The following is a 281,883-nucleotide window of genomic DNA, read 5'->3' as shown; positions in this document are numbered from 1 at the left end:
TATTTTAATGAGATTAATGGGGATGAAACCTCTGAAATTGAGATTGCTGATGGCAACATTGTAAAGGCAATTGGTTCAGGAACTGTGAATTTGAAATTCAACGTAGATCATGAAACAATTAATACTAAGATAACTGAAGTTAAGTTTGCACCAAAGCTTAATTGCAACTTACTCAGCGTGTCCAGTTTGGACAGGAAAGGTTTTAAAATTACATTTGAAAAAGGACAATGTATTGTGACTAAGCATGATGAAGTTTATGTTCAAGGCACACTAAAGGATGGTGTATATGAGCTTAATGTTTCAGAGAACCAGCAGAACCAGTCTGCAAAGGTGGCGCAACCAAGTCAAAAGGACGAAGGAAGTCTGGAACTCTGGCACAAGAGACTTGGACACAGAGACACCAACGTTATTCTGGAACTACAGAAAGGTGATCTTGTGAGAGGTCTGCAGGTAAAGCAAAGCAACACAAATACACCAACATCAAAATGTATAACTTGTGTTAGTGAGAAAGCAACTAAACCTTCTTTCCCACGTTGTGCAGAGAAGAGAAGCACTAAAGTATTGGACATTGTCCATACAGATCTATGTGGACCAATGAATGTGTCTTCTCTAGGAGGTAATAAATATATTTTGATATTTTTGGACGATTTCTCGAGATTCTGCGTAGCCTACTTTATCAAGGAGAAGAGTGAGACAGTGGAATTGTTCAGGGACTATCTTAACATGGTCAAGAACAAGTTCCAGCGAGCCCCTTCCATTTTAATGTCCGATAATGGTGGGGAATTTTGTTCACATGAGATGCAGGCCGTCATGGCTAGAGAAGGCATATCACACGTGACCACAGTTGCCTACACACCCCAACAAAACTCAATTGCAGAGAGGAAATTTAGATCCATTTTGGAAATGACAAGGTGCATGCTAAAGGAAGCTAACTTGTCACACAGGCTGTGGGGTGAAGCGGCTCGTTGCTCAGTCTATCTTCAGAACAGACTGCCCACAAAAGGCGCAGAGCGCACACCATTTGAACTTTGGCATGGAAAAGCCCCAAATTTGTCACATATACGTGTATTTGGAAGTTTGTGCTACTATCATGTGCCCAAGGAGCACAGACACAAACTTGATTCCAGAGCGAAGGCAGGGATCCTAGTTGGGTACGCTTCTGGAGGAAAAGGATATAGAGTCTTGGATCCGCAAACTGGCAAGACAAGTTCGCAGCATGTAATTTACTTCGATGAGCAAGGCAAAGTTGATACAAAGGACACTGCCATTGATTGTTCCAAGGAGCCACAGGATGAGGAATTTGTGATTTTTCCTTTTGAACCAATACAAAGTACTAATCCAACTTCTAGTGTCGTAGCACCCCCTATAGGTGACACCCGAGAAGACGTGGAGGTCCAGGCCCCTGGCAGCACCAGAGACGAAGATGATGACGAGCAGCTGTATGGGGATATGCCACTGCTGGAGGAGGATGAGGAAGCTGATGCGGTCGAAAGACCAGAGGTCAGACGCTCATCCAGAACCAACAGAGGTGTTCCACCATTACGGCTGTCCTACCTTACAAGGTCGGCGTCTCCACAGGAACCTTCCAAATGGGAAGAGATAGAGAGGATGCCACCAGATGAAGCCAGTCTCTGGAGGAAAGCTGCTCAGGAGGAGATAGATGCACTTCATCGGAACAGGACCTGGACACTCACAGAACTACCTCCTGGTAAGGAAGCAATTGGAAGTAAATGGGTGTTCAAGGTTAAAAAGGGTTCAGAAGGGGAGGTGCAACGCTACAAAGCTAGGCTTGTGGCACAAGGTTTTTCCCAGAAGTATGGAGAGGATTACGATCAAGTGTTTGCACCGACAGTTCGATACAGCAGTGTCAGACTACTTTTAAGTATTGCAGCATCTAAGCAAATGTCAGTTTACCATATTGACATTGCGACAGCCTTTCTTCACGGCGAAATTTCTGAGCAGATTTATATGAAGCAGCCCAAAGGTTTCATTAAACCAAATGAGGCACATCTAGTGTGCAAGCTGCAGAAAGGACTTTATGGTTTGAAGCAAGCAGCGAGGGCTTGGAACCAGAAACTCCATGAGATGCTGGTGCAGCTTGGGTACAAGCAAGGGACTGCTGATAAGTGCTTGTACACCAAACAAAGGAATGGACAGTTTTCGTACATTTTAGCCTTTGTTGACGACCTTTTAATTTCTACGTCAAATGAGAAAGACTATAAAGACATAGTCAAACACCTCAACAGGGAAGTAGAGGTCAAGGAACTTGGAAAAGTGAAATACTACTTGGGAATTCAAGTTGAGAGAGAAGAGGATGGATCGTTCTTACTCAGCCAAAGGCAAAAGATAACTGAACTGATTGAAAGCATGCAGATGCAGGACGCACACCCAGTTGCGACACCGATGGCCACAGACTTCTTGAAGAATCAACAAGGTTCGAAGTTGCTGCCAAACAACACGCAATACAGGTCAGCGATTGGCAAACTTTTGTATTTGGTTACCACATGCAGACCTGACCTGGCAAGTGCAGTGGGGATTCTAAGTAGGAAAGTAAGTTGTCCCACTGAGCATGATTGGGCTGGAGTTAAGAGGGTTGTTCGTTATCTAAAGGGAACCATGGACTGTAAATTAAAACTGCCAGCTGTCAGAGACCCTAAACTGCTTGGGTACACTGATGCGGATTGGGCTGGGGACAATAAGGATTATAAATCCACAAGTGGCTATGTTTTTATGTATGGGGACGGAGCTATTGCATGGGGCAGCTATAAACAGAAATGTGTAGCTTTATCGTCCACAGAATCTGAGTACATTGCGGCTTCGGAAGCTTGCAGAGAGATCCCCTGGCTGGATCAGCTCCTGAAGGACTTTGGCGTGCCAAGAACGGGACCTGTCAGCTTGATGGAGGACAATCAGAGCAGTATGAAGCTGACACAAAGTGAAAAGTTCCTTGCACGCACCAAACACATTGGGGTCAGGTACCACTACATACGCCAGGTGATCGAGGATGGACTTGTTGAAATGTGTTACTGCAACACTGACCAGATGACTGCAGATGTCCTAACAAAGCCCCTGCCAAGAGAGAAGTTCCAGGATCTTCGTGGCAAGCTGGGACTCTTGGGTGGTTGATTAAAGTTATTTATGTATGTTTTTGTGTATGTTGTGAATTGCCTGAGAAGGGGTTTGTGGGATGCAAAGGGTTAAGTGCAGTCAAGTCACAACAATCCCTAGATAGTCCACTTGGAGGACTGAGGAGGAGGATATGACTAAGCGTAGTTTCCTCTTCCTTCACATGCAAATGAGTTGAGGAAGTGGCAGATAAATCCTGAAGGAAACAGCCATTTTCCCTCTCTTGGACCAGACCTCTTGGACTACACACATCTTAGTGAGTCTCTCCCTCAAGGCCTCCAGCCTAGAGAGAGAGATGAGATGGAGTCTCACTTCTTATAAGTGAACTTCACAATGTATATATTACCTTTTAACTAAGCAAGTCTACCTCTTGAGTGTGCTGTACCTCGAGATGCTTGTAAGTAAACATCTTTTATACTTTTAAGAGCATTGTGTTGTGTCTTTCCTTTTAAGAGGGAAAAAGGGGAAATACCAGGAAAATACACTTTATTTTAGTGGCTTAAATCAAGCCTGCGCAAACGTTCTTCTGCTGTGTATTTTGCAAAAGGGGAATGTTTTACTCTGCTAAAGTTTTGTGCTTGCTAGCGCAAGCGGGGATAGGATATATTAAACAATATCTCCTCATCCACATTCCTGAACATTCCCACAATTCAGAGTCAGCTAAGTAGAAATGTGTGAGTTCCTCCTCAGTTCATCAGCCTGGGTGTTATCTCACACTTTCTTATGCTTCCTCTCACCTGACTCCCATCATCAGTCCAGATCTCCTGCCTGTGTCTCACTTCCTCTCACCCTCTTTTCCTTCCAGAGGTGGAAGGAGCTTTGAAGGCCATCACATGCTACCCTGTGCAATGAAGGGATTTCCCCATGCCCAACAGAAGTCACCTGGGGCTTCTCACCATCTCAACTTGGTGGTCACATATTTATTGGGCAATAAATGAGTGGTGCGCTTGGGTCCAAGGATAGCCACACTTGGGAGCAGCCCTACAGCAGATGTCCTCTTGGCCAGGGTCCTTGGGGTTAATTTCAAAAGCCAGAACTGGTGCCAGGATTGGGAGTGTAGCAAGCAGGAGGGTACTTGATCAGGCAAAGGCAAAAATCCGGGATTCCTGTATTGACACCTTGCCAAACATCAGGGTCAGCCATAACTTGACCGAGATCTTCTGGCTCTTGTGAAACCATTCAAAGTTGCATAGTGAAGGACCATATGGGTACTATTGGCTTCAGAATGGTTCCATTGCTTCAGCCTGACATGACCTAGTTATACATACTCTCACTAGGTCAGGCCTGGGTAATAGTTTGCTTTTAGGCTTTCCCTAGCTGGCCCACAGCTTCCTTACATCTGTCTGTAACCTGTTTATTCCTCTGACTTTCTCTGCCACCTGTCTACATGACAAATAGATTTTAAACTAAGTCCAACGAACAGTGGTTTTTGGACATACTGTTGGTTTATTCAGTTTGTATTTTGGTGCTATGGTCCATGGGGTCACAAAGAGTCGGACACGACTAAACGGCTAAACAACAACAACAACATTTTGGTTAAAGAAGAAAATACTAAGTATAATAATAGAAGGAGAATTCCCTGGATGGAAAGATCCAGGTTTGAGGCAAGTACTCTTTGGTGAGAGAATCGCAGAAGAGATTTAAAATATATTTTCCCCTTCCAAGTTGCTTCCAAAGTTCCCCACTTCCCATCATCCCTAACTAGGACCAGTCCTCAGGAATTATGGGAATTATAGTGCAAAAACAGCTGGAAACCCATGTTTGGGAAACGACCAGTGTTCCCAAGTTGTAAGTCACTTGCACCAGGGTGCCCGAGAGGAACAGGGCAGCTCAGATGCCCTGCAGGCCCAGGGTGATCTGCCCCTCCCGAACCCCCTAGCTACACCAGTGCTGTGGCATGGGTCAAATGGCTCACAAAAGAGCATGGGACCAAAAGACGGAAGAGCCCATGCATGCTGCTTCCTATTTCCTTGGCAGTACTTCCAGAAGCTTATAGAAGAACAGTTCTGGCAGAGGCAGTGGAGGCTATGCAGTCTGGTGTCGCCTTGTGGAGGAGGAGGCCACGGAGAAAGGTAAAAGGGGGCAAGGGAGGGGACAGTGGCGGGGGGGGGCAAGCAGGCGAGCGACAGGGTCAGTGGGATGGGGGGGGGCTGATTTCCCCACCTGAGATGTTGATGGAGTGCAAATTCACGTCCAAAACAGAAAAAAACTTACCACATATTTCTGTGATAAGAAAAGTGGAGGGAAAATGCACTGGTGTAGGTTAATATAAACTCTGCATATGCAAATCAAAATGAACGCTCAATAAACAGCAATACTGTTTAACCTTCATGCAAATTTGGTGCAAACAAATCAGGATTAATACTAAATAAACAGGTCATTGAAAGAGCCTCGGTCTCTGCTGCTATGATTTGCATCCACAGATTAATTCTTGTGACTGAATGCACTAAAAAAAACCTTCTTTGATGTCCATGAAACTAGCTCCTAGAGAGTGGAGTAAATCATAGCAGGATTCCTGGTTTATCGTGTTTCTCTATTCCTTTACGATCAAGTTGTTCAGATAACCCATTCAAGAGTGCAGAACCAGTTTGTTAGCCCAAGAACTGGAAAAAGAAACTATGAGCTGTAGGGTCGGTGAAAAGGTACTATCAAAAAGCCTTTGGTGCCCTGCTGGTACAATTTTGTCTTCACACCAAGTTAAAAAGGCTTCTGCTGCAGCTTAAATCAATTGCTTCCTTCACATCCCTTGCAGCACCAATTTTTGTTTTCAATCTGCTTTCTCCATCCTAGCTAAAATAAGAGCCTTAACTTTGCTTTTCTCATTTCTAACTGATGAAGGGCATTTGAATCACTTTGTGTCATGTAGTCAATCCAGCAGAAGCGGGTCTGCCAAAAGACATCATCATAACCTTCTTTGCCTCTAGTCAAATAGCTGTTGTCAAGTTGCTCGGTTTGTCACAGCCTTAAGCAGCTGTTTTTGCAGCAGGAACCCAATGTTATTGGAGGGGAAGGATTCGATATTTCTCAGTTTGGCAGCTTACAGCATTCCTGGCCATGTATACACTAAGTGATTATTTGTGGTGTTATGTATTGGAATTCTCACCCTGGTCACCAGGGGTATTGTGTATATAATTTTCACTCAGGTCCATGTCAGTTAATTTAGGCGGGAAACCCTGGGCTGTTGTTGTTACAGTGTTGACAGCCGGCTGCCTATATAAAGCAGGCCGGCTGAGCTGTTCAGTTCAGTTCCAGCTTACTTATAAAGAACTACAGTGGTGCCTTGACGTACGAATTTAATCCGTTCCGAAGGCACCTTCGTAGGTCGAAAAATTCATAAGTCGAAAAGCGCCATTGGAAATGCGATTTCCCATAGGAATGCATTGGAAACGGAAAAATTCGTAAATCGAAGCAACCCCATCGAAAAATCCGTAAGTCGAAAAAACCCTATCTAAAACCGCCATGGTTTCTGTTCGGATGGCGAGAAATTCATAAGCGTGCGGCCATTTGCCCCATTCGTAAGTCGAAAAATTCGGTTGTTGAGTCGTTCGTAAGTCAAGGTACCACTGTACTTGGAGAAATCTGTGTGTCGTCTGATATGTCCACCCACTACTTAATATGTGGTTTATGTGAAGCTGAAGCCTGGGAAAGTATGATAGCTCTTTGTATATCCTCTTTCAAAGCAGGGTACGAAGATGTGGCAGGCCTGTTCTGTCCATGCACCGAACTCCTTAGGGTGCTTCCAGATGACCTCTTTATTGAGCATTCATTCTGATTTGTTTGCAGGGAGATGAGATGACATTGGCTCAGACCCTCCAGGTGTCCCTATTTTTCAGGGATATCCCTGATTTAGAGGTGCCATCCAGGTTTGTGATTTGATCCCGGAATGTCCCACTTTTTCTTAGGATGGCCCTATTTTCATCGGAGAAATGTTGGAGGATATGTAATGAATGAGCATTAAGCAGCCAATGTTGTCAAATTAAATAGCCACTGTGGGGAAGCTGCTGTGTCAGAGTCTCCTAATGAGGGGTTATTATAGCCAGTTTTTGTGGGCTTCTATCTGCTAGTCACCTTTTATTTCTCTAGTGCAGAAAAACACCAGCACATCCTTGCTCCTTGCCGGCATTCCTCCAGTTTTTAATGTCATGAAGTCCTTGCTGTGATGGTGTTTTAGCTAAGCAAAGAAGTCCCCTTTCCCTCATAGTCTCCTGGTTCTCCACTACTTCACATTGGCTCTCTGTGCCAATTCTCCTTGTTTCCGAGCACAATTCAAAGTGTTGGTGCTGACCTTTAAAGCCCTAAACGGCCTCGGTCCAGTATACCTGAAGGAGCGTCTCCTCCCCCATCATTCAGCCCAGACACTGAGGTCCAGCACCGAGGGCCTTCTGGCGGTTCCCTCACTACAAGAAGTGAGGTTACAGGGAACCAGGCAGAGGGCCTTCTCGGTAGTGGCACCCACCCTGTGGAATGCCCTCCCACCAGAGGTCAAAGAGAACAACAACTACCAGACTTTAGAAGGCATCTCAAGGCAGCCCTGTTTAGGGAAGCTTTTAATGTTTGATGGATTTCTGTATTTTAATATTTTGTTGGAAGCCGCCCAGAGTGGCTGGGGGAACCCGGCCAGATGGGCGGGGTATAAATAATAAATTCTTATTATTGTTGTTTATTTGCCTTTGTTTATATGTATATATACTTTATAAACTGGCTGCCCTATAACCTTTTTTTTTTATTGGGCGCTTCAAAGGATGAAAACAAAAATTGCAGCAAGTAAATACAACTGGTATAAACCCAACAGCATAGTTTTTCAGAGTGTGGCCAAGGGTGCCTCCAAACTCTTACTATTTTCCATGAGGAATTCTCAGCCAACAGATTGTGTGGAAGAAGGGCCCAGAGTCCTCTATCTCTGCTTCCCCCAGAAAACCTTCAGGAGGACTGTCTTGTGATAAGGAAAGCAGCAGAAATATGTGCTGGAAAGTGTGGAATGACACTTGCTTCAACACAACGTCCTCTAACCTGCCCACAACAGGTTTGCCATGAAAATGTGGAGCCCCTCAAACCCTTAAGCCATCACAGCTTCTCTCTTTGTCATGCAGAATCCCGAATTTCCAATTGCAAGTTTTCCCCCACCCCCCAAAACCCAAAATATTTCCCCACCTTTTCATCCATTGCTGTTTCCATCTCCTGGCCAGGGAAAGAGAGGAGCAGCTTCAGGTTATCTTTTGCATGCTCTTACAAACTGCTCAGCAGCATCATGCAGGACAAGGAGGGTCTGCTCTGCATCTAAACCTCTTAGGTCCCTGCCCAGTTTCTTTGCATTGCTGCCTTGCCTTTCATTGCCAGTTTCGTTTGGGAACCTGAAGTGTCACTGAGCTGCCACCACCTGTGTACAGTATGCGTAGTGGCCATTTCCTCTTTGGCTCCTACTTTGAGAGAGATGCAGAGAGATCTGAATCTGATCCTGCAGCTTGGCTCTCTCTGTGGCTTAAAATGAACTGGACTCGATTACTAGAGAGGAAAGGGATTTGGGGAGATGGGGGGGGGGATCCTCCGAAGCAATAATGCCTCCCTCCAAAGCCCCTTCCTGCCTGACGTATCACGTGGATGGGGGGAAAGCACTGATCTTTCTCATGATCTGAATTGATAGTGCCCTCTGAAATCTTGTTAGTCTCCCCATTTTGTGCATTTGGGTGAAGGGGACTCCCAAAGGAGCTGAGGCAGGGGGTGCCCGGGGGGGGGGGGCTATGTAGCTGATCCATCCAGAATTCACCACAGCACTAGGATGCTGCAGCTGTTTACACATTCCTAATCTGCTCAGAAGTTTGAAACATTAAAAAAATGGAACTTTATGTATCCCCAAACTCAAAGGTTTATATGTCCCTGGACCCTAAAATAAGTACTGGGATACCCCATATCACAACAATAATGGTTGTTTAAAGTTACCATGCTTCCAAATTACTAATCAATGCATATCACATAGTCTCCCCACACACATAGTTAGCTGTATTTGGGGTTTTCTTTTCCCCTCTCTGCTGTGCTTTAATACTGCAGTTTTGTGTGTTTCCTCCAATAACTTTAGAACTTGACCAGGAGGAAATGCTCAAGCAGTGATACTGATGTAGCATAGAATGTCCCTACTTCCAACTGATGAATGTTGGAGAGCATGCCACAGACAAATCAGAATACAGTAAATGCTCAATAAATGGGTCATCTAGAAGCACCCAAAGAATCAGGGCTGTATACACTTGGTGCCAACCAACATTCTGTGCCCTGGAAATCTGATCTTCCGTCAAGAAAATATGAATGCTTTCACTCATATGAATTATATACATCCAGCAAATATGCATTCCTTTGTTTTTATAATTTATGCTTAGGAGAGAGGGGGATCTTTGCAGGGTGCTGAAGCCCTGGCTCCTGAGCACCGGAAATCTCAGGTAGGTAATCTCACTTCCAGGGGATCTGCCTGGTGGCAAACAGCAACCAAACAGTTTATATAGCACAATTCTAAACATTTTCAGCTATGAGATAGAGTATATCTTGCCCTCCAAACGCTGTGACTGCCTTTCTCCCAGTCCCCACTCTCAAAAATGTTCAGATCTTTTGTCATGCTATTCTTTCTCCCCAGCCCCATGGCAGCAAAAGTTGAGTCCCAAGGTAGGCATCAGAGATAAGCTGCCTACCAAATTGATATATTTATTTTTGTATGGTTTTATTTATTCAGAATGTTTATAAGCTATGCTTCAGCAGTGCACTCTGAACAGCTAAATGTAAGATGATAAAAGCCACAATTTTAAAACAATGAATCATAATGAAACATAATAAAATAAGGCACAGCAGAACCATAGAATGAGATAAAATTCTAGCATAAAACCGGAGTTGGCGCCCAGGGGTGGAGTCAAGATTGGGCACCTGCCAAGGGACTCAGCAGGATCCCTCACCAACTGACCACCAGTCATTCACCTCACACACACCCCAACCAGGCCACCAGATGTGTTTTAGTGATGGGTATGTCTGTGCTTTTGAATGGGAACTTACCCGGACACCTGCCATGTCTACACAAAATGCAATCCCCAGCCCAATATTTGGTTGGTCATTGCATTTTTGGAAATTTAACATGGTGAACCCACCATAGATCAGAGCCAAGCGCCACCACCTACTACAGTAACATAACTGTTGGTGGTGAGGTCAGTGACTGGCTGCAGCAACAGCAGCAAACAACAGGTTGAGAGGGTGTTGGTCTAAGGTTGTGACGCAACTGAAGTTCAGTGTCAGCCCAGCAGAAAACCTCAGACACATAAAAGCTCTGAAAGGTGCTCACTTTAAGCTCCCAATTGCTCCTTTGAAGCCCCTCATCTGACATCCTGTATGACACCAGGTGTAAGTTGGGTGGGCATGGCTTCCCCAAAACAGCCTTGTGGGTCTGCAAACCAGAGGTAATCCTACAGTTGTTATTAAACAACAACTGCTTAATAGAGGCAAGACCTGCTGGAAATGAGTTGCTGTGATCATTAGATTCAGGTAGGTAGCCGTGTTGGTCTGACACAGTCGAAATATATATAAAAAAATTAAAAATTGTCCAGAAGCACCTTAGAGACCAACTAAGTTCACTAGGTCTGACACTCCTGTGTAGATAGTGTTCTTTGCTAATAAAGAGTTAACTTCATCTTGCATAGTGTGATTTACTGCTGGCTCGTTCTTGACAGGACCTTCCCAAGGGAAGCACACATACAGAACATTACAGTAGTACAAGTGGTCCCCTTCCAACTCCTTGTTTGTAAGTGACTGGATTTTGAGGGAAGGAGAGGAATGGGAGAAGACTCACACATGGTGTATGGGGAGAAAGGGATGACGTTGGGGCAAGTGGGCATAGGCCAGGGGTGGGCAACCTAAGGCCCGTGGGCCGGATGCGGCCCAATCACCTTCTCAATCCGGCCCATGGACGGTCGGGGAATCAGCGTGTTTTTACATGAGTAGAATGTGTCCTTTTATTTAAAATGCATCTCTGGGTTATTTGCGGCGTTTTTACATGAGTAGAATGTGTGCTTTGATTTAATACTAGCTGGCTCAACCACGCATTGCTGTGGCTCAGTCTGTTAAATGGACCCTCAGAGTTCCCCTTCAGACTCCCCTCACCTTCAGAGTCCCCCTTCATTTTTTAAAAATGTTTTACGCGTGTTCTGTTTCCACAGGCTTTTCCCTGTGACTCCCCCCACCCTGTCCCGACCCATGACCTATCCCACCGCCTCCTCCCCCCACCCCTGGCTCAACCCTGTGATTGGCCCCACCCTGTCCCGACCCATGACCTATGCCCCTCCTCACCCCATCCCCCACCCAAGCGACCCCCCCGCCTCCACTTGGCCCAGTCTGCAAAGCCAAGCCAAGATGCTGTAGAGAGGGAAGCTTTCCTAGCTGCGGTACCAGTGTAGCCATCGCTAGAGGACGCTGTTTTGCAACCTTTCCTGTGCTCCCAGCATGCACTTTCATCTGAGTTGTGAGTTCTGGAACACGTGGTTTTAGGGTTTTACCTGGCATAGGTGTGCCATCTGTCTAAGGCAGGCATCCCCAAACTTCGGCCCTCCAGATGTTTTGGACTACAATTCCCATCATCCATGACCACCACTGGTCCTCTTAGCTAGGGATCATGGGAGTTGTAAGCCAAAACATCTGGAGGGCCGCAGTTTGGGGATGCCTGGTCTAAGGAAACAGTATGAGGTCACTCTCATATTCGCATGGGATGTTGTGTCCAAATTTGAACGCAATTGGTCAAGCGGTTTCAGAGAAAAGTGGAGACACACTCACATGCCCAGTTTACATTTTTTTTATATATAGATGCATCTCTGGGTTATTTGTGGGGCATAGGAATTCATTCATATTTCTTCCCCAAAATATAGTCCAGCCCACCACATGGGCTGAGGGACAGTGGACCGGCCCACGTCTGAAAAAGGTTGCTGACCCTTGGCTTAGGCTCACTTCCCACTATGATGATAACCTGAGCCTGGGCTATATCACTTCAGATGGAAAGTGAAAGATCACATGCATAAGTATACAAAAACCCCGCACATAACCCACAATATGTAGAAAACTGGTGTGTAGCTGGACAAGTATTCAGTCCTATGAGCTCCATCTTATGGTCCAAGGTGGCACAGCCCAGGCATACACATTTCCTGCCTCATTGAGGGCCAAATCAGAGACGTCATGTATGTGCATAAAAGCAACCGGGGGGGGGGATTAAAATAGGGTTGCAGCAGTAGGGAAATGGTGCTTAATCCTTTCCCTCCATGCCATTTCCTTGATTTAACTGCCCCCAAAGCTGCTGTTAGCTGCAGATGCCTACCTCTTTCCTACCCATGGAGAGCCATGGCAAAAAGCAGCAGGTGAGGGGGACTGAAACTGGAGAAATGCTATGAACCCCAAAGCTCCAATGCCATGGCTCCCATCCAAAACCTTCCTCCCTCACTGGCTGCTTTCAAAGGCACAATAGATGTTGGAAGAGCTGATCACAGATCTCCCAAATAGCATCTACTTTGGCCCTGAGAACTGGGTTTCAGAGGTCAGGGAGACATGGGCCGGGTGGAGGCTGAATTTTATGTGCTGATGTCGAAAGATAATTTAAAGCATTTTTTAAAAAAAGTTTAATAAGCAAACTTATTTTGCCAGTGTGGTGTAGTGGTTAAGAGCAGTGGACTTGTAATCTGGTGAACCGGGTTCAATTCCCCACTCCTCCACATGCAGCTGCTGGGTGACCTTGGGCGAGTCACACTTCTCTGAAGTCTCTCAGCCTCACTCACCTCACAGAGTGTTTGTTGTGGGGGAGGAAGGGAAAGGAGATTGTTAGCCGTGATAAAGCGGGATATCAAATCCAAACTACTCCTCCTCCTCCTCCTCCTCTTCTTCTTCTTCTTTTTCTTCTTTGAAAAGCTCTGTTGGGTCATGGTGTCCATAGCCTGATTGCTTTGACTCCCTGCCAGCAGGTTGTTAATGCAGAAGGTCGCCTACTGGGAAGCCCAGCTATGATTATGGACTAATATTTTCCCTTTTATGTTTTCCCAGGTCAGGGTTGCATTAAGTCAGGAACAAAACAGTGCCCATGTGTTGATACAGGCACTGTGGCAAATGTGATTAAATGGACAATAAATAGAATTGCATTTCACAATGTCCAATATTTTAGAAAGCCTCTTTTGAGGCAAGAGGAGAGAGTTATGGAAAATTCCTGCTCAAATGACCACAGAGCTTTCCAAGGGTGGGGAGCTGTTTATCCTCACAGACGTGATGAGGCCAGCTTCTATGTGATAGCTTTTAATAACACAAGCATTTTTGACATTAGGCTTGAATGTCATCCAAATATTATAAAAATCTCTTGAAGAAATAAATTTAAAGTAAAGGGTGAAATGTTTACAGTGTGTTATAATCTAAGAGAAAATGTTATGAAAATGCTCTCTCAGTGCCACCTCAACCCAGCCAAACTGGCCAAAATGTATAAGAATAGACCTGAAATTTGTTGGAGATGTAAAAAGGGGAGAGGTAATAATAATAATAATAATAATAATAATAATAATAATAATAATAATAATATATTGGCCAAGTACCAACATACTTGGAATTTTGCTTTGACTACATTGCAATAATAATAATAATAATAATAATAATAATAATAATAATAATTTATTATTTATACCCCGCCCATCTGGCCGGGTTCCCCCAGCCACTCTGGGCGGCTTCCAACAAAATATTAAAATACAGAAATCAATCAAACATTAAAAGCTTCCCTAAACAGGGCTGCCTTAAGATGCCTTCTAAAGGTCTGGTAATTGTTATTCTCTTTGACCTCTACCGAGAAGGCCCTCTGCCTGGTTCCCTGTAACTTGGCTTCTCGTAGTGAGGGAACCGCCAGAAGGCCCTCGGCGCTGGATCTCAGTGTCCGGGCAGAACGATGGGGGAGGAGACGCTCCTTCAGGTATACTGGACCGAGGCCGTTTAGGGCTTTAAAGGTCAGCACCAACACTTTGAATTGTGCTCGGAAACGTACTGGGAGCCAATGTAGGTCTTTCAGGACCGGTGTTATGTGGTCTCGGCGGCCACTCCCAGTCACCAGTCTAGCTGCCGCATTCTGGATTAATTGCAGTTTCCGGGTCACCTTCAAGGGTAGCCCCACGTAGAGCGCATTACAGTAGTCCAAGCGGGAGATAACCAGAGCATGCACTACTCTGGTGAGACAGTCAGTGGGCAGGTAGGGTCTCAGCCTGCGTACCAGATGGAGCTGATAGACAGCTGCCCTGGACACAGAATTGACCTGCGCCTCCATGGACAGCTGTGAGTCCAAAATAACACCCAGGCTGCGCACCTGGTCCTTCAGGGGCACAGTTACCCCATTCAGGACCAGGGAGTCCTCCACGCCTGCCCGCCTCCTATCCCCCAAGTACAGTACTTCTGTCTTGTCAGGATTCAACCTCAATCTGTTAGCCGCCATCCAGCCGCAATGTAAACGTACCTTATACAAACACTGTTCCACTCACAATACAATAGCACAGAAAAGGAACCCCACCCATAACTGGCCTCCCCTTCCGCTACACAACTACGAATTTAACAATTTGATGGCACAAGGGAAAAAACTGTTCCTGTGCCGTTTTTTTGTATAGAGTCCTGTAGCGGCGTCCAGATGGAAGTAAATCAAACATATATGCATATGTGGTGGGAATGTGAAAAAATTAAAGATTTGGGATATTGTATACAATGAATTAAAAAAGATATTCAAATTCCCATTCACAAAAAGACTGGAGGCCTTTCTATTAGGGATAATGTCAAATGAAATTAAGAAAGAAGAAAGACCATTTTTTATCATCTGCTGCCAGGATTCTTGTTGCAACGAATTGGAAGAGTGAGATTACACCTACAAAGTTAGAATGGCAGGTTAAAATGAAAGAATACATCCAATTGGCAATAATGACAGGGAGAAGTAGGTGCCATTTGTTGGAAGCACCAAATAAATGACGCAAAAAGCCTGCAACTGAACTGAAGGGAAGTGAGTGACCCTGAGCATTCATGAAAGTTTGCAAATCAAGATTAAAAAAATAAATGCAAACTGGAAGGGGGGGAACAGAAAGGGAAATAGCACAATTAAAACAAATAGATTGAAAGTATTGAAGTTTGTTGTTGATACCAAATCAAAGGATCTCTCCAAACTGGATGAACAGGAAGTAAATGGTAAATGTGATTCAATGTAAGCAAGGGTAAAGTGAGGTGAACAGGGATTAAAAAATTCTAAACTGTGCACACATAACATTTCTAACAGAATCAATGGAGACTAAATATTTCTGAATTTCTATGGAGTCGATGCACAATCTAGATCTATTGCATGGTTTTTGCTCCTGGAAAGCACTTCTTGAGAATCTGGATTTGTTCTGAAAACAAAAGTTCATTGCGGCTTGATTCTGTGTTTCCCCACAGTGCATCCATTTGAAAGCACATGAAAACATATAGGCAATTCTGGCAAAGTGTGTGTCTGTCTGTGCACAGATCCACACCAGCCCAATGCAATTGTGGGAGGGTTTTATACCAAGATTGCAACTTCTAACACTTCCTTCTTTATTCATCTGGGGCATGTGCAGGAAGAGAAAAATATGGATAACCTAACCAAGGGGAGGATTTTCAAATGAGTATCATGTATCCACATCAATTTTTGTGGACAGAAGGATTTTCAATCAATTTAGATTTAAAGCAGCATGTTGCGGATAACCAAGAATGATTTCGTATTAATAAAAGGCATTTTTGTACTATAAACAGGCTAGTGTGTGTGTGGCCCTAATTTCTCATGGGGTCTGAACTGGCGGCGACTGACCAGGAACGAGACCTTGTGGTCATAATGGATGGCTCAATTAAGATGCCATGCTAGGGATAATTAAGAAAGGAATTGAAAATTAAGACTGCCAGCCATCATAATGCCATTATGCAAATCTATGATGTGACCACACATCAAAGAACTCTGTACAATTCTGGTTCCCTCACCTCAAAGAGGACATCACAGGGGTGGAAAAGGCTCAGAAGAGGGCAACCGAAATCATGAAGGGAGTAAAGTGACTCCTCTACAAGAAAAGTTTACAACATAGGGAATTTTCAGAGAGATGTTGCTGGAACTCAGGAGCACACAGTGAAGCTGAATGTTGGAAGATTCAGGAGAGGCAAAAGAAAGCATGTCTCCACACATTGTATAGTGACACTATGGATTTCACTCCCACAAGAGCTAGTGATGGCCACTTTAAAATTCTCTTTAAAAGAGAATTCCAGGCTAGGGATTCTTAGGAAAGGAACTGAAAATAAAACCTGCCAGGATCATAATGCTGTTACAAATTGTTGCCTCAAAAAGGATATTGTGCAGCTAGAAAAAGTGCAGAAAAGGGTGATCAAAACAATCAAGGGGGTGGAGCAATGCCCCGAGGAGTAGATGTTCCATTGTTTTGGGAAAGAATGTTTAAGTAGGGGCATGAGAAAGGTGTGTGGAATTATGCAAGGTGTGGGGAAAGTGGGTAGAGAGGGGCTTATTTTCCTTTCATAATCTAAGAGCCAAGAGTCATCCAGCAAAACTGAACGGTGGAAGATTCAGGACAGACAAAAGGAATGGAATCATAAAATTATAGAACTGCACAGTTGGAAGGGATTTGCTTCTTCCCAGCACCCAATGGCAAGGAATATTTATTCATTATTATTACTCTATTTCAACAATTTATATGCTGCATTACACTGTGGTTTCTAAGTGGTGTACAAGGAGGCTACAAAAGAGTCACAAAGGAGAAAAAAATATTAATAGTAATAAAAGAATATCTATGTGTATATATAAATGTAAAAGGGGCATGTGGGTGTGTTTCCACTTTTCACCGAAACCGCTTGACCAATAGCGTTCAAATTTGCACACAACGTCCCATGCTACTGTGAGAGGAAGCATATACCGTTTGTGTAGACAGATGCCACACCTGCACAAGATAAAAAAACCCAAAACCCGTGTTTCAGAACACACAACTCACCCAAAAGTGCATGCTGGGAAAATGAAGTCAAAAGAGGTTGTAAAACAGCACCCTCTATTGGCGGCTACACTGGTACTGCAACTGGAAAACCTTCGCTCTCCACAGCACCTCAACTTGCCTTTACAGACTAAGCCGAATGGAGGTGGGAACTCGCCTGGGTGGGTGTTGGGGACGGGAGGGGACGGAATAGATCATGGGTTGAGACAGGGTGGGGGGAATCACAGGGATGAACTGGGGTGGGGGGAGGAGACCTGATACATCATGGATCGGGAGAGAGAGAGAGTCTTCATCAGACATCTAAAGTTTGGTTTGCAAGACTGTTTTAGCCACCTGCTCTATACCCAAAATCATATATGAAGTCAGCTGTGGGGCGAATAAAGACATAGAGGGGCCAAAAGCAGGTGGCAGGCACCAGCAGCCAGCTGATCGTCAACAGATAGTTGGGGTTTGCACAGTGCCATGTGCTCTGAAGCCCTAACATCAGCTGGTTGTCAGGGAGTAATTATTGGGGCTTCCATCCACACAGTGAATCTGAAAATGGGTACCTTGACAAAATTTGATGTCAGGTGATTGACAGGTAGGACCCCCCCATCTGCCAGACCTTACCCATGGGCTGGAGGAGATAACCCAGGTCAGTTCCCCCCACTCCTGGCCTTAATATGGCATTGGGTAGCACAAGATGGTTGCCATAGAAGTGGCCAACAAATTGAACAGCTTCAAAAAGGGACTGGATATATTTAATTGTATTTATTTATTCAATTTCTTTACAGTGGACACTCAGGCTGCGAACGTGATTCATGCAGGAGGCACATTCACAACCCGCAGCGTTCACAACCTGCAGCACCGCATCTGCGCACGCACAGGTTGCGATTCAGCGCTTCTGCGCATGCGCAAGTGCCAAAACCCAGAAGTAACCCATTCGGGTACTTCTGGGTTCAGCATGGGACGCAACCTGAAAAAACGCAACCTGAAGCGTCTGTAACCCGAGGTATGACTGTACCACCCTTCACCTGAGGAACACAAGGCAATTTACAATCTAAAAACACAAACATACATAACATAGTAACAAACATAAACACTACCCACCCACCCACCCCAGTTTAAAATTGCTTAATTATGGGAGAAGGCCGGGAAAAGAGGGGTGTTTTTGCCTGGTGCCTAAATATATGCAACGAAGGCGCCAGGGCAGTCTCCCTGGGGAGAGCATTCCACAAAAGTGGAGCCACTATAGAAAGTGCCCGCTCTTGTGTTGCCACCCTCCAGACCTCTCGTGGGGGAGGCACATGAAGAAGAGCCTCAGATGATGATTGCAGTTTGTATGGGGAGAGGTGATCCTTGAGGTAGTGCAGTCCTGAACCATTTAAAGCTTTATAGGTCAACACCAGCACTTCCATGGAGTATAAGACTATTGACGGCTGCTAGTCATGTTGGCTATATTACCTCCAGTATCAGATGCATAGCTGCCAAGTTATCCCTTTTTTTCAGGGATTTTCCATTATGCTGAATAGGCTTCCTCGCGAGAAAAGGGAAAACTTGGCAGCTATGATCAGATGTAGTATGCAGATACCTCAAGCAGGAGAGTAATACTGTACTTATCCCCTGCATGCAGGATGCTGGGCAAGATGGGGCTCCTCTAATACTCTTACGTAACAGAGGAAGTGTTTGTTTCCTGTTTACTTTATCTCAGGGAATTCACTGACAGTCATGGAGAACTCAGGCACCCAGCATAGCCCCATCTCTTCATGGGCAAAAGACACCTTTGGGCTCCATTTCTTGATTGCACTATAATATTTGGGTGTGAACTGCCTTTTACCGAGAGAGGGTCATTGTTGTTTTCAGAGAGCAGGAGTCTTGATGGTGAACAGGATTGCTCAATTGCTTTCTGGTACCTTTAAGAGTTGCAACATGAATACTGGAAGATTCAGCCAGTGAAGCTTTTCCCAGCATGAAGATGGAAGTGGTGGGGAAAATTTACCTTCCTGAATTCCTGTTTGTCACCCACTCTTAAAGACACAAGAACCCTGTAATTCAAAATGAGCAACCCTGCATGTGAGGCAGCCATAAAATTAGGAACAGATGCAGCATATTTGGTGGCCAGTCTCTTCCCTGCCACTGATTTGGGGAAGAAATGTGTCTGTCTTGGTTCTTTCGGCCATGGAAATCCATGCATCATTTGCCAGTCACCTATGATCATTCTAAGGCACTCAAGAAGCAGCCTGCTCGGTGATTTAGCCTCGCCAGCACCTTCCAGTCAGGCTTGTACTTCCTTTTATCTGCAAGCTGTTACTGTCCCTGGGTGAACTGCCACTGATTCTGCAGCCCACTTGCCTTTCATTCAAAAATTTAAAAAAAGAGAAATGAGGGAGCAGAAGCCAAATCTCTGCTGCTGCTGCTGCTGCTGCTGCTAAACACTCCTATTTATCACACCAGCACCAGCACCAGCACCAGCACCAGCACCAGGCAGGCAGGCAGGCAGGCAGGCAGCCAGGGGAAAAACAATCTGCCTGTAACTTGTAGAGCTCACTGTCATTCTTGGGTTTTTTAGTACTGTGTAAATCCTCCTCTTATTTTTTAAGCTGTTTTTTTGAAAATCTGCAGTTCACCTACCACCACAGATACTTCCCAGAAACATAGCTGCCAAGTTTTCCCTTTTCTCGCGAGGAAGCCTATTCAGCATAAGGGAATTTCCCTTAAAAAGGGGAGAACTTGGCAGCTATGCCCAGAAAAGCAGTATGATTTGGGTCCATGTATGCTATCAGCTCTGAAGAAGAGGTGGGAGAGGATTTGTGCATGAGAAGGAGTATTGTTGGGACATGAGCATCTCTCTCTCTCTCTCTCTCTCTCTCTCTCTCTCTCTCCCTCTCCCTCTCTCCCTCTCTTTTTCCCTCTCTTTTTCCTTCAGTCATCCTGGAGAGGCTACATACCAATTAACATACTGAGAGGAAATCAAGTAAAGTGATCAGTTGAAGAAGGCCCATGCACCCCTCCCTTACCCACCCATTCAGGCCCACTGCCCCACAGAAATTGGTGTGAGGCCAACAACCCCAAATGCCACCGCTGAGGAGATTACGTTTGGCCAAGGGGTCTGCCGCCCTGTTGCAAAGGCCGCACCAGGCAGCTTCCTCGTCACAACCGCGAGCGCCCACCTCCTACCTGTCTCTTAGCGGTCCGCACTGCAGAGGCTGCTTGGGTTTGGCTGGCGCTGGGTGGGCACGGCTCACTGAGGCCCTGAACGACAGAGACTGCGGCCCCCCGGTACATCAGAGAGCTTGAAGGGTGGCCAGCCTGACCACTGATCTGTCTAGGGTAGCCTCAGTAGCATGCTGCTGAGTTTGGCTTCTTAGCTCTGCGGCTCCTGGAAGAAGAGCTGGTGGAAAAGGAGGGAGGTGGGGGGAACGAAGGAAAGAGAGCAGGGAGAGGCGACAGAGTGAGGATGCTCCATCAGATGTGTGCACAGAGAATTGAAATGCACAAGAGGACTGGGCAGGATAGCACAGGCTCACAGCCTGACTCGTTCTCATTATTCCAGCAGACTGACTCCCGCCTGCCTGAGGCTCACTCCTGCAAAATTCAGCCGTTTCAAGTGCACAATGTTTAGAAGAGGGAGGGTAGGTTCACCCCAAAAGAATCACTGAATTGCATGCAGGGTGTGGGGGTGAGTTGGAGGGTTTTGCCTTGCTGTTTGCTGGGGTTTCAAGTCCAGCTTTGCTAGAAAAGCAAAAAGGTACATAAGCAAACAGAGATGCTTTGATTTTTGTTTCTAGGCTGGCTGTTCCATGGCTGCTGGATTATCCCTTTGTGTGAGCAGCAGGAGGAATTCATACCGTGCTTCTCCTCAGAACAGCCAGGAGAATAATCTGGGCTGCATGGATGCTCTAGACCAGTGCGTGCTGTCAGCACCAGCCTCAGGCATCTAATTAAAACAGTGTTTCATATGAATCTGGCCTTATATTGAAGCAGAATATTGTCTATTTGACCCAGGTCTGTCTGTTTCAGCTAGCAGCAATGCTCCAAGGTATCAAGCAGGGGTCCGCCTAGCCCAGTGGTTCTCAAACGGTTTTCTCTTGGCCACACTTTCAGAATAAACATTTGCTTGCACCAAAAATTTAATTGATAAGAAATACATTGAAAAACAAAAAAGAAACAATCCTAGCAGTGCTTGATTTATAACACAGAACACAACTACTTTATAATATGATCATAGGGCATCCAGAAAGTAGAAAACAATGCAGCCACCTAAAAACATGAATCATTCCCAAAAGATAAACGAGCTTCTTACATATCTATGACTGCAACCTCTGTAGATTGCAAATTCTTGAAATTCTTGTACATGAGCATTTGACAATGTCTCCTGGGATTTTATGATTAGAGTTTTAGAATATATGAGCTGTGGAGACACTTTTATAAAAGAAGTCAGGGCAATACATACTGAGCAGTCAGCCAAATAATGTCCTGACTGAGAACTGCAAAATAACTAAAGGAACAAGACAAGGCTGCCCATTGTCACCCTTGTTTATACAGGTGAAACTCAGAAAATTAGAATATTGTCGAAAAGTGCATTTATTTCAGTAATGCAACTTAAAAGGTGACACCAATATAGACGATAGATGCATGACATGCAAAGCAAGATATGTCAAGCCTTTATTTGTTGTAATTGTAATTATTTGTCATTAAGCGGGTAATTAATGAAATGTAATAGTGATGTTTATTTTTGTTTATTTTTGTATTATTGTAACTATTTGTTTTATTACTGTGGAATTTCCAAAAGAAAGCATTTGTAATAAATGCACTTTTTATTGATATTCTAATTTTCCGAGTTTCACCTGTATTAGTTTTAGAAGTATTGGTGCAAAGAAAAAGATGTAAGAGAGATGAGGTTTTTCCCTGCTGGATATGAGATTATATTATGAAGCATCTTGTCTTTGTTGGTTGAAGGAATGGATGACATTGGGGAATCCACATATTTTAGATTTAGAAGGTAATGATAATATTTTCGATTGGCACGTCCATCAGTGGTATGAAAAAGTGAAAGTACATGAAGAAATTACAAATCATATAATCAGAAAAAAAATGTATAGAGTATGTATAAAAACTTATTGTAGACAAAAAACACCACTTTGGCTATCACTTTTGGAAGCCACAGCAGTAAAGAAGAAAAATATGATAGGAGGTTGAACAACTTATAGAAATTTATTAAAACTAAAGGAAGGAGAGTTTAAAATAAATTAAGGATTTATCAAGAAAGTTAACAACATAGATACAATTACCATCATTTGAATGAAGTATTTAAGAAAGATAAGAGGGTTTGGGGAACAAATATCACAAATGGAGAAAGATCTGTTGGAATGTAATGTTAAGGTGTATAAGATAAACAGCCTCGGTCCAGTATACCTGAAGGAGCGTCTCCACCCCCATCATTCTGCCCGGGCACTGAGGTCCAGCACTAAAGACCTTTTGGCGGTTCCCTCGCTATGAGAAACCAAGCTACAGGGAACCAGGCAGAGGGCCTTCTTGGTAGTGGCACCCGCCCTGTGGAACGCCCTCCCACCAGAGGTCAGAGAGATAAACAACTACCTGACATTTAGAAAATACCTAAAGGCAGCCCTGATTAGGGAAGCTTTTAATGTTTAATAGATTATTGTATTTTAATGTCTGTTGGAAGCCGCCCAGAGTGGCTGGGGAAATCCAGCCAGATGAGCGGAGTATAAATAATAAATTATTATTATTAAGTTTTTAAATGTTAAAATGACTGTAAAACTATTGAAATGTATATAACTGAAAATCACAAATATATATTTTTAAATAAAGTAACATTGTACATAAATTTATAATTATTACCAGAAATAACTTCTTCCACTATTGTTTTTTGTTTTGTTTCAGGTTCTTTTCCAAGTATTTTTAGAAGTTAGGAGCCACATACTGTACTTCTAGGTAAGACCATCTCACATTTTTTGTGCTGACAAAATCTAAATTTGAATACCTGTACTTTGCTTCAAACGTGACCAAGATGTGCAGTAAAATTGTATTTGTAAGCTCATCAAGAGTTGAAGGAGCATCATGCAATTGTTGGCTGATAGCCATGTCATCTAAGATTGCTGCACCATTTTCTGCAGCTTGGTCAACAAGGTCATCTTTTATTTGGACATAAGATGGAGAGGATACAATGTGTTGCTTTTTGCCAAAGGGCTGTCAGTATCAGCTGTGTTGTATAGAGTCCAAAGAACAAGATTTTATGTTCAAGTTTAAATTTGATCAGCTGCATCAATAGTTTGTTTTAAGTACTGTAAATAGTAGATGTCTGTATTGTTGATACTTTACCTACTAGAAGGTAATGGATATAGATTTCTTCGAAAGACTCTATTTAGTTTGTTAGACCACTAAACCAGGAAGTGTGCATAAGCAGTCAAGGATAGCTTATATGCCAGTTCAGTTCTTAGTCTTTAGGCTGGTAACCTCATGAAATTCCAGGACAAAGAGGCATTGCGGGACAGCAGAGGCTTCACTGGGGCCCCGACGAGGGAACTTGAACTTCAGTGCCCTTCCTGATAGGCGTTAGGGGCTGGATCCTAGCCTGCACCCTGCTTTGGCAAATGGGGATGCAGGCTGGGACTTGGGCTGTGCCTGGGGGCGGAGCCAATGGAGCAGGTAGGCTTCCCTTGGATCTGCCCCTTGCCCCATTTAAGTGCCCACCCACAGTTTAAGCTGATAGTCAATGACTTTTCTGAGGCTACGGTGGTCTTTATGGGGCCGGGTAGGAATTTGCCCACTGGGCTAACTGGCTCTCACCCAGTGGTTTTGCCTACCTCATAGCAATCGTCACAATGGGTTGGGCATTGGGGCAATCCTTTGTTTTGGGTGGAGGTTGTAGTCTCCGCCTGCCCCTCCAAACGCTGGGATATCCTGTTAAAGGGATCCGGGGGGAGTGGCTATGTCGACGTGCCCAGGCGGGGCTAGGGCCAAAGGCACTCCCCCAAACAGCGGTCCCTCTGGGGGTCACCCAATTGGATGTAAGTCTCAGGAACCCCCACCTGGATTGACCTACGGGTCACTTCCAGTGGGCAGAAGTATTTACAGTGGTACCTCTACTTACGAATGACTCGACTTACGAATGTTTTTACTTACCAATGGAGCTCCGTCCGCCATCTTGGATGCTGTTTAGATAGGATTTTTTCTACTTATGAATTTTTAGGTTGCTTCGACTTACGAATTTTTTCTCCCAATGTATTCCTATGGGATTCAACTTACAATTTTTTTCGACTTACGAATCTGCGTTCAGAACGCATTAAATTTGTAAGTAGAGGTACCACTGTAGATTGCCCCATGCCCAAGCCTCTTTCATCTGTATTCAATAAGGTGGTGGCCTGTTTTGACCCAAAACCCAGCCTTATTGGTCTCTTATTTATATGAGTTGTGGTATGGGATTCCCGATGCCTAGTCCTGCAAGCACTGGAACTCCTGGAGTCTCTCACTGCTTGGAGATTGGGGTGTATGCAACAATATATTATCTGAAATATTGTTGCATTTGTTCCCCATCTGTTCTGAACATGGTTAAAATGGAACATGCATATACAGTGGTGCCTCGCTAGACAGATTTAATTCGTTCCACGGGTCTTTTCTTATAACGAAAAATTCGTCTAGCGAATCCCATAGGAATGCATTTATTTTTATGGATATTTTTTTTGCCCATAGGAACGCATTAATTGAATTTCAATGCATTCCTATGGGCGCGATTCGCTAGACGAATTTTTCATAAAACGAATTTGTCTAGCGAGGCAACCTCCGCTCGAAAAATCCTTTCGTTAAGCGGAAATTTCGTTAAGCAGGGCATTCATTAAGCGAGGCACCACTGTACTTGGAAGGTGCTGTGTTGATAGATGGGATTAATATTTTATCCTTGGAATTTTACTGCAAAATAGAGGCAAGTGATTTTATTGAATAGTATATAATAGCTGGTGGGTGGGTTTCAAAAGAGACCCTCTCTATGCTGTGAATAATTGTATTGTTAAATTAAATCTGCAAATTGTGGGTCTCTTCCTTTTATTTTGAGCTCTTGTCTCAAAGTGGACAAGCACTGCGGGAGTTACAGCCTTCGGCTTAGGCTCTGTGGGGACGTTGGAGGCCATGATTCCACCCAGAGAAAGCAGTCTCCAAAGTGATGCAAATTAAATTACTTTCTACAAACATTTTGCTTGTTCACCTGACAAGCTATTGGTCCCATTCTTTTTAAATGCCATCCTGCCTGCCCAGCTCAGCTTCTTCAAAGACACCTTTTCCTGTGAGAGTGAGAACTTCAGTTTGTCAGCCTATTTTGTGTGAAGACATAAACTTAGAGCAAGATGTTAATTTAGGAAGATTTATTTTAAAATGCTGGTGATGCTTATGTAACTGCAAAAAGTCACAGCAAATTCTATAGCAACATGAAGATAGAAATAAGTGTTGTTCCCTGTGTTTTCTTTTGTGCAGGGCGGGGAAATACTTTGAGCCTGCAATCCAGAACCTACTTACCGGTAGCTAGGAGTAAGGCCCATTGAACTTTGAATAGAAGTGCATAGAATCATAGAGTTGGAAGAGACCGCAAGGGCCATCCAGTCCAAACCCCTGCCAAGCAGGAAACACCATCAAAGCATTCCTGACAGATGGCTGTCAAGCCTCCGCTTAAAGACCTCCAAAGAAGGAGACTCCACCACACTCCTTGGTAGCAAATTCCACTGCCGAACAGCTCTTACTGTCAGGAAGTTCTTCCTAATGTTTAGGTGGAATCTTCTTTCTTGTAGTTTGAATCCATTGCTCCACGTCCGCTTCTCTGGAGTAGCAGAAAACAACCTTTCTCACTCCTCTATATGACATCCTTTAATATATTTGAACATGGCTATCTTATCACCCCTTAAGCTTCTCTTCTCCAGGCTAAACATTCCCAGCTCCCTAAGCCGTTCCTCATCAGGACTCATTTCCAGGCCTTTGACCATTTTGGTTGCCCTCCTCTGGACACGTTCCAGCTGGTCAATATCCTTCTTGAACTGTGGTGCCCAGAACTGGACACAGTACTCCAGGTGAGGTCTGACCAGAGCAGAATACAGTGGTACTATTACTTCCCTAGATCTAGGTGCTATACTCCTATTGATGCAGCCCAGAATTGCATTGGCTTTTTTAGCTGCTGCATCACACTGCTGACTCATGTCAAGGTTGTGGTCTACCAAGACTCCTAGATCCTTTTCACATGTGCTGCTCTCAAGCCAGGTGTCACCCATCCTATATTTGTGCCTTTCATTTTATTTTTATTTTGCCCAAGTGTAGTACTTTACATTTCTCCCTGTTAAAATTCATCTTGTTTGCTTTGGCCCAGTTGTCTAATCTGTTAAGGTCCTTTTGAAGTGTGATCCTGTCCTCTGGGGTATTAGCCACCCCTCCCAATTTGGTGTCATCTGCAAACTTGATCAGGATGCCCTCAGGCCCATCATCCAAGTTGTTTATGAAGATGTTGAATAAGACTGGGCCCAAGACAGAACCTTAGCTGTGGCACCCCACTAGTCACTACTCTCCAGGATGAAGAACCCTTCAGGATGACAAATGCCCCTTCCTCTTGGTCCACGTGGGAACCAATGACACTGCAAGCCATAGCCTCCAGAAGATCAAAAGTGATTATGAGGCTCTGGGCAGGAAGTTGAAGCAATTAAATGCACAAATTGACATCTCATCTGTCCTCCCAGTTGAACGACATGGCCCAGGGAGAGAGGGAAAAATAGGGGAAGTGAACAACTGGCTTCGCAAGTGGTGCAAACAGGAACGGTTTGGATTCTTAGATCACTGTCTGCAGTTTCTTGAAGACGGACTTCTGGCAAGTGATGGGCTGCACCTCACAAGGGTTGGAAGGAATATTTTTGCCATGAAACTCAAAAACCTCATCAGGAGGGCTTTAAACTGACTTATGTGGGGGAGGGAGACAGTGGTCCTGAAGGTAGGAGTCTATCAATTGCTGAAGATGATCATCCAAATGTCAAGGACCAAATGGAGCAAACAGCATGCAGACCTAGTGGCGGGAGGAAAATGTTCCTTAAATAAGAGACATGGGGGAATGATCAATGGTCTTCAATGTCTGTATACTAATGCATAGAACATAGGAAATAAACAAGATGAACTTGAGCTCTTGGTACAGCAAACTAAATACGACATAATAGGCATCACTGAAACCTGGTGGGATGAGTCTCATGATTGGAATGTAGAAATAGAGGGATACAATCTATTTCAGAGAAATAGACCAAACAGGAAAGGAGGAGGAGTAGTGTTATATGTCAGGGATGTGTATACCTGTGAAGTTGAGTGTATCTGGGTCAAAATCAAGGGAGAGAAAAATAACAGTGATCTCATTGTGGGAGTTACTATAGATCCCCAAGCCAAACTGAGGACACAGATGATGCCTTTCTGGAACTGATGGCCAAGCATTCAAAAGGAAGTGAGATAGTAGTAATGGGGGATTTCAACTATCCTGATATTTGTTGGATGTCAAACTCAGCCAAGAGCATAAGGTCAAACAGATTCCTCACTGGCCTTGCAGACAATTTCATTGTCCAGAAAGTGGGAGAAGCAACAAGAGGATCAGCCATTTTAGATCTGGTCCTAACCAATACTGATGACCTGGTTAGTGGGGTAGAAGTGGCAGGATCATTAGGTGGGAGTGACCATGCTCTTCTAGAGTTTATTATACAGTGGAAAGGAGCAGCCAAGCATACTAAGACTCAAATCCTAGACTTTAAGAAAGCCGACTTCAGAAAACTTAGAGAAACGCTGGGTGAAATCCCATGGACAGTAATACTAAAAGGGAATACTAATCCCATGGACAGTAATACTAAAAAGGAAGGGGGTTCATGATGAATGGATGGATGGTAAAAAGGGAGATATTAAAAACACAACTTCAGGCAATACCAATGAGACGGAAACATGGAAGGTGCCTAAAGAAGCCAGGGTGGCTATCTAAAGAACTTTTAACTGAGTTAAGATTTAAAAGGGATATGTACCAAAAATGGAAAAGGGGGGAAATCACCAGAGAGGAATTCAAACAAATAGCCAGCACGTGTAGAAACAAAGTCAGAAAAGCTAAAGCACAGAATGAACTCAGGCTCGCTAGAGAGGTTAAAAGCAACAAAAAGGGCTTTTATGCATATGTCCATAGCAAAAGGAAGAACAAGGAAACAGTGGGGTCACTTAGAGGAGAAGATGGTGAAATGCAAACAGGTGACAGAGAAAGGGCAGAACTCCTCAATGCCTTCTTTGCCTCAGTCTTCTCCAAAATAGAAAACAATGGCCCACCTGAAGAATATGGAGCAGATGATTCAGCAGGGGAAACACAGCCCAGAATAAGTAAGGAGGTAGTATAAGAATACTTGGCTAATTTAGATGTATTCAAGTCTCCAGGGCCAGATGAACTACATCCAAGAGTATTAAAAGAACTGGCAGAGGTGATTTCAGAATCACTGGCAATAATCTTTGAGAATTCCTGGAGAACTGGCAAAGTCCCAGCAGACTGGAGGAGGGCAAATGTTGTCCCTATTTTCAAAAAGGGGAAAAGAGAGGACCCAAACAATTACTGCCCAGTAAGCCTGACATCAATACCAGTAAAGATTCTAGAGCAGATCATTAAGCAAACGGTCTGTGAGCACCTAGAAAGAAACGCTGTGATCACTATAAGTCAGCATGGGTTTCTGAAAAATAAGTCATGTCAGACTAATCTGATCTCATTTTTTGACAGAATTACAAGCCTGGTAGATGAAGAGAATGCTGTGGATATAGCCTATCTTGATTTCAGCAAGGCCTTTGACAAGGTGCCCCATGATATTCTTGTAAAGAAGCTGGTAAAATGTGGGCTAGACAATGCTACCATTCAGTGGATTTGTAACTGGCTTACTGACCGAACCCAAAGGGTGCTCATCAATGGCTCCTCTTCATAGAATCATAGAGTTGAAAGAGACCACTATTATGTAGAATAGAATCCTATTTCCATTGGATAATTGTTGGAGGATATGGGATGCTAGGACTTGACTGAAGCCTTTTATGAGTTGAGACCACCCCTAGGATCTGCCCTGTCCTTGAGGAGTCCATAAAACTCAGGCCTCAAAGAGTCCCCTCCAGGCTCATAACCTGCTTTGACAGAATGATGTAGGTGTGGTGATCCCTGGCATGTAGTGGGTCAGGAACAGAGGCTGTGGACTCTGGATAGCCTGATTCAGGAGTCCCTAGACCAGTGGTCTCCAACCAGTGTGCCATGGCACCCTGGGGTGCCTTGAATGATGGTCAGGGGTGCTGTGGGCAACCCTGGCCTCTGTCCCTCTTTCCCTCCCTCCCTAGGCCTGGCTATAAGCTCCGCAGGCGAATGGTGCCTCTGGGGCTGGCCAGGGGGTGCTGGTTGCCAGGAGCTGAGGCAGCCTTGGAGTAAGCAAGCAAGTGGGTGAGGGAGCCCAGCTGGCCAAGTCCGCCAGTCTTTGCTGTTGGAAATGGGCAGACAAGTGGGAGGCTGGGAAGGCAGGCAGGCAGGCCGGCGCTGCACTGGCCTTTCTTGTGCTTGCTGTGTGCAAGGCTTGCGTGGAAGGGGAGCCTTTCCACCATGCAGGGCGCCTCTGCTGCCTCCCAAGGTGAGTAAGGTGCTGGCCTGACGGTCACCTTGGGCCACTTTCCATTGGGCCACTAAGGCTGGGGGGGCATCCTCTTCCCAGGCACCTCTCTTTTTGGCAGGGGGGCGGCTCAGAGACCAGGGGCTTCGCAAGAGGGGTGTGGTCTGACCCAGGTGTCATGCCTGGGGTGTGTGTGACAAAATCCCCCTAGGGTGGACAGACGTGGCAGTGGTTGCACCCAGGGGCGGAGCTTCATGTTCCGCCACCCGGGGTGGAGAGCAGGTGCGCTGCCCCCAGGGACGTGGTACATATTCTGAGGGCGGGGCGCGTTTGGGGACGGGGCATGCCGCACGCAGGGGCAGGGCACGCCGTGCACAGGGGCGAGCGGGCGGGCATTTGGGGGGCGAGGCGTGCCCCGCATAGGGGCGGTGAACACGTTTTGGGGGCGGGGCGGGCAGCCGCAATGGTGCCCCTGGGATCGTGCTGCTCGGGGCGCCCCACCCCCACTGCCCCTATCTTCCTACGCCCCTGGTCACACCCCTGGCGGGTGGATTTTCACTATTGGTGCGATCGTCATCGTGAAAATCCTCCCGCTGATCGCACAAATACAGCCGGTGATTAGCCTGGCACTTGTATCCCCAGTGGGCAGTTTTATGTGATCGGTGGGCGGTGCTGGCACCTCCGAAAGGCAGTGCATGCTGACACGGTTTTATGTACCACCCCAAAAAAAGCTCAACAACTCTGGGCAACCGTCCCAAAAATTGCAATGGGGGGGTTACAGAAAAAAAATTGCATGGGGTACCACCTGACCTTGCTATGCTGCCTCTGCTCAGAGACCAGGGGGGGAGGCAGCCTGCTGCCCAGAGGACTCCCACGGAGAGCTGGGGGAACCTTCCACAAGAGGCAAGGGGGGACATAACTGGGCTCCTGAGGCTTGGAGGGCTTTTCCCCACAGGGGAGCCGCAGAAAAATGTAGTTGGCCAAAAAGGTTGAGAACCTCTGCCCTAGATCAGGGGCCCCAGTCCTACTAGCACTAGCTAAGCCCTCTCCTCAGCCATGTCAGAATCAGATCCCAGAGTGCTGCTCAGGATGAGGGTCCTGGCACAATGCCCCCTTCACAACCCTCCTCCATTAATTTTGGGTGTTGGCTGCACAAGAAAGGTGGGGAGAAGAGATGTAATCCCAACGGCTCCCCATTGAACATCCGATATTCGGACACAGCAGTCAAGTAACATTGTCAATAGGGACACAGGAAAGCAAAGAACAAAATTTGAACTACTGTATTAAGGGGCTAGCTTGTCTTCTCCTTCCCTCAGCTTGAATTGTTTACACATTTTCAAATGAAATTCATCAAATTCTCTCATCTTTTATGTGCAGGGATGCATTTCCTCCCATTTGGGCTCTGCCTCTGGCTTCTGCGTCCTCCTTCCTTCCCTGTGAGTCACTGATCAAAGCTACACAGTGAGCCATTTCCTCAGGCCAGCTTTCAATTCTTCCCTAGCACTATGCGGTTACCTGGCAACAGTAATGCTGCTTTTTACTGCAAATATTGCCCCCCTCCCTCCTTGCCCCAAGCATCGGAGCCCCAAAAGGCCTATTCATAGCAGCACCAGAAGAGGCATCCAAAGGAAAACAGATTTCAGATCTTTGTGCCATTTGCTGGACCCTTCTAGAATTAGTTTTTAAACACAGCTGAGTCTGCCTCCCCAGTGGAGGATATGATCACTGCTTGTTTACCATTCAGAGCTCTTCACTTTGGAGTGTTCCTAGAACAAAAAGGGCTTTTATGGGTATGTCCGTAGCAAAAGGAAGAACAAGGAAACAGTGGGGTCACTGAGAGGAGAAGATGGTGAAATGCGAACAGGGGACAGAGAAAGGGCAGAACTCCTCAATACCTTCTTTGCCTCAGGCTTCTCCAAAAACAAAAACAATGCCTGACCTGAAGAATATGGCGCAGATGATTCTATGAAGTTGTACCTAAAGGTTGCCTCCAGAAGTTTTTCCAGCTTGGAGAAGTGAACCATGAAACAGTATTTTGCATAAAATGATCCAGTGCAAACAGAGGTAGAATATGACTCATAGATCTTTTCCATCAATTAATTCCTGGTCTATGAATCAATCAGCTAGACTACATAGGAAAGCATATTTTTAGCTGCAAATCGCCATTGTGTGGCTAAATTTAGAACTACAAGTGCAAGGCAGGATAAAGATGGTAATTCTGTGTTTCTTTGTGCTGAGGTAAGAGAGAAGTTGTGTGGCATGCCACTGTTTTCATACCATACCAGAGCAGGCTCAGCTGTAAAAGCAGTCTAGGCATATTCCTAGGAGAGCCGGCATCAAGGAGCATATACAATGTTGGAAGTAGCTCATGAGGTCAGGCTCTGAAGCTGCTTCTGGAATGGCCAACTCCCCATAAAAATTGAGAGTGCATTCCAGACTCCTCAACCAACATCCACAGTTCCCAAGATTCTTTGAGGAAGGCCACGACTCTTTAAAGTGGTATGATGCTACTTTCAATGTATTGTGCAGGTGGGGCCACAGTCTCAAAATGCAAGGAAGTAGCCTCAGGCTCCCCAACCCTCTGTCTCTTCCCAGGCTGGTTAAAAGCACTGAGCCATCCATTTCCTGCCACAATTGTCCTTTAGGTACAATGACAAAGATGGAAGGCAGCCTCAGGTCCATTGTTATGAGTTTGTGGGTGCCAGACCCATCTATCCTTGGACCCAAGAAGTGTTAGAATTTAATCCAGCCTTGGTCTCACTCCACAAAGCTCCATTTCCAAACGACAGGATGCCATGTATGTTTATGCTTGTTTGGAACCCTAGATGGTGGTGGGATTATCAGAGAGGGATTGGGGAAAGGGTTAAGCACCTGCATTCCCACCCACATTCACCTCCACCCTGCTATTTCTGCTCCCCTGTTCACCCTCCAAAAGCAGCTGTTCCCAATTCAGTGTTAGAGAGGGAGATCTGATGTTGGATCCTCTCTCCTTCCTGCTGCCAGATCCTCCAGGGTCCTGACATGGCTGGTGTCCTAGCTCCAAAGGTGGTTGAATCAAAGCGAGGGGCATTGGGGGGGGGTGCTGTGGGAGGATCAGGAAGTGGCCTCTATCTGAAGGAAACAAAGCTGCCCTGGAATGGCCTCAAACCTGCAAGAAATGTAGACATGCTCAAGAGCATGTCAAAATTTCTCCCTCCCCTTGTTTCCAGCCCAGAAATGGGTGGAGAAATGTGGTGTGCTCCTGTCACTTCCACTTCCACCCTGGCATCTCAAACTGAGCAGAACACAGGATACGGCTTTTCAACTCCCTTCAGATTTCCCACCCACCTAGGTTAAGATGGTGGTTGTTTGCAAGATGCCTTAGAACTGAATGCCCTGTATAAATTCCTGATATTGTTTTTATTATTGTTGCTCTCATTCAAGACAGACAATAGTCACCGAGCACTGTATGCTGTCTCTCAGCTCTGCATGTTTGCCCAGGCTTTAATTTCAAATTACAGCTAACTACTCATTGAACCTTTTTCTTTCTTTCTCTTTCTTTCTTTCTTTCTTTCTTTCTTTCTTTCTTTCTTTCTTTCTTTCTTCTTTCTTTCTTTTCAAGCCTGTAAGATCTGCCTTCTTGCCCAGCTCCAGTCCTTAATTAATTTATTAGCAGTCAAATTTAATGCATTTTGTAGGCAGGACTAGTTACATAATTGTTGCAGAAATGAAAAAAAAAAGGATTTAGGCTTTTTACTAGATCAAAGTTCATAACTAGATCTCTTACAGGCAGAGACAAGTCATCTTGTTACGGGCTGGATCTCTGCATTAGAGCCTTTCTGGTTTTGTGAGGATGGCAAAGCACTTCTGATGTTTCCCTCCTCTGTCGCTCAGAGGAGGCAAATGTTATTGCAGTTTCTTTATTCCCAGAAATAGATGGGTATAGTCTACCCACACAAGTGTGGCGGCAAAGTGGGCTTTTGGCCTGTGAAAGCTCATGCCAAGATAAACTGAATTCGACTCCTTGTTAATGCATGAGAGGTGGACTCCCATAACATCACACTGCCTACTTTCACTACTAGAAAAATCACGATGCTCCCAGGCCAAGGACTAACAGTGTTGTTGTTGTTTCTTTGTTTGTTTCCACTTTTATCTTGCCCTTCCACTAAAAGGCTCAGGGTGGCATAGATTGTTCTCTCCTCTATTTTATCTTCACAATATCCCTGTGAGGTAGGTTGGGTTGAGAGATGGTGTCTGATCCAGGGTTCCGTAGTGAACTTCATAGTTTGAGTGGAAATTCAAATCTTAGTTTTCCTGTTCCAAGTCTAACACTCTAAATCAGAGCTTTCCAAACTGTGTGTCGCGACAGGTTAGTGTGTCAGCTGCAGTGCGTAGGTATGTCGAGCAAACTCTCCCTGTGCTCCTCCCGGGGCTGGAAAGGGGTTGGTTTACCCTTTGGTTTCCTAGTAAAACTGAATTACTGTGTCACGAAATGATGCATGTCTAAAAAGTGTGTCACCAACATTAAAAGTTTGGAAAACTCTGTTCTAAATGCTTGTCTTGGAACAAGGTTTGGGGACTCAGCAGTTAGGAAGTTAGGTGTTTTACCACTGAGCTATGGCCCTTTCCCATTTCAAGCTAAAATACTCTCAGGACTTTGCTGAACAAAAGATGCATATGTTTACAAATGGATGGTCAAGTTCCTTTCTAACATGGGATCTCACATCAGGATGCTAAGCTGCCAAGAAACAAAGGGGAAGATGCCTTTGACTCAGCATTTCTGCTGGGATTTACTCCAGCTTCCGTGCGAACTCCCATATCCCTTTCCTTCTTCCCTTTAACATCCTCCTGGAGGTTAAATCTTTGCGGAGTTTTCTGAAAAGGATGCTGGCACAGAGCTCCCTGCTAGTAACAGCTCATATCCCTGAACATCCGCCATCCTAGGGGAGCAAACCATTCTCACAAACTTGCTTGCTTACACTAAAGATAGCTAGGCAAAGGCTTCCACCATGGCTGCCCCCACCCCCACCCCAATTCCGACAATAGCAAAAGGGATTATTTTCCCTTGGAAGGTTTGACCCCCTTTTTCTTCCTGCTGCATTCCTGATGAAGGGAAATTCAGCCCAACTGTTCAGTCAAGGGAGCCGTGGACTCAAAAAGGTTGAAAACCTCTGCCATATGGGGATCAAACTTGTGACCTTGGTGTTATCAGCACCATGCTCAAAGCAACTGAGCTGTTTGGCCGCTTTTTTCATTTGATTTTTCTTTTTTTTTCTTTTTTTACATTTTAAGAGAATATTTTGTTTTCCTGTAAATCATGCTGCATTAAATGTGGATCATGATCGTATTTGTATCTGACTCTTATCTGTAGTGTCTGATATATTGTATATATTGTTTTATTTAAGACAGGTTGCAAACTGCTTAGAGATTCCTTTGGAAATGTGAGGCAGTATAGACATGTTATATATAACATAAAAACATCTGGGGGGCCACAGGTTCCTGAGCTCTGGCCTTATCCTTCCCCTGCTTAGAATTAGAAGTGGGTTTGTGTCAACCTTTTACAATTCCAAACAACATTTAACTCCATTAGCAGCGAAACATCCTATAATTACTCACAGTTTAGGAGAGGTCTGCCATGTTCTCAATGCTACTTGTTAAAAATATAACTGTCAGTTACTTTGCAATGTGTTGTAAACAAGAAGCCATCCCTACTTCGATAGCAAACCGTAACTTGTCAAAGTGACAGCAGCAGACTGACAGGAACATGGTGTTTAGGGGGGGGGGGGAAGGAGAGCTGGAATGTTTTCCAAATGAACATCTTCATCGGTGGGTTAAAATATCTCTGTGCATTTGTTATTTTGGAAACCAGGGAAGGGGTACCTAGGGGGGTGCGGAGAATCAACATTATCCATGGATAAATTAAGCACAAGTTGCAAACTAAAGACCCGGGTATGTCAAAGTCCACAGCCTGCCAGGTGTTTCTGCCATGCAGTTGTCATTCTCTTCAGTGGGTCTAACACAGTGCCTTGATCCAGAAAGGCTTTGGGCTTGACTGATCAGGGCTTGAAGGGGTTTGATTTTGAACAAATGTCATCCAGGAACAAGAGATGGAGCTGAAATGAGGAGGCTCTGTAAAGACCAGGACAGTCCTTGTGGGAGATGGATGCTGATCTGAGAATGGCCAGTAGTGATTCGGGTTACTACTTTGAAATGGAGAGCTGGCAGGAATTTTAAGGGCACTATCAGAGGGTCTCCTTACAAAGAGCCCCCACCCATCATTTTCACCAGCTCATCACCCAGCGAGCGGAGTGGAGAGAGGGCTCTTGTATGCTACAGAGCCATTGCACCGCTCTGAACAGCCAGAGTCCTCAACCAGAGGCAGGTCAGATGGGCAGAGTTCTTCTCCCATTTCAACTTCTCCATCCACTACATCCCAGGCGAGCAAAACGTCAGGGTGGATGCCCTGTTCAGGAAGCCAGAGTACATGGCAGAGGAGGAACCGCCGGTGCCTCGGCACATTTTCCCACAATCAGCATGGACCTGTGGGGGGGGGGGATGCGGAACTCACCAGACTGACTGCAGAGGACACTTTTGCCCAGAACACGTTGCGAGACTTGAGGGCAGGAAGGGGGGCAGGAAATGGGTTTGAGGAGAAAGGGGGGTTGCTTTTTCACCATGGAGCCCTGTATCTGCCCACTGCCTCCTTGAGAGGAAAGGTCCTCAAACAGTTGCACGACAACCCAACAGCGGGTCATTTTGGGAGGGACAAAACTACACAACTGGTCATGAGACATTTCTGGTGGCCTGGGTGCGGGAGGACGTGAGGGAATAGGTCAGGAGCTGCGACACCTGCCAAAGGGCAAAAGGGGAAAGGGCGGCGCCAGCAGGACTGTTGGAACCTTTGCCCACACCCAGTAGGCCTTGGGAGGTAGTTTCAGTGGATTTCATCACAGACCTGCCCCCAAAATGTGCCACTTTGTAGCATGCGCAAGGGCGGTGTCGGTGGAGGAGATGGCGAAGCTCTTTGTGGACCACGTATTTAGGCTGCATGTTTAGGCTGCCTTCAAGGGTATTTTCGGACAGGGGCAGACAATTTACCTCCGGGTTCTGGTGCAAGCTCATAAGCCTCTTACACATGGAAGTGAGCCTCTCCACCGCTAGACACCCCCAAACCAATGGTCAAGCGGAAAGGGCCAACACGATCCTCCAGCAATACCTCAGATGCTATGTCAACCAGAGGCAGACAGACTGGGTAGATCGGTTGCCCCTAGCGGAGTTCGCAAACAACAACGCAGTGCACGTCTCCACAGGTGTCATGCCCTTTAAGGCCAATTATGGGCGGGACCCATGGGCATTCCGGGGGGGGGGGTTGGAAGCTGAAGAGGGGCTGGCAGCAGAGGATTGGGCTACCGAAATGGAGGCAGTGCACCAGCAGCTCAAGGAGAATCTGGAGAAGGCCAAGGAGGCTTACAAGAGGGGGGGGTGGATCGCCATCGGAGACCAGGGGAGTTCATCCGGGAGGGGGATAAGGTTTGGCTGTCCTCGGAGGTGGGGAGGTGCAAGAAGCTGGCTCCCAGAAGGCTGGGACCCTTCACAGACTTGCAGCAGATCAACCCAGTGGCATTTAGGCTGGAGTTGCCCGAGTCCATGAGGATCCACCCCATGTTTCACAGATCGCTGCTTTCCCCTTACAGGGAGGGGACTGAGTTCCGGGACAGCGTAGCACCCCCAGCAGCACCCTCAAGGGAAAGGGAGGAGGAGGTGGTCAATGATGCCACTGAGATTCTGGACTCTCGATGGGGGAAGGACAGTTTGGAGTACCTGGTGGCTTAGGAGGGGGCTCCAGCTTCCACCAACGCTTGGGTGCCAGCGGACAGTGTGCAAAAGGAATGCCTGGTGGAGGAATTCCATGCTCTGTTCCCGCATAGGCCCAAGCCACCGAGGATCTGGGTGGGGGAGGTATTTGCACCCACAAGCAGCGAGGACGACTTTCGAGGCTTCCCACCAAGTGACGAAAGGGAGGCAGGCTTGGAAGGTCCTCTACCTGAGGAGGAGCAGGAGGAGGACGCAGAGAACCAGCAGGGATCCCTGTGGGGGTGGGATGCAGTTTTTCAGGAGGTGGAGGAGGTACCCTCGTTCAGAGGGTGGAACGGGGAGCAGTCTTCAATCAAGGACTGGGAGCAGGTTTTCACCCCCACAGGTCTGGACGAAATGGACTTTCTGGGTTTCACGTTGTCGCCCTCGGCACAGCCCACTTCAGGGGAGGAGGGGGGCTTGGGGGTGGATGTCCGAGGGTCTCCTTACAGAGAACCCCCACCCATCATTCTCACCAGCTCATCACCCAGCGTCAGGACGAGCAGCGAGTCAGAGGAGAGTTGACTAGCCTTTTTTTTTATTGCGGGGGGGGGCAGGCAAAAAGAAAATAGTGATTAAAGGTGCGGGGGCTTTAAATTATACATTGTTACTTGGTTGGAAGTCACTGAAATGCATGTAACATACCAATTTTTTTTACTCAGGACAGGAAGGTTGATTTCCCCCCCTAAAAATATGGATTCATCAGGACAGCCATAGCCATTGTTTTGTGATTTCTGCTAACAAGTCACTATGTAACACTTCGTTATAACCCTTTCTCTCCATTAATGCCAACAATATCCTCTCTGTGTAGATAAGGAGGGGGCAAAATTGTAATACTTTATCACAGGCATCCCCAAACTTCGGCCCTTCAGCACAAAGATATGCATTTAAACAACAAACTTGCACTTATAGCATTGAAATTCTTACAACTGGGGCAAACATAATAAACCACATTCCATGCACATTGAAGAAAGAAAAATGTCCAGCATGCTCTTAAGAAACCAGTTGCTGTTAAGAAACCAGCAGTAACCACAAAAAACACCCCCTGCCCCTCCCCGGGAAGAAACCTAGAATTAAACGGATACAAAAGAAAGGGGTGGATTCTCCCTGCCAGATCTAAAAATTTACTACAAAGCTGTGACATTTTGCTGGTTAAGAGAATGGTTTACCTTAGAAGACACAGATCTCTTGTCACTATGCCTGCATTGCGCTGCCATTACCACGCCCAGGGCCAGTCCTACCGTTAGACAGAGGCTATGTAAACACTACCTTCAAAGCACCTTCAAAGTACGATACCTTCTTTCCCTCAGGGAATTCAGGACATTGTGGTTTATCTCTCAAGGGGTTACAACTCTCAGCCACCCTTAACAAGCTACAATGCCCATAATTCTTTGAGGGAAAGAATGTGCTTCAAATCTTCCTGAAAGAATCATGCGTACACAGCCAGGTGAGGCAGCTGAGGTGATGGAGGGAAGAATGTGTGCCAGGTGGGCTACTTAGTGCTCCCTCAGCTCACCTGCTGCCTTCAGGAGCGGTGAAGGATGCTATTCTGTCACCAGTGTTGAAGTAAGGTTTACTTGCCAGTATGGCTGGCTTTTTTTATATAAAACTAGCTGGCCCAGCCCTGCGTTGCTGTGGGTTTTAAATGGACCCTTTTCTGTTAAATTGACCTTCAGAGTCTCCCTTCACAGTCCCCTCACCTGCCCTGTCCCAACCCTGACTCCCCTACTGTAAGTTTCAAAAATAAGACTCCCCCCACGCATGTTCCTGAAAATATCCCCCCCCACTGCTTTGGCTGACTCAGGGTCCTACCTCCCCCCCCCCATGGCTAGGTGTTTCCCCCCTCCCTTTGTTGGGCCTCATCCCTGTGATTCCCCCACCATGTGAAAGGCCCATTTTCTGTTTGTTTTTGCCTGTGGGCTACTGGGCAATGTTGCTGCCTACTCAGTTTTCCCAGTCCCAACCCCACCCCCACTGCTTTGGCTCACTCAGGGTTCACCCTCCCCCCCATGGCTATGTGTTCTCCCTTTGTTGTGCCTCGTCCCTGTGACCCCACCCCCCACCCCCGTTGTGAAAGGCCCTATTCTGTTTGGTTTTGCCTGTGGCCTACTGAATGGTGCGGCCTACTCAGTTTTTCCTGCTTGGCAATGCTGTGGCCTATTGAAAAATCTGGGCCTTGTTGCTGCCAGAGGACTGTTTTCAGTTGGTTGCTGTGGAATGTTGTGATGTCATCTGGCAGCGCAGCTTTGGAAGCGGCAGGGTGCGATCTGCCTTTCTATTGGATGCTGCTGGAGTTTTCAGAGCTTCGGGTGGTGACGTCTAATTTGGGCGCCACTTTTTTGTGTTTAATCATTATTTTAGGTGTGAAACATGTGGTTTTTTGGAAAAATTTTAATGCCAGATCCCTCCCTGATGGGCATGGAACGTTGTGGCCAAACTTGTTACATTACGGTTCAGCAGTTACGGAGAAAGGCTGTGGCCTCCGCACGCGCAATGCCTACATTTTTTTATATATATAGATAGGGAAAGGTGCCATCTTGTCTCTCAGGCCTTTTTTTCAGCCAGAGCTCAACTTCGGTACCTCTCAGGTGGGCACCAATGCCATTATAAGTGAACAAAGGAGGTGTTCATGGTGAGTTCTGGCACCTCTTTTTCTAGAAAAATGGCACTGTTGTCCTTCACCTCAACATATCTTGGGCAAGCCCTGACTATAATCCTGCAGCATGGTCCTCCCCATCCCCATTCAATTTTATTCTGTTTTCTTTTTAAATTCAAATCAAATCTACTTTTTGTGCTAAAGCATGAATGCACAAATAAAATAGTACAACCCCCACTCCATTAAAGCCTGGTTGCATTAATAGGATTTGTTTTAAAATGAATGAGAAAAGGACGAGATTGGCTCAGCCTGCAAAAAGGAAAGTGCTCATAGAAATTTTATTATTATTATTATTATTATTATTATTATTATTATTATTATTATTAGGTAATTCAAGCAGTTGAGAAAAGCAGAAGCTGTTTTACAGTCACACCAAATGGGGAGGCTTTCGCTGCTTAAGGGTTGCAATCCCAAACCCACTTCCTAGCATCTAATGGGGCTTACCTCTGAGAAAACATGCTTACCACCTTACCCATGGGAGTGAGCAGTGTGAATTATGGAGGAATGTCACACCACCATTTCCCTGCCAAAAATCACCACCCGAAGCTGCTGTTAACCCACTATTACAGTCCTAACCATACTTTTAAAATATGTTCTTAAATGTCAGTTTTTCTTTTTTTCATTTTTAATTTTTTTATCTGTAAAACCAGTGCCATCTAGTGTCTGATCCACATTTGGAAATAATTAGTGACTAATTACAATGTTTTGCATGATAAATTGTACTTGTCATGAATTTGTTGTATGGAATGCAACAAAAAGGCCATTATATTACACCTTAAAATTTTCTTTTAGCTTTTTATAGTATAGTTTTATTTCTTTCCAATATATAACAATTAAAAAAGAAAGGAAAGAATAGAATACAAAAACAAAATCCCAACTTTTAGCTTTTTAAAGAATGTGCACTAAGATTTATTTACTTTTCTTTTTTGTACGTTTGCTCAAGGAAACTTTGCCCATTTGGTTGTTCATTAGAAAATTTATTTCCTTGTGTCTGTAGACTCGAGATCATGCAGACAAATCCATAAGCCAAATTGATAAAGAGTAATCAAATAAACAAACAAGTACAGTCAAACCTCAGTTTGCGACCGCCTCCGTTTGCGACCGCTTTGGTTTCCGACCACCGCGGACCCGGAAGTGTTTACATCCGGGTTCTGCGGCGCTCGGATGCGCAGAAGCGTGCCTTCGGCGAGCGACCAATTCAGGGAGCTACCGGCTCCACGGAACGGATTGTGGTCGCAAACCGAGGTACCACTGTAGATGGAACAATCTAATAAATGCAGATCATGGAAATTATTTGGGGTGGGGGTTGTCAGGTGAATAGTGGTCTTTCATGAAATGGCTGAGATGTTTATTTTTCTTTCTTCTAGACTTCTTCCCAGCCAAACTGCCTGGAATCTAAAAGCATATCTTAACTTGGTTTGCTTGCTTGCTTGCTTTAATATGAACAGGATACCCTTGTTCAAATTAAAGTATTTTATTATTGCATCTGATATATAAGCACTCTAGTCTACAAATGCTTGTGCCATAATAAATCTGCCCTTGTTGCACTTGCTTGTTTAAGCAATCCTATGCACACTTGTTTATTTGTTACATTTACATCCCTCGAAGGAGCTCAGGGTGCAAACGTGCTTCTTCCCCTCCCCGTTGTATGCTCACAACAGCCCTGTGAGGTAGGTTAGGCTGAGAGACTGTGGCTGGAAGGAAGTCACCCAGTGAACTTCACAGCTAAGAAGAGATTTGAGCCCTTGCCTCCTAGGTCTTGGACACTTGTTGTTGTTGTTGTATGTTTATTAAAAAAATAACAACAACAACAACAACTTATTATTTATATGTTGCCCATTCGACTGGGTCGCCCCAGCCACTCTGGGCAACTTCCAACAAATTAAAACACAGTAAGATATCAAACATTAAAAACACACTTATATAGGGCACCGCAGTTCACTGTTAGCTTACCAGGGAGTAAATCTAAACGAGGCTTCCCAATGAAGAAACCTGTATAGAATTGTGCTGTTCATGTTACTATTCACTATGGGTTTTAGAATTTGGGAGGGATAAAAATCTATGTTGTGCATGTGCGTGTACAATGTATTTATTATGGAATATCTCTGAAATCAAAAACTTGCTGCTCATCCCAGAAAACTGGGTAAGTCCCTATGCCTGATGTATATCTTAATTTCACCCGGCTGAGGCTGCATTTACAATTCCCTCTTTTCACTCTCAGCCAGCAAACTCCTGCAGCTGAATTGAACTGCTTAATTCAGGGCAGTGATTTCCCATCTTTGTACTGAGCATGCTCAGAACTTTTGGGCATGCTCAGTAATGTTTATTTATTTCGTTTAAAGAAGCAGCCGCAAAGCCGTCTGATTCGTAGAAGCCGGTACTGTAGCTGCAGAACTTCCTAGGCTAGGTCAGGTGAGAGAGAAGTGTGCCCTGTTTTCTTGTGTCTGCTGCCGGGCAGTTACATCGTACCGGATTTGTTGGCAAACTAGTTCCTTCTTTGCAGGATAGGGCTCTTGGGGAATGAATACGGCGAGGTTATTGCTTTGTTGTGCCATGGTCCGAGTGACGGATCATCTGTAATAATGCAGTCCTTAACTGTTTTCTAAGAAGTGCAGGGTGGGCTGCACAGGGAGGAATGCCCTGAAGGAATGGTGTTTCTTTTTTAAAACAACAGCAATGGTATTTTCATATTTGTTCAAGAGAGTCCAGGAAGATAGTTTGTGTGCAAAATGAAAAACTGTAGCTGTCCCCGTTATTGCCTGCAGAGTCTGCAGGAAGTGTGTACCTAGAACAGCAGTAGCACAACTCCTTGAATTATGGCTGGTGGAGTGAAAGTCACAAAGTGGTTTGTCCACTGCTTTTTCAGGCTGAAGGGCTGTGGTTTGGTTTGGTTTTCAAAGGCAGAGGAGAAGGAAAGGGTGTGGTAGAAGTGCCTTGTGCAAGAAGTTGTTGAATCTGGAGGGTGATGATTTCATGAAGTTATTTGGAAACACAAACCCTTAGGGACCCAAAGAAGCCATGGACACTCTGCCTTTGAAATCTGAAAGTCAGCAGTTTAGATAGATAGATAGATAAGATAGTCATTTGGATTTATAGCCCACCTTTCACCTCAAGGTTACTGCAACTCAGTAACAGTAAGATCTTATAGCACTATTTCCCTCTCGCCCAAGACCTGGGCAAAGTTGTGTATTTGGACCAAGCCACAGTGAACAATGATGGCACTAGATGTTTGTTGGCAGGGAGGGACCACCACCAAGAAAGTCATGTCATGGGTGTCTTTTGCAGGCCTTAGAAGGCAGCAAGCACTGCTAATGGCACTGATTATAATATCCAGGCAGGTGTGTATGGAAGGAGTCCTCTCTCCTTCAGATATTTGGGGCCACATGATTGGACTCCACCTATAACTCTGGTGGTATCATCTTGTCCCCAGTCTATTGAATATCTGTCTAACATCTACATGAAGCCATTGAGAGTGGCCATGAGAGAATTCTAAGCAAGGTGTCACTAGTACATTAATGATACTCAGATCTATTTCTCTGTAACATCTGAATTAGGAATACTGGTTCTGGTCCAGCATCCTGTTTCATCCAGCGACCAACGAGATGTATCCAAGATGCCCACAAGCAGAGCATAAAGGGCAATAGCCTTTTCCTTCCCTTTTCCTCTTCCAGCAGCTTCCATTATTGTGGAAGTGAATGCCATATGCATTTACTTACTGCATCATGAAATCCATATATAGAGGCTTCCCAGAGCATAGGCTGTCTAGGGTGGCTTGCAAAACAAATACAGCCATTAAAAGCAGTAAGCGCTTTTAAGAACTAAAAATGCAGTCAAGAGGCAAGGCATGCGCTGTTGGGTGGCTGTTTATTTGTCTTGATGCTGAATGTTTGCCAAAACTGCATATTGTTCCTGAAAGAACAATAGAAAGTTCTCTGTGTCCTGGACTCTGTCTGTAAGGGTTTGGTATTAAGAGAGGGCTATTCAACATCTGCTTATTTTCCTGTCGCAACCAGGGCTCTTCTCTTTCTCTGACGCCACCCCAACCGCTCCATGGCAGCCCAGAAGAGACTGCAGGGTGTCGTGGCAGCCACTGTCACTCCAATGACTCAGGATGGGTAAATATCTCCTCAGCCTTCAAAGCAACGGCAGTAAGGTTTGATGGGCTCTTAAATAAATCACAGGCACAGATCATGATTCGTTTTATCATATCCTTCATTGCCTATCTGCACCTGTCTTCAACAGAAAGGGGGAAATTGGATTTAAAATGGCAATGATTAACCAGAGCTTTCGGTCTTGCCATCGAATTTTAGAGCACAACTTCTCTGCAACTACAAAATACTAAGTTTTTGACCCTCTTAAGCAGATAGCTTGGTTCACTTGCTTGAAGTATCTGTTTGCACTGCTTCAGAGGCAGCGTGCAGGGACCTCTAGTGTGTGTGACATACATAACTTACAAAGTTACTCTGTATGGCTCAGTGTACCTGGAGAGCACTTACAATTACAACCAGAATTCAAAGAACCACTCCACTAGGGCACGGCTAAGGCTGATGGGACTTGTATTCAGAAACATATTGAGAGCTCTTGGATGCCTGACCTAAGGAGTCACCATTTATCTATGGCAACAACTTTTGAAATGGAGAGGTGTTTCTAAAGCAGTTTGTGAAGTGGCACTGTGACCTGCTGTTCGAGAGAGGAAAGGGAACCCCACACCCCAAAGGTTGCACACTGTCCATTGGAGATGCCTGAAGTATCTCTTTCGTTCCTCGCCCAAGTGGGCTCCTTTGTAAGATGTGGAAGATCCTGATCTGGAGCAGGTGTTTGGATCCAATCCTTTGCAGATCTATTATTCTAGTGTAGCGTAGACTAGGAATGGGCAGTCTGCCTCCCTGCATTATCCAGTTTCCAGTGGCCAACGCAATGCCTGCTGGTTGCTGGAATTCTTGCAAATATTGCTGGACTGGGTAGACCTTGGTCTGATCCTCTTGCCTATTCTTAAGCAACCATGCATGCTTGGGCGGTCATTGGACACAGATTAGTTAAACCTTAACTGTTAAGATTGTATAGTTAGGATCTCTTGCCTGGTAGGGGAGATGACAGGCATTCAGCAGAGTCAGCAAAGACTATCAGTCTGGTGAATTCCGGAAATCACAATTCTCACTTCCACTTCCAGTCGCTCCCTTTAATGTAGGTTTTGATTGTATCCATGAATTGGTTTTTTTATATTAAAAAATCATACTGGTATGCTTTTTATGTTGTACATTGCTTAGAGATTTTATAAATATTAAGCAGGTTATAAATACTTCTAGATTAAATGCAATAAATATAAATATAAAACCGTGGTAATTCTAGTAAGAAGAAAAAAAGTGGACTATAGAAGGGTGAAATTGGCCCACCATTGGAATAAAGCATAATGGTAGCCCCCACCCCCCACCGCCTGCCCCCATTTAACAAAAGAAAACTAAATTTTAAAAGCAGACTCTTGCTTATTCCTGTGCTGCCTCTCTGCCTCCTGGAGCCCTGCACAACCTGGCAAGCTTAAGATCAAGAGCTTATCAGGAAGGAAAAACAGACAGTGCTGCTGGTCAGCCATTCTCTTTTCAAGAATGTGACCCATCTTCACAGATCACTAGTTTGCTTCTGTCAGCAAGGGGTGAGACACTTATTAACAACGTTGACCTTGGTACGAACAAGTGAGGTGACCTTGGAGCCAGACACCCTGTGGCAACGATGACTTGGCCCAGGACTTCCTGCTGCTTCTGTGGCCATGCAAATGCCTTTCAAAGAGGCAGGGTGGACTTCCCCGAATTTTCATGGGCCAGGGACTAGGGGCTTCGTCCAACTGGGATTGAGTGGGAAATGGGAAACCAGACGGGCTTCCCTGTATCCACTTGGACCAGCAGCTAGATAGAACAGAGTTTCTGAGCCCTCTGCTCTTGGCAAAACCTGGTGACGTCAGACAGACAGTGTTTTCCTGCTGCTCCCATTCAGAGTTGGAAAGCTGTCCGGAGATAGCAGGGGGGAAACAGGAACAAGGAATGTACAACAGCTTTTGCAGCCTGGAAAACAAGGTTGAAAGTTTCCATGCAATGGGCTCTCCTTTCTTTGGCTTTCTGGTTTCTGTTTTTGCGTCATTTCCAAACTGTGAATGGAAACAAATGGCATTAGCGTACTGTAGGGAGTGATGCCTTTAATCAAATTATTGTATGATCTGTCTGGCGAGGGAAGATTGGTTGTTCAGGTTCAGCTTTCATGTGTGCATGCCTGACACTTTACATTCTGGGTTTTTCTTTTCAGTTATGGCTAAAGGTGATCATGCTTCCTATCTTGTGTTCCTTTCTTCAGGGAAATCAACCTCTCTGTGATTGGCCAATATGTGGACTACCTGATAAATGAGCAAGCTGTGAAGAATGTCTTTGGTAAGATATGGCTTATGAGACCATTTGCTTTTGTGTGGACTGTCTCCTACACAGAAATGGTTATCATTTCAGCCCCAGACATCTAAGATGACACAATATATTGTGATAACCTTATCACAATTACTTCAGGATCAGAGGTACCATGCCTCTGAATGTGTCCGTTTGGGGAGCAACAGCTGGAGCAGGCACCCCCAAACTGCGGCCCTCCAGATGTTTTGGCCTACAACTCCCATGATCCCTAGCTAACAGGACCAGTGGTCAGGGGAGATGGGAATTGTAGTCCAAAACATCTGGAGGGCCGCAGTTTGGGGATGCCTGAGCTGGAGAGTCCTATTGTACTCTAGGCTTTCCAGAGGCATAGAATTGTAGAAGTGTACAGTTGGAAGGGACCCCAATGTCCTCTGGTCCAGCCCCCTGCAACGTAGGAAGGCATCTGATTGGCCACTAAGGAAAATCGGATGCTGGCCCTTGGTCTGATTTGATGCAGCAGAGAGCTCTTCTTATCAAAGGATTTTGTGCAGTCTGGTAGATAACAAACAACTTGGCTGCCCATATTCACTCCAGGGAGGCAGATGACAACTTAAATGTCTAATTTATCGTTGCAGTGTGCAGTTTTTGTAGGTACTTGTTTCTGAAACTGAGCCTTCTCCATGGACGTTTATGCTGTGATAGGTCCCATGTGCATGCTTCCCGCAAAGAATTGTGGGAACTGTAGTTAACTGCTGAGAGTTGTTGTTGTTGTTTAGTCGTTTAGTTGTGTCCGACTCTTTGTGACCCCATGGGCCAGAGCGCGCCAGAGTTGTTAGGAGACCCTTATTCCTCCTCACAGAGCTACAGTTCCCAGAGTTCCCTGGGAAGAGAGATCACTTTTTAAAAACCTCTCTGTGAACTTTAGCCCTTGTACCATGGGCCTACAGATCTGACCCAGTATAAGGCGCAAGGTTGGACCAAGACATTTTGGCCCCTGAAGTAAACCAAAAAATGGCGCCCACCCCACCCCACCCCCTCCAGGGAAGAAGGGGTGAGCAAAGATCTACATCAGGAACAAGGCGGGGGGTGGGGTGGGACTAAAGATCTACCTTGAGATAGATGGTGGGAGAAGATCAGCAGTGTCTCCTATTGGCCAAGAGGCCACTGTAGAGGTGGCATTGGGGGGGGGGGGGTAATACATTCCTTTGAGGCCAAAACTGCTGCCCCTGTGGATTCTACCACCTGAGGCAGTCGCTTCACCTTTCCTCATGAGTGGGCTAGCCCTGATAAGGCAACTTGCTATGTTCCTGCAATGCACTCCATGATCTGTGCAGCAAGGCTTCCTGAAAACATGCTGAAGTAATCGTTTCCCCCCCCCCCAAAAAAAATACTCTGTTCTTTCTGTGTGTGCAAATACTTCCATTTTTTCCTTTTTTGGTCACAGTAAATGGAACTACAGGAGAAGGCCTGTCCCTGAGCGTTCAGGAGAGGAAGCAGCTGGCAGAAGAGTGGGTGACTAAGGGCAAAGATAAGTGAGTAACCAGGGGTGGGGTGGGGCGAGATTGGTGTGTTTCAGAGAAATCACTGGCTATCTAAGCAAAGACAGTTGATTATGAAATCTGTGCTCTGTTTCCTTCCTTTTTTTCCCCTTTAAAGGCCAAGGAGAGGGGAACAGTTTTTCGAGACTACCGTCGAAAGTAACAAGCTGCAGTATGTTAATGTCTGTCTCTCATCTCCGGCAGATTTCTTTATATCTTCTCGTTGCTCAAAGAAAACAAGGGAAATAAAAGTGGATATTTATAGGAGGAGAGAGCTGTCTGTCTTGTTTTTGTCTATACCATTCCTTGCAGGCTGAAAATAAGGATGGAGAGGTGGGATATGGGGAAAGAGAGAGTGTTGTTTCTTTCAGACAGAATGCTTGGGCTGCGCTGCTCCTGGTTCAGAGATGAAATAATAGTTTTACCTTTTATGACAGTGGAACAGATTTCCTCAGAAGGTGGTGGACTCTCCTTCCTTGGAGGTTTTTAAAGCATCTGTCATGTATGATCTAGTTGAGATTCCTGCATTGTAGGGGGTTGGACTAGATGACCCTCAGGGTCCCAAGTCTACAGTTCTATGATTCTGTGTATGAATTATGTAGAAATCACCGGAGGGCAAAGCACACAGAGCATGAAAGCTTTTAAGAATCCTTTTCCTTCTACTTGCAAATGTTAACTTTGTAATACTAAAAGTCTGTGAATATATTGGTTTCTGCTTTTAAATATTAATTTCCCCTTCAACAAGGTTGCTAAAAATTATTTCAAACGGCTTTGATGCAGCCCCCTTTTGTTGTCTTTTTAATTTGCTACCTTGACTACTGCTTAAACTTTAAGTAATTGAAATCCTCTGATTCTATAAGAGCACATGGATGTGACCTGTAAAGTGGCTGTGATTGGGCCAAATAATAATTTTTACCATTCCAAAGTTTGCTGGCCTAGGTAGCATCTGCCAAAGGTGTGGTGCTGCATGGTCAAGAGTCACAGTGTCTCTGAATGCCCATTGCTGGGAATCCCAGTGGGGAGAGTGCTGTGGAGCTCAGGTGAGGCACCTGCCTGGCCGCAGGGAGAACAATGTGGATGGACCATTGGCCTGATCCAGCAGAACTCTTTTCATGGTCCTGTGACTTCTGGCTTTCCCACTGAATATCATACATTCTTTTTTCTTAATTGGTGTTCTCTTATGAATATTTATAGTACTTTATGTAAACCACTTAAAATATTTATTTTATTTTATAAACCACTTAACATATTTATTTTTGATTAAGCTGGCTAAGTGAAGGCACAAATCTTCAGAGAAGAGTTTCTGGGGCACTCCTGAAGGGTGGGGGAATATGACTCAATATGCTCCTTTTCCTCTACAAGTTTTTGAAACATGGGCTACAGATTTTGACAGTGTTCTACTTTTGCTCTGTGTTTCATTTTGCTGTTCATCTTTCTCTTTGAAATACCTGCATTTCTGCATAAATATGCCTCTTTACTGGACAAAATGGCATATATCCCTGTGTTGCACGTTTTCACATGTGATGAACACACATCTGTATGCTGATGTGTGTGCACTGAGGGGCTAACTGCTCATTAATTCCCAATGCTCTCCTCCTCCTCCTCCTCCTCCTTCTTCAAGTTGCTTTAGAACAGATGATTTGAAAGCAAGTGAAATGCTATCAAGGGAGAGGGAAAGCTGTGGAGCAGTTTGGACTAAAGATGTCTGAGGAAGGAATCAAGTCCTTCTCTGCTTTTCTGTTAATTCTTAATTGCCTCTCAGTGAAGCAGATTTTCTATTCCAAGATATTAGATCAGGGGGACCTTTTCAAACTCTCTATCCTCCATTCCAGGCAAGCAAGCAGCATTGTCATGGCTCGGGGGCACATCCCACCCAGGCAAAAATAGCTGGAGACCTGGGGTAGAAACTTTATGCAACCTCTGGGTCTGTGTTTCCCCACCCTGATATAGATAAGAGACATACATGCACATGTACAAACACATGGACCTGGTTTTAATACATGAGTTTGTCCTCGACAAGGTTGCATTTAAATAGATATTATGAAATGCTTGAAATGCAAACTGTCAGCAAAATGACCGCACACACAAACACGCTTTCCTCTTTTCTATTTTGCAGATTAGATTACGTGATTATTCATGTTGGTGCACTCAGTTTACCAGAAGCAAAGGGACTGGTGAGTGTGTGGTTTTTAATGTATTTCCCCCTGTTTTTATCCTACATGAACGTTGGCTGCACAAGGAGACAGTCCCGCCTACATTTATTTATTCATTGCATTTATATCCCACCTTCCCTCCAAAGAGCTCAAGGTGGCATACTATATATAATTCTCGTCTTGCCCATTTTATCATCACAACAAACCTGTGAAGTAGGTTAGGCTGAGTGTGAATGAGTGGCTTAAGGTTACTCAATGGCAGTGAGCTTCATGGCTGAGTGGGGATTTGAACCCTGGTCTCCCACATCCTAGTCCAACACTCTAACCATTATGCCACATTGACTCCCTTCATGTCAGTGCAGGGTTGAGAAGCTACACTTGCTGAAATTCCGCCTACAACTCCCATCATCCCTGACCGTGGGCCATGCTGGCTTGAGGTGATGGAAGTTGGAGTCTGACATCAGTTGCAGAGCGACAGGTTCAGGGAAGCAGCTTTAGGGAGAAAATAAGGTGAGGGTGTAGTTTCAACAAATTAAGTGGGTTCCAGCTATTTAAAAAAAATAAAGTGTTATTTGCATTGCAGATACTTGGAGTAGCTAATTGTTAGCGTATGATCACTGCAGATGATCAAGACACATAAAGCCCACCAAAAGAATTGCTTTGCAATCAGAATATCTCCTCCTTCTCAAAACAGCCAGGAATGGCTATAGAAACAGTACCATCAGGAGATCCAATTACAGTGGTAACTCTGGTTAAGAACTTAATTCGTTCCGGAGGTCCGTTCTTAACCTGAAACTGTTCTTAACCTGAGGTACCACTTTAGCTAATGGGGCCTCTGGCTGCCGCCGCAGCACAATTTGTGTTCTCATCCTGAAGCAAAGTTCTTATCCTGAGGTACTATTTCTGGGTTAGCAAAGTCTGTAACCTGAAGCGTTTGTAACTCGAGGTACCACTGTATATTTGTATACATAACTCTAGCTAGGGAATTCTCATGTAATTGGGGCATAGACAAGTGATCTGTTCCTTTTTTAGCACTTCCGTGATGGTGCCAATCTCTATGGATATAATTTCTTTCATTCCTTTTCAGGCTAAGCATGCAGCAGAAATAGGAGCGGATGGCATAGCTGTCATCGCCCCCTCTTTCTTCAAACAGGTGAAGAAAGGTGAGGAGGCAGGTCCCACTGTATTATTTCCCCTCTTTCCATCTACATCCTGGGCAGGTCTTCAGTACTGTGAAGAACAGTGTTGTTGGGATGTGAGATGTGGGCTGCTTCTGTTAACTGCTGCATAATCAATGCCTTAGCAGTTACTTTTCAATTTACATTCCCTCTTTGTATTCTATGGGAGTGTAGAAAAGCCACAAAATGTGGCATTGGGGGCAAATTCACTTTCCTGTGGATCTCTGCTTCCATTTGAAAAAGAAGGAAACCTTGCAGTCCTTGTGGCTTGGAAGTCACAATTGAAAAATATCAGGTAATGGACCTTGTAAAATCTCAGAAGCCAGAGTGGTGGCTGAATAAGAATTCCAGTGATCAGGAGGTGAGGCTTCAGTGCCTCTTGACTGACAGAATAAATTATGCAAGATGAGCATGATAAATTAGACAAATTTGCATAATTTATATTGGCCGCAAAAGCCTATTTTTCTTCGTACAGATTTCAGGTTACCTTAGCCAGAATGTTTTGGGAGTGTGTGTGTGTTTGTTTTCTTTTAGTGCAGAGTATGCCCATCCATGAATATACAGTAATACCTCCGTGAACATCCGACTTGTCTAGCATCCATTCCGGTGAATGTCTGCAGCAAACCCGGAAGTACCGGAACAGGTTGTTTCTGGGTTTGTACCTAGCACATGTGCAGAAGCGCTAAATTGTGCTTCGCACATGCACAGAAGTGCAAACCGCTCCGTGCAGATGTGGCGCTTTGCCCTGCGTCCTTTTTGGCTAGTGACTGGGGCTCCGGAATGGATCCCGGCCGCAAAATGAGGTATGACTGTGGAAGGTAAAAAGAAATGGCTTTTAGGTCCACTTCTGTGTATCATGCAAAAGGATGCATCTAAGCTTTGAACATACTTAGTTAATCTCCTGGGAAGATTTCTACTTTTATAGAGCCTAGACTTGCATCTCACAATTCACAAATAATGAAGATGTGGTCTGCAGTCTTTTTGTTCTTGCATCTTCCTGCATCCATTTTCTTTACCATATTCTGTGTTAATTTGAGATGCTACCATCATTTATCCTCATTGACATGAATCAGATTAGCTCTGGTGGTTTGGGAATCCCAGATGAAAGCCTGGAACAATCCTTCTCTCCTTTTCAGTCTCTCCACCTCCAGCCACGTATTTACAATTGGCAGCCTAGCTGGGAAGGTGAATTACCAACTATGGCACCCCTTCAAGAGTGGACCAAAATTCCATTTTAATCTCTCTGTGTGTTGGATGGGGGCAGGGATAGTTGTGCAGGCAGTTTGGGGTTGCTACTTGCATGTCACATAGGCCTACATTGTACATGAGGTGTGCTCTTCAAAATTACCCAGGTTTTCAATTGCTTTCATTGTCTTCTCTTATTTAGATGCTCTGGTTGCCTTCTTGCGGGATGTTGCATCTGAAGCCCCAGGCATCCCATTCTATTATTACCACATCCCTCCCCTGACTGGTATAAAAAGTAAGTGCTACTCACCTAGACCATCCTAATTACATCTCGGGGGAAAGTTGGTGGACTCAGCAGCTCTTTCTGCGTATGTTTGGTGTTTTAATTAATTTAGGCAAATGTCAAATGCATAGGATTGTACTTCAGAATGTAGTGGTAGTCAAGATAGCCCTAGATCTATTATACTAGTATTATACTCTGTCCACCAAATCTAAATCCTTAAACCTGTTCCTCACTTCCACTGTGTATTCATAAGGGATTTGATTTAGATTGTCTCTTACTGGCTCAGTGGATTTTCCTACTTTTCACCCTCCTAAGCCTTTCCCCTCAAGCTGTATTACCTAGTGCATTTATACAATTTAACATAAAGTCCACATTTCAAATGAATTCTAGATTTCACATATATTTACTTTAAAAAGAAAACAAAGAGCAGTATTCAAAAAGAATTCAGCTTAATTAACCAGGGGAGAGTACTTGCTTCTTATTAGACCTATTTTCTTAAAATGTCTCAGAAGGATGTGAGAGATTGCAAGCAATTAAAAATCCTTATGATTTCCTCCTTTTAAGGAGGAAACCTTTTAAGGGGTTTCCAGCAGATCCAATCCTTCCAAGATTCCAGCCTCTTTTACTGATTTCAGTTCCAGTTTGTCTTTAGAAAAACAAGTTCAGTCTTCTATAAGTCACTGCAACCTAGATATATACCGTAGTTCCATTCATTCCCCCAACAGAGTGCACAAAAAGTTTGTTCCAAGTTTTCCCTTCTGGTTTCGAATTCACCAATGGCTGTAGTTCAAAGTCAAGTCCACAGCTCGATCGCTGCTCCCCCCCACTCCCTGTACTTTCCAGCACAAAAGCAGTTTGGGGGTTGCAGGAGAGCCCTTTTGCAGTCTGCTGGACCTCTCAACACCCTGAGCACCCTCTCGGGGCTTTTTGGGGGGGGGGTGCGCCTCACCTTGGCACTTCCCCGTTTCTCCTCGGGGCTCAAGTCCGTCAGACGTTTGGACTCATGCTGCTTTCCACCATCTGCAGAAACCGGAAGTGCACCCAAGACACATTTAAAGCACATTACTTCCCTCAAATAGTGCTGGGAACTGTTGTTTGTTAAGGATGCTGGGAACTGTAACTCTTTGAGGAGAAACCACAGTTCCCATGGTTCTTTAGGGAAGTCGTGTGCTTTAAATGCCCAGTGGATGCACTTTGAATGTATGGTGTGGATCAGGACTAAGTTCCATTGTTCATACATATGCCAGTATTAGAGGGCATTATCCTTGTCTATATGCATTATTAAGTATTTGTTTTACTACATTTTTTTAGACTCATTGTTAAAACCGTGTTTATGGAGGACAATCTTACTCAGCTACGAGTGATCGCCAAAAAGAGAAGAGAAAGTACCGTATATAAATTTTGAGCCAGTGTAATGGCCAAGGTTTCCCCTCAAAAAGCTAGAAAAATGGTAGCTTTGTGAGAGTGCCAATAATAGTCTGTTAAACATTGCTTTACCTCCCTCTTGGCCCACAATTCCCAGAGTTCCTGCTCTGAGACAGGAGGACGTCTGCAAAATCTGGTGTAAGATTATAGTGTATTCTGATCAAGGAATTCCATTTCTATTGCCTTCCACAGATGAGGAAGAGATAACTTTGGGGGCATTCTTCCCAGATTTACACCTTTTCACAAGAACACATTCTTTGTAGTGTATTTTGGGATAGGTTCACAGCCTCTATTGTGATGTTTTCTTGCCAGATGTGGTCATGTACTTTGCCCGGTAAGACCTGAAAACTTGTTGATGTTCCTCTCTTTTGCTCTCCCTCTCTGTTCAGTTAATGCTGAAGAACTGCTAAATGGGATGATAGAGCAGATCCCCACCTTTAAGGGGGTGAAGTTCAGTGATAAAGACCTCCTGGATTTTGGGCAGTGTGTGAAGAAAAATGATAAAGGCCAGTTTGCACTTCTGTACGGTGTGGATGAGGTAAGGCATTTCTATATTAATAACTGGTGTACTAGAATAGCAAGATGGCTTCCTAAAGTGATGTAACCAAGTAGTGCTTTTTGTGCTACTGGGGACATCTTCTGCCTTCCTAAAGAGTTGCCATGATCACTTTTTGTTTTTGTTTTTCATGTAATTTTTAAAATTAATTTTCCATTTTTTAAACAATGTTATAACATCGTACCACCTTTCACAATTTTTTAGCTCTACCGAGTTTTTGACTTCCTTCCGTTCCATCATCTGGTTTTTATAAAACACATCTTAGAACCACACATTTATACTGTCTAACTTCTACATTTAACTTAAATTACTTAGAACTTAAAGCACAAGTAGAAAGTTTCTTCTTTTAAATGTTGCAAACTTCATCGCAGTCCTGCTAGTGTCTTTATATGTTTACACTGATTGCCTACGTATTCAATAAAGTGTTCTCCCTGGAACCCTGGGTCACTCTGCTTTTGGATTTTCCCCGTCAGCTTTGCCAATTCTGCATAGTCCATCATCTTCGTCTGCCATTCCTCTACTGTCGGTAATTCTTGCTGTTTCCACTTTGGGGCTAATAAATTCTAGCTTCTGTAGTGGCGCACATGAACAATTTCTGGTCAGCTTTTGATATTTCCACTCCGGTCATCCCCAACAGGAATGCCTCCGGTTTTTTAGGGGCCATGATCACTTTTTGAATGTTGTCTTCCCAGCAACAAGTTGTTCTACTGTTTTCTCAAGGAAATAAAATATGTGGATTTTTGTCTTTCCCTAACCAGCAACTCCTGGGTGCACTCGCTATGGGAGCGACTGGGGCAGTTGGAAGGTCAGTCTCTCTTTCACAGCACAAACCTAACTATGTCACCTCAGAAGTAAATCCTATTGAATTCAGTAGGGCTTACTCCCAGGTAAGGAGGGTTAGGCTAGCAACCTCAGTCATCTTTACATGGATGAGAAAGTATGAGTTCCAAAGAGGGTCATTTTGCAGTTCATTCTTCTGGCTGCTTTTAGCCCTGTACCAGTTTTTGTTTATACAGCTGAGTGATGAGTAAGAAAACATTCATGTCTGAAACAGTGTTCTTCTTTTTATTGGTATAGCTCAGAGGTCCCCAAACTTATTTGGCCATTGCTTCCTTTTCAGAAAAAAAACCCTCAGTGCCTCCCCCCCCCCCCGATCACGTCTCTTCCTTGCCTGGATGGAGAAGGTTCAGAAGAAAGCAGCCTCTTGTGCAAATGTTGTGTTTCTTGTTCCACCCCTTCTTGCCTTTGGCCCTGGTCGCCACTGTCATGTGGCCCCTGGAAGGGAATCTGAAAAAGTTCCTTACCCCGTTTAGAATGGTAACCATAGTCTGTACAGTAGCATCTCCCCTCCCACTTTCTCCCTTTTAATAGCTTATTGCACCTGACATGCTACTCTGTGCAGTAGCGAGTCCCAGTTTTGCTCGATCGATTCTAGTTATGGGGGCACATATTAATACTAACTCTGCTCTGCTGGCTTTTGTTTTCGTACAGCACCTATAACTATCTGGGCAAGGCAAATAACTTAATGCTGGAAGCTTTTGCCAATGGAGACCTCTCCTTGGCACAAAAATATCAGGTATGATATTTCTAACTGAAACTGATTACAGTGGATCATAGTATGATAACAGATTCCTCCTTCCTTTCATATATAAGATAAGATAATAAGATATCTTTATTGTCATTGTCCCCTTGCGGGAACAACGAAATTACTCGGTTGCTACATCCACTCAGATAAAGCATTCCGCATAATCCAAAATTACAAAAAGCTAATTAAAAACAGTAAATATACTACAAAATAACAAGTAAAATAAGATGACTTCAAAGTCCGGGCTTTCCATTTAAGGCCAAAATTGCTCTAGAGAAGAAACTGTTCCTGAGACGGCTCGTTCTTGCCTGCATTGTTCTATATCTCTGTCCCGATGGCAGGAGCTCAAAGAAATGGTGACCAGGGTGCGTTGGATCTCTTGATATATTTAGTGCTTTTCTATGGCACCTGGTGGTGTAAATTTGTTCTAAGGTGGTGAGTGAGCAGCCAATAATGCTCTCTGCTGTTTTAATAATTCTACACAGCCCTGCTCTGTCCTGGGAAGTACAGCTTCCGTACCACACACATAAACCGTACATGAGCACGCTCTGTATGGCACAGTGATAGAAGGCAAGCAGCAGCTTTTGTGGAAGATGGTTTTTCCTTAAAATTCTCAAAAAATACAGTCTCTGCTGCGCCTTCTTCACAAGCCCCCTTGTATTAACACTCCAGGACAGATCCTCCTGTAACTCAATGCCTAGAAATCTAAACGTTGTTACCCTCTCCACACAAATTGTGTCAATCAAGAGTGGCTGGACCTCGTTCTTCTGTCTCCTAAAGTCCACCACAAGCTCCTTAGTTTTCTTTGTGTTTATGAGCAAGTTGTTGACTCTGCACCACTCTGTCAGTTGCTGCACCTCATCTCTATACTCAGTTTCCCAACTTACACTGGCAGCCCAGGACCTCCATATGCACTGCCCAGGCTTGCACCGCATAGAGGTCACCTTGCTGCTGCTAACACAGCCGTTTGACTTCACCCCTGGAGGTGCACTCCATTGTCTCTCGAGGCAGATGAATGACAGCAACAACAACTTTATTCAGCTTTACACACTTAGCCAAATTTTTAGGGGGGGCATCTGGGGGGGTGAATGGCAACCCCACCCACCATTTAACCCATTGTGTTTTGACTATACACGATTTTGGCATTATGCTCTATCCCTGGAGTATAACCCCCCCCCCTGCCGCCCCTGCCCCCAGTAAGTTGTACAGTACAGATGGCACGCTCTAAAAAATAGTGTGCATCTCCCCGCTACCCTTTACCCAGCTTGGGATAATGGGCAAATGGGAACAGGTTTCTTGACATGCATCACTTGCTGAATGTATTTGCAAACAGTTGGTGTGGGACCCATATGACCTAGCTGGCACTCTGCCAAAAATTTAAATAAACACTCATTGCACCCACCTCAGATCCTGTGTGCACTTCCCTTCCCAATCCTTCCTTGTTCCCTCTCCCCTAATTACCTGATAACACTATCTATACCACCTCCAGCTGCCCTACACTTTTTTTATTACCTATAATAAAATTAATAAACTTATTTTCTGTCTCCTAGTACTGTACCCAGGAAGTAATCAGCTTTTTCATGGCACAGGGTAGGTACCACAGTAGACTGAATCCTTTTCTGCCCATCTGACATGGTTTATCCAACGTGGCTTGAATGCTTCTGAATTTCCTTTTTTTAAAAAAAGCTTTTGTTGTCCATAAAGCGCAGGTATGTTCTGAAAGACTCCATTCAACTCTCTCTCTCTCTCTCCATTTTTCCTTTGCAAATTGCCCCTTGCACTTCTTCAAATACAGCTTTTCTCATGGGCATAGCCAGGATTTTTGTTAGGGGGGACAGATTTGTATTGGTTTTTATTGATGTTGATTGATTTTGGGGGGAGAGCTTCCCCCTGCCCCTCCTTGGCTACACCCATGGCTTTTCTCCTACTGCTTTGATTTTCAGACCTCAATTTCTTTTCCAAATACATTTCTCTAAAAATATATATTATTATTGTAAGATGATAGTAACAAATTATTTGTACTCAAGTGCTTACACCAGGCATCCCCAAACTTTGGCCCTCCAGATGTTTTGGACTACAATCCCCATCTTCCCCGACCACTGGTCCTGTTAGCTAGGGATCATGGGAGTTGTAGGCCAAAACATCTGGAGGGCCACAGTTTGGGGATGCCTGGCTTATACTAAAGTGTATGTACTAAATGCTAATCATCTAGCAGCTTGTACATTTGAACTATGCCTCAGATTTCATCTGTATATATTCCATTGTGAATCTAATTGTAATATCTTGTTCTCTGCCATAGAATTTAGCCAGATTCCCCAAATGTTTAGCAACAGTAACGCTCCATGTCAGGCAGTAAATGCATGTGTGATATAGTCAGCCCTCGAATTTTGAGAGCTCGTATGACATTGTCATGTTGAATCAGTAAGTTCCCGTGTGGAATCTCACCTCTGTTTTTCTGTCAAAAACATTAAGTAATTAAAGGTTGGGGACTAGTCGGTTGGCTAAAAGTTTGTGGGCAAGGGCCAGACTTCCTGAGATGCAGTGAGTAAATCATAGGGTTTCTCTACCCCTGCTCTTTTATGAAAAGAAATTATTTTAGTCACATCCCTACTATACATTGTAAAGCACTCTTGTAACAGTTGTGGCTTTCCCCCAAAATATTGGGAACTGTCGTTTAAGGGTACTAGTCTCCCATAGCTACGATTCCCAGCACCCTTAACAAACTACAGTTCCTAAGCTAGTCCATGACTTTTGAATTGGTATGGGTGCTTTAAATGTATGGTGGGGCTGTGACCTTCATCATTGACTACCAAGTGGGACAGAAACTTTGATGTGGAATGATTTGTGTCCTTTTTTTTCTTTTGGCTAGGCTTTGGCGTTGCAGAGACCAAAGCAATCGTGACTCTGCTTTCAGGGATACCCATGGGTCCCCCACGACTTCCACTCTCAAGTGCCTCTGAGGAGTTCATTGCCAACGTAAAACCCAAATTGGAGAGCCTGAAGAACTGTTGCTACCACTGACTTTAAACATCCAATGTGGGCATAGGAACATGGACCATGCAACTTGGTGAACAGGTCTCACTTGCATACTTGAGATGCCTCCTGACTGCACAGCTTCCATGAGGAAATTACTCAAAGACTCCTAACAGGGACTATGCATTGATATCCTCTACATACCTTGCCTGGATGGAAAACAGTAGCTGCTTTGCTGCCTGGCAAGGATATGATGCCTCTCCAAAAAGAAAATATACTCGAGTATAAGCCGACCCGAATATAAGCCGAGGCACCTAATTTTACCCCCCTCAAACTGGGAAAACTTATTGACTTGAGTATAAGCCGGTTCACCACCCCACAAACCAGTGGAGGAGGAAGGAGCAGCCCAAAAGGGCTGCTTGCAGGCTGCTCGTTCCTCCTCCACCGACAGTGGCAAAGGAGGAGGAGGAGGAGAAAGGAGATCTGTATTCTATCCCTTCCTTTTCCTTGTATGCAGTTGTTAACAGTTGTCAACAGGTTTACCATGCCCATTGAGTCAATCACCCATCTCCTACCACCCTTCTGAGAAAAACCCCACCCCACCCTCCCACTATATATAAGGGTCTGGTGACTTCTGTTTCAGTGTAACTGAAGAAGTGTGCATGCACACGAACGCTTACACCCAGAACAAACGTAGTTGGTCTCTAAGGTGCTACTGGACAATTTTTTATTTTAATTTTTTAATTTATTTTGACTGCGTCAGACCGACACGGCTACCTACCTGAATCTATTTTTTAAAAGTCATTCACACAATTAGCCATTGGGCAAATGATATATCTTGTGCACTTTGCATGGGGAAATATCAATACAGGTGTGCAAGGTTGGGGGCAATGACCTCATGATAAAAGATAGTGGTTTAGACAAGCTGCTCCCACTCACACAACTAAAGATTTACTACAGCCTACACTAAACAGTCCATGAAGCACAAGTTCAAGATTATTGGAATGGTAATGCCTCAAAATGTCTGTGGAGGCAAAGGAAAAAACACAACTTACTTTGCACTGCCAAGGAGGACATCACAAATGATACACAATAAATAAACTCAAATTGGTCCACTATGTTGGAGCGGCTGTAACCAAGCAGGATCCTATTACCACATGTGTTGCGAATGCAAGTTTGTACAAACTTTCTGGAAATACTTTTTACTGAGGTTTCTCGTTACAGGGCAGGCGCTACAACCTGATCCTAAGTTCTTTAAAAATTGTTTATTGATGACAATAAGGATTTAATGCCCTACTAATCTTGATGATCACTGTTAGACAGCTAATTACCCAACATTGAAAGATAGCAACCATTCTGAATTTTGAGGTGTGATGGGATAGGATGCAGAATGTAGTCCTAATGGAAAAACAAAGAAACAATTCAGAGCACTGTAGAAAACAAAAAGCTAGGATAAATTTGAAAGCGTTTGGTATATGTTTATTCAACATGTTGTGAATGACAGCATTACTGTGTTGCCACCATCAACTCATAGTACACTTCGAAATAACCTGTTAAGAAGATGTATAAGAGACACTTGATCTGGAGAGATTAAAATGAACAGTGTGAAGTATTTTATAAACTTACCTGTAACTCACCTAAGTGGGATGTATTAACATGCATGGAATGTCTATGGGATAAGGAAAGGGATTTCTTTGTTACATTTACTTTCAAAACTGCAAAAATAAAGTCTTTTTTTTTAAAAAAAAGTGGTGGGCAAAAGGTTTCTTTCATGTTAGAATGCTCACAAGTCTTCTAATTGATAAATGACTCTAAACAGGTTTTCAAAGAACTCCATTAATTATAGTTCAGAAACTGCTGCTTGACACAAATTGTAATGGAAAATAAAGTGCCACAATAAATTTGTGTGGCCTGTTGGTGGTGATGAGCAGCAGTTTTAGGCCACTTGTAAGTAAGGACAGGACCATGAAAGTAAATTATAATTGTCCAGAACCTGCTATAGTTCATTGGTGATGAAGGTGTAGTTGATGAGCACTGCCCTGTCAGCCTCTCTTCTGAGCCTGTCTTGCAATAAATTACTCCCAGATAACAAGTCTGGCCTTCTCAATCTTGTCTGCCTCCCCCTGGCCACCCACCCTTCATTAGGTAAGAAATCAGTTATAGAAAATCCTTCAGCTGTGTGTTTCTGTCCAACAAGTTGCAACAAATGTGGAGTAAGAAATCTCTTCCAAGTCCTGTGGCACCTTAAGAGCTGGCAAAATTATCATGGCACACTACTGGATGCATAGATGATGCTAGGCTTTCATATTCCTTGCCAAGCCTAAAATAGACAATACCACAATTTGGGACACTGGTAAAGAGAGGGGTGTTAGGGAAACAATTGTTCTGATTTTGCCATGCAAACATGTTGTTAAGAGCTCAGGAGTGCCAGACTCCCCTAAATTCCTGAATTCGGTAAGTGTTAGAATTTAATCAAGCCTCCCGAACCCCAGGATCCAGTAACAGCCAAAATATAAGCCAGGCTAGCTTCCTCATGAGCAGGTGTCCTGAGTTGCACCCAACATTGGGGCGGGGTGTGTCACGTGCATGACATTACACGCATGATGCCCCCCAACCCTGCCAGACCTACTCAACTTCCCATCCCCCCCCAGCTCCCATTGGAGCCTTGCTCCAGCCGAGGCAACTTCCTCTGAGTGGAGAGTCAGTGGCAGAGAGCTATCACCCCTCTCCTCAGTTGGGCTACACCGCAGCAGAGAGAGGCTGCCTGCTATGGCACTTTCATCTCCGAGTCAAGCCTGACTCGAGGGGCTGAAAGTGGATTGAGCGCACGGAGTGTGATGTTCACCCTTGAGTGTCCCGCCTGGTTGCCTAGCACTCACCTGGTGGCAGGGCGATGGGATGGGTCCCCGTGTTGGCAGGGGGCAGCCCCCTCAGTATTGGGGATGGTGAGCCCCTTGCCCCCAAATATTGAGGGGGCTGAAACTTCCACCACTCCCTATACTTGTGCCCCTGCTCATGAGGTTATTGCCTGGGAGAGAACCAAGGGAAAGGTGATGGGCTGTTAAGAAAGCAAAAGATGGCAGATATCAAATGGGTCTCCTCCTCCAGCTGTGAACAAAAGCCATTGTTAGTGTTTTAGAGTTGGCTTTGATGTGACCTGGAGGGGGAAAGGTTGCAGGCTGGTAAAGGCAACGAGCTGGAGAGAGGGTTAGAGCACAATGGTTGTATAAATCCAGGGCTACGGCCATGGGAGAAACAAGACCCCCTTGGGGCCTTGATGCTGTGAACCCTCCATTGCAGGCTCAAGTTGTATATATAAACTAGCTGGCCCGGCCAGCGTTGCTGTGGGTCGTCCCTGTGATTTCCCCCACCCTGCCTCGATGCATGACGTATCCCGCCCCTCCTCCCTCCACCCCCTCGGCTCATCCCTGTGTCTCTGTAGGATACCCTTCCCTCTGTTGTCCCCAGGGAGTGTTGGTTCCTCCCCCCTGTATCTCTATACCTTGGCCCCCGCCCTTGGAAAAGGAACTGTCAGCTTCTTCCCAGCATGCACTTTTGTCTGAGCCCTCTGTTGTCCCTGGGGAGTTTTGGCCCCTCCCCCATGTATCTCCGTACTTTGGCCCTTGGAGAAGGAACTGTTAGGTTCTGGGTTCTATTTCCCAGCATGCACTTTTGTCTGAGCCCTCTGTTGTCCCTGGGGAGTGTTGCCCCCCCGGTCGGTATCTTCCTACATTGGCCCCTGCACACACATCATGAACATTTTTATATATTTAGATTTTAAAAAATTGAAATAAGAACATGAGAATAGTATAAAGCAGGCATCCCCAAACTGCGGCCCTCCAGATGTTTTGGCCTACAACTCCCATGATCCCTAGCTAACAGGACCAATGGTCGGGGAAGATGGGAATTGTAGTCCAAAACATCTGGAGGGCTGAAGTTTGGGGGGTGCCTGGTATAAAGCCTAGGTTAAAAGGGGCACGACTGCCCTTACTGAAAATGGCTGCCGGAGCATCGCATGTGACACAACACCAGCTAATTTAAAAAGCAAAACCCCTCGCCGTGCCCCCAAGTGCGTGTTAGGGGAAATGATGAACGACTGCCTAATGCTGCCAGGCTTTTATTAATGCAGCTGCCAGGAGTCGAGGCCTAGTCTGTCAGCTTTGGCTTGGGCTAGTATTTAAATGCGAGCCTAGGCCTCTGTCCTGTACAGTATCTCCATTCCTTGGCCCTGGCCTGACTCTCTGGGTTGTCTGGTAATGGCTGCCTTGGTGGTTTCAGTTGCTTGGTTGATGACATCATTATTTGGTGCCGCCCTTCAGAGCTTTTGCTGGTGACAGTGTGTGATCTGCCTTTCTATTGGATGCTGCTGGAGTCTTCAGACCTTCTGCTGGTGATGTCTAATTTGGACGCCACTTTTGTGTTTAATCATTATTTTAAGTATGAAAGGTGTGCTTTTTTGGGAAATTTTTTTACGCCAGATCCCTCCCTGGTGGGAAAGGTACGTTCTGCCCAAATTTGTTTCAATTCAGTTCAGCGGTTATGTAGAAAGGCTGTTTCATCCGCGTGCGCAATGCCTACATTTATATATAGATAGATAAACCACATATCATAAAGACACCACAGTCTCCACTGTGCCTCATTTCCAAAAGGAAACAAACCCTGAGTGCTTGAAACAAAAGAGTGTGACCACATTCGTTAGCGCCAACTAAAAGTGAAAACGCAGCAAAGCAAATTGGCTTTCTGTAGTTTCCTAGAACTCTGCCCTCCTTAGTCGTTGAACAAACAAAGGATGCACATGCAAATGAAGTGAAATAAAAATGCAAAGAATGTAGATACAAATGAAATGAAATTGCAAATGATATACATGTAAATAAAATTAAAACATGGTTGCACGCCGCCCAATCTCCCCCGTTCCGCGCTTTTACGAGCCTCTAGGCTGAAGTCCCGCTTCCATCCGCTTGGGGCTCTCTCTCCCTGGCTCGGCTGCTGCCCGTCACCTCCCCCTAATTGCGCACGCGCAGAAGCGCCGCCATCTTGGCCTCTTCGTGGAGAGCGGTAGAGGACTCGGAGAAGGGAGAGCTGCTTGACGGAGAGAGGGAAGCTCCTATGCTGGCCACTGCTTGAGGCAAAGTTACCCCGGCGCAGGACAAGGTTACATTGAGCAGGATTTAATTTTTTTAAATAATAATTGGTATGTGTTGGTATGAGGGCAATGGCGCAGTTGAGAGAAAATGGGCTCAGCGAGGCAGGGGGTGGGAGTGCGCAGGCGCGACGAGGGGTCGGGGGAAATGGAGTAGAGCTGCTTGGTTTGGTCGACGGGAGCTAGACACGCGTGCGCATTTGTGTTCCATGCTATGTTGGCGTCCGGTTTCATCCACAGAGTCCAGAAGGGTAGAGTCGTGAAACGACCCCTGATTTCCGGGTTTAGTTTTGGCTGTTCAGGGGGGAAACCACGCAAGCGATCTAGTCCGCATATACAAACGAAGGCAACGGTGAACGCCTCTACGTCCGATCCAGTGACGTAGAGTTGGAAGCCGGACGGCGGCAATTTATTTTTATTTTATTCATTATATTTCTGTACCACCTTTATATTTTAATAAAGCTAGAGCGGCCTGCGTTGCAGCCTCAGGTGTTCCTGTTTCATCTGTAAGCCGCCTTGACTCCCTGAGGGAAATTGCCGGATTGTAAAAATATTATCATGATTAGTATTTTATATATACCAAAGTATTGCCGTCAGCAATGTTAGGATAGAAACACAGAATTTTAGAGTGGGATAACAACTATGGAAATAAGTTGCCTTTTCTCTCATGTAGCTGATCTTGAAACAGTGTGGACTCTGCTGACAGGGGCTGATAAAGAAGCCACAGTCCAAAATATCTGGAGGCTGTGGTAAATGTGAGAGAGCTCTGTCGGTAGAGCATGAGACTCTTAACCTCAGGGTCGTGGGTACGAGTTCCACATTGAGCAAAAATATTCTGCATTGCAGGGGGTTGGACTAGATGACCCTCTTGGTCCCTTCCAGCTCTGTGATTGTAGCATTATATCTCAGTGTGGCCAATGCTGTCAGAGTCCTGAGTTCCCTCTTGTTTTGTGTCAGCGGCTGCTATTTGTGCCCTCCTAACAAGGGGAAAATGTCATTACAGCTAATGGGGGACATCTAGCTTTTAGACCTGCCTTCTTGTGCTGCCTGGGACTCCTGGGAGCTATAGTTCAGAATACTGGAGGGCCGATTGGAGAAGGCTGCTCTGGAGAAAGAAAGTCAGTCTATGCCCTAGTGCTTTAAGTATCTTTTTCAACCTCCCACAGTAGGGGCTGCACTACTCCACCCTGTTTTGCCATGGGGGATGTGAAGAATTTCCTGTATGCTTGGTGCGGCAAGCGGAAGATCACCCCAGCTTACGAAATTCGTGCTGTGGGCAACAAAAACCGACAGAAGTTCATGTGTGAGGTGAGAGCCTGTTTGTGTCTGAGGAGCTCAAAGCAGCTTTGCTTCATCTTCATGTGCTCGTGCAAGTTGCTTGGAAAAGACTATTTCCTAAAGCTGGGATGGGGAACATTTTGCATGGGCCAGTGACATCTCTTGTCTAGCACCAGGTGCTTTTAGGTGCTCTCCAGAGACTGCATTAAGCAGCCCTGGCCCACACCCTGCTTCATCCAGCGAAACAGTCCTCCATCCCCATTGCCACTTGGCAACTGCAGCCACACCCTGATTTAAATTGTACTTTTTACGGCAAACAGGCAATGGGAGTTGTTCATTGTAAACATAAGTTGCTGTATGTTTTGCCATTCAATCCTTTCACTTGAAGAAGTCTCAAAAGCAGCATGCCCAGTTGTTCTTTGCACTTTTTAGTTTTCCAACTTGAAGTCAGTTGGAAATGGTATTTGTGATGAGCTGGTGTGTTGTTGGGACTTCCCATGTTTTTCCTTCCTAAGCCTGTGTATCCACTCTTTGTGTATCCACTCTTGAGAGCCAGTGTGGTGTAGTGGTTAAGAGCTGTAGACTCATAATCTGGGGAACCGGGTTCGCTTCTCTGCTCCTCCACATGCAGCTGCTGGGTGACCTTCGGCTAGTTACACTTCTTTGAAGTCTCTCAGCCCCACTCACCTCACAGGGTGTTTGTTGTGGGGGAGGAAGGGAAAGGAGAATGTTAGCCGCTTTTAGACTCCTTCGGGTAGTGATAAAGCGGGATATCAAATCCAAACTCCTACTCCTCCTCCTCTTCTTCTTATTCTTCTTCTTCTTCTTCTTCTTCTTCTTTGCAGGTTCGGGTGACAGGCTTCAACTATACTGGCATGGGCAACTCCACCAACAAGAAGGATGCCCAGACCAACGCAGCAAGGGACTTCCTCAATTACCTGGTTCGAGTGAATGAAATCAAAAGTGAAGAAATCCCAGCTTTCGGAGTAAGTGTTTCTGTTCTGGGGGATATATGATGTGGTATGTAATGATTTTATAATCAAGGCTAGGTTTACTGTCAAGGACCAGGATATGGTCGGAAAGCATATGAAACGTGTCTAGGTCTGATCAAGTGACTACCTGGGAACCATATGTAAGCTGCATTTTTTCCAAAAATGTGCTGCAAGGAAGGCCTTGTATACTGAACTCGCAAAATACTTGTGCAAAGTTGCTAATGTTTGTGAAACTTGCATAGTTTATTGCTGTGGGTGATATTTAAAGATTGTATCCACCTAAGTTTTACTCAGAGTAAATCTATTGAAATCTATAGTAATGTCAACTGATTTCAGTGAGTCTGCTCTGGGTCTGACTAACATTGGAGGTTTTGTCTTTCCACCCACTTTCTAAGGGTTAGAATCGTTCTTAAAAGAAAAGAAAGCTGAGGCACATACCGGTAGGAATGTAGAGCCCGATGTGGGGAGGACATGTAAACATACAAGCCTTTTAAATTACAATATTTCCCGATCTGCATCTGTAAAGGAATTGTGTTTATAGTTTTATCACTTGTTGTTGCTTGGGGCTCCTTCGGAAAGGATGGCAGATAAAAAATTAATTAAAAACACAGATACATATACCCCAGTTTTGCAGCTTTTTAAGTTGATTATGAAAGGAAAATGCTTAACAGAGTCTGGGTCACGTTGGGGATTGGGGACTCTGAAGAAAGCAGCATTGTAATTCACAAAATACTTGTTCTTGCTTAGGCGGGAGCTGTGGGTGCTGGTGATGGAGAAGTGGCTGGAACAGAAGAAGGTGCAGATGGGTTTACTGCTCCTTTGGGAGGGCCGATTCCTCCTCATCTGGCTCTCAAAACAGAAGTAGGTAAGGCATTGAACACCTGTGTCTTACATGGCATATTCTGTATGTGTTGCACTCTTTGTGCTTTATAAATCAAGAGGTTGGGAAGACAGAAATGGTGAGACTTGGGGGAATTCTATTAAAATGTACTCACAGCATGTGTTTTACAACTATTAGGAAACTATTAGCTTTCTTCTCTTCCCTGATAGATGGCGTTCCTCCTCCTTCTGGAATTGGAGGCTCTGACTATGGGGGAACTCAGTGGGACCGCGGAGCTAATCTGAAGGATTACTATTCCAGGAAGGAGGAACAGGAGGCTCAAGCAGTAAGGGTTGTTTCCCCCCCCTTTCAGTACACATTATAATTTCAGGCCGGTTGATACATAGAAGATACGTCCATATGCTTTTTTTGGTGGGGTGGAATTTGCCGATCAGAAGGTTGGCGGTTTGAATCCCGCGATGCGGTGAGCTCCCATTGCTCGGTCCCAGCTCCTGCCAACCTAGCAGTTCAAAAGCACATCAAAGTGCAAGTAGATAATTAGGTGTACCACTACAGCGGGAAGGTAAACGTCGTTTACATGTGCTGCTCTGGTTCGCCAGAAGCAGCTTTGTCATGCTGGCCGCATGACCTGGAAGCTATACGCTGGCTCCCTCAGCCAATAACACGAGATGAGCACCGCAACCGCAGAGTCGGTCACGACTGGACCTAATGGTCAGGGGTCCCTTTACCTTTACTATTCTGCAGGTAAAGCTCAAATATTTGATATTTTTATCTTCTTGGTTAGCATTTGAAGTAACTTTTGTTACTGTTACCCTTCCTTTAATCTACGGCTATATTTGGGGGATAATGGAATAATTCTGGGCATATTACAAAATCGATTCTCAGGGGTTGCCTGTCAGAACATGTGGAGTCTGCAATACACAGATCTAATGATTTAGTCAAAGTATTGAAGTTGTTTAATTTACTGGGTAAATGCTTATCTCACTTAGCTTGCACACAAGATGATCCAGAAATCTTAGAGGCTGTTTCATCTAATACTGACGTGTAACAAAGTTAAGAGTGGCACTTGTAAACTTTAATTACAAGACATTTGTTTCTTACCATCAGACTTTGGAGTCAGAAGAAGTAGACTTAAATGCTAGTCTTCATGGGAATTGGACCTTAGAAAATGCCAAGGCACGCCTGAACCAGTTTTTCCAAAAAGAGAAGATTCAAGGAGAATATAAATACACTCAAGTGGGGCCTGATCACAACAGGTTTGCTAGGTTTTCACCTTTGTGTGGCTGATAATGTTGAAATGCTTCTTGGCTGCTCTTCACTTTCAAATGGGGAATTTAGTTACCTTAATGTATACGATGAGTAAACAAAGATACAATCAACTATTTCTTTTTAAGTGGCCAAAATCATATTAATTTGTAGGGTTTATTTCTTGCTTTCTTGGTCCGAGTTTGCAACCTGCCTTTAATTGTTGTTGTTTTTTAAGAAAATAAAATAAGGTATTTTATCCACTTTTCTGGTAGGCGTTGAGCAGAATCTCACGTAAGACGGTTTCTTGGGCTCATAAGATTACAGGGCAGAGAACTCTACTGAAGTATCAAAATTTTTGAATTATGTGAAAAGACTTCCTGCATGTAAAAAAACCCACATCAAGGGGATATGGCAGAGAGAAGCTTGTATCTTTGATGAAGTAATTTTCTCTATGGGTCATTTTTAAAAATGCAATTTTCTCCATATGCTATAATGGAATCCTAAGAGAATTTTATCATGTTATTTGTTGATAATAATAATTTTATTATTTATACCCCACCCAACAGCAAGGCTGTTACTGCCATGCTAGTTTAGAGTGATTCCAGCTTGATTTCTCAATTGCACTGGCACCTAATTGCCATTTGCACAGCTCCCTCTGATAGGGGATAGATGCCTTCTGTTAAAAAGGAATACATTTGATTGTGGTTATTTCTTGACAAAACCTATACTCAAGAGACTATATGTTTAAACAAGCCTTTGAAAGGAGTCTGCCAGTGTTGGTAGCTCTGATCCAGTCACTTGCTGGATCCTCCCTGTCCTCAACCTCTGCTCCTTCTGCCACTTTTTCTAGCCATAGTCCAAACTGTGTTCCCAGGAAAGCGCACTGTTCCCTAATGGCAGCTGCTATTTGTCAGTCTCTCTAATCTACCATTGCCAGGAGTGGAACATAGCCCCCATAGAGCTGCATTCTCTCTGCTGAGAACATAGTTTTGTGTTTTGGCAACTGCCCGCCCCATTTCTCTCCTTCCTCTCAAGGAACTGTTACCATTGTTTGACTTCAGCTTTCCAGAGAACAGCCAGTCTTCCGGCTACAGTGCTGCTTTTGAAGCTGAGTTTGCAAGAGGTCTGTATTTTAGTGTCCTATATTTGCACTTGAAGAACAGAAACAGGCCTGGTGACACACTTCCCGGGCAAGGAGGCAATTCCCCTGTGTGTGATCCCTTCTGGCTAGCAAAACAACAGCAACAAGAAAGCTGTGTCACTTCAACTGTCTCTGAAAATTTCAAAAGCCAGGAGCAGCTGATACCATCTGCTTCATGAAATCTATGAGACTCCAGGAGTATCCTCTTTAAGGAAGAAATTGGAAGATAAAGCTGTAGAGTGAAAGATGTTTCTTTTTAAAAGAAAAAAGGCCACCCAATTTTAACTCTGTAAATGCTTTGAGAATATGCCTTTTATGTCAAGGGTGGAAAAGGGCACATGCTGCAGTTATAGCTAGTGTTCACGGCAACAATACTTACGGTTTCTTGTGTCTCTCTTGAAAACACCACCAGGTGTGCGAGAAAAGGCAGTGCAATAGGGGAGAACCAGGAAGCCAAGGACCTCTCTCCTTCTGGCTCCAATGATATCCATAGTTGATTGGGCTGAATACGTTCCATATGAACTGGGTCATTATGTAATCAGAATCAGATTTAATTTCTGGCTTTAAGTGTACTTTGTGACATTACTTTTTTCTTCCAGCTTCCAGTGGAGATAATTGCTTTGAATACGCAAAACATTGTCAGGGTTGCCATCTTTTTACTGGCCCTACTGGGTGTTAAATCAGTAGCCTGGCATGCAGTAATCACTTTGGTAAAGCTTCACTATGCCAGGAGAAACTTCACCTGCTTAATTTCTGCATGACAGACTAGAATACAAAAGAGTGGTACTGGTAAAAAGGTGGAAGCCCTAATTTTGAATGCTTTGGAAGGTGTTAATTACAGAATATTTTTCTACCCAACTGTTGTGGAAGTTGTACTTCTCTGGAATGTGACTTCCAATCCGTTTGCTTGATAAAGATGGGAGCAGTACGTTTCTCAGCCTGCTTGCTATTTTCCAGAGAGCATTCCAGGGTGTAGAACTTGTTACTCCCAGGAAGGCTCGGATAGATCACTTGTGTCTGCAGGGAAGCAAAAAGATGTTTTTGAAAACATGCTGTGATATATCCAATGGTTTTGATCATGCATCCCCAAACTTCGGCCCTCCAGATGTTTTGGACTACAATTCCCATCATCCCTGACCACTGGTCCCGTTAGCTAGGGATCATGGGAGTTGTAGGCCCAAACATCTGGAGGGCCGCAGTTTGGGGATGCCTGGTTTAGATATATCTAAAACTTAAACTTGCTTAGTAGTAAGAAGGTGGAATGCACAGTTTATGTAGCCTGTACAGTGCAGTGCACCTAGAGCAGTGTCTCCAGCTGTTTTTGGACTGCAACTCCTATAATCCCTAGCTAGCAAGACCAGTGGTCAGGGATGGTGGGAATTGTAGTCTAGCAACAGCTGGAGACCCAAGTTTGGGAAACACTGTTCTAGAGGATGACTGCAGTTTCGCAGACAAAAATTCTGAGAAAACATAGTTTGGTTGTATTGGTAAGTTTTGATGTTTCATTTTTAGTGTTACAAAAACTTCTGCTTCCAGTTTTAGAATAAATTATATCAAATTCTGCTATCCCATCTTTTAAAGTGCCAGCTGCCTGGTTCTATCCTGATTTGCGCAGACCCAACTTGTCCCAATTCTAAAGGCCCTCCTCCCAACACCAGTTTTATTTTAAACACATCTAACATGGAACTCTGATAGACTTAAAATGGAAGCAGATTCCCAAACCAACCTATTTAAAAATTTTAAGGAAAAAAGTTTAGGTACTGGAAACATTGGAAATACTATTTTTTGCTCATCTAAAGAATTTCTATCCCATTTTTATAAATATAAATATGTTTCCTTTGGGTAGTCATATAAAAAAGCTAATTGCAACTTTGCAACTGGCCATTTGGGCTAATACTGTGTCTGTTCATTATGTGATTCATTTTGTGAAAATTAAGAAGTGGATTTCCCATGGACAAATACAGCAGGGATTTTTTTTAAAAAATTCCACATTATAGATGAGAGTTGGTACCATGCCTTCCTGTCATTACATTTGTGATTGGATGTTGCTTTCCAGAAACTGGTTTGGGAATATATAATTCTAAACACAAGCATGCTTTCCTTGCGCACAAACAGGGTGCTCTGTCAGATGGCAGGATGGGAAGATGACTCCATAGCAGCATTGCAGGTTGAGCTCCAGGCTGAAAGGGGTGGCCAACTGCAACACCAGAGATTTTTGCTCATTCACACATGTGCTGCTGCTTAGGCTGTACTAAGCAATCACATGGGGATCTATTGTAAATTGATTTCTGGTGTTGCTGTTCCCCCCTCAGGTGGAGGAGAATGAATTGAGTGCTGGATATAAGCCTGGCTGAGAAACATACTGGCATCGGTGTCATTAATGAAAGGGTGGCTGTTGTGTCCCTGAGAGCCAGTGGCCTTTTGACTCATGAAGCCGCTGTGCCTGAAGGTCAGTTCACTGGTGGTTTAGGAAGAGGCCTCTGAGCATAATCTAACTTCTCTTGTTTGCAGTGAGACATCAAAACCTTGACCTAGTTGCAGGTGTAATGTGACCTTCTTGCAACACAGCAGAAATGCTGAGGGCAATTCCACCTATTAAAGTAGAAGGAGACATCAACAAATTTTAAAACCCAGTTTGAGTTAATTACCATTCCCGATTTATTTAGACAGGTTTTTTAAAAAACAACAACAACAACACCCTGATCGTTCTTACACACATTTACATCCCACTCAGTTAAATGAGTAACTTTCTGAGGACTGTCACCCAAACTTCATTGGTAATAGGTGTATACGTTGTAACATAAACATATTTAGGACTATAGCCTTGTCCATTTGAACCTCACGTAAATGACCAAGGTATTTGTGGAAACTAAACCAACTGATCACACTCCAAAGCAGGTAAAAATAAGAGCCACGTGAAGCTGTGAACTTGCTACCTTGGACAGTAGTTCCACCCTCAGCCATATTTTTCCTAGATAGCTTGTTGAGGGAAGTGCTGCCTTTACTGTTGCCTATTTTGCCAGATTAGTCATATTTTGGCTCCTTTTGGGGCAAAAGCCTGCACTTGCAGATGTGAGGCTGAGATAGGCAAAATCCTAAGTGGAGTGTTTTTAATCTGGTTCTCTGGGTTTTGTTCAGTGTGTTTCTATTCTGCAAATTAATCCTGTAATTTTTTTAGTCTAATTAATTTTTTGTTCTCAATGGGCTCCTATTAATTTGGAAGCTTCTGATTTGCCCATTCTTTTTTAACCAGCAAGACATACAGATTATAAATTAATCTCTTAAGAACACCGTAACCTTTAAAACATGGTGAGAACATATGTGCTTGGAAAGAGCTGCTCATATTACAGTAACTTTACAGCGAAGTCATTACATTTTTTTAAAGTGCTAATCGTGTGGAGTTAACTGTGAAAGTTTGACTTTTATTGGGCTTTGCTTAATGGAAAAGGCCTGGCTATGTTGGAGGTGCTTAGTTGGATCTCCCTCAAGAACTAAAGCCCTAATACTCTGCTTTCTGTGTGTGTTGCAGGAGCTTTATTGCAGAAATGACCATTTATGTCAAAAAGCCAGCTAGAAGTAAGTGTTTGTCTAATTGGGAGTGAATTTTGTGTTGTATTTTGTGCAATCCCTATTGGAAGTTTTTTTAAATATACTGTTGGTTTTGGTAGTGTTGTTGTTGTTTAGTCGTGTCCGACTCTTCGTGACCCCATGGACCAGAGCACGCCAGGCACTCCTGCCTTGCACTGCCTCCTGCAGTTTGGTCAAACTCATGTTCGTAGCTTCGAGAACACTGTCCAACCATCTTGTCCTCCGTCGTCCCCTTCTCCTTGTGCCCTCCATCTTTCCCAGCACCAGGGTCATTTCCAGGGAGTCTTCTCTTCTCATGAGGTGGCCAAAGTATTGGAGCCTCAGCTTCAGGATCTGTCCTTCCAGTGAGCACTCAGGGCTGATTTCCTTCAGAATGAATAGGTTTGATCTTGCAGTCCATGGGACTCTCTCAAGAGTCTCCTCCAGCACCATAATAGTAGCGTTAGTGAGTAGTGTTAGTGAGTCTCAACTCTTTCAGGCACTTGCAGTTGAAATCAATATGTGAAGTACAGTTCCCTTCCTAGTGGGGTGGGAGAGCTGAAAAATGTTTCACATCTGGCAACCAATGCACCCCTTTGGTTTCAGATACCTAGTACATGGGTAGATGAGACTAAAAAGCCCAGGACATGGCCCTCTAGCAGCTATGATGGCTCATTTACCAGAAGTAATGTATTTGTCATTTGCTATGGAAGTGTATACTCAATTCTGACCAAACTAAGCCTCCTGATGTATATTTTTTCTAAGAGGCATGTCATAGCCTATAGCCTAAACTACTCAACTTCCCCTTGGTTCCATGCCCACACATGCCAGCCCTCTAAACATCTTTTACTAGTCTTATTGCATGTCAGCCAACAAGGCACAGAACTAGATAACCAAGAACAGGCATCCCCAAACTGCGGCCCTCCAGATGTTTTGGCCTACAACTCCCATGACCCCTAGCTAACAGGGCCAGTGGTCAGGGATGATGGGGATTGTAGTCCAAAACATCTGGAGGGCCGAAGTTTGGGGATGCCCGACCAAGACCCTATGGGATAGCTGGGTAAATGGGAAAAAGAAATGTCAAGAGCCTCTGTTGTTTTTTGTTTGTTGTTGTAATAGTAGTAGTAGTAATTATTATTATTTATTACTTGTACCCTGCCTATTTGACTGGGTTGTCCCAGCCACTCTGGGCAGCTTCCAACATACATAAAAACATAATAAAACATTAAACCTTTAAAATTTTCCTATACTTCTATAGGTTATATAGTTACTCATTTTCTTTACATCTGATGGGAAGGCATTCCAACAGGGTGGGCGCCGCTACTGAGAAGGCAGCACTGCCCTCTGTTAGAGGTGGTTGCTTGCAGCTGACCAACCTCACGTGAATACATGTGAAACTCGAAAAATTAGAATATCATCAAAAAGTGCATTTATTTCAGTAATGCAACTTTTTTTTTTACAAATGCTTTCTTTTGGGAATTCCACATTAATAAAAAATAGTTAAAATAATACAAAAATAAACATCGCTATTACATTTCATTAATTACATTCCATTTATAATTGACCCGCCTAACGACAAATAATTACAATTACAATAAATAAAGGCTTGACATATCTTGCTTTGCATGCCATGCATCTATCTCATTTATTGGTTTCACCGCTTAAGTTGCATTACCAAAATAAATGCACTTTTCGACAATATTCTAATTTTCCAAATTTCACCTGTAAATAAATTGAGGTTGAACAGATGATAACCCTTGAACAAGGTTATTGATTTTAGAAACAAGCTCTAACACAAACTTGGCTGAGATAATCTCAGTAACTACTTTCCAACATGTGGGCAAAGTGTATTCCTGCATTGCAGTGGGTTGAACCAGATGAGCCTTGTCCCTTCCAATTCTTTGTGTTCCCTGATGGTAATTAAGTACCAAAGCAATTTGATTACTTGCACTGATAAAATTTCAGGGCTCCCGTTTGTGATCTTTGAGAAGTTTTATTGTTGTTGTTAATGACATCTGGTTGGGAGATGGCTGTGGGAAACACATCTCTCTTTTCTCTCTGGACCAATAAAATTTCAAACTATGGAAATATTGGACTGCTCTATTTCAGGAATCTATGCTCGTGAGCATGGCTCAAACAAAAAGCTGGCAGCACAGTCCTGTGCTTTGTCTTTGGTCAGGCAGCTCTATCACTTGAACATCATTGAGGCTTACTCTGGACAGACCAAGAAGAAGGAAGGTGAATCGGTGAGTCCTGTTGCAAATGTCCTTCTACGCTGTTGTGTGCACAAATGCATCCCTCAGACTTGTAAAAGATTTCATTCTGATGAATAGTCACCAGACTAGAGTGTCTTTTTGTAGCGCTCTGGAGCCTTTCTGTATCGACTGGCTTTCTTGGTTTGATTGATAATGGGTGGTTTTGGATACTTGCTCTATTTTAGATTTCCCCCCCTCTCTTTGGTGTGGCAGAAGACTAAACATCCATGGGCTGAGTCCTCCTAAATTTAAGCACTTTTAAGTACAGTTGCTATGTTTTGGTTTTTAGATATGACACATATATGTACTTTTAAAAAGAAATAGTTTTCATGGTTTAATGTGATCTATTTCCTATTTGTGTTCTGAGCCAAGAATATTATGACTTCCTTTTCTGTAAGCAAGTGTACTGTGCAAGTACATCTTTCAAGGGGGGTGGTTTTTTATTGGATCTGAGAACATCTTTACACATGTCAATTTCATAGGTGGAGCCTTACCAAGTCAACATCACTTCAGATTTAGAATATCAGTTGCAAAGCATTGTTGAGGAGATGTGTCTTGAAACGGTTCCACCGGTGAGTGTGTGGTCAAGAATAGCTTTCTTTTCACTTCTTCAGTCTGATGGGATTCTGCCCATTTTCACTAAGCACTGTTTTATTTTTCTAACTAACTTGGCAGCCTGAAGATCCCAACTTTCCTGCTGTACTCAACATTGGAAAGTTGGCCCATTTTGAACCATCGCAGAAACAGAATCAAACGGGGGTTGTGCCATGGTCACCCCCTCAGTCAAACTGGAATCCGTGGACTAGCTGCAATATTGATGAGGGTCCTCTGGCATACGTAAGCCTACAGTTCATACATTTTATTGTGATTCCTGGCATGACTCATTTTTACTTTTTACAGAAGTCCGTTTGCTGTTTACTTAGTTGGCTTTGTTGTACCTATTTTAAAGCAGTATTTAATCTTCAAATCCTGTGATCTTTTCTCAGGCTACACCAGAACAGATAAGCATTGACCTAAAAAGTAACCTCATGTATCAGCTGGAAAATGATCAGGAACTGCAAAAAGTAAGTCAGCTGACATTTTATGTTCTTGAGGCTTGTGATAGGTTTTCACAGGTTGGAGAAAATTGCAAGGATACATTTTTGGGAATGCTAGCTTTACATTACCACAGATATTAGCCAAAATGTCTTACAGACTTGGGTTAGTTTGGGGTATAAAGCCAAGCTCTACATACATGGAGCACAGATACATGCTATCTTACTTCCACATACCTTGTCCCTATCTCTCATTTCCCAGTGGCTCTTCTCTATCTGCTCGGGGGCAGGTTTTTTGGCGTAAGATTTGGCCAGGTACTGTGCCTGGCCACTTCTACTTCCTCTTTTTCCTAGTCTGCCAGAGAAGCTTGTAGGACTTTGAATTGTCAGAAGCGCACTCACCAGTATGATGCGCACATGTACACACACACACACACACACACACACACACACACACACACTTGAAAAGATCTTTGTGTTGTATATAATGGGGAGGAAACCAAAGGGCACACTTAGGTCTCCAAACTTTCAAAGTGTGCAGAAGTTGGGGTGAGGAAGACAGTGGTTTATTTGCTGATACAGAGGCCAGGAAACTTCCAATTGCCAGGTTATTTGCTGAATATTAATCACAAACTACTTTCTGTCCCAGATTCTTCAAGAGAGGGAAACCCTGCCTGTGAAAAAGTTTGAGCGAGAGATTCTGGATGCCATCCACCAAAATTCTGTTGTCATCATCCGTGGGGCAACAGGCTGTGGCAAAACCACACAGGTTCCACAGTACATCCTGGATGAATTTATCCACAGTGGAAGAGCTGCTGAGTGTAATGTGGTTGTGACTCAGGTGAAGAGCCTGTTCAGAGCTGTACTTAAGATTGGTGAAGTATTTGGGAATAATACCCATCTAGTAAACCAAGCCGTAATATATCCTTAGTGCTCCCATTTATTATCTTGTGGGTGCAATGCATACCTCTCAACCATTCCTGTGAAATTAATTTGCTAATTACATGTTGGAAATAGTCTTTAATTTATTTAAAGCATTTTTGCCCTGCTCATCAACTGAAAAGACAATCCTTTATTTTCAGTTTTATGTTTATCAGAGGGCTGAGGTTTTTTTGGATAAAGGTTTTTTTTGGACCAGAGTTGTCTTGGTCCTGACTATTTCAGGTTTTGAAATGCTAGCATTAATTTTTGGCTCTCTTCCTGTCCAGATGTGGGTGGGTGGAGAGATTGCAATCCCCACACTGAATCCCCAGCATCCAATGTTTGGGTACTTTGGTATCAAGACACCTGTGATTTTTCTACCTTTTGATAGAGGCTGTTTGAGTGCCTTGTTTCCAGTTCTATGATTTTCATTCATGAGTTTGCTGCAGGGAATTGGTGTTGATAAGTTGGTGCAGGTTTCATATTTTGAATTGAAAGATATTTCCTTTAATTATACAGCCCAGGCGGATCAGTGCTGTTTCTGTGGCAGAACGAGTCTCCTACGAGAGAGGAGAAGAACCTGGGAATAGCTGTGGTTATAGTGTCCGCTTTGAATCGGTGCTTCCCCGGCCCCATGCCAGTATGATGTTCTGCACTGTAGGTGTGTGCTGTTTTCCATTCTCTCATTTTCAGGCTAGGATAACGAGGTGATCTAGAAAATCTGGAGCTAAGCAGAGTTGGAGAACCTCATCTCACAGTGATTTTAGTCATAGCAAACATGAAAATAATTGAAATCTTAGAGGCTGCACAAAGTAAGTTTCTATCTGGAAGCTTTGCACTAGAATGAACACAGCACCATTTCCTCCTCGTGAGAGAGGTAGCTATCAAACCCATAGTAGTAATTGGAAAGGAGCTGTAGAAAGGGGCTTAGATGTGTGCTTGTACTGAGGGATTGGAGTTTTCTTTTCTTTTGTTTTTTGTAGAGAGGGGCTGGGATTTCCCCCCTACCCATTTCTGACCACCTGATACCTATCTTCATTGACATGGATTTTTTTCTCTCCTTCAAGGTGTCCTCTTGAGAAAGTTAGAAGCTGGCATCCGTGGAATCAGTCATGTTATTGTGGATGAAATCCATGAGAGAGACATTAATGTAAGCTTTGAACTCTACCCAAACAGCTGGTTTGCCACCTAGCTCCCTTAACATTTTGTAAGCATGCCTATTGTGAAAGAGAGTACAGTATATGCTTCTGTTAGGTTCTGCTGACACTATGTTTCTGCACCATTAAAACAAAGCTTACAAACCGGTGGTTCTCTTGTTCACCTCTAGCCACTGCTAGAGATCTACGTGCTAGTACAGTATCTAGAGCTATCCCTTAGGCCAATCAGGGATAGATAGAAGATAGCTCTACAAAATTATTCATTGGTCCTGTAACTTTGAGCAAATGTGAAAGATGCACTCTGAAGCACCCCAGCATTCATCAGATGGTGGGAACTAGAATGGGGCATTGTTGCTACTTTATATTGGGGGTTTAGATTGCAGTGGACTTTAGTTGTCACATCGTTGCTAAGAGACTGAGCTATGAATTGAGAAGCCTGCACTATCTGTCTCTCCTTTTCTTAATTCTGCCTTCTGTCTTGTGGTGTTTTTGGTAATAGCTTTAATGATAAAATCACTGTTTTTATTTTTTGTGTTTCTATATTTTGCTATATTTTCTATATTTTTGTGTTTCTATATTTTGAAGGGGGAAAGCAAGATATAGGTTTTGTTTGGTACGGATAAATAAATATGGGGATAACAGCCCTTGTGTAGTTGAAGAACCTGTGGCCCTGCAGATGTTGCTGAACTACACCCCTTCCATCATTCCTGACCAGTAGCCGTGCTGGCTGAGGTTGATGGGAGATGGAGCCCAATGGCATCGGAAGGACCACAGGTTCCCCACCCCTGTTCTAAGGTTACAAGGTAGTGGTGGGAAGTGTTTTGAACAATATAAATGCTAAGTTTTGTTTTAGGTAAGTACCTCAACTGGTGATCCCTTGATAGGATAACATGATACGTAATAAACAGTCAAATTCATAGGCGCCTTAAATTTGAGTTAAGATTTGTCAGAGTTCAGGTGTGTTTATTATTCTTTTTTAAGGGTTGTTCTTTCTCTCTACAGACTGACTTCCTATTGGTGGTTCTGCGGGACGTCATTCAGACCTACCCTGAAATCAGAGTGATCCTCATGTCTGCCACCATTGATACCACCATGTTCTGTGAATACTTCTTTAATTGCCCCATCATTGAGGTCTTTGGCAGGACCTACCCTGTTCAAGGTGAATGGTTGCCCAAAGGAATATTAGAAAAGCTGGAATAAAGTACATTGCCATTTAGTATCATCATCATCATCATTCTTTATTCGACCGTCAGTCAGAAAACATTTAGTGTCAAGGTGATCTCCTTACAGTGTCAGGACACTGGCATGAATTGCAGAGCTGACACAATTGAATTGCTAATGCCAGAAATAAGATTGTTTTTAGTACAGATACAGTTACCAGATTATATATTTTAAATGCTTACAGAACTTTTATCTGTATTGTACCTTTTACCTGGGGAGAGAAAAGCAACAGTAATTTGGACATTTTACTGGTTTTCTGCCAATATTTGGTTGGGCAGCATGGAGGTGAGCCTTCATCTTCAGAATCTTGTGGGTCTTCCCGCTGGAGGTCCCTACAGAATCATAATAATAATCAATTATTATTATTATTATTATTATTATTATTATTATTATTATTATTATTTATACCCCACCCATCTGACCGAGTCTCCCCAGCCACTCTGGGCAGCTTCCAACAGAATATTAAAAACACTATAAAACTGGGCTGCCTTCAGATGTTTTCTAAAAGTCAGGTAGTTGTCTGTTTCCTTGACATCTGGTGGGAGGGCGTTCCACAGGGCGGGCGCCACTACCAAGAAGCCCCTGTGTCTGGTTCTCTGTAACCTCACTTCTCGCGGTGAGGGAACTGCCAGAAGGCCCTTGGTGCTTGACTACTAAAGAATAGTTTAGCTGATAGATAATCCCAACAATAAATGTTCTCTCTGTTTTAGAGTATTTTCTGGAAGACTGCATTCAGATGACTAAATTCATTCCTCCGCCAAAGGACAAAAAGAAGAAGGATAAAGATGAAGATGGTGGTGAAGATGATGATGTATGTTGGGGTTTTTTACATGTACAATTTCTGCAGCACTCATAAGAACAGTAATGATAATTCATGCATACATATAACTTAAACGTACAGAAAAACATTCTGACAGAGCTGTTCAACAGTGGGACAGTCTTCCTTGGAAGGTTGTGGACTCTCCTTATTTGGAGGTATTTAAGCAGAGGTTGGATGGCCATCTGTCATGGATGCTTTAGCTGAGATTCCTGCAAACCTCAGGGTCCCTTCCAACTCTACAATTCTATTATTCTATGGGAGGGAATTGAGCAGGTTGCAATATTTTTACTTCTTTATACTACTTTGAACTTTGGCCTATTCTACTTTATATAAGAAGCAAAATTAAATTATACAAAAACCCTGTACAATAAATCAAGACTGCACTTAACTTAGGAGTCAAGATATTTTCCAACCAAATACACCAGGCCTTACAGAGGTGTTACTGCAGCGTACTAGAAGGTTCACACTAGGAAATGAGTAAAGTGGTTTAGTATGTATAATAGGTTGGTATTCCCTCTGCTTCCATTTAGATAGCAAAACTTTTTAATGTCTCTCGTGTTCCTGAGGGTTACTGACTTTTAGCTGCTGTTTCTTTGGTTTACTTCCTGGTGTGAGTGGCTATATTACTGAATTTTTGGTTTCTGTATCCTATATCTGTTGCATTAATCAGCATTTTGCGATTTCATGAAAGCTGTCCTAGGCATCAAACAATGGAAATGCAGGTCATAAATGTTTAAATAAATAGTTGGTAAATGAAAACCTTACACCTTCACCCCCTTTTACTAGAACTTGCTTGACAATTCCAAGTTAAGAATGCTCACCTCTTATTGGAGGAAAAGTTACAATTTTGGCAGCAGATTTCTTTGAAAGTAGGGCCAGAATAAGATCCGGTTCATTGAGCAGTGAGAACTGAGCCAAGAAATGCAGTCTTTTCTATTCTGGGCATTCATGTGTCTTTATGACCTGTTAGTAGGGGAAATGTTCTCAAAGTGCTGTTTTCTCCTCTCTTGTAGGCCAATTGCAACCTTATCTGTAGTGATGAATATGGCCCAGAAACAAAGCGCCGCATGGCCCAGCTGAATGAGAAGGAGACCCCCTTTGAGCTCATTGAGGCCTTGCTGAAGTATATCGAGACCCTAAATGCACCAGGAGCAGTCCTTGTTTTCTTGCCTGGCTGGAATCTGATCTACACCATGCAGAAATACCTGGAAATGAATCCCCACTTTGGTACAAGCAGTTTTCAGCTTTCCTCCTGCCTTTGTTGCTTCTAATCTGATGTGTTCATGAAGGTGAAAGAGATCTCTGTCTCCCTTATGTGAAAGGAGTGAGTGCTTGAAAGAGAGTGAATGGTAGTATTTAAAAATAGTGGGGGTAAGAGGGGTGTTCAGTTGTATGTATGGAGTTTTAAAACATTTACTTTCACATGCTCTTATTATAGGAAGCCAGAGGTACAGAATACTTCCCCTGCATTCCCAGATTCCCCGAGAGGAGCAACGCAAAGTATTTGACCCAGTGCCCCCTGCAATGACCAAAGTGAGCCTTCCTTTTGTACTCTAGGCAAGGAGTGTAGTAGGTAGTCCCAGGTAATATTGTATTCAGAATAGATTTATGCTTGTTTTTCCAGGTAATTTTATCTACCAACATTGCAGAGACGAGTATTACCATTAATGATGTCGTCTACGTTATTGACTCTTGCAAGTGAGTTTTTGTTCCTCTCGTTTCTTTGGTTTGATCTGCAAAACTGGTGTTATGTTGCTATGCAGTGTTGCCCTGTCTGCCAGAAAGCTTAAGATTAAGCTTGCAGAACCTTTTTCATCTGTTACAGTTTGAACCACCAGGCTCAAGTACACAGCCAGGGGCTTGGTGGAAATCTGTATTTCCTGACAGGCCAGGTGGATGCTTAGGGCAGGTGTGTGTAGGATGCTTTCTTTGCCATGTGGATGTAATGGGGCAGCAGCGACTGGGGAAAGTGCTTAAAATTTGGAGCTTTTCTCCACTGATTTCTTAGAACATGCCTAAGGTAAGACTTAACACATTTTGAAATTACACTTTATAAACATGGGTAGGACAGGATTGGCAGTGCTATAAGATGGGTTCATTTGTTTGATTAATGTGGCTCTTGAAGTCATGTATCAATGGTACATGCCCAGAAAAGTGAGGATATACTGGTCCTGTGAAGCTAATTCTGCAGATTTTGCCAGGCTTCTACATATGTGCCCATCATGGAAAGTGTATCATCACCCTCTGGTGAGCATGATGTGGAACCAGCCTTGTAGCAAGTGGGGATTGTCCTGGCAGTTGCATGTGGGCCCTCTGCGTCCCTCCCTTGCCCATTGTTGAAAAGAAAGCTGGGAGAGATTTGGCTGCTGTGTTGCTGAGGCAGCTAGAGCACATTGGCAGTGCTATGGCAAACCAGGAATCCCTTGCTCTTCTCTAGAGCAGGAAAGGCCTTTTAACAATTGTGCTTTTAAGATCTATCAGCCTTTGGGATAGATATATGGTCAATCCGCACTGGTAACTCCCCTGCTAAGAGATAGGAATCAGTTTTGGTCAACTGTATCCTCTACCGAGGGGGAAGTGCATAAAGAGCTCCTCTCCAATTTAGGTCTTACTGCTTTCCCATTCCTTCTATCCCACATGATCAGTTATGTATGTTTCATTTTTGTTAAAATCTGATATTCCCATCCTGGTTTGTTTATACTGTGACTGCTGCCACCATAGTAGCTGTTCTACAACTCTGTCTGTATCTTAACACATCACAAGCCCTCCTGTTTTTAATATGTTCATAAAGTCATCTTAGACTTTGAGAATCCTGCCTTGTGCTGCAACTTACCTCTTAAGTGCTAAATCCCTTATGGTTCTGCGCATCACATCATATTTTGCTTTGATTTCAATATTTAAGAACTTGGGAGTTATTTGATAATGCATTTTCTTCTAACTAAACTTCACAGGCAAAAGGTGAAGCTCTTCACTGCTCACAACAACATGACCAACTATGCCACTGTGTGGGCTTCAAAAACTAACCTGGAACAGCGGAAAGGACGGGCTGGTCGTGTCCGTCCTGGCTTCTGTTTCCACCTTTGCAGCAGAGCTCGCTTTGAACGGTAGGTGTACACTCTGCTTCTTCTTAGAGTAAATTCCTGAATAAATAGTTAACTGAACTAGAAAAACCAGATGAACCCAACCTCAGAGATGAGATAATGGGTATGAATTTTCCCCCTTAGGATGCAAATAAAGAACTGTAGCCTGCAGTTGTAAACATACACTGTTTTTCCATTGAGCAAATTTATATTATTAGTTTGAAATTAAGTTGCCCATTTTGCTCTTACTACTGTGGTAGTATGACACTGTTAAGACAATAAGCTCTCTGCTATGTATGTAGGGTGACTTAGGGAGCAGTGTTGGCTGGAGCAGAGTAGAGCTATTGGTAGTACCAGTTGAAATGGGACTTACCCTAAATATTTTCCTCTCTCCCTTCATTTTGTCTCCAGACTTGAGACTCATATGACTCCAGAGATGTTCCGAACACCGCTACATGAAATTGCTTTGAGCATCAAACTGCTACGACTGGGAGGGATTGGCCAGTTCCTGGCCAAAGCTATAGAGCCACCTCCTTTGGATGCAGTGATTGAAGCAGAGCACACACTCAGAGGTACTAGACTGATGCTTCTGGTCTGTAAGCATAGATGTGGTCTGTTTTCAAACTCTGTGTCATACATTTTCACACACAAGCAGTAGATACTCAGTTGCTCTTTCCATGACTCGATGTTTATGCATGGCTCTCATCTCTGAAAAACTTGGTCCAGAATGCAACAGCCAGATCATTAACAAAACCACTGGAGTGAATGTATTTCCCTAGTGTGTTTTTTAAATAAAATAATAATTTACTCTCAATTTATTTATGAGAAGTAGTGCTGGTTTTAACCTACAAAGCTAGTCCATGATATAGCTGGACAACTGCTTTCTGCAACCCAATCCTGTTTGCCAACTGAGATTATACAAGCCCTTCCCTGCTTGCTCCCACTTTCAGCATGGATACTGGAGAAGAGGCCTCTTCTGTAGTGGATCTCTATATCACTATAGAATGCTGGTGTAATTTATGTCTTTTGTGTTTGCCATTGTGTTGGCTTGGTCAGTCCAACCAAAGTTCCATGTAGTCCAGTATTCTGTTTACAACAATAGCCAGCCCTGATGCTTTAGGGATGCTAACAAGCAAGATCAGAAGGCAACAGCTTTTCATTTTGCTGCCACCTTTCTGATTTATCTAACAGCCTTGTACTAAACATTGCTCAGTATTTCTAAGGAACCAAGAATTCATTGTGGCTTCAAAACTTTTGGGCTGCCCTCTTGATTCAAAGTGGTGCCCAATTGTATCCAAACAGAACAAACACCTGCTGCTTCAATATGGGAATCATCCTGCAGAATTTGATTGTGGTATCTTAAGAAGTGTCCAAATGCATAGCAAACAACTAACTTTCCAAAATACATAGTACAGTAGATGCTTCACTAATTGTGAGGCTGAATGAACAGTTAAATTAAACCCTATCAGATTTTGCCAGTGCATTTTTCCTTCCCTCACAGAGCTTGATGCCTTGGACTCCAATGATGAACTGACACCTCTTGGGCGAATTTTAGCTAGACTGCCCATTGAACCTCGCCTTGGGAAGATGATGATAATGGGGTGTATTTTCTAGTAAGTGCCATTTAATAGGGTTAGAAGTGTATGTGAATTGATTGGGTGACTGGTTATGATTGGTCTCTAAATGGAGTGTTGTGGGTTCTTTTGGAGATGAGTTTAAAAAACCATGAAACCAAATTTTAACTTGAGACATTATTTCAAAGCCAGACGTACACTCATTTTGTTTTTATTCAAACTTGTTTGAGATAGAGGCTAGCTGTCATCCCACCTCCTCCCCAGCCTCTAACATGCACACCAGTAAATTCTGCTGTATATTCTGTTAATAACATAGTTAGATATCAAGTTTTATTGAAGTTGATCTCCAGCTGTTAGGCACAAGATCATGAGAAAAATCATTTTGTGGTTTCTGTTTCAGTGTGGGAGATGCTGTATGTACCATCTCTGCAGCCACCTGCTTCCCTGAACCATTCATTAGCGAGGGAAAGAGGCTGGGTTACGTTCACAGAAATTTTGCTGGAAATCGGTTTTCTGATCACGTGGCCCTCCTGTCAGTTTTCCAAGCCTGGGATAATGCCAGGTAAATTTATTTACGACAACTAAAGCTGTGAACAGCTGCATGACCTATAAGGCATCCTGCTTTATATAGTAAGTTCAGAACATGGAAAATTACTGTGGAGCATCTGTACAGGTTGGTTGCAAATCAGTTTGTCTTGTCCATTTTCCTTTTGCAGACTGGGTGGGGAAAATGCAGAGATACGTTTCTGTGAACACAAGAGACTCAACATGGCTACTCTGAGAATGACTTGGGAAGCCAAAGTGCAGTTGAAAGATATTCTTGTCAACTCTGGATTCCCAGAAGGTAATATGCATGAAGTAATTTCAAGTATAGGGAGTGTGGCACAGTAAACAAATACATGGCTCTGTAGACTCATTTTTATGTCACACATGATTTGGTTAAATGTTATTTAATAATAAAAACATTTTAGATACAGGGAGCCCCCTCCAATTTTGTACTGTGTACGGCAGTGGTTGTTGGCAGGGGATGCAGTGTGTATAGAAAGCACAGTTGTACCTTGGATCTCAAACGCCCTGGCCCCCGAACAAATCAGCTCCTGAACGGTCGAAACCCGGAAGTGAGTGTTCCGGTTTTCAAACGATTTTCAGAAGCCGACAATTTTCAAACAGACTCCTGGAACGCACTCTGTTCAAGAACCAAGATACGACCTGTACTCTAAAACTTGGTCCAAAGTGTCTTGATTTCCCTCCAGAAAGGAATTCCATCATTTTTGTCCTAGCTGTTTAAAGTTTTGCTTATAAAATGAAGTACAACTTGGAAAGCCAGTTTCTGTTCTCTTTTCCAGAATGTTTGATGACCCAGATATTTAACAACACTGGACCGGATAACAGCCTAGACGTTGTCATCTCTCTGCTGGCCTTTGGCTTGTATCCCAATGTCTGTTTCCACAAGGAGAAGAGGAAGATTCTAACTACTGAAGGCCGCAATGCACTTATCCACAAGTCTTCTGTTAACTGTCCATTTAGCAGTCAGGACATGAAGTATCCTTGTCCATTTTTTGTCTTTGGAGAAAAGGTAGGCAAATGTGAAAGATGTGCTGGGCTACCAAGTTACCATGCATGTTTGAGTACAATTTCTGATTTTAGGTGTCAGGGGACCTCCGTACCGGGAGCCTCCGCCTCTCCTTCTGACCAGCGCATCGCCCAGTGAGAGCAGCAGCAGCCGGTCAGGTGGGGGGGGGGAGGAAGTTAGGAGGATGGAGGAGAGAGGGCTCAGCGATGCAACCGCCCAGGCCAACAGGCTAAGGGGATGGGGCAGCCACTTCCGTCACCCCAATTAAGGCGCGGTATGAAGCATAAGGAGGGGAGGCGGCGTTTCGGGGTGCCCAGGCTCTTATGCTAGTCACGTAACAGGAAGCGTCCACTCCCAGGTTCTGCGAGTGACTAGGAGGTCATGTTTCTTGGCATCTCTGCACTGTAAATACTGTATATACCTGCGTATAAGACTACTTTTTAACCCAGGAAAATCTTCGCAAAAGTCGGGGGGTCGTCTTATATGCCGGGTCGTATTTCTTATATGGCGAGTATATCCCAAACTCTATATTTTACTGGAAAAGTTGGGGGTCGTCTTATACGCCCAGTCGTCTTATACGCCGGAATATACGGTACTATGCAGAATAAACAGGACGGACTTTGGCGTCTTTACTCGAGAGTGGCCACATACCAGCCCTTACATTAGGCATTGTATGTTTGCTTTTAATTAAAATCCTCTGGTTGAAATGTAAAAATGTGCTGGTCTGGAGTCTATAGAGATCTCTTGCCATGATTGTAACACCCTGGCTTTCAGCTAGTGGTTCAGGACCCACCACTGTGTTGTGGCCTGATCTAAGGTGGGTTGCAGTTGCAGCACTACCACCATGTAACAAGAGGGAGGGAGGGAGAAGAAATGGGTTCCCAAATGCATATTTGGGTTAAAGGTGGTTCCCTGGGTTTCTGAAAAAGGTGAAGACTATACTGATACACTGCTTATTTTGGCATTAAGCAGTATATAAATTAATAAATAATGTGTTTATGTGTTCTTGTTTAGAATAATCAGCACAGTGTTCTTAAGCTTTCAAAGCATTATATAAAGTTAATTTTGTTGTATTCTTGAAGTTAAATGGCTAAAGCCATATAACTTCTTAGTGGTTCTATGTTGCAAAGGATCTCGTGTCTTTATAGCCACTGAAAATACCATATAGTGCAATATATACTCTGGTGTGGAGTGAATTTTGTAAATTTCTAGAAATGTCAGTTTGAATAGGTGTGATTCCAGTACAGTATTTGAAGCTTTTAGAGCAAATAGGGAAGAAGATAAAGGCTACTTAGAGGTGAAGGAGGACAGAATGGCAGTCTTCTGGCAGCTATAAATTTTGCTCTCTGCTGATTTCTAATCATTTAGGCAATGTTGGGAGGGCTTTGGCTCATCACTTTAACTATGACACCTGGAAACCTTTCCTTTGTGTGCTAGGATGCTATCATAATTTCATATTATGGATGCTATCCATAGGATGCTATCATAATTTCATATTATGCCCCAGATTCCATATGGTATGATCCACAAAGTATGTTTCTCTGTGCACAGATCCGGACACGAGCCATCTCTGCCAAAGCAATGACCTTAGTGAGCCCTTTGCAGCTGCTTCTCTTTGGCTCCAAGAAAGTTGTATCAGATGGAGAGATTATTATGTTGGATGACTGGTACGAACTTTTGGTTGGCTCTGGATACTAAATGCATGGGGAATGACTGTGAGGTACAACAGCTGGTTTCATAGCTTTAAAATACTGTATAAGAAAGGAAGTGTAAGAACATTGAATGTAGACAGAAAATCTTCACAGAATTGTTAGGGTCCTGTTGAGTCTTGATGCATCAGATGTGGAAGTGAGGGAGGGGAGTTTTGAACGCATGAAAAAACTTCATTTTTTGCAGTTGATGTCCATTCCTGTCTAGATAGCCCTATCAAAATTCTTGTGGGTTTGTTTTTTTAAGTTCTCACTATTCTTAGAGAATTTTAGTTAACAGGCTTTACTGAGGGAAATTATAATACTGAGTTGATGTGCCTCAAACCCTAACAGCACAGCTGATTGAACAGTTTGGATGATTAAATGGGAGGACATATGTTGGGTCCCAGGATGGATACAGTATATTCATTTGCTAAACTGTTTCTCTCCTGTAGGATCAAACTGCGTATGCCTCACAACGCAGCTGCCTGTATCGCTGCGTTGCGTGCAGCAATGGAAGCCCTTGTGGTGGAAGTAACTAAGAATCCAGAAATCATCAGCGACCTAGACCCAATGAACAAAAACATGCTGAATGTAATTTGGGAAATCTCCAAACCATTAGCTGCTGGCATCAACCTCTCAGCAGGCACTATGAGGTTAGCTCCAAGCTATCTTAGAACTTTAGTCCATTGAATGTCCTATTTCCCACCTCCCTTTTTTCTTGGTGTTCCCTCCTTCTTTCTACGTACCGTAGTTCCAGGACAGCTGGGTAAGTATTTGGTTTGATGTGTTAGGTTTTTTTTTCTTGTAGGGCTTAAGGTAAAATAAACTATGGTGAAAATAGGAGCAGGATGATCTTTACTTCAGATTAGTTAATCTAGGACTAATGTGGTCCTTGACAGAGGGAGTGTAGCCCTCAATAGAAAAAGGTTGCCCACCCCTGTCTCAAAAGGCATAATGAAACCTTGCCACTTGTTTAAGCTTCCTGAGAGGTGAAAATGTTTTCTTCTAACCAGAGATTACAAAGATCCTAAAAGGGATGGATCCTGCTCATCAGAAAATAGTTACCGTATTACAGAAAATGAAATTTGGAATAAATGGGCAGTCTTCACAGGGAAAATATTTAACTCCTAAATAGTATGCAGAATACCAAAGTTTCAGGATAATAAAATAAGATAGCAAATCATGTAGGCTTCAAAGGGGATATTATTAGATAGGATGATAAAGCAAGAAAATGCTACATTAAAACTTGAGAAAGTACAAATAATGCAGTGGGGGGGATGAATTTTTGATTGATTGAATTGCTTGTAATTATTGGTAAACTTATAGTCAATAGAAAGATTATGATGAGCGATCCAACATTTGAGGAAGGGGCATTTAACATATTCTGGATAGGGTTGCACTTCCCCTTAAGCTTGCAGCTTGGAAATAAGGGCTGATCCAGGACTGCTATGAATACCCAAGCTACATTAGTAGCTTTCTGTGCCTTTCACCAGCTTTGGCTGGTGATGAGGAAAGATGATCTGGCCCCAGTTATTTGTTTTAGAAACATTCTTATGGCAACCAGATCATTTCCTGACCTAGTTCAAGGCACTGGTTTTGACATTTAAATCCCTTAATAGCCTGAGACCTTGCAATCTAATCCACATGAACCTGCTGAGTAGCTTATTATTATTTTTGAAGGACATGTGAGGACACCCCCCCCTTTAAGTTACGTGGGTGGCTACCAAATAATAAATGCACATTCTTAAGGAATTCCATAATTTGTGTGCCACCACTCTAAAGACTTGCAACCCAGGCCTTGTGGGCGGGGGGTATGTGTGCAGTGATTTTTAGGAAGTCATTAGTTTACACCAGGCGTCCTATTGGGAAGACCCAGTTCTCTGAGTGTATGTTCTGGAAGTTGGGGAATAGGGGCAGTACAGGATTCCTTCTGGTGTAGTGACAGCTGTCCATGGAGGCACAGGTCAATTCTGTGTCCAGGGCAGCTGTCTATCAGCTCCATCTGGTACGCAGGCTGAGACCCTACCTCCCGTGGACTGTCTCGCCAGAGTGGTGCATGCTCTAGTTATCTCTTGCTTGGACTATTGCAATGCGCTCTACGTGGGGCTACCTTTGAAGGTGACCCGAAAACTACAATTAATCCAGAATGCGGCAGCTAGACCGGTGACTGGGAACGGCCACCAAGACCACATAACACCAGTCCTGAAAGATCTACATTGGCTCCCAATACGTTTCCGAGCACAATTCAAAGTGTTGGTGCTGACCTTTAAAGCCCTAAACGGCCTCGGTCCAGTATACCTGAAGGAGCATCTCCACCCCCATTGTTCTACTTGAACACTGAGGTCCAGCGCCGAGGGCCTTCTGGCAGTTCCCTCGCTACGAGAAGCCAAGTTACAGGGAACCAGGCAGGCCTTCTTGGTAGTGGCACCCACCCTGTAGAACGCCCTCCCACCAGAAGTCAAAGAGAACAATAATTACCAGACCTTTAGAAGGCATCTTAAGGCAGCCCTGTTTAGGGAAGCTTTTAATCTTTGATGGATTTCTGTATTTTGGTGTTTTCTTGGAAGCCACCCAGAGTGGCTGGGGGAACCCGGCCAGATGGGTGGGGTATAAATAATATGTTATCATCATCATTGATAACTTTCAGATGCCACATTCTCTTGCTCTCTTGGGGTTTTTCATGGCTATTTAATTATTCTGTTGTGGTACCTGAACCCTTGTTTTTTGTCAAAATTTTGGTTCTGACTTTTGTTGCCTTTATTGTGGTACATTGCTATTTATAAATATGTGGTTTTATTAAAGTGGTTGTTGTTAAGCCACCATATGATGATCAAGGGTGTACAGCCATCCTGAAATGAATTAAAAAATCCCCAAGAAGGTACTTCTGAATTATAACAAGGGTTAATAAGAAGTGTGTGTAAAAAGTAAACACGTTAAGACTGAAAGAAAAATAAGACAGCAATGTCATTCCACTAAGTTCACAATTAGAACACGGTTGCAGCTGGACAAGTTACAAAAAGAATGGTGAGATATTAGGAAAGACTCAAATATTTGAGGCTTTTTAGGGAATATAATGGAGGGGGAGAAGAATGTAAAATCCTAAGTAATGTAATCCTTAGTTTTTCATTTTGAAACATAGCATTAAATACTTGCAACGTGAAATTACCTGTTACCAATGTGAGATGGGTTTCCTAATGTGAGCACCATAATCATGTTCAGGACTGCATTTTTACAGTCAAGAGTAACAACTCTTATTTTTGTTTCCCAGGTATGGTGATGGACCTCGCCCCCCCAAAATGGCTCGATATGACAATGGAGGTGGCTATAGAGGTGGCAGTGGTTACAGAGGTGGCGGCGGCTACAGGGGTGGATATGGAAGTGGTTACCAGTCTTACTCTGGGGGAAGGGGATATTCCAGTGGTGCTGGGGGAGGTGGCTTTCGAGGTGGTGGAGGCTTTCAAGGATACCAAAGTGGAGGAAACAGAGGGGGTGGGTTTAGAGGCAGGTGGGGGTGGTAGGGGTGGAACAATAGTACCACCCAAAAATAATTATGCATGATCTTGTTTTTCCCCATGTTCCTTTGCTTGTAATGCAGAAGTGTTTCTAGTCCTAGAGTTCACAAAGGATTGAAACTTTAATTTGATATAATAAACAGATTGCTATGATACTCTTCCATGATGTGTTCGTTTTGATCTTAATAGAACAAGTTATTTGTTTTTAAATAGATTCATAAATTTTGCACTTAGAAGCATCATAAATTAACTCAAGTCTTAACAGCCTTCCATATTTTTAGAGGCCATCTCCTGCCACCCAGAAGTGCTCTGTTTGATATAATTTAACTGCAAAAACAGTGGAGAATGCCATTTCATAGGTTTTGTACATAGCCTCTATGATGTAGTTCAGGGAAAGCAAACATGGTGAACTCCCATCCACATGGGATTCCGGGATTATGGGAGTAGTAGTTCAGCAACATCTGGACAGCACTACATTGCCTACCCCTGGTGTAGTTCATAGAATCGGAGTTGGAAGAGACCACAAGGGCCATCCAGTCCAGCCCCCTGCCAAGCAGGAAACACCATCAAAGCATTTCTGACATATGGCTGTCAAGCCTCTGCTTAAAGACCTCCAAAGGAGGAGACCCCACCACACTCCTTGGCAGCAAATTCCACTGCCGAACAGCTCTTACTGACAGGAAGTACTGTCAGGAAGTTGGTCATATTTGGTCCAAGTCTTCCACCACGGCTCAAAACATCTTCACTTGCTTCATAGCCTCCAGCTTCTCAAGGAACTGGAGTCCTAGGAAGTGGGAGAGGATGCTGGGGAGGTAGATCAGAGCAGTGACAGAGCGATAGCCATAATCTCTTACCTCATTCTCTAAAGAACTTGAGAATTCAATAGAGCCCATCAGTTTCTACATCTGGGCCTGCACAGGTACATTTCCATGGCATGCGCAACTTTGAAGAAGTACTATCCTAGGCCTCTTAAGAAAGCTAGGTTTTTTCTCATCACTATCTCTTTTTGACATCTTGTTGGGGAAATAAAACTATGGTGATAGTTATGCTGAAACTAAGTATTTTTTGCATATAAGATGCCCTCATGTATAAGACGACCCCCTTTTTTAAAACCCAAAATTAATAAATTGGGCCAGAGCCAGAACCTGAACCAGCATGGGCTGCCCGCACCAGAACCCCTGTGCATTCACCATCCATGTATAAGACAACCCCCAATTTTTGATTATTATTTTAATAGCAAAAACCATCGTCTTATACATGGGAAAATACAGTAAATTATTAATGATGCATTAGTGTTAACACTAGACGTGGAAGGATAATAAAAGGGCCAGAAAAAACTGACAGTTAACCTTTAATGTTGAATTGAATAGGACTAACTACACTTCCAAGTTGAGAATTCCTTATTTCTCACATAATCAATTTTAAGTAAGTCAAGTTTAGCTCTGGCTCCTCAGTCATACTGTACCCTGACTTCTATCCTTGACCTGCCAGAAGTATGCGAAATTTTATGGGACTGGTGTTCAAAATATCCTACTTAATTCGTAAGACCTCTGTTTATAATACAGTAAAAATTAACTCGACAAGACAAACTTGCAGTAATAAATCAGCAGTTTTAACTACTTTTCAGTAAGTCTGAAGGTTACTTACTGCTGTACAGGCTTTTAAAAATATATATTCCCGAGTTGGAATAGTGAGTACAGAATTCAAATTAATAGCCTCCAAGGGGTTATATTTTAAGCTATAAGCTATGGCTTCTGGTGCCAAAGACTTAAATGGAAATTAAGCTTAAATTCTTGCCAAGCTATGAAGAGCTTTCTCTTTACAAATAAATAATCATTATGGTGCTATTTCATGTTTCATCAGTAGCCATAATAACAATATCTTTTAATACAAGTTTTCCTTTGTAGTTGAAACCTGTCGCTTCAGTTAACTATGCTGATGCCTTTGGTGTTGTCTTCTAGTATATTTGTGCTCATCTCAAGGCTCAGTTCCTGCATTAGTTTGGAAACAGAATCTTCGCCATCTCCTGCAGCAGCACATTCCACTGTTCCTTCAGCTGTAGCACACAGCTGCTCAGAAGGCTTAATAATGGTCACTCCATATCCATTGTTACTGTAAATATGATTGTTTTTCATCCTTAGTTTAGGAGCAGGAAGAACCTGTTAAGAAGGAATCAAAAGTTTATTCATAAACTCTTGGTAGCATCTTAATCAAATTATCTTCTTAAACTTGGAAATATTTTCAAGTAACTTAGGTTGTTACAGTAGCATTCAATTGTCAACAATAATTTACCTTAATGTTAATTCCACCAAAACTACCATGTGAGGAGTCACAGGTTCTGAAGTTATTGCAGTGGTGAATTTTGTTACCCTCCAAAGTAGCTGTGCTTCCTGGGTATAACTCGACTCCAGCCCCCTGAGTGCAAAAACCAAAATTTGGATTGACATGCAACTAGCTGTTCCTACTGATCATGATATCAGAACAAAATCAGTTTTTGTATGTGAATACAAGTTAACTGATGCAGATCATTTAGAGTTCTGGTCAGCAACTAGCAGCTGGGCAGTCCTGAGGAGTGCAAAGAGTAGTGGACCAGAACCCCACTTGCATGCTGCAAAATGGACTGGAATCAAGTCGTCTTGTCACATCTACCATCCCGTCCACTCACACCTTTCCTGTGGACTGACAACTAACATTGAAGTTTGTGCTATCACTGACATCAAGTCTTTTCATTATTAGTTCCCCTTCTGCATTAAACCAGGTTTTTGTGTATTCACTGAATGAAAGCATCTTACATTCTCATATGCGTATTGTATCTTGTTTTGAACTGAAATAGAGTACCTGAGCTCCAGTAATCTCACTGTTTATAATTGTCAGAGAAGCCCCAACAAGTACACAGACACCAGTTCCTTCACACTTCAAAACACAGTTCTCCAAAAATGTGTGTCCAGATTCAACTACTATAATACCATCGAGAGTCCCTTGCTGCTGCACAGTAATATTCATTATCTTCAGATTTTGAGCCCTGGACACTATAAAACTGTCATAGACAGGATCTGAAACAATCACAATTTCCTCTCGTCTTCCAACTCCTAAACAAAATGGAGAAATGGAATTATTAAAATCAATTAAATGTAGAAGTGCACAAAAATTGGACAGTGGGAGTAGGGACAAAATGCACATTTGACCAAGCAGCTTTATTAGGAACTGAAACTAAGGTTTAAGTTTTTTGTTTTTTTTTAAAGGATGGTATTCAATGCTGTCCTTGTACAACCAGAATGCAGTTTTGCTTTCTTCTCTTCTGTGCCCCTACTCCACCTGCAAAATCTGCTTCAGAGGATTGAGGCACATTGGTGGCATAGTTTGGTGGTTGGCTGATGGCTGTCAGAAAAACACAGAGCTGACCATGCCTTGTATTTGCTAGAATCTGGAGCCAATTCTGAGCCAACCTGGAATTTAGCAGGACACAAAACTCTGCAGATTGTACTGTATAGTTCCTGACCTGATCCAGCACTGATGGCTGCATCTGTGTAGTCCCAATCAGATCACCAGCAATAGTTGTAAAGCTATGCTCAAGAGCAGAATAAGAGATCATGAAATTAGACCCACTCTCCTACAGCTGATGATTAAGTTGCTATTGCAGATAATATGACCAGTGCTGCATGTTTGCAGTTGCTTCAGAACTTGTATTAAGAAGCTGTAATGTCTATAATAAGAGACACAAACGAGAAATGTTTTTATATAAAACCTTGTGATTCACTCCAAATTCTAAAAACCTGAAAGAGCCTCACATTCAACCAATCTTTATTCTAATAGTTTGTTTTAGTTTTCTTAATCTATTCGATAAAAATCACAGCAGGCACACTACTGACCTTTAATAACAATATCTTCAGTTAACATGGAAAGGTTTGCTGCTTTATATTCTCCTGGGAAAATAAGCACATTATCTCCACTGTAACAGTTGTCCAAAGCCAGATTTAAGTTATCATGCTGCTGAAGAAGTGTGTCTGGGGCTAATTCTTTAACCTGGGCAGATGAGACAGATACAAAGTAAAATCAGGGATTAGCCAGTCTTGCTTTAAAGGTTAATGTGGTTTTTTTAACCTATCCTTTCACTGTTGCTTCTATGCAGCATATTTCTAGGAACTCTTTGAACTTTCCATGCTGTTCCCTACCTACAGTACACATTAGTTTCCTCCTGTATTAAATGCAAAAGTGTTGTTAGCATTTCTTAAAAAAACAAAACAAAAAACAATTTGGGCAAAGTTCCTTTATGTGTTATGCGTGTAAGTGCCATATTGGATGTGACCAGCACCAAGATGACAGGCACTCTGAAATCATAATAGTGTTTCCATAAACACCTTGCCAATGCAAAAAATGCTAGTCTTCATCTTCTTTGCTAGCACTAAAACAAACAGCAGCTTATTAGGACTGTTTTTAACCAAGCAAAACTGAAATTAAATTAAAAGACCACCGAATTCAATCCCCTTCCAGCCAGACTGCTTTTGGGAGAATCATGAAGAAAGCAGAAGGCAACAGCTAAGTCTACAGTAATTCAAAATAAAAGAATCCTGCACCTTACAGTTCAACAAAGGGAGCAATAATGGAAAAGCTGTTCGGGTAGGGTTGGAGAGAAAGGATATAGAGAAATGTTTGCTGAAGGAGAAGCAGCAGTCTCAGCTACTTGGATATTTATTCAAATGAACTCCTTACCATTTCTGCTGTTGCTGTTTTTGCAACAATGTAAGTTACAGTTTTTCCATCATCTCTGTGTCCTTTCCTACGTTTCAAAATTCTTGGGGTCAGAGGTCCATGAGCCCTAAAATTTAAAATGAACTTTGTACTATCAATAATGCCTTAGGCAAAGCATTCTGTAGATGTATTTAAATAAAATTGGCTTCAAGTATGCTTAACATTGTATTTGTTTCAGCTTTAGACAGATACAGACATTTAAGCCTAAACAATATCCCTACAGAAAATGAGCATACCAGAAATGTCTGGCATGACCAAGCCTTGAAAATGCAAAGCAAAAAATATGAAGCATTCAGTATTTTTATTGTTTGCCTGAAAACTTCATTTACAACTGATGTAATTGCACTGTAGGCCCTAGAAATATTTACTATGAATATTGGCTTAAAATGAATAAAATTTGAACTTCAACTATTTAATTTTAAAGTATAAACAGTATTCAAGGCAGCTAATTAAAAAGAACTAAAGGATGCTGCGTCAAAGCTATTTGAAATCATTTTTATCAACCATTTTGGAGGGGAGATTAATCTTTAAAAGCAGAAAGCAATATATTCACAGATCATTAGTATTACAAAGCTAGTATTTGCTAGTATAAGAAAAAAGGTTTTTAAAAGTTCTCATGCTCTTTGTCCTCTGCCTCCTTCTAAATAATTCATTCAATTTCTGAACTTTTGCTCTAATAAATATTTTGATGAAATGGAAGCAAGGAATATAATAATTATTACAAAAGAATATACATTTTTAAATAAACTTGCATAGTCTTAAAGGTCTCAAAATTGCAAAGGAAAATAATTTAACAAGACCAGCTGAACTGGCAGCTTTTATATCACAGGGAACTGCAAAACTAATGCTGCAAGTCTAACCCCCTGCACCTGGGAGTGAGCCCATGGAATTTAATAGAAGTAGACATGCTAACTGTCGCATGGTAACAAGAAGGAGTCCTGCTTTTCTACAACTAATCCTTTCTAACTCTAAAATAAGTGTTAGTGGTACCGGGTAAGTGAAGTTCCACCTTTAGGTACTTTTTCCTACATTGTCAAGATTAGTATGAAGGAAAATGTACCTAAAATGCACTGTAATAGGTTTTCTATTTGGTGGAACTTCACTTACCACTGTGGCCCTAATTACTTATGGAAATATGTACAATTGTGGGAAGAACACATTGTTACTAAGTTCAGAAAGTCTCTTTATGACTATACGAAAAGTTCTCAGATAGGAATTTCCCAGTTCTTCTGAGTTGCCAGACACTGAAACTAGGAGCATAATTACTCATGCAGACATGTAACCTACCATTGGCTCCTGCCTTTCAAAATATGAAGTAATCCATTACAAATCTGTGCAAATTGTTGATCTGGATACATCTACTGGCATTATGATGATTATCTTAACTAATAAATAATTAGTTATTTATATATTTAGCTCTCTAAGCTAGATGCTGACACTCTTAATCACATTCCCACCAATTTCAATTGAATTTGCTTTCTTTTAAGTGTAATTAAGAACAGCTGCTTTTGTTCTTCCCACTGATGACAAAAATGGTATGGAAATTAACTATTTTGTTATTTACTGCTGCAAGCACTTCATAATAAAAGTATGTACATACACTTAAAGGAGCCAAATTTAATGCTATGGCAGAGTTTCCCAATTTAATATTTATTCAACTGTTAAACCAAACAGAATAAAAAACAGAAATGAAAAAACTAGTAAGCAGGTGTATACCCAAATGTCCAATCCTGTAATATCAAGTCCCTGCCTTAATGGCACAATCTGAAAACATACTAGGAGAAATGTCCAGACCACTGCTGTAGTGTCAGGCGTATTTCATTTATCATATACTAGTTGAGCCTCCCACGTGTTGCTGTGTCCCCCCCCCCATGGTTGTGTCTCATCCCTGTGATTACTCCCATCCTGTAGTGACCCATGAGGTATCCCGTCCCGCCGATCTTCGGCTCTGTGTTGTGTGACAGGCGGGGTGGGGGAAGGGCAGAGGAATGACCGATCCTCTGCCTTTCCCCCACCCCGCCTATCACACGATGATCGGCGGGCGCTGCTTGCCAGGGGCTTGTCAACCCCTGCAAGCAGCGCCCGCCGATCTTCGTGTGACAGGCGGTGGGGGAGGCAGGCAGGCAAGAGAGCAAGCGCCTGCCTGCCCCGCCACCAGTCCCCCGGAGCCCATAGAAACGCATTGATTAAGTTTCAATGCATTCCTATGGGAAACCGGGACTCGCTAGAAGAATTTTTCGTAGGATGAATTGAGTCCTGGAACAAATTAAATTCGTCTAGTGAGGCACCACTGTATTTAAATGCGAGCCAAGGCCTCTGCCCTGTATCTCCATTCCTTGGCCTGACTCTGTGGGTTGTCTGGTAATGGCCGCCTTGGTGTTATCAGTTGCTCGGTTGATGACATCATTATTTGGCACCACCCTTCAGAGCTTTTGCTGGTGACAGAGCGCAATCTGCCTTTCTATTGGATGCTGCTGAAGTCTTCAGAACTTCTGCTGGTGATGTATAATATGGGCGCCACTTTTTGTCTTAATCATTATTTTAGGTATGAAAGGTGTGCTTTTCGGGGGGGGGGGAATCCATGCCAGATCCCTCTCTGATGGGCAAGGTACGCTTTGTCCTAATGTGATGCAATTCGGTTCAGCAGTTACGGAGGAAGGGTGTTACATCCGCGCACACAGTGTGAACATATATATATATATATATATATATATATATATATATGAGGTTATGAAAAACTATTGATTGACTCTGACTAGGGACTAGGGGACCTGGGGTGGGACTGTGAACTCCTCTGCGCTTCATTCAAGAGGCACTTTAGGCACAACAGGACAGACAGTTAGGGTGACATCATTTCATCAGATATCTCCTAGCAATCATTTTTAATGGAAATACACAATATAAATATATTACTATAACTACACCAGGACAAGCCAATTTGAGTGAACATCTACACAAATTACGTTCAATGTAATTAAACATATATATATATATATATATATATATATATATATATATATAGTGGTACCTCGGTTTTTAAACTTCTCCGCTGACTCATATTTTGGTTTTCGAATGCCGTAAGCCTGGAAGTAAATGCTTTTGATTTCAAATGCACCTTGGAAGTCAAACCGGAAACGCGGCTTCCATATTCAAGTTTTCCGTTTTGAGGCTTCCGTACTGAGTTTTCGGTTTTTGAAAGTTTAGAAACTCGAACAGTCTTCCAGAACAGATTACGTTTGAAAACCAAGGTACCACTGTAGTAACATCTAATTCACTAACAAATGAATTGTACTTACAATTAATAAAGCAATAGGTAATTAAAACAAACTATTTGGACAAGCAAAATAATTTACCTTGAACCATTTTTTAAAATCAATGTCAACTTAAATTACCTCAGGCGTAAATCTTCCCATATTTTCAACAATCCACATAGCATTATCAATTCATAATACTTTTTCCAACATTCAACTGCTTCTTCTGCTGTGGGTTCTTCTTTAATATTACTTTGGTAATGAATCAACTCCAAATGCAGACTTTTGTACTTTTCAAGATTTCTTCTAAAACGGTGAGCAATCGGAGCAGGGATAGTCCCATTCTGAATATCACACCAGCTATGAAGATTTAAGAAAATTAGAGCTGCTCCTTTTGAAACTTTATGCATAAACTAAGCTCTACTAGTTTTCTCAAACAGCAGATCAGGAAGGTTGAATAAGAATTGCATCACTTCAAACTGCAGGCGAAGTTGTTCTCATGACAGGATGTCCCTCTATATATTAAAAAAAAAATCCAATTTATAGCATCTTATGTTAGGGAAATAAATGGCTTCTAACTTACTGGTAGCCATCTCCATCACTCAGTAGAGCCTTCACCAAAAATCTGAAGTACTTCCTCAGCTGCTGTTTGTGAGAACTATTCCTGAGCAGCATACTTACATCTTAATTCTCTCTTCTATCAGTGCAGCATAGGTCTCGCTCTTTTCATCATCATCCCAATCTCGCCAAAGGAAGTCATAGAAGAACCTAAATAAAACCCATAGTTGCATTGCATTAATAATTATTATAAAAAGTACCTAAGTACATACGGCTACAAAGTTCAGGAGGCACTTGGGAGGCTGGAGAAAGAGGACCACCATCTTTGCCACTCCCCAGGACTTGAGGAGGGACTAGGGCACCATCTAGCTGCTGTGAACCATTTAGCCTTGTGAGACCTTGCCTGTTCTGAACTGCATTTAAGCCAAGCTACTGTGGCCCTATGGAGTGCCGTGAACCCAGTTTTAGGATGGTTCAGTGTTATTTTTATTTATTTTGCTTCGAACTCTAATTTTTATATTTGCTCTCTATTAAGTCTAAATTACTGAATTGTGATACTCAATTCCTTATGGGCTTTATCCAACTGTGGCAGCTTGTTAATGCAACAACCATTATACTAGTAGGAGCCTCACGTTACAACAGCACAACCACCAAATCCAATGGGTGCCCTCGCCTTGTGAAAGATGTCGTCCGACCGCCAGCACAACTGCTACTGTTATACAGTCGTACCTCCGCCTACGTATCCCTCCGGTTATGTATACTTCAGGATACGTAAGCAGCAAACCCGGAAGTTTATTTCCGGGTTTTTGCTACGCATGCATGCACAGAAGTGCTCCACTGCCACGCACACATGCGCAGAAGCGATCCCTCCGATTGCAGAATCCTCGGGATCCAACTGGAGCTCCAGAACAGATCCCGTTCGCAACCGAAGGTACCACTGTACTCTGTGGCACTTAAGCTTGTGTGCTAACACTTACAGAATAACATCAACTGTCAATCTTTTTGAACTAACACTATGTTGGATCTCATCCTTTCTTTAATCATTTTTTATCTTACTTAAATTTTTTATACATTTTGTGACATACTATTTTTCAGAAGTTAGGCCTTTTGCTAATAAGTTGATTTTTGTTGAGAGATGCTTTGGGTATATTTTACTGTAGAAAATGGGCATGTAAATAAGCTTAAAAAAGGACATTCATTGCCAGAATGTCTCTAGCAAAAATATATAGCAGAAATAAAATTCAGAAGGCAAAAGAGGGAAAAGCAAAATAAAAGTTTACAAAATTAATTTTAGTTACAGGTAGGTAGCTGTGTTGGTCTGACATAGTCGAAACAAAAAATTAAAAAATCCCTTCCAGTAGCACCTTAGAGACCAACTAAGTTTGTCATAGGTATGAGCTTTCGTGTGCATGCACACGTCTTCAGATACAACAAACAAAATTAATTTTGTTAATCTTGCTGTACCTCTTCCTATACAGTACAGAACAACTGCAATGTACAGGCTGTCTATATTAAGTCAACTTTACCATATTATTGGTACACAATACAGTAATGTATTCCATCTTTTTCTCAACAAAAGAATCCTTTTTTACTTCATTTCTGGAAGAGCTGTGTCAGCTAAAATGTATTGTCTTCTCTTATATCTAAACACCTAATATTTTTTGTTCTGCCTGGCTTTGCTTAAATAGATGCCTTACTTTGGTTCAAAATTTTGATGTTCTACTTTGGGCTATTTTTAAATGTCCTTATATTTCTATAAAGTCTTTTATGCTCTCCTTTCTTTCTGCAGCCTAAAGAAATAAAAACTTCTTTATGTTTAGCCGTTTGACAGATTGACCACATTAACCCCAGAATATTTTAAAAGAATAGCAGGTGAGGAAGCAATACAGACTTCCTTTCTATAAAAAATAGAAAGATTAAAACAAAATACAGAATTGACATGAACTCACACTAAATAAGAAAGTAGCTGTTGAAGATAGGCACTTCTGTCAGTCAAGTAGAACAGATTGTTCCCACATCCCTGCTTTCAACTTCCCCCAAAGGTGGGACCAAATATTGGTTAGGTTCTGTGTATTTTTGGCTAAACTTTATTTCTTTAAACTCAGTTTGGATGAAATTGCCTAGTTATTTACAACAAACCCTGAATAAACCGTAGTCACTAATTAGATACAATGGCTGAATAACACCTGTTGAAAAATCTCCTGGAAGTAGTATTTTAAAGCATAATAAGTGACATTAGTCAAAGCAGCTGACATATCGGGAACTTACAGCTCCAAACCAAGAAGAATCAAATTAAATATAAGAATCAAACAAGGACAGCCCTACTAGAAAAATTAACCAATAAGTTGAAACTGACACGGGGACAAATAGAAGAAGACGGCTTCACCCTGGTATGGCTCCCCTTTATCATTATCACATACACAGCCCAACAACACAATGACAAAAGTCCACCAACAGCATACAAATCAATATGGCTAACCTGATCCAAAACACTCACCCACCCCACTCACACACAAAACAAAGTCTACCACAGCTAACCACAAATGAACAACCATATCGTAGGCCAACCCCAACATCTTTCACCATCAAAGGAAAACAAGTGAACAACAGAGAACCTACACAAGCCTCACTGACAAAAGAAACCACAATTAAGCAAAATAGAAACATTGTCACCCGACCCAACCCCCCCAAACCCTCCCATCTACTTTCCTTCCCCTCTCCTCACCAATGTCTCAACAAATGATTTGTAGAAATGCTACAATGTCTACAAACAAATGATTTGTAGAAATGCTAAGAGAGACATTGCACTTATCTTTGTAAACCAAGAAAACCCTTAATAAAAATATTTTTTTTAAAAAAGAATCAAAACAAGGCCCCAGGGAAATAATGTTCCTACATCAGCCATGGCTCCAGATGACAGACCAGTAAGTCAACAAGGATCTGCGATAAAATACTACAAGAATATGCAATTGAACCAATAGGCATATAACTTCTGGAAACCACAGATTCATAACATCAATGCTACAAATTAGCAGCCCCGAATGGCTAATAACCATTAAAAGAATGCCAGCAGTTCATCCTTGGTATAGGGCTTTCCAAATTTTCGCTGTATTTTGATGTATCCACTGATCATGTGTTTCTGTTAATAATGGGGAGAAAGTAAAGTACTGAAGAACGGTCAGGATACATTAACTGACCACTAGCAAGATTTGTTAGGTTTTAATATTTCAGGGTTCTGTAACTTAAAATGGAATAAAGGAAGCTGCCTTTGATCAGGTCAGATTATTTCTCCATCAATCCTATTATTCTCCACTTTGACTGGTAGCAACTTGCAAGGCTGTCAGGCAAAGATCTTTCATGTTATCTGTTACCTGGGATGCTTTAAGTGGAGATGCCAGGAACCATCACCTGCACATAAAGTGGGTATTCTACCTCCTTAACTTCAAAAATAAACTTCTACCCTCAGTCTAATATTCTTAAATTCTTTTTCTATTAAATTCTTTTTCTATTAGTTATTTCTATTTTGTCAACCTTCTTTAATATGCTGTTGAATCCCAAACTCTAGAAAAACATACCTCACAATTTCCAAAGCCTTGGCTATATCATACACTGCGCTGTCCTGCCCCTCAACAGGATAGACTTCCAAAAGAGGAACACAATGATCCATTTCCTCCAGAACTTCATCAACTAACTGTCTTGGAATATTTGCAATATTAGAGGAAAAGGGTTCAGCTACAGATACAGAAACTTTGAAGTTAGCAGAGGGATTCTGGGGCAGATTGCAAGTAACCTGTAACAAAGAAACAATTACAAGGTTAAAATAGATTAAGATTCTAATCTATCTATAGGTTTCCCAACGCTTTTGACTTTTGTCATTCAATTTATGGCTACAATCCTGTTCTCAAGATAGGTCAACTGAGAGGCCATTGGATATGGCACAAATTATGCTGACATTGCAGCAATTTAAGTCCCCTCACCCACATGGGAGTATAAGATCCCCCAGTCCATTACAGTGGTACCTCAAGTTACAAACGCCTCAGGTTACAAACGCTTCAGGTTGCAAACTCCGCTAACCTGGAAGAGTTACCTCGAGTTGAGAACTTTGCCCCAGGATGAGAACAGAAATTGTGTGCCGGCGGCACAGCAGCAGCAAGAGGCCCCATGAGCAAAAACACGCCTCTAGTTAAGAACAGTTTCAGGTTAAGAACGGACCTTCGGAATGAATTAAGTTCGTAACTAGAGGTACGACTGTATGTTTAAAGAACATTGAAATGGTAGCTTTTCTAAACACCAAGTTATTGAATGCACAATAATTGGAAGATGTTGCTGATCAGCTGCTGTGCAGAAAGCAAGAAAGTAGACAGCAAAGATAGAATTAGGTCAATTTAAAAAGGAAGTGGGAAGGAAATAAGGAATCTGACCTAAACTTGTATGTTTCATTTCATATTGCTGCACATTACATATATCATACCCTTCAAAGTGAATTCTTGTCAGTAAGCAACTTTTCCTGGGTCAGAGCTGGAACTTTTAGCCCCAGTACAACAGAACTCCCAAAGGAGGTTTGGCTATTTTACAGTAATTATTATTACTGAAAATAGTATGTATTTTCATACAGAAGAAGTTATATTATTATTTCTTTCCTTTTTTAAAATGTATTTTTATTAAAGATTTATTGGTTTACAAAAGTACAGTATGTGCAATGTCTTTTTCCAAGTTACATTTTTTACAGATCAGTTTCATTTGTTGAGACATTAGTGTTACATGAGGAATAAAAAGGGGGAAAGAGGTGGAGGGGGGAATGGTGAGTGGGGGTGGGGTCAGGTGGCGATGTTTCTATTTTACTTAATGTATGTGTGGGGTTTCGTGTCAGCGTCACTTGTGCAGGTTCTCTTTGCTTGTTGAGAGAGGTTGGGGGTTCGCCTAGGCCAGGGTGTGATTGTTCATTTGTGATTGGCTGTGGTGAACTTTGTTTTCATGTGTGAGTGGAGTGGGTGGATGTTTAGGATCAGGTTAGCCATATTGATTCATATGCTGTTGGTGGATTCTTATCGTTGTCTTGTTGGGCTGTGTATGTGATAAAGGGGAGCCAAACCAGGGTGAAGGAGTCTTCTTCTATTTGTCCCCTTGTCAGTTTCAGTTTACAGTATTTGTTAATTTTTCTGGTAGGGCTGTTTCCCATACTATTTGGTACCATTGGTCCATGCTTACTCCTGATAGGTCTCTCCAGTGTCTGGTTATGATGTTTCTGGTTGCTGAGAGTAGGTGGGTTATGAGTTCTTTGTGATATGAGTGGGCATAAAGTTTGACACTAAAAAATAATAATAAAAATAAATAAATAAATTATTTAACAGAGTAAAGGTAAAGGTACCCCTGACCATTAGGTCCAGTCGTGACCGACTCTGGGGTTGCGGCACTCATCTCGTGTTATTGGTCGAGGGAGCCGGCGTACAGCTTCCAGGTCATGTGGTCAGCATGACTAAACCGCTTCTGGCGAACCAGAGCAGCACATGGAATCGCAGTTTACCTTCCTGCTGTAGCAGTACCTATTTATCAACTTGCACTTTGACATGCTTTTGAACTGCTAGGTTGGTAGGAGCTGGGACCGAGCAACAGGGATTCGAACCGCCGACCTTCTGATCGGCAAGCCTATCTTCAAATTAATATTCACTGAACTGAAAGTACTAATTGTCACCAAATATATTTTTAAATTAACATTCTAAAAGATAAATATAGTTACCTCAACAAGCACACCAACATATGGTATGGGAATTTCTTCAGAATTAACAAAAAAAAGTTCTGGATTGGTCTTCCAGACTCCAAGCCATTTTTCCTTCATCTTCAACTTTTCCAAAAGGTATTTGCTAATGGCTTCATTGGCATCTTCTGCCTTTCATGTAAAAGGAGAAAGAAATGTCAAAAATGTATTTGGATATTTTCAGTAACGAACAAAACATAACCTTGCAAATTAATCTACAGTATAATGCAAAATTGATCCTTTCCTTTTCTGCCCAACTAGCCGAATCCCTTTCTCTACACAGGGTGGGGCCAACCACACACACAATATGTCAATGCATCTAGGAGTAGGATTTAGCTTAATGAAGTCATCTTTAATTATGCAGTTGTGGGTTGTGAGAATTGAGGGAATTCCTCAGACTGTTTTTCTCAGCACACAAATGCCTATCCTGTAACATAATTTGCTCTCTGGATGTATGTGTCCCACGCTACTTCTTGTAAATGTACAATCTGGAGAGGAGTCCCTAAGACAGTTGGACAGTGCCTTGTATGCCACTGCCCAGCAACTCCTGCAGCCAAGCTGGTACCAAATGTATTGCTGTTTTCATTGCTGCTAACAGTTTGACATCATCCTCAGAGGCACACTCTGGAGACAGACAGATGGCAACAACTTATTTTTAACATTTTATTTACTTTTATGTTTTATTTGCTTTATTTTATTACTATTGTTAGCTGCTGTAGATGCTATGCAAGCCGAGATTTGTGCACAAATTCTCTAGATATGTAAGTAAATAATACATGCATAATATATAAGGTCTAGTCAGCATATTTCTCACATTTGCTTTCCTGCCTAGGGGTGCACACATTACATTCAACAAGTGTGCAATCTGTCTACTTGTGAACATAGTTGAGCTGTACACTTGTAGTTATTCACATCTAAAGCTGAACAAGTGTAGCCTGTGTATATGATAGTTCACCTATATAAATCCAAATGCACATTATGTCATGCAAACCCCTGAATGTGTACTGTATAGAGACATACTGTACCTGTGTTCATTGTAATGTGTGAGAAAGCCTATTATTTCAGGGACAGCATACAATAATCTAAAGTAGTTACTTATTAAAGTAATAATTCCAGAGAAATTCCAAAGAATTACAAGAATTGCACATGCATATGAAGCCCATTAAATACAGTGGTTCCCAATTAGGGTTCTGGGAACCCCTGGGGGTCTGCAGAACACACCCAGGGGGTCCACGGCCCCATCCCTTGCCCTCCCCCACAACAAATTTGTGTCATTTTTGTATGTTATGGTCCGTTTTAGAACTCTGCGATTTTTCAATATATTGGCCAAAAAAAGATTTTGAGATGGCAATATATATCGCACGCAAATGAGAGCAGGGCAGCCGATTTCAAGGCATCACTGATATCGCATGATGATCTTAGCCGATAACGCTGCTGATCAGAGCTGCCTTCCCACACCCAGAGGGAGACCAGGGCAGCTGGTTGCGAGGCGAAAGCTTTTCTCAGTCAGCTGTAAGCTGGTTTGTGACCGTAAGAATAAATTCAATTCAATTCTCAGTCAGCAGAAAAGCAGCAGCAGCCACAGTGGACATGCATCTTTGCTGGCTGCCACCGGTGGCTGCCCTGCTGATAACAGATTGATGTTCCCCCATGTCCTCCCACTCAAACCATGTTGGGGAGGTGATTCCGCTTCCTCTCCTCTCCTCCCTCCCTCTTCCCATCCAATCTCCGTGGCTGCTCCTTCCCTTATCTGCGTGCCTGACACCCAATTTCATTTTTTTTATATCATGATGCTGAAAACCAGGTATCACTCTGCCCTAGTCTGTTTTTTAGTATACCTAAAATCCATTGCTTATTAGGGGCTACTCCACATTTTGATCAAAACATTGTTTTGCAGAGGTAACTACCACAGAATTATCAACATTTTCAAAAGTAGGGGATTTGTGGTTTGGCTTTTGAAAAAAAGGGGATCCTCAGTAATTAGCTAATTGGGAACCACTGTTCTAATGCTATGTAACTGCTGTATGTTATTAAGGCAAAATCTGTGTTCACATGTATTAAGGGCTTTCTCTACCAAGGTAAATGCCATTGTAGGTCCACCACTCCCACAAAATTGGGATAATGAAACAATCCCTTGACAACCTCTGAGGCAGATCGGTGTACTCAGCAGCCTTTAGAGCAGGGGTCCCCAAACTAAGGCCTGGGGGCCGGATGTGACCCAATCGCCTTCTAAATCCGGCCCGCGGACAGTCTGGGAAGCAGCATGTTTTTACATGAGTAGAATGTGTCCTTTTATTTAAAATGCATCTCTGGTAGGAATTGCTTATTTTTCCCCAAAATATAGTCTGGCCCCCCCACAAGGTCTGAGGGACAGTGGACTGGCCCCCTGCTGGAAAAGTTTGCTGACCCCTGCTTTAGAGAGTGGTCTGAGGATGAATTCACACAAATGATCACTATGGTTGTCTCCACCCCTCACCATTGACAGGAAGTTAAACTTTTGAGGAATACATCAGTGGCAGGATAGCCCTCTAACTCTAGCTCAACTCATGTTTAAGCAAGTAACTGTACAATCACAACCTAAGGATAGGAAAGGAACAGTAATTTAAATGGGGCATGCCCCTCTGTTCCCTGAATGAAGAGTCCCTACTGGCCCCTGTAACTAGCCAGTGCTTTTTTTCTAGAAAAATAGGTGTCAGGACTCACCACAAAGTTGTTAAAGTGCCACACTTTTTAACAAACAAACAAAGAGTTGCTGGTCCTGGACCTTGTCGTGTGAGTGTAGTGGCACTACCTTATGTGGCCCTAGACAGCTTAGGCCCAAGTCATCTGAAAGACCCAGTCCGTCATGCAAGCCACCTTGGGTTTTGCATTGCCAAATTATGTTACAACTTTCTAGCACTCGCGTTTTTGGAATTTAAAAGCTAAGAAATTCAATGTGCCTTGATATCATAGATACTCTAATAAAGTTTTTTAAATGCTTGGGGTTCCCCACCCCCGTGTTTTTAGCTGTACTTATTTGCACATATCTGTAAGCCGCCTTGAGTCCCTGTCAGGGAAAAAGGCGCGGTTGACAAATAAATAATGCTGGCGATGGTGATGAGGGCTGAGAGGCCGGTTTGCCGACGGGCTCGCCTTCGTTTCTCTCACTCGACCACCCCTCCTCCCTCCGGCCTTTCTCCCGGGTCACCTTGCAGCCCTTCAGGAGGTCGTCGCAGTACAGCGCCGCCTTCCCCCTGCCATTCAGAGCTCCCAGGTGAGACGGAAACTGCGCCGGCAGCGGCCCGGCCTCCTCCTCCGCACCGTCCGCTCCCGCGCCAACAGGGACAGCGAGGCGGCGGTCCCTCGCGCTTCGAGGCGGGCTTTTGGCTGCCCCCGAGGCCGAGCAGCCGTCCGAGGACGCTCCCGCTCCCTCCCCCGGCTGCTCAGTAGCGCTTGACGCCATCGCCTCGTCACCCAGCACCTCTCTAGCGGCGCCGCCGCCGCCACTGAGCGCTCACGAGCTCCCCTGCAGGGCTTTTATAAGCCCCGGCAGGAACTACTTTCACTTAAGCGGGACCCTCGCGCGAGGCAGCCAGTGGGAGAGACGGAGGGGCGGGGTCTCGAGCGGTCACAATGGAACCGTTGGGGGACAGAGCACAGAGCTGTCGCGCGATCTTCTTCCGCGTGCTGCGCGCATGAGTCTGAAAGAGTGCCGTCCTGTTCCCTCGGGGCGCCTCGCCTGTAGGGAGAGGGAGAAGCCCTTCCCTTCCCTGCCTCTTCAGCGCAGGTCTGGTGGGCCTGGCAGCAGCCCAGAAGCCCACGCAAGAAGCCCTGCTGAGGAGGAGTACCAATGGGCCTGCCAACGCGAGCGTCCCCCTGGCCACGAGGGAGGAAGGGTTTATTCCTCACTCAAGGCGGGACTCTGAAGGATGGGTTGCGGCTGCTGCTGGCGCAAACATTTAAACGTCAAGGAAGCGATACCGTTAAACGCGTTGTATACTCATGCAGGGAAGTCCGGTTGGGAAAGGTGGGACTCCATAGCGTTATATCGCATATACAACGCGATTTATAGGCGTTGGATATGTAATAAAGCACTGTGGCACCAGATGGCGCTGTGGAGTCTCGTCATTTCCAGCTGGATTTCCCTGTACAGTACAGAATGAGTTTACAACACATTGAACTGAATCACTGGTTAGAAGTGTCTAGAGATCCAGCCCATCTGAGTCTCTGCATCAATAGCATTGCTGTAGTAGGTGAAGATCTGCCAGGCTTGCATACTGAGCATGCTGCTTTATGGCTGTGAGTTGTGGGCAACTTACATCCACCAGGAGCAATGCCTCAACACCTTCCGCATGCGCTGCTGCGTTGGGGATTTGGGGCATCACATGGCAAGACAGAATCTCAAACAAATACTGCATGTGCTCTGCCAAGCCTACATTCCTAGCATGTTTGCACTCCTGTCTCAATGACGTCTACACTCATAGGCACAGAGGGCAGCTTCCCCCCCCCCAATCAATACAAATCTGAGGTTCTGCCCCTACAACAAAAGCTTGCCCCTCACAACAAAAATCCTGGCTACACCCATGTCTACACTGCACATTTCTTCTTGATGTTTCCTGCACTGATCATACAGTTGTTAAAGGAAAGCACATATTATAACTGCATGCCGCAAGCTCGCACCATGACAGCTGCATTGAGGCAGCCAACCTCAGTTCCCTGCTGTGTGTGTCCACCAGATGTTTCTGAACTGTTTAGGCACCCGTGCTGTTCCTTTGCATCTTCTATATTGCAGAAAGCCCTGTTGTAACCCAAGCACCTTGTAAGAGGATGAACTTGTGTTTTTTCACATGGGGCTTAAAGCAGCATGCTAATTCACATGTCTTCCCTCGGGACACTTCCAGACCATCTCTGTTTTCGGGTGGGATTCAATCACATACTGGCAAATTCAGGTTGCACAATTAAATTTGATTGCGAGATCTTGCATCACACCCCTCCTTCCCCCCCAAAGTTGGAAATTTTCAGATAAAGAAAGTGACATGGAAATGCACTGGAAATTGTGGGATAACACTCTGACACAACACCCTATGACCTTGTTGTTGTTTGTTGTTGTTTAGTCGTTTAGTCGTGTCCGACTCTTCGTGACCCCATGGACCATAGCACGCCAGGCACTCCTGTCTTGCACTGCCTCCCGCAGTTTGGTCAAACTCATGTTCGTAGCTTCGAGAACACTGTCCAACCATCTTGTCCTCCGTCGTCCCCTTCTCCTAGTGCCCCCAATCTTTCCCAACATCAGGGTCTTTTCCAAGGATTCTTCTCTTCTCATGAGGTGGCCAAAGTATTGGAGCCTCAGCTTCACGACCTGTCCTTCCAGGGAGCACTCAGGGCTGATTTCCTTAAGAATGGATAGGTTTGATCTTCTAGCCAGTCCATGGGACTCTCAAGAGTCTCCTCCAGCACCATAATTCAAAAGCATCAATTCTTCGGCGATCAGTCTTCTTTATGGTCCAGCTCTCACTTCCATACATCACTACTGGGAAAACCATAGCTTTAACTATACGGACCTTTGTTGGGAAGGTGATGTCTCTGCTTTTAAAGATGCTGTCTAGGTTTGTCATTGCTTTTCTCCCAAGAAGCAGGCGTCTTTTAATTTCGTGACTGCTGTCACCATCTGCAGTGATCAAGGAGCCCAAGAAAGTAAAATCTCTCACTGCCTCCATTTCTTCCCCTTCTATTTGCCAGGAGGTGATGGGACCAGTGGCCATGATCTTGGTTTTTTTTGATGTTGAGCTTCAGACCATATTTTGCGCTCTCCTCTTTCACCCTCATTAAAAGGTTCTTTAATTCCTCCTCGCTTTCTGCCATCAAGGTTGTGTCATCTGCATATCTGAGGTTGTTGATATTTCTTCCAGCAATCTTAATTCCGGCTTGGGATTCATCTAGTCCAGCCTTTCGCATGATGAATTCTGCATATAAGTTAAATAAGCAGGGAGACAATATACAACCTTGTCGTACTCCTTTCCCAATTTTGAACCAATCAGTTGTTCCATATCCAGTTCTAACTGTAGCTTCTTGTCCCACATAGAGATTTCTCAGGAGACAGATGAGGTGATCAGGCACTCCCATTTCTTTAAGAACTTGCCATAGTTTGCTGTGGTCGACACAGTCAAAGGCTTTTGCATAGTCAATGAAGCAGAAGTAGACGTTTTTCTGGAACTCTTTAGCTTTCTCCATAATCCAGCGCATGTTTGCTATTTGGTCTCTGGTTCCTCTGCCCTTTCGAAATCCAGCTTGCACTTCTGGGAGTTCTCGGTCCACATACTGCCTAAGCCTGCCTTGTAGAATTTTAAGCATAACCTTGCTAGCGTGTGAAATGAGCGCAATTGTGCGGTAGTTGGAGCATTCTTTGGCACTGCCCTTCTTTGGAATTGGGATGTAGACTGATCTTCTCCAATCCTCTGGCCACTGCTGAGTTTTCCAAACTTGCTGGCATATTGAGTGTAGCACCTTAACAGCATCATCTTTTAAAATTTTAAATAGTTCAGCTGGAATATCATCACTTCCACTGGCCTTGTTATTAGCAGTGCTTTCTAAGGCCCATTTGACTTCACTCTCCAAGATGTCTGGCTCAAGACCCTATGACCTACCTAAAAACAAATCAGGATGAATGCTCAATAAGCAAATCATCTGGAAGTGTCCTCAGTTTCCATTTCATCACAAAGAACATTAAGATAACAGCAATGGAATGAACCTTGTATGTGAAGATGCCAACCCATTCAATGGGTTCAGTAATACTATTTAGAAATAATAATAATATGCCCCAGTCACTCTGGGCAGCGCCCAACAAAATATTAGAAACACAATAAAACATCTAACTTCCCTATACAGGGCTGCTTTCAGATATCTTCTAAAATTCAAATACCATAGTTGTTTATCTCATTGACATCTGACAGGAGGGCGTTCCACAGGGCGGGCACCACTACCGAGAAGACCCTCTGCCTGGTTCCCTGTAACTTCACTTCTTCAAATGAGGGAACCACCAGAAGGCTCTTGGAGCTGGACCTTAGCGTCTGGGCTGAATGATGGGGGTGGATATGTTCCTTCAGGTATACAAGGTGGAGGACGTTTAGGGCTTTAAATGTCATGCCCTAGTAAATGGTGACTTCATTAGAGTCACACAGTAAATCCCATGGCTTGAAGAGGAATGTGAAACCAGATCTTTCCAGTCTCTCATTCCAACTCTATGATTCTATGATTCTACAACATACTAGCTGGCGCGTGGCTGTGACTCAGTCTGTTAAATGGAGGCTCAGAGTCTCCCTTCAGACTCCCCTCACCTTCAGAGTCCCCCTGTTTTATGCATGTTCTGTTTAGACAGGCGTATCCCTGTGATTCCCCCTACCCGGTCCCTCCCCCCCAGCTTATCCCTGTTATTCCCTCCTCCCTGTCCTGACCCATGACGTATCCTGCGAGTCAGTACCTCCATTCGGCCTAGTCTGTAAAGGCTTCGGCCTAGTATGTAAATGGTAGCTGAGGTACTGTTGAGAGGGAAGGTTTTATAGGTGTAGTACCAGTGTAGCCGCCGCTAGAGGGTGCTGGTTTGCATCCTAGTTCTTTTCCCAGCATGCACTTTTGTCTGATGGTGTGTTTTGAAACACGGGTTTTTTGGTGTTTACCTGCCACAGGTGTGACATCTGTCTTAGCAAACTTTATAAGAACCTTCAGACATAAGCTTGGGACGTTGTGTCAAAATTTGAACACAATCGGTCAAGCGGTTTCGGTGAAAAGTGGACAGAAACCCACATGCCCTTTTTACATTTAGATAGATAGATAGATAGATAGATAGATAGATAGATAGATAGATAGATAGGCTCTATGTACGTGCAAATTGTACACATTGCACAAAAAGGCAATACATCTATTTTCTTATTTCATTTGCAACCCCATGTGTGACGTATGTTAGATGGAGAAATACCAGTAGTTATCTGCCCAATGCTACTTTGTGAACTTTAAATAAGAAGAGTCTGCTGGATCAGGCCAGTGGCTCTTCTAGTCCAGCATCCTGTTCTCACCGAGCCAACCAGAAGTCTATGGAGCAGAACCTTCCTACTTGAGTGTAGATTTGAACTTGGGATTTTCACAATAATTCAAGCCTTACATTCTTACATAGCAGCTAGTCCTTGATAATATTTCTAGCAAATATGGTACAGTGTCTTATTTTCATAGCAGAACTACTAAAATTTTGGTAGTTTGCATATAATATTGAAATGGCGCACAATATGGGACATGGGACTGCTGTTCTTATGTTTGTATAAACACTGTCCAAAGCAATCTGATTGCATTTTCCTGTTTGACTAGAAATTTCACAGTTGGACACATTCTTATTGATGTTATTGAATCTAAATACATTTGTAGTTGGGTCACAATGTTCTGAGAAACAGGACAACAAAACAGGCAAACACCTGCCAGCTCATATTTTCATCTAGAGGGAATCCTTGAGACACTCTGTGTATTTAGACTCAGTGGGAGAAAAGTATTAGCTGTGTATTGCAGTAATGCACCTCATGGGAGCCGTCAATCATGTTTTTGCCCCTTCTTACTCATTCCAGCCCTTATAATTGAAAACTCAGATGTTGCTAGAAAGCCAGCTGTATCTATTCCCTATAAAGCAAGAACAAACAGCTACTATTGTTTTGCAGCTCAGTAGAATTGTGTCCAAAAAAAAGTTTAATCAGATTGGACTCTGTGGGCCTTTCCAGGTGATAAAAAAAAACAAAATCCACCAGATTTTATTCTAGAATAACAGTAGACCTAATCCCACTTCAGTAGAGACTAGTCTTGCTGGTGTTTACAGTTCTTAAAAAGAGGGCAGGATGAATGCTCCAGGGCTGACTTTGCGGAGGAAGGAGGAAACTCATCATCAACAGAACTTTTACAAATGAAATAAAATGGTGGAGTATTGTGAGAGTAATGTGAGAGGAAGTGGGTGGCCTTGCTAACCCAATTAGCATTTTGGGAAGAAATACTTTATTTTCTTCGCATTCCAGTGCCATGATCACACTCCTCACCCTATGCTGGTCTGCATTAGATCCATGTGCCTGAATGTACCATATACATCTGTGTGTACATGTGTATAAATATGTCTCTGTGGGGGGGGGCTGACCAGTTCAGCATGCAGCCCCCCAAAGTTTTGTCATGAGGCAATGTGGCCCTTAAAGCCAGAACAGCTAGCCACACCTGCTCTTCTGTCTAGTCTGCATCTACTGGCAATTTAGAGTATTGTGAATAGTAGCAAATAAATTGGCATCTTTCCTTTCCATCATATCCTGCCCAAGCCAGCCAACAACAATGAAAACAACTAACAAAATGGACATATAAATAAAAACCCATCATATTATAAAACATATATAAAAACTCATCACATATAAATATGATAAAGAGCAGATATAAACAGGTCAATAGAATCAACCCATCTGTAAAACAGAGGGCCATCAAAACCCATTAAAAACAAGCAGTAGAAATATCAAGTCAAGCTGCTTTTTAGGGAAGTTTGTCACTATCAATCTTCTCATAGAGGAACAGTTGATAAGCTTTTGAGGAACCTGTAGGCATTCCAGAAAATGGTTTGAAAACAAATAGTAGTAGCAGCAACAGCAGGGACACACGATGGACTGGAGACAGGACTTGAAAGCACATCTGTCGCTGCCCCTCAGGTCCTCCCTTTTCTGCCACAAAGGGAGTTATGACAGCTGGACAACTTCAGCACTGGTTCATTTTATAGCCTCAGCGGCACCTGGCATTCCAAAGAACACATGGGTTAAATAAGTACAGTCTAAGCAACCATCAGTCCAACAATCTGATATTCTTATCAACTGCTTTATGACAGCATAAATAAATAACCTGGAAATGTCCAAGGGACGGTTTGTGTGGAGTGAAGACAACATACTGTACAGTCTAGTTCAGGCATAGGCAACCTTGGCTCTCCAGATGTTTTGGAACTACTACTCCCATGATCCCTGACCATTGGCCCTGTTAGCTAGGGATCATGGGAGTTGTAGTTCCAAAACATCTGGAGAGCCAAGGTTGCCTATGCCTGGTCTAGTTCTTGCAGATTTATTTAAGTGGAGTGGAATGAATCTTCTTCCTTGAAGGACAACTTAAGTCTTGGTGCTAGTTAGTGAAGCAGAAACCCTTTGGGGCAGCTCCCTTTCCCTACCCACCTTTTACTTGTTGCCTCTCTGTGAGCCAGAAGCCTTGTGCCAACTTTGGCACTGTGATCCTAAGCCACTTACGTGGAAATAAACTCAACTGAAATGAAGGATACTTCTTTTCACATAATGTGCTTAGGCTCAGGGTGTTAAGAGAGATCAGCCCAGATGTTGGATTAGCCCTTCTGCTAATCCCTGGATAGCAGTACAGAGACACACAAGTCCAGCTAACTCAGCAATGGCTCCAGGGATTCCTATAGCCGCGTATTCTGGCTGCAAGACATCCATCTCTCCAACATGAGTGCTTGCTCCCCAGGATAATGGCTTCAGTTCTTGTTTGAGTGGGTAAAAAATATTTGCAAGGGCAGAAGAGAGTTGCAAATTATTCATGCAAACACACCTTCTATTTCGGTCAAAGTTGCATCCGCAGAAATTGATATCCATTTATGTCTGTGGCAAGTTTTGGAAAAGTGAGCTCAAGGTCAAACTGCTCATTTGATCCCTTCTGTAGCTGCATCTGCTTAGAATAAAACCTGCTAAATGAAATCACTTCTTCTGAAACCAAATATTCTGCACTGTAAGCTGTAACATATTAACAACTGTTAAAAGAAGAAGGGATTTGTGTTTCTAGGGTTTCAGCAATGAATTATGGGCAGAATGCCTTGTTAAAGCTGTAGCATCAGTCCGTTGCGACTTCGCAGTATGTATACCCAAACACAACTGCAATTGCTATGGTTGTACATATTACAAAGATTTACACAGAGCATATAAAAGATATCAAAGTCAAACTTATATTATGTTTCCATTCTTTAGAAGATAGTGCTGGTGCTTTTACAGCCAAAATGGCAGCGCGCGCACACACACGCGCGCACACACACACACACAGAGCAGTCAGGTCCAGGGGAACCCCAAGGTTTGCAGAAGTACAAAAGATATCGAGAGGAAAATCTGTACAGAACCCCAACCGAACAGCCCATTGAGAACTGAGCATGCCCAGAGTGCCCATAATATTGACTGATAGGATGAAGGGACCCACATCAGACTTTTCCATATCCTGTCTGAACAAGTAGCTCATCCCCCAAAGGACCGATGCATTCTAGAACCATAGAATTGTAGAGGTGGAAGGGATCCCAAGGGTCAACTAGTCCAACCCCCAATGCCTGTATTTTGGGATTGGTGCATTCAATTTTAAATGTGACAAGGTCTGAGAACAGAAAATCACCATGTGTGATTTTTTTAATTTAATATTTCATTGTATACAAGAAGAGTTCAGCACAGTATCTGTTCCCTACTTTTAAAAACTATTTTTTTGCTGGCACTTGAAAAGCAGGCAGGCTGATCTTGATATGTTAAAATGGAAACTCTCTATTTTTAATACAATTGTATGGTTGTTTCCATTGTTGCTAGCAGTGCCCCCTCCAGGGTTTAAAAATAACATTTCCTTCCTTCATAATCTTGTCACATGTAAAAATAACAAAGTGGCTCTCTTACCTATAACAACATTTCATGCTCATACATCTTCAAAGCGTTTTCAAGTTATTAAAAGAGGATATGTATTTTTGGAACATACACAAAAATGACTAGGAGCCGCTATGTTCCAACATGAAGCAAAACCTACTTGCACATACAGATTAATATCAAGTTATTGAATTCACAGATGCTTGAAGTTATTTCTTATATACTGCCACTAGTGTCATTCAGCCCGTTAAATAAACGGGCGCTAGAACATACCGGTATGTGAGAGGAGCGGCGGGGCTGCGGCCTTCCCTCCCTTTAGCAGTGGGCGCTCCATTACATTACATTACATTACATTACATTACATTACATTACATTGACAATGTAATGAAAACTTGGCCAATTGCTCAATATCCAAAAAAACCCAGGTGCTGCACCAACAATCACAAAACAACCCCTCCGCAGCGCCACAAATCTAACTCAACAATATAACATTGGAAAGTGTTGATCACTTCTCCTACCTGGGCAGTTATCTTTCTACAAGGGTCGACATTGATGCCGAAATCCAGCATCACCTGAGCTCTGCGGCTGCGGCTTTCTCCCAATTGAAGTGCAGAGTGTTTGAGGATTGGGACATTTGCAGGACATTTGCAGGGAAACCAAAATGCTTGTTTACAAAGCTATTGCACTACCAACCTTACTGTATGCTTGTGAAACATGGACCACTTATAAACGCTATCTCCAACTCCTCAAAAGATTCCATCAATGGTGTCTCTGAAAATTTTTGCATATCACTTGGGAATACAGTACAGGCAAACTAATGTCAGTGTACTGGGAGAAGCAAATATCACCAATATCGAAGCAATGATTATTCAACATCATCTTTGTTGGACTGGTCATGTTGTTCGGATGCCTGATTATTGTCTTCCAGAGCAACTACTCTATTAAAAATGGAAAGTGTAATGCTGGTGGCAACAAAAGAGGTTTAAAGACTCTCTCAAGGCAAATCTAAAAAAATGTAGCATAAACACTGACAACTGGGAAACACTGGCCTGTGAGTGCTCCAATTGGAGAACAGCCTTTACCAAAGGTGTCATGGACTTTGAAGACGCTCAAATTCAGGATGAAAGGGAAAAGTGTGCAAGAGGAAGGCACGCTTGGCAAACCCTCACCGTGATCAACTCCTGCCAGGAAACCTATGCCTCCGCTGTGGTCATTGGTATGAGCTTTCGTGTGCATGCACACAAAAGCTCATACCAGTTACAAACTTAGTTGGTCTCTAAGGTGCTACTGGAAGGAATTTTTATTTTGTTTTGACTACGCAAGACCGACACGGCTACCTAGTGTTAAGACCGTGTTTGTGGAAGACAATCTTATTTGGCTACGAGTGATCGCCAAAGATATATTTCAGATATATTTCAGAACCACTGGCAATAATTTTGAAAATTCCTGGAGAACAGGCGAAGTTCCAGCAGACTGGAGGAGGGCAAATGTTGTCCCTATTTTCAAAAATGGAAAAAGAGAGGACCCAAACAATTACCACCCAGTCAGCCTGACATCAATACCAGGAAAGATTCTAGAGCAGATCATTAAGCAAATGGTCTGTGGGCACCTAGAAAGAAACGCTGTGATCACTAAAAATCAGCATGGGTTTCTGAAAAATAAGTCATGTCAGACTAATCTGATCTCATTTTTGAAAGAATTACAAGCCTGGTAGATGAAGGGAACGCTGTGGATGTAGCCTATCTTGATTTCAACAAGGCCTTTGACAAGGTGCCCCATGATAGTATTGTAAAGAAGCTGGTAAAATGTGGGCTAGAAAATGCTACCATTCAGTGGATTTGTAACTGGCTGACTTACTGAACCCAAAGGGTGCTCATCAATGGCTCCTCTTCATCCTGGAGAGAAGTGACTAGTGGGGTGCCACAGGGTTCTGTCTTGGGCCCAGTCTTATTCAACATCTTTATCAATGACTTGGATGAGGGGCTTGAGGGCATCCTGCGTGAGTTTGCAGATGACACCAAATTGGGAGGGGTGGCTAATACCCCAGAGGACAGGATCACACTTCAAAATGACCTTGACAGATTGGACAACTGGGCCAAAGCAAACAAGTTGAATTTTAACAAGGAGTTAGTTTTTTTGCCCAAGTGTAAAGTACTACACTTGGGCAAAAAAAATGAAAGGCACAAATACGGGATGGGAGACACCTGGCTTGAGAGCAGTACATGTGAAAAGGATCTAGGAGTCTTGGTAGACCACAAACTTGACACGAGTCAACAGTATGATGCAGCAGCTAAAAAAGCCAATGCAATTCTGGGCTGCATCAATAGGCGTATAGCATCTAGATCAAGAGAAGTAATAGTACCACTGTATTCCGCTCTGGTCAGACCTCACCTGGAGTACTGTGTCCAGTTCTGGGCACCACAGTTCAAGAAGGATAGACAAGCTGGAACGTGTCCAGAAGAGGGCAACCAAAATGGTCAAAGGCCTGGAAACGATGACTTATGAGGAATGGCTTAGGGAGCTGGGTATGTTTAGCCTGGAGAAGAGAAGGTTAAGGGGTGATATGATAGCCATGTTCAAATATATGAAAGGCTGTCATATAGAGGAGGGAGAAAGATTGTTTTCTGCTGCTCCAGAGAAGCGGACACGGATCAATGGATTCAAAGTACAAGAAAGAAGATTCCACCTAAACATTAGGAAGAACTTCCTGACAGTAAGAGCTGTTCGGCAGTGGAATTTGCTGCCAAGGAGTGTGGTGGAGTCTCCTTCTTTGGAGGTCTTTAAGCCATCTGTCAGGAATGCTTTGATGGTGTTTCCTGCTTGGCAGGGGGTTGGACTGGATGGCCCTTGCGGTCTCTTCCAACTCTATGATTCTGGGATTCTATGATTCTATATATGAGTTCAAATGAAAGTCCATAATCTTTAAATTCAGTCTGGGTAAATGGTGCAATCAGTACTTTAAAGTCAGAATCTCAGCTGCCTTGATGTATTCAGAAGAATGTGAGGAATGTCTCAGTGGTAGGGATGTTGTCAGTGCCTTTCTGGAAGGATTAAAGCTTTTTGCATTGTTATTACACGAAAATCCCTTGGAACAGGACCACCAGTTCATACTCTCTCAGGAAGCAGCAGCTAATGCGGTATCAAAGATATTTTAGGCTAGAAATATTAGTGAGCTGAAAGGACATGTCTTGTTTTTAAAAAAAAGGTAGAAGGGAAATTCACTCCTGTGCTGGGTTACCTTCCACCTAAAGGGGTTGCTACAGCACAGAAATCATCTTTTGAGACAAGATGCTCTCCAAACTTCCTCCAAAGCAAGATCCCTAGGTAATATACTGTATTTGGCAAGAGTGGGATAATATTTAAAATAACTGGCATATTCAAAGGCTTCACAGATTTGCTAAACTTTAAACACTGAACAATGCAGATCTGTGATTCTTCCATTTTTTATCTGAATGAATAGGCTTATTGGTTTATTGTCACCGTTTCCCAGTTTTTACTTCTATTGTTATTTATTAAAAGAATGTTTTCCTTAGGCTTCTAGAGTGGCTTACAAATAGAGTAATAAAAGGCGTTTACACTCTAAAAAACATGACACAGAAGGAAAAGGGAATTGGGAAGGAGGAAAAAATAGAAGTGTTCTTAGATGCGGAGTTCTGTAATGAGCAGCTACAATGGAAACAGATTCAAGGAGAGAATGAACCAAACCGGTGGTATCTCTGCTGAGCCATTGGAGAGTCTAGCCTCCTCGTTTTCTCTGCTATTGCCTGATGGAGAAAGGCTCCTTCCCGATGACACTTGAGGGAGGATTGCAGCTGGTGTCTCCACAGACTCAATGGAAAGGTCCTGCAGCCCCATCTCTTCCTCTGCTGTAGTGTAATGATGGAATGGTTGCTGCTTTGCCTATATTTATGTGTACATTGTCCAGTCTGCACGCAGAAATATTGCCCATGTTGCACTGGGTAATATGTATGATAGTAGCCAGAAGCAAAGAGCCATAGATATTAGCTCACCCTATTGTGCCATATTCCCTTTAAAAAGTGGATTTTGCATATGCCTTGGTACACACGGGCAATAGAAGTGGCCAGAGCAGTCTGAGAAGTTTGTGATTCATTCTGTGGTGCAATAAAAAATAATCATGGTGGGCTATGGTAAATATGGGACCCTTTTCTTAACAGTCAGTAAGAAACTAAGGCAGCTGGTTTCAAGTATATGTGATGCATAATCAACCTGTACTTTCCTGATATTCCTTAAATCAGTATATGGAAAAGAGTTTTGAAAGCACTGTAACCTCTCATTTTGTCACAAGTTGAAAGCTGCTTATGCACCTAGTTAATGACTATGGCAACCTTAGGGTCATTAATTGCAATGGGTCTACTCTGAGTAGGACTGGCATTGGATACAACCCTTTGTCTTGATAGGCTTCATTCTTACAGGATATGAGAGCATATTCTCCCTGCTCATGGTAGCCAGTTTGCTCCACGTTTCAGCAAACACAAAATGATAATGATGGTAATAATCATAATCATAATCCTAACAATAATTTTATTATTAATATGCCACCTGACTGGGTTGCCCCAGCCACTCTGGACATGTTAACCCACATAAGGGGGTGCACATGCGTGAAAGTCTGCTTCCATGCATAGACAGGGAACACGCAGGGTGTGTTAATGTCTCGCACTGATCCAGCTATATTAGGCTTGTGTGTAGCTCAAGAGAAGAAGACAAAAATCTGGCAATGCCTATTAGCTGTTTGAAAGGGAAGGCTGGGGTGAGTGACTAGATTTAGGCTCTGTTCGCACTTCTGTTTACTGTACACACACTGCATTTCCAGTGCTGGCTTTTTAATCCTTGTTCACACCACGTATGTATCCAAAATACATATGTATCCTGTACTTTGTGATAAAATACTACTGTTTGGTGCATTGTCCCTCAAACAAGCTTCACAATGATTAGCTGTTCCACACTGTGAACACCTTTGCATAAGGTAAAGACACTCCCATCCCATCAACACCTCCTGGTGGTGTACACAAAACAGAAATGTGTCAGGAGTATGGGCAGGAGTCAGGCTCTGGGGCCTGTAGTGCTTAGCAGGACTGGCGCCTGCCTCAGCTTGTGCTGGAGAAGCAAGGAGTGTCCACTCAGGTGAGGCCACTTGATACCTCACTGCACCTGGTGGCAGGAGCTGGGAGGGATAAAAGCTCAGCATTTCCCTTCAGCTCTTTGCCACAGCAACGCTATCCCTGCCTGGTTGCCTCGGGCCTCTTGCTCCTTGGACCCTTGCCTTGCCGACGCCTTGATCCTCGACCCTTGGACCTCTGCCTTGCCGACGCCTTGATCCTTCGCCTTGCTGACACCTTGCTCCTCGACCCTTGGACCTTTGCCTTGCCAACGCCTTGCACCTTGACTCCCAGACCTTCGCCTCTGCCTTGGTCCTTGACCCTGCGACTGCCTGCTGCTGGACCCTCAGCCCTGCACCTGCTCCTGCTTCTACACCATCATCTTGCCTCTGGTCCTGACGTCCTCAGCCAGGGCTTCAACCACCCGCCGACCAAACCATGACAAAATGAATCTTACACTAAGGAAGCCTTGCTGATCTGAACAGCTAAAGGGGAAAGAGCTGTGAAACACAGCTGGGGGGGGGGGGAAACAACTTAACTGAGCTCTAAGGGGGCAATGTGAGTTTCCCTCACCTATTGCCAACTATCTGACCTGTGCTGTTGTCATGTCTTGATGGTTTTGGACCAAAGTGTGAATGACTGATCTATGTCCTTAAATGCCTGGAACCTCTAATTGTAACTCCCAGGTGCATGCATATGGGTGCTCATGGCATGGAAATGCTCCTTTTTATAGTTTATATGTTTGCTTAAGGAAACACTGGTGTAACAAATATATACCTGCAGCAATCATAGTTCCCTCAGAAGATGTAGAGCTGCCAGTAACCACCAACCATTAGCTAAAATCTCTATAGTATTTTGCAACCACCTGCACCTGTAATCTTCTAAAATTTAATAATAAAATTAAGTAATAAATTAAAATAGGCATGCAAACCTATGCCATATATTTAGCAGTGATCTGTCATTGCACCTATGAATTAATTTAGTGCCGGCTGGAAGTTTTGCATCCTGTGACAGAGTTGGAAGGAGCTGGCAAATTGCCTTTAGTTCCCACATCAATTTGTACCTCGGCAATTCTTGGTTGAACAAAGACATGTATAGAAATTTGCTTGCCTTTCCGACCCCCCCCCCTGTCCTCTTTAAAAGGCAACCAGGCCTTGCACAAGAGCAAGCCCTATCTTTGTTTGCATTCCTGAATCTCAAAAAGGCCTGGGGAGATCCCATGGTGATAACAGTCTCATTCTTAGGGACGATAAATCACAGCTGGTCCCTAGCCATGTCTGGCAGAACTGATCCATGACAGCACTGAGAATGACATGATTCAGACCAGTTCATGCCCAGGAAGTTGAACAGATCAGAGATTACAGGAAAAGGGTATGTGTAAAATAGTGAAGTGTGGATGCAACAAACGGGTGTTTGGAAGCACTTGTATCAAGCCAGTCTTCTAGTCAGAGAACCAAAACTGCCTGAGGTTCCCTGTCAAATGTACACTCGGATGCCGCAAACGTTGACTTTTTTTCCTGAGTAGCATGTGAAATTTCCCTTATTCCTCAACCTAGCTGAAATTAAGTCTCCAAAACGGCAACTGTCTACACGAGAGCAGGCCCCGTTCAACTCAGTGGGACTTGGGTTGGCATGTATAGGATTGCATTCTTGTTGTATTTCTTCATTATCATTCCTTGTTCTCTTGGACCTTTCCCTCTATTCCACCCCCTTTCCTTTCTTCTGTCTCTCCCCTACAAGCAGAAATTAAGATATGTAGTATCTGGTGGCAGGCATCCATTTTGTTTTCCAATATATGATGATGTTCTATAAGTGAGACTAGTATGTTGCAATTAATATAAATAATCTTCTCTTTGGTGATCACTCATAGCCGAGTAAGAGTGTCTTCCATAAACACGGTTTTAACAATGGGTCCGTAAGTGACTGTGGAGGCCAATTCTGGATCCACACGTCCTTCCACAGTGGGGACCTTTGTTTCTGGGTGGGAGTTGATCACGGTGTGGATTTGTCAAGCGTGCCTTCCTCTTAGCACGTTTCTCCTTTGCGTCCTGAGATCAATTTCTTCAAAGCCCACAACACCTTTGGTAAAGGCTGTTCTCCAACTGGAGCGCTCGCAGGCCAGTGTTTCCCAGTTGTTAGTGTTTATACTACATTTTTAAAGATTTGCCTTGAGACAGTCTTTAAACCTCTTTTGTTGACCACCAGCATTATGCTTTCCATTTTTAAAGTTCGGAAGTTCCATTTTTAAGCTTTGGAAGACAATAATCAGGCATCCGCACAACATGACCAGTCCAACGAAGTTGATGTTGAAGAATCATTGCTTCAACACTGGTGATCTTTGCTTCTTCCAGTACACTGACATTAGTTTGCCTGTACTATATTCCCAAGTGATGTGTAAAAATTTTCGGAGACACCATTGATGGAATCTTTTGAGGAGTTGGAGATGGAGTTTATAAGTGGTCCATGTTTCACAAGCATATAGTAAGGTTGGTAGTACAATAGCTTTATAAACAAACATTTTGTTTTCCCTGCAAATGTCCTGGTCCTAAACACTCTGCACTTCAATTGGGAGAAAGCAGCACCCGCAGAGCTCAGGCGATGCTGGATTTCGGCATCAATGTTGGCCCTTGTGGACAGGTAACTGCCTAGGTAGGAGAAGTGATCAGCATTTTCCAATGTTACACCACTGAGTTGGATTTGTGGCGCTGCAGAGGGGTTATTTTCATGGGTGTACCCAGCATGGGGCAGGGGGGTGCAGCTGCCCCCCTTAAATTCCAAACCACGGGCCCAACTAGGGAAGCAAATACCCTGCGCAGGCGCCCCGCTTGTTGACACGGGAGGGGAGGGGGGAGGAAACGCTGCTGGTGCCGTGGCTCCTTGGTGGCGGCTCCTCCTCTCAGCCCGCCCTGCCTACATTTGCACCAATTCCCGCCCACTAAAGCCTTCGCGCCTCCCAATGGAAAGCCCTGCCGGGCGGCAACCTTTCCTGCCTAAGAGTTCTGCTGGACTGGCAAGCGAAGGAGACGCGGCTCCCTGCATTGGTTGCAGCCGCTGCTGCGCTCTGCCTCCTGGTAGGCTGCACTGCAATTGCTGGCGCCGCGGGCTGGGAATCGCCCCCTTCCCCCCTCCGCACCCCCTTCCCCCCCTGAGTTAGGAGTTGCTACTGAGACTCCTCCTGGGCCGGGAGAGGAAGTGCACCGACAGGAGCCAGTGCAGCCTCGGCGGGCAGAAGCCCACAAAGGCGGAGTGGGGGGCGGCGCCTGAAGGCGGTGGTCGTGGCTGCTGCAAGGAAGCTGCGTGGGGGCATTTGCGCTGGATTGCCGGCAGCAGGAGTAGCCCAGCGGCAGTGACCCTTCCTCGCCGCCCCCCACCCCCGGCAATAGGAAAGGAGGTGTCTTGGGGGGGCGGCACAGCTCTCCGCTCCCCCTGCGTGCATTGCCCTCTCTGGGCATTGGCTGCTGTTTCCTGCTTTGCAATGCGCCCCCCCCAGCCGCTCTCCCTTGCTGCCCCTGCCGAGAGAGGGGCATTGAGGGCGGGGGAGCCACTGTCGCCGCTGTAGGGTCGCAGCTGGGGGGGGGCTCGCTCGCCTGCGCTGCGCCACCCCACCTTTCCCATCTTTTGCTCCCTTGTGATGGGGAGGCGGCGGTGGCAGCTTCTTCTTCTTCTTTGAGGGTCTCAGCTTGGAGGGGTCCCCAGTATCCTCCCAGGACACAGGGGGGTGGCCCCCCAGGACTAGCAGACCTCTGAGCTCCTTCCCCATCCCAGATATATAGGGTGGGAACTGGCAAGGCTTCAGGGGGACCTGGAGGAAGGAAAGCGGGGCCCAAAGGGGTTTTTCAGGGGGTTGGCTAGCCATAAATGGATGGGAGTGGTGTTTTCAGAGCAGGGCCATCTTAAGCATACCTGGCGCCCTGACACCGTGGTGTGACGGATCCCTCTGGTGCCCCCACCCCGCCCCGTTTCCCGGCACGGCGGGCGCAGCTCACTGCGCGGCTGCTGCCTGGAGGGCCGGAGCCCTGCGCAACCCAGCCTGGCCGTAGGGCTGGCCCTGGGCCAGGGGGTGCTGCCCGTCCCCTGTTGCGACGCCCCTGCGCGCGGCGGAGGCAGCCCCAGGCCCGTGTGTCTCCGGAAAGCAGCCTGAAGCCACTGAACAGCTGAGAGGTGCGCCTGGGGCGGCCTCCGCTGCACCTCTCAGCGGGCGCAGCGGCGCCCCTGGTGGCCTGGCGCCCTGCGCCACCGGACCCGAGCCTAGAGACGGCCCTGCTTCAGAGCAGGGGAATTTCGTGTGAGAGAGTTTAGGGGGTTCATTTAGTGGCTGCAGCCGCTGCCGTGGAGTCGTCAGGCCCGCTGGCCCTGTAGCCCCGCCCACATTCCCACTTTGTGGCCCCTCCCCTCCCGTGCCTTGGCCCCGCCCCTGAACGACCATGGCTTGCCCCCCCCCTAGTTTTGATCCTGGGTACGCCCCTGGTTATTTTGTATTTGTTGGTGCAGCACTTTGGTTTTTTGGATGTTGAGTGATAGGCCAAGCTTTTCGTAAGCTTCTGCAAAGATATTTAGGATGGTTTGGAGGTCATCCTCTGAGCGTGCACACACTACATTGTCATCAGCATACTGAAGCTCCATGACGGAAGTTACGGTAACCTTACTTTTTGCTTTCAGCCTGCTCAGATTGAAGAGCTTTCCATCTGTTCAATATATGATTTTTCCTCCAGTGGGGAGTTTCCTGTTGACAAAGTGTAGGATCATGGCAATAACACAACCCTGTTTAACACCTGATCCCACTGTGAGTGGTTCACTTTGAGACTGTCCTTTTGAAAATTGGCTGCCTAGATAAATTAGTATACATCATTCGGCTCCTCCATTATAATATGACAGCAACAATCGCAGACAACTAATAGTGCTGTATGAAATAGTGCTCTTTCAGGCACTCGCAGTTGAAATCAATATGTGAAGTACAGTTCCCTTCCTAGTGGGGTGGGACTGGGAGAGCTGAAAATAATGCCAATATATTTCACATCTGGCAACCAATGCACCCCTTTGGTTTCAGAAAGGCATGGGTAGATGAGTCTAAAAAGCTCAGGACATGGCCCTCTAGCAGCTATGATGGCTCATTTACCAGAAGTAATGTTTTTATTTTCAGATGCCTCAATATTTCGTATCTTACAAGTCTACTCCTAAAGTACTGAGAAGTTAATTGCAGGAAATAGCTCAGATGGATTTGAAAGTAGCTTAATCCTTCTGGATTGTTGTTTTTGACTTTTATTGAGTATAAAACTTATTTAAAATCACATTTAAGCCCCTTAATAGAAGCTTCTTGAAACCGTACACACATAGTTAGACTCTTTCTTAAACAGTGAGTAGTATTCTATTGAAAGTGGCTGAGGTAAAAAGCAAACAATACAGGGAGCCAACACAGAAACTGTGAGGGACAAGGGATACAGGGAAGTCCCTCCCATCTTAAGTTCCAGCCCATCCCCAAGCGCTGGAGAGAGTAAGGAGAGCTCTGCCTCCAGCGGAGAGTCAGGAAGTGGTGTCCGAGGCTCAGGCAAGGTTGTGGAGCCCAGGCCGCAGGTGGGACAGGAAGTTGGACGCACGGGGGGGGGAGGCCAATCCCCCCAACTCCCGAATTGCGACGCAAACGTAGGGGGAAGAGGTTGGGTCTGCCAAAGTTGTGGTGCTGGAAGAAAACGCGCCAATCGCCATTCGGGAGTTCTGACACCTCACCTTAAGGATGCATTTTTACTGCTCTGAACACTGTAAATAATCAGCACTTAATAAAAGCCTTAAAAGACCATGCTGGAGTCGTTACTCTAGAGTAGCCATACCAGGCCCTCTGACAGCAACTCCCGAATCATTTTTTGGCTACTTTGGAGTGCAGCGATGAGCGCTCAAGAGGCTGAGCATTGGAGGCTGGAGGCCGAAGCAGCGAAGCAGGAGCTGCAGAACCTCACAGCGCACGCACAGCAGCAATTGCATGCCGCTCAGGAGGAAGCGCGAGGGGCGCAGGAGGAGCTGAACAAGCTGGTGGACCAGGTGAGGACAAAAGAGGAGACTGAGAAACAGTTAAGGGTGATGGTATTGGACCTGCAGAAAAAGTTGGAAGAGGAGAAAGCCGCTAGAGGTGGGGGGGCGCCCCAGCCGCAGCTAGTCCAAGTGAGAAGGGGACAGAGCCTAGTCACCAAGTTCAGCGGCGACCCTAGGGAGTACCTAGGATTCGAGACAGAAATAAATTATGCGCTGGAATTGCATGCAGCAGAATTCCCAGATGACGCGCACAGAGTCTCCTTTATCATAGAGCATTTGACGGGGGCCGCCCGGGAATGGGTAAGACCGCTCATCGCGCAAAAAAATCCTTGCATGAAGAACGCAAAATTATTTCTAGAAGCCTTAAAAATAATGTACGCTAGCGACAGTGAAATGGAGGCCACTAAACAGGAGCTTCATAACTTAACACAAGGAAAATCGACAGTTAGGGACTACTGGGCGAGATTCACCATGCTGGTGCACAAACTGGGGTGGGATCTGCAAAGTGAGCCAGTGAAATCAGCCTTCTACCTGGGTTTGCACGCAGACGTTAAGGATGAGCTGGCAAGAGGTCCCAGACCGCAGACTATGGATCAGTTAAGCAAAGCGGCGCTAGCGGTGGGGGTGAGACAGGAATCCAGATGGTATGACAAACAAGCGACGCGCGCAGCAAAACCTTGGTTCCCACGCTCCCAGGACAGACCACATCACCAAACCCCACCCCAGGGGCCGCCCCCAGACCCGCCCAGACCAAGCCCAGAGCCGGAACCGATGGAGATCGGGGGAGCGCGCGCGCGGGCTTTTCAAACCCCGGCGGCGCCAAGACGCAAGGAGGGAAGAGGCGGGAATTGCTTTCTCTGCAACTCCCCCCGGCATCGCGTCAGAGACTGCCCTCATCGCAGAGAGTAGCAAGGAAAGGCGGGAACGGTTGTACCTTCCCCCACTGACGCAGCACCACAGCAGGGAAACGAGACAGCCTGGCTGCAGGAGACAAGGGGCAGCAGCCAGGCACAGTCAGCAGACAACAGCCCCAGCCCGCCCACCCGCACAGAGAGGAGCAGAGCCAGCCCACCCCTCCCAGAGCAGGAGTGGTTCTAGAAGTCACGCTAACGCTCCCAAATGGCTATCCCCTGACAGTCCTCGCCTTAATTGACAGTGGTGCCTCAGCCAACTTCTTCTCGAGAAACTTTGCAGAAGAGCACCAGATCCAACTTCTGCAGCTGGATTTTCCCCTGCACGTAGCCACCATTGACGGCAGAGAGTTGCTGGGAGGGGCCATCACTCATCAAACCCCCCCCCCCATGAGAATGACGGTGGGAAGGCACTCAGAGACACTGGCTTTCAACGTCACAACCATCTCAGACCCCCCCATCGTTTTGGGAATGAGCTGGCTGGCGCGCCACGACCCCTCCATAAGTTGGCACCAGAGATGCATCACGTTTGGGTCGGACTTTTGTCTGGAACATTGCATGCAGCACCAACCAGGGGAGGGGCCTCCGATAGCCACGGTGGCCACCATGCATGTCAAAGGGGGTGAGGCGATACCCAAGCCGTACTGGGACCTGCAGGAGGTCTTCAGCGAAGCGGAGTCCGACCACCTACCCCCACACAGGCCTTTTGACTGCCAGATCAACCTGGTGCCAGGGGCAACGATACCCCCAGCCAAGCTGTACGCCATGTCAGATCAGGAACTGGAGGATCTGCGCGCTTTCATCGACAAGAACCTCAAGCGGGGGTTCATCAGAGAAAGCAAGGCAGCAGGGGGCAGCCCGGTCTTCTGGGTGGACAAGAAAGACACGCAACAGCGCCGTCTTGTGGTGGATTTTAGACGACTGAATTCAGTGACAGAGCCAGTGGCTTTCCCCATGCCCAGAGTGGATGATCTCCTGACAGCGGCACGCAGGGGCAAGATTTTCACCAAGCTAGACCTAAGAGGGGCGTACAACTTGATCAGGATCCGGGAAGGCGATGAATGGAAAACCACGATGTTCACGCCTCTGGGCTCTTTTGAATATCTGGTGATGCCCTTCGGGTTGCAAGGGGGCTCAGCATGCTTCCAGGCCTTCATGCACCACGTCCTGGGGTCCCTCCTCTTCAAGAACTGCTTGGTCTTCCTAGATGACATACTTATCTATTCCAATGACCCAGTGCAGCATGTGAAGGATGTCAGGGAGGTGTTGCAGCGCCTGAAGGACAACCACCTGTATGTGAAGCTGGAGAAGTGCAAGTTTCACACCAAAGAGGTGGACTTCCTGGGCTACAAGCTGTCAGACAAGGGGCTGGCGATGGACAAGGACAAGGTGCAGGCCATCCTGGACTGGCACAGCCCCAGGACGCGCAAAGATGCCCAACGCCTACTAGGCTTCGCTAACTTCTACAGGAAGTTCATCAAGAACTTCTCTCGTGTCACGGCTCCTATCACCGACTGCCTGAGAGGCAAGCAGAAGTTCCGGTGGACACCAGAGGCGCAAGCAGCGTTCGAAAGCCTCAAGAGGGTATTCGCTTCAGACCAGCACCTGTTCCACGTGGTGCAGGATGCGCCCCTACGCCTGGAGACAGATGCTTCGGACAAGGCTCTGGGAGCGATTCTGTTGCAACTGGACGCCAACAGAGAGTGGAGACCCTGTGCCTTCTTCTCCAGGAAGCTGACCCAGCCAGAACGCAACTACACAGTGTTTGATAGGGAACTTCTCGCGATCCACGCTGCGTTCCAGCACTGGCGACACTTCCTGGTGGGCGCCAAGCACCCCATCCAGGTGTGCACAGACCACAAGAACCTGGAGTTCTGGAGAACTGCCAGGGTGCTCAACCAGCGGCAGATACGGTGGGCAGAGTTCTTCTCGAACTTCAACTTCTCCATCCACTACATCCCGGGGGAGCAGAATGTCAGGGCGGATGCCCTCTCCCGCAAGCCAGAGTACATGGAGGAGGAGTTGCCACCAGCACCCAGGCACATTTTCCCCCCATCAGCATGGTCATGCGGAGCAGCAGTGGTGAGCGAGGCAGAACTCACAGCACTGACAGCAGCTGATGAATTTGCCACCCGCATCTTCAGAGAACTGAGAGGGGGGAGGGAGCAAGCTAAAGACTTTGAGGAAAGGAGGGGTTTGCTTTTTTACAGGGGAGCCCTGTACCTGCCAACCAAACAGCTGAGAGGTAAGGCCCTCAAGCAGATGCACGACAACCCAACGGCGGGTCATTTCGGAAGGGACAAAACCACTCACCTAGTCATGAGACACTTCTGGTGGCCAGGGGTGCGGGAGGATGTTCGGGATTATGTAAGGGGATGTGACACCTGCCAGCGAGCAAAGGTGGTCAGAGCGCCACCAGCAGGTTTGCTGGAGCCATTAGCCACACCGCACAGGCCGTGGGAAGTAGTGTCCATGGACTTCATCACAGACCTGCCGTCGTCCAGGGGCAAGACCGCAGTGTTGGTGGTGGTGGACCTCATGTCCAAAATGTGCCACTTTATACCGTGTGCCAGGGCGGTCTCGGCAGAAGAGACGGCCAAACTGTTTGTTGACCACGTATTCAGACTACATGGATTGCCTTTAAGAGTTATTTCGGATCGTGGCCGCCAATTTGTTTCCAGTTTCTGGCGGCGGCTAATGAACCTCCTGCAGGTGGAGGTCAGTTTGTCTACGGCTCGGCACCCGCAGACCAATGGACAGGCGGAGCGGGTCAACGCCATTCTGCAGCAGTACCTGAGATGTTACGTCAGCCAGAGGCAAACGGACTGGGTGGATCGCCTGCCACTGGCAGAATTTGCCTACAACAATGCGGTGCACGTCTCCACAGGGGTGTCGCCCTTTAAGGCCAACTACGGGCGCGACCTCAGATCTTTCCCGGAGAGGGAGGGGGAGGAGGAGGAAGAGGGTCCACAGGCAGAGGATTGGGCAGAGGACCTGGAGACGGTGCACCAGCAGCTCAGAGAACACTTGGAGAGGGCCAAGGAAGCGTACAAGAAGGGGGCAGATCGCCACAGGCGACCGGGAGAGGACATCAGGGTGGGGGACAAGGTTTGGTTATCCTCGGAAGGTCTTCCCACCAGGGGGCGATGCAAAAAGTTAGCACCCAGGAGGCTGGGCCCCTTCACGGTCACGCAACAGGTCAGCCCGGTAGCCTTCAGGCTAGCACTGCCGGAGGACATGAGAGTGCACCCAGTGTTTCATAGATCACTGCTGTCGCCGTACAGGGAAAGTACCAGGTTCAGGGACAGCGATCAGCCTCCAGAGGGAGGGGGGGAGACGGGAGACGCCCGACAGCTCAATGAGGCAACTGAGATTTTAGACTCAAGGAGAGGGGTGAGAGGGCTGGAGTACCTGATAGCATGGGAGGACACTCCGCCGTCCCACAATGAGTGGATACCGGCCACGGAAGTACCTGAGGAATTTTTAGTGGAAGAGTTCCACGCCCTGTTCCCCCACAGGCCCAAGCCCTGGCACATGGAAAGGGAGGGAGAGGGGGAGGGGCAGGAGGAAGGGATAGCAGGCAGCAGCTCTCCATGGAGATGGGAAGCGGAATTTGAGGACACGGAAGAAGAGGTGTGGGTTTCACCGAGGTCGACGACGTCAGAGGCAGGAGAGGACTGGCAGAACATTTTTACTCCAACCAGCTCTGACGCCACTGACTTCTTGGGATTCCCGTCTTCTCAGGGGGAAGGAGAAAGATCGCAGGATTGGGGGGAAATTTTTACACCCACAGGCTCGGATGCCACAGACTTCTTGGGGTTTCACTCGTCCCCAGCAAGCAGAGAGCCACTAGGGAGGGGGGGAGAGGAGCCTGGGAGGGGGGTGGATGTGAGGGACAAGGGATACAGGGAAGTCCCTCCCATCTTAAGTTCCAGCCCATCCCCAAGCGCTGGAGAGAGTAAGGAGAGCTCTGCCTCCAGCGGAGAGTCAGGAAGTGGTGTCCGAGGCTCAGGCAAGGTTGTGGAGCCCAGGCCGCAGGTGGGACAGGAAGTTGGACGCACGGGGGGGGAGGCCAATCCCCCCAACTCCCGAATTGCGACGCAAACGTAGGGGGAAGAGGTTGGGTCTGCCAAAGTTGTGGTGCTGGAAGAAAACGCGCCAATCGCCATTCGGGAGTTCTGACACCTCACCTTAAGGATGCATTTTTACTGCTCTGAACACTGTAAATAATCAGCACTTAATAAAAGCCTTAAAAGACCATGCTGGAGTCGTTACTCTAGAGTAGCCATACCAGGCCCTCTGACAGAAACATATTTATTCTGGTCCAGCAGAAAATACTCTGGTCCAGAACTAGGCCTAATATAAGTGGGAGCAGGTGGCTGGAAACAGGGCCATTTGACTATCTTCAATGCAGGTTGAATTTAGTCCGAGAATCATCAAACTGCTCAAGAATCTCTAGCAAATCAAAGAATGTATTTTATGTAGTACACATGTAGCATGGATTAGAAATACAAAACACATACGACACATCTCCCAGAATAAAAATACAACAAAAAGTACTAATCAGTAGTTATTAGCATATAATAATCAATATGGAAACAGGAGGGGGTAGAAACCTGTTCACATGTGATTAGTCAAGTGGGTATTATTTCCTAAGTGATTCAATTTAATGATTTATCTCAGGTGGATTTATCAATGGGCTAACATGTTTAAAACCCCTAGCTGTACAGTATATTTCTGGCCACAACCTTTTGTATGCTGGAGTCTGTCTCATGCAAGCCAGTGAGGCTTGCTTCTCCCCTCCACCTGCTTCCATTTACAAGCATTTTCCTTTGGTGGCACAACGTCCAGAGTGCTGGATTCTGACATGGTCCGCACCAAACCTAGTATGTGCAAGCACTCAGCCACTGGATCTGTTTCACTATTGGGTGCAGCTTGGGATATAAAGAGCACTCGAGAAGAGGATTGGTGAGCATGCACCTTTCACTCACCACTGAATAAAAACCTATGAAGGCCTGTGTTGCACATCTAGAGGCATATCTAGCCCAGCATTCTGTTTCGCCAGCAGCCAAGCAAGATGCCCATGGAAGCCCCAAGCAGGGCATGATCCTACAGCACTATCCCCACTTGTAATCCCCAGTGACTGGTATCCAAGCACACAGTGCCTCTGATACTGGAAGTAAAATGTAAACCCTTATGCCTGGTAGTTTATTCATAGCCTAATCCCCTTTTAAAGCTGTCCACACTGGTGGCTATAATTGCATCTTATGGCAGCAAATTCTGTAGTTTAATTCCGCCCTGTGTGAAGAACTTCATTTTGTCTGTCCCACCTTCGTTTCATGGGGTGACCTCAGGTTCCAGTAGAATCACAGAATTGCAGAGGGGGAAGGGATCCCATGGGTCCAGCGTTTCTCAACTGCTGTTCCGCGGCACACTAGTGTTCCGCGAGACGCTGGCTGGTGTGCCGCGACGTGCGGCGACGAGAAAGGCCATTTGCATTGTCACGTGCCTGGCGGCCGCCAATAAACAGCATTGTTCCGCCGGAAAGCAATATTTCTCCTCTTTCCCAAAGCTCAGTGCAAACGAGCCTGGCGGCCGCCAATACACACCACTGACCCGCCGGACGGCTTGTGAAGCCTTATTACAGGAGATTGCAACCAACACGGCAATTGGCAAGTGTTTCTTACAGTCATAATTATAGTCAATATAGGGCGGCACAGAGTTAATTTTTTAAACTTTTTTAATGGTGGTGTGCCGCGTGATTTTTTTCACGGAACAAGTGTGCCGTGGCCCAAAAAAGGTTGAGAAACACTGATCTAGTCCAGTGTTTCTCAACCAGTGTGCCTCCAGATGTTTTGGGACTACAACTCCCATCATTCCTGACCATTGGTCTTGCTAGCTAGGGATGATGGGAGTTGTAGTCCCAAAACATCTGGAGGCACACTGGTTGAGAAACACTGATCTAGTCCAACCCCCTGCAATGCAGGAATCTCAACCTCTGCTTAAAGCCTCCAAGGAAGGAGAGCCCACCACCCACCTCTCGTGAGAGTCTGTTCCACTGTCAAATGGCTCTTACCATCAGAAAATTATTCCCGATTTTTAGTCGGAATCTCCTTTCTTGTAACTTGAAGCCATTGGTTTGGGTCCTACCCACTGGAGCGGGAGAAAACAAGCTTGCTCCATCCTCCATGTGACAGCCCGTGAGATATTTGAAGATGGCTATCCTATCCCCTCTCTGTCTCCTCTTTTCCAGGCTTAACATACCCAGCCCCTTCAGCCATTGCACACAAGCCTTGGTCTCCAGACCTGTCTCCCCGTCTACTTTCTCAACACCAGGCATAACTTTATGCACCTACATGTTTATAAATTCTGTTCTTAATGTTGTCCACTGCCCTGGGATCTTTGGATAAAGGGAGGTATATCAATGGAATAAATAATTAAAATAGCATGAGCCCTCCTATTCAGTCCTCTCCCCCCCCCCAATGTAAAAAGCCCCAAACATTTGTGACATATCCTCTTACTTCAGTGCCTCTTTTTCATTTTGATTGCCCATTTCTGAACTACAGTCTACTCCTGCTACGCATTATCACCTTACAGGCCAAGCCTCATCCCGCAGATACTCAGCTCTCCATGAACTCATTTAATGGAAAATTATTCAGTTGAAATCAATAAATGCTCTGAATAAACATGTTTAGGACTGTACTGTGTTTACATGGTCAGGAGAAAAAGGCACTCTACATATGCCCAGAGACCTAAGGAAGAGCAGAGCTTTCACGCAGCAACAATCAAGCAGCCTTTGACATGGGTAGCCCTGAGCCGTTTCTCAGGTTTGTTGCGAGAAGGAAAGATGAATTTAATGGCTTTCAAGGAATCGCTGTGCCCTTTCTAACCCGACAGACAGAAACTCTCACGGCACGGCACGCTTGCCAGCCTGTGCGCGTCTATTTATTTCGCCCGGGGAGCCAAGAAAACGAAATCTGCTTCCAAGTATGGCTGCAAACCCCGTCCCTACGCTCGGGAGAAAGTCCCTTTGAACGCGGCCCGTTTATTTCCGAGCAAAAATCGGAGGGGCGGAGGAGGGAAAGAAGCGGGTTAAAAATCCGCTCTGGAAAAGTTTTTTTTGTGTGAACTGCGAAAAGTTTGTGGGGTGTTTTTTTTGTGTGCTTTCAAATCCTGCCAGTGATGCAGGAAGTTCAGGATTTGCAGCCTCCTCCTCCTCCTCCTCCTTTTTCCTGCAGAAAGTTCCCCTGCGGGAATCTTTCCCTATGCAAAGCATTCCAAGCAGCAGCAGCAGCAGCAGCAAGAGGAGGAGGTGGAGGAGGAGGCAGAAGCTGCCGGACCCCAGCGAAACCCCCTCCCCCCCGTCTCCTCCGGAGGGCTCCGCATCCCGGCGTGCAACGCGGGCGCCCCCCCCCCCCAGCAAAGAGGGTGGAGAGAGGGCGTCGGGTGTGTGCTGCTGCTGCTGCATGTAAAGTTGTTGCCTGCGACTCCCGGGGCCGGGCTCCTCCTCTTGCGTCCGTCCGCTTCCCCTGCGCGGCTGCAAGGCGACGAGGTCGCGAGGGCCGTGGGTTTCCCGCGGGTGAGCCGCTCGGCGAGGCAGGGAGAGAGGCAGGCAGGGGCGCGGGAGAGCCAGTTCGTGGGGCGAGCGAGCGAGGGAGCGAGCGGGATGGAGTTGCGTCTGGGGCTGGGGCTGCTGGTGGTGCTGGCGGGGCTTTGCGACGGCGCCATGGACGAGTGCGCGGACGAGGCGAGCGGGCGGGCGCAGCGCTGCATGCCCGAGTTCGTCAACGCCGCCTTCAACGCCACCGTGGTGGCCACCGACACGTGCGGCAGCCCCTCCGAGGAGTACTGCGTGCAGACGGGCGTCACCGGGGTCACCAAGTCGTGCCACCTGTGCGACGCGCATCAGCCTCACCTGAGCCACGGCGCCGCCTTCCTCACCGACTACAACAACCAGGCCGACACCACCTGGTGGCAGAGCCGCACCATGCTGGCCGGCGTCCAGTACCCCAACACGGTCAACCTCACCTTGCACCTCGGTGAGTGAGGGGCTGGGCAGCGGGGTGGGCTGGATGACCTCGGGGGGAGACTCTCCGCCGCCTCGCAGAGCCCGGGTTTTGTGGAGCCGGCCGCCTGCGCCTCTTCGCCCGCTGGACGCGCTCTTAAGTTGTGAGGTCCTCGGGGCAGCGATCTTGTGCTGTGCGCGCTGAAAGTTTCCAGCGCCATGCATGCGGGTAGCGCTTCAATTGTAGTAGTGATTAACTTAATGCTTTTCGAAGGTTGCTGCCAGATTGTGCAGGCGATGGCTGCAGTCTGCGGTTTGTTTTCCGAGTTAGAGTCTTCAGCTGTTTTTGGACTACAACTCCCATCATCCCTAGCTAGCAAGACCAGTGGTTAGGGATGAAGGGAATTGTAGTCCAAAAGCAGCTGGACACCCAAGTGTGGGAAACTGGTTTAGCGGTACTGTCTCCAAAGTAGTTTTTGTTTCCTTATTAAGGCTGATTGTGGTTGATAGTTCTGCCTCCTGCAGATTTGTTTAAACACACACACACATACATGTGTTGTCATTGATAAGGACTACAATCCCATCTTTTGCAGTGCAAAGTATGTCCTTGTCTGGGAGTGTTACTGTCAAGTCCAGATTCCCAGAGCGATTATTCAGCACAGAGGGAGAAGTTGCTTTGTGGATGCTCTCAGCACATTGTATAGCGTGAAAATAAGTTTCCGGGCGAGGCCTTGACAAAGACTTGCACAGAGAGGGGGAAATACCCGGTACCTCCTTTTGCTTGTGCCTCTCCCATTGGGGAGATGAGAGTATTCCTGGGGCAGGGCTCAAGAGGGCATGTTTTCCGTGCTGGGGTTCAAGGAACGGAACATGCACACTCATAGTCAAGAAAAGAGGGTATCCCATTGAACATGTGCAGAGTGCCTTTACCACATTTGGCCTCTGTGAGAATCCTCCCTCCTGACCAGAGGGCAAGTCTGTTAGGTGTTACTTGCTTCTGAACTTTCATCGCTGACATTATTTCCTGTAGCCAGACACATTGCCTCTCCCTGCCTTGCTTAATAACTTAACTCCATTGTCTCTCTCCCCCCCCCCCAAGTCAAACTGTTGGATTTCTAACAAATAAGGGACATGCTTCATTTGTACTGTCTAAAGCAGGGGTCCCCAGACTACGGCCCGGGGGCCGGATACGGCCTGAAGGGCTCATTTATCCGGCCTGCCACCCGCTGATGCCGCCCGCTCTTACCAGCGCAGCGCAGCTGCCCACTTCCGGGTCCCAGGAGCACTTGAAATAGCTTGCGCATATGCGTAAGCGTCATTTCTGGCGCACTTACGGGTCGGAGGAGGTCCACGCGCATGCGCACAAGCTATTTCCGGTGCTCCTGTGACCTGGATGTGTGCCGGAAATAGCGTGTGTGCACGTGTATGGGCGCGTGCTCCCCCGCCCTCCACCCACCGCGTGATTGGCACTGCCTGAAGTGCAGTAGGTTTGGGGATCCCTGGTCTAAAGTCCTGTGGACATTGTTTTATTTGAGGTACGCTTTAAACCGAATCTGTTGGAGCTAAGGGGGTGTCCATGCTCCAGCAACTTGCTATGATTTTAATTTGTTGTAGTGACATTCTCTCTCCCATTCCCAGCTCCCCAAGTTTTATTTTATTTATTTATTGAACTTATATTGAGTTAATTGTATAGACTGCTGGTTGGGTTTTGTTCTCCATTGTTTTTTAAAAAACCTCCTGCTGCAGGTGTACAGCAGCTGGTACAGTCCAAAGTGTCACCATACTGTAGAAATGTTTGATATTTTACTAAGTTTGATATATATGCTGTAAGCCACCCAGAGCGGCTGGGGAAACCCAGCCAGATGGGCAGGGTATAAATAATAAAAAATAGTATTTTTAAGGAAGCACTGAAACAGCAGCCTCTCCCCTGGTTAAGAGAAGCATCTGGGCACGCCTTAGCTTGTTTTGTCCATTGGAAGAGATTACTGGTGTAAATGGTAGCATTAGTCATTGCCAGGCCTGGGCAGTAATGGAACGATTGCACAATATCAGCAGCTGGCCCCTCTCTTTTATCATATAAGGCACATGCGTTGTGTACCTAAGGCTCAAGGCAGATATCAACACTGTGCTTTCTTTGCATTCATCTTCACACCGATAAAAGGGTGAGTTGCATTCTCCTCTGTTTTTACAAAGGAGGAGCAGAGTTGAGTGTGAGAGATGGCAATGAAGTTTGCTGGTGGGTCCAGGGCTGAGCTGCATCTTGCCTTCCAAATCTTAGGCAACTGGTCTACCCACAGGCAACTGTTTAGTAGTTTAGTTGTGTCTGACTCATCATGACCCCATGGACCAGAGCACACTAGGAACTCCTGTCTTCCACTGCCTCCCACAGCTTGGTCAAACTCATGTTCGTAGCTTCGAGAACACTGTCCAACCATCTCGTCCTCTGTCGTCCCCTTCTCCTAGTGCCCTCAATCTTTCCCAGCATCAGGGTCTTTTCCAGGGAGTCTTCTCTTCTCATATGGTGGCCAAAGTATTGGAGCCTCAGCTTCAGGATCTGTCCTTCCAGTGAGCACTGAGGGCTGATTTCCTTAAGAATGGATAGGTTTGATCTTCTTGCAGTCCATGGGACTCTCAAGAGTCTCCTCCAGCACCATAATTCAAAAGCATCAATTCTTTGGCGATCAGCCACCTCTATGGTCCAGCTCTCAGTCCCATACACCACAGTCCTGGGAAAACCATAGCTTTAACTATACGGACCTTTGTTGGCAAGGTGATGTCTCTGCTTTTTAAGATGCTGTCTAGGTTTGTCATTGCTTTTCTCCCAAGAAGCAAGCGTCTTTTAATTTCATGACTGCTGTCACCATCTGCAGTGATCAAGGAGCCCAAGAAAGTAAAATCTCTCGCTGCCTCCATTTCTTCCCCTTCTATTTGCCAGGAGGTGATGGGACCAGTGGCCATGATCTTAGTTTTTTTTGATGTTGAGCTTGAGACCATATTTTGCGCTCTCGTCTTTCACCCTCATTAAAAGGTTCTTTAATTCCTCCTCACTTTCTGCCATCAAGGTTGTGTCATCAGCATATCTGAGGTTGTTGATATTTCTTCCAGCAATCTTAATTCTGGCTTGGGATTAATCCAGTCCAGCCTTTCCCATGATAAATTCTGCATATAAGTTAAATAAGCAGGGAGACAATATACAGCCTTGTCATACTCCTTTCCCAATTTTGAACCAGTCAGTTGTTCCATATCCAGTTCTAACTGTAGCTGCTAGCCTCCAATTATTACTACTATTGTTTCTTGGGTTGGACGACAACTCCCATCACCCATGATCAGTGGTATTGCTAGCTAGGGATGATGGTAGTTGTATTCCAACAACAGCTGCAGACCCAAGTTTGAGAAACAAACAAGGGCATGTGGGAATCTTGTCTTTGCAGCTGTGGTGACGCAGCTGCAGCCTATTCTGTCACTCCCTTCCTTTTGTCCCATAACACATACTCATTCCAAATGGACATTCTTGGTGTCTTCCCCGCCCCCCGCAATGGCATATCTAAGAACACAGGAGCTTGCATGAGTTCCATCCTCAGGCACATTTAATGTGTTTCAAAGACTCTTCCCTTAAAAGCTTTTCAGGAGCACCAGTACATTGAAGAAAAGGCTTTCCACAAACTGCTATGAGCTTAATATTCAGTACGGTGAGAGCAGAGAGGCAGTGTCAAAAGAGAGTGCAACTTTCGCAACATTTTCAGCCCACTTCCATGCATGTTTTCTCAGAAGTTCTATTCACTGTGCTCGGTGGAAGTGTGGTCCAGCGCAGCAGCGTTCCTGGCTTGTTTGAAGTTTGAGGGGTGCAACCCAAGTAGAATCTTGCAGAACCTTCTCTGCTTACAGACAGGGTGATGGTGGGGAGAGAGGAGCCTTTAAAGTTAGCATCACCTGCCTTTTATCCTTTTAGCTTAAGGGAACACCTGCAGGCAAGGGTTCTTTTGCCACCTGCTTGCATTCATAGCTAATTGGAACTTTGTGCCTGAACTGGCATAGTAGATTTCCTTGACTAGACAAGAAACTTCATTTCCTGCTCCTTTTATTAGCAATTTCTTGCATTTCTGGCCCCAGTGCTTTATTCTTAGAGCAGATTTCATCATTTTTCAGCTTGTTTTCTATAATGTAATAATTTCCTCCTCCTCCTGCTTCCTGTACTAGTGTAACTGAGCTTTTTCCTTTTTCCATACAAGGACTACCCTTTCCTCTCCTTATCCTTCCTGTCTCAGGCCTTTATAAATGTAGAATGAATTTTTTCCAGGCTCCTGGGAGGCCAGAGGTACATTGCTGGAACAACTCTTGGGTTGGGACAACTGGCTAAAATGTTTCAAAATGTTTTAAACGGTTTTAATTTTGGTTCCTTTGTTTTGTTTTTGTTGGGTTGGGTTTGGTGGTTATTTTAATTTGGCTAAAACTGTAAACTGTTTTTTAAATAATAATAATAATTATTATTAATTGATTGATTTATAGTCTGTATAAGATATTCTGTTTTTTAATGTTTGAAGTTTTATTATGTTTTTATATATACTAAGCCACCCAGAGTGGCTGGGAAAACCCAGCCAGATGGGTGGGCTATAAATAATAATAAAAATTATTATTATTATTATTTCCTTATCCCTCAGCTTAATCCCACCCAATCTTCTCATTTACTTGTGTCTGTGCTAGCAAGGATCACCTTCACCTTCATACTTCCTCTTCCAGAGGAGAAGCGGTTTGGTTGTTAGGTTTTTTCAGGTTAAATATTGACTGACTTGGTCCACTTGGCAGGCTAGTGCATAATGAATGTAGGAAAATTAAAACAACCGCTTCCCAAAGTGGAAAAGGGGGAGTGAGGAATGTGTACAGTATAGAGTTCCATGTTGCCTTCCGTTTATCTGGGGACTTTGAATAAATACTTCAAAGGAGTGTTCTGTCTCAGGGTTAAATTGTTGCTTTGTGGTGGGCAAACTTAATTTAAATAGGTCACAAAGCAGTTTCACAGTTAAATCTCATCACACGCAATGCAAAAAGGAAATGGGCGGCCTCCAAGCGGTAATAAATTGTAGGAGGCTGATTTCTGCAACATTTTAGCAGGCTATTCCTCACTGGATTTGGCTTTTCTTTGGTTTGCTTTGAACAGTGTGTGTGGTGGAGCTGGGATTTTGAAGCCTGAATGCAAACTTGAAAGAAAAAATGAGCTGGTATCTGTAATGACAAAGTAACTTGTGGGGAAAGCTTTTGACACTTTCTGGCTGCAAACAATTGAATGTTTGCACACCTGTGATGCAGTAAGTGTAAATTTGGAGGGTTTTTTGTGTGTATAACACAGTAAATGACGATTAGTGCAGGAATGAGTGAATAAAGTGCTTATTCATCATTTCCTTTGTAGATTATATATAGATATAGATATAGATATAGATATATAGATATAGATATAGATATATAGATAGATAGTCTAGGCATTTGGAGCAAATGCTTCAAGTTTGGGAAAAGAATGTGTGAGTGTCTGCTGTGCTTGTAAAACAGAAAAATGCTGAAGCTGGGTGATGTGTCACAGCGGAGCAGCTTGTCTTCTTTGAATGGGAAAATGGGATACATAAAACAAGGTGGTGCTTCTCATTCCACTAACTCTTTGCTGGTTGATGTTTATGTATAAAATTTGGACCACAAGAGGATGCTAGAAAAAATGCTGTGGTTATACCAAAAGCTCTGTCAGTACACGGGTTATTTGCTTTGAACTAGAATTATCACTTATCCACTGCTGGAAGGAGCTTACAGAAATAACTTTCCACTTCTCAGTTGTTCAGTTATTTGAACTGAATTTATAATTGTGGGAGCTTGCCAGTGTAGCCACTTTGTCATTGCCTAAGACAACAACCCAGCAACTACAACAAAAACCCACCAGCTGCTCTTGATAGCGGTGTTGTGTTTAAAGTTCTGTGAATGGACAATCATTTGCTTGAGGGCTTTCTGTGTGTAAATGGGTGGAGGTGTTTCTCAGGTGTGGAGCTGTTTGGTGTTTGTGGGAGAGAGGCACTAACCTGTGTTAAAATGTGGATTTAATATGCTGTTTCTTTCTATGCACTTTCTCTGTTTGGTCATTTGTTTTTTTAAAGTACTTTATGATTCTCACAAACTTACATTTTGAAGGTGCATCTACAACCATATTATTTTGAAAGTAAAGTTTTCTGTGATAGTTTGACTAGACTGGCCTGTGTCTGATCCAAACCTGAAGTTTCTACTTCTGCTTGCTATAAAAGGCTTACAGGACACTGAAAGATGCATCAAATAGACAAGAGCCTTGTTATCTGCTGAAGAGAGAGAATTCTTGTTTTTGCAAAAGCTATACTCCTATCTAGAGGTGGAGAAATGGGAGATTTCCTGGAAAACAATGTAGAACTGGCTACTGATAGACTTAAGTAAAATTTAGAAAAGACTGTGGAATTCTGGTTTCGTTTGGATGCGGGTTTGTTACCATACAGAAAATGCCTTGGGAAACAAAAACCTGATACCAGAAAGAAGACTGTGTTTGTGCCAGGTATACCTCCTTCAGGAGGGCATTTCACAGTCATGATGCCATTGCAGAAAAGGCCCTCTCTTTTGTACATGTATGATGTACTTCTAAAGATGGAGAGTGGCCTTAAAATGCACACAGGAGTCCTTTACTTCAAGTGAGCTACTATAAGAAATCATTTGTGGGATTTGGGCTCCAATGTCACCAATATGTAGATGACAAGCAGTTCTACTTCTCTCTTCCACCTAAGACTCCAAGAAGGCAGTAGAACTCTTGAGCAGGTGTCTGGCGGTCGTGTTCTGATAGATGAGAGGGAGCAGGCTGAAACTCAATCCAGAAAGATGGAGGGTTTTTTAGTTAAGAAGATGACTGATTTGGATAGTGGTCTTGGAGGGGATTGTACTTCCCTTGAAGAACCTGTTATATAACCTGGTGGTACTTTGGGAGAGGGGCAGGTTGCAGCAGGAGCCGGGAGTGCTTTTTGTCTACTTTTGCTCAGATGTTGGTAGCTTTTGGTAGGATATGTTGCAGAACTTCTGTGCCCATCATTCCTGGCCAATGGCCATGCTTGCTGTGGCTGATGGGAGTTGTAGTTTAGCAACATCTGGTGGGCCAAAAGTTATAATTATACTCTACAAACTGCTTGAGGGGTCTTTCAGGAGAGAATGCCTTTAAGATTGGTTGTTGACATTCATGCAAGATTTGGTAGTTGTGTAACTCCCATCCAAGTGACATAAACCTTGCTCTTTCATTATCCCACCGTTCAGGAGGTCTTGAAAACTCTTCAATGTTGGCTTTAACTGTGCATACCTGTGGATTTCAGAGAGGCATGCTCTATACAGTCATACCTCTTGTTACATTCGCTGCAGGTTGTGTACATCATGGGATACGAATGCGCCAAACCCGGAAGTACCGGAATGGGTTAATTCTGGGTTCAGTGATTCGCGCATGCGCAGAAGCGCCAAATGACGTCACACGCATGTGCAGAAGCACCGAATCGCGTGGCAAGCATGCGCAGATTCAGCGCTTCAGGTTGCGCACTGCTCAGGTTGCAAACGGGGCTCCGGAACGGATCCTGTTCGCATCCAGAGGTACCACTGTACATATAGTGATTTATACACTTTTCTAATATGGTTGCATTGCATCTTTTCTTCTCTCTGTTATGCATTTTGCTTTCTGAGGATGTAACCCCACAAAACAGCTTTACATAGATAAAGTTATAGGGAATAGTTGCTTTTTGAACCTGCTTTACTTGAAATGAGAGCTTTTCCTGGTGTTAAAAGCAAGACTATATTGGTCCAGTCCTTTTACAATTATAGTGTTGCATTTTAGCTTTGTGTCCTGAAGCAGGTTGCTGATCCTTGCATTTTAAATGTCTGAGTAGCCAAGGTCTTGACTACTTTTTTGGGGTACCTTCTCCCATCTGTATCCCCTTACTCTTTAAAACAAGCAGCAGAGATATTTGTCTGTATTCTGTCATTTACTGCAATTACAGTGGTCCCTCGACTTACGAACTTAATCCGTTCTGAATGCACATTCGTAGGTTGAAAAGCTCGTAAGTCGAAATGCGGCTTCCCATAGGGGAAAAAAAATCGAAAACATTCGTAAGTCGAGGAAACCGCATTTAAAGCCGTCAACAGTTTCCGTTCGGATGTAGAAAAATTCGTAAGCATGCGGCCATTTGTCCCATTCGTAAGCCAAAACCTACGGATGTCGAGTCCTTCGTAAGTCGAGGGACCACTGTAGAGCGGGAAGGATGCACAGCAGGCCCCTTCTGTTACAGTGTTCACCTTTTGGAATCCCTTCTCATCAGGCATGGTTTTTGCTTCTGCTGGTATTAAAACACCTTTGTTCTCTAATTCATTTGTTCTATTTGGAGTGTGTCAGGCTGTGTTTATTGTTGTATGGTTATCCAAATATATTTTATGTAATGGTTTTTAGAAGGCTTATCCTTTTGGCCTTGAGTTCCATTGTTGAGAAAACAAATTAGGTTTTAATAGGTAAATAAAACACCCACTTGTGCTTTTTAGAATACTGTTTATCTCTGAAAAATTCAGATATGTGGGATCTATGTTGTTGCCTTGTATGCTAAACAAGCTATATTTATGGAACATTGTGTTTTTTGTGCTAATCCTTATGGAATGTTAACAAATCAGTATCAAGGTGTTCAAAATGTAACTTAAGACTATGTTATGTTGGACTTCATTAGTTTTTTTCTAGGCCTTTAATAGAAAGGGAGGATAAAAAAATTACCCTAAATATTTTGTGCAGGGATCGTAAGGGAATTGATAATAACTACTTGATAGGTTGGCAAATCAATCTTTTGCATGGTAACAAATGAGCAGGGGAGGCAGATCTGTCCTGAATGGACTCAGTGTTGCCTGGAAACCGCTTTCTGCTAGTGTGATTATTGTGCCAGGTTAGAACTGAAGAAATTTCAGATAGCTCAGACTGCATATTTCACCCCAGTGCTCACAAGGCTAAATCTTTCACATGACTGCTGTTGACCCGCTTTGTTTCAGTTTAGTTGACTCTTCTTTGTTTTGAGGACTCGGTATGAATCCGTTCACTGTGGGGTTCTTGTATTCTAAGCAGACAAGAACCCAGTTGAACACACAGCCTTTCTTGGGTGTCTATGGTTCACACTCCCCATGACAGAAACACAGAAACAAAAACGAGAGATCTGTAGGTGTTGGTGGTCTTGCAGCATTTTCACAGTACAATACATTGTATGTCTCTTGTGTGAATTCACTGCAAAATAGGATGAGTGGCCTGTTAGTTCTCTTGTTAACAAGAGAAAGAAAAAACAAGTCTTTTTCACTGGGTCAGCTTGCACTGAAGGGGTGTTTTCATGTGTGAAGCTAAATTCAGCTTTTCTTTAAAAGTACCGTACATGGGTTGCCAAACTTATCTTCCACATTAACAGTATTCACTGATAGCACAACTTTTGGAAGTGAGACCTAATGTTATGTTTCATCTTTGTGTGTGAAAACTCTCCGGGGCAAGTTCCTGCTCTTTGACAACAGTGTTGCTATGAGCCACCTGAACAACAAAAAACTGTAAAATATACAGTATGATGTTTAAGTTGTTTCTCAAACTTCTTGAACTTATACCCCATTGCTGTACTTTCCAGGACCCCAAATGAAAGGTGTCACACCGCTGTAGCTGTATTGATAAGGTTGTCTCTGAATGGACTTGTTATTTTGCTTAATTGTGCTGAAGAATCAAGGCGGAGGGAAGGCGGCCAGACCTTGGTGGAGGCACTGAACAAAGCAATAGTTAATTGTCACTTGTCTTCACTTATCCCACCCCTCTGCCAGGCTCACAGGTGTGATGAATATTCTTATGCTATGTCACCATTAAGAAAAACAGGTAGGAATATGTGGACTGTCCCAGGATAGTGGCTTTTCTTCTTTAAGTTCTCAAAGTTCTTAACCTAGCTCAAGACAGACATCTGAACTAGCCAGAAGTTTAACTGATAATCAATCACAGTTAGTCCATCATTTGACTATGGAGCTGTCTACCCCCAAATGGCAACAAGACGTTCCATTTTTGTGACTGTAATCTAGGTTTAGGGAGCCATTTGGTGCCTAGTTTATATATCTGAGTTGCTAAGACTGGCGTGGAAGAATTAAAACAACCCAGTGAATAAGTCAGCTGGTGCTAGCTTGCTTTTTTGCTAACTCACCAGCATCTATATATATAATATATAGATTATATATAAATGTAAACTGGGCATGTGTGTTCCTCTCCAATGTTCGACAAAACTGCTTGACCGATTGCGTTCAAATTTTAACACAAAGTCAAATGCGACTACAAGAGCAAGCTCATACCGTTTTCAAAGACAAATGTCACACCTGGGCCACGTAAAAACCCCAAAACCCCATGTTCAAAAACTCACAACTCATCCTAAAGTGCATGCTGGGAAATAGAAGCCAGAATCAGCTTGTTAAAATGGAGTCGAAAAATAAACTGTGATCATATTCCACCCCACGTGACAAGTTTTGACCTTGGCAGGACTGAAATATGTCAACAAAAAAGTGTTCCCCTGAGTTCCAGCGGTCTGTTTTGACCTTAATGTGGGAAACAAGAATAGAGTTATGTCAAGAGGAGACACGACGGCAAGAGTTACAGGAAAAATTCCAGGAGGTGATGGCGGAATATGATTTTTTAGGAGATGAAGCTTTTGACACTGAAAAATATGAATGTGAGAATGACAATGATGGGGAAGGAAAAGAAGAAGATGAGGATTGTGATGATTCAACACAAAATGAAGCACACCACGAAAAAAATGATGACTCTACTCTACAAAAAGTTGGATGGAGTGCCCTGCTTTTGAGGGGGGCACGATTGGTATCATTGGAACTTCAGAACGCCCACAGGGAAGAAGGAAAAAATATGCAGAGAAGAGAAGAAATTCAGGGGTCCTGTATGGTGGCCTGGATGACAAAAGACTGTAAACAGGGGGTGGGGTGAAGGGAAAGTGATGTTGTGATTAAGGATGGATTAACAGGTTTATAACTGGTCTGCTGATTTTGGAATTTGCTGGATTGGGGGGGGAAGCCGGCAATCGGGGATGTAAGGTTAAATTGAGAATAGTTATAGTTTTAAAAGTGAATGGATTTTGGAAAATGTGAAAATATGGAGGCTTATAGAGGGAGAAAAAACAAAAAATTAGGCACGGGAAGAGAAAATGGGAGTTTGATTTCTCAGTGATTTGAATATTAGATGAAAATGTTAACAATTGATTTATAAGTTGTATAAGATGCAAAGGTGTATTTTTATAAAGTAAGAAACTGTTGCAGATGATAAAAAAGGGATGAAAACCGGGGGAAGGGGGGGGAGGGGAAGCCCACAAAATATGGTTTTACAACTATGAATGCAAGAAAATTTTTTTGTTTTGTATTGTTTTTTCTTTTTTCTTTTTTCGCCCTTTCTTTTTTTTTTCCCTTTTTTCCTATTTCTATTTTTCTCTTTTTTTTTTTTTTTTTTGGTATGACAATAGATGGTTGGATGGATGTCCTCCTGCGTACTGCCCTGGTTTGCTGGAGCTCCCTGGTGGCAGGGGGGGGCTTTGGGGTCAGGGGAGGGGGGGGAGGACAGAAACCCAAGCATAAAATGGACCATCTCTGACTGTTCACATACATGGGATACTTCTGTGGCAGGGGAGGACCCATGTGGGTGGGTAGGAAGGAGGTGGAAAAGGGGTTTAAGTATGTACCTTTTTTTTGCTTTTTTGTATTTTGTAAAATTAATAAAAAGTATGTTCAAAAAAAAAAAAGAAGCCAGAATCAGGAGACCTTGCACAACAGCGGCCTCTAGTGGCGGCTACACTGGTACTGCAGGTAGGAAAGCTTTCCACTCCACAGCAGCTCAGCTCGGCTTTGCAGACTAGGCCGAATAGAGGTGGGGGCTCCCCTGGGTGGGGGGTGGGGGGAAGAGGGCACGGGAAAGGTCATGGGTCGGGACAGGGTGGGCCCAATCACAGGGATGAGCCTGGGTGGGGTGGGGGGAGGAGTCAGAAGGGGGACTCTGAGGACCCATTAAACAGACTAAGCCACAGCAACGTGTGGCAGGGCCAGCTAGTAACTTATAAAAGGCCAACTTCAGTAAAACTTCCCTGTTTGGACATCTTTCTTACCATAGGCAGTCAGGTTGCTATGAGTGGCTACTTAGAAGAAAGAACTGGATCCTGCCCAAGCAGTGACTTGGGTCTCCTTGAAGATATAGATAGATATAAATCAGATTGATCTGTAGCTATGGAATGCCCTCCCCAGGGAAGTTTGCCTGGCGCCTTCACTATCGCCTTTAGGCACCAGGCCAAAACTTTCCTTTTTAACCAGGCCTTTGCCTGACCTGATCTACATCCAATACCCTTTTTTAAAAAAAATGCTGGCTCTTTTTAGGGGGGTTCTGTTGGGTTGTTGTTTGTAGTTTGATTTTATGTATGTGATCCTTTATGTGAACCGCCCTGAGACCTTCGGGTATAAAATAAAATAAAATCTGCCCTATTTTGAGTAGTGTAACAAATCTGAATGCATAAGGCCTATTGTAGTGTACTGGTGAAGAGATTGAGCTATGAACCATGAAGTCTCCTGTCCAGATTTAGGCTTGATTAGGAATTGGTTAGGTATCCTTGTGCTAGTCCATCCCCCTATTCCTCATATGCAGTTTGTGGATAATTACTAACCTTGATGTGGTATTGTAAAGATTACAGAGATTATGTTAAGTTTTTTTAATTTAAAAAACCCCTTTTAAACTGATTTGTATATACTGAGTGTCATTATTATATATTACTGGATCCCTTTTCTAATTTGTATCTCTTAAAATAAAACATGTAGCCTATTCAAATATATTTTCCCACCCCCATTTGAATTGTTTGGGAGAGGGTAACAAATAGCATTGTAGCTACTGGCTTGAGAGCAGTACATGTGAAAAGGGTCTAGGAGTCTTGGTAGACCACAAACTTGACATGAGTCAACAGTGTGATGCAGCAGCTAAAAAAGCCAATGCAATTCTGGGCTGCATCAATAGGAGTATAGCATCTAGATCGAGGGAAGTAATAGTACCACTCTATTCTGCTCTGGTCAGACCTCACCTGGAGTACTGTGTCCAGTTCTGGGCACCACAGTTCAAGAAGGATACTGACAAGCTGGAACGTGTCCAGAGGAGGGCAACCAAAATGGTCAAAGGCCTGGAAACGATGCCTTATGAGGAACGGCTTAGGGAGCTGGGTATGTTTAGCCTGGAGAAGAGAAGGTTAAGGGGTGATATGATAGCCATGTTCAAATATATAAAAGGATGTCATATAGTGGAGGGAGAAAGGTTGTTTTCTGCTGCTCCAGAGAAGCGGACACAGAGCAATGGATTCAAGCTACAAGAAAGAAGATTCCACCTAAACATTAGGAAGAACCTCCTGACAGTAAGAGCTGTTCGGCAGTGGAATTTGCTGCCAAGGAGTGTGGTGGAGTCTCCTTCTTTGGAGGTCTTTAAGCAGAGGCTTGACAGCCATATGTCAAGAATGCTTTGATGGTGTTTCCTGCTTGGCAGGGGGTTGGACTGGATGGCCCTTGTGGTTTCTTCCAACTCTATGATTCTATTATTCTACTGTTCGGTAATCATTACCAAATAAAAAGCCAAGCATCCTATGTAAAGTTTATGTTGCATGAGAAACTTCAGTACTTAAAATTGGCAATTTTAATTCTTGAATTCTTTGCTTGTGTTATTAAGCTTGAGGAGCTGTCAGTTTTAAGTTCACCTTTTATGGCTGTCCTGTTTTTTTAAAGTGTCTTTCAAAAACATTGGGGTAGGAATCTTGAAATATAAGGGCTTAAGTAAAATGTGAATATATATTTTCTTCTACAAATAAATGAATTTATTGTAAGATATGGAAACAGGCTAAAAATGATTAACTCTGGATTTTGAGTTACTATCTGGTCTGTAGTGTAACACTTTTTTTAAAAAAATCCATGGGAACTCTCTCTCTTTTTTTGCACTGAAAATAAACCACAGGCATACAGCCAATATTTGGGTTGGTTCTTTCAAATCAGTTTGTGAACTTCAGTTTTGCTCACCTCTGTAGTCCCCCCCCCTCCACTCCTCCTTTCATGCTTTCTCTGTTTTGCACCTCTCCTGTACTATTTCCCTCCCCTCCCCCAACTTCTCTGGACCACTCTCTCTTCTAACTCTTGTTTCTTGGGTCTTGCTTTGGCTTGTTCCTTTCTCAGCTTCTTTCTTCTTCTTTGCTTTAGGCCAACATCTTCAACCTTTTCAGATGCAGGACCCAAACATGCATGGGGGGGGGACCTCTTTCTGAAGTTTTTACCATATGTAGGAGTGTTCCTGTTGTGATCCACCTTGGATCATGTCACAGCTCACAAGGGCCTCTCCACCAGTGCCTTGTTGTGTTTGGCTGGCATCCATCTGTCTCGGGAGACAGTGGTAGAGTGCACCTTTCAAGGTAAAGTCAAACCGATGGGGAGGCTGTTCTTTTCCTAGGCTCATCTGCCTAGCTTTATGATGGTCTGAAACAGGTCAGCTACCGGCTGCATTCTCTCATATAAAGCTTGCTCAGTTCCCTTCCCAAAATGCAGTTGGCCGAATGTCAAAGTGTAGAGTAGGAGAGAGATAAAACGGGCTTCTTGGGCTCTTGTGTTGCAAAATAAAATAATAAAGGAAAAAAATAGGCTTGCTGGGCCAAAGAGAGACAATATTGCTAGTGTTCCTAAGTAAGAGAAGGAACTAGCCACTTAAGTCACTTATTTATTTTTATTTAATTTATTAAATTGGTATACTACCTTTCATCTGTAGATCTCAGGGTGGTTCACAGCATAAACATACAAAAGGAAAACACAAAATACATAATAAAAACAAGAATAAAACAAACCAGTAACCCCACCCCACCCCTCCTATATTTAAAAGGATATAGAATGTTAGCCAAAATATTTTATTTATCATTGAAACCTGGCATGCCACACAGTCAATTCATGCATGTCCACAAACATGGTGTTTACGAATTTGCCATTCCATATAAAGCTGTGGTTTCCTCAATGCATTTAAAACTATGTTTTGCGTTTGTTGGAAATGCAGAGAAGGAACACCTCTGTAACACACATTGTAAAGTGGGTTGGCCAATGTGGTGCCTCTACATCACTGGACATCGGCTGGAGATTGAGACCCACTATTGCGTCCAAGGTGGGTCACAACAGGAGCACTACTGCCATGCATGTATATGGTAAAGGATTAAGAAAGGGGTCCCCCAAATGCATGTTTGGGATAGAAGTGGGTCCTAAAAAGGTTGAAAATAACTACTCTAGATGTTGTGGACTGCAACTCATTTCGCTCATAGCCAGATTGACTAATGTTCAGGGATGATGGGGAATGGGTAACTTCCAGATTAGATTAGGTTGGGTAGCCCAATGTCACACGAGACACCTGGCTGCAATCCCGTACAGTTATAACCTGGGTCTAAATCTGACGTTAACTAATTGGGACCTGCTTCTGAGTAGACATGCATAGGATTGCAGGGTTAGCTGTAATACAGCCATACCTCGGGTTACAGACACTTCGGGTTGCGCACTGCGCGAACCCGGAAGTACCCGAACGGGTTACTTCTGCATTTTGGTGCTTGCGCATGCGCAGAAGTACCAAATTGCGACCTGCTGTACTGGCTTTTATGTTTTAGCAGGCAAGATTTATAATCTCTCTTTGAGCAGTTTCTTTTTTTTTTACATATCCAAGAAATTAAGATTAAATAACCTGGAAAAAAGCTCTTTCCTGAAAACTGTCTCTAACTGTGCAATTTGTCAGGAAATCCTTTGGAGACTTTGTTAAATCAAGGTCTGGGAATAGCTTCTTGAGCACTTCAGTGACTTCACTGTGGTATTTGTGGAGCCCTGAGGGAACTCTATTTTAGTTAGTCTCACAAAGGCTTGATTTACATTTTGCAGGTTTCAACTTGAGTAGGGAAGAGATCTCTCTTTTTTAATGGCTAGCAGTTGTTCAGTACAGTTATATAAAGTCACTGCAAAGCTCTTCATCTCTCCACCCTTTAAACTCTCTGGTTTTTCTTTAATTCCTTTCTCCCTGCAGTACTGGTGCCGCAGTAGGAGTCAGTTGGGAATACTATACATGGCCAAGCATTTATTTTAAGGGATAGAAGGAGTTGGGGACCGTGTGGCATTTTGCTGTACAAAATAGCTGCTATTTGTGGTCTTGGACAGACTTGCCATGGAGGGGTCTGTCTCTGGAGCAGAGGCTTTCTAGCAGTCATCTGCAATTTTTAGTATTATTAACTTATTGTCTGCTTTTAATGCTTCTGTAATCATATGGAAGGTTTTTGAAGAATGAAGCTTGTTACAGGTGTAAATATAATAAATGCGACACTGGACTGAAGAAAACAAAAAGGACTCAATTTGGACATCACACCAAACCGTGGCTTGTGCTAACCCTAGTTCAGAATCTCTGCAGTGGTTTGACCTTCTAAACATGTAGAGAAACTATGGTTTATAGCAGCTTGATTCCTTTTATTTCTCTGGCTGCTCAGCACTTGTGTTTCTATGGAGCAGTATGCAAATTGACTTCAAATAATGTGTGTTGATTCTGATTGGTAAACCATGGTTTGTCAGTTTGGACATTATGCCAACAGTGGCGGAGTTTCATGCTCCAGCACCGGGGGTGGGGGCGGGGCGCGCCTCCTGGAGGAGCGGGGCGTGTGTTCTGGGGAAAGGCGCACCTCCTGGAGGGGCGGAGCATGCGTTCCGGGGGTGGGGCATGCCTCCTGGAGGGCCATGGCGCACGTTCCGGTGGCGGGGGGCGCCTTTTGGGGGCGGGCGCCCACGATGGCGGCCCTTGGAGCCCGCCGCTCGGGGCGGCCCGCCCCTACCGCCCCTATCTTCCTACGCCCCTGCATGCCAAACCAGTTGAGATACCAAAAACATGAGAGGAGGCTTATATAACCTTAATCCCAAAAGAAAATTCAGATTCATTGGATGTAAAAAATTATAGACCGATCTCCCTATTAAACCTAGATTATAAGCTATTTGCAGACATTATAGCAAATAGACTGAAAAAGGTACTAAACGAAATAATCCATAAAGACCAATCAGGTTTTTTACCAGGACGACAGATGAGAAGTAATGTTAGAACTGTAATAGATATAATTGAATATCTGGAGATCCAAATAGATAAGAAGGCTGCGTTGATATTTGTCGACGCGGAAAAAGCATTCAACAACATATCCTGGAGGTTCATGAAAAAACAACTGGAAAAAATGGAGATGGGAGAAAAATTCATGAAGGGCATTAATGCAATATACAGTATTCAAAACAAAGGGCAAGGCTAATTGTGAATAATGTACTATCCGAGGAATTGGAGCTAACAAAGGGCACCAGACAGGGGTGCCCCTTATCGCCTCTTTTGTTTATAATAGTATTAGAAGTCTTGATGGAAAATATAATGAAAAACAAAGATATAAAAGGGATAAGGATAGGAAGGAAGGAATATAAGCAGAGGGCCTTTGCAGATGATCTTGTATTAATGCTAGAAGAACCTGAAACCAGTATGGAAGAAGTGATGAGAGAAATGGAACAATTTGGGAGATTAGCAGGGTTAAAATTGAATAAAAGGAAAACAAAAATGATGGTGAAAAATTTGACCAAAAAAGAAACGGATAGAAGTGGTAAAAAAGATAAAATATCTAGGAATTTGGCTGTCCCCTAGAAGCATTAACTTATTTAATGACAATTACGTAAAGATGTGGAAAGATATCAAAAAAGACATCGAAACATGGAATGGCCTGTACCTATCATTATGGGGTAGGATCGCTACCATAAAAATGAATATTTTACCGAGGATGCTGTTCTTATTCCAGACGCTGTCTGTAGTTAAGGGGACAGGACAATTTGAGGAGTAGAGGAAAGCAATATCAAAATTTGTATGGCAGTGGAAACCACCGAGAATAAAACATAAGCTCTTAATAGATAAAAGGGAGAGGGGTGGATTCTCCTTGCCAGACCTTAAGACATATTACGAGGCGGCCTGTTTGGCATGGATAAAAAAAAGTGCATGATAAAATGGGCAATCAATTTTGGAAACAATATTGATTTTGACCAATGGTATAAATTATGGAACCATCATATTAAATTTACGGCATGCACGGTATTAAAAGAAAACATCATGAAAATGATTTACCGTTGGCATCTAACGCCCGTCAAACTGGCTAAAATTTATAGAACGAATAACAGGAAATGTTGGAAATGTAACCACAGGAAATGTAACCACAAAGACGGGGACTTCAATCATATGTGGTGGCTGTGTGAAAAGGTGAAAATATTTTGGGAATCAATCTATAATGAATTTAAAAGGATCTTGAGATACACCTTCCCAAAAAACCCGGAAGCTATACTACTGGGATTAATGGGAAGAGAAATTAGAAATGAGGACCAAAAATTGTTCATGTATGCCACTACGGCTTCCAGAGTGGTACTAGCCCAAAGGTGGAAAACATCAGAAATTCCAACTGTAGACGATTGGAGAGAGAAAATGATGGAATACTCAGAATTGGCAAGGTTGACAGGAAGAATAAGAGAGCAGAAAGAGCAAAGGTTTCAGAAGGAATGGGGTAAATTTGGAGGTTATTTAAAAGAATATTGTAAAAATGTTAAAACACTAAAAAATACAACATAAGAAATATATAGCCTTGTCAATAAAGTATGTTAAGAAATTATTTTAGAGAAAGGCAGGGAAGAAATGATAAAGCGTAGAAAATGAAGAAAAAATAGAAAACCAAGAGAGAGGAAGGAGGAAGTCAAGTTCGGAAGAACAAGTATATTTGTTAGGAATTTATAAGTGACGATAAGAGATAAGAGATGTAAATAAGAAAAGACACATTGTAACTTTTGTGAAATATTTTTATTTGTAACGAGTTTATTTGATTGATAAATGAAAACAATAAAAATGAATTAAGAAAAAAGAGATATCTAAATTGAACTGCAGAGATGAATCCTTAAAAGCGGCTGAGGGGACGCACATAAATCAGGCGGAAGGTTAGATGCCATTTGGTTGTCAAGGAGGATAATGTTATACCTGAGCAGAGCAGACATAATAAATAAATCAATCTCTGATCATAATCCGGTTACAATAGAAATAAAGTTTAAAAATAACACAAAAGGAAGGTGGAGATTGAATGAGGAGATATGGAGGGAAGATCAAAACATGGTGAAAGCAAAGGAGATTCTAAAAGAATTCTTCGTAATTAACGAGGCTCAGGGAACAGATCAAAATATTATATGGGAAACAAGCAAAGCATATATGAGAGGGTTTGGGATACAACAAATGGCAAGGATAAGAAGGGACAAAAAGAGAAATATTGTGGAAGTAAACGAGCAGATAAGGAGGAAAGAAAAAGAACTAGTTAAATACCCTAAAAACGAAGAAATTCAGTCACAGATTAAAAGGTTGCAAGTGAACCTGACAGAGTTGATCAACAAAGAGGTTGAAAATCAAATCAAATGGACGAAACAAAAATATTTTGAGCAGGCAAATAAGCCGGGAAGACTTTTAGCCTGGTCGGTAAAAGAAAAGCAAATGGAAAGAATAATAAACAAAATAGTGGAAGGGGGAAGTGAAATTACAGATATAGATCAAATTAAAGACAGATTCGTAAACTACAGTGGTACCTCGGTTTATGAACACAATTGGTTCCGGAAGTCTGTTCATAAACTGAAGCGTTCATAAACTGAAGCGAACTTTCCCATTGAAAGTAATGGAAAGTGGATTAATCCGTTCCAGACGGTCCGCGGAGTAACCGTTCATAAACTGAAGCGAACTTTCCCATTGAAAGTAATGGAAAGTGGATTAATCCGTTCCAGACGGGTCCGCAAAGTACTTAAACTGAAGCGTTCATAAACTGAAACATGGGTGTAATTGGTTCCGGAAGTCTGTTCATAAACTGAAGCGTTCATAAACTGAAGCGAACTTTCCCATTAAAAGTAATGGAAAGTGAATTAATCCGTTCCAGATAGGTCCGCGGCGTTCATAAACCGAAAATTCATAAACCGAGGTGTTCATAAATCGAGGTTCCACTGTATTACGAACAACTATACAGAGAAGATCCGGTGGAGAAAAAGGAAATCATAGAATTCCTGACCGAGAACGGTTTACCAGAAATTAACGAAAAAGAATACGAATTATTAAACGCAGAAATAAAAGAAGAAGAAATAAGACGAGTTATACGAAATTTAAAAGATGGAAAATCCCCGGGACCCGATGGGATTCCAGTGAGCTACTATAAAAAATTGGAAGAGATAATAGTGCCCAAATTAAAAGTATTAATGAATGGGATATTAGATAAGGGTTCAATACCGAGCTCGTGGCGAGAAGCGTTCATAACACTTATTCCGAAAAAGGATGCGGATTTAAATTTAATAAAAAATTATAGACCGATTTCACTTCTCAACATAGATTATAAAATATTTACAGGAATATTAGCAAATAGGATGAAGGTGGTGCTAAATAGAATAATCAAGAAAGATCAGGCTGGCTTCCTCCCAGGCAGACAGATAAGAGATAATATGAGGATAATTATAGATCTAATTGAATTTGCAGAAATGAACCCAAGCAGGGAGTTGGCAATGCTGCTAGTAGACGCTGAGAAAGCGTTCGACAGTGTGTCGTGGGCTTTTATGATCAACACCTGCGAAAGCTTGAATATGGGCGGGAAAATATTGAATGGGATTAAGGCTATATACAAAGAACAGAAAGCTAAACTGATTATTAACAATGAAATTTCGAAGGAATTCAAAATAAAAAGGGGGACAAGACAGGGTTGTCCTCTGTCCCCCTTACTGTTTATTTTAACACTTGAAACGCTTTTAATAGCTTTGAGAAAAGATAATGAGATTAGGGGTGTAAACATAGGCCCAACTTGCTATAAAACAAAGGCATTTGCAGACGATTTGATCATAATAACAGAAAACCCTATAGATAGTATTATAAAAGCATTGATTAGGATGAAAGAATTCGGTAAAATATCTGGATTTAAATTAAATAAAGACAAATCTAAAATGTTGGTGAAAAATATAAATGGAGTAGATAAAGAAAATTTAGGCAAAACAACAGGTATCAAAATAGAAAATAAAGTTAATTATTTGGGAATCTGTATAACGAATAACAATTCAAATTTATTTAAAGATAATTACATCCAAAAATGGAAAGAAATTAAAAAGAGCATGGAGAAATGGGAAAAATTAAAATTGACATTATGGGGCAGAGTCTCCATGATAAAGATGATGGTCCTACCTAAAATGATGTTTCTTTTTCAAAACATTCCGATAGTTATTGGACTGAGACACTTTAAGGATTGGCAAAAAGATCTAGCCAACTTTATTTGGCAGGGGAAGAAAGCCAGGATCAAAATGGAAAATTTGATTAAACCCAATGAGCTTGGAGGATTTGCTCTTCCAGATTTAAAAAGGTATTATGAAGCGGCTAGCTGGAATTGGATTAAGGAATGGATACTCTTGAGAAATAAGGAAGTTCTAAACCTAGAGGGGTGGGATAAAATATTTGGTTGGCATGGATATATGTTTTACGGAAAAATTCAAATGCATAAAAGGTTCACAAACCATCTGATAAGGAAAGCATTGCTGGAAGTCTGGGACCGTACCAAAGATAAAATTATAGATAAGATACCGGGCTGGGTATCCCCAATAGAAGCCAACGCCACGCTGAAAGTTAACAAGAAAGAAAAATGGCCAACCTACAGAGAGGTGATAGATGGTGATGCTAGGTTAAAGGAATATGAAGTACTCAAAACACTAGGAATAAGCTGGCTAGAATTTTTTCAATTAAAAGCGACATATGAGAAGGATATTAAATGTAAAGGAGTTGTAACTGCAATAACCAAATTTGAAAGAGAAATACTTCTAAATGATGAAAAAACAATAGCAAAAATGTATAGATTATTAGGAGATACAGAGGCAGAAGAAAATGTGAAAGGAAAATGGATGTTAAAATGGGAAAAAGATTTGGGATACGAAATTACATTTGATAAATGGAAAAAATTTATGACTAAAAACATAAAATTCACCGCCAGTCTTATATTAAGGGAGAACTATATGAAGATGCATCATAGATGGTACATGGTACCCAGCAAATTGGCGATAATCAATAACTCCTGCAGCAATAAATGCTGGAGATGCAGCAATGCAGTGGGCAGCTTTTTTCATGTATGGTGGACCTGCCCTATAATCAAGAATTTTTGGGAATTAATTCATGAAGAGGTTAAAAAATTATTAAAAACATCTTTCCCCAAAAAGGCAGAAATGTACCTATTAGGTATTCAGAACAACGAGATTGCCAATGAAAAGGTGAATATATTTATGTATGCCTCATCAGCAGCCAGAATATTAATTGCGGGCAAATGGAAAAGTACAAACATTCCATCAAAGGGAGAATGGATTAACAAATTGTGTGAGTATTTGGAGCTAGCTAAATTGACAGATGCAATACACCACAAATCGAAAAATTTAGTGAGAAACCAGTGGAAATACCTAAACGATTATTTGGGGAAACAAGGTTTGGGATCAAAAACCTGGCTATGTTTGGATTAACCTTGCCGAAAAAGAAAAACGAAAGAGAATAAAGAAAGATATAGGGAAAAATTGTTCCAAAACAAGAGTATAATAGAAAAAGACAGTCAAGCTGGAAAAATGGTAAATTATTTACTGTACGATGAAGCGGTGGGAGTCATGTCTCTTCTCGTAGAATTCTCTGTTTTTTTTTCACTTTCCCTCTTTTTGTTCTCTCTTTTCTTCTTTACTTCCTTTTTCTTTTCTTCTTTCTTAATTTTCATCTTTTCTTTCACTATCTTCTGCGTTTTAGTTTATGTTCTGTGATATATATTCCTATATATATGATCTGTTAGCTTTTTTTATATGTGATGTATGGGCAAACTGTTCATATGTACTTTTAATCGTAAAATTCAATAAAGATTTAAAAGCCAAAAAAAAAAAAAAAAGCGGCTGAGGGCTGGGTTGTGTTTTCTTTCCCTATAGTTAAGATGTTGGCAAGAGCTCTCACAATGCTTATGGCAACCACAGTCCTTGAGAAACATTTCCAAATCAGTCCAGTCTTACATATAAGTCCCAACCAGGCCTCAATCATTTTTATTAGCTGGCTTTCTCACATATTCCTATGTCAGTCATTTGCGTTATGTCAATGCCATAAGTGAGGAGGTGTAGAGAGCACACTGAAGCCAGGGATGGGAATCTGTGTCTCACAAGATGTTGCTGGACTCAGTTTCCCATCAGCCTCAGCCAGCATGGCCAACAGCAGAGGAAGGACCACATATTCCCCATCCCTGTTGTCAGTGGCTAAGGCTTCCCTCTCGGGTTGCTTGGAGGGAGCTGCTATTCACTGCAGCTTAACTTGGGAAGAGCATAGAAGAGCCTTCCTTGCTCCTGTGATTTGGAGCATTGCTCTCCCATTGAAGACAACAGAACACCCTGTCATACTTGGTGCATAGTACAAATCTGCTGGTGTCTGTCCGCTGCCAGCGTGCCACCAAGGAGTCGACTACAAAAGTTAGGACAAGCGTCTCCCATAAACATGTGGTTTTCTGAAAGTAATAAAATTGTGGGATTGCGGTAGTGTGGTTTTTGTTCTGCCGAGTTTGAAAGACCTTGGTGGATTTGCTGCTATAGCCCAGTTTCCGTTTTCTGCATAATTCTACACTACAGATGGTAGAGAATAAATAGCAGTAGTAGTGGTAGTTTGGTCAATGCACTTCTCATATATTAACTCTCCTATTATTAAAAAATTTTTTTAAAAAAAAATTCCTTCCAGTAGCACCTTGGAATTTTTTTACGTATTTTGTTTCAACTATACCAGACCAACACGGGTACCTACCTGTAACTCCTGTTATTGATATTCACTTTGGTGCTGCTAATGCAGCACTTTGACTTCACCCTCAGAGGCGCACTCCATTGTCTCAGTGTACAGTGTGCTGACTTTAACTCTGGTTCAGCTGCTGCTTTGATTTGAGAGATTCATAAGGCCTTTCTGTCGCAGCTCTTTAAAGTCTGACTCTGTAGTCATGAAGACTAGGAACTGCTTGTTCTCATCTTTCAAGAACTGAAGAGGGCACATAGTCCTGCCTATTGCTATGGACTGTTCAAAGTTGCAGGGAGGTCTGTTTGCTAAATATATTGCTGGGTGAGGGTCAGCAAGTGAAATAGTAAGTAGGTGGCTGCTTTTCTCATACAGATGTTGGTGAATAGGCTGCTAGACTGCAGCATAAATCTTTGTTGTGGACCTTTTCTAATTAGGCTACGTAAACTTCAAAGCAGAGCCCCTGGTGAGTCTTAATTAAAAGGGAGGTTTGTAATATGAGTGTGCTCCCATCATGGTCTCTTTGACAGTTTCTTTTAAACATTTCCTGCTGTTTAAGACATTCTTTACAGGGTAGGGAAGCAATGGTCATGTTTCAGGCTGCAGGGAGACCCTACAGTACAGATGCTACATAGGGGGAGATCACAGAGAGCTGCTGCATTTGTATTAGGCCAAAGATTTGCCCACCAGGGCCAGGACTTTCCCCTTTGGCCATGGCTTTCTGGGGACTTGGGCAGAAGCCTTTCCTAGAGCCTGATCTTTTTTACATGCTCTAACACTGAGCTGTTTTCCTTCACCTCTGGCCAAATTTTTCAGAAGCTGTGAGCCAGCTCTTTTGGCTGCAGAAGATGTCAAGTACAAGACAGGGTGAGGGCAGAGGTGGATAGGAGTGAAAGGAGGCTATAGGTCAGGAGTGAGGAAACCCCTGATTCATGGGTGTGGCTTGCCACACTTCTCCATTTGGCCTGCAAGGCCCTTTGGGGAAAGCCATGTGTTGTGACGTGGGGTTTGTGATTTCAGCTCTCTTGACAAAACATGCTGGAGACAGTTCTCTAGTAACAGCTCTTTATTAAAGTGAACAAGACTGAAGACTGAGGAGAGGAAAGCTACATTTATAGGGACAGGGGACTAGCTAGGAAGGGATACATTTTGGAGGGAACAATATCAGGCAATCACAGTGCTGCCTTTTGGAGGAAACCAATAAGACAGAGGATCCAAATACAGCAGCTTAAATGAACCAATAGTAGCTGTACCCTCTGGGACCAAAAGGCAGTTACTTTACCCTAAAGCACATACAGACAATAGTAATGCAGATATAAAATCCTTTGACTCAATACACAACACCCCTCCCCCCCTAGTGAGCACAGCAGACGTAATCCCTCAGGTACTGTGGGGTCCTACAACTTCTACCTGATCTCCTGACAACAGGTGTTGCAGGTTCTGGATTGGGTGTTACCTGTGGTGGAGGGGCTGCTATAGGGGTTTCATCAGGAACAGATAGAGTCCCAGACATCTCAGGGTCCCCGACCTGTACCTCGTCATCATGAGGACTAGCAGACCCTGGTTCATTTGCTGAAGCCCCTGGTGACTGCACCTCTGGACCATTTTCACTCTGGTCTCGCAGCTGTGCGTCATTAGCCAGTGATGAATTATCTGACTCCTCCCTGCTGAGCGCCCGGCGCCTCAGCTGATCTATATGTCTCTTCCAAACTTGCCCATTTTCCAAGGTCACATAATAGGACACAGGTCCACTAGCCCGGGTGATCACACCAGCCACCCACCGCGGACCTCGTGAATAGTTCCTCACCCAGACCAGATCTTCAGGGGCGAGATACCTTGTTGTGTCAGTCTCAGCCTGGGGGGTTGCTCTTGAATTACGGTTTGGCATTTTATCTGGGTGGACATAATCCAGCACCGTTACCAGTCTTCTACCTAAGAGTAGCTCGGCTGGCGACTTGCCTGTCGCAGTACACGGCGTCGCATGCTGCAAAAATAACATTCGCGCAATGCGAGCCGACCAGTTACCCTCCATTAAGCGCGCAATGGATTCTTTGGCTGTTCTTACCATGCGCTCAGCCTGCCCATTGGAGGATGGGTGAAAGGGCGCGGATGTGACCCCTCTTATGAAGTTATCAGCCAAGAATGCCCTGAATTCTTGGGATACAAAAGCTGCCCCATTATCTGATACAATGGTCTCAGGTAACCCGTGGGTAGCAAACAGCTGCCTCAACACCTTGATTACGGCAGCTGATGCCATGCTAGGGACCATCGCCACTTCTAACCATTTGGAATATGCATCAACGATAACCAAAAAGACCTTCCCTTGGAATGGCCCCGCAAAATCTATGTGCAGCCGGCTCCAGGGAGTCCTGGACTGCTCCCACCAGTGGACTGGTGCTCTGGCCACTTCTGGCCGCACCTCTTGGCATGCCTTGCATGTTCGTACCCATTGTTCTATGTTCTGGTCCATTCCAGGCCACCACACATAACATCGGGCTAGCGACTTCATCCTGACCATTCCCGGGTGTCCCATGTGAAGCGTCTCAAGAACCCTGTTTCTCAGTGGTGCTGGGATGATCACCCTATCTCCCCATAGGAGACAACCCTTATGCATGGACAATTCGTGCTGCCTTGTCGCATAAGGCCTGAATTTTTCTTCATGCGGACCACCTGGCCACCCCCTCCCCACCCAAGTGAGCACACGGGAGAGAACAGCATCTTTCCTCGTTTTCTCAGCTATATCCGTAGCTGTTACAGGAGCCCCCGGAAGTGTTTCTAGCATCATAATGTGCTCCGCCGGAGCAGGATCCTCATTGCTCCCGCCAGGAAGGGGCAAGCGACTCAGCGCATCAGCATGGCACAATTGTTTCCCCGGCACATGGGTCAAGGTGTACTGGAACCCATTCAGGAATATTGACCAACGCAACATTCTGGGGGAGAGAATTTGTGGCGTTTGTTTGTTTGGGTTGAACAACCCTAACAGTGGTTTGTGGTCCGTTTCAATGGAGAATTGGCGACCGTACAAATAATCATAGAACCTTTTGATTCCGGACACAATAGCCAGTGCCTCTTTATCAATTTGAGCATAGTTGCGCTCCGTGGGCGACAACGTACGGGAATAGAAAGAGATGGGCTTTTCCGACCCATCCGGTTCCCTATGACTCAGCACAGCCCCCAGACCGTATTGAGAGGCATCACATGCCAGGACCAGCGGCTTTGACTCATCATAATGAGCAAGGACGCTCCTGCTACTCAGCATTCCTCGCAAGGAGTCAAAAGCCTTCTGCTGCTCCCGCCCCCATCGCCACACATTCTTTTTCTGCAATAGTCTATGTAATGGTTCAGCTACCGAAGCTTTCTGGGGTAAGAACGAATGATAAAAGTTAATAAGTCCCAGGAATGACTGCAACTCCGTCTTGTTCTGTGGTCGTGGTGCCTCGATGATGGCCTTAATCTTAGCATCTGTGGGGTGGATGCCTGACGCATCAATTTTAAACCCCAAGAAATCCACCGTTGGCACCCCAAAACTGCATTTTTCCTTTTTCAGTTGCAACCCCACCTCCTTGAACTTGAGCAACACTGCACGGACACGCGCAACCAGTTCCTGTGGGTCTTTTCCAGCAATCAAAACGTCATCAAAAAATGGCAAGACCCCCGGCAGACCTCTTAACAGGCGTTCCATGAGCCCTTGAAAAATCCCTGGGGCCACACAAACTCCGAACTGTAATCTGTTAACTCTGAACGCCCCTTTATGTGTGACAATAGTCTGTGCTTCCGCTGATTGTGGGGTTACTGGCAGCTGTTGGTAAGCTTGTGCCAGGTCAATTTTGGCGAACACCTTGCCCCCAGCCAGTTTAGCCAACAGATGTGATACAACTGGAATGGGGTATGAGTTTCCCCTGAGTGCCTTATTGATAGTACATTTGTAATCTGCACATATCCTGACTTCCCCATTTGCTTTAAGGGGCGTGACGATTGGAGTCTCCCACTTAGCAGAGTCCACGGGTGAGAGAACTCCCTGCTTGACCAATTTATCCAGCTCTGCCTCGATCTTGGGTTGCAGTGCAAATGGCACTCGCCTTGGTTTGAGTCGGACTGGAGCCACCCCGGGGTCCAACTCGAAGTCAACTGGGGGCCCTTTATAACAACCCAGTTTTCCATTAAAGAGACCAGCAAATTCCTTGCATAATACCTCGCTCATCTCAGGGCAGGTTTGGATTGAATTAAGCCCTGAGATACTCAGTCCCAGGGCAGGGAACCAGTCAGTGCCCAGGAGACTGGGGCGACTGCCCTTCGCAATCACCAGTTTGAGTACAGCCTGTTTGTCCCGGAACTGTACTCTCACGGCACACATTCCCATAACATGGATGCGGCCTGCTGAGTACGACTGCAAGGTTGCCGGAAAGGGCTCCAGAGGGGGCAACTTACCCCTGGGGAAGAATGTCTTCGCGGTCTGGTCTGACACGATGGTGAATGCAGATCCGGAGTCCACCTCCATGTCGCACTGCTGACCCTCAATCTTCACCTTGACGTGTGCCTTGCCTTGCGCTGGAAACTGCACGGCCCTCCCATTGATCTCCGTTACGTAGTGGCAGTCCTTTAGAAAACGAGTTGCTGTGGGCGGTCTGCGATGCTCCAGTCTAGGTGCTCCTGTCGCTCCCGACGCCGCCGATCTACAGACCCTGGCGATGTGACCCGTCTTTCCGCACGTCCGGCAGATAGCATCCCTGAAACGACAACTCTTCCTTTCATGGTTTCCGCCACAACCTGGGCAACTGCCTCGGCGATCTCTGTGCACTGTGCAGGCCTGACGCACCGACTCAACCCCACGGACTGGGCTCTGGCTTGGAGTAGCCTCTAGCTCGTCCATGGCATGCGCAACTTCTATCTGTGGCTTAGTGGCCTTGCGACTGGCATCAAGCTCCTCTCTTTCATAATTCTCCGTGGCGGTGGCCTCCTTCAAGGCTGAAGCAAGGGTAACCTCTTCTTTAGCCACGATGCGTCTTCTGGCTTTCTTGCTGCTCAGACCCCCAATAAACCGATCCAGGAGAGTCTCTTCCAGATTTTGGAAGCCGCAGTGCTGAGCGAGCTTCCGGAGTTCAGCCAGAAATGTGGATACAGACTCCCCAGCACGCTGCTGCCTCTTATGGAACTCCATCCGCCGGGCCATCTTGGTCTCAGTAGGCGCCAAGTGGCTTGTTAGGCAGGCAAGAATATCTTGGAGAGATGTCTCACTCAGCTTAGCTGGAGCAAGTAATGCCTTGGCTAGCTTGAAGGTCTCGGGCCCACAGTAGCTCAGGAATGTGGCCCTTCTTTTGCTGGCATCGGTGATCCCTTGAGCCACTGCGAAGAACTCGAAGCGTTCGACATAGTCTTCCCAGGTGTGGGGCTCTGATGGCTGGAAGGGCTCCAATACCCTTGGACTCTCCATTGTCCTAGCGGGCAGGGTCGTCTTCTCAGCTGGCCAGTGAGTCTTGTTCTCAGCTGCAATCCGGACTCTGAGGCAGGGTTGTGTTTAACCGCTCCTCAGCATTCCGGATCCCACCTTCGTCGCCAGTTGTTGTGACGTGGGGTTTGTGATTTCAGCTCTCTTGACAAAACATGCTGGAGACAGTTCTCTAGTAACAGCTCTTTATTAAAGTGAACAAGACTGAAGACTGAGGAGAGGAAAGCTACATTTATAGGGACAGGGGACTAGCTAGGAAGGGATACATTTTGGAGGGAACAATATCAGGCAATCACAGTGCTGCCTTTTGGAGGAAACCAATAAGACAGAGGATCCAAATACAGCAGCTTAAATGAACCAATAGTAGCTGTACCCTCTGGGACCAAAAGGCAGTTACTTTACCCTAAAGCACATACAGACAATAGTAATGCAGATATAAAATCCTTTGACTCAATACACAACACCATGCCTAAGCCACACTTGGTATTACACAGTTAAGGGCAGAAACAGAAACCGCTTCCAGATCACCTGGCAACCACCAGCAGGAACCCAGCACTAAGCAGGATCTTTCCCCTCCCCCAGTTGGCTGATGCAAAGGGAGGGCTATCCTGTCCTGGTTCCCGTCCTCCTTCGCTTCAGCAACTACTGTCAGGTGATTGGCAGCAATGTAAGGATCTGGCCCATGGAGCCAAAAATCTCCCCCTTTCTGTGGGGCGCTTGCTCTCCTCCCCGTATTTCCCCTGATGTGCATGGAAGCTCATTCCACAGTATTAAACATGATATTAATCTCTGGAAAGTCAGTTCAGTTTTCTTTATCTCTTTGGTATGTCGTGTAAATGGGTCTCTGCGCCTCTGCTTACTTTAGCTTGTCAGTGTTTGGAATGCATCGTTTAAATTGGAGAGCAATTTATGACATTTGCTCTATTGCTGCAGCAACTTTCTCTCTCTCTCTCTTTCTCCCCCTTTCTTCCCCTGCCCCATCGTTTATGATTGGAGTAGCATTCTGACTCTGTAGTAACTTCAGTATGGTAGCAGAACTTAGGGTCAGTTCATGCACTTAAACGGCCAATGGCCAAATTCCCACCCTTGTACCAGACCTGCCTGAAAGTAACATGTGAGCGGAGGCTAATCCTCAATCAGGGGTTTTCCAGCTCACACTCTGAGAGCCACTATGAGTCAGTTCTACTAATATGCCTGGTGACAGACGCTGGGGGTTTGCTCCTGCAAATCAGTGGTTCCCACAATTCAATGTTGATGCGAGTTAAATGCCTGGTGTGAGCATGATTTGTTTCTGTAAGGCCTGCCCACCCTGGTGTATTCTTAGGCCTGATCCTGCCATATGTTAGCTCTGTGTACAGTCCCTGGTAGCAGCATCTCCAGGCAGGGCTGGGAGACAGCCCAGCCTGAAACCCTGAAAAGTTGCCGCCAGTCAAGGTAGACAGTTCTGAGCTAGATGATCTGACTCTGTATAAGGCATACATAGAAAGGGATCCCTGAGGATCATTAGTCCAGCCCCTTGCAATGAAAGAATCTGGGCTAGAGCATCCATGACATATGGCCATCCAACCTCTGCTTCACAAGCTCCCGGGGGAGACCATTCCACTCTCAAACCCCTCTTACTGCCAGAAAGTTATTCCTGATGCTTAGTCAGAAACACATTCCTTGCAACCTGAAGCCATTGGTTTGGATACAGTGGTACCTCATGTTAAGTACTTAATTGGTTCTGGAAGTCTGTACTTAACCTGAAGCGAGCTTACCCATTGAAAGTAATGGAAAGTGGATTAATCCGTTCCAGACGGGTCCGTGGAGTACTTAAATTGAAAGTACTCAACCTGAAACATACTTAACCCAAGGTATGACTGTACTCTCCTCCAGAGCAGGAGAAAACATACCGTACATACATAATTTTATTTGTATGTTGCCTTTTCACAGTTCAGGCCATGCTCACAGTGGCTTCCAACATGAAAAAACACATACCAGTAACTACAACATACAAAAATAGTTGTAAACTGTAAATAAAACAGTAAAAAAAATAAACAACCAAGCTCAACAACTTCCACATAAATCAAAACAAAATCTAAAGTGAAAATATAAAAACCCAGCAGTCCCCACCTCCCTGTTATTCCTGCAAAGCGGTATATCCCAAACTTGGGTCTCCAGCTGCTGTTGGACTAGCAACAAGGAGCCCTTATCCACTGGTCCTGCTAGCTAGGGAGGATGGGAGTTGTAGTCTAAAATCACTGCTGTAAAGGGAGAGTGTTTATAGCAGGACAGAGGTCTCTCTGGCCTACAGCAGTCTTTGCACACATTTATTCAACTCTCTTTGGGGTGGGAAGTTGATCCTCTTTGGGTAAAAAGGGTCATTTGCCAATAGCTGATAACAGTATTCCACAGTACCAGCCATTATTGACTTCTGATCTCTGGTTTGATGGCTTTGGGGAGGTGTGGATGTCTTCAGATTCCTAGCATACACCAAAGCAAATATAAATTGCTTTCTAATTAAGATACTAATGTAAGAAGAAAGAACTAATTAGAGCATCAGTAGCAGTTCTGAGATTTTAAATGTGAGAATCTAATTGATGTTGCTATTTTAATCTGACAATTATACCGTAACTGTGGCTCCTGGGCAACTGATTTCACTCTGCAGAAAAATGTAGGTGTGACAACTATGGTCTGCAGCTAACATTTGTAGTTACATTAAGGTCTTTTCCAATTAAGGAAATCACAATCACTTTAAAATATTTGCTAATAATAATAATAATAATGGGTATATTTGTAATTGCGTTTACATAGGATTAAATACTTTTGAAGGAACAGTGGGTGTTCTTTGTTTTTTAGTTGATGCCTGATCTGACATGTGCAGGAATTGGAACAAATGCTTCTTGTAAGACAGATGCTGCTTCCCACACTTATTGTGAACACTTAATGTATTTGAAAACAATTTCATTAAAAAGATCTGCTGCCCACTCATTTGGTGGCACTTTATAGTATTCGTTAGGAGAAGGTTTTTGTTCTTAAAAGAAAAACAACAACAACTCTGTAAAAGCAGCCGGGGACAAAGTAATGCCTTCTCAGGGCTGTTCTCTGCAGACTGGCCACTGGTTCACAGATGGGGCCCAGAGCTCTGGAATAGTTTCTCTTTTTCCTGCTGCCTCCTCCGCCCACTGAGACTCTCTGCAGGCATGAGTTAACTGATTAAATTACATTACACGAATCACTGCTTCTCGGCTTTTTAAGCAGGCTGGTTATACATACATCTGGAGATAGGCCTATTTTCTCACACCCTAAGTGGCCTTTCTGTCTCACATGCTCACTCACTCCATTTCCTTGCTTGCATACTCGTCCAAGAAGGAGGTACTGGGATATTCTTTACCTAAGACTGTGCACACATTACTGGATTAAAATGCAACTAGCTTGTTATTTTTCTCACTTCAGATAGAAGTTTTTTGTGGGAAAACACATCAAAGCACAGTGTTTCATAGGAAACAACAGAGTGGAGGATAGATATGGATTGTACACCGCCTCCCAAACTGGCGGTGGGAATCCTAGAATTGTAGAGTTGGAAGGGTCCCTGAGAGTCTTCTAGTCTAGCCCCATGCAGGAATATGCAGCTGTCCCATATGGGGATTGAACCTGCAACCTTGGTATTATCAGCACCATGCTCTAACCAACTGAGCTGGATGGGAGGGCACTGGGTGCAGAGTAAGCAGGCGTGTGTACATGGCCTTACTGTGTCAATATGTTAGAGGCTGGTTACAAGGTGATTAAAGAGCATGACTTTTTTCTAAAAAAAGGAAACATACCTACAGTCAGGGCCGGCCCTATGGCCAGGCTGGGTGGCGCAGGGCACCATGGCGCCGGCCCGCCAGGAGGGCGCCGCGAGCTGTGCCCGCCCGCCCGCTGGCCGGCCGGTCCGCCGCGCAGCTGCATTTGTGGCAGCCGCGCTGCGCCCCCCCGCAGGGGAACGGGGTGGGAGGGCGCCAGGGGCGCTTAAGACGGCCCTGCCTACAGTCCACTATGGTATCAGAAGCAGAGATAAAAGGCAAAGGTAGATGTGCTGATGTTCCAAGCTAAGAATCATAGAATAGAATCATAGAGTTGGAAGAGACCACAAGGGCCATCCAGTCCAACCCCCTGCCAAGCAGGAAACACCATCAAAGCATTCTTGACATATGCCTGTCAAGCCTCTGCTTAAAGACCTCCAAAGAAGGAAACTCTACCACACTCCTTGGTAGCAAATTCCACTGCCAAACAGCTCTTACTGTCAGGAAGTTCTTCCTAATGTTGAGGTGGAATCTTCTTTCTTGTAGTTTGAATCCATTGCTCCGTGTCCGCTTCTCTGGAGCAGCAGAAAACAACCTTTCTCCCTCCTCTATATGACATCCTTTTATATATTTGAACATGGCTATCATATCACCCCTTAACCTTCTCTTCTCCAGGCTAAACATACCCAGCTCCCTAAGCCGTTCCTCATAAGGCATCGTTTCCATTTGACCATTTTGGTTGTCCTCTTCTGGACACGTTCCAGCTTGTCAGTATCCTTCTTGAACTGTGATGCCCAGAAGTGGACACAGTATTCCAGGTGAGGTCTGACCAGAGCAGAATACAGTGGTACTATTACTTCCCTTGATCTAGACGCTATACTCCTATTGATGCAGCCCAGAATTGCATTGGCTTTTTTAGCTGCTACATCACACTGTTGACTCTTGTCAAGTTTGTGGTCTACCAAGACTCCTAGATCCTTTTCACATGTACTGCTCTCAAGCCAGGTGTCACCCATCCTGTATTTGTGCCTTTCTTTTTTCTTTTTGCCCAAGTGTAGTACTTTACATTTCTCCCTGTTAAAATTCATCTTGTTTGTTCTGGCCCAGTTGTCTAATCTGTTAAGGTCATTTTGAAGTGTGATCCTGTCCTCTGGGGTATTAGTCACCCCTCCTAATTTGGTGTCATCTGCAAACTTGATCAGGATGCCCTCAAGCCCATCATCCAAGTCGTTTATAAAGATGTTGAATAATACTGGGCCCAAGACAGAACCCTTTGGCACCCCACTAGTCACTTCTCTCCAGGATGAAGAGGAGCCATTGATGACCACCCTTTGGGTTCGGTCAGTCAGCCAGTTACAAATCCACTGAATGGTAGCATTGTCTAGCCCACATGTGTTTTTTTTAAATACTTTTTTATTGTTTTCCCACCAACCACCACCAATACAAAATTACAACGTATATTATAAAAACAATCATCCATTAAGCAAATCAACTTTCTCCATCCATTGTTATTACTATATACATTCCATTGTTCTGCCGAACGCGACTTCCATCTTACTTCACATTGGTTTTCTACTCTATCATCTATCAACCTTGCGATTTCTTCTTCTTGGTCTCTGTTGTTCCGTCATTCTCTTATTTACTTTTACCATTTTTATAACCCTGACACCTCTTTTATTCCTGTTGTAGGTTCTATGTTAATCCTGTTAGTGTTTTAATATCTTTACAATAATCCTTTAAGTAATCCATAAACTTACTCCAGTCTTGCAATTTCTAGGTACTCAATCATTTTAGCCCTCCACTCCTCAACAGTTGGAATATCAGGTGTTTTCCATCTCTGAGCCATTACTATTCTTGCAGCTGTGGTGGAATACATGAATAATCTTTGATCTTCTTTTTTAATTTCATTTCCCATTAATCCTAACAAAAAGATTTCTGGTTTTTTGGGAAATGTATATTGGTTTTTTGGAGTCTGGGAGAAAAGCAGACTTCTACAAACAACTATCTTGGCAAATAGTATAGAGCTGTAACCCTCGAGTACGTATGATGCTAACTGGTACTGTGTTTAAAATAGTGTGTGTAAACATTCTTTGTGTTTGTATCCACAGTCAGGTGTTCTCAAATGCTGTATGGCTTACAAACCAAAATAAATTATGCATCTATGTAGATAGATAGATAGATAGATACTGTATGTATATCTATATGTGATTTATGCAGGTTGCAGAATTCTACGTTTTAGAACCATAGAATCTTAAGAGTTGAAAGGGAACCCAAGTCTTTTATGCCTGGATTGCCTGGATGCAGAATACACAAATAGGCCTTTGAACAAGTTGTTGTCATCTTGTAAAACATGCCCCCTGTCCCTGGCTGATGACAATATTCCGTTGGTGAAATATGCAAGACCACAAAAAGATTATTTTATATTAGTGGTGTGTTGCACAAATAATTATTTTCAAAGCCCATATCTGTCTGCTTTTTCAGCGGCTGACATCTGTGTTATTTCAAGAGATTACAAAATTCCAGGAAGTAGCAGAGTTTTCCCCATTTTGCAAAATACAGATAGCATTGTTATATGCAACATCTTAAATTTGAAATTGAAGAGTCCTCTCTCCCTGCCTCCTAAACATAGTAATTTGCCACCGTTTCACAGTGATAGTCCCTTTCAGTTCCCTGAACTGCTGTGCCCTTTTCTCATCTCACTGCTTCCGGCACAGGTTTGTGGTTCATTGATGGGTCAATTAAAAACAGATGAGCCGCAAGGAGGTTAGGGCTACCTGCATTGTGGGATTTAGCATTCAGGTTTTTGTGAAGGTCTGTGTTCCTGTTTTAATCATAGCACCTGACAGAGGAATCTAAAAGCTATTTGGTGGACCAGCTGTGGTGCAGCTGCAGGAATATTAGTTCATTGTATTCCAATTGTTTTTGGAAGCTTAATATTTGTTTACAAGGCTCGCAGAACTATTTTGCAAGTTGTTGCCGGTCCTCTGGTGTAGTTTTGAAATAGTTTGTAAGAGGATATTGACATGATGTACAATCCACTTGGATTGAACTATTCCCTCTTTTCTATATTCCTCCGTGAAAAGTCTTCCATTTTGAAAAATGCATTCTCTTAATGAAAGGACACAGTACCAGTCAAATTGGGGAATTGGAATGGTTACGGTAACTGTCAAATCTAAAAATCAGAGTTGTACTTAAGTTTTTCTGGGTGACTGTACCTAGGAAGCGCATGTATATTTAGAAGAACAGGTATTCAGACGTACAAAAATTAGCGCATTAATAGTCTTAGTGCATTCATGTTTTACTTAAAATCTAAGCAATGTAAGGGGAATGTATACCATTGAATTTTTTTTTCTAAAACATGTGGATAAAATAAAGCATGTTGGACTAATCTCTGTTTGAAGACAGAGGAAATGTTTCTGATTTAAAGTTTTCTGGAAAACCCATATCCCTGGCTCCTGCTCAGAAACGGTTTGAAAGAGGCTATCTGCTGCTGCTCTCCAGAGTTGCTTCTCAGATTTTCTCTTTCCCAGTAAGCAATATTCAGGGGCTGCATGTAATCTGTCTGCAGGCACAGAGCCAGCAAGATGCTGCAGCTTTGCCTTGCCTTGCCTTGCCTTGCCTTGCCTTGCCTTGCCTTGCCTTGCCTTGCCTTGCCCTGCTCTCTCCAGGCTTCTGAGCAGGCTGATACCTGACCTCTTTCATCATGTCAATCTGCTTAATTGTTCCATATGGAAAAGAAAACATGATGTAAGTAGTTTCACCTTACTAGCTGTCAGTCCTGCCCCAGTTCTCAGGGCTGGTGTCCCTTTTTCTATATTCTCCTTACACTACTGCCTACCATAGACCCACCCACACCTGTCCCTCTGTGGGCTCTTCTCTGCCACCTGAGTGTTAAGGAGGAGGGCTATGGTTGTGTTCACACTCCATAGGGGTCATTCCATATCAAGTGATCCAACTTTTTTTAATTCATGTCATCCAATTTTCTTAATATTTTGTACACTTGTTGAATGATCAAAACTAAGTTTAAATCTAAAGTTTTAATTTTTTATCTCATCCCATTTGTGAGTTATGAGGGTTTGAAATGTCAGGAAATTGACAATTTTGGCCTTGCCAAACTACACAAAAACCTTAAAAGCTCAGCCCAGAATTGAGATACGTCCAAGCAAAAAACACCAACCTCTCCATAACTCCGTGGACTTTAATATGATATGTCACATGATGTGTTGGGATTTTACTCTTTGATGTTGCAGCTTCCTACAGAAGCAATTACGGTAACAAGTTGGCGGGAGGCTAGAAAGACTGAGCAGAGGGAGTTATTCTGCCTAGAGATATGGACCCTGGAAACAGCTATGCTATTGGCTGAAGTCACCTCTAAAAGCATGATGACTCGTCACTCTCCTGTGGATGTTGGTTGGTTGATAGTGGAGAGTAGTGGTTATTAGTGTTTGGAGTTTGTTCAAGAGAGTTTAAGATCTGTGTCTGTTCCTGTATATACTGTAGTAACTTGTGTGTCTGCTGTAAATAATAAATCTCTACAGTAAACCAAGTTACTAGTCAGCAGTGTTTGGTTCCTGCTTCATCCTGCCCACTTGCAACTGATTGCTTCTGAACAGTCTGTGTGAGCTCTGCAACAGTATAGTAATACCCAACATGGTGGACTGGCTTTAAATTTAAAATGTAAGTTACAAGATTGAAAATTTTAAAAAGTGATAAAAATGATTTAAAAATTCTAAAATTTTACTTATTATTGAATATTTCTAAGAGCTACCTGCAAAATGTCATCTTGGGATCTCAATGGGATCACATTAAAAAAAAGTATTTTGTACATACATGTCTGCCTTAATGGGTTCTGTTTAGGATGAATGGGTTTTCTTAGGGTAAAATATAACAGAATAAACAAGACTTCAAACTATAATGTCAGTTACTTCATGCATTTCGTTAGAAAGTTATTCAATTAAATAATTTTTTAAAAAATAATTTTTATTGATTTTGCATAAAATAATAATAATAATAATAATAATAATAATAATAAAAAGCTATCTGAAAAGCTAGCCAGGCTTTTCTTTTAAAAATGTGTTCCAAAGCCGAACGATAGCTTGCTATTGCATGATAGAATTAACACTTTGAAAGAATTATTGCTCGTTCTTTGTGTGTGACCAGGGTGGAACATGCACTCAGGCAAAGTTCCAACCCCACCTTAACTTCTAAAATTCACATTAAAGGGAGGTTCTTCCAAGGGCCATGCTGAGTGTATGTGGGTGATCTCCTTTTATCACCAAGCTTTGAAAAACTAGGCTCCCACTTTTCTTAATGGATTTGGATGTTTCCTCCTGCTGTAGTGATGAGTGAGATATGTACCAGCAAAAAAACTGGCTTGTGTAGCATCTTTTGCATAAGAGTTAAACAGGTTTTGGGGGATGTGATTGGAAACAGAAGGATTCTGAAGCCTTGATAGTTAACACAGTGGATTAGCACAGAGATCTTTTTGTAATGGTGCCTGCTTAGCTATTTTCTTATAGCTTTGTGCTAAAAACAGGCAAAGAAGAAGTCTTGAGGGATTTGCTACCCATGCAGGCTGCATAGTTAAAACCTATCTGACCTCCTTCCTAGGGCAGAAAGCCCAAACGGTCATGAGATATCTGTTCACATACCACGAGGTGAGCCCAAAGTATCCACTCTTAGAGGACACTCGCAATCTCTGCATGAATCACTGCTCTCTCTTTGACTTTTTCCCATTCAGACTGTAGGACAGGGATAGCGACCCTGTGGCACTCTGGCACAAATCCTATAATCCCTCTATTGGGAAGACCTCCTATTCCTTCTGTAGGAAGTAATTTTGACCTCCCCTCCAGTTTCGCGTCCTAGGCCACTGCCTAGTCTGCCTTGTTGGACGCACCGGCCCTGTCCCTCTCTCTCCACCGAGTGTGAGTTTGTTCCAATGTGGAGGAGATTGCCATTTCCTATTGCAGAGGTGGGCAAGTTTCCCACAAAGTCGGTGGGAAAGTGGCTTGGGCAGGTCACACTGAGGGCTGCATGTTGGTCATATTACAGACTCTCTTGGATGGGAGTCAGCGTCATCAGATGAATGCAGTGGTATCCTGAGTAGGAGGTCTATCTACATATTGTTATGAAAAGATTGCAACACGTCAACCAATTCCAACGGGCAAAAATATATATCTATTTTTATCTTTATAAACTATAATGACATGCGAGACAGTGATCCAAGGTAATCATACTGTTTCGGTTTGGTCTTCTTCAGTTTTTTAACTACAAAAAAATAAATCAAATAAATATATATCATCAATTATGTCATACATTATATTAAGGCCAATGGCCAGCATGAACACAAGTCTATACAGTCCATAATATCTTAACATTGAAAAAATACAGAAAAATACAAAAATAAAACATACCTTAGTGTTTGTATACAATCTGCGGAACAGGGGTCATACACATATGTAACCCCTTATGCCTGAAGCAGGAAATAGAAAGCTTAATTTACAGTTCCACCACAGGTAACACCCTAGTTAATCAAGGATATTGAAATTTTAAAGTTATATGCAACCTCAAGATCCTGAAAGTAAAATAATTAGATGAAACAATTCAAATCTAACTCAGAGTTCAATCCTTCTGGATGAAGCGTTTTGAACATAAAAATAAATTGTGATTCTTTTTGTCTTAATAATTTTACATAATCATGTTTAGCGTTCACCTTCCTCCTATTAATCCACAATACGGTGTAAAGCAAATCCAAGTCTGAATGATTGTTAGCTAAAAAATGCTCAACCGGGGTGCTTCCCGAACTGCATTCCTAACGTGGGATCGGTGTTCACTGATACGTGTGCCCACAGACCGGATTGTTGACCCTATATAAAATAAATTACATGGGCATCTAATTAAATATACCACCTCTTTTGTTTGGCACGTGCTGAAATGGTTGATAACAAACTTAAATATGGTCTTTTCGTTATAAATCACCTTGGTTTGCAAGGCCAGAGGGCAAGCGGGACACCTGCCACATCTATAATGTCCCACAGGACCCCCAGGGATACGGGTGCAAGATACGAGTGTTGACGTCAGTATGCACTAATAAGTTCTTAAGACAATTAGTCTGTTTAAGTCCTATCAAAGGAAAATCTGAGCAACCTGGCACATTCCAAAGGATGTGCCAGTGCTTCTGTATCAACTTAATGATTTTGTCAGTATAAGGTGAATACTCCAACGAAGCTGTAACTCTGCCAAAAGTCTCAGGTGAGGCAGACCGATGTAAAAGAGTGGAGCGTCGTTTAGCACCAGATTTGATTCTAGCCTTCTGGATCACGTCAGGTGGATAACCTCTAGCCTGTAATGAGGTAGCTAATGACTCAGCATTTCTGGAAAAGTCCTCATGGCATGAGGAATTCCTCTTAAGCCGTAAGAATAACCCAGAAGGTAAGTTGTCTTTAAGACGTTTAGGGTGGAATGAGTAGTAGCGCAAAAGTAAATTGCAGTCTGTAGGTTTTTTGTGGGGCCTCACCACTAATTGTTCATATAGTTTATAAAGATAAAAATAGATACTGTATATATTTTGCCCGTTGGAATTGGTTGACATGTTGCCTCTTTTTTTGGTATTTTGACTCAAGTCTGCAACACAGGGGTTGTTTCATTAGCAATGAAAAGATTGCAAGCAGTGTAGCCAGAGGAATATGGCCAGCGAAGCTACAGTGGTACCTCGGTTTATGAACACAATTGGTTCCGGAAGTCTGTTCATAAACTGAAGCGTTCATAAACTGAAGCGAACTTTCCCATTGTATGTAATGGAAAGTGGATTAATCCGTTCCAGACGGTCCGTGGAGTAACCGTTCATAAACTGAAGCGAACTTTTCCATTGAAAGTAATGGAAAGTGGATTAATCCGTTCCAGACGGGTCCGTGGAGTACTTAAACTGAAGCGTTCATAAACTGAAACATGGGTGTAATTGGTTCCAGAAGTCTGTTCATAAACTGAAGCGTTCATAAACTGAAGCGAACTTTCCCATTAAAAGTAATGGAAAGTGAATTAATCCGTTCCAGATGGGTCTGCGGCGTTCATAAACCGAAAATTCATAAACCGAGGTGTTCATAAACCGAGGTTCCACTGTATATACCTTTTTCTCCGCATAAAACTTCATGCATCTGATGAAATGGGTTCCAGTCCCCAAAGGCTTATGCACTAACACATTTGTTATTTTTTAAGGTGCCACTAGACTCTTTGTTCTTTTTGCAACAAGCTAAACCTGCTAACCCTCTAGGAATTTTGCTTAGAGGGCCACTTCAACAAGAGGCAGCTACAAGCAGAAACAAAAGCCAAAGTTTCAATTAGTCTCTTACACTGAGCCAGCCATGCCACACATCTCATTGGGTATCTGAACCGCCAAAAGTCAAATTAACATGTGGCAGAGTTGCCACAAAGCTAGCTTGGCGTGAGCTAAAGTGACTGGGAATTGATACAGACTGTAGAGTTGGAGCTTGGAGGGCCATGAATCAACTCTGTCAACTTGTAGGTAGAAGAGATAAGGAGAAAGTGGTGTCTTTGAAAGCAGAACTTGCTGGAAGACCACTTTGGGGAGTTAGGATTTATGCACTGGCTTACCCAGGGGCGAAATCAGGCTTTATTTCACCCAGGTCAAAGACCCAGTTTGGCACCCCTCATGCACATTTGCATGCACACATGCACACAGGCTGGGAACCTAATTGGTGCCCCTCTGGAGGCTTTACCTGGGACAAAGGCCTGCCCCCCCCCCGGTACCTCTGGCTCTGGCTTACCTACTTATCTATTCAAACTACATCAGCCTATAAGGACTACAAATTTCATTCATGGACAAAACACAGACAAAAAATTCTTCCTTTTGAGTGTTTTTATTATTATTATTATTACCAACTTAAAACTTTTGATGGCAACATTAACAACTTTGGGTATGAGATCACGTTTGCTCCTAGTTTCTGAAGCACACTCTTTGGCTATATGATTCCTCTCCTCTGTTAACTTTTATGAGCAGTCCTGTGGAAGTTGTGAATAATCTATGGGCTGCCCTTGAGGCATACAATAGCAGGTAGAGAACACCTGAGGCAGCCTCTGCCAGATCTAACCTTCCCAGTGCACCCTGCTGTGCTCTGCATAATAATGGGAAATCAAGAAAAAACGCCCTGAGTTATGCATTTTTCCTGCAGAGCAGGAATTCCAGCCCAAGTGACTGTTCATGAAAGGAATCCAGTGCTTCAGTGAACATTTCACGTATTCATTACGTGACTCAACGCTGCTACTCCTGTGCGGGTGGCAGGTACAATATGTACTTTTATGTTGCTTTGCTTTGGGAGGGGTTTCTTGAGGGTGGGAGGGGAATGCAGAACACAAATTGAGACGGATGGTGAAGGCCCCCCCCCCCCCCGCCATATGGTCATGTGTCTTTTTTCCTTGCACAAAGGACAGGCAGTAAAGTTGGAGGAATACTGTTTATTGGGGAAGGGGCCATAATCCTGGCTGTAGTTTGGATGCAAGCAAGCTCTTTATCAAATTTATTTAGCTATGATTCTAATTCTCCTGTCCCCCCCCTTCAAACCTGGATGATGTTTAAGTAAAGTTTTCTTTCATATGAAAAATTGGAGTTACTAGGCCAACCAAACTGCTCAGTTCCAGGCATGCTGTATCTTCCTGCTTGGATTTTTAATGTTTCCTGTAAGATTTGTAGATTTTTTTAAAAAAGATTGGGAGAAACTATAAAAGCAAAATAGCAACCTAGTAATAGTAGTAGCAATAATAGTAATAGAGATAGTTCTGATCAGTCCAGAGTTCCTTCTTTGGCAACACTCCAAACTACAATTCTTACAACTAAACTGAAGGCTTTAAGATATGATTGCTTTTTAGTGCTGGTATAGTATACAGTGGTACCTCGGTTTACAAACACAATTGGTTCCGGAAGTCTGTACTTAACCTGAAGCGTACTTAACCTGAAGCGAACTTTCCCATTGAAATGGTTACAGGTAGGTAGCCGTGTTGGTCTGGGTCGAAGTAAAATAAAAAAATTCCTTCAGTAGCACCTTAAAGTCCAACTAAGTTTTTATTTTGGTATAAGCTTTCGTGTGCATGCACACTTCTTCAGATACACACTTCTTCTTCAGGTATCTGAAGAAGTGTGCATGCACACGAAAGCTTATACCAAAATAAAAACTTAGTTGGTCTTTAAGGTGCTACTGAAGGAATTTTTTTTATTTCCCATTGAAAGTGATGGTAAATGGATTAATCCGTTCCAGATGGGTCCACGGAGTTCTTAAACTGAAAATACTCAAACCGAGGCGTACTTAAACCGAGGTATGACTGTACTGAAGGACAGGGAGGCGTGTTTAAAATAAATAAAATTCACTGATCTGGTAGCATTCTGAATGCCAAAAAATAATTTCGTCTGGTGAAATTAACACATTTCCCACCCAGCAATGAGCAATTCAGATATGGTGGAAAACAGTACAGTAGCCACACATGGCAACCTGCAGTTTACTTAGGGGATAGAATTCTTCACAGAAGTTGTTTCCATTAAATAATTCTGTAACATCTGAAGTAGTCCTGGTTTTCATGAAAATACACACTAATTAATTCATTTTCTAAATTAGATCAGTAGTTTCATTTTAAAATACCGTTTTTACTTTTTTGGCCAAATTACATTGTGAAAAATAAGGTGTGCATTAGATTCGATGGCACGTTAGACTCCAGTAAATGTGGTACGGTATTTAGTGTAGTGGTACTTGACTTGCTAGTAAAGGCATAGCTGCCAAGTTATCCCTTTTTAAAGGGATTTTCCCTTATGCTGAATAGGCTTCCTCGTGAGAAAAGGGGAAACTTGGCAGCTATGAGTAAAGGGTATGACTAATCTTCCATAGACACTAATTTTCATGTCTTATTCAGTAAGTCTTTGCTGTAGTTTACATCTTTGTCAATCTTGTGTAAGAACTGATTCTGTATTTGATACTTGATGAAGAACTGGATCTCTCTGAAAACTGGTGTTTAAAAAAGTAAGTGTTATAACCCCTTTGGTTGTGGGGGAGACACAAAACACATTTACAGAAATCCTTGGAAGTTTAAGCAGGAGAGAAAATGGGATATTCTAATTTGAAAGTGTGTGTGTGTGTGTGTGTGTGTGAAATTGGACCAGAGCAGGGGGAGCTTAGTAATGCCCTCTTCCTGCCCTAAAATCCTCTCCCCACAAATGTGTATTTGATAATTTGGAAGAGGGGAGTTTAGATTAGAAACAAGAAAGGAAAAGGTACTCCTACTGATGACTCACTCTAATTTGGGTCTCCCACAGATGCTTTTAAAGAAGAATAAGTTTGTTAGGGGTAATTTGAACACGGACCGCCCTCTCTTGCCAGCCCATGATTTTCTTTGGTGCAGGGAGGGAGGATATCCAAAATCTGTCAAATGACAGAAATGGGGCATAGTGGTTAAAATGTTGGGGTTGGATGTGGGGATCCAGAGAATGCCCTGGTGGGTTGGCAAGTATGGCGAGTGACTTTGTGGACTGTACCTTCCTGTTAAAATATCTGTGGTAATGAGCTAACTAAGGCAAACATGTCTGCACCTTTTAGGAGCCTTGGAGTCCCCTAAAACACACGTTTAAAACCACCACTCTAAAAAATAACCACTTGGATGTGGGGCAGTATAACAAAATACAGGGGTCAGTCAGGGAAACTTTGCTGGCATCACCATTAATAAAAGAAGTCCAGTACATTATTCTCCCCATATGGGATCTCAGTTGTCTTGCTTGCCAAGACCTGCCCTCCAAATCAATCTCTCTCTCTCTCTCTCTCTCTCTCTCTCTCTCTCTCTCTCTCTCTCTCTCTCTCGTACTGAATGAAATAATTTACCGGTACCTCAGTAACCAACACCCTGCCTCTTGGACCAAGCAGACTTGAAAAAAGACACATCAATTTTTTAAAAAAAAATATTTTTTTTATTAAAGATTTTCTTGGTTTACAAAAGTACATGCCTTGTCTCTAATTTTTTTTCTTTTCAGGTTGTAGAGTCCTTTTTACATTTGAAGTGAGACGATAATGTTGTATACAGAATAAGGTTGGGGCAGAAGGAGAGAGGAGGGAGAGGGGGGTGGGGGTAATAATTGTTGTGTATGTGGCATTTTTACATCAGCTTCACTTGGTAGGTTCTCTTTCTATTCATTTATTGTACAGTGGAACCTCGGTTTATGAACACCTCGGTTTATGAATTTTCAGTTTATGAACGCCGCGGACCCATCTGGAACGGATTAATTCACTTTCCATTACTTTTAATGGGAAAGTTCACTTCAGTTTATGAACGCTTCAGTTTATGAACAGACTTCCGGAACCAATTACACCCATGTTTCAGTTTATGAACGCTTCAGTTTAAGTACTCCGCGGACCATCTGGAACGGATTAATCCACTTTCCATTACTTTCAATGGGAAAGTTCGCTTCAGTTTATGAACGCTTCAGTTTATGAACAGACTTCCGGAACCAATTGTGTTCATAAACCGAGGTACCACTGTACAGTGGTACCTCTGGTTAAGAACTTAATTCATTCTAGAGGTCCGTTCTTAACCTGAAACTGTTCTTAACTTGAGACACCACTTTAGCTAATGGGGCCTCCTGCTGCTGCCGCGCCGCCGAAGCACAATTTCTGTTCTCATCCTGAAGCAAAGTTCTTAACCCGGGGTACTATTTCTGGGTTAGCGGAGTCTTTAACCTGAAGCGTTTGTAACCTGAAGTGTTTGTAACCCGAGGTACCACTGTATTTCCTTGGTAGTGAGAGAGGTTGGAGGGGGCCCAGGACATGGTTCATGGTTCATTGTCTTTAGTTGGTTACAGTGAGATTGTTGGGAGGGGGGGGGGATTGTTGGGTCAGGTTAGCCATATTGATTTGTACAGTCAAACCTTGTTCTATGTCCGCCTCCGCTTGCGCCCGCTTTGGCGAATGTCTGCGGCAAACCCAGAATGCGGTGCTTTGATGTGCATCATTTTCAGGTTGCGGCGGGGCCTCCGGAATGGATCCCTGCCGTAACCCGAGGTTCCACTGTATGCTGTCGGTGGGGTTTTGTTGTCTTGCTGGGCTGTGTATGTGATAAAGGGGAGCCATACATAAAAGCGTCCACTTCTATTTGTTAGACACATCCATTTGAAGAGCATTAGATAAGTTGATTCTCAACTCACAAATACACAGTTTCATTATTCTACCTGTGCTGCTGTCCATTTTGGGCCAGCAGCCAAACTGAAAAATTGTGAAATGGTTTGTTGGGTTGCAAGCATCTGGAAACAGTTACTCATAGTCGCTGTTGGGCATGCAAAATTTATGGGTTGCCAGGATTTGAATGGAAGTCTTAGGGGAAGGGGAAGTATGTTGTCAGGAACGCCAGAGAATCTGGGGCAAGGAGCCTGGGAGCCGAGATCTAGTGATCTCCCAGAAATGATCCCTCCTCAGTCGCACAAGAGTGTGGAGTGAATCAGTCCTAAGCTGGAAATATATCAGGCATCCTCAGACTATTCTGTGGGTAGAAAAGTTTAGCTATGATTCATTTTACTCTATTTTAGCCTAGTTTTCTTGAAACCTGATTAAGCAACATGAGTATGAATAGTTTTTTTAATCTATTTTCTTGCTCCCCATCTAGTTGTAAAGATGCACTTTTAACTTGTTCCTTGACAGCATCCATATACAAATGACAGGGCCAGGGAGGGAGAAGAACAGATCCATAAACCCCAGAAGGCTTGAGCTTAAAGAGCAGCAGGCAGATGTCCAGGCTTCTAAAACATCTATCTGGCTGATCCAATCCAAAGGTTTCCCATTTTCTGCCTATGAGAACAACAGTTTCACACACAGATGTTCATCAGCTTATGAGGATATTGGGGTGGCCTTCAAAAATGGAACTCCTGGTTTCTCCTTAGAAAGCTGTTGCTTTCCAGGGGTTCACATGTGGTTGGAAGTTGCGAGGTGATGAGAAATCAAGTGGTGGACATGCACACATGCATAAATAAGCACTCCTAAAGTGAAATGGACCTGGACCTGGTCACTACTTGGATGGTAGACAGCCAGGGTGTGTCATGTTTGCTGGAAAAAATCCAAAATCCAAATGAAACAAAACACACTAAAATGATACTTATTTGGATTTGAAGGTTTAGACATCGTCGCCGTTGCCGTCATCATCATCATCGTGTCAGTAGCTTGTATTTCAAGTTGATGGCTTTGGTTGTGGCAGAAAATAGCCTCTTGCATCTGCTGATAGATCTGAAAAATAATTACGGGCTTTACCACTACAGATTGGAGGCAAACAATGAAAATTTTGAACCTTAACCCTAGAACAAACTCCTTCATGAAGTAAATTAGCACACCAGAGAGAGTTGCATAGTATAAATGATGCATTTAAATTGGTAAAATTCCCCTAGATACCATTCCAGGCTTGCTTGGTGCTGCCCAGCCATACAAATTAGATACAGCCCCTACATGTAACCATTCCTCCCCAATGTGTCAAGGAAACCTGAAACTTGAACATATATCTTCAATGAAGTACATCCATCCATCTATCTATCTATCTATCTATCTATCTATCTATCTATCTATCTATCTAAAAATGTAGAAGGGCCATGTTTGTTATACAGTAGTTCAATTTTCTTGGAAACCGCTTTACCGATTCCGCACAAATTTGGACACAGCGTTCCTTGCCAATACGAGACTGTTTGCAGAACCTTAGATTGTTAAGATCCCACCCCTAACACACCTAAAAATGCGATTTTCTCTTTTTTTAAAAAAGGCAAGTGGACATCAAAGGAACAGACGGCAATATGGCAAATATTGCCATAATCCCGCCCACTCCTCTTCCTCCTCTTCCTCCTCCTAGGCCGAAGCCTTTACAGACTAGGCCGAATGGAGGTACTGACTCACCTGGGTGGGGGTTGGGGAGAAGAGGGAGTTGGGGGATTCACGGGGGTGAGCCGGGGTGGGTGGGGAAGGAACAGAATAGGTCATGGATCGGGACAGGGTGGAGTCAGCCACAGGGATTAGCTACTGCAACGCGTGGCAGGGCCAGCTAGTGGTTCTATAATAAGGCATTGAACTGCCTGTGCTCCGTTAAAGTAATGCTGTAGAGCAGAGAGGCTGAGGATGCCTAACTCAGGCCTGAGTAGGGTTAGTAGATGGGTCAGTTGATGCAGCACAAATTGAAAGCAATGCACCCTGATTATACTTGCAGAACTGTTTCCTCTGTAGCAGTAGCAAGCAGGGTTGTGTCAGTTCTTTTGAACTTGAGTATCCTGTAAACAGAGGGCTAGATGGGGTTACCTCTCGAAGGGCATTTCCTTTGGGAGTGCACTTCCTTTGTAACCTAATGACTCTTCAAATACAGCCTTCAGCATGTCTTGCCTTGCTCTCCCCTCCTGGGCTTCCAGTTATGGGCTGCATGCTTGGCAGTGTGATGCTGCAGCTGAATGTACATCTGAAGCAGCAGCTTGGAATACCTTGGTGTGGTATTACAGGAGCTACGTCATTAACTTTGTAAATACAGTACTGTATTAGAAACATAGTCTGTCTAAAAACTGCTTGCTAATTTTGTCCTGCTTTGCTACACCACAATGTCTGTTTTCAGCTGGCAGTTCAGTATAACAAGCAGTTCAGTGGCAACAGCCATCACACACATTTATAATACGAGATTAATTATCTGTATCGTGTAGATCAGGCATCCCCAAACTGTGGCCCTCCAGATGTTTTGGCCTACAACTCCCATGATCCCTAGCTAACAGGACCAGTGGTCAGGGATGATGGGAATTGTAGTCCAAAACATCTGGAGGGCCAAAGTTTGGGGATGCCTGGTGTAGATGATGTAAAAATAGATGTATTAAGTTTTAGTCTCTTGGTTGTGGGGTTGTTGTGTAGGATCTGTGAAACTAATGATAGTGTTTTCTTTATTTGCTCTGATCTCCATTTCTTTTCATTATTTTCTTGTCCCTTTGACTTGATCTTACTTGGCAATTACCGTGTTTCTCATATTATAAGACATGTCTTATATTTATTTTTTCCTCAAAAAAACACACTATGGCTTATTTTCAAGGGATGTCTTATTTTTTTCCTCCTCCTCCTGCCACGGCCGGCATTGCTGCTGTGCCTATCACTATGTCTTATTTTCGGGGTATGGCTTATATTCCCTGAATGCTTAAAAATCCTGCTATGGCTTATTTTATGGGTATGTCTTAAAATATGAGAAACAGGGTAATTGAAATAATATTACAGGTCTTATAACTGACTTTCCAGTTGAAAAGATCAGTGCACACAAAGTGATTCAAAGTGATTCAGTGTACACAAAGTGATTCAATCCCGAGCCAGCGGGACCCAGCAGCACCCCCCGCTGAAGCACCGACAAAGCGCCCAGCAGCGCCATGTGGAGCACCCCGAGCCAGCGGGACCCAGCAGTGCTCTGTAGCACTTTGAATCCTCCTCCTCCTCCTGCGGCTCGGGGGGCTCTGCGCAGCGCTGCCGGGCGCTTTGTCGGCGCTTCAGCAGGTCCCGCTGGCTCGGGGCTCCATGCGACGCATGCTGCTGGGCGCTTTGTCGGCGCTTGAGCAGCAGCAGCAACTTACCAGTAATTAAAAAAAATAAAATAAGACACCCCCTGAAATAAATATAAGACGGTGTCTTATTTTATGAGAAACACGGTATATACAATAAATAAAAAGGAGGCTTAATTGCATTTGTGAGGCCTACTTTACAGGTACACCATCTGCACCCACAGGCAGATGTCTGCTAAAACCCATGTTGTTAAAAAATGTAGGTTTGCTTGTGTTAGACTGGTAGCCTTCATTATGTGGTGCGTAAGCTGTGTTATACTGTCTGCTGAACACTGCCTTGTGGTTTTGTGGGCGGTATAATAAGTATTGGTGGTTTTGGAAGAAAGCAGATGGAGCAATGGAGAGGCCACAACTTAATCGAAAAAGTATATGAACCTAGAAAGCTGCTTTATAGTGAGTCAGACCACTGGCTCATCTATCAGTGTATTGCCAACACTGATCTTCAGCAGTTTGTCAGGATTACAGGCAGGGAACATTTCCAGCTCTACTTGGAAATGCTAAGGTTTGAATTCAGGACCTTCTACACACAAAGCAGATGCCCATCACTGAGCTGCTATCTTTCCAAAAACGTAAAAAGTTCAAGGTACATCTCCAGGTAAAAGTATTGATAACAGGAGTTGGGGAAGTCTTTTGCCTGAGATTCTGGAAACCCAATGTTACTAATATTTCTAGGGAATCCTTACAGTATTTACCTTGGGAAACGGGGGTTGCTGTAGCACAGCTGCCTGACACACTCCTGAGGCAATGCTGGAGGACTGAGATAATGTGAGAAGCATGATGGGATCTGCGCCACTGTCCATCTTAGGAACAGGGAGAGCACTGGTGGGACTTTCCCGTTGTGCTGCAAGGAGGGTGCAGAACTGCATCAGTTCCACACTCCCAGGGGACCCTTGGAAAGTTCAGTGACTGAATACTCTGTTCTCTGGTTATGGATAGTTGCAAGGAGAAGCAGCTCTCATTTGTATTTTTTTAAAGTAAACATCATGCCGGGCTGCCAAGGTACAAGAAGAAGTTGTGACATTGCTCATTCCTGAGGGCAGAATCACTCTTAACATTTGGACTTGTTCTCAGAAGATTGCTGGCATGTAAGCTAAACATCTACTTATGCCCCCCTTTTTTAGATCGGGCTTGAAGCACAACCCACGCCTGCTTTTATCTGTGGTCACTCACAGCTTTCCCACTTGCTAAATGCATGAAAATAGATGCCCAGCTAGAGATGTGCTTTCACATCTTTTATATTTTGCATTACTCTCTTTTATTAAATTGCTGGTTTCATTTCCCCAGTCTTTCTTGTTGTATTTTGTGCTCAAGGATAATAGCAAAGCCTACAGCTGCAGCTTCCAGTAATGCAACTTGTGCATCAGTTGGATTGTGTCCGCCAACTGAAACTCCTTGGCCTGTTTCAGACATGCATGCACAAAAGTACCTTTAGAGCAGAGCAGAAGAGCCTGCTGAATCAGGCCAGTGGCCTCACGGTGGCCAGCCAGATGCCTGTGGGATGCCTGCAAGCTAGACATGAGCGCAACATCACTCTGCCCACCTGCAATTCTCAACAGTTGGTATTCAGTGGAACACTGCCTCTGACAGTGGAAGTGGTGCTTGGGAGTCTTGGATTGGAAATGGGTCGTCCCAGTGTTCAGTCTAGTTTGAAATCTAGTTGTAGTACAGTGGTACCTCAGTTTAATTACACAATTGGTTCCGGAAGTCTGTACTTAACCTGAAGTGTACTTAACCTGAAGCGAACTTTCCCACTGAAAGTAATGGAAAGTGGATTAATCCGTTCCAGACGGGTCCGCGGAGTACTTAAACTGAAAGTACTCAAACCAAAGTGTACTTAAACCGAGGTATGACTGTAATCCGAAGGAGAAATTTATTGAAACACAGTTTCACCTTCTAGCGTACCACCATATAGGCAGAGGCATGCAATCATGTTGTTGTTAGAAATGCTAATCTAGTTGTGCTGGTGTTCATCATTTCCCCCCTGCTGTATTGTGTAATACAGTATACACAGTGTTTCTCAAACTTGGGTCTCCAGCTGTTGTTGGATTACAGCTCCCATCTTCCATAGCTAGCAGGACCAGTGGTCAGGGATGATGGGTGTTGTAGTCCAACAACTGCTGGAGACCCAGGTTTTAGAAACACTGGTAGGGATTACAATGATATACCTGACGTGGCTGATTACTTGGGGAATTTGTGGTTTAAGCACCTGAAATGTACTGTGCAGGCTTCTGTATCCGGTGCCTTAATGGAGGCAGCTCCCACGACAGCAGGAGATCATTGGCGAAGAAAAACCAAGGATGATTGAGGTTAATTATCCTTGCAAATTCCCCCCAGGGACAGGGGGGAACGGGCTTCACTCGCAGTTCTGTTGGTACCTGGCTCTCGCTCCGGCATGGATTGTAGGAGGCAGGAGGTGCTGAGTGCAAAAGCACGTTGCCTGCTGATAAACTCCCTACGCTGCCATTAAGAAGCAGAGATTCTCATGCACAGGCGTGTGCTAGAAAAGATGATATCATAAACTGCGGAATTGAAGCAACTACAAGGTCGCTAAGGTTTGAACTTGAAAGAAGACTTCATTCGGTGTAAAAGGCAGTGAGGGGGGAGGGGAGCCTATGGCTTCTTTATATAAAGTTTTCTTTTTTACATTTATGATTCGGCAACCCTCCCTAGAATGTTAAATCAATTTCTGTAAAGAGCAAGTGAAGAAAGAGGAAACTGGAATGCAGATATGAAATACAACATTAAACTGAACTATGTGGGCAACAACAACAACAACTGAATAACATTAAAAGGACTTAAAATTTAACTTAATTGGACTGTGCTAATTATCACTTTGTGAGTATGGAATCTGGAAGGTATGCTATTTATCTCTGGCTGAATGGAGAAATGAAAGGTGTCTGGAAACTTGCCAAGGGCACTGGCAGTATAACAGATCACTCTTCTGAGGCTGGGAAAGAAAAATGGCGAAAACATGTTACTGATTGGGATAGAGTGACTTTTGCAGCTATTGTTAAAGTTGTAAAAACAAAGAGCAAGGGACTGAGTGGGGGAGAAATTTTTGGAACAACATTGGGATATCAGCACCGCTCAAGGCATGACGGATTGCAGCAACAACTGGGGAAAGATTGACATATAAGGACAGGAAGAAACATCATGGACAGAATAAATGTCACGCGCAGGAAGAACAATGATGCAGTTTGAGATTTTCACTTGTAGTCTTATAAATTACTTAATGTGTCAACACGAATAGAAGTTATAAATATTGCAGCTGTTGTGTAAGGGATTACTGTTATGATGGGGATGTGATTGAAATCAATAATTTGGTATTTGAATGATTTGTATTAGGAATTGTATTATAATTTGGCATTGTTACAATGAGGCTATTATTGGATTATTGTAATTGAAAAATTAATAAAAATTATTATCAAATAAAATGCACTGTGCTAAGTATTTCTTAGGTTTGCTAGGTATAAATATGATGAAAACATGTTTTTCTTTCCCTACAACTGGCTTGCTGCTTTTGAAATCACAATTAAGATTTCCATGCCAAGAAGCAGTGTCCTTTTCCCTCTCCTCACCCCCACCCCTGGAAGTAGGGGTTTCGCTTTAGAGTTTTTGAGTTCATGGGCAAGGATAAGGAGCGTTTTGTAAGATGCACATGTGACTCTTTGAGGTGGGGAGGACAATGATACGTACTTTCCATGCTGTTCTGTAGCCCACTGCCCACTGGGATTTCTACAGTGAGAGAGCATTTCCTAGCTGCAGCTGTGGTATTCTAAAAACGGCAAAATAAACCACACCAAAATGAGAGAGAGAGAGAGTAGTAAAATAACAGGACAGCCTGTGCTTTATCAAATATTCAGACGGTAGGCCAACAAGCAGATGTAGTGGATCTGCCGCTAAGAGTGTCAACTTGGCCATCCTTCAGTGGAACAGTCCCACTGCACCTGCAGAGATTGAGGCTAGAACTTTTTTAGTGACTTGACCTTAGATTGAGGATTTATATAGATACTGCTGCTTTTTCTTTTTCTTTTCTCCTGACCATATGGAAGATTTTACTCTTTAACAAAAACTAAGTTTGGACTTGACTAGCAGAATTGAGGTGAAGCCAGGATAGTCAAAGTGATGCTGTTCATATGTTCTCAGACCCCAACTCATATTGGCCTCAGCAGCAAGGCCAATATGATCAGGGATAATGGGGGTTTAGCTCAACAGGAATTTGGGGGAAGGTTTCCCTGGTGTAAAGGGTCTCACTGGTGAATCGACTGCTTGGGAGGAGAACTGAAGAAGTTCGTGTTTGCTTGAATTCTGCTGTAGTTTTGAGCCAATTTGCTGCTGCTGCTGCTGGTTTATATGTTGTACTTGTGTTTTTGTGCGTGAATTAAAGTGCGTTAAAATACTTTAAATAACCAATTGAAGTGAACAAAGGTAGCTGTGCAGTTGGGAGTCACAGAAAAGCCAGATCTTGAGGGTTCTGAATGAATAAAGAGCACCACATACTTTTTTGTTTTAAGAAATATTTCAATCTGGCTTTCTGGACTCAACCCAGCTTGCTTACCATACTTACATGTAAAAGATAAACTAAAAACCATGTCATGATAACATTAAAATCAGAAGCCTATACTATCCAGTGAATGGGTCCACTCACATTATTATCTTATTACCCAAGCTCTGGGCAAAAGAGCCCAAATACCAACAGGGAGGACAACTCAATATTCCTGGGAGAAGTTAGGATGGCGAGGCAGTGTGGTGCAGTGGTTGGTGTATCTGATTAGGATCTTGGAGACCAGGTTGGGCCACTTGCTATCTCTCAGCCTAGCTTACCTCACAGGGAGATTGTAATGATAAAATATGAGGGAAAGGGGAGAGTGCTATGCAATGTCACCTTGAGCTCTTTGGAGGAAAGGTTAGCAATTATCAGTGTAATTGCTCATCCCACAAAGCCTTGGGCAGCCAGTGAGAGAGCCCTCCCGCTTCCAGTGCTTCTGAAATGGAAAGGAGCGCCCAGATCTATGTTCCAGGAAGGTGTTCTAGGCATAAAAGGTAGTAAGGGAAAATGGGCAGAACTGTTACCACAGACAACTGGGTAGGAGTGGCAGCAGAATGGTGGAGAGGAGGTCATGGGCAGAGATACAAAGGCAACAGAGGGTGGATAGGTAGCCCCAAACTCACGTAAGAAAGCAGATTTTCATGCTGGATTGATCTCAGTGTCCCCTCTAGCTCAGCGTTCTGTCTGTCATCATCATCATCATCATCATCATCATCATCCTAAAGCTAAATTTCTTAACTGGGGCTAGATGGTAGCATATTGCCCCTGTCTTGACCTCAACATTTAAGAGATGCTGTCCTTGAAATTTTAAATTGTGATTGAGTCTCTCAGCATTAACAATCAGATAAATGTCAGTTATTTTTTAAAAACACTTTTAAAAGTAGCAGTGGCAGCATCTTCTGACCCTGAATCCTGTAGGTTAATTACGCATTGTATGTGGAAGAGTATACCTAATGAGTTTCTAGAGTGTTTGTTCAGCTCTTTAAACCTTTTAAAGTTATTTGTTGGGAAATGGATGTGGATTTAGTAATTAATTCCAAGGCGGAGCCACTCCACCCCCCTTCCAGAATTCCTTGTTTTCATGGAAAGGTGTCTGGGAAGAGGATTGGGTTGCATTCCCATATGTTTGTTTAAAGATGAGCTGTGTGAGAACCTTTGGAGGAAGTGCGCTTTTTAAACATGAAATAGTTGGAGAGGCTTTGGTGAGGGAGTTATTTGTGGTTTTAAGATTGACACTGTCTTGTTATCTGGTCTGGTGGATAGCATATGGACCAGATAATGAATATAATGCTTTCCTTAAAGTTGGCATAAAGCTTTACAAAGGACATCATCAGCTTGTTTAACTAAAGTTACAGGTAGGTAGCCGTGTTGGTCTGAGTCGAAGCAAAATAGAAAAATTCCTTCAGTAGCACCTTAAAGACCAACTAAGTTTTTATTTTGGTATGAGCTTTCGTGTGCATGCACACTTCTTCAGATACATCGAGTTTCTCCCACCCCTACACACTTTTTGCCTTAAAATGTGTGTATCTGAAGAAGTGTGCATGCACACGAAAGCTCATACCAAAATAAAAACTTAGTTGGTCTTTAAGGTGCTACTGAAGGAATTTTTCTATTTTGTTTAACTAAAGTTTGAGTTAAATGGAAGCTTAGCTTAAGAATACTTCTTGAACATAGGTAAAGGTACTCTTGAACATAGGATCCACTTACAGTATTTCAATATGTATTCAAAGCAGGGAGTCAAATTTAATTGGGGAGAGTTTCAGTTCTGTTTCAGCTGTTAACTGACGTCTTGGGGGTGGGCCTGCAAACCCAGTAAAGGATAAATAATCGAAAATCAGATGAAACAGTAAAGTAGTAGAATATACTTATCATGAATATCACAGTGTTCTGTGACAAAACCTCCCAAACTGGTAGCAGCCACCACAGATGTGTTGTTTGTAGCTTTGCTGTCTGAACCTGCACACAAATGGGTATGGTTTTTCACTAGCATTTGGTGATTACATGTGCTCTGTTGCTGTGTGGGTTTTTTTGAACATGTCCATGAACTGAAATGGTTTTGGCGAGAAACTAGAAGGGTCTGGGCTGCAGACTGTCCTGCTCTTGTACAGTTGAAATGGATATGCCCAGTCCGTCTTGGTGCAGAAGTGATTACAAAATGAAAATAGAACACTCCAGCCTCATGTTGGCACAAGCCAATGTGTAGTAGTGACGGTGGCATCCAGTCAACATTCTTCTTGCAAATTTGCTGCTGTCCCACCTAATTTTGTCACTTGGGATTACTAGTAAGGCATCCCTTGAGGTTCTTCGGCAAGGAATGCCCGTTTATTTCGTCATTGAAGCAGAAGATCCAAAGGCTTTTCAACAAAGTTGTGTTTCCATTGGCAGGAAATACTACTTTTGTGTTTTGATGTTTAGAAAATGAGGCCCCACAATGGGGCAGGGGAAGCAGAAGTTCCGTCAATGGGAGATGACATGCTGTTTCTTAAAATTCTTAACTTGGCATACCCACTGCAATATAGAGAAGGCAGAATGAAATGCATGGGAAACATGAAGAATGAATTTTTTTCAATATTGGGAAAGAAATAATGGAATTGGATTAAACAGTGAGATTGAAACAATCAGATGGTGTGTGTGGCTGATGAACTGTGATTTACATTATGAAGCACACACAATTTTTATCTGATACAAAGCAATAAGTAATATTGTATAATATTTTGGTAACTAGTAATTTTTTTTAAAAAGTGAGTACTTCCCTGTAATCTCATTCCATTGTGGCTCCTTTCAAACAAATCAAACAACTTTTAACACCAGCAAACCACTTGCTTTCTCTAAAGATGTGCCCATATCTCTTTGACACATATTTTTGAAAAGAAGAAAAAATGTGTTGATACTGCTCTGAGCTCCTTCATCCAACCCTTCAGTATGATCCCCTGAACATAAAAGGGGCGATCCTTATCAGTTTTACTTCCCTCTGTCAGAAGGCAAGTAAGACTGACAAGGTAAAGGTAAAGGTAAAGGGACCCCTGACCATTAGGTCCAGTCGTGACCGACTCTGGGTTTGCGCGCTCATCTCGCATTATTGGCCGAGGGAGCCGGCGTATAGCTTCCAGGTCATGTGGCCAGCATGACAAAGCCGCTTCTGGCAAACCAGAGCAGCACATGGAAACGCCGTTTACCTTCCCGCTGTAGCGGTTCCTATTTATCTACTTGCATTTTTAACGTGCTTTCGAACTGCTAGGTTGGCAGGAGCTGGGACCGAGCAACGGGAGCTCACCCCGTCACAGGGATTCGAACCGCCGACCTTCTGATCAGCAAGCCCTAGGCTCAGTGGTTTAACCACAGCGCCACCTGGGTCCCTTGAGACTGACAAGACCCCTATGTAAATAAGAAAAAGGTACTTAGGGTTGACTTGCTTAATACTATATGGATGAGGCCATACCTCAGTTGTAGAATCAAGCTCCCTCTTAACATGCAAATAAATATTTTACTCAAATCATGTTGCCTGGTCTTGTTCTTGCTTTTATATACCACCAACTTTCTTCATTCTCCATTGTTCAGAATGCAAGCTATTTTTAAGAATCCTAAACCCAACACCCTTCCCTGCAGCTTCACAATTTTGAGAAAGTGATCTCCAGTCTTAGACTTGTATTTTTGTCTCGTACCTAGATTGCTATCATTCCTGATGTTATCTATGATGAATGAAGTAGTTTTATCCATGATGAATAGAGTTATATTTTCTTGGGTTAAATTATATTCTTGGGTTAAATTTTATGCACCACACCTTTTAAAAGAAATGTTGGGTTAAGCAGAAGGATATGGGTGAATGGCAAAAATATTGGGAAACAAGTCTTACGAGTAGGAGGAGGGTGTTTTTGTTTTTATTTTTTTGACCAGCTTTGAGAGACTTCTAGATCTTTAATCACCAGATGAAACAAGTTGCTTTATTTAGGATTTTGGCAGGGCACTGTGCTCTTTAGAGTAATTTATTTAATGTCGGACAGATTGATGCTGGGGTTTGTGTAGTTTGTGAACTGGAAGAAACAGCTGATCATGTAGTATAGGATTATTTGAGAGGGAGCCTCCTCCGCAAGCTGAACAATTTGAGCATTGTAACTCAATCTTGGGGGGCTGTTAAAAGACAAAAATATTTGGGATCAAATGCTGATGATTTTGTGGAAGTTCTTATGAGATACTACACTTTATGAACAATGGTAATATAGGAATATACATGGTGGTAATATGGCCTCCCTGTTGCCTTCACACCCTTAAAACCCAAGAAGAAGAGGAAGTACTGTTTAAGTTTGCTTTTGTTTCCTCCTCCTGTCACATCCCCCTTTGTCTTATAGATTGTAAGCATGAAGGCAGGGGTTGTCTTGGTTTACATTGATCTTTAAGAGCACTGGGGGAGCCTTTCCCACCTAAAAGCAGGGTAAAATGATTCAAACCTGTAACTAATCCACAGCTAATCTTGTGACCAAGAAAAGTGTGAAAGAAACCCACTGTAACCTTGCAAGCTGTTACTGGAAGCATGAATGCGCTATACTTACTAGGTGCCTCCACCTTAGTGCAACGGAAATTATCACATTGAAGCAACATATAAATAAGAGACATGGGGGAATGATCAGTGGTCTTCAATGTCTGTATACTAATGCACAGAGCATGGGAAATGAACAAGATGAACTTGAGCTCTTGGTACAGCAAACTAAATATGACATAATAGGCATCACTGAAACTTTCATAAATGCAATCATAAATTCCAATCATATCATGATTGGAATGTAGTAATAGAGGGATACAATCTATTTCAGAGAAATAGACCAAACAGGAAAGGAGGAAGAGTTGCCTGTGAAGAGATCCAGGATTTAAAACTTCAAAGCCATATTGAGAGTATCTGGGTCAAAATTAAGGGAGAGAAAAATAACAGTGATCTCATTGTGGGAGTTTACTATAGAGGAAGGGCAACCAAAATGGTCAAAGGCCTGGAATCGATGCCTTATGAGGAACGGCTTAGGGAGCTGGGCATGCCTGGAGAAGAGAAGGTTAAGGGGAGATATGATAGCCATGTTCAAATATATAAAAGGATGTCATATAGAGGAGGGAGAAAAGTTGTTTTCTGCTGCTCCAGAGAAGCGGACACGGAGCAATGGATTCAAACTACAGTACAAGAAAGAAGATTCCACCTAAACATTAGGAAGAACTTCCTGACAGTAAGAGCTGTTCGGCAGTGGAATTTGCTGCCAAGGAGTGTGGTGGAATCTCCTTCTTTGGAGGTCTTTAAGCGGAGGCTTGACAGCCATCTGTCAGGAATACTTTGATGGTGTTTCCTGCTTGGCAAGGGATTGGCCTGGATGGCCCTTGTGGTCTCTTCCAACTCTAGGATTCTATGATTCTATATAAGGCACAGAGTGTAAAGCAGGAATAGCAAACTAGTGGCCTGCAGACTGGATCCGGACTCGAAAGGAGTCTCACCCACCCTGTCGGGTCTACCAAATGTTAATCAGATTGTCATTAGGTTCACTTTCAAAGAAAACAAATGTTTATACATTGTAAGATTTTGAGAGATTTCATGCTTTTAGTTCACAGTTTCTTGGATCAATTTTGTATATAGTGTTCCTTATGCCTGAGTGCATGTGCTCTGTAACAGCAAAGCCTTTACTGCTCTGTGGAGACTGGTAACCTATGAGGGACTTGTTTTGTGGTTCATTACTTTGACAAACCCATTGACCATTGCCTTCACTACGTATAGAATGGCCTCTGTGGTTACAGAACTTGATCTAGTGTATGACCTATTGTGCTATTCAGTGCATTTGCTCCCTTTGCCTCTTTTTAGTAAACACATGCAAAAAAAGACTAGTGGGGTAAGCTGAAGCATTGGAAACCTCTCAAACTTAATCCGGATGTAAGGGTTTCTTTAGCTTACTGCTAAATTTCCTGTTTAGCATTTGTGGGGTTGAAGGGAGAAGGAAGGAAGGCTACAGGGGGTCCTGTACTTCAGCCAAGTCAGTGGAAATACTTTATAATAAAAGTCAAACTAAAGCTAATGAATTGGGTTTTATATCATGCGTGGCTTTTCCATTAAGTGCTTCTGCAGCTGCTTTTATAGCCTGAACTTAAATATCTGTCAGTTCGATATTGTTAAGCTGTAGAAAATGGAATAAGCTATGGAAACGGATATTTTATTTTAAAGGGAAAATGTTTTATTTTTTTACCAAACTATTGGGAGTTCGCAAGATGATTGTGAACCTAATTGTTAGTGAGATTGGTCAGGGACTACAGAACATGTAGGGGTCTCAGAGGACGAACCCCTAATGTAGCCCATAGGTTTTCTAGGCAGCCACCCAAACCGGTTTAGTTGGTTTCCTCATCAAAGACAGAAATATACTCTGCAATGGTTATGGACTTTCCCCAGGTATCAGAACAGGGTTATTTCAGTGCACTGCTTCTTGGCTGCCATCCCAACAATCGTGTCAGCTCCTGGGGAGTGTAAAATGCAGGGTGGAGATGCTGTTTTCAGGCAGGCAGGCCTTGACCAGGCTTAAGGTTTCTCTCTGACAGTGCAACCTCATGCATGTCTACTAAGAAACTGCGTTGAATCCAATGGGGCTTACACTCTGGTAAGTGGGTGTTTGTTTGCAGCCTGAGAGTGAAGGTGACACTGGGAAGGCTACCTACCTCTCCAGCTTTAATTCGGTTTTCGGGCCCCGGGGTGTGTTTTAGCCTCTGGCATTGGTGACCTCATCATTTGCAACCACACGTTCAAGCTTTGGGTGAGAGCAGTCATGCTACATATGTGGCTGCTGGCCTCAAAACACCATGGTGCCTCTTGCAACTGAATATCTCTGCATGCACAGTGTATATATGGCAGACTACCTACACTCCGCCTTGCAAGATCTGGGAAATCTGTTATGTAATGTGAAATTAATTTTTTACCAGAGGTCTCAGGGCGGTTCACAGAGTTGGTGGCCACTTTCTGGCGTTTAAGCATAGGTCCTGTTGCTTCTCTCTCTCTGTGTGTGTGTCTGTCTGTCTTTCTTTCTTTCTTTCTTTCTTTCTTTCTTTCTTTCTTTCTTTCTTTCTTTCTTTCTTTCTTTCTTTCTTTCTTTCTTTCTTTCTGTTAGGCTGTGCAGGGGGAGGCTAGTGGAAAAAGAAGGGGAAAAGTCACCAGGTTTTTTGTGAATGGAGTGAGGCAGAAGGCAGCTGTATTGCAGTGAGAGGCTCTTGTAAGAAAAAGTGGCTTGAATCAGTAGCTCAGCCCTGCACCACATTGTCACGGAATAATGTGTTAGACAGCCTTTTACTGTCTCTGCCGCCTACATGCCAAAGTCAATGGGGCCTTTGTTCCTGGCGCACTGGAAGAATGTGTGAGCTAATGGGGGTAGCGGGAGTTTAAGCTTAGTTACAGAGGCCTTGCTAAATTTCCCAGAGGGACCTAGTATTTCCTGAAGCCTTGCCTGCTGAAGGGTCTAGCTTTGTAGATAGTACAAATCCTGCTCTGAATGATAAGACTCCCTTGTCTAGAGGCATGTGGCTTCCTCCCTCTCTCTCCCACCCACCTCCACTCCCCCAGTAAAACTGTTCCTGTTCATTGTGCAGCAGCTAGCCTTCCTGCCTTCCGTCTTCTGTAATGGGGTGGTTACACACACAGCTTCATGCAGAAAATGGGTGACACTACATCAGGGGCACCATTTACTCAATATATTAATTAATTAAATTATTTATACCCCGGTTTTCATCCGAATTGGTTCTTAAACAATTAACTTATGGGAGGCGGAAAAAGATATTAACAATAAGCAACCCTTACTTAAGCTTTCTTTCAATCTGAATTTCATAGAGTGGAGAACTTGTCCAGTGGTGGTTATGGAATGTTCCCCTTAGAGAAGGTCACCTGGCGCTTTCACTAATTCACCTGCACCATCAATAAGGGCACTAACAAATGCTTGGGTGGCAGGCACAATCTTCTCATCTGGTGAAGGGGTGAGGAGATTGTCCTCTGAGTGTGTGTGTGTGCTGTGACATGCATTTTTTTTTTTAAAAAAAAAGTGGGTTCCCCTCTTTTATTCATAGGCTGATTGCATTTATGGAAACTCTTAAAATTAGTCTGCTGAGTTTTCTGTGATCAAGTGACAGTTCTGTCTTGTCAACAGGGGCCTGAATTACATGGCCCATGGAAGACAGATTTCCAACAGAGATTTCCTGTGCATTTGCAGGCGTTCCATCTAAAGAGATACTCAATATATGAGGGAAGAGATGGAGGATTCTGATATTATCTGGGAGTCTGGTGGGCTTTAATCTCTTCTTGAAAATGACTGTGGATGGAGGAAGGCAGGTGTTGAGGGGGGCAGTGATATGGGCAGCTAAGGGAATGCACACAAACATTGGGAAGAGGTAGAAATCTTATCTTTTTTAAAAAAAAAATGTCTCATGAGCCCAAGGGGGGGTGGGAAGGAAGAGAGATGGTAAAATTCAGAGTCATGTAGGAACGGCATGTACTGAATGAAATGAACCTAGTGGAAACCAGTGTGAGGTAGGGCTGGGCGATATCAGCTTTTCAACCATGTTGTTGAAAAAATAATCTGCCATTGCCTCAGCCCACGAAGCGCTGGGTGAAACTGCTGCTGCTCTCACTTGCGGGAGCTGAGGTGGTTTCACCTAGTGGGCTGGGGCAACACAGCCTGTTTGCACGGCTCTGCTGGGGATGTCCTCTCGCTGCTTGTGGATGAGCGGGGGAAGCTTCGGGGCTCCTTCGTGCAGCCCTGCTGGGGATCGGGGGCCCTCCCCGGTGCTCCCCCCGCTTGCATGGAAGCCAGCACCAAGCTGGGGGATCCTTAATTGCTCAGCTGAGGGGAGCATCAATCGCATACTCCTCAGCCGAGCAGGTTAAAGATGCGTCAGTGCCTCATCGATGGAGCTTGTTTCGCCTCCTGCGCAATAGGAGGGCAGAGTGCAATGTCGGTTTCACTCAGCAGTATTTTGCTGGTGAAACTGCTGCTGCTCCTGAGTCCCTCTGCTAGCAGCGCCCGCTGGAGGGAGTCAGGAGTCTGGGAGTGTTGTTAGAGGGACTCAGGAGTGGTAGTGGTTTCACCAGCGATATACCACAGAGTGAAGCCGACATCAGGTTTGCTCCTCATACTGGTCCTGGGCGATATATTGATATATTGCCCAGGCCTAGTGTGAGGAGTGCCATAGATCAAGATGACCCAAAGGGATGTGCTAGAGAAGTGCCATTAGTGGCGCAGGTGAAAGAGGCTTGAGATAAGAAATGGGCAGGACCTCGTAGCAAAGAGTGGTCGTGGTCAGCATCAATGAGAGAAGGCATTAATACATTAAGTGATATGAACAACAAGACATAACATTTTCAATAATCACTGCAATAGCCCTGCACATTTTTAGTTGGGCTGAGCCTAATAGCATGCCTAAAACCAGAGGGAGGGCTGGAACCAGCTCCTCAACCTTTCAATGCATGTAAAAGGTAAAGGAAAAGGACCCCTGGATTATTAAGTCCAGTCAAAGGTGACTATGGGGTTGCGGTGCTCATCTCGCTTTCAGGCCAAGGGAGCCAGCGTTTGTCCGGGTCATGTGGCCAGCATGACTAAACTGCTTCTGATGCAACAGGACACCGTGATGAAAACCAGAGCGCACAGAAATGCCATTTGCCTTCTCACCACAGCAGTACCTATTTATCTACTTGCAGTTTGACATGCTTTCGAACTGCTGGGTGGGCAGGAGCTGGGACAGAGCAACAGGAGTTCACCCCGTGGCGGGGATTCAAACCACTGACCTTCTGATCAGCAAACCCAAGAGGCTCAGTGGTTTAGACCACAGCGCCAGGGGTGGGGAAGCAGTGGATGTCTGGATATTCATTGATTACCACTCCCATCATCCCTTAGCATTGGCTGTGCTGGCAGGGCTGATGGGACTTGGCGTTCAACAACATCTGAAGGGCTACAGGTCCACTACCCTGTTACAGAGCTCAATGCTACGGTACTAAGTTCTACCTGTGATAAAAAATGTATTTACGGCTTCTTTCTCTGACACCTGAAGATACATTTCTGCAACCGAATTAGATATTATCAGCCTGATCATAACTGTGACGTTGGAGAGCGTTGACATTTTCCAGCAGTGCTGTTCAATTTAAATATTGGTCGTTGGGGCTGAATGAGTTAGACTCCGGTACCGTGGTACCTCAGTTTAAGAACAGCCCTGTTTACGAACTATTCGGTATATGTCGGTATATGAACTCTGCAAAACCAGAAGTAGTGTCCCGGTTTGTGAACTTTATCTCAGTCTAAGAACGGAATCCAAACGGTGGAAGGGCACCGGCAATAGGGGGCCTCATTAGGGAAAGCGCGCCTCAGTTTAAGAACGGTTTTGGTTTAAGAACGGACTTCCGGAACGGATTAAGTTTGTAAACCGAGGTACCACTGTACTAGCTACCATTTGAACCCTGTTTGAACTCCCATGTCATCCTTTGTTTCCCAAATGGATCCGGTTCCCAGGGGGATTCCTGCAAGAGTTTTAGATCATTGGCAGCAGATGAAAAGGAAGGAGGTGAAATACTTTGGCTGCTCTTCCAACCTCCCCGCCCCCCAAAAATACTGATAGAAAGGTAGTGTGTTGATATGGGCATCCATTAAATGTTCACTAGGAATTGATGAATTTATTGGTTTCCCACCCGAATTGAAATGATGTGGCATGACTTATTAAAGAGAAGAAGCTTCTTCACTGAGTCAGTGAATTCACGGTTGGAAGATGGTCTTGTAACCAGTGTCTTATCTAAACATTATGGCAGTGTTGCAAAACTCTTCAGGAAGGTTCTCTGCTCACCTCAGCTATTCTTTTTGCCTTCTTTCTACCACAAATAGAGATTGAGCATCAATCTGATAGCTTGGAGGCTGACAAGGGAAGAACCTCCATGATGCATAGTGACCAGGTGGGACTTTGGGTCCAAGTAAGTAGACATGACACCATAGCAGAGACCTGTGCCTAGAACATTGCAGTAAGATAGAGAGAGAGAGAGAGAGAGAGAGTGCTGGTGGGCAGAGCAGGAGGATAGTTTCATGTGTAGAGGTGAGGGGGCTCTTTCTCCACTGTCGAGGGCAATATGCCTCTGCATACCTATTGCAGGTCTTTTCTTATGTTCTTAGATGCTTGAACCTTTCTCCTGACTACGCTTGTCCCAAAACTGCCTTCCCTCCCATTTATTTCTTAGCCAGGTTCTGCACCAAGAAGTGAGGGCAGAGGGGAGGAATAATGGATGCTTCTCTGTTGCTTCTCTGCTTTAAGACTCCTCTGATTAATTGGCATGGCCAGCATTTTAACACAAGAGATGTTGTGTTACCAGCCCATCTACTTGGACCTTTTACCTTTAGCCTGAGGCCTAGTTTTAACAACAACAAAATGTGTAGGAAAAAATACAAAAACTTGCTTAACTCATGTTTTAATTGGATTGGTCGCACCTGTGCATTCAACTTTAACATGTCAGCACAGCATACTGATCTCAGATGTGCTGACCTTAGGGCTGTAACTAAATAAGAAGATCTTGGGGAGTTGCGATGTGTGTGTATGTGTGGCTGTAATTGTGTTTTTGTTTTTGTTTTCATGGGATGGCATTCAATTTCATTGTACTACGGTATGTACAATGACAATAAAGTATCTATCTATCTATCTATCTATCTATCTATCTATCTATCATCTATCTATCACTAGTAGGTACCAGGATCCCAGCATAAATGTGATAGCAAGCAAGTAGAAGTTTGCACCAGTAAACTACCTTTCTTTTTTAAAAAATTAAAACTTCTGTCATCATGGGTAATCTGGACCTCTTGAGTCCTGAATGGAAAAAAAGAGAGGCCCATGTACGTTCAAATACAGCTGCTTTGTGACTCAACTTCTAACTTTGACGTGCTGGTAACTATTTAAGGCAAACGAGTTCTTAGGTGGCTTGCTGGGGGCCTTGGGGCATTTTCATTTCACCTGGCCATGGGGATTTAGCATCTATTTATTTTTTTTGCAATTCTCTGACTGTTTTACTGTAAATTTCTACCTTTTGATTTCTGTTCCTTTTTGGGTGCATCGTTTTCTGTACACTGCATGGGAGAGTGTTCTGTAAATGTTAAAAGTGCATATCCATGGAGGGTGTGTGAGGGGGAACTCCCTTGAAGGAATATTTTCCTTGCTGTTTATGTCTTAGACTTAACAGAGGGTGTTTACTTTGAGGCATTATTTTTTGTGTCTCAGGGAGACTCTGCATGTTCTAGGAGTCAGATGTGTTTGCAGCAGGCACCCCCAAACTTTGGCCCTCCAGATGCTTTGGACTACAATTCCCATCTTCCCTGACCACTGGTCCTGTTAGCTAGGGATCATGGGAGTTGTAGGCCGAAACATCTGGAGGGCCGCAGTTTGGGGATGCCTGGTTCGCCGCATTCCCCCATTAATACTGTGCCTGAAGGAAGTGACTGCAGGAATTGTGCACATAGTGGAACCTGTATAGCAGTCTTTGTGGTGGAAGGGAGACTCTTGCCTTGCATCCGGTTGCGAGAAAATAGGAAGTTTCTGTGTGGCTATTGAGTTGATCAGGTAGCATTCTCTGTCTCCACTGCCACCTTTGCCCGTATGTCCCTGGATGAACATTGTTTACTCCAAAAGAATTGCCTCTTTTATTAAGTTAAATGTACTCAAAAGGCTGAGCTCCAGAGCAGGGACCAAGAGTGGGAGGATTTCAGCCCTTGCTTATCTCATGAAGGCAATCTTCTCACAATCCGGCACTTTTATGAGGAGTGTCAGCTGGCAGGGATATTTTATGATATAAATTATCCATCCGTTCTGAAGAGCACAAAGACAATGGGGCTTTTGTGCTCTGAGGATAAGAGAGGGGCCTTTATGATCATTGCCATGGTTTTCCTTCTCTCTCTATTTATAGATTCAAGGCTGTAGCACTTCCTCAGCGTTGTCGGTATTCACGCAAAGAGATCAAGGAGGCGAGAACCTCCTCCTGCCCCCCAAAGTCATTTCAGTACAGCTTCCTTTGCTGCTGATGACAGGAACTTTTAAAAAACCACTTGCGGTTCGAGGACCCGCCCCCGCAATAAATAAAGACACAGTGACACATGGTATTAAGGTTAATGGGTAGAATAAGGCCACAACTTTATTGGTTAAAGCAAGTGAGAGGTATTGACTTAGGCATTGGACTCACTAGCAAGCGTGACTCCACCCCGCTCGGTTATCAGGTTAACACCCCAAGGGAGGAGCCTGTTGATGCAAATACAACTGAAAGCTCACCCTGGTGCCACCGGGGGTCGTGCCATAGCCCTAGCCACCAGCAGGGCGTCGGACGGGATCCACGACCGCCGGATCCCTTTAAGGGGATACCCCTATAAGAGGAGGGTTGGATGATGGCCACAACCAGTCCTCGAACACACCAGACAACTCCATATTCCAATGCCTACCGCCAAATACCGAAGAAGTTGTGACGAGTTGCTACGAGGCAGGCGAAAAAACCAAGAGGCCGGTGCCAATTAGCCAATTGGATAAAAAACTCCTACCAGGACCCTTTGGGCAACCAAAGGCGACCAACCGAAGTCCATAGTAAGGTCAAAGTGAACCTCCTAACTAAGGGAAGACCTAAAGGGCGGGTGGGTGGGAGATCCGATGAGGTGCAGGGGCGAGAAGGGGCGATCTGGAGCCTGCCGCGCTATTTTAAAGACCTGTTAGCCCCGCCCCCCAGCTGGCCCTATTGGCCAGCCCTGAGCGCGGCAGGTAAAGGTGGAGCAGGGGGCGGGATCCGCCCCCTGCTCACTGCGTAGAGCGGGTCCCGCCCGCAAATTCCCCCCTCTCTGAAGAGGAGGGATCTTCTCAGCAAAGCAGGTGAAATCTTCAGGATAGAGTCATGAGGTAGTGCTGGCTTGCCGCTTTTGAGTCGGACCACCCATTCTTCAGTGCCCTATTTTTGTGTCTTACTCCTTTGCTGCAGTGTGACAGCAGAACATTTATTGCCTTAGCCAGCAACTACCAGTAGTTTACGGTAACTAGAGGAAGGCTTTTTGGGGAAAAGATGCCATAGGCCCAAACACCCTGGCCCCAAGTCAAAATGATTATAGCCACAGCACCTTCCTTGGTATCCTAGTTTGAGATTTGATGGCCTGGTTCCTCTCCTTAGTGGACAGCCTTTTATCCATTATCTTCCATTTATCAATGACCTGGAAGCTGGGGTGAAGGGGGAGGGGAGGGGAGTGCCCCCGCGCACAACTTTGCTTATACTGGGGTACAGGTAATATGGCTTGAACTGTGCTAGAACAATCATTAATCTAGCCCAGTATACATTCGTCTCTTGCTCTTGGGCTGTGACTTTAGCATCCTTGGTACTTAAGGTCTTTCTTTTAAAATGGCAAGGCTAGAAGCTCATGTGAACTCTCTGTGGCGGCACTAGGGATGCTTGCAACCTTGGGAGCACTTCAGGTGAAAGGTGAAGCATGAGCGACTTGCACATCTCCCCTCACTCTCCCAGACACCCTTTTAATTTAGCATTCCTTATTCCAGTGTTTCTCAACCTTTTTTGGGCCACGGCACACTTGTTCCATGAAAAAAATCACGAGGCACGCCACCGTTAAAAAAGTTAAAAATTGTAACTCTGTGCCGCCCTATATTATAATTATGACTGTAAGAAACACTTGCCAAATATTGCTTTCCGGCGTGTCAGTGTAGTGTATTGGAGGCCGACAGGTTCGTTTGCACTGAGCTTTGGGAAAGAGGAGGAGAAACATTGCTTTCCGGTGGGTGAGTGTTGTTTATTGGCGGCCGCCAGGCAGGTGACAATGCAAATCGCCCTTCTCGTCGTGGCACGTCGCGGCACACCAGCCAGCGTCTCGCGGCACACTAGTGTGCCGTGGAACAGCGGTTGAGAAACGCTGCCTTATTCCACCTGACCCCAACCTGGTGGAAAGCTCTGTTTCCTGAGACCAGGGCCCTGCGGGGCCTGATTTCTTTCCGCAGGGCCTGTAAGACAGAGTTGTTCTGCCTGGCATTTGGCCTGGAGCCAACCTGATCCCCTCCCCCATTTTCCCTTTTCTATGAGGCTGCATTTTTAATTTTAATGTATTTAGTCTTGTTGTTGAGTTGTATTTTAACTAGTTGTTTTATATTTGGTGTTAGCCGCTCTGAGCCCGGCTTTGGCTGGGGAGGGCAGGGTATAAATAAAAAATTATTTATGATGATGATGGTGGTTATCAGGGTAGTAATATACAGTAGTTCTGTACATTACACTTTCAATGGCATTGTACATCCAGTAGGTTTACGGGAAATCATTCTTTTTCATTTGCAGTAGGTGTATGCCCTGTGGTTTCCTGCTAAATCCTATAACTTTTCCTGACTCAGATGTTCTGGGTTTTTTGTCCTGCTTTTGTTGCAGTATAGTGCAAGAGTGCTCCTCCAGACAACAAACGTGATAATACTGGAGAAGTGTAATAGAACAACTAATGATGTGTGGACAGTTCAGTATAGAGTCAGTGGCCTGGCAAGGAATGTAGCTGGAACAGGCATAGAAGCTTTCCGAAAGGGTTATCTTTCTTCATCAAGATTATTGAAGTTGCTCTCTCCTTTCTGCAAGAGGAAAATATATTGATGCTGTACTTTCTAACACACTTCCTATCTGAATAAAACATTTTAAATGCATTTTCTATCCATTCTGTTTAGACCTGCATGTACCTTTTGTGCAGAGTAACTCAGCACAAGGCTAATGTAAAATTTAAAATCCACTTTTGTAGCACAAAGCCCATCCCTTTTGTTAGTATAAAGCAAAAATAATGAAACTAGTTTTGTAGCATGAAGCCCATCCTACAGATTTTTGGCATCTGAAGAAAGGCAAAAGGTATTGACCTTCTGCTCTTCTTTGGAATAAATAAACCATTTCTTTAAAGGCTTTCTGACACTGGCATGCTGAAATGACTGCACTTGGGTTTTGTTTTTGTTTTTCTATTTAAACTATGCTGCTTTGGTTCTGGGCATCAACTAGAAGCTTGGCTGCTAAGAAAAATAGTGTCAGAAGAGTTAAGCCTGTGCACCAATAGACACTTGTTTGCGTGCGCAGAGGTCACAACCTATCTCCGTAACCGCTGAACTGTAATGTAACAAATTTGGCCACAACGTTCCATGCCCATCAGTGAGGGATCTGGCATAATTCCCCCCCCCCCAAAGCAAACCTTTCATACCTAAAATAATGATTAAACACAAAAAAGTGGCACCCAAATTAGACGTCACCAGCAGGAACTCTGAAGACTCCAGCAGCATCCAATAGAAAGGCAGATCGCCCACTGCTGCCTCCAAAGCTGCACCACCAGCTGACATCACAAAATTCCACAGCAAGCAACTGAAAACAGGCCTTTTGCAGCAACAAGGCCCAACATTGCCAAGTGGAGGTAGGGGCCTGCCTGGGGTGGGGGGCCGAATAGGGGGCAGGGATAGGTAATGGGTCAGAACAGGGTGGGGGGGAGACACAGGGATGAAACCTGCCCTCTCTACAGTATTTTGCCTCGGCTTTGCAGACTAGGCTGAGTGGATTTAGGGGCCTGCCTGAGTGGGGATGGGGGGGGGGGCAAATAGGCCACAGCATGAATCAACTGAATATTGAATGAATAATATTGAATCAATATTGAATATTGAATACTGAATAGAATCAACAGGGCCGTGCCTTTGGGTAGAATATATGTTATTTCACATAACACACATGGGTAGGGGAGTCAGGGTTGGGACAGGGCAAAATTTTACAGAACACGCGCATTGGGGGAATGATTGTGTGCAAAATGAACGGATCACAGGGATAAGCTGGGGGGGTGAGGGGAGGAGTGGGGGAATCACAGGGATACGTCATGGATCAGCACAGGGTAGGGGAAATCACACAAATAACCCACAGCAACACGTGGCAGAGCCAGCTAGTGGTAATTAGGTAAATGACCTGGACTGTTAAGTGCAGTCAAAGGTGACTATGGGGTGCAGGACTCATCTCTCTTCAGATGGAGGGAGCCAGTTTTTGTCCACAGACAGCTTTCCTAGTCATGTGGCCAGTAGGACTAAACTGACAACGGAACACCATGGTGAGTGCCAGAGTGCATGGAAACTCTGTTTACCTTTCCACTGCAACGGTACCTATTTATCTACTTGCACTGGTCGGCTTTCTAACTGCTAGGTTGGCAGATTCTGGGACAGGGCAATGGGAGCTCACCCCGTTGTGTGGATTCGAACTGCCAATCTGCAAGCCCCTTAAGAGGCTCAGTGGTTTAGACCACAGCGCCACCCGCGTCCCTATTCCTAAATTGTAGGAATATGTTGGGGATATGGTGACATACATTTGCATGGAACCTGTTGTTAGGTCTTCAGAACTTTTGCCTTTTCCAAATGTTCATTTGAAAAAGGTATGTGTGTAATGTGTGAATGGCTTGTAGCCCAAATCATTGTAGTGAGGGTTGGGTTTTTTTGTTATTAAAAATAAAAGCATGCTTATCTTATCAGTCTTTAGTTTTTCCATCTGTCTTCCCAAAAAAATGGTTTAGAAATAACTTCTAAAATAAAAGCAAGTGATAAATAAATAAATAAATCCCTCAACACCAGAAAGTTCAGTGGTAATCTGTGTTGTAAACCTTTCCGTCTCAAAAACAGTTATTTCTAAACCAGGCAAACATTCCCAATTTTGTGGCCTTTCCTCCGAGCCAGATTTTTGGGAGAAAAAAGCTTGCTTATTTATTCTTTCCAGTAATTGCTGAACAGCAAACCACAAAGCATTCTAGCAACTTTAATTTCTTATGCTTCTCCTCCCCCCCCCAATGTCCTGTGGTGCATATAGGAGAGGAAAAACACCTCCTCCTGGGAATGCCTGCAGCAACATATATTGCTCTGCTTTCCTTTGGACCACATTAGCAAGACCGAGAGAGAGTTCTTGTCGTCTGGGCAGCCCAGGACCTCCATACACACTGCCCAGGCTTCAGCCTGGGGAGATCACTTCAGTGCTGCTAACACAGCAATTTGACTTCACCCCTGGAGGCCAAAATATATTTTAAAAATGCCAACAGTGCCCTTCAGCAGTCTATATTGGACAGACAGGCCAAACCCTACGCCAAAGGATAAATGGACATAAATCTGACATCAGGAATTGCAAGACAGAGAAACCAGTAGGAGACACTTCAATCTCTCAGGACATTCTATACAAGATCTCAAAGTAGCTGTCTTATTACAAAAGAATTCCAGAAACAGACTGGAAAGAGAAGTTACTGAATTGCAACTCATTACCAAGCTTAAAACCATGGAGAGACCTGGTCTGAATAAACACATCGGATTCTTATCTCATTATACATGATAAAGCTTTCTTTAGCCATCTCACCCCTTGCTTTTTCCTGCAAGACCAATTGCAGTGGTTAACAGTCGTTAACAGTTGTCTACGGGCTTTCCACACCTATCAGTCAATCACCCATTCCTACCCCCCTTCTGAGTAATACCCCTCTCCACCCTCTCACTATATCTGGTGACTTCTGTTTCAGTGTATCTGAAGAAGTGTGCATGCACACGAAAGCTCATACCAATGACAAACTTAGTTGGTCTCTAAGGTGCTACTGGAAGGAATTTTTTATTTATTTTTATATATTTCTACTGCGTCAGACCAACACGGCTACCTCTTTTGTGCTTGAGTAGTGCATGCTTGTGTGTGTGTACACACACACACACACTCTTACACAAATGCAGTCACAAACTACCCTCATCTCTGTTGCTGCAGTGTTGGGCAAAGGGCATTCTGTTGTATCTGCTTTTGTTGCTTGGTTGCAGAATGCATTTATTATGGTGAGATTGGGTGTGCGTACAATCCTGCCCACTGAGGTGAAACAATAACAGCTGGTGTGCAGCTGTACACCTCACTCTGGGAACTTTTCTCACAGCCAAGAAGCCTTGAGAGGAAGGTGGGGGTGGGATGGGAGATTATTTATTTGTTGGCTCTTCCCACAGTTGTAACTCTTGTTAACTGTTTCAGGCACCCCAGGGGCAGCTCTCTAATTCTTCTTCCGCAGGTTTATTCTTTCTGATGTCACCAGGACATGACCACAAGGGGAGCCCACAGTGCATTTGACTGCCTAGTGGACTGTGAGTAAGTAGCACAGGAGTCACTTGTCTTGAGCTTTTCAGGAGGCCATTGACAAAAAATAAAAACAATTCCTAGTTATGCACCCAGACTGAGGAATGGCAGCCAGTGTGCTCCACTGCAAAATCTGAACGCAATAAGCACCATCCCCTGTTGCTACAACTGTGGTGGAAGGCTGTCTAGCAATTCTTGCTTTAAAAAAATCGTTGAAGTGCCAGTGTTCTTGAACAGTGAAGCTTAAGAATGCTCCTTTCATTCCCAATTCAAAAAGCAGGGTGTTTTTTGTTTTTTTACACCCGCACATGTAACTCTTGAAGCTCTTATAATGGTTTCTCCATGTCCATTATAAATGCATAAATGAAAGCTGCTTTCCTTCTGTCACTTTCTCATCACCACCCCTTCAAAAATCTGCCATCCGCACTGGCCAGCTGATACGGTAGAGAACATGCCTCATAATTTTAAGTATTTTGCTTAAGCTGGGAAGAACCTTTTCCCCACTTAAGGAACTCTGCCCCAAAGGAAATGTTTGGGAGGGGAGGCTGCAGCCAGTGTGGATAGAGAGTGTATTGTTGCAGGATTACATTTGTGTTTCCCCTATTTCTTTCTTTATCACATTCATGCTGTATTAGCAGCACCAAAGTGAACTCCCCCCCCCCCCAGGGGTCAAGCCTGGGCAGAATATTTGGAGGTCCTGGGCTGCCTAGATGATGAGACCGCCTCTCAGCCTCACGGCTGTGAGGAAAGCAGAGCAAGATGTTTGGCACCAATTTGGTTGCAGGGGTGCCAACTTGAAGAAGGTAAGCTCTGCCCCCACATAATAAATCACATGATGTGGTGCATGCATTGCACACTATTTGAATGGCAATGCCCATCAACTTTGCAGGGCTCTCAGATATTTTAATGGGGGGGGGCAAAGTCCCCATGGCTTCTTGGAGTTGGCTCTTATTCTTTGCAGGAGTTGCCAGAAGGAGACCTACAAGAAACCACCCAACTGTCTTAGGGACTCCACTCTGGATTTGTGTAGGGTTTACTCCTGAGCCCTTTCTTCTCCCAAAGATGTCTCACAAGTCAGCGGGTGCAGATTGTTCCTCAGGGTTTACTCCCAAAGCCTTTCTCATGAATGATTATACCTGCAAGGCAGCAGAGGTTTGTGCAATGCACAACCGTGTGAGGTTTGTGCAATGCACAACCGTGTGAGTGTACAGAGTGTGCTCCAGAGTACATTTACGGTTCACTTGGGAAACCTGTGGCCCTCCAGATGTTGCTGAATTGCAACCTCTATCTACTAGCCATGCTTTCTGGGGCTGATGGGAGTTGCAGTTCAGCAACATCTGGCGAGCCAAAGGTTCCTCTCCCTGGCCTTGGTGATAGGGAACCCCATCACCAACCACCATGTGAATGACATGCGTTCCAGCCATTGAAAAGAGCTGTTCATTTGGCTGGCTGTGGCAAGCTATGACTTGCATCCAGTTGACCAGACAGGGAAGCTTTCGTAACTAGAAGAGAGGTGACAAATTGAGGCAAAGTTCAAGCTTACTTGCCAATGGATTTTCCCATTGAAAACAGTTGACCTTAAAGGTGCTTCACTTTCCCTGGGCTGTGCCCCAACGTCTGTTCTGTTTCCAGACCATCAATGTATAAATGGTAAAAGTTTCTGGGGGTAGCAGCATTTGCACCTGTATTTGCAAGGCTGCCCCCCAATGTCCCCCCAAACCACCTTGCTGTGGGCTGGGGTTCCTTTTCAGATAAATTGATGAGGAAAGAGTTCCCTGTAGGGAGATACTTTGTAAAACCGCTGGGCTAAAAGGAGTGAAATGCTGAAGTGGCGCACATTCCTAGGATGCAAAGATGATCATGGCTGGTTTATTTGACGTTTATTGAGCCTGTTTGGGTATATGCCAGCAACTGGAATGAATCTACAATGGAGAGGCCTCTTTTCACAAACTGGGTGGGAAATGAATGAAGGAAGAGAGTGGGGTTTTTTGTTTGCTTTTTGCTAAAGTTGATAAATCCTGAAGCTATTCTTCATTTGATTGTCTACAAAGAAATAGTATCAAAGGGGGATTCCCCTTTTCTTCCTTCCTGGGATGGTTAAATTGAGTCAAAAACAGTTCCTTGATCCTAACCATAATTACACGAAATGAGGAGCTAACAAAGGCTCTGATTGTCACAACAAGAGGCCCGACTATCCCAGTTCTCTGGCTTGGCTCCAGCATTTCCTCTTTGCTGAGTCAACTATAGGGAAAGTGAAAGTATGAGCCCATCACCTTGGTGGGAAATGTACAGTGGTACCTCGACTTACGAACAACCCGACAACCAAATTTTTCGACTTACGAATGGGGGTAATGGCCGCACGCTTACGAATGTCTCGACATCTGGAAAAAACTGCAGCGGTTTTAGATAGGGATTTTTCGACTTACGAATTTTTAGATAGGGTTGCTTCGACTTATGAATTTTTCCGTTTCCAATGCATTCCTATGGGAAATCACATTTCCAATGGCGTTTTTCGACTTACGAATTTTTCGACTTACGAAGGTGCCTTCGGAACAGATTAAATTCATAAGTCGAGGCACCACTTCTGAACCAGTTGCTCTGGTTTCATTCAGTGTCATACACAGAAACATGTCTGCTGTCTTGGAGTTTTTAAGATTATGTGAGGCTCAAGATTATGCGAGTACCTTTTAAAACAAAGCAATGGGATATTTTTAGCATTTATATAGGGTTTATACAGACTTTTAAGTGTGGTGTAGTGGTTAAGAGCAGTAGACTCCTAATCTGGGGAACCGGGTTCGCGTCTCCGCTCCTCCACATGCAGAGTGTTTGTTGTGGGGGAGGAAGGGAAAGGAAAATGTTAGCTGCTTTGAGACTCCTTCGGGTAGTGATAAAGCAGGATATCAAATCCAAACTCTTCTTCTTCTTCAAGATATTTTGCTTAGGAAGCTGCCTTATGGTCCTTCTAGCGCTGCATTGTCTGGCAAGGGCTCTCCAGAGAGTGACAACCCTGCAGTGTAGTTCAACTTCTAAGTGGTTTGCACAACAACCGTGCTGTGTTGTCCAGATGTATCAGCCCCTTATAGCAGGTTGGGGTTTGGTCTGAAACTGAGAGAGAAGCTTCCAGTAACCCTGAGGTTATAGGGCACAGTTAGAATCATAGAATCATAGAATCATAGAATCATAGAGTTGGAAGAGACCACAAGGGCCATCCAGTCCAACCCCCTGCCAAGCAGGAAACACCATCAAAGCATTCCTGACAGATGGCTGTCAAGCCTCTGCTTAAAGACCTCCAAAGAAGGAGACTCCACCACACTCCTTGGCAGCAAATTCCACTGCCGAACAGCTCTTACTGTCAGGAAGTTCTTCCTAATGTTTAGGTGGAATTTTCTTTCTTGTAGTTTGAATCCGTTGCTCCGTGTCCGCTTCTCTGGAGCAGCAGAAAACAACCTTTCTCCCTCCTTTATATGACATCCTTTTATATATTTGAACATGGTTATCATATCACCCCTTAACCTTCTCTTCTCCAGGCTAAACATACCCAGCTCCCTAAGCCGTTCCTCATAAGGCATCGTTTCCAGGCCTTTGACCATTTTGGTTGCCCTCTTCTGGACACGTTCCAGCTTATCAGTATCCTTCTTGAACTGTGGTGCCCAGAACTGGACACAATACTCCAGGTGAGGTCTGACCAGAGCAGAATACAGTGGTACTATTACTTCCCTTGATCTAGATGCTATACTCCTATTGATGCAGCCCAGAATTGCATTGGCTTTTTTAGCTGCTGCATCACACTGCTGACTCATGTCAAGTTTGTGGTCAACCAAAACTCCTAGATCCTTTTCACATGTACTGCTCTCAAGCCAGGTGTCTCCCATCCTGTATCTGTGCCTTTCATTTTTTTTGCCCAAGTGTAGTACTTTACATTTCTCCTTGTTAAAATTCATCTTGTTTGCTTTGGCCCAGTTGTCTAATCTGTTAAGGTCATTCTGAAGTGTGATCCTGTCCTCTGGGGTGTTAGCCACCCCTCCCAACTTGGTGTCATCTGCAAACTTGCTCAGGATTCCCTCAAGCCCATCATCCAAGTCATTGATAAAGATGTTGAACAAGACTGGGCCCAAGACAGAACCCTGTGGCACCCCACTAGTCACTACTCTCCAGGATGAGGAGGAGCCATTGATGAGCACCCTTTGGGTTCGGTCAGTAAGCCAGCTACAAATCCACTGAATGGTAGCATTGTCTAGCCCACATTTTACCAGCTTCTTTACAAGAATATCATGGGGCACCTTGTCAAAGGCCTTGCTGAAATCAAGATAGGCTACATCCACAGCGTTCCCTTCATCTACCAGGCTTGTAATTCTGTCAAAAAATGAGATCAGATTAGTCTGACATGACTTATTTTTCAGGAACCCATGCTGACTTTTAGTGATCACAGAGTTTCTTTCTAGGTGCTCACAGACTGTTTGCTTAATGATCTGCTCTAGAATCTTTCCTGGTATTGATGTCAGGCTGACTGGGCGGTAATTGTTTGGGTCCTCTCTTTTCCCCTTTTTGAAAATAGGGACAACATTTGCCCTCCTCCAGTCTGCTGGAACTTCGCCTGTTCTCCAGGAATTTTCAAAGATTATTGCCAGTGGTTCTGAAATCACCTCTGCCAGTTCTTTTAATACTCTTGGATGTAGTTCATCTGGCCCTGGAGACTTGAATACATCTAAACTAGCCAAGTATTCTTGTACTACCTCCTTACTTATTCTGGGCTGTGTTTCCCCTGCTGAATCATCTGCTCCATATTCTTCAGGTCGGGCGTTGTTTTCTTTCTTGGAGAAGACTGAGGCAAAGAAGGCATTGAGGAGTTCTGCCCTTTCTCTGTCCCCTGTTTGCATTTCACCATCTTCTCCTCTGAGTGACCCCACTGTTTCCTTGTTTTTCCTTTTGCTACGGACATACCCATAAAAGCCCTTTTTGTTGCTTTTAACCTCTCTGGCGAGCCTGAGTTCATTCTGTGCTTTAGCTTTTCTGACTTTGTCTCTACACGTGCTGGCTATATGTTTGAATTCCTCTCTGGAGATTTCCCCCCTTTTCCATTTTTTGTACATATCCCTTTTAAATCTTAACTCAGTCAAAAGTTCTTTAGATAGCCAGCCTGGCTTCTTTAGGCACCTTCCATGTTTCCGTCTCATTGGTATTGCCTGAAGTTGTGCTTTTAATATCTCCCTTTTAACAAACTCCCAACCATCATGAACTCCCTTCCCTTTTAGTATTACTGTCCATGGGATTTCACCCAGCGTTTCCCTAAGTTTTCTGAAGTCGGCTTTCTTAAAGTCTAGAATTTGGACCTTAGTATGCTTGGTTGCTCCTTTCCGCTGGATAATAAACTCCAGAAGAGCATGGTCACTCCCACCTAATGATCCTGCCACTTCTACCCCACTAACCAAGTCATCACTATTGGTTAGGACCAGATCTAAAATGGCTGATCCTCTTGTTGCTTCTCCCACTTTCTGGACAATGAAGTTGTCTGCAAGGCCAGTGAGGAATCTGTTCGACCTTATGCTCTTGGCTGAGTTTGACATCCAACAAATATCAGGATAGTTGAAATCCCCCATTACTACTATCTCACTTCCTTTGGAATGCTTGGCCATCTGTTCCAGGAAGGCATCATCTGTGTCCTCAGTTTGGCTTGGGGATCTATAGTAAACTCCCACAATGAGGTCACTGTTGTTTTTCTCTCCCTTAATTTTGACCCAGATACTCTCAATTTGGCTTTGAAGTTTTAAATCCTGGATCTCTTCACAGGTATACATATCCCTAACATATAAAGCTACTCCTCCTCCTTTCCTGTTTGGTCTATTTCTCTTAAATAGATTGTATCCCTCTATTACTACATTCCAGTCATGAGACTCATCCCACCAGGTTTCAGTGATGCCTATTATGTCATATTTAGTTTGCTGTACCAAGAGCTCAAGTTCATCTTGTTTATTTCCCATGCTCTGTGCATTAGTATACAGACATTGAAGACCGTTGATCATTCCCCCATGTCTCTTATTTAAGGATATTTTCGTCCCACCACTAGGTCTGCATGCTGCTTGCTCCATTTGGTCCTTGACATTTGGATGATCATCTTCAGCATTTGATAGACTCCTACCTTCAGGACCACTGTCTCCCTCCCCCACATAAGTCAGTTTAAAGCCCTCCTGATGAGGTTTTTGAGTTTTGTGGCAAAAACATTCCTCCCAACTTTTGTGAGGTGCAGTCCATCACTTGCCAGAAGTCCATCTTCAAGAAACTGCAGACCGTGATCTAGGAATCCAAACCGTTCCTGTTTGCACCATTTGCGAAGCCAGTTGTTCACTTCCCCTATTTTTCCCTCTCTCCCTGGGCCATGTCGTTCAACTGGGAGGACAGAAGAGATGACAATTTGTGCATCTAATTGCTTCAACTTCCTGCCCAGAGCCTCATAATCATTTTTGATCTTCTGTAAGCTATGGCTTGCAGTGTCATTGGTTCCCACATGCACCAAAAGGAAGGGGTATTTGTCGGTGGGTTTTATGATTCCTTGCAGCCGTTCTGTTACATCTTTGATCTTGGCCCCAGGTAGACAGCACACCTCTCGAGACATCTTGTCAGGCCCACAGATCACTGCTTCTGTACCCCTCAGTAGGGAATCCCCAATCACCACTACACGCCTCTTCATAGGCTTGGTTGGGATTCTTCTATGTGCTGTCCCTTCCAAGGTTACCTGCATATTTCCAGAGGACTGACTTGGTTGCTCGTCTTCATATTCCTCATCAACTGTGATGAGGGAGAGATCCTCAGGTGGAGTCTGTTCCTCGTCTTCCATGAGCACTTCAAAACGGTTGTGTAATTCTAAGCACTCAGAGCGATCCCTGGGCCTTCTACTTCTATGAGTCACGTTCCTCCATACATCTGGCTGCTGTGTTGGGGAACTGACCTCCTCCTCAGGGAGATCCCCTGTCTCCTCCTTGGTGCAGACAGTGTGCTCTGCTGCATCCAAGAAAAGCTCCAGCTCTTTAATTCTCTGGAGCGTAGATACACGCCCCTGAAGCTGCTGCACCTTCTCTTCCAGAAAGGCAACCTTGTTTTCTAGTAGGGCAACCAACTTGCAATTGTTGCAGGTGTAGCTACCCACATCCTTTGGCAAGAAAACAAACATTGCACAGGAATTGCAGGTGACAATGGTTGTTCCCTCCACCTCCATCTTGAAAACCTTGAGGTCAAGGGGGAAAGAGGAAGAGGCCTAGGTCCCCCCTAACAAACGTATGAGACTTGCCGCCCTAGGTCAAAAAGATGGGTCAAACTGCGTGCGCCGCTAGGCGCGCGCCGCTACACTCCAAGCTCTGACTAGCTCCGCCCACAGCTAATCACCTGAACTTCCTGACTCACACTTCTAGGTGAAAGGTCACAGCCAGAAACAAACAAGGTCACAGCCAGAAACAAACACCCACACAAGCCTGGACAGTCACCCAAATCCAAGAGGCAGCAGCCCTAGAAAACCAGCACAAGCACACAAACAAGTAAGAAAACAAATAAGCACACAAACTTACTCACACACAGCCCCAAAAGACAAAACCACAAAACCTACAGAGTGTCTCCCAAGCTCAGCTCACCTTCTGCTCCTTCCTCAGTCGCTGCACTCCAAGCTCTCAAGTTTGCACTCCAAGTTGTTCTATGAGAAAAGTTGTGATGTTTGGGACTTCTTAGTTTAGAAAAAAAGGGCGAGTAACATGTACAAAATTGTGCATAATGTGGAAAATGTAGATGCTCAGGGTCATCCAGTGAACCTCTTCACACAGCACAAAATTAAACTACTGCATGGACTTTGTCCCCATAATATGTAGTGATGGCCACCAGCATGGGTGGCTTTGAAAGAGTTTAGACAGATGCATGGGTATTATGGTTATCAGGGGAGATACTAGCAACAATGGGCATATGTTGGAGACTACCAGTTTCTGGGAATCGGATGCAGAGAGTGCTGTTGCACTGGGTTCTGCTTGCAGACTTCCCATAGGCATCTGGTTGGACACTGTGAGAACGGGGTGCTGGAGAAGATGGGACTTTAGCCTAGTACGGTGCTGTGTTGCCTGTTCCTTTTATCTCCGTTTTACCCGTTGTGCTGGGTGAGTAGTGTGCAAGCCTACAGTGTATTCCAAGGGTGGCCAACTCCCAAGAGGCTGTGATCTACTCACAGTTAAAAACTGGCAGTGATCTACCCCCTTTTTTTGGGTTCAGGTCAAAGTTGTTGAGCTTTTTTAGGGAGGAGGAGAGCACCATTTGGGTGTGTGTGTGTGAAGGGCTAAAATGTCGAGCTTTTTTAAAGGGAGCCAAAGTTGTTGAGCTTCTTTGGGGGGGGGGGAGCCAGTGATCTACCACAGATGTCCAGTGATCTACCGGGAGACCACGATCTACCTGCTGGACGTGCCTGGAATAACTACTGTACTAACATTGCACCCTCAGATTTCCTTTCAGGCCAAATCAAGCATTAACTGCATGGAGAAGCCTCATGTTTCATTGACTTGCATGCAGACTGGCTGCACATTTCATAGGCGCATGAGGTAGTGAGACCTAGGTTGGAGCAAGGACTCCTGTCTTCGATGCTAACTTTTGGAGTACTGTATGCTTCTTTCATCCTCCTCAGCCAAAGTTGCTTGGTCATTGTCGGCATAGGGGGAAAAGATACACACAATTGTTTTGTTGCATGTCAGAGACCAAATAGTGAATTTGCGCATTACTTTTTGTGTCCTTGGAAAGGACCACCACAGTTGCATCCCCTGAGTTGACACGGGTAGAGTATGGTACTTGGGCACAGTAGACCTGAGTTGAAATCTCTGTCTACGCCATGACATTCATTGGGGACCTTGGACAGGTCAAAATATCACTCGCCTGCCTTGCTTTGGCAAATAAAGGTTAAGTTCCATGCATTCTGCACTGAGCTCATGTGGAGGATGGGCTGGATGTTGTTGTTGTTGTTTAGTCGTTTAGTCGTGTCCGACTCTTCGTGACCCCATGGACCATAGCACGCCAGGCACTCCTGTCTTGCACTGCCTCCCGCAGTTTGGTCAAACTCATGTTCGTAGCTTCGAGAACACTGTCCAAACAAATTGATTAATTGTTTCTTTAGTAAAATGACAGAGTGGGCAATTGTGCTGTTATGAAAAAAATAAAATAAATACCAGTTGTACTCCTTGCAGGTAAAATGACAAAGCTGCATATTATGCACACCACTCTTAAAACATTTGTGGTGCATTTTCAGCTGCGAAGAAGTGTCCATTCTCATCCAGTGTGCTAAAAACCCCTCTAACCTATTGCCTAATGTTTTTTCTTAACTTGCCACAGGTAACCAGGAGAGCGACCATTTACAAGTTTGCAGTATGACAAACATAATCTTTTCATTTTGTTTTGATATTATAAACATAGCTTCTCATTCTGATTTTTCACACAAACATTTATAGCAAGTCGACCCTACAGACTTTCAAAAGAACAAAGAGACATTTCTCTCTCTTCCTGCTCTTGCATTTTAGTCTCAAACTCTCAACCCTTTTTCTTCTTTTACAGGAAAGGCCTTTGATATTACATACGTACGCCTGAAATTTCACACCAGCCGGCCGGAGAGCTTTGCCATCTACAAACGCACTCGGGAAGACGGTCCTTGGGTGCCTTACCAGTACTACAGTGGCTCATGCGAGAACACCTACCGCAAATCCAGTCGTGCCTTCATTAGGACCGGGGAGGATGAACAGCAGGCCGTTTGCACGGACGAATTCAGTGACATCTCTCCACTCACAGGAGGCAACGTAGCCTTTTCAACACTCGAGGGCAGGCCCAGCGCTTACAACTTTGACAACAGCCCTGTCTTACAGGTAAGGAGAATGGGGATTGGATCTGGATCAGGGGCTGTGATTGAGGCACATCTCAGTTCTTCATATCTAAGTCTCCCCTGGGTACAACCAGAAGAAGACACCAGGCAGCTCCTCTCTACGTTTAATGGATAACCCCAATGTAGGCCCACAGCATGCTCTAGTTTCATTAGTTAGTGAGGTTGTCTATGGTCCTACCTATTCAGGTGTGTTCTGTATTTTGCTGTTTAGCAGCTGGCCAGGGAGACCCTTGGCGTGAGACATGTGAAGCAGCTTCATGTTTGCGCCTGAGTACAGCACAGTGGGAATGGACAGATCTGAGCCTCAGGGTGCGATTCCTCACACATTCTCTGGCACAATCTCTATTGAAATGAATGGGAACCACAGAACACCCTGTCTGCTCCTTTGAAGGAGACTGATATACATGTGTGATGAAGAATAATTACTAAAATGGTAATGGGAGAGCTTGGGAATTTGGCTGTTTTTGTGGTCCACCATGTAGGTCCGGCGGTTCATTGCAGGGGGAAACTGGTGCAGATTTTTATAAGAACGTAAGAAAGAGCCTGCTGGATCAGGTCCGTGGCCCATCTAGTCCAGTATCCTGTTTTCACACTGGCCATGGGAAAACCACAAGCAGGAGCTGAGAGCAACAGCACTCTCCTCTCCTGCAGTTTCCAGCAGCATTATTCAGAACCATAGTGCCATTGGGTAGGCTTAATATCTATGAATTTGTCTAATCATCTTCCAAAGCCATCTAAGTTGTGGGCCAGCACTGCCTCTTGTTTAACTGATCCATTTAAATTTACATCCTGTCACACCTCCTAACAAGGAAACCAGGCACCTTCCTTATAAGGGAAACAGAACTGTTGTGTTGCATTGCGGTTGTATTTGTTTTTCCATGGGATCCGCCTGCTTCCTTTTCAAATTGGCATCAGCATATCTTAAAGCTATGAAATGAACAGGAAAAATACTGGGTGCTGTGAACATGAAAGCCTTACTGATGATTATTCAGTATGTATTGGAATGTAGGCTCCCAAGAAAAGACAAACCTGAGCCTAAAAGCATTGGGGCAGGTATCTATTCTGGAGCAATTATGCTGGTTTCTCTTGGGTTGCGGTGAGTCTATGGGAAAGCGGAAGCTGAGAATTTAAAACAAAGCATTCATGTAAGAATGGTTCATTGTGTGTATTATACATGTGTACTTGGTTCTGAGATTGGAAAACCTCCAGCAAACCAAATACATGTACATATCTTTGGTTAACTTTTAAAAATTCTCCCCTACTTCCTGGACCAAGCAAAGCATTCCAAACCCTTTAGAAAGAAGGATATGGGATAGAAATAAATCCCAAGAAACGCTAGCATCCCTGAGGACTCAACTGCTTAGTTGAGTTGAGCTGTTGGGATGGTTCAGATGTAACGCTCAGCCATATTTTGGCATTTTGTACCTGAACCTGGGTCCATCTTCCCCTTGTGTGTGACAGTTGGTCTTGAGGCAAATCATCAGTGGCCATTTTCCATTAACCAGGGTAAGATGTAGGGAATTGCTTCATATGAGGGGAAGGGAAGGACCACCCATGATCTGATTATGAATGAGGAGGCTGATCTGGCCTGTGTCACTGAGACCTGGGTGGGTGAACAGGGTGGAGTTGGTCTCGCCCAGCTGTGCCCACCAGGGTACTCAGTGCAGCATCAGGCCAGACTTGAGGTGTCGGGGAGGGGGAGTTGTAGTCCATAGAGATTCTCTCTCTCTATCCCCAGGGTCTCTCTCCAGTTGTGGGAGGGGGACACCTAGAGTGTGTGCTCCTGGCATTGGCCGATCAGGACAGATGAGGGATTCTGCTGGTTTACTGCCCGCCTTGCTGCCCAGCAGTCTCCCTTCCTGAGCTGGACAGAGCTGGTCTTGGAGGCGGTGTTGAGGACTCCCAGACTGCTGATTCTGGGAGACCTCAACATCCATGTCAAGGCAGCTGGCTCTGGGGCGGCTCAGGACTTCATGGCTGCCATGACAACCATGGGGCTGTCCCAACATGTCACCGGGCCAACGCAGGTGGAAGGTCACACTCTGGACCTTGTTTTTTCGACTAGGCAGGAAGACGGTGATTTGAATGTGTGGAACATTGACACCAGTCCCTTGTCATGGTCAGATCACTTCCTGTTTAGATTTAGAATGTCAGCACCTTTTCCCCTTCTGCAGAGGTGGGGGACCCATTAAGAAGGTCCCCCCTCAGAGGCTGATGGATCTACTGGGATTCCAAATGGCTCTGGGGGCATTTCTGGCTGATATGACTGGTGCGCCTGTTGAAGCCCTGGCTGACCTCTGGAACACCCAAATGGCTTGGGCTATTGACACGATTGCCCCTGAGTGCCCTCTCCCACTTCGTGGAGCCCAATTGGCCCCCTGGTATACTCCGGAGATAAGGGCGAGGAGACAAGCTGGGAAATGGCTTGAACAGTGGAGGAAAGATTCAAATGAATGCAACCAAACACTGGTAAGGGCTCATTATTGAGGGCTCAAGTCTCACTGCCTACCTAGTGGCAGTGAAGACAGCAAAAAAGGCCTACTTTGCTGCCTCCATGGCATCCTCATCATGTCGTCTGGCAGAGCTTTTCCAGGTTGTACAGGGCCTTTTACAGGCTGGCCCAAAGGAGGTAGTAGAACCAACAGTGGCTCTCTGTGACTTGTCTGCAAAGCATTTTGAGGATAACATCGCCTGCGTCTACCAATACCTTGACTGCTGTTACAGCAGATGAATCTCAAGGGGTGTCCAGAGCACAATCTAGTCCTGTTGTGTTGATGGCTCAACGATGTGGACAAGGTGCTTGGATCAGTCACAGCGACCACTTGCACTCTAGACCCTTGCCCCTCGGGGCTGATAAAAGCCAGCAGGGAAGGAACAGCTGGCTGGACCAGGGAGGTGATCAATGCCTCTTTACGAGAGGGGTGGTCCCTGCCTGTTTGAAGGAGGCAGTGGTAAAACCACTCCTTAAGAAATCTTCCCTGGACTCAGAAAATTCAACTAACTACTGGCCAGTTGCTAATCTCCCTTTCCTGGGCAAGGTTCTGGAGCAAGTGGTTGCAGGCCAGATCCAGGCGCTTTTGGAAGAAACTGATTTTCTGTATCCATTTAAATCAGGGTTTAGGCCTGGTTTGGGCACAGAAACTGCTTTGGCTGCCCTGTATGATGACCTCTGTTGAGAAAGAGAGAAGGGAAACATGTCCCTGTTAATTCTTCTCGACCTCTCAGCGACTTTTGATATCACTGACCATGTTATCTTTCTGGAGTGCCTCTCCAAACTAGGGGTGGCGGTTCCAGTCCTACTCGGATGGTCATTCCCAGAGGCTGTTCCTTGGGGAATGCTTTTCAGCCCTGTGGAACCTTCAGTGTGGGGTTCCGCAGGGCTCAATCCTATCCCCCATATGGCTTGGTGTTATAGCTGAACCACACTCTGAATTGTGTACAGTGTAGTACAGTGTTTCTCAAGCTTGGGTCTCCAGCTGTTGTTGGACTACAACCCTCTTCATCCCTAGTTAGCAGGAGCAGTGGTCAGGGATGATGGGAGTTGTAGTCTAACAACAGCTGGAGACCCAAGCTTGAGACACACTGGTGTAGTGTATGCACACCTGGCTTTTGTGAACTTCCTGGTACACACTTTGCTCCCAGATCTTGGTTATGGTGATCTATCTTGCCATAGAATTGCAGTGTGAAAGAGAAATGTGGCCACTGCCATGTATGTCTTACTTATGAGATAGGGCTACCATATCGCACTCTGTTGAACGGCCTCTGAAAAGTGTCCAGGAACTGCAGTTTTTGCACAACCCAGCAGATCCAAATGCTCCGTTTGTGACTTTATGGTTTGTCACAGCACAGAGCAGTATCGACATGGGTGATTGGAGGATGAATGCACAGTTGGTACAGAATTTCTAAAATGCTGTTCATAGAGGCTTCTTAAGCTCTCATGTGAGGTTATAAAAGGATTCTAAAAAATATATAACGAGTTTTGATAATGGATGAGTTGTGTTCTCAAGGAAATAATGAATAATGTGGAATCACAAGGCCCAACAGGCCTACTGGCAATGGTCTCATTTGCAAGTACAGTAACTTTAAACCATGACTATGGTTCGAAGCAGAACATGCAGGACAAAATCGTGGGTGCTCTGTTCCCCGTCCCCCTCCTGCTGCTGAGTGTGGCTTAGCATTACATCTCAACCTTGCCTCTGAGTTTGTTTTCCCCAAGCAAACCACAAGCAATGAGCCCAAAACAAACCTTGGCTGCAGCCACATAGAATATGTGCTATTCATTGAGTGTTGCTGTGGCTTGTTCATGGAGTGTATTGTGGCTTCATTCCAATTTCCTCTTTTAGGAATGGGTAACTGCTACCGATATCAGAGTAAGCCTTAATCGCCTGAACACCTTTGGAGATGAAGTTTTTAATGATCCCAAAGTTCTCAAGTCTTATTACTATGCCATTTCTGACTTTGCTGTGGGTGGCAGGTAAGTAGTAAACCACATCCAATTATATATTCAATATCTTAAATGAGTGTTTGCTTGGGGCTTCTGACTGCACCCCCCTTTTTTATTTGTATGTACACACAGTTGAAGTGATTTTTCATTTAAAAATGATGACTTAATAAAACATCTGTTACTGAACTTGTGTACTGGCTCAAGGACTATTCCAATATCTATGGTGCATTCTTCAACTTCATTTGCACTAGATTCATGTAACCAGGTCAAGCTTATAAAGTTCAGTAGTATTTCTCATAATTACTTGGTGTTGTTTACATTTTATGAAAAGTCTCTGTCCACGATAAAAGAGAGGTTGTCATTAAGTAAAACCCAGACACGAGAATCTACCCCTTTTCACTGGTTAATAATTGTGTGACCAGTGCAGATGAGAAGCAGGGCAAAGTCTTGATAATTGGGTTGTGTGTTAATTGCAGCTCTGCCTTATCCCTGACCTTGTTTAAGCTGGCAGTTGTCTATGAAAGCTTGCCGTACAGATACTAACTTGCTCAGAGCACTTTGTATATATTACATCAGTAACTTTCACAACAACCTTCTCAGTTAGGCCAGTATATTTATCTCCATGCATCAATGTGGAAGAAGGAAACAACTGATGCTGAAGAACTGGTTAGCATAAGGCAAATAAGGTAGAAGTTGGGCTTCTTGGCTCACAATACATTCTTTGAACTTCTAGCCACTAAACTCTTGCTGCTAGAGTAGGTACGTAGAGTACGTTTCATTTGTAAACTTTGAAATTGCTTTACACAATTTCATCATGTTTGCTCTACCAATAAGTTTTGTGCTGTGGCATAGTGGGAGCTAGTGGCATTTTTGTTTCATTTAAAGTAATATCAGCATCCCTTATCTGCCTTTGATTCACTTAGATGTGTCAGTGTCTTCCATCTGTAAAACAATAACACTTCTGTCAGAGTTATGAGGGCAAACCCAGTTGAGTTTTGAAAACACTTGTCATTCTCTCCTGCCGTACTAGTGTAGTGTGCCACACCATTTGAGAGCCACTGGTTTGGGCTTACTCTGGAGAAATCAACTGCATAATAACATGGTGGAGCGGATGTGAGAGGGGCACATGAAAGCTATATTGGAATAACTATTGCTACTTCTATCCTGCCCTTTCTCCCAAAGGAGCCCAGGGCAGCAAAGGTAGAAATGTCAGAACAGGTCCCTGTTTGCCTGTCTCTACTGCATGCTTTTCATTGGCAATGTAAAAGGCAATTCCTCAATGGATATGGAAGCACATTCAGATCTGTTTCTTTCTTTCTTTTTAAAGGAAAAAAATGTTTAGAAATTGCTTTCTCACCTACTCCTTGGCTTTAGCCGTCACTTGAGAGAGGTCGGGTGACTGTATTGGTTCATTGTATGTTAAGAAATTTCCACTGCCCTGAGAATCACTTCCCTTGGGGTGGAGGAGGGAAGGAACAGACAGACCCTAGGTGTTCCTTTGATGTGAGTCAGTCTGGTTGTGTAGGAGGTTTGGACTCTTTGGGGCACAAGATGTACATTTCTTCCTGAAGTCTTGCTCCCACCGTGCAGGTGTAAATGCAACGGCCACGCAAGCGAGTGTATGAAGAATGAATATGGAAAGCTCTCCTGCAACTGCAAGCACAATACCTTTGGGGTGGACTGTGAAAAGTGCCTCCCTTTTTACAACGACCGGCCTTGGAGAAGAGCAACGTCAGAGAGTGCCAACGAATGTTTGCGTAAGTGTGTTGGAGTTGTTCTTAAATAATCTGGCTTTGTCTAAGAAGCAAAATCTTCCTGCCAATTATTTCATCACCTCCTACTGTCATGTGGGAGGTAGCCAATTTTAAAGCTCTTTGGAGTGTTCTCTTCCTTTTTCCTCCTGGCAAGATCCAGTCCCTTCCTGTCTCTTGTCATCCTGTATTAATTCAGGAGCTTAGCTTATTTTAAACCTTACCTCAAATGTCTTTGTTTCCTATTATCAGTTGGCATGTGTTGTGTGGTAGAAATGCCTTGGAACCTGCAGAGTGTTGGGTAATTCTTCGGCTCATATCTCAGAATTCAGACCACACTAGGTGCTATACAGCTTGTTATCTGTGGTTATTGTTGGCACACCTATCTATTTACCCAACTGCAAGATTATAAATGTGTTTCTCATTTATGCATTGTTAATTCAGCATAGTCCTCTGGACTCAACTAATTATCACCAGGAATTGTGTTCTGTGGATGAAAATAAATAGATAATCTGTGCCAGGATGACCCAAATTCCACAGTCACAAGAAAGGAATTCTATAATAGGCATGAAATATACAAGCTGATATGCAGGACTCTCCCTTTGCATACATTACTCTGCTTCTCCTAGTCCTGGGAAGGGGGCAAGGATCATAGAATTGTAGAGGTGGAAGCAAACCCCAAGGGTCACCTAGTCCAACCACACAGAAGCCTTGCCCTCTAACTAGTAGAAATCCAGTTCAGCAATCCCTTTGGCTTTTGAGACATCCCCCAGGTGTTGTCCACATACTTTAAAGCACATCATTGTAGCCATTAGTACTCGAAAGTGTTTGGCTGCTGGGTTGTTTAAAAAAATCTGGGAACTCTATTCTGCATGCTACCCGAGACCTGTTGTTTTTCTGAGTTACTCTGGAGTTTGTGGTAGGCATGCAGTCCTTTCTTTTTTGAAAGGGAAAAAAACCCAAACCTTATGGGGAGAAAAATTGGATTTCTTGTCTTTCATTCTGGGTGCAAAGTTCTGATGGGGAGAAAGGTCTAAGGACTTGAGCTTAAACCAGTGCTAGGGACTGCTGTCTTCCTAGAAACTGCTGTAACACTCAGGCTTAAAAAATACCCTAGCTGTAGGTTAGGTGACTATTTTGGAGTGGGTCCAGGTTTTGGGGATGAGCCCCCCTTTTCATGATGTCATTAAATAGGCGTGTCATGTTTGGCATTAGGGGTTGTAGAGTGGGTTAGGTGTACCAAGAAACCATCTGTGTGAGATGTGTCCATCAGAATTAACCTGGTGCCCAGAGCTTTATTCTGGGCAAGGCACCTTGCATTGTTTCCATAGTGATTGTTTTTCTTGTGGGAAACGTCCTTACATATGGTACCCGGATGGTGTTTGGGAGGACTGCAGTGTGTGGCAGGCAGATTCATCTTCTATCTGGAATGTACAGAAGAATAGGATGACAGTGAAGCAGGGAAAACTGTTGTAAGGCTGAAAACTTATGTGTGCAATTGTTAGTTGTTCTGTGACATCCTTGGGAATCAATTAAGTGGTCATAGAAAGAGGTGTTTTTTTTAAAAAAGAGAGGAAAATAGTATTGATAAAAGCAGTCTATTTTAATTGCTTAATCTGATACTTACTTCTGCTTATTGCTTAATCTTCTTGCTTCTGGAGTTGCAAAGTATTTCTGGCCTTCAGATATTTTTCAAATGGGCACAGGTTTGTAATACAATAAAGTTCTGGTTATTGATGCAAATGATCTCTGCTGAAGAAACTGAGAAATGTTTGTTTTTGTGAAAATTCTTTCCCTGGGACCCTCGTTCCTTCAAGGTGTGATCCAGCACCATGAATTTAGCTGAAACTCAAGTGAAGACTCTCAAATGACCCCCTGAGTCCTACCCTTGGATATAAGTGCATGTTATAAAAACAGCAGCCTCATATCAAGTTCCCCATCTCCTTCCATAATGGGCAGCACATCACTGAGCTGTGCATTGGATGGGATGTTCTTCTCACTGTTGAAATAACAAAATAGTCACCAGTCTTTACAACATAAACCAGAGATGCTCACACGCATCTGTGCTGGAAATCCTGACATCCAAAACATATTTTAAAAATCATTGTTTACAGACTGGTTCTTAGAATAAAATGCATTTGCAACAAAGATAAAACACCAAAAGATCACTGAAAATAAACAACGTCTCCTGCAAAAAGAATATCATCCACATGTAATTGATTGCAACATCCATTGGGCTCCCATCCTGCCTAGAGAAAACCACCTCCATCAAAGTGAACAGCCACCTGACAAAGAGCAACATATCCCACATGTGGGAGACTTCCATCCAGCATCTCCTAGCTATCACTTGGCAATCAGAGAAAGCTACTTGTTGTTAGATTTAGCAAACCATTCAGAGTTTGTTATCAGCAAGCCTCCTGCTACAGCATTTTGCCAGCCTTCCATTCTACGCAAACTGTTAGTGAGAGCTTTACGTAAGCCATCTGTCAGCAATCCTGGGTCTCATCCTTGTAATTCCAAGTGCTGTATCACCCGTGTGTACTCCATAGATACAGCTACCTTCAAAAGCACCAGGACAGGTAGAAGGTATCACTTCAAAGAGAACCTTTTGAGAAAGCTCAAAAGGTTGCCCATCACTGACCTAGAGGATACAAGCAGTGTGGCTTCACTTCAGCAAAATGAAGGCCTCCTGTGCCCACCCTAAAACTGCCCCCTTGGAAACAGCCTTCTTTCTACAGAGGAACCGATGAAGGCAGACGTTGAAACAGTTTGCTATAGGCATTTAAAATGCCTGTTTGGTTTGCCACTGTAATAAATATATATAAGAAATGTGAGAAGGCATTCTCCTTGTAATGACAGATAAGAATTGCCTTGCAGCATCTTGCATTTCCCTCCGCGATGGGGCTGCACTTTTTGAGTTATGCTTCTGGAATACCCCCGCGCTTGTTAGCTGTAGCACAGGCTGCATGGTGCTTCTTTATTCCTTCCCATACATTTGACGGGCGTGGGTATAGCATCTGTGCTGCATGGGGACTCCACACTCTGGTGAGCATGGATTAGGGTGCTCCCAACACTATGGCTTAATTTGCGAAGGCACAATTTAGCCTGCTTCATTGCACGCTAGTGGGCTCTGGCCTCCAGCATTAAAATCACTAGCTTACTGCATGGGAAGAAAAGGCAATGTTTCTTCTTAACTTGCTTCATATGTATGCTGAAAGTTCCCAGCTGCATATGTGAATTGAGTTGAAAGCCTGACGAAACTGGTGTCTGATGGGCTCTTGTTCTGCTCCATGTCCTTGACATGAGCAATTAGGCCTGTCTGTGCTAAGGAAAGCAGAAAGTTTTGTCTCTCTCATTCACATACACAGACGACACACAGGATGCAGCTGGGGGAGGCTGGTCTCACTGCTATCTTTCCCCGCAGTTTGCATGCCAGAGAGCAGTGTAAACTGTGTGGGAGGGAGGGCTGTGGGAAGCTTAGAAACTGTAGCACAGCTGGAGAGACAGCCGGGTGGAAAATCTAGTACTGTACACTCAGCAACATATCCAGACTCCAGCCTTTTGGGGTGAGGGGGTGGAGAAAGCTTTATGCTCATGGACAAAGGCTAATGGCCTCCACCTCCTGGAGCCTCGGGCAAGAGCAAGTGAACCATCAGGAGAATCCAAAGTATGGACAGTGATATTCTGCTTTGCTCCATGGTACCTATGGAGCTCCTTGTGGTTCCTTTGCCCTGGGGCGGTTTTACCCTAAAGCTGCTGAACCGAGGATCAGGCAGCTGCTCAACACAGCAAATGCAGGAAGGGTGTGTCAGCTTAATAATAATAATTTTATTATTATTATTATTATTATTATTATTATTATTATTATTATTATTATTTATTTATTTATACCCCACCCTCCCAGTTGAAACCAGGCTCAGGGCGGCTGACACCAGTAAAATTACAATAAGACATAAAGAAAGAAAAACAGTTAGTTAAAGTACAGGTTAAAATACAATTTACATTTAAAATTTTAAATGCAGCCTCATTTTAAAAAAGGCCCAAGTCAAAAACCATAAGGGAGGAAAACACAGGGGTCAGACTGAGTCCAGGCCAAAGGCCAGGCTGAACAGCTCCATCTTGCAGGCCCTGCGGAAAGATGTCAAATCCCGCAGGGCCCTAGTCTCCTGTGAGAGAGCGTTCCACCAAGTTGGGGCCAATTCTGAAAAGGCCCTGGCCCTAGTTGAGCACAGTCTAACCACCTTATGGCTCGGGATCTCCAACGTGTTGTTATTTGTGGACCTTAAGGTCCTCCGCAGCTTGACTCTGTGCTGTGGATTGGCAGTTAGTGGCCTGGGAGTTCAACCCAGGCTTTCCATTTGTGCCCCCGCCCCCCGCCCCCAAGTCTAAGGAATTGCACCTGCACCATTAGCTATTTCTCTCATGTAAGCCAAGACCCGGGCAAAAGGGGGTCTTTAACGCAGTGTACGAACCTTAGCAGATTTCTCTCCTGACGTTCCCACTTGCCTTGACATGTGCACCAGAAATGGGTCTGCGTAGCACGAAGTTCATAAGCAGAGGACTCCTGCTAAAGTCTCTGCTCTTCAGTTGTTGTTGTTGTTGTTGTTGTTGTTGTTGTTGTTGTTGTTGTTGTTGTGTGTAAAAGAAAATGTTGCCTGTGTTCTAGCTTACATGGGAATTGGAGGATAGATCCATTGTTGCTGGCCCTTTATTTCTTTTTTAGTTCAAAATATGGCTTGGCGTTTTTTTAAAAAACAAAACAAAACAAGAACAGGAGGAAACTAAGCTCTACTACAGCCCAACCTATGGGATTTTTGGCTCCAGTTCAGAAGCTTCACCAACCATCTCAGCCTCTGCTACTTTTGGTGTCCCCCTGAACTTATATGAAGGAAACCTCAGTGAACTAGCTTTCTGAAAATCACTGAACTTGTTGAGCTTTTATATTCTGTATGGTAAACATGGAACATTATCTGAGGCCCCAAACTCTTCCTCCCATTATCTCCAAACAGGTAGAAACAATTGCTTAATTTTCTCATCTCTTTACTTCTCCCCAACCTCTTTTCATTTCTGAGCCATTTGTTGTTTCTATTAATCTGCATTTTTCTTTTGGACTGAGCATCTTATTTTACAACTTTATAGACTTGGTAGCGTTTACTTCCAGATTTGTTGCATGGAGGGTTGGGCAGATGGAAAGGGATTTAGCAGGGAGATGTACTTCAATGGCCTACTAAACAAGCACATGTTTGTTCCTTACCTCTAGCTTGTAACTGCAATGGCCGGTCACAGGAGTGCTACTTTGATCCTGAGCTCTACCGTTCCACGGGCCACGGTGGCCACTGCACAAGCTGCTTTGGGAATACTGACGGGCCAAACTGCGAGAGGTGCCGGGAGAATTTCTACCGCCTTGGGAGTGAGGAATCGTGCCTGCCATGTAACTGCAACCCCGTGGGTGAGTGGCAGAGATGATGAATCTCTTTGTGTTTTTCAGTTGTTAAGCTTCCAAAGGGAGAGAGTTCTTGGCATGCTGACCATTTTAAAAGGTTACCCTTTGTGGGTTTAAATTGTAACAACTAGAATACCGGTAACATTTTGTGTGAAGTCAGCTCTTAAATCAGCTTCATTTTATAAAAGGTGGGGGCCTACCAAAATGGTTGTAGTCCTAATGGGTGGGATGTATGTGAGACGGAGAAGAGCCTGTCTATTGCAAGGATCATGTGGAAGGGGCAAATGGGGTGCACTGCCCATGGGGCGTGGCCACCCAATATCAGCGATGGAGGGGCCCATTAGGGAAGAGGCAGTGATGTCCCCAAGTGCATCCTGTTGCTTCTTCCAACAGGAGTGGAGAGTTAAGCCTCCTTGCTGTGCCTAGTGATTCTGAATTCTCTTTCTTGGTCACAACTCAGTTGGTAGAGCATGAGACTGAATCTCAGGGTCATAAGTTTGAGCCCCATGTTGGGCAACAAACCCCTGCATTGCAGGGTGTTGGACTAGATGACCCTCATGGTCCCTTCCGACTCTACAGTTCTTTGGTTCTAGAATGGATGATGTGTGAACAGAGATCTGTACTTGGGCATTAGTAGAATAATGTTTAAGATGTTAAACAGTGGTTACCCAGATTCACATATTCAATAAGATCTGTACAGAATATAATATAGCTGAGGTGTCCAACTCAGACACTGATCTAAGCTACGACCGTCTAGAGCAGGCATGTCAAACCTGCGGCCCTCCAGATGTTTTGGACTACCATTCCCATCTTCCCCAACCACTGGTCCTGCTAGCTAGGGATCATGGGAGTTGTAGGCCAAAACATCTGGAGGGCCGCAGGTTTGACATGCCTGGTCTAGAGGGACTGGGAGCTGGGGGCACTGTCATACAGTGGTTCCGCTCCTTCCTCCTGGGCCGTGTTCAGGGGGATGAGTGTTCATACTCCTGGGCACTCACTTCCGTTCTCTCCCCCATGCTTTTTAATATCTATATGAAGCCGCTGGAAGAGATCATCAGGGAGTTTGGGCTGGGTGTTCATCAGTATGCGGATGACACTCAGCTCTACCTCTCTCTTAAATCAGAACCAGTGAAGGCAGTGAAGGTCCTGTGTGAGTGCCTGGAGGCGGTTGGAGTATGGATGGCAGCTAACAGATTGAGGTTGAATCCTGACAAGACTGTTTTTGGGGGATAGGGTGTGGGCGGGTGTGGGGGACTCCCTGGTCCTGAATGGGGTAACTGTGCCCCATGGAAGCACAGGTTAATTCTGTGTCCAGGGTGGCTGTCTACCAGCTCCATCTGGTACGCAGGCTGAGACACTACCTGCCCGCAGACTGTCTCGCCAGAGTGGTGCATGTTCTGGTTATCTCCCGCTTGGATTACTTCAATGCGCTCTACGTGGGGCTACCTTTGAAGGTGACCCAGAAACTGCAATTAATCCAGAATGCGGCAGCTAGACTAGTGACTGGGAGTGGCCACCGGGACCACATAACACCGGTCCTGAGAGATCTACACTGGCTCCCAGTACGTTTTCAAGCACAGTTCAAAGTGTTGGTACTGACCTTTAAAGCCCTAAATGGCCTCGGTCCAGTATACCTGAAGGAGTGTCTCCACCCCCATCATTCAGCCTGGACACTGAGATCCAGCACCGAGGGCCTTCTGGCAGTTCCCTCATTGCAATAAGTGAGGTTACAGGGAACCAGACAGAGGGTGTCCTCGGTAGGGGCACCCGCCCTGTGGAACGCCCTCCCACCAGATGTCAAAGAGAAAAACAACTACCAGACTTTTAGAGGACACCTGAAGGGAAGTTTTTAACGTTTGATGCTGTACTGTTTTTAATATTCGGTTGGAAGCCGCCCAGAGTGGCTGGGGAAACCCAGCCAGATGGGCGGGGTATAAATAATAAATTATTATTATTATTATTATTATTATTATTATTATTATTATTATTATATAAGCTGTGCTTATGTGTTTCTCTGTCAGGCTAACTGTGATCAGACTCTTATTTTGCCATTGTGCCAAGTGTAAATGCCAAGTAGGGTTGCAACAATGAAGACTGGTCTTTCAGTCAAGGGCAAATTTAGAAGGCCTGATAAGGAGCATTAAAACTTTGCAGCATATTCCATGACACAACAGGCAGCCAGTGTATATTTAAAGTGTGTTGTGTGTGTTGATTTAAGATGGCATTTTTGCCTGAGTAATTGTTCCTAAATAATTGCCGGCTTTAAGGAAGACTGTTGACTGTATATGGTAAAGGTCTTTGTGAGCGTCTTGTTGCTAAATCAATCTGTTTTGTTTTAATCCTCTTAATGGTTTTTCTGTGTGTGTCAATCTTTTTCTAGCCTAAAGATGCAGTAACGTCTTGCAATGTTAATGAGAAGTTAGCTTTTTAATGTCCTCGCCTCTTTAAACTACTGATACTTGACCCACTGAAAAACAACACAAATGATCTCAGTGCATCCTAGTTTGGAAGTTAAATGCTTTGAGGTGCCAGTTAACTTCTAGGCCCAGTTCAGCAAGCTTTAGCATTCAACGCCTTTAATGCAGGGGTCAGCAAGGCTTACCAGGCATGGGCCGGATCACTCCCACAGAGATCCTCCGTGAGCCGGACCGGCGCAGCGCAACACCGGAAATTGCTTCTGCGCATACCCAGATGCTGAAAAGCGCGCCTGCACACAAGCAATTTTCAGCGTCTGGGCATGAGCAGAAGTGATTTCCAGCACCGCAGAAGAGCCCCTGCGCGCTGCACTAAACCGGTGCAGTGTGGCACGGGGACTCGCCGAGTGGGTGGCTTGGTTTGGGGGCAGCTCATGGGCCAGTTAAGTGACCCTCTTGGGCCGCTTTTGGCCCATGGGCCTTAGGTTGCCGACCTCTGCTTTAATGTAAGGGGCAGCAGCTAGCCTGCTTCCTGTCCAGTCCCCAGTCCCCAATCTAGAGGGGAAAGAGATGTGGAGACCCAGCATATGCTTCAGGAGAACTTGCCAGCAGGATTATTTAGAGGGTGTTATTGAAGTGGGCTTCTTGGGAAGCTGATTGTTGAGCCGAGCTTTAATGGATTGTGACCTATATTATTTCAGAGAAAGCCTCTTGCTTATGAAACCCCAAAGCCTATATAGTTGTGTTCTGTATTCCTTCAGTATAGGAACTTAAAATGCTTGGGATGAAGCCAATGTGCCCTGCAGTTATGGAATGACCTTCCAGGGGAGGTCTGAGAGTTGACATCTCTCAGAGAGGGGAATGCCAAGTCTTCTGTGAAAGCTTTTTGGATTGTTGAGTCTGGTGGCATTTGGTCTCGCTGCCACTGGCCCAGGATATCTGAGTCTGCACTGTCCTGCGTCAGAGCCCAGGTGGAAGCTCTTGGACAGAATGCACCTCTGTGCAGAAACAGCCCCTGCCAATAGACAAGGACCACCTTAAAGGAAAAGGGCTGTGCTAGAATTCTTCTTCCTGCCATCTGCTGTCCTTTATTTGTGGAATCTTATTCATGGAACATTTCATCACTCGAACCCCCACCTGCCACCGGAAGTGGTGAAGTCCAGACTCAAGTTGCCACCTGAGTGAAAGCTAGACTTTTGCTTTATGTATTTAATAGGACAGCAGGTTCTTGTGGCTTTGCTGCTCTGATTTATGTAGAAGCTGAACATTCTACAACCCTCAGCCCATAGAAAGAGATGATAACACTGCTTTTAAATAAATGAAATTATGTACACAAAGCCCAGGTTATAACTCAGATCAGCAAAAGAGAGCGGGGGTGGGGAGTGGCGTCTGCTCCTTCTTACAATTGACAAACAAAGCTGCTTTTTAAACTCCCTCAGTTGTAGTGGACAGACAGCTGGATATTGAACTTCTCAAAAACACCATATAACTAAATAACTAGCAGCACAGCTCATGCTCTTTTGCATCACAGAATGTTCAGGATTTTTTTGTGCATGAGCGTAGCCTATTCTGAGCTCTGCCAACAAGAATCAAAATAGTTTGTTTTACATTGTATTGGAGCAAAAGGGTCTTCCTGCCAAAGTATATGCACCACGGGGGGTGGGGGTGGGTGGGAGGGAGAACACACACCATATAACTGCCAAGTATTAAATTATTGCAGCTTCAGTATAGGATAAGTCCTGATTTGAGTGTGTAGATTGGAAACCTTTAGATGGTTAACGCATGTTGCATATTTTACTTTCGATTACTTCATCTAGATAACATTGTTTTCGTCTGGAGTTGGGGCTACAGAAATGATATACGGTAATATTGTGATTGCCTTTGCCTATTCTGGGATCCCGGTCCCTCCCTATTTAGGGCCCTAGTTTGAAGAACAAATGGTGCAGTTTTTGCGTTGATTTGCTTTTTAATAGTACCTTGATCTCATTTTGTACACACAGGTTCCCTCAGCACTCAGTGTGACAACTATGGGCGGTGCAGTTGTAAACCTGGTGTGATGGGCGACAAATGTGACAGGTGCCAGCCCGGCTTCCACTCCCTCACAGAGGCCGGATGCAGGTAAAAGTTGACTGACCCTAGATCAATATATAGATGACAGAGAGTGTGCGACAGGGATGAGGAGCCCCCTGGTGTTTCTGCATCTCTCATCATTCCTGACCACTGGCCATGATGGTTGGGGGCTAGTGAGAGTTGTGGCCCATCAATATCTTCAGGGCCTCAGGTCCCCTTCCTGATATATGACCTTATTCTCCTCAGTGCTCTGACTGGACTTCTTTGCTTCTCTTCCAGGCTGTGTTCTTGCAATCCTGCTGGCAGTATGGACGAGTGCAACGTGGACACAGGGCGTTGTACCTGCAAAGACAATGCTGAGGGCTTCAATTGTGAAAGGTAGTGTGGTTTGCATTACGTCACAGGATTCTGGATGTGGGATTTGACCCATTTGTTGCGCTTTGCATTTCTGCCCTTTGTAGGGCTCAGAGCAGTGTACAAGAGGGGTGATCCCTTTTATCCTTACAAAAAATCCATGATGCAGATCAAGCTTGAGAGAGGGCGGCTTTTTGAAAGGCTTCCTAATGAATCTGATAGTTGAGAGCAGCTCCTGACGTTTCAGTCTGTTTCTGGCAAACAGCAGTTAGGGTGGTAAATTGGCACCTGAGCTGGGATTGAGTGAAAAGATTTCACCCGAGAATGTTGGGCTCAGTTTTTGTTGGGGAGATGAAGAGAAATTTGGGCCACTGAAATGAGGCCATTTTGGCAATTGAGAATGAAATTTGTAGGGATCCACTTGGCAGCAGTGGCTTCATTTTTTTCTTCTCAACTTGCAGGAGTTCTTCTGCTGTTAGTAAGAACAAGCCCTTTTGGGCTCAGTAACATTTGTTGTGGAACGTGCTGTTGTTATCCTAGCAAAAGCTCAGGGTGAATTTGATCACCTATGAGAGGTGCAGGTCTTTAGACACCCCCTTTGTATACTTGTGCAGAGGTTGGGTCACAGCTCTCCCAACAGAACGTGGCTATACCCATGGAAATAGCAATTGCCGTATAAAATGAGAAATGGTTCCGAGTAGGGATTAGAGTCCAGCTTTTCCTGGTCAAAGACCAGCATCTATCTGCTGCACCACAGAAGAAAGACAATCTCTAGCAATACTTTTTCAGGATGCTGGCTGTTATTTTACCTGAATGAAAGACTTCCTCAGATTGAGTGTGAGGTTCTGCCACACAGTGGTCTAGCATGACTGTATGAAATATTGTGGATGCAGTTCTGTGGCCCAGTTAAATGAAACTCTTAAAGGTTGTTAAGGCAGAAGATCAATGTGGGAGATGGATTAGAAGTGCTCAGTGGTTTTTTAAATTTTATTTTAGGTGCAAACCTGGCTTTTTTAACTTGGATCCTGCCAATCCAAGGGGATGCACTCCCTGCTTTTGTTTTGGGCACTCATCTGTCTGCACCAATGCCGTTGGATACAGCACCTACCGAATTACCTCCAGCTTTCAGTTTGGTAAGTGCAAGTTTCAATTTAACTTGAACAACACCTGCCCTATACCTTAAAAGCTTTAACATTTCCCCTGCGTGAGTGCCTGCAGGTCCTGTCCCTGCCTCTTACCACCTGGCTTAGGGCGGGCCCTGGCGGGCCTCCTGGGGACTGTTGCCCCCATCACTGTTGATGTCTAGGAGGACTCTGAACTGCGCAGAGTTCTTTTCAAAATGCTTTAAAATTTTCTTTTTACCATTTTAAATACGTTATGGTGTGGGTTCAATGTTTACTTGGGTTTGGGAATTTGTTTAATTTTGTTACTTTTGTATTTTTTATTTCTTGGTTAGTATTGTTTTATTGTGTTTTTGTGTGTTTTATATAGGTTTTAATTTGTTCTTAGGGGGAGGGGTCAGGGCTGCCTGGGAGTGGGTCCCAGCCAACAAAATGGCTGGGGCAGGTTCCACCGGGGGGGGCGGGTGGCGGCACTGGGACAACCGATCCCACTGATCATGGGTAGGAGGAGGAGTTACGCTAAGACCAGACCACGCATTACCAAGGAAGCAGGCTTAGTCATTGTTGGGAAGACTATCCCTGCCTCCGGGTCTGGTCTTGACCGGATGGATACTGGAATCAGCCAGGGATACCCACATTACCTGAAGATACATTAAGGCTTTTAATGTTTAATAGATCATTTTATTTCATTTTTCTGTTGGAAGCCACCCAGAGTGGCTGGGGAAACCCAGCCAGATGGGTGGGGTATAAATAATTTATTATTATTATTATTATTTTCACAAGGCAGAGAATGCTGCCTGATTCCAGCTGCACTGCAATGTTTGCAGTGGTTTGTGTTCCAGAAAATATAAATTAAATTAAATTATAAAATGATAAGGTTACATCAAGAGAAGTATAGGCTATGCAGCAAATTAGTCTGGCAATGCCTAAGTTCCAGTTTCTTTTTGTGGCTTTCAGGTGAGGAAGACTGGCATGCAGAACAGCGAGATGGCTCTGAAATCTCAGTTCAATGGATTAGTGAGACTCAAGACATATCTGTGATCTCAGAAACTCCCTTTCCCATCTACTTCATTGCACCAGGTATATAACAAGAGTGGCATGGTTATTTGAATGGACCGGTAGCGTGCTAATATTTACAACTAAACTCTCTGCCTTTACTCTCTTCCCTTTCAGGCAAGTTCCTTGGGAATCAAATCTTGAGTTACGGCCAAAACGTGACATTCTCTTTTCGGGTCGATAGGCGGGACACACGCCTTTCTGCGGAGGACATAGTGCTTGAAGGCGCTGGCCTGAGAGTGTCCGTACCTCTGATTGCTCAAGGCAACTCCTATCCCAGTGAGAGCAGCCTGAAATATGCCTTCAGGTGAGGCCATGTGGATTCGTGTTTTTCTCATCTGGGGAAGTTCAAGGTTGATTGAAGGAGCAGCAAACGGCTTTAACCAGAATCTAATGCAGCACAAAATGTTTCTTTAAAGAGATTGCAGTTTCGGATTGGAATTCTAGCTGTGGCCAGCTATGGGTGAATACCCACTAAGCTTGAATCATTGATAAATGCTGCCTACAAAAACTCTGGGAACAGTGGGATTGTGTTTTTTCAACAATTTGAAGTTGGCCCATAATTATTGTGTGTGTATGTCTCCGTTCTAGATGTAGACATTTTATTCCCAATGCCACTTGGCAGTTGTAATGCAAGGGAAGGCAGTATACTGCATATTAAGAGGGTTTTTCCTTGTATGACCTGGAAGCTATACGCTGGCTCCCTCGGCCAATAACGCGAGATGAGTACCACAACCCCAGAGTCATCAGCGACTGGACCTAACGGTCAGGGGTCCCTTTACCTTTATGCAGGATTTTTTTTAAAAAGTAATTTGTATTAAAAATAATGCTACTTTAAGAATTTCTGCTGCCAATTTAATTATGCAGTAGATTTTTAACTGATTCATCTAACCCAGGCATCCCCAAACTGTGGCCCTCCAGATGTTTTGGCCTACAACTCCCATGATCCCTAGCTAACAGGACCAGTGGTCGGGGAAGATGGGAAATGTAGTCCAAAACATCTGGAGGGCCGAAGTTTGGGGATGCCTGATCTAACCTATTGCCTGATGTTTGCAGCCCAAACAATATGGCATCATCACTTAAGAGATCTATGGTTTCAAGGCTAAAAATTGTGAAGCTTTGAATTGGGGAGGGGGAGGGGTTATGATCCAGCCAGAGTTGAGCACTTGTGAAGTCCTGTTAATATTAATTGGGGAGAGTTAAGAGTGCACCCAACTTTTCCCTTTCTTTCTTCTTCTTCTTTTAAATATATTTTTATTAAGGGTTTTCTTGGTTTACAAAGAAAAGTGCAATGTCTCTCTTAGCATTTTTACAAATCAGTTTCATCAGTGAGGAGTGGGGAAGGAAAGTAGATGGGGGGAGGGTGGTGGTGGGGTGACAATGGTGGGTGTTTTTTTTTGCTTAATAAGTGTGTGGGGGAGTTGTCAGCGATGCTTGTGTGGGTTCTCTGTTGTTCGCTTGTTTTCCTTTGATGGTGAGAGATGTTGGGGTTGGCCTAGGATATGGTTCTTCCTTTGTGATTGGCTGTGGTGGTCTTTGTTTTGTGTGTGAGTGGGGTGGGTGAGTGTTTTTGGTCAGGTTAACCATATTGATTCGTATGCTGTTGGTGGATTTTTGTCATTGTCTTGTTGGGCTGTGTATGTGATAAAGGGGAGCCATACCGGGGTGAAGCCGTCTTCTTCTATTTGCCCCCGTGTCAGTTTCAGTTATTGGTTAATTTTTCTAGTAGGACTGTTTCCCATACTATTTGGTACCATTGGTCCATGTTTACTCCTGATAGGTCTTTCCAGTGTCTGGTTATGGTGCTTCTGGTTGCTGAGAGTAAGTGGGTTATGCCAACTTTTCCCTTTCAACCAGTGTATCCACAGGTGCTTGCTTCACTTTTGTGGGTTCATGTCTAAATTTTGTTTGAGGACACACATTCAAACTTACTTGTTTCAGCTTAAAATGGATGGAGGGTTCTTTCCCACATGGTTATTATTAAAAGGCTAATTCAGGCTGTACTCTAAAAACATGATGGCTTCATCCTGTATTGATTTGTTGTTTTTCCTGTCCTTCCTCTGAGTAGCTCAGGGCAGCTTATGGATATGTTTTAGACCCAGCTTTGATTCAACAGAACCAGCCTCCTGTGTCTTCAGACCACCTTCTCTGACTATCTCAAGGTGGATAGTTTCTTGTCCTGTTTTATGGATGCATTTTGTCCCCAGCTCTTCATGGCTGCCACCTTTCTTTCTCTTCACTGCCAATGTAATGTTAAAAATGCAACTGGAACAAAGCATGCAAAATAGACCTGTCTTGTGTGCCCCGTTCCCCCTCCGGTTGGACACTTTGCTGCACGGTAACAGGTTTTTAAGCATACCTGTTACAACTTGACAGTGGTGCCTGTTGAGATGATGGAGGGATAGTGGGCTGCATATCAGCTGCTGTGTGGCACTTGGGTTTGAATAGCTCTGGAAATCATGGCTACACAGCTGATGGCTGGGCAGGCTAGAGTGAGTGCGACCTCCTTCAAGCACTGCTGGCACGCCAATGCCAGGTGAAGGGCAAAGATTGGGAAGTTACTCCAGAACCTCTTAGCCTGGTGGGATGGAAAGGAAGAAACAAATAAAAATGCCTAACCCTTTGCACTAATCCCTGGGTAGAGGCAAGTGTGCCCCCCCCAAATCATAATACAGTAACACCGCACAGTTTCTTGAGTTGTCCTGGAGAAGGGGAATGACTAATCTCACAAGTGAATGCTTCAGAGGTTTAAAAATGATGCATGTCTCTTCCCTGTTAGACTCCATGAAGCTGCAGATTATCCATGGAGACCTTCTCTTACCCCGTTTGAGTTCCAGAAGCTGCTGCACAACTTAACAGCAATCAAGATCCGTGGGACCTACAGCGAGAGGAGTAAGTTGCCACAGCAGCTGGATGATCAGGCTGAATGGGTGTCAAGCACGTTAGCCTCTTTACACCAAGAAGGAAAGGAAATAGGCCAGAGACTGGGAATTTCAAGCCTTCCAGATATTGTTGGAGTGCAGCTTCTGTCCCTGAGAAGTGGGCATGCTGACTGGGGCAGATGGGAGTTTGAGTCCAACTGCATCTGATGGGACACAAGTTCCTCATCCCTGGAATATTATCATTCAACTATTGTTGGATGATGGTAAATGTTGCAGATTTAACGTAAAGCTGCCCTTAACGTAAAGCTATGTTGAGACAATGCAGAAAGCATCTGCTAAATATGTCTAAAATGTATGGAATTTGCAGGAGCATGGGTAAGTTATGTATGCTTTGGTGACGAGCTTTACCAAAGGGGGGTGGGAGAAATGCAGGAAAATTGTGGTGTGATTAACATTCCTTTCATTGCAAACATGCAGGGGCACCTAGGGCTGTGGCGGAAGTCAGAGTTTTCTACCCAAAATGTAAACATCCTTCCATCAAAATATAGTTCCATAAAATTGTTTTATACGTGAGGCAATCCTAAGGGCAATTTCTAGGGCATGGCTTTAAGCAACGAGCCAGTTAGAAGAGCTGTAGGGTTTTGCTGGGAGGTCTCACAATAAATGTTTATAAAGGATGGATTAAAAAGTTAGGCTGGGCCAAGAGATCAGCCAGTCCATCTGCGAAGGGGCGGTAGCTGTGGCAGGCTCTTTCCTGACCATATAAGCCGAAGGAATGGTGTGTGCAAATACATTTTATGGTAGTGAAAGCTGCATTCTTTACCCACTCCCATGCTTTTACAAGGAGGATTTTTGGCAAGTTGCCATCTCTGCTTGCCTGTTAGCTCTGCTGTGCAAAGGCATCTCCCCACGCTGGTCTCTCAGCATCACATGCAGTGCTGGTTCTCTGAGCAGCTTCACTTGCAAATCAGGAGCCAGCCTCAGAGATGCACCTTCCCTCCTACCATCTCTGGAGCAGTTACATTTGCCAGCATTAATTATGTTACATGGGCCTGCATGCAAATCAGGAACCAGAGAATAAAAGCTATGGTTTCGAGCAGATTTGTGAAGTAGATATGAGGGACCTTTGCATCACCTCTAATGCGAGATGATAATTAACACAAAGCAGGATAGGAGGCAAAACTGGTCCAGGGAGTGCAAGAAGAAGTGGGATGGAGTGTTTGTTCCTGACCCATGGTGCCGTTGGTAGCAAACAAGTTCTTCTGCACATTACATAATGGGTCCCTTGTGCTCAACCAGTGGCTGTGCACTGGTTGAAGTAAATAAAGCTTTGTTGTAGGCTGCCCAGAATGGCTGGGGAAACAGAATGGCTGGGCCTTAAATATGGTCATCATTTAGAATCTCCAAGAATGAGCTAAAACTCCACCCACAGAGGACTCTCAGAACACACACACACACACACACACACACACACACACACACACACACAGCATCAGCAAAAAATATTAAAATACCTCTATTGAAGGTTTATAGTTCAACTTGGGACTCAGCTACATTAGTAAAGAAAAAGCGTTATAACACTGTGACACCAGGTGGCACTATAGAGTCCTGTCTTTCACCAATGTGATTTCCCATAATGAAGTTTACAATATGTTTTCCTGAAACACGTTTTTGATATGTCTGGAACAGGCATAGGCAAACTTGGCCCTCCAGATGTTTTGGCCTACAACTCCCATCATCCCTAGCTAACAGGACCAGTGTTGGTCCTGTTGGTCCAGTGTTGGTGATGGGAGTTGTAGTCCCAAAACATCTGGAGGGCCGAGTTTGCCTATGCCTGGTCTAGAACCAGCCTTGCAGTACACAAAATGTCTAATTTGACATGGATATCTTAATGAATTAGGGACGCCGGTGGTGCTGTGGGTTAAACCACAAAGCCTAGGGCTTGCTGATCAGAAGGTCGGTGGTTCAAATCCCTGCGGCGGGGTGAGCTCCCGTTGCTCGGTCCCAGCTCCTGCCAACCTAGCAGTTCGAAAGCACGTCAAAGTGCAAGTAGATAAATAGGTACCACTACAGTGGGAAGATAAACAGCGTTTCCGTGTGCTACTCTGGTTTGCCAGAAGCGGCTTTGTCATGCTGGCCACATGACCTGGAAACTGTACGCTGGCTCCCTCGGCCAATAATGCGAGATGAACGCCGCAACCCCAGAGTCTGCCATAACTGGATCTAATGGTCAGGGGTCCCTTTACCTTTACCTATCTTAATGAATTAGATTTTTTTTATTTTTTTAAAAACCTAATAATTTGATTTATTTATATGCCATCTTCTAAGTCAGGCATCCCCAAACTGCGGCCCTCCAGATGTCTTGGCCTACAACTCCCATGATCCCTAACAGGACCAGTGGTCGGGGAAGATGGGAATTGTAGTCCAAAAACATCTGGAGGGCCGAAGTTTGGGGATGCCTGATCTAACCTATTGCCTGATGGAAGATAATTTTGCTGACATTTAAACCATATGTTTACCTAGTGCAACCGTGCTGCCAATAGTTATGGTCATTTCTAATCCCTCATAGGAAGGTTTGTAAAACAACCAAGGAATTAAGAATTCATTACGGGAGTTAAAAGTGTGCTGAAAGTAGCAACAGAATTTGCTGGTGGGGAAGTTGAAAGGGTGGAGCTGGCTCCTTCCCTCCTCACTCTCATCCCACACTAGTCCTGACCAGGGCCTTAGAGAGAAGGTCACCTAGAGGGTCACATCTGTGAGGCTCACAGCTGGAAATCTTGAACATGTGAACTTGTGTTTTGTCTTAGACAGGATTCAGGTTCTTTGCTTCCAAAGCTGTTCTAAGCTTCTACACTTCTAATAGTTAGTGATATTCACATTTGCATGTATGAACCACATCTTTTTTCCCCAGGTGCTGGATATTTGGATGATGTCACTATTGTGAGCGCTCGGCCCGGGTCTGGAACACCAGCAACTTGGGTGGAGAGCTGTACATGTCCCACGGGATACTTGGGGCAGTTCTGTGAACGATGTGCCCAGGGCTACAGGAGGGAGACCCCTAATCTTGGGCCCTACAGTCCGTGTGTGCCTTGCTTCTGCAATGGGCACAGTGAAACATGCAACCCTGAATCGGGTAAGAGAGCGCTCAGGTGCAGGCGGTGTTGGGGTTATTTTTTTTATTTTTTTATTTTTGAGCTTTGCCGTTAGACCTAGAATATGATACTGGCCCAGGAAGTCTCATTGAATTGATAGCATTGGCAGTTGACCTGAGATCGAAAAAAGTACTTATTCACACAGCATGTAGTTGAGAGCCAGTGTGGTGTAGTGGTTAAGAGCGGTAGACTCGTAACCTGGGGAACCGGGTTCGCATCTCCGCTCCTCCACATGCAGCTTGCTGGGTGACCTTGGGCTAGTCACACTTCTTTGAAGTCTCTCAGCCCCACCCACCTCACAGAGTGTTTGTTGTGGGGGAGGAAGGGAAAGGAGATTGTTAGCCGCTTTGAGACTCCTTCGGGTAGTGATAAAGCGGGATATCAAATCCAAACTCTTCTTGTCCTTTGGCAGTTTCTCCCACAAGAGGGAAGGGAAACCCAGCCAGATGGGCGGGGTATAAATAATAAATTATTATTATTATTATTATTAAGAGGGAGCGACGCCCACCAGCTTGGAATGCTGGTTCCTAGGAACTCCACATGGGGACCCATGAGCTGTTTTTGGGCTTCGCACAAGCTTCTGGTTGGCCACTGTGAAAACAGGCAGCTGGACTAGATGGGTCCCCTTTGGCCTGATCCAGCAGCCAGGCTCTTACATTCTTATGAATATTCATGCCACCCAACAACTGCTTCCCCAGGTGCATTGTGGTACCTGATCACAGCAAACAACAAGCCAGTAGCTCCCTCTTCTGGCAAGCTGCCACAGAAAAGCAAGGTGCCTGTATCTGTTTCCCAATCTCTAATTTGAGGCCTGTGGCACTTTACAGAGATTTAAGCCACCGGCCAGAGTTGAAAGTTCTTCTGGACCAGAGGAAATGCCCCTCTTCCTCATTTAGTTTTACTTTTCAGTTCCCTCCCTCCCTCCCTCCCTCCCTCCCTCTCCTTTGGTAATACTGTTCTTGGAATAGCAAGCAGTCACTGGAAAGACAAAGCAATTAAGCAGAAAAAATAAATCCAGCCCTGTGCCTTGTCCACCCCCGAAAGCTTAAGCACATAATTTTTTTCGGATATGGCCATGTGCTGAGAAATTAGTCTGGGCCAAGAGAGATTCCTGTAAAGCGGTTTCCCACTGGCCGCATATATCTGGGGAATAAACCACCCTCTTTCTCCCACCTGAAACAGGAGCCTGTGACTGCAGGGACAACACAGCAGGTCCTCACTGTGAGAAGTGCAGTGATGGTTATTATGGAGATGCAACCACAGGCAGCTCTTCCGATTGCCAGCCGTGTCCATGTCCAGGGGGGTCAAGCTGTGCCATAGTACCCAAAACCAAGGAGGTGGTGTGCACCAGTTGCCCAGCTGGTACTACAGGTATGCTACCATAACATAAAGCTTCCGTTATGCATATTCACATGCTATTTGCCAGAGGTCTTTTAAGGTGGGGAATTGGTTGAATGATGTTCCATACACTTTATTATTCTTTTTAATACAGGGGTGGGGAACTTTTTACAGCTCAAGTTCCACCTACCTTCATTGACAACTCTCTGGGGGGTTGCAGGACAGCGCTTGGCAGGGTCCAGAATGTGAATGGAGCAAGAGATGAAGATGATTTATTTGATTTATATACTGCTCTTTATCAAAAGATCCCAGGCCAGTATATAACATTAAAAACATGTTTATAATAATGAAATGATCATAATTAAAGGTGCCCCCCCACACCTTTAACAGACCATCGACTGGCCAAAGACCTGGGTGAAAGGATTGTTTTCATCTGGCACCTAAAGGCATGTAATGATGACGCCAGGCAAGTCACCACCAAAAAGGCCCATTTTCATTTTGCCACCCTCTGAACCCCTCAGGGAGGGGGATATTGACAAGGATTTCCAATGACAAGCACATGCTCTTACTTTTGTACATAAAATCATGGAATCTTAGAATTGGAAGGGTCCTCTAGTCCAACCCCCTGCAATACCGGAATCTCAGCTAAAGCATCCATGACAGATGGCCATCCAACCTCTGCTTAAAAACCCCCAAGGAAGGAGAGTCCACCACCTCTTGTGGGAGTCTGTTCCACTGCCAAACAGCTCTTAATGTCAGCAAGATTTTCTGAATGTTTGGTCGGAATCCCCTTTCTTGCAACTTGAAACCATTGCCTCAAGCCCTGCCCTCAAGAGCAGGAGAAAACAAGCATGCTCCCTCTTCTATTTGACAGCCCCTGAGATATTTGAAGATTATCATATTTCCTCTCACTCTCCTCTTTTCCAGGCTAAACATACCCAGCTCCTTCAACTGTTCCTCAAAAGGCTTAGTTTCCAGGCCTTTGACCATTTTGGTTGCCCTCCTCTGCACAAGTTCCAGCTTGTCAGCATTCTTCTTAATTTGTGGTGCCCAGAATTGGACACGGTATTCCAGATGTGATCTGACCAAAGCAGAATTGAGTGGTACTATTACTTCCCATGATCTGATGATGCAGCCTAGAATAGCATTCGCTTTTTTTGCTGCTGCATCACACTGTTGACTCGGGATAAGCTTGTCCACCAAGACTCCTAGATCCCTTTCACATCCTTTATTTGTGCATCTGGTTCTTCCTGCCAAAGTGCCGGGCTTAACATTTGTCCCTATGGAAATTCAATTTGTTAGCTTGGGCCCTGTTCTCCAATTTGTTAAGGTCATTTTGAATTCTGATTCTGTCTTCTGCAACATTAGTTACCCTCCCAGTTTGGTGTCATCTGCAAATTGGATGAGCATCCACTCAGTTCTTTCACCCAAGTCATTTATAAAGATGTTAAACAACAGCAGACACAGGACAGAACCCTGTGGCACCCCACTTGTCACTTTTTTCCAGGATGACAAGAAACCATGGATTAGTACTCTTTGGGTTTGGTCAGTCAACCAGCTACAAATCCACCTAACAGTTCCCTCATTCAACCCACATTTCATCAGCTTCCTCTAGAGAATATCATGGAGGAATTTGTCAAAAGCCTTACAGAAATCAAGATACACTATGTCTACAGCATTTCTCTGATCCATCCAAAAAAGATATCAGATTGGTCTAGCAAATCTTATTTTTGAGAAATCCATGCTGGGTCTTAGCAATCACAGCATCTTTTTCTAAATGCTCACAGACCAACTGTTGAATCATTTGTTCTAGGACGTTCCCTGGTATTGACGTCAACCTCACCAGTTGGTAGTTACCTGGGTCTTCCCTTCCCCCCCTTTTGAAGATGGGGACAATATTCGCCTGTTTCCAGTCTGTAGGGACCTCGCCTGTTCTCCAAGAACTCCTTAAAATCTACAATAGACCACATTCCAGCCACTCAAAAAGTCTTAATCCTCTGCCCAAGCAGGTAGAGAGGCATCCTGCCAGTTATGGGGCAAATTCCAGTCAGGCAAAAGCACTCAAGGGAGGGCATGGAACGGGGCTAGTGAGAGGTGTGGCCTGGAGAGAGTTGCAAGGATCAGTTGAGAAAACCTTTGGCCCCGAGGTTCTCCACCTTCATTTAACATTTCAAGCACATGATTTTGCAAGCTTCATTTATAGTGAACCTCCTTTTATGGGTGGTTGGGTGGGTGGTTGGGTAGCCAGAAGTGTTTATGCCCATCCATGGGTAATAGTGAATTACCATAGAATGCAACCAAGCTGGAAAATGAAGATTTCCATGCCAGATCTGGGAACAAGGAGAGAAAAGGAGGTGGAGAAAGCAATATTGTGTGGGCCAGCAGCATAAAACAGAGCTGCTTTACCAGGGCCCTCTAGGCACCTTACACACTCAGTACAGATCATTGAATTCAGTGCTGTTGCTAGTATCCTACCTCAATCCTCTGTTCATTCCCTCTAAAACAGAAGCTGATGTCACATGGTGCTTGTTTTAGGGTGAAGTGCGCAGTAGTGAATTGGTGGTGTTTACTATGTTTACCTGTGGCCAATTCTTTGGGTGTTGTTTGAATGGGGAAATGGACTTTGCAGCCCATCTGAGGGTGATACCTTTGCTTAAGAACTGTGGATAATAGGTATCCAGGAAAGCTGAAGACAAACACAAAAGAGGAACTGTCCCATTTGGTCACTGGCCTCATTGACCATTACAGCAAGTAGAAGACTTCTCTCTCTCTCTCTCTCTCTCTCTCTCTCTCTCTCTCTCTCTCTCTCTCTCTCTCTCTCTCTCTCTCTCTCTCTCTCTCTTTCCTGTCTTAGTGAATTGCAGGGCAGTTCAGAATTGGCCCCCAGATGAACTATTGGCTGATTCATCTGAGGAGAAGGCAGCCCCCAAATAATTGTGCAACTTGTCTGCATTCCATAAATGAGCTTGTAAGAGTTGTGCAAGCCAACACAAAAAGAAATTTTACATCTTGGTGCTGGATTTGTTGAGAAGGGTGGCGGCTCCTTGGTATTTCTTATCAGCCCTAACAGCTATGATGCTCCTGGATTCCTGTTTCTTTGAAGTTCAAGTTTCCCCGTTAATCTTTAGTTCTACCATATCAATTAATGGATAGATGAAAATAACGATAGCTTTTCTGTATGGCGTCTGTGGCAGTTGCGAGAGGCCATCTGAATGTGCTCTAGAGGAGAGGAGAGAGCCATCTCTCGTCCTTATCTAAAGATCCTCCTAACTGAAATACATTTTCTGCCAACACAATCGCTAAAACATGTGAACATAAAACTCAAGGGTGTAGCCAGGGGCGGCGGCAGGGGGGGGGGAGCTGCCCCCCATAATCAATACAAATCAATACAAATCAATACAAATCTGAAGTTCTGCCTCCCTAACAAAAATCCTGGCTACGCCAATGATAAAACTCCTAGTCTATTGTGTCCTGTAATACAAATATAAGCAAACCTATCCCAGTACCATCCTGACACTCCTCTACCCAGGAGCTCAGCTGTTTATTTCTCCTTAGCATTTCCTTACTTTTTTTTCTGTTTTGCACTCTTTTGGTCTTTGTATGGGTTATAAATTTGATTATACCCTGTTTCTCATATTTTAAGACATACCCATAAAATAAGCCATAGCAGGATTTTTAAGCATTCAAGGAATATAAGCCATACCCCGAAAATAAGACATAGTGATAGGCGCAGCAGCAATGCCGGCCGCGGCAGGAGGAGGAAGAAAAAAATAAGACATCGCTTGAAAATAAGCCATAGTGTGTTTTTTTGAGGAAAAAATAAATATAAGATGTGTCTTATAATATGAGAAACACGGTACCTGTTTGCTCTCCATCATGTTTCAGCAAATTCCTTTTCAGTTTAAGGTTTTTACTGTGGAAATGTTGCTTCACTTTTCAACTCTACTTTCTCTCTTTTTAACTCCTTGATTTTTCAAGTCATGGGGGAGGGCTTCCCCCTTGTCAATATGTCATATTTCTTCCTTCTCATCTCGTATTTTGCCTTCGTAGCTCTTAACTTGTTCTCACTTGCTTCCCAGCATTAGTGAAGAAGCCACGGGGAAGCTGTCATTTCCATTTTTGTTTAACCAGATTCAACCAAACCATAAAAAATTGCTACTGAACCCTACTGTGGTTCAGTCTTCATTGCTACTGTGTTCAGTCTTAACCAGGGCTTTCTTTCAGCCGGAACTCACTGGAACTGAGTTCCGCAACCTCTTTGGCACCTCATTGTAGCATACTGGCAGCTGTATAGCAGCACGTTGCCCAGAGCTGCGTGTCGGAGGCTTTGGGCTGCATGCCACTCATGGCTGTGGGGCAGAGAGTCAGAGGCGACATTGTAATGCAGCCGCAGTGATGCTGGCAGCGGAATGATTGGGCAGAGAAGCGGTCCCCTCCCCCCTAAAGAGGCTCTCTTAGGGTTGTTCATCAAAAAAGCTCAACAACGTTTTGGGAGTTCCTGCACCTCTTTTTCTAGGGAAAAAAAGCACGGGTCTTAACCATGGTTTAGCAAACATAAGCCATGGTGTGCAGCTAGCTTGTTTTTAACAAAGTAAGTTTTTAAAAAAATAATAATCAGATGTCAAAGCAAGCTACGGTTTATAAAAAACGGAAGTGGAAAGCCTTCAAACTGTGTGGTTACACCAGAGTGGGGGCATGAACCCGAGGCTACCACAGGCTCATTTCCACCCCAGTGAGCTACAGCTTATGTCAGTTGAATAACGCCCGTGTGACACAATGGTTTGATTGTTGGATTTGGACATGAAAAACAAATTTTCATATCCACAGTGCTTTACTTTCTCCCAGCATTGTTGTGAGGCTAAAGTACTACTCTGAGCTCTTTGGAGGAAAAAACAACATGCACGTATAGTAAACAAATGGGACCAGCAACAAAAATTTGCAGTGTAGCCTAAAGGAAGTATTTCTGTTCAAGGTTCCAGCCAACCATTCTGTCTAAGCATGGCATTTCACACGACTCCATTTTTCCTTCCCATGTCTCACTGCACATGCTGTTGCTACTGAACACACTTAGGTGGTTTGACCCCCTGAGTCTTTCCTTTAGAAATGCATTTCTTAAAATCTTGGGGTTCTCCCAGCAATCCCTCTTGTTTCAGTGGCTCCATATTGGCTACAGTTCTATCAGTATTCATCACCTGAGTTTTCTGGCCAAACTTGGCCCTCCAGCTGTTTTGGGACTACAATCCCCATCATCCCTGACCACTGGTCCTGTTAGCTAGGGATCGTGGGAGTTGTAGTCCCAAAACAGCTGGAGGGCCAAGTTTGGCCATGCCTGGATTAAGTGATAAATGCAAGATCAATTTCCATTACTTGAGTGTTGGGTATTATGATCTTGACTGAGTTACGTGTTGGTGTTGGTGTGGATTAGAGTTCCGAAATTATAAACGTTCGGTTTTGCTCATCCTGATTTTTTTTTAGGCTATAGAAGAACAGCATTCGAGAAAATTCATTTTGCTTTCTAATGTGCTTTGCCCTTGTAGGCAAACGGTGTGAATTGTGCGATGATGGCTATTTTGGAGATCCTCTTGGTGAGAATGGCCCCGTCAGGCTTTGCCGCCTCTGCCAGTGCAGTGACAACATTGACCCCAATGCTGTTGGGAATTGCAACCGCTTGACGGGCGAATGTCTGAAGTGCATCTATAATACGGCTGGTTTCTACTGTGACCGGTGCAAAGATGGGTTCTATGGGAATCCCTTGGCTCAGAATACAGAGGACAAGTGCAAAGGTATGTGTCTGTAATATGTTCTTTGTTACAATCCAGTGGTCTAGGTTAGAACACAAGGCACTCCCCCATCTCCTAGGCACTTGTAACCATTGTGGTGAAACTGAACATAAGTCTTGAACTTGTAAAGAATAGTTGCTTGCCCTTTGCAGTGAGGCACCCCCGGATTTATGTATGTATTGCAACATTTTGAATAATAAAACACCTGAAGTACAAAATAGTACTTTTGCCCTTTCCCCCAGTGAGGGTGCACCTGCAACTTCAACTAGTCCACAGCTGTTCTCCGAACCCTTTCTTACTAGAAAATACATGTTGTTGGTTCCACTTTTGATCCTGCAGCTTGCAACTGCAATCCTTACGGCACGGTGAACTTACAGACCAACTGCAATCAAGTCACGGGGCAGTGTGAGTGCCTCCCACACGTCACAGAAAGGGACTGCAGCTCTTGTCAGCCTGGCTTCTACAACCTGCAGAGCAGAAGTGGCTGTGAGAGGTGAGCTGGTCCCACTGCTCTCACCTTGTCACAGGAACTCTTTGGGGGAAGGTTAGGATGACAAAAATGGGGCCTATAACTCCTTCCCAGAAGATCAATATGGTGGCACCCTTCCCTTCATATACCTACTAAAAATCCCACCTTTTCTTTAAAGACATTACTTAACCTATTCCTTAAGCTGTTAGTCCCTATTCCCTTCAGAAACTGCTTTAATAGCTATAGCTACACTTTGGCCAGTTCCCCCTTCCCTTGCTTTTTCCTAGGCCAGGGGTTCCCAACAAAATTTTCTCGAGGACCCCTCATCGAGCCGCTATTGTGACAAGGACCCCCATTAATTCCTAATCCTAAAATTAAAAAGTGAGAGCCAAATTAAGAGTCTTTTTATATTTTATATTTATACGTTTTTTACAGTTACAACAGAGTACTCCATCAGTATACAGTTAGTTTTAATTTTCAGTTCTTAATGAGATGAGTTAAATCTGTCCTTTGAGTCCATTATTTCTGAAATATTAGGTTTGTTTACAAACACTACTGTTTTGCAAAGAGGCAGTGCGCGCCAGGAGGAGGGAGGGGAATGGAGAAGACAGGGTACCTGCGCAGTAGCGCACAAATGAAGCCGACGCGCGCAAAGCATCTTGGGGAGGTGAGCGTTAGTAGAATGCACGCGCTGCCTCTTTGCAAAACAGTAGTGTTTGTAAAGCGCCACCTAACGGCATACAGCAGAACTACTGCCTCTATCTAATTCTAGTTTTGCGCTAGACTCTGCTCATGCAGGAAGCGGCCAAAACAAAAAATCTGTTATCATACGAAATATATTTAATATATTTTTTATTCTAATGGCATCTTGCGGACCCCTCTGGCATAGCTCGCGGACCCCTGGGGGTCCGCGGACCACCTGTTGGGAACCACTGTCCTAGGCTGATAATAATAACCGGCTGGAATTTTAGGACATTGCTAATTACTGTTGCAGACGACAGTAACTACATTGTAGGTCTGTTTTTGTGACCCTGGGGTGGATCTCAATCCAGTTTTTAGGAGGGAAGAAGTTGCTCCTCAAATAGTAGACTAGCATTTAGAAGGCTGCCTTATTGAGCTAGCACTCTTGCGCTTTGTGGGGGGGGGGTTGGATGTGTTTAAGGCTTGCATTTTTATGGAAAGCAGGCAAATGCACTTTATCTTGTATTTCATTTTGGCACTTTTTGATCCAGCATTATTTCAGACCTATCATGGGGAATGTGACTTGCATTGCACCGTACCCAAATCAAACATGATGCTCATGTGCAGTCTTATTGTTTTAACTATGTGCCTTAATGCTAAAACATGTTGTCTTCCTCCTCCTCCTCCTCCTCCGGTAGGTGTAACTGCCATCCATTGGGTTCCACTAATGGCCACTGTGAAATACAGACAGGGCAATGTGAATGCCAGCCAGGCATTACTGGGCAGCGTTGCGAGAGATGTGAGGCAAACCATTTTGGATTTGGTCCTGAAGGCTGCAAACGTAAGCAAGGGGGCAGCAGGGAGCATGGCTTTTCTTTCCCATTATTTTCTCTTACATTTGTTTATCACCATTTTTTCTTCTCCGTTGAAAATGTGTTTCGTTGCTCACCACTATTAGTGTGTTTATGGACTTGGACACCACAAGAGGATCTTTGCGTCACCCTCCCCATTTTTTTCTTTTGTCTGTCTGCTTCCTGCATGTTGTGTGAGTTTCAAGACTATTGAGGATGTTTTTGCAGTTGTGTGAGTATTACTTTCTGCCTCTAGGGCATTATGATTGCATATACTTGTAGACCATCTGCTGTTCCTTGTCATAAACACTTGCTCTGAATTTTGTCCCAGAACTGACCTGCTTTTGGCTGTTACACTCCTACGCCTCTACTCTGGAATGTGGCCTTTAGCTGCTAACTCGGGCTTGAGAACATGTAAAGTGTGTCAGATTGGGACATACATTCCTACTCATCTAAGCCCTCCCATCTCTGGTTCCCTAATATCGCAAGAGTAAAGTGATTCTAACTGTTGGTTTGATACAGTGGCCCAATGAACATGCATCTGTAGTTCTCTGCAAACCGTGGCTTGCAGATTGGAAGCTAGCCTCGGGAATATTGCTGTATTCCCACCTTCCCTCTACAGAGCTGTCTTCCCTTTGCAGCATTATCCATAGTTTTATGTTGAATAAGTAAACATCTGATTGAGAGATGAAAATCATGGTTTGGGAAGTGCTTGGGACCCAGTATTTGTGTTGGTGAGCATATTATGCTAACCCATGATTCCCCCCCTGGCAAGGAGAGGTTGGAGAAGAGGGAAGGAAGGAGGACAAGGAAGCATTCATTTCAGTTTGCAAGCCATGATTTCTGGGGAGCCAGCATTTGACCTAGTGCATGTGCACAGCTGTGCTGGCAAGTGTAATTTGAAGTGTGACTACATCTACAAGAGTAGAGAATTTATGGCAAGCTTTTTATATAGTTAAGCATGAATGTGGCCTTGCATGAATGGATTTCATATGATTAAGGTGTGACATGAGAAGCAGACCTCAAAGCTCCTTCATAGGGTCCTGTTCTTGCAAACAGCTGATGAGGTGGTAAGTCTTATGTTCATAAGAATGTAATACATACTAAATGAGTAGCTGTTTTTGTTTTGCTAGTAGCTCAATGTAGTAAGATGTAAAATTATGTGGTTTTGCCTACCATTTTAATCTTGCAGGTGTATGTTGTATACATATGTATGTTTGTAGATCACCCAGAAATACTCTCTCACAGCCCAGATGGAGCAAGTCAGGCTCACTGAGGTCCATGGGGAGAGTTTATATCTAAGTTTGCACACTTGCATCTTGATATTAAAAGACATATCAGATATGGGATACTCACCCAATACCTTTCCAAAAAGTCTTTGCTCTGCAGACTAGACAAATCCCATCAGCATTGGTATTTTCACAGAGTGGACACCCCTTTCAAACATCCACCTTTTGGCCCACTTTTGCCCGTAGGTGGGATGAAAGTGTGTGTTTATTTGGATCAGCATAGAGTACTGAGGTGCACACTGGGTTTCTCTTGGTCCTAACAAAAACCGGACTTGGAGGCATCTGCATAATGAGAAGCAGGCTGAAAGAAACAGTTTGTTGCTTTTATTGCTTTGTGTCGAGGACAAAGTTGACTTGGAAGGTTGTGCTTACACTTGAAGGAATAGCCACAATGCTATACAACATAATGCATGTGAAAATAAGGACACCAATAATTGGTTAGATGAGTCTTTTACAAAAAGGTGCAAACTAGCAGATTTACTCACAATTGATCCCTTAGGCTTCAGTGAGTCTTAACTTGTTCAAGCTGAGCTATCATGCAAGTGATTGCAAACTTTCATATGCATATGACTTGCAGATCCAGTCAGCTGTAGTCATAAATGTGCAATTTTCGCATGCCTTAAAGACAAACAAATGTTAGTTTTGTTAATCCTGTAGCATTTAAAATATGTTTGTTGGTCTTCAAGGTGTAACAAAACTGTTTAAGTATGTCCTGAAATATGTTCATCCAAATCCCCTTTTCTCATTTTCCTCTTCCTCATAATTATTTTTAAATCTTGTCTTTTTGCAGCTTGTGACTGTGACCCGGAAGGTTCTCGATCTTTCCAGTGCAAAGAGGATGGTCGCTGTGAGTGCAAAGAAGGTTTTGTGGGGAACCGCTGTGACCAGTGTGAAGAGAACTATTTCTACAATCGATCCTGGCCAGGCTGTCAAGAGTGCCCTGCGTGTTACAGATTGGTGAAAGATAAGGTCAGGCTTGTAAAACTGTGTGTTTATGTCAGTTCAACTAAGTTTGCAAATCATGATTGTAAATGACCTTTGGTTGTATTAATCATAGTTTGTTTGGGTGGTCATGTAATTATTAACCTGGAGAAATGAATGGAGAGGGGGACATTGCTCCAGAGAAGGGAGGATAGCGGGAGGAAAGCCCGTTCTCAAGGCTAAGTCCAGATTTACAGTCTGTTGATCTGCCCTGGCTGCATTTGTATATTATGCTGAGCCATGTGTTTTTTTCTCTCATCATAGAGTCATTGCACAGATGAGCAAACAAGCCATGGCTTGCTTCCCCCAAACTTGGTTTGTTTTCCAGCTGCTTTGCCTTGTGCCTCTATCTTGGGAAGCATGTGGGGTGGGGTAGCTAAACAAACAATGCTTAAGAAGGGCTGTTGGATTTGGAAGTAACGCCAAACCATTGTTTTAAGCCATGGCTTCACATAGTGGTTTGTTGATAGAAAGCAAACCATGGTTAAGTCAGCTGGGTTGAGTTGGGTTTGAAAGTCTCTTAAAAATAGGGGACTTCCGGTCTACCGCCATTGCTGATCAGCGAGGGACTCAGCTGCACCTTTTTTTGTCTCCTCTGCTCCCCGGTAAGCCCTATTAAGGGAGCCGAGAGTGAGCGGAGTGGAGACGTGGTGCCTTGAGTAGAACTGTTACCCTCGCAGTGTGAAGCTCCGTGCCGGCAGGTTGTGGAGCGGTGGATTTTTCCAAATTAAAGGATTTGAACAGATTGGACACCGTGAGTAAAGAAAAAGAGCTTTATTTTTTTTAAAATGGGAAATAATTGGTCACGGGAGGAGATCCAAAAAAGGAAGTCGATCTCCCCCATTGAGAGAACTGAGGTGCAGTTAATTTGCCCGAAGCCGGAAAGACTGATGACAACCTTTTAATCTCAAAAATTGGACTTAAAACCTTCCCTCTAAGACAGGGTAAATGGGGAAGGGGTTGAATTCAGCAAAATCCCTGTAGAAATTTGTATTTTGGACTGGGGGAAGCCCCCCTGGAAACTGGAGTTGAGTCCCTGGAGGGATCAGTGAGCTGCCATTATGACATCACAATAGGAAGGAATTTGTTTACCTCTTTGAGGTCTGGAACTGTCAATATTGAAAAGAGTGCAAAATATTCGGCTGGGAAAAATAAGTTTTGACATTGCTTTTTTCATAAATGGACATAAGAGCCTTAAGTTATGAAGAAGAATTAAAAATGTCAGTTTGCACCCAGTTCAGACATAACTTTTGTTTTTGAAGTTTGGAAATACGAACTGCACCACTTCCTGCTTTGCAATCTGTGCTGTTCCCATGAAACCTGAAATAAACAAGATGTCAGTAGACATAATATCATCTGACTTCGTAGACTTTCAAGAGGAATTCCTGAGATCACTTTTGAATTTAAAAAGCAAAGTGCACCAGAATTCAATACAGATTGGAATAATAAACCAGAAATGTGTAAAAATTGAAAAAAGACCAATTTTAACAGAGAATACAGAGAAGAAAGATGAACAACCACCAGTCCTGGACAATGCAATTCAATTGAAAGAAGAGGAAAATACATGGAACATTGTGCCCCCTGTGGGAGGGGGGGGGAAACCAGATTCATGCTTGATTCAAATATTTCTCAAAGAAGAACCAGTGTGGAATAATGCCCTCCCAGTGAGGGGGGGGCAGGATACATACTGGGGTCAGAGTCTACGGGAACTAAAAATTGAGGTAGGGCTGAAAAGTGGAAACGTAGTACAGTGGTGCCTCACAAGACGAATTTAATTCGTTCCGCGAGTCAATTCGTTTTGCAAAAAAAATTGTCTTGCGAATCGCGGTTTCCCATAGGAATGCATTGAAATTTCTTTTTTTTGCCCATAGGAACGCATTAATTAAATTTCAATGCATTCCTATGGGAAACCGTGATTCGCAAGATGAATTTTTCGCAAGACGAATTTGTCTTGCGAGTCACCATCAGATCGCAAGCCAAAGAATTGGGGAGGCAGCAGGGGATGAAGAACGAAGAGTGGTGGATAGGTGGTGATAGAGTGGGACTGGGGTGAAAAGTAATAATGGACGATATTTTTTGACTGATTAAGATGGTCTGGAACTGGAACGACTTATGCAACTGGCTGACTCATCTGGGAAACCCTGAGTCCGGGGGGGGGGGGGGGCTGAATTAGGTTTAAGTATTTAAGTGTTATTAGGATATAAGAAGTAATATTTGAATTTATGGAAAAGTTTTTGGGAATAAACTTCAGGCTAAGAGGCGAAATATATGATAGATGGATGGGAAAATAGATTTAGATCTGGATTAATGGATGAATTATAGGTTAAGGACAGTTGAAAGTCTCTTAAAATACACACTTCCAAATGTGTGGGATCTGGAGGATGATAATGTATCAATTTGTACATAGCCTGGGATGTGTGGATAAGGTCTATTTATGTTGGAATTTTCAAAAAGTGAGTTCTCCAAACAGCCCTAATTGCAAGTTGGGTCCTGTGTGTGGCGAAAGCATCCTACCGTTGTGCAGGGGATTGGGTTTTCGCTGCCCTTAAAAAGGCAGTGACAATCCCCCCAATCCGCTTCCTCAAAAAAAGTTCACAGTGGACACATAACTTTTATTGCAAAGTGTTCCCTGGTCTATAATGCAGCTTCAGAAGTTGTTGGAAGAAACTAGTTATATCACCCAGGCATTTGGAGAAGTCTGCCAAATTGTTATCCATCCAGTTGAGTTTAACTGCTTGTTCTTTTAATATGTCTTTTGGATTGGTTTTAGTGTAACCTGCTCTTGAATTGCTTTGGCAACGAGGAGCAGGCAATAAATACTTCTCATAAACAAACAAGTTAAAGCTGTTCTCAGTGATGTACATTTTGTTTCTGTTGTCTTAACATCCCCCACTTAGACTGTATAGTTTCTACGTTTTTGTTAGGAACACGGTCCAAACCTTTGCCGATTATTTCCCCCCCAAGCATGAGTACTAAAAACTGGCAAATACAACAACCTTAGGCTCATCCAGCTTAATTGGAAATGTGCTAACACAGAGATATTGTCACTATGTGAAGTCCTATACTTAATTGTAGAGAGAGATCTGTAGATGAGGACTGAATGATTCCTACTGGAGTCTTAAACGCTTGGCAAGTGCAAACATATTTCCTCAGCCCTCCTTTCTGTCATTTCTCTTTAGGTGGTGGAACAGCGGGAGAGATTGCAGGAGCTTGAAAATCTTATAGCCAACATAGGAACAGGTGAAGAAACTATAACTGATCAGGCTTTTGAAGACAGGCTGAAAGAAGCTGAAAGAGATGTCATGGACTTGCTTCAGGATGCCCAAAGCAGCAAAGGTAGGTAGAACAGATTTCTTTCTGAATACCCATGTTTCCCCACGATTGCCATATGTTATTGATTAGGCTTTTTAATTTGGGGTAGGGGATTTAGTAATTCTGTCACTGCAGCAACTGAGGAGCTGAGATTGTCAACTCCCTAGCTGTTTCCCAAAGATGTGCTGCATTTGTATCTGCTTCTATAAATTACGTTCCATTGGGGTAGCTCAGCTGATAGAGCTGTTAATCTCAGGTTCATGGGTTCGAGCCCCACATTGGGCAATAGTTTCCAGCATTGCAGGGGGCTGGGCTAGATGACCCTCATGGTCCCTTCCAACTCTGCAATTCTCTAGTTCTGTGGTTTATCCACGCTGGGATCATATGGTGAGGTGGGCTAGAAATTCTCTTACAAATAAATTATAAATAAATATTTCAGAAGAGATGTCATCTTCTGAAAGTAATAACATTGAAGTAATTAGGTTTTAGTGTTTAATGGCAATAGCAGTGGTGTGTTCTTTTGTGATTATAAATGGAAACCAAATTTAAAAGTCTTTCCTAAAAGTTTAATCCAAAGTGTACAGGTTCTTTTTCTGGATTTCCCAAATCAGAAAGTAGCTTAATTTGTTCAACAATGTTCAGGCAATTGTGAAAGAATTTTGTAGCTCGGAGTAGGGGTTTCCAGGGGTCTTGGTGGGGTGTTGTTGTTGTTGTTGTTGTTGTTGTTGTTGTTGTTGTTGTTGTTGTTGTTGTTGTTGTTGTTGTTTTACCCCACCCTGTGTGCAGTAAGAAGAAGCTGTACCATGGTTCCTGTCATAATTTGTTGTCTGCAAGTGTTTTGTCCCTGCCCAAAGGAATATTTAATCTGAACTTTGATAGTGTAAGAGACAGCTGGGGAAAGAGGAAAGGATAACAAGGGATGAATATAAGCAACTACAGTTAAAACTTTGTGTCAATCAGGGCTTAGGAAAACCAAGGGCTTCAAGAGAAGAGATGAGTTCAGAGGAAGAACTTGAAGAAATTCTGGTTGACTCCCTCTGCTTTTGCTGTGTGTGGCCCTAATAGAGAAGAAAACCTTTTATTGGTTTTAAAGTACACCATGAAGTTCCTCTCTAAAATCCTCTGCCCAAGATTCTTTCAGTTTGACCATTTCCATATTCTTGGAAAATGCCTAAACGCTGCCAAAGTCTTGGGAGTTTTTGCATCCACCTTTCTTTACATTCCTATTCACACTTTTTTTCTTTTTAGTAAAATCAATTATCAATGAAAGCATTTGGGCGCAATGCCTTATTCTTGTTCTTGCCTCATCTTTTTGTGCAATTAGTTCAGTCTGTCCATGTTGCTTGGCTTGGTCTGTTCCAGATGTAGACCAGGGCTTGATGGATCGCCTGCAGGAGATCAACAGAACTCTGTCCGGCCAACTTGGTCGGTTGAGGAACATCCAGAACACCGTGGAAGAGACAGAAAATCTGGCTGGGCAGGCCCAAGCCCGGGTGGACAGCACACAGGAACTGATTGAAACAGCTTCAGATATGCTGCAGAGAGCAAAGGTTGCAGTTGCTAATGTGGTGAGTGGTTCTTGTCTTCCTTTTTGAAAGAGCTAAAATTACTGAATTTGAGTGCATTGAATATTTCCTGATAGTTTGTCTGATACCAGCCCAGTGTCAAATGTTGAAAAACAGTACAAGGTGTTGGCAATCAAGGAGTAAGTGTGGTTGCATGTCAGCTTTGCGATATTGGCAACCTTGTGCTGAGTTCCTCTTTCTCTCTCTCATATGTCATGAGAGAGACATATGTCATATGTCATGTCATGAATAAGTGTTTTCTTGGGCCTCACTGTGTATTTCCATACCTACACCGACCAGGGGAAGAGGGAGAACCACACAAGACTTGCCTGTATCATCAAGGGCCCCATATTTCTCACCATGTCTAGCTCCAGTCCATACTTTAGACCCATTAGTAATCTGAGAAGGCAAGTAGCTACTGCTCATTTGTTTAAAAATATAAGAGACGTTAAAAGTCTGTTTGGTTCTTCTCTAGTCTATTACTCCACCAGAATCAACCAGTGACCCCAACAACATGACTCGCCTGGCAGAAGAAGCCCGCCAGCTAGCTGCTCGGTAAGCCCATTGCACCCTTAGCATACCTTCTGCACTTTTAACCCTCTTGGTGTTGGTGAATACCATGGGCTTCTTTCACGAAGGGTCCCACCTGATGGAACCACCTCCTCGTGGAGGTTCAGTCGTCCCACTCCATGATTTATTTTTGCCAGCAAGTGAAGACTACTTTCTTTACACAGGTTTTTGAGGAAGGAGCTTGAGCAGAAACTGAGAATTTTTAGGACAGCTGCTGGTTGTACTTTTTGGCCTGATGGATTAGCTGCTTTGTGATGGTGCTGCATTTTAGCCTATTTCCCTTGTTTTCTCCATTTGAACTGAGCGGGGAAAGGGCAGTTTTATAAATGTAATAAATAATATAGCAGCACATTGTGAAGGAACACAAGGCTGCCCCTCCTCAAGTCACTTTCATCTTTCTCTTGCAGCATACCTTAAAATCACACCTACCACGCTCCCTTTTACTGTTCTTCGCACTTGAACCACCAGCCCCTCTCTCCTTTGTGGGAACTGTTTCCTCCCTGCTCCCATTCTATCCCCCATTTGTTCTTACCTTGCCATTTTGCCCTAAGGTGAATAGAACAAGGGAGGCCCATAATGGAGCAGTCTCGGCATAGCCATAAACTGCTTGAATGGTGTTGCTTCTAATTATTTAACTGAGGGTTGCATCTTAACAAGGCATATTGATCTTTTCTGCAGTATAGAATGCACTTAAGCACTGTTTAGGTTACAAAGGAGTGTGTGCATGTATAAATAGCAGCTTCTACTTTTGAAATGCATGGTGCGCAGTTTCTCATTGTGCTTCTTTTAAAAAGAAAAAACTACGAAAAGCATACATGAAAGCATAACTAATGTGTTACATATATATTTTGTGCTCAGGTATATCTGTACATAAACTCAAAATGCTTTGTAAGAACTGGCCCTGAAGGGTGCAGTCTCGGCCAGATAAGCGAGTATATTACCTGTCTGCTCAAAGCGAGTATGTCATCAGTTTGTCCTCTTCCCCCACCTTCTGTTCTGATAACACTAGCAAGTATCTGCTAGCTCAGTCTGTTGTATGTCTCTTTCTTTCCCCTCCCCACCCCGTTCCCGCTTTTATATTAGTCACTTCCTGTTTCAACAGTCTTGTTGAGTAATGGCAATTATTTGGGAGAGACCAGGATCTGAATCCCCTTACATGAACAGAGACTGTTGGTCAACCAACTCACAAAACAATGATTGGTTTAAGCACTCTAGCCCATGAAAAGCTAGAGTGCTTCAACCACTTTTTAAAGTTCCTCCCTGTTTAATTTTAACCTGGGTTCTGTAAATCTTTCCCTCCCACCCACACCTTAAAAAAAATACTAACTGGAAAACAGTGGGTTTCTACAAGCTTTTGAAAGATAGCTATTATGTCAGTCCTTTGCAAGAAGTGGAGAGGCAGCCACCTCTAGCTATCATGAATGGCCAGCCAGTGGCATTGACAGCTTGGATCTTTGACACTTCTGAACAGGAGGATCCAGTGAGCCTGGCCTTGGCATGGAGCCAAGCCTCTACTGCTGCCTGCATCTCCTATGTTGTGCTGTGACTTGGCTAGAGAATACACCAGCAGAAAAGATGGAGTATTGCCTTTATGCAGCAGCACATTTGAGGTGCACTTGACAAAGAGGCTGGCTATTGCTATTTTAAGAATAGGCTGTGTTGGCTACATTCTCAGGGACAATTCAGGCAGTGTTCCTGAAACTGAGGTTTATGGCATGTTATCATTCGCTTTGAAAATGATGCCTAGGGTCTAACTCCGACTAGAATGTTTGGAGAGAAAACAATGGTGGTTCTCTAACCATTTAGTTTTGCTCTCCTAATACTGCTCCAGGCACAAGCAAGAAGCAGATGACATTGTTCGTGTAGCTAAAGAAGCAAATGATACGTCGACACAAGCATATAAGCTGCTCTTGGATACCCTGGCAGGAGAGAATCAGACCATGAATGACATCGGTGACCTTAATAGGAAGTAAGTATGAAGTGGAGACAGAAATTGAGATGGTTTATTTTTAAAATGTTTCATCTGTCCAACATGCTGCAGTGATCATAAGAAGCAGAATAGCTAAAATAGTTACTGTTTATGCAAAAACAGATGACAGTAATTTATATCCAGGAGCCTAAGGCATAAAACCTTTATCAGTATTAGGCTTAGGGAAGTTTTTAGGTGCACACACGAAGTGTATATCTACAATTGTAAAGTGTGAATGAGACCAAAGTGTCTTTAAAGAAATATGGTTCATTCACATACATTCCCAGGATTTACTGTAGCTCCCCATTCAGTGTACAGTTTGTGGCATACCTGGATTTGCTGCTGCAATTTGTGTGGAATGGCCTCATTAGATGCAGAACTAGCAATAAAGGTGCAGGGTTAAAAGCTAAAGGATTAAAACAAGGCTGCATTAAAGAACTTAAAAGTCTGGCTGAATACAACAGTTTCCCCCCCAAATAATTTTTATTTGTTTTTTCAAATACAGAATCACAAAAAACCCTAACAAAAACTCAGAACAAAATATAGAAAAAACCCAAATAATAAAAAATACAACATAAAAAACTCTCAAATCTTATATTGTTTACTTAACATTGTTGACTTACTCGATTCCCCCTCACTGCGTCCATTATATAATCCAATTAAGCAGTTTTCATCTTATCTCTTAAATTAATCTAACACATTTTATCATTAACATCCAAATATCCTATTCTAAAAATGTCATCTATTCTCCACCAACAATTAATCAAACTTATCCAAATCAAATATTATTTTCCCTGTCTTTATCCTCCACCGCCACCCCAAAGATCAAGTTTAAAGCATGGGCTTGGTGATACTAAGGTAAATGACCTGTACCTTTTAAATGGAAGCTGACTGGTTGCTTGTGCAGCTGTCCATCGATAGGTGCAGTGTATTCCCTGCCAGTTTCCATATTTAATTCAGTGATTTGTGTGTATTTGCATTGAACTGTTTAATTGTTTATCTAAAAGCGTCTCTGATTAACTTTATTAGAAAGGCTGCCCTATACTGCTAAACCATTGACCCATCAAGTTCAGTATGATGTGTTCTGACTGGCACCAGCTCTTTAAAGTCTTTTTAGTCTTTTAAGACTGTTCCAGGCACCAGTCTTTCCCAGCTCTGCTCCCTAATTTCTATGTTTAAAAGATGCCAGAGATTAAATGAGGGGCTCCTTGGGTGGAAAAGTGTTTGTTCAGCTACTGAGCTGCAGGCCCTTTTCCCCATCTGGTGCAGCCATACCCACCACCCCACTCCTTGAGCACAAGACCTGTTGCATCCAAAGCAGAAATAGTGCCTTAGACCAACAGGCCAAAGAGGAACAATAGTAAGGTTATCTTTGGTTCCTAGGTATAACCAGGCAAAAGACATTTCCCGAGATCTAGAAAAGCAGGCAAACAAAGTCCATGCAGATGCTGAGGAGGCTGGGAATAAGGCGCTGCAGATCTATGCCAACCTCACCAGTCTGCCATCTATAGACTCTGAGGAGCTAGAGGTATGTTTTTTTTATTGTCATCTTACTATTTTTTGAAATATACAACAACCAAACATAGTCAACACTAACAATATCAGGGCTGATCCCAAAGGGGGATAGGTTTCAAAGGTGCAATAGGACATGTATATTCATTTTTAAAGTTCTTCAGTCCAGTAAGTGTTTCCACAAGTTATAATGCATTCAAGGTGGGTGACATTATCCCATCTAATGTAAGAAATGGGCAGCTGCCAGGTGGCATAGAAGGACATTGGTACCAGTTTGCCTCTGGCCACCCCTCTTGGGCAAGTCAACTTTTCTACAAGTGCAACTGGCTGTTCTTGTGTCTTCTTGGAGCCTTGATAAGCTAGTTGTGGTGTGGCAGCATGTGGCTATCTCCAAACCTGCTGCCATAATCAATAAAATTAGCATCACTTTATTGCTTGTGTTGATTAAAACACCTAATAAAGGAGACAGGTTGCATATCTTTCCGAGCTAGAGATATGCTGAGTTGGGCTTTGTGTGGAGTTTGTTGAAAGAGCTTTAAAGCACCAATAAAACTGAAACTTGTTTTGCTTTTGTGGGTGACACCAGAGATAAATGGTTCAAGCTCTTGATGTCAGCTAAGAGATTATTTGTTTAATGCTTTTTGAAATATAATCACTTTGAGTAACCCTGGTAGACAAAAAAATAAAAGAAAGGTTTAAAGTACAGTACAGAACTCTTTATATTTTATGTCAATCAAACACTTTTAGAAAAAGATAGGAAAGTGATTCCGATACTGAGGAGGCTGCGCTATCACTCAGTGCCTGTCTTCCCCCACACTTCTGGTGTACAGAGGTGCTGGGAACCATGAGACATGAACTTCTTATGATTGCCAGTGCCTCTGCTCCACATGCTGGCAGCGGCGGCGGCAGCAGCAGCAGCAGCAGCAGCAGCAGCAGCAAAGGCCCTACTGCAGTACCCAGATGTGCCTTCTTCCCACCAATTTAGTAAGTCAGGCAGAAGATTAGTGGACTGGAAGGCACATGTTGAGCACTATAGCAAAGGCCAGGTCGACTCCTTACCCTTCATAGTGTTCAACTAAGTTTTCTTTTCCTAGTAGATGCACCGAAATTAATGAACACTACTAAATTGGCTTCACCAACTTTAGTGGGTTTACTCTGGGTAAAGTTTAGTTGAATACCGTCCCCCATATGGAAGTTGGATTATGTTGCCAGACACCTAAAATACATTCTGCAATATGTTTGGGGAAAATCAAAACTGAAGCAGAAAGCAGTGGTGGTCCAGCCATCACCAGATATAAGGATGTGCTGCAGATAACACTGCAGTATCTGATCCTGGTTTGAGGTCTTTTTAAAGGGTGGTTTTGATCCAGCTCATCAGATACAATGTTTGTAAATTCAGCCCCTTGGAAATGAGCCATAAAACGTGTAATACACAGCTGCTGCTTTCACAAAAGCCATTTCTCTTCCTGTTTTCTCCATGTGCAGAATGAGGCGAATAAGATCAAGAAGGAAGCCAGAGAACTGGATCAACTCATTAACAGGAAGCTGAAGGATTATGAGGAACTAAGAGAAGACATGAAAGGGAAAGAGCAGGAAGTACAGAACCTTTTGGAGAAGGGCAAGACTGAACAGCAGGTCAGTTCTACCTTTATGTAAGCTCTTGCCCTGACAAAAGCCATAAATGCATGTTAAAACAGGGGTGGCTTAACTGCTCTCAACCTTTGAAAACTTGTTTTAACCAATTCATGGAGAGGTATGGTGGACATGTGTTTAGGGCTTTTTTTGATCATGTGTTCTGTAGAATGGCTGCACCATGCGCAGAACAGAGCTAGGTGCAAAGTGTTTATGGAGAGACAGCATGGGCCCCAGAGCCTAGGAAAAGTGGCCTGGAGACGAGGAAAGGATGGGTGGAGAGATAGTAGGCAGTAAGGGAGAAACAATTTGCTGTAAAAGGTAAGTGACGGTTTTAGTGTCCAAGCCAAAAGAGACCATAGTGGTGTAAACTAGTATACACACCTGTTAGTAAAGCAGAATCAGCAGTCAAAAACAGAGTTGGGGAGGATGAAGGACCTTTCCTATTCTTTAGCATCTTTGTCCTTAAAATATATGAACTGTTTTAAAAGGTTTAGATTTTGTTCTTGTGACTGTGCAAATATACTTTCTTAACTTCCTTGTAAGCTGCTTTAGTCACATGATAATCAGAGACTCTTAGGTTCAGCATGGTTTAGAGGCCACTTCCTCCATTGTGTCTGATTGCATCCTCCTTGAAATCCACTGAAGAAAGAAGCCTTGTCAGTGCCTCTCTCCTCTCTGCTATGGAACCCACCCCCACCATAAGCTTTGGGCTGCCTTGTGGGGCTAGAATTAAGGTGGGGGAAGCTTAGGAAAATTTCACTAATTTGCTAGGGACTTGACTCCTGTCCCTGCCCCTTTGGGAAAACATTGAAGCTGCCCAGAGCGGGTGGGGTACAAATAAAACAACAACAATCTCAGACTGTGGCAGGAATCCACCCAGCACTCATGGGAAAATGTGGTGTGATCTCTTAGAGTAATCAAGTGAAACGTTTAACACATGGCATGATAAAAGTCTGTAATTTTATTAGGACAAGTTACTTGTTGTTACAATTGATTTCTCAAAATTTGTCTTCTGTACCATGAAAATAAATAAAAGTAGTATTTTAAAAAAAGAATAAAAAATAGAAATTAAATAGAAACAGTCTGTGCATTATACATGCTATATGAGGGCATTGTAGAGAGGGAGAGAGAGAGAGCTTATGGATGACCTGCTGCCTTGTGTGTGTTTGCACAGACTGCTGACCAGCTCTTGGCTCGAGCAGATGCTGCCAAGGCTCTGGCTGAAGAAGCCTCCAAGAAGGGGAGCAACACACTCCAGGAGGCCAATGACATTCTCAACAACTTGAAAGGTAGGCAGCGTGACGTCCTGATGAGTCATTTTGCAGAATGCAGCCTGACCTCCCTGAGTGACTCAGCCCTCTCTTTGGGGGGAAATGGGCCAGAATCAGAATATTGTTCCACAGGACATGTTTTTCCTATTACTACCGACTGTCCTGCTGTCATGTCAGTATTATGCCAGTGAAAATTACATGTTTGGGACGGAGTGTACGCCCTGATTTTGTGGAAGTGCAGAAGTTAGCTTCCTGGGAGGGCCATATGTCAGTGGTTTGAGCATATGCATGGAAACCTGGTGGGTTTGCCAAATAGCTTAGCAAGCTTCATAACTGGACACAGATTTGAACTTTGATCTCAGTCAAAAACTCCAACAACTGTAGCAGGATTCCCAAGGTGTAAATTAACAGTAATACATTTCAGCCCTTGTACATGTTTCCTTCTGACAAATTTACTGTAGCCGTGTACATGACAAGACAGTAAAGGATAAGAGAATAACTTGTGAGGATCTTTTGTAAGCCCCTCTGAAAGCTTCTCGGGGTCAACAGCATATTTTAAGTATTTTAAATGGGGGCAGGGGGCTGGGAGAGACACCAGTTTCTTCTCACCCACTTGCATTCCAGTGGGTTTCTAAGACCTTCTAAAACAAAACAGTGTTTCATGGCGGATCTGTCTGTCAATGGCTGTTAGCAACAGTAGCTATTTGGACCTTCCCTGTTTGGAAGCAATATACCTCTGAATATCAGATCCTAGGGATAAGCAAGTGGGGGGGGCACTGTTGCTTTCATGTCTTGCCTATGGGCTTCCCAGAGGCATCTGATTGACCACAGTTGGAAATAGAAGGCTGGGTTAGATGGATTTTTGTTTGATCCAGTGGGGCCTCTCTTACATTTCCCCCCCCCCCCAGACTTCGACAAGAGAGTGAATGATAACAAGACTGCAGCTCAGGAGGCTCTAAGGAGAATACCTGCCATTACCCAGACCATCTTGGAGGCCAACAATAAGACACGGCAAGCGGAATTGGCACTAGGCAATGCTGCTGCGGATGCCAGAGAAGCAAAGAACAAAGCTGCTGATTCTGAGAGAATTGCTAATTCTGTGCAGAAGGTGAGTCTTGTGCATCAGTGGTAAAGTACATCCTTTGTATAAGGCTCCATGTTCAGTCTCTAGTAAATACTGGGCTAGCTGGACCATTGATCTGAAGCAACATATTGAGGAGCTTCATTTGTTCCAAAGTATTTTTTGTGGTACAGTTTTTCCTGAATTATCTGTCCTCAGACTGCAGATGTGAATAACATGTCTGAACAGTTCATGAAATGAACTCTCAGTACACAAAATACTAGCATGTCAGGACAAAAGTTCCCAACTTGCTGGTTTTCACGTCTGTGGAATTTACTTTCTCCATTTTCCAAACACATCATACCTCCTGTCCATATTGCCTGAAGTGGCAATAGCACATAGTCATTCACATAATTATTCTGCATAAATAGATCAGCTCTTGGCAATATGTAATAGACAAGAAGCTGTCTTCTCCGAGACCAACTGCTGTTTTAGCATTAGTGGAAGTCAAAAGCTGACATTTCTCTACTGGCAAGCAATTGATAAAGAAGCCTGCTCAGTTCTCTTGCTCTTAATGATGTCCAGAACAGAGAGAGCTTTCCTATAACATTAAAGGGCCAAATACCATGGCAGGCTATTCTTTCTTACCCTGCTGAGAAACACAGCTCAGTGGCAGAGCATATGATTTGCATGTGGAAAACCCCTGGCATTAATCCGTTGTGGCTCCAGGTAAAGATGGTTATGAAGGCTGGGGATGATCCCTGCATGAGTCACTAGAAAGGTACGTCCTGGCACATTGGGACAAGTACTAGACTGTGTGGACCCCCTGATCATTCTAACTGTACAGGGCAACCTCATATAGTCACATATAATCAATATTAGTACTTCAAATGAAGTTTTAAGATCAGGTTTTAAGAGCAGTGAAGGAATTAACTGGAGGGCGAACACGTACCAGTCTTGCATTGACTTCATTAGGCAGAGCCCAGTGCTGGTGTTGATTGGAACTCAGGAACAAATTGCATGCATGTTTGGACCAGCTGTGCAGGCTCTTCATCCTTTCATATATACTTGCTTTGTTCAGGTATTTTTATTTATCTTTTAAATGGTTTTGGTCTCTGCCCGTTCTAGAACGCTGCTTCAACAAAAGCTGATGCTGACAAGACCTTCTCCACTGTTGCTGAGCTGGACAAAGAAGTGGGTGACATGTTGCAGCAGCTGGATGCAGCAGAGAAAGAGCTAAAGGCGAAACAGGAAAGCGCTGATCAAGATATGATGATGGCAGGAATGGTGAGTTACTTTGTCTGCTTCAAAAAACAAAACACCATTGATTTTGGAGGGTTAGATTGGCATATTGTTAATCTGCAATATCAACACATGCAGTATGTTGGATTTTTTAAAAGAGATTTTACACAAACCATGCATGGCTGCCTGCCCTTCAAAGAAGTCTCATGCCATTTGGAAATCATTTTCTTCTTTTCACTTTCCCATCCTCTCACCTTTGTCTTCCTGGGCAACTCCCTTGTCTTCCAGCAGAAATGACATTGCATGATGCTGCAGTGTTCGAGACAGAGTTGACACATGCATGCTCATTACTCAGGGACTTATGTGTGTTAGAGTTACTCACTGCAAATTAAACACCACAGGTAGTGTCTTTTTAGCTGGTTCATGTGGTCAGCCACAAGTAATTGATATGGAATTCTACACATGCCTATGTGAATTCAGTTGTAATATCCATTTGAATTTATTTATTTTAATTCCCCAGGCTTCAGAGGCAGCTCAGGAAGCAGAAGCCAATGCAAGGAAAGCCAAGACCTCTGTTAGCAGCTTGCTGAGCATGATTAATGACCTCCTTGAGAAGCTAGGTATGTATCTTCAGCTGGTAAATGCTAGAGAGTTTGCGCTTCTCACCCTGAATAGTGTGGCATTTGGGGTATTGCCTTGTGATGTGAAACAAACCCCTTTCCTGTTTGTTTGTTTGTTTGTTTGTTTGTTTGTTTGTTTGTTTGTTTGTTTTTTCAAGCCATTGCTATACCTGGCTAACAGGTTTGTGTAGCTGGGCACCTAGTCTAATTTTGTGGACTTACTCAAAGGACTTCAATAAAATGCTTATCAACAATAGTGTACAGTGACTTGAGCTGACAAAGCTGAAATTATAATAGACAAGTGGGGCTTAATGTAAAACTGCACACATATTTATTTTACATATTAAGATATGTATCTGTCTGGCATCTGTCTGAAAGTCCATTCCCAGTATTCAATACAATCTGACTGTCTGAAACAAAACCTAGATGGACAAATCTATGAATGTGCAATGATTGACTCCCATTCCCAGCGCTGTCTATTGACTGCACCACTTTACATCCATTGCTGTTTTACTCTTAGTGCCATGTTGTTGTGAGGGCAAAACCTGCCAGCTAACCCTGACAATGGGGTTCCAGACTCCAGGCCTCCACTGTCAGGGATTCCATACAAGGGTAGAGATGTTTTTGTGTTCAAATCACAGAAAGTTGTACGGCATCCCCTTGGGAGCCCTTGCAGTATGCAAGACTTCACTCTGCAAATCAACATGCTTGCCAGGTTAACGGGTACACTGATAGCTAGTAGTGTGTACATATAGCACTAGGATGGCTCTGTCCCCCTGTTTGCTCCCCTTGCCACCCCCACAACCCCTACTCTCTAACCAGTCCACAAGAGACTTTTATTTGCTGAATTGGCTGCCCAATCAAGAATTATCCCAGCTTCCCCCCCCCCGCCGCCCTTTTTTTTGCAACCACATTTTGCACCTGTTTTCACCTTTATGTCCACAACAATAATTTCTTGTACAGTTTACTGCTTCATAAGTCCATAGACTTGGCCTGTAAAAAAGAACGGGTGGGCTGAATGATTAAATGCAGGGAATGGGCAATCAGTTGTTTATGTTGTTGTTTAATCTTCGCATTGTAAAAAGGGGAAAAAAATAGTTAAGGATGTATGTGTATAGGGAACTTTTTCTCAAACAGCGGAAATAAAGTTCAAATAACATTTAAATTTCACAATGTAAAATGTTTGTACATAATAATGTGAATTTCTGAGTGTGCAGTTTAAGAGACATTGAACTGAGTGTTCTGATGTTACACAATTCTGAATTTTGATACACAACTTATGTCTCAAATTTAAACAATTTGAATGCAATAGTTAGAGGAATTTTAGAAACGATTTGGCAAGCTAGGAAGCTCAGGTTTTTGAATTATTTTGCTTTTTTAGTCTCTTTCTGTTTTGCATTTGACCGGTGGAAATTACTTCTGTATCAGAATGAAGTGGGCCTTGATAAAAAAAAAACATTGTAATTTTGTATGTTGCTCCCATTACAGGGCGTGTGGAACCTGTGGACTTGAGCAAACTGAATGAGATTGAGGATACTTTGAACACTGCCAAAAACCAGATGAGGGACAGCAATTTGGACCGGAAAGTCTCTGATCTGGAGAAGGCAGCTGAAAAGCAAGCCAGTGCCATCAATGAATATGACAGGGACATTAACACCATTAGGAAAGACATTAGCAATTTAGAGGACATCAAGAAGACCTTACCAACTGGCTGTTTCAACACCCCGTCCATTGAAAAACCCTAAGGATGTGCTAAAGGCAGGGGGGACGTTCCCTCAATGACTGGTGGAGCAGTTCTTTTGGCTGTGGAGTGCCTTAATTCCTAGGTTATCTTCTTCAGGACCCCCACCTCATCTCCCACACAGCTATCAGTTCTTTCTTTCCCATTTCAAGGGAGAAAATTGCAAGTTTCTGAATAAACACAAATTAAATATCCAGCCTTCGGGCATCAGAAGGGTTTAAAGATATGAAATGTATACACTCCCTTGCTCAAAACACTCCATTTTCTCCTCTTCTCCCAGAAAAGACTCCCCTTTGATTTGCATAATGATGTGAAATATTATGGACTGTTGTGCTGAATTACAGAAAGGGCTATGAGAACTGATACATAGTGGGGGCAGTCACAGGCGTCTCCTTTTTCACACACACACACACACACACACACACACACACACACACACACACACGTATCTCTCTCCCATACCCCATATCACAATTTCTCTGTTCTTTTTGTTTCTATGAAGGAAAATGTTTGGCTACCAAAGTATTAAATTGTAACGGCCAGTATAGCTACAATTTGTAAGAAATGCTGATGGCCATCAGAAAAGAAGAAAAAGTCAACTTGATTAAACCACCACTTTGGTAGCCAGCTGCCAATTTTAAAGAAACTTTCTAGAGTGCAATATGTATATGTATATCTTGATTCTGAGAAACAGTTTTCTCAGAAATGTTTTAGGGGAGTCATGAGGAAGGAGTGGTGTGTTAGGTCTCCATGGTGCTATACCTTGGCCTGCCTTCATGAGAACACAGGCAGAAATTTTAATTCTTCAAGACAGAAGGATCTACCTGTGATCAGAATTGTTCCTGTCACCAGCCAGTCACTAGTAATATTCAAGAGGTATCTTCCAGGGACAGATAATTTAATATGAACAGATTCTGTCTTTCTCTCTTGGGGGCAGGGGAAGCCCCTGAATCAGACTTTTTCTCTCCCCCCCCCCTTTTGAAAGAAACATCCACTATCCAGAGAGTACTTTTTTTGCTAGACTTGCCTGTGAAATTTGAAGTCAACATAATCTTCTCTGGTAGAAAATAAACTCAAAATGTTTGCAGAGTTCTCTTTCTGCCGATTGAATCATATCATTTTGCCATGGTAGGTTTACCTCTTGTGTAAAAGAGGAGTAATGACAAAATATAGCTGATCCATCTTTCTAGGAAAAATAATTGGTCAGACCTGATTCTAGGGGTAAATAACTCCCAAGAGTTCACAGTATTTACTAACTGAGCTGGTGGTTGCTTGGTATGAATTTCTGCCCCACTCAGAATGCCCCCTCTCCCACTTGGATTAAGCTTCCTTGTGGGGGGAAGAATTCTTCCACGTTGTCTCTCTTCTCCACCCCCACTCTCCCTTTTAATTCTGAACTGGAGGAAATTATCTGCCTCTGCGGTTTCCTCAAGAGAAAGGCCTGATGCTTCCCCCCCCTGCCTTTTGAGATCTGCATATACCCACCCTTAAACACTATGCAACTTTGTACGTTTGCGTAGAGGGGAAGAAATTTATTATCTGACACACACACTGGTGCTATTAATTATTTCAAATTTATATTTTTGTGTGAATGTGGGATTTTGTGTCTTTTTTTTATTATGATTATAGTGTGAGGAAAAGTCTGTTTCTCTCTCTCTTGCCCCTCTCCAGCCTTCCCCATGTAAATATGCTTGGCCTTGCTTCCAGAGTGGCTGTTCTCTCATGGCTTCCTCTTAACCGCCACACTGCGTACATCCTCTTCTCCTCCAGTTTATTATTCCTTTGGCAGTGAGGGTCACTCCCATACTGGTAGCTAATAGTATTCCATTTCTCTGCCTTGCCAGCCGAGAGGCAAGTTGCCCTTCTCCTCCTCTTCTAAAGCCACTTGACACCTAAAGGATTCAGAGGGGTGTAGCTCACGATGCCTAGGGCCATTTTGGGTGATACTTTGCCCTGGGAGACACTGCCTGGGCTGAAATGGGGAGCAGGCCTCCAACTTGTGCGCCTCCTCTGCCCCACACCTCCTTCCTCCACTGTGAGCAGAAATGGGAGAACCAGAATACAGGCAGATACAGAGTTCTCTCAGCGGACTTTGGCCTGCACAGAGGGTACAGGAAGGAGACCCACAGGCCTGAGGCCTCCTCCCCATGACTTCTGCTTTGGGGGGTGAAGGCATCACCCAAACTGGCCCTTTGTTTGTGGTCTTGGTATTATGAATGGTTATAGGCTTCCTGCTGGCTCTGAAGAGGAAATGTGACATGGGCCTAGTTCTTACTCGGGTGGTTTAACCTATGTCTGAGCTGGTACCATATCTCCATGCAGTTTTGTTTTTGTTTTTCAATAGAAAAACTTTTCTCTCAGACGTGGCTACATATAGGGAAATTAAGGAGCATTCAATCATGGGAGCCATTTACGGAAGGGGTGCCAGCCGGCCACATACTTTCCACCCCAATGAGAGCTAGACCATTACTGTAGATTTAGTAGCAGGTCTCTCTGAATACAGGGAGATAGGCAAAATTGCTTTGGCCTTGGTTTTTACGGCACCTCCAGGGCCAGAGAGAGATGTTCCAGCCAGATCTTAATTTTACCCAAGCAACTTCTTCAACAGTTTACATAAAGCCGACTTGCATGCATACAGGCAAACAGAACCGAAAGCCATGAATTGGAAATGGCTTTTTGCTGTGGCATGTCACACTTGACTTCAGTATTTTTTAGATGGCTGGATCTTAACGGTATCTCCTCTCTGCCAAATAGAAGGGGATGATTACAGTTCACTCCTTGGTGTGCTTCTAGTCCTTTCCTTGCCTTTCTAGTATTCCCCCCCCCTTTCTCTTAAACAGGTTTTAACAGATTTTTTTTTATTTTTAAATAAATAAATAAAAAGGCCTTTATAAGAATTTACAAATATTGCGTTAACAGCTATTATCACGTTTGTATAGGTCCAAGTTATTTCTCTGCATAACAAAATGATGCAACAGCTGTTCACGGGAGACACCTGCTGAAGAGTTCCCTTCATTTTATTTTTTATTCTCAACTGTGAGCACCTCAAAAAGTGCCTTCACTCCAGTTTTAGACTTAAATCTGTGGTCTTGCTGTCTGGGGGCAGTGAACAAAAACAACAAAAATGCAACACTTGGCAGTTTTATGTATAAAACAGTATTTCTTATTTATAATAAAGACTGAATATTTGTAACCCCTCATATGCTGGGTTCTTAGTATTTACTGTGTGTGTGTGTGTGTGTGTGTGTGAGAGAGAGAGAGAGAGAGAGAGAGAGAGAGAGAGAGAGAGAGAGAGAGAGAGCATGTACCAGCTGTCCAAATATATTTGCTTTTCCTATCGGATTTGTATATGGGGGTGGAACGGTCTCATTTTACCTTACCACCTTTTTGTGGAAGGAAACCTGAGCTAAAAAGGATTTTAGCATGGAACTTCAACCAATTTCTAAATGGCTTCAAGATTTACCGTAATTTCACATTTTTTGAAATATCCCCCTATGTAGTGGCTAAAATGCTCACTTCGAATTCTAGAGACTTCTGGAATAACTGGAGATTTCAGTGACTGATTCACCATGACCTCTAAAACTTTTTCCTGGGTATTATTTATATTTTATTAAGAAAACTTCATTTATAAGAAGATAAGATTGAGGAAAAAGAAAAAAAGTGAACGAGAATTTTAGAAAGAAACAATACTGGGTAACCATAACCAGCTCAGACCCCATCAGTATATATTTGATAGGAATTTTTTACCACAGTGTTCACATCATTGTGCAGTTCTTAACACTGAATCTCATCTGTCATCTTATTGGCCATTCACTTAGCTTAGATCATTTTGGATCTGTTCACAGTCCGCTTTTGAATGTGCCATCCTAAATAACTCCAAATTATCTAAGAACTCATTCCTTACCTCTGACACAGGGTTTATGAATAAGTTGCAATACAGATCCTCGAGAAATCCCACTATTTTCTTCCCTCCACTGTCAAAAGTTGGTCACTTAGTCCTACCCATTACTTTAATCAGCCTTTCTTGAAAGGTAATGCCCTCTCATTCTGTGGCTGCTAAATTTACTTAGAGTCCAATAAGAGTACTTACTGTAAAATTCTTACTTGGCCAGGATTGGGCACAACAGCTGAACAATATGGATCCAAGCAGAGCTAGGCTTTTAAAAGTAGCAGCCATGTTGAGAAATTGCCAATTATTATTTTACACTTTTTTCAGCTCCTCCTGAACTGTTAGAATTTCACTCCTCCCCTGGGGAATATTTAGAAAATTAGCCTCCCCAATTTTGCCATCTATGAATGCAATTGTGGGTCTAGTTTAATGCTGTTGGTTTTTCCTCCCTTCTCTTAGCCCGTTGCTCCCTTCATCCTCCAACAGAGTGTTATTCAACATGACTTGAGCCGACATTTCTCTTAAAATATTTTTTTCTGAGGAAAAAGCTGTTGAAGAATTTCAGCTCCCCTTCCCAAGCTGTTGCCCAGTTAACAGCATCATTATAGTCAAATAATTTGAATAATCGAACTGACAAAGCTCTGTGGCCTTCCTGAAAACATTTGTGTCTGCTGGAGAATTAATTTTAGCAATGATTATCCTGCTTGCTTTACATGAGCAGATGATGGAGTAGTATCACCCCAGAATGAACTTCATTCTCACCCACAACCACAAAACCTTTGTCTAGACCTGCTGTAGTGTGTTATGAAAATAGTGTCAGTATAATGCACTCTTGGTTAAAAGCTCATTCGGCAGCGGAGTTGACAAAACCCCTCTCCGTATTAATCAGGAAATATTAGGAATGTCATCAAGGAATTCCATTGATGCTCCCTTCCTGACAGTTACAACAAAGAGTCTAAAAGGGCCAAGTAAAAGAAAAGAAAATTGAATGTGTATGCAGAGGGGCAAATAAACTGATTCTTTAATCTTGAGAGGGAAGGAAGGAAGGTTCCTTCTGCAGGAAGGGGCAGCAGACTGGACAAGGCCAGATGTGACTGTACTTCCCTGCCTGCTGACTCCTCAGCCACAGTCTCGCCAGGTATGCATCACCTGGCTTGCTCAACGGAACTGAGCAGCAGGGTGTGGCCGTTCACTGATCTGCCGCTGCCCTGGAGGGTGTGGAATTTTATTTTGACCTAAGCTTCAGGGAAGGAGTGCTTGAGACAACTTTATCTGAGTGGAGAGATAGTCACCGACTAGGTAGGGATAGCTTCCAGGCAAAAGTATTTTTAGCCACAGTTTGTAATCTGCTTCTACTGCCTCTTCGGTCCCACAGCAACAGTATTTACACTTTTTAATACTGTCATGCTCCTTTATCCGTTAGGCATTTCCTGCATCAGGGGTATCTAAGCTGTGGCCCTCCAAAATAGTGTTGGACTGCCATTTATTTCATCTTCAACTGTTGGCCATGCTGGCTGGTGGACTGTTGCAGAGTTGTAGGGCACCAACATCTGGCAAGGGACAAGTTATTACATGGAGAGTATTTCCACTTGAGAAAAACACATTAATCCTGCAAGAATACTTTTTGATCATTCAAACAATCAAAGCACTTACCAGCTTGTACGTATGTCATCCGAGTAGGCCTTACGATGGCCTTGTAAAGTAGATTCATATTATCATCCAATCTTGCAGATTTTGGGGATAGGAGAAGATGACACAGTGGTTTGCATGTCATGTTGGGAGAAGTCACACTTAGCTGCAGCTTTCCATGGCTCTTTAGCTCTTCAACAGACACCTGTCTATGGGACCATTGCTCTAATTTTGTGTTTGCCCAGAAACTTGAAACTATTTGCTTCTGCCCATCTCTACTGCATCAGTCTTCTACTGCCTGGTATTGCCATGACCTGGAGGCAAAGGACCTGATAAACCATAGCAAAGCATGGTGATGATCTCACCCCATGCTTTTCCTGAGCCTCCCAGCAGTGAGCAACCACAGAACATTACGTTGTCTGAACCAGAATCATCAGCTTAAGGGTGAGGAAGCTGCCAGACAGCTCAAGAGATTATGGGAAACACCTGAGCTTTAATTACCTAAAATTAGAGTTTGGAATCAGAGGCAGTGAGCTAGGAGATAAGAAAGGCCTTGTACGTATGCCAGTTTAAAGTACCGGTAAGTTCTGAACTCCATATCCCTATATGCATATGTATAGCCTGTGGGTCTCCCCCCCCCCCGCCTCCCAAATGTTTTATCACCAAACAAGCATCTTAGGAAGGAGTTCCTGTGAAAACAAGGAATGATTGCATGCATGGTGTGGCAGGTGCTTCACTACCACAGGCTGAGCTGAGCATGGATAGAATGTGGCCTGGCAAGGTAAGTATTTGCTAAGGAAAAAAAATTCCTTCAGTAGCACCTTAAAGACCAACGAAGTATCTGACGAAGTGTGCATGCACACGAAAGCTCATACCAAAATAAAAACTTAGTTGGTCTTTAAGGTGCTACTGAAGGAATTTTTTTATTTTGCTTCGACTCAGACCAACACGGCTACCTACCTGTAACTATTTGCTAAGTATGAGCCAAACAGAAAGGCAACAAAGTGCCCTGCTTCCTCAACCTCTTAGCATGCATAGTTATCAGTGTATGTGGATAGAGGTGCCTGAGAGACATGATGTACTGAAACTGGCATAAAGCTTTGACAATGTCCATTGCCAAAGTCTACTAAACAAACTTTGCAGCCATGGGAAAAGTAGACAGTTCCTCAGGGCCGTCTCTAGGCCTGGGTCCGGTGGCGCGGGGCACCAGGGCGCCAGGCCACCAGGGGCGCCGCTGCACCCACTGAGAGGTGCGGCCGAGGCTGCCCCAGGCACGCCTCTCAGCTGTTCAGAGGCTTCAGGCCGCTCTCTGGAGGCGCGCGGGCCTGGGGCCGCCTCCGCCGCGCGCAGGGGCGTCGCAACAGGGGGTGGGCAGTGCCCCCTGGCCCAGGGCCGGCCCTACAGCAGGCTAGGTGGCACAGTGCAGCTGCGCCCGCGGCAGCCCGCCATGCTGGGAAACGGGGCAGGGGCGGGGAACCGGAGGGATCCGTCGCACCATGGCACCAGGGTGCCGGCTATGCTTAAGACGGCCTTGCAGTTCCTCTTCTGAGTGGGTAACTAATTAAAGAACAGGAAGCAGTGGTTAGGAGGGACGGTGCACAGTTTTTACAATGGAGGCAACTAAATTGTGGATTTCCTAAGGACTTTTACTGGAAGCGGGGACCATAACCTTTTCACAAATACCTGGAGAGTGGAGCCAAGTGTGAGCAATTAACTAGAAGCTACAGGAGATCTTGAACACATGTCACTTGTATGTTTGCAGAGGACATCAAAATATTCAGGATGGTGCATCTCAAAGCAAAATTTGAAGAGATCCTAATTGATTTCTCTAAAATGGACACACAGTTTTCCAGAAGCTTACCAGGATGGCTTCTATTAGAAAACCAAGAGTAGTGGATAAGCTTCTGTACCACACTTGGTCTTCTCCAACACCACACAGCCATAGGAGAAAGTTTGGTGTGTTCAAGACTGCACCCTCAGCTTATG

The 281,883-nt window shown here is 44.0% G+C and overlaps 4 protein-coding genes and 1 pseudogene across 7 annotated transcripts; 4 read left to right on the top strand and 1 right to left on the bottom strand.

Annotated features, from left to right (window-relative positions):
* The first annotated feature begins 42,460 nt into the window (after positions 1-42,460).
* On the top strand, positions 42,461-61,236 carry NPL (N-acetylneuraminate pyruvate lyase). 2 transcript variants are annotated; one of them, XM_035124193.3, is made up of 12 exons: positions 42,461-42,633; positions 44,240-44,341; positions 46,569-46,642; positions 48,057-48,144; positions 50,267-50,324; positions 51,391-51,466; positions 52,869-52,961; positions 54,764-54,912; positions 55,689-55,735; positions 56,422-56,506; positions 58,066-58,105; positions 59,385-61,236. In XM_035124193.3, the coding sequence occupies exons 2-12, from the start codon at positions 44,277-44,279 to the stop codon at positions 59,534-59,536; spliced, it is 927 nt and encodes a 308-aa protein (XP_034980084.2). In that variant the 5' UTR covers positions 42,461-42,633; positions 44,240-44,276; the 3' UTR covers positions 59,537-61,236. The 2 variants fall into 2 exon arrangements, with proteins under 2 accessions (XP_034980084.2, XP_034980083.2); XM_035124192.3 differs by having other exon boundaries at positions 42,519-42,638.
* Positions 61,237-64,493: 3,257 nt separating this feature from the next.
* DHX9 (DExH-box helicase 9) lies at positions 64,494-92,694 on the top strand. Of its 3 annotated transcripts, none has more exons than XM_060276550.2 (28): positions 64,494-64,639; positions 65,795-65,936; positions 66,752-66,892; positions 67,646-67,763; positions 67,949-68,064; positions 68,847-68,995; positions 73,658-73,704; positions 75,805-75,941; positions 76,433-76,522; positions 76,626-76,787; positions 76,937-77,014; positions 77,634-77,825; positions 78,425-78,566; positions 78,973-79,055; positions 80,065-80,221; positions 80,994-81,094; positions 82,117-82,330; positions 82,542-82,636; positions 82,728-82,801; positions 84,055-84,207; positions 84,595-84,755; positions 85,685-85,796; positions 86,158-86,319; positions 86,474-86,601; positions 87,104-87,333; positions 88,882-88,997; positions 89,474-89,674; positions 92,290-92,694. In XM_060276550.2, exons 2-28 carry the CDS (start codon positions 65,826-65,828, stop codon positions 92,537-92,539), a joined length of 3,720 nt encoding a protein of 1,239 aa, XP_060132533.1. In that variant the 5' UTR covers positions 64,494-64,639; positions 65,795-65,825; the 3' UTR covers positions 92,540-92,694. The 3 variants fall into 3 exon arrangements, with proteins under 3 accessions (XP_060132533.1, XP_088529779.1, XP_060132535.1); XM_088673653.1 differs by having other exon boundaries at positions 64,536-64,639; positions 67,646-67,759; XM_060276552.2 differs by lacking the exons at positions 64,494-64,639; positions 65,795-65,936; positions 66,752-66,892; ... (1 more) ...; positions 67,949-68,064; positions 68,847-68,995 and adding an exon at positions 72,441-72,577.
* Positions 92,695-94,123: 1,429 nt separating this feature from the next.
* On the bottom strand, positions 94,124-110,337 carry SHCBP1L (SHC binding and spindle associated 1 like). The gene is made up of 10 exons (XM_035123590.3): positions 110,034-110,337; positions 106,829-106,978; positions 104,667-104,881; positions 101,215-101,301; positions 100,675-100,893; positions 97,244-97,349; positions 96,403-96,556; positions 95,372-95,622; positions 94,826-94,948; positions 94,124-94,692 (listed from the first exon to the last, which is right to left on the bottom strand). The coding sequence occupies exons 1-10, from the start codon at positions 110,286-110,288 to the stop codon at positions 94,456-94,458; spliced, it is 1,797 nt and encodes a 598-aa protein (XP_034979481.3). The 5' UTR covers positions 110,289-110,337; the 3' UTR covers positions 94,124-94,455.
* Positions 110,338-137,811: 27,474 nt separating this feature from the next.
* LAMC1 (laminin subunit gamma 1) lies at positions 137,812-277,579 on the top strand. Its single transcript, XM_035123885.3, has 28 exons — positions 137,812-138,579; positions 221,485-221,789; positions 226,150-226,280; positions 227,841-228,007; positions 233,262-233,450; positions 237,859-237,976; positions 238,208-238,306; positions 239,279-239,415; positions 240,361-240,483; positions 240,577-240,766; positions 243,239-243,351; positions 246,253-246,474; positions 247,676-247,864; positions 253,369-253,614; positions 253,951-254,104; positions 255,460-255,602; positions 257,692-257,870; positions 261,062-261,218; positions 262,557-262,762; positions 263,235-263,314; positions 265,161-265,298; positions 266,682-266,826; positions 268,296-268,445; positions 269,620-269,734; positions 270,625-270,824; positions 271,905-272,063; positions 272,539-272,638; positions 274,127-277,579. Exons 1-28 carry the CDS (start codon positions 138,207-138,209, stop codon positions 274,381-274,383), a joined length of 4,785 nt encoding a protein of 1,594 aa, XP_034979776.2. The 5' UTR covers positions 137,812-138,206; the 3' UTR covers positions 274,384-277,579.
* On the top strand, positions 224,280-225,110 carry LOC148684954 (uncharacterized; annotated as a pseudogene).
* Positions 277,580-281,883: the final 4,304 nt, after the last annotated feature.

The sequence above is a fragment of the Zootoca vivipara genome, chromosome 7, assembly GCF_965207765.1.
Source record: "Zootoca vivipara chromosome 7, rZooViv2.hap1.1, whole genome shotgun sequence".
NCBI lineage: Eukaryota > Metazoa > Chordata > Lepidosauria > Squamata > Lacertidae > Zootoca > Zootoca vivipara.
The sequence above is the reverse complement of the archived record's forward strand: the minus strand, read 5'-3'. Positions and strand labels throughout refer to the sequence as shown.

Coding starts and splice junctions, on each gene's coding strand:
- NPL (XM_035124193.3), top strand. CDS start 44,277: ATGGCAGCCCAGAAGAGACTGCAGGGTGTCGTGGCAGCCACTGTCACT. Junction 50,325..51,390: donor TACCAGAAGCAAAGGGACTG/GTGAGTGTGTGG, acceptor ATTCCTTTTCAG/GCTAAGCATGCAGCAGAAAT. Junction 54,913..55,688: donor TTCTGTACGGTGTGGATGAG/GTAAGGCATTTC, acceptor TTCCCTAACCAG/CAACTCCTGGGTGCACTCGC.
- DHX9 (XM_060276550.2), top strand. CDS start 65,826: ATGGGGGATGTGAAGAATTTCCTGTATGCTTGGTGCGGCAAGCGGAAG. Junction 66,893..67,645: donor AAGAAATCCCAGCTTTCGGA/GTAAGTGTTTCT, acceptor GTTCTTGCTTAG/GCGGGAGCTGTGGGTGCTGG. Junction 76,523..76,625: donor GTCTTGAAACGGTTCCACCG/GTGAGTGTGTGG, acceptor CTAACTTGGCAG/CCTGAAGATCCCAACTTTCC.
- SHCBP1L (XM_035123590.3), bottom strand. CDS start 110,288: ATGGCGTCAAGCGCTACTGAGCAGCCGGGGGAGGGAGCGGGAGCGTCC. Junction 101,302..104,666: donor AAGGCTTTGGAAATTGTGAG/GTATGTTTTTCT, acceptor GGTTTTATTTAG/GTTCTTCTATGACTTCCTTT. Junction 100,894..101,214: donor ATAGAAGAGAGAATTAAGAT/GTAAGTATGCTG, acceptor AAATCTTCATAG/CTGGTGTGATATTCAGAATG.
- LAMC1 (XM_035123885.3), top strand. CDS start 138,207: ATGGAGTTGCGTCTGGGGCTGGGGCTGCTGGTGGTGCTGGCGGGGCTT. Junction 247,865..253,368: donor TTGCCCAGCTGGTACTACAG/GTATGCTACCAT, acceptor TTGCCCTTGTAG/GCAAACGGTGTGAATTGTGC. Junction 253,615..253,950: donor TACAGAGGACAAGTGCAAAG/GTATGTGTCTGT, acceptor TTGATCCTGCAG/CTTGCAACTGCAATCCTTAC.